This window comes from Gadus morhua, chromosome 16, assembly GCF_902167405.1.
Source record: "Gadus morhua chromosome 16, gadMor3.0, whole genome shotgun sequence".
Lineage (NCBI taxonomy): Eukaryota > Metazoa > Chordata > Actinopteri > Gadiformes > Gadidae > Gadus > Gadus morhua.
In genome coordinates, this window is record NC_044063.1 from 9,552,561 (window position 1) to 9,827,720 (window position 275,160).

At 42.9% G+C, this 275,160-nt stretch overlaps 26 protein-coding genes across 31 annotated transcripts in view; 5 read left to right on the top strand and 21 right to left on the bottom strand.

Moving 5' to 3' along the window:
* Positions 1 to 7,450, bottom strand: part of frya (furry homolog a (Drosophila)) — a 67,520-nt gene extending 60,070 nt beyond the window's left edge. For 2 of the 5 annotated variants that reach the window (XM_030381124.1, XM_030381123.1), the window contains exon 1: positions 7,030 to 7,450. In XM_030381124.1, coding sequence (XP_030236984.1) covers positions 7,030 to 7,228 — 199 coding nt within the window. In that variant the 5' untranslated portion in view covers positions 7,229 to 7,450. Of the gene's footprint in view, positions 1 to 2,305; positions 2,558 to 7,029 lie in introns of those variants that run through there. The other 3 variants (XM_030381125.1, XM_030381127.1, XM_030381129.1) reach the window with 3 other exon arrangements.
* Positions 7,451 to 27,628: 20,178 nt separating this feature from the next.
* Positions 27,629 to 73,202, bottom strand: b3glcta (beta 3-glucosyltransferase a). Its single transcript, XM_030381923.1, has 15 exons — positions 73,024 to 73,202; positions 69,521 to 69,564; positions 58,380 to 58,419; positions 50,621 to 50,730; positions 46,149 to 46,225; positions 44,937 to 45,048; positions 43,793 to 43,929; positions 43,425 to 43,488; positions 42,175 to 42,306; positions 41,061 to 41,130; positions 39,110 to 39,223; positions 33,782 to 33,881; positions 33,074 to 33,193; positions 29,261 to 29,405; positions 27,629 to 27,906 (listed from the first exon to the last, which is right to left on the bottom strand). The coding sequence occupies exons 1-15, from the start codon at positions 73,085 to 73,087 to the stop codon at positions 27,739 to 27,741; spliced, it is 1,497 nt and encodes a 498-aa protein (XP_030237783.1). The 5' UTR covers positions 73,088 to 73,202; the 3' UTR covers positions 27,629 to 27,738.
* Positions 73,203 to 73,565: 363 nt separating this feature from the next.
* Positions 73,566 to 95,326, bottom strand: wdr95 (WD40 repeat domain 95). Its single transcript, XM_030380883.1, has 30 exons — positions 95,209 to 95,326; positions 94,444 to 94,686; positions 93,184 to 93,237; positions 92,898 to 92,981; positions 92,690 to 92,755; positions 90,602 to 90,835; positions 89,801 to 89,886; positions 89,570 to 89,662; positions 89,423 to 89,468; positions 89,260 to 89,306; positions 88,527 to 88,644; positions 88,227 to 88,296; positions 87,185 to 87,425; positions 86,961 to 87,066; positions 86,724 to 86,875; positions 86,425 to 86,527; positions 85,652 to 85,758; positions 85,493 to 85,572; positions 85,244 to 85,298; positions 85,102 to 85,147; positions 84,050 to 84,109; positions 82,029 to 82,191; positions 81,318 to 81,416; positions 81,134 to 81,192; positions 80,034 to 80,160; positions 79,824 to 79,860; positions 76,978 to 77,066; positions 75,325 to 75,509; positions 74,782 to 74,876; positions 73,566 to 74,682 (listed from the first exon to the last, which is right to left on the bottom strand). The coding sequence occupies exons 1-30, from the start codon at positions 95,260 to 95,262 to the stop codon at positions 74,490 to 74,492; spliced, it is 3,192 nt and encodes a 1,063-aa protein (XP_030236743.1). The 5' UTR covers positions 95,263 to 95,326; the 3' UTR covers positions 73,566 to 74,489.
* A 1,084-nt stretch (positions 95,327 to 96,410) lies between these two features.
* On the bottom strand, positions 96,411 to 99,515 carry tex26 (testis expressed 26). Its single transcript, XM_030381650.1, has 7 exons — positions 98,755 to 99,515; positions 98,559 to 98,643; positions 98,321 to 98,483; positions 97,530 to 97,674; positions 97,184 to 97,375; positions 96,767 to 96,928; positions 96,411 to 96,669 (listed from the first exon to the last, which is right to left on the bottom strand). The coding sequence occupies exons 1-7, from the start codon at positions 98,765 to 98,767 to the stop codon at positions 96,533 to 96,535; spliced, it is 897 nt and encodes a 298-aa protein (XP_030237510.1). The 5' UTR covers positions 98,768 to 99,515; the 3' UTR covers positions 96,411 to 96,532.
* A 63-nt stretch (positions 99,516 to 99,578) lies between these two features.
* hmgb1b (high mobility group box 1b) lies at positions 99,579 to 102,227 on the top strand. 2 transcript variants are annotated; one of them, XM_030381651.1, is made up of 6 exons: positions 99,595 to 99,713; positions 99,966 to 100,041; positions 100,843 to 100,998; positions 101,133 to 101,278; positions 101,393 to 101,567; positions 101,668 to 102,227. In XM_030381651.1, exons 2-6 carry the CDS (start codon positions 100,039 to 100,041, stop codon positions 101,794 to 101,796), a joined length of 609 nt encoding a protein of 202 aa, XP_030237511.1. In that variant the 5' UTR covers positions 99,595 to 99,713; positions 99,966 to 100,038; the 3' UTR covers positions 101,797 to 102,227. The 2 variants fall into 2 exon arrangements, with proteins under 2 accessions (XP_030237512.1, XP_030237511.1); XM_030381652.1 differs by lacking the exon at positions 99,966 to 100,041 and having other exon boundaries at positions 99,579 to 99,713.
* Positions 102,228 to 103,332: 1,105 nt separating this feature from the next.
* Positions 103,333 to 118,904, top strand: LOC115528750 (protocadherin Fat 4). Its single transcript, XM_030337050.1, has 15 exons — positions 103,333 to 105,348; positions 105,659 to 106,003; positions 107,989 to 108,905; positions 109,000 to 109,174; positions 109,304 to 109,484; positions 109,775 to 110,025; positions 110,162 to 114,478; positions 114,570 to 114,671; positions 115,072 to 115,373; positions 115,582 to 115,667; positions 115,761 to 115,940; positions 116,120 to 116,247; positions 116,345 to 116,568; positions 116,745 to 116,988; positions 117,273 to 118,904. Exons 1-15 carry the CDS (start codon positions 105,294 to 105,296, stop codon positions 118,613 to 118,615), a joined length of 8,850 nt encoding a protein of 2,949 aa, XP_030192910.1. The 5' UTR covers positions 103,333 to 105,293; the 3' UTR covers positions 118,616 to 118,904.
* A 1,162-nt stretch (positions 118,905 to 120,066) lies between these two features.
* LOC115528751 (olfactory receptor 6P1-like) lies at positions 120,067 to 121,729 on the bottom strand. Its single transcript, XM_030337051.1, has 2 exons — positions 121,693 to 121,729; positions 120,067 to 121,268 (listed from the first exon to the last, which is right to left on the bottom strand). The coding sequence occupies exon 2, from the start codon at positions 121,194 to 121,196 to the stop codon at positions 120,237 to 120,239; it is 960 nt and encodes a 319-aa protein (XP_030192911.1). The 5' UTR covers positions 121,197 to 121,268; positions 121,693 to 121,729; the 3' UTR covers positions 120,067 to 120,236.
* A 3,733-nt stretch (positions 121,730 to 125,462) lies between these two features.
* Positions 125,463 to 126,449, bottom strand: LOC115561085 (olfactory receptor 52K1-like). Its single transcript, XM_030380884.1, has one exon. The coding sequence runs from the start codon at positions 126,447 to 126,449 to the stop codon at positions 125,463 to 125,465; it is 987 nt and encodes a 328-aa protein (XP_030236744.1).
* Positions 126,450 to 129,806: 3,357 nt separating this feature from the next.
* LOC115561086 (olfactory receptor 52K1-like) lies at positions 129,807 to 130,787 on the bottom strand. The gene has a single exon (XM_030380885.1). It carries the CDS (start codon positions 130,782 to 130,784, stop codon positions 129,807 to 129,809), a length of 978 nt encoding a protein of 325 aa, XP_030236745.1. The 5' UTR covers positions 130,785 to 130,787.
* Positions 130,788 to 139,266: 8,479 nt separating this feature from the next.
* LOC115561087 (olfactory receptor 2AT4-like) lies at positions 139,267 to 140,202 on the top strand. The gene has a single exon (XM_030380886.1). It carries the CDS (start codon positions 139,267 to 139,269, stop codon positions 140,200 to 140,202), a length of 936 nt encoding a protein of 311 aa, XP_030236746.1.
* Positions 140,203 to 150,630: 10,428 nt separating this feature from the next.
* Positions 150,631 to 151,569, top strand: LOC115561088 (olfactory receptor 6N1-like). The gene has a single exon (XM_030380887.1). It carries the CDS (start codon positions 150,631 to 150,633, stop codon positions 151,567 to 151,569), a length of 939 nt encoding a protein of 312 aa, XP_030236747.1.
* Positions 151,570 to 172,580: 21,011 nt separating this feature from the next.
* On the top strand, positions 172,581 to 173,519 carry LOC115561089 (olfactory receptor 2K2-like). Its single transcript, XM_030380888.1, has one exon. It carries the CDS (start codon positions 172,581 to 172,583, stop codon positions 173,517 to 173,519), a length of 939 nt encoding a protein of 312 aa, XP_030236748.1.
* A 7,069-nt stretch (positions 173,520 to 180,588) lies between these two features.
* On the bottom strand, positions 180,589 to 181,530 carry LOC115561090 (olfactory receptor 52N5-like). The gene has a single exon (XM_030380889.1). It carries the CDS (start codon positions 181,522 to 181,524, stop codon positions 180,589 to 180,591), a length of 936 nt encoding a protein of 311 aa, XP_030236749.1. The 5' UTR covers positions 181,525 to 181,530.
* Positions 181,531 to 183,329: 1,799 nt separating this feature from the next.
* On the bottom strand, positions 183,330 to 185,058 carry LOC115561753 (olfactory receptor 52E4-like). The gene is made up of 2 exons (XM_030381970.1): positions 185,018 to 185,058; positions 183,330 to 184,886 (listed from the first exon to the last, which is right to left on the bottom strand). Exon 2 carries the CDS (start codon positions 184,865 to 184,867, stop codon positions 183,935 to 183,937), a length of 933 nt encoding a protein of 310 aa, XP_030237830.1. The 5' UTR covers positions 184,868 to 184,886; positions 185,018 to 185,058; the 3' UTR covers positions 183,330 to 183,934.
* A 2,062-nt stretch (positions 185,059 to 187,120) lies between these two features.
* On the bottom strand, positions 187,121 to 188,062 carry LOC115561091 (olfactory receptor 1509-like). The gene has a single exon (XM_030380890.1). It carries the CDS (start codon positions 188,060 to 188,062, stop codon positions 187,121 to 187,123), a length of 942 nt encoding a protein of 313 aa, XP_030236750.1.
* Positions 188,063 to 192,170: 4,108 nt separating this feature from the next.
* LOC115561092 (olfactory receptor 56A4-like) lies at positions 192,171 to 193,121 on the bottom strand. The gene has a single exon (XM_030380891.1). It carries the CDS (start codon positions 193,119 to 193,121, stop codon positions 192,171 to 192,173), a length of 951 nt encoding a protein of 316 aa, XP_030236751.1.
* Positions 193,122 to 197,949: 4,828 nt separating this feature from the next.
* On the bottom strand, positions 197,950 to 198,891 carry LOC115561093 (olfactory receptor 52A5-like). Its single transcript, XM_030380892.1, has one exon. The coding sequence runs from the start codon at positions 198,889 to 198,891 to the stop codon at positions 197,950 to 197,952; it is 942 nt and encodes a 313-aa protein (XP_030236752.1).
* A 2,331-nt stretch (positions 198,892 to 201,222) lies between these two features.
* LOC115561094 (olfactory receptor 56A4-like) lies at positions 201,223 to 202,131 on the bottom strand. Its single transcript, XM_030380893.1, has one exon. It carries the CDS (start codon positions 202,129 to 202,131, stop codon positions 201,223 to 201,225), a length of 909 nt encoding a protein of 302 aa, XP_030236753.1.
* Positions 202,132 to 207,222: 5,091 nt separating this feature from the next.
* LOC115561095 (olfactory receptor 56A4-like) lies at positions 207,223 to 213,406 on the bottom strand. Its single transcript, XM_030380894.1, has 2 exons — positions 212,497 to 213,406; positions 207,223 to 207,706 (listed from the first exon to the last, which is right to left on the bottom strand). The coding sequence occupies exons 1-2, from the start codon at positions 213,381 to 213,383 to the stop codon at positions 207,223 to 207,225; spliced, it is 1,371 nt and encodes a 456-aa protein (XP_030236754.1). The 5' UTR covers positions 213,384 to 213,406.
* Positions 213,407 to 215,493: 2,087 nt separating this feature from the next.
* On the bottom strand, positions 215,494 to 217,429 carry LOC115561734 (olfactory receptor 10A3-like). The gene is made up of 2 exons (XM_030381954.1): positions 217,363 to 217,429; positions 215,494 to 217,255 (listed from the first exon to the last, which is right to left on the bottom strand). The coding sequence occupies exon 2, from the start codon at positions 217,216 to 217,218 to the stop codon at positions 216,262 to 216,264; it is 957 nt and encodes a 318-aa protein (XP_030237814.1). The 5' UTR covers positions 217,219 to 217,255; positions 217,363 to 217,429; the 3' UTR covers positions 215,494 to 216,261.
* A 22,646-nt stretch (positions 217,430 to 240,075) lies between these two features.
* Positions 240,076 to 241,504, bottom strand: LOC115528811 (olfactory receptor 10A3-like). Its single transcript, XM_030337143.1, has 2 exons — positions 241,438 to 241,504; positions 240,076 to 241,330 (listed from the first exon to the last, which is right to left on the bottom strand). Exon 2 carries the CDS (start codon positions 241,291 to 241,293, stop codon positions 240,337 to 240,339), a length of 957 nt encoding a protein of 318 aa, XP_030193003.1. The 5' UTR covers positions 241,294 to 241,330; positions 241,438 to 241,504; the 3' UTR covers positions 240,076 to 240,336.
* Positions 241,505 to 248,838: 7,334 nt separating this feature from the next.
* Positions 248,839 to 253,910, bottom strand: LOC115561096 (olfactory receptor 10A3-like). Its single transcript, XM_030380895.1, has 2 exons — positions 252,979 to 253,910; positions 248,839 to 248,866 (listed from the first exon to the last, which is right to left on the bottom strand). The coding sequence occupies exons 1-2, from the start codon at positions 253,908 to 253,910 to the stop codon at positions 248,839 to 248,841; spliced, it is 960 nt and encodes a 319-aa protein (XP_030236755.1).
* A 2,541-nt stretch (positions 253,911 to 256,451) lies between these two features.
* On the bottom strand, positions 256,452 to 257,399 carry LOC115528805 (olfactory receptor 1509-like). The gene has a single exon (XM_030337121.1). The coding sequence runs from the start codon at positions 257,397 to 257,399 to the stop codon at positions 256,452 to 256,454; it is 948 nt and encodes a 315-aa protein (XP_030192981.1).
* Positions 257,400 to 262,474: 5,075 nt separating this feature from the next.
* LOC115528745 (olfactory receptor 1509-like) lies at positions 262,475 to 263,422 on the bottom strand. Its single transcript, XM_030337046.1, has one exon. It carries the CDS (start codon positions 263,420 to 263,422, stop codon positions 262,475 to 262,477), a length of 948 nt encoding a protein of 315 aa, XP_030192906.1.
* A 3,515-nt stretch (positions 263,423 to 266,937) lies between these two features.
* LOC115561097 (olfactory receptor 1509-like) lies at positions 266,938 to 268,310 on the bottom strand. The gene is made up of 2 exons (XM_030380896.1): positions 267,417 to 268,310; positions 266,938 to 267,027 (listed from the first exon to the last, which is right to left on the bottom strand). Exons 1-2 carry the CDS (start codon positions 268,308 to 268,310, stop codon positions 266,938 to 266,940), a joined length of 984 nt encoding a protein of 327 aa, XP_030236756.1.
* Positions 268,311 to 271,858: 3,548 nt separating this feature from the next.
* LOC115561098 (putative gustatory receptor clone PTE01) lies at positions 271,859 to 272,794 on the bottom strand. The gene has a single exon (XM_030380897.1). It carries the CDS (start codon positions 272,792 to 272,794, stop codon positions 271,859 to 271,861), a length of 936 nt encoding a protein of 311 aa, XP_030236757.1.
* Between the last annotated feature and the right edge of the window lie 2,366 nt (positions 272,795 to 275,160).

The following is a 275,160-nucleotide window of genomic DNA, read 5'->3' on the forward strand; positions in this document are numbered from 1 at the left end:
ACCAAAACAGACTCCAAAAACAGAATGCCACATTGGTCCTAAAAATAGCCCTTGTTCGGGCCTATCACTAAAGTTCCTGCATGCTGCTTTTCTCACAAATACTTCCCTCTCCCTGTCCTGTGCAGTGATTGGCTGGATGGGGATCTTCCTCTGGGACAAGTGGTGGTGCTCGGGTTGAAAAAGCAAAGAGAAAACTAGATCTCAAGTGTCTCAGACAATGGTCGGTCTGTGTGTCTGGTCAACACTCTTTTATTGGAAACATTAGGTCAGAGAATCCGGAGGGGGTATTTTTGTTTGTTGGACTAACAGACCGAGCAGAACAGCAACAGCAACTTGTTGATATAGCCCTGCATTGCTGCATTGCATGTGATCTCCTTTCATCAAGGACTGCAATTAAGAGGGACCTAAACTGAACTAACTGATCCAGACTGAACCAGACTGAACCTAGACTGAACCTGACTGATCCAGACTGAACTTACAGTGAACCCGACTGAAACTACACTGAACCTAGAGTGAACCTGACTGAACTTACGCTCAACCAGGCTGAAACTAGACTGAACCTAGACTGAACCTAGACTGAGCCTGACTGAACCAAGTCTGAACCTAGATGTTCCTCTCACCAAGCTTCTTCTGTGAAACATCAAGCAGAAAGGTTCTTAATTCGGCCATCCTTGAGTGAAGTTAGTTGTTTCTTATCTTGTGATTGATTGCATAACACGCTGCGTGACATTCCAGACAAACGCACACTGTCTGATTTAAAAATAAAACATATTTTAGAAACAGCACCACTACGGGCAAGGGGAAAATTAGCAAATAAACAAGAGGGGATTGGGAATATAATAGATAGTAAGGGTTAGAAGAAATCTTGCATATAGATAAGATGTTGGAATGTTTACACAGTCCTCACTGCTCTGCAAAGGCAGGGTGGTCATCATCACATTTATTTACAGTGGGGACATGTCCAAAACAATATATTAAAAGGCAAATTCTGTCTCCATCACTTTGGGGCTGACTGACATACATTGGTGCTTTCAGTAGAAGTGATATTGCCATTGTTCGAACGACATGGTGTTTCAGCTGTGAATTATGTGATGCGTGGGCCTACGGATGACTGCTACATGTGTGCGGTCGATGTTGTATGCGCTTTTTGCGTTTCGTCCACATTTTTTTTCTCGACATTATCATCAACCTATACTGATCTCCCATCACATGTTGAACACCGTTTAAACTAAAGTTCTGTTAATCTGAGCCCTTATGTCCCCCCAGCACTTGTCAAAACCAAGTGACTCCCTTCCTCGAGACCCATCACCGGCTACAGGCCATGCCCCCGGTGGTACAACGCAGTGTCTGTCCATTTATCAGCAAAGTGACCCCTGCTGTGAGGATTATACAACACGGGAGACACGGCAGGCCCAGTTTGCCCTGTCACGGTATCTCTCTACATCAGCATCCGATGCCCAGCCCCGGGTGATTAACCCAACTGGAGAGGGTAAATACCACAACAGTACCACCTGTGTTTCTCACGCTATATATCTTACAGATATTCATAACATTTCTGGGTTGCATACACCTCCACATGTTTGAACACGTGACAGCACAGGACGTGGATGAGCAGAGCGGGGGGGACCATAAACCTGAGGGCCGACAGGTTGTGGGGACGGAACAGCACCAGCATGCGGTCGCTGCATCGTGAGCACAGGACATGCTACCCCGCTGAAGATCCTCCTAATCCTATTAGAGTGTCCCAGTGCACAGGAGTGGGTATTTAGTCCCCGGGGAGAGAGGGCCCGAGGGGCAGGAGGTCCAAGGGGGAGGTGTTAAACGGGTGAGTTCAAATGAAATGATTAAATGTGACCATAAGGCAACAGGCCCACCGTAAGATGGACGCGGTTTGTTTGGTATTTAGTGAGAGCTGAAGTGCTGAGTTATGAGGCAGCAGTTAACACGGTTGACGAGGAGGATTTCTAGAGACCGTTGTGCCTGCAGACCTGTGACGCACGTTGTTGGGTTTGGTTGTTCTAAATTAAATTATTCTAAATCGTTAGGGGCAAAATTAACTGAATGCTGAGCGACGGGGACACCTTTATCCGAGAGGTAAACAAAACAACAGCAATCCATTCCAGGGTAACAATTATGGTTAGGTTACCCAACGCACATCTCAAATTCAAGCTTTTAGTGTCGCTCACTGGACAAGATGTCCACAAGAACCACCGCCACCACCACCACCACCACCACCACCACAACAACAACAATAATAGCAACTGCAGCAGCCATCAAAATAACCAGCAAAGGAACTTCAACTTACTGCCACTCCATGATTTCAACAGAGATTTGATGCTGATTTCAAAGAATCCTGAATCCTGCTGGCTGGCCATGGCTACAGCTCCCTAGAGGTGGACTGTAGCGGACTGACGTGGACCGGTGTTGACCGGTGCAGTGTGGCTGCAGCCTCTCAGCCAAATGCCAGCAGCAGGTAGAGCCTACCGTCACTCGCTGTGACGCGCTCACTGCTGCTGTGACACCGGCGAGAGAATGAGAGCCGGACAGAGGGAGAGAGACACAGAGTCTGAGAGAGAGAGAGAGAGAGAGAGAGAGAGAGAGAGAGAGAGAGAGAGAGAGAGAGAGAGAGAGAGAGAGAGAGAGAGAGAGAGAGAGAGAGAGAGAGAGAGAGAGAGAGAGAGCAAGAGAGCTACAGTGGTTCCACCCCCTCCTCCTCCTCCCACTGTGTTATGTCCTTGGCTGTCAGTCTCTCTCTTCCCTCTCTCGCTATCGCTCTCTACCCCTCCATCTCCCTGCTCTCATGTCCTCCCCTCTATCTCTCCCTACCACCCACCCTCTCCCTCCCTTCTCTCCTTCAGTCCCTACCACACACCCTCTCTCTCCTTTCCTCTCTCTGGCCCTCCCTTTATTCCTCTAACGTTCCTCTCTCTTTCTATCCCTTCCTATCTCTCTCCCTCCCTCCCTTCCTCTCTCTCCCTCTATCCCTTACTCTCTCTCTCTCTCACATTCCCTGTTCCCTCTAACTTATCTCCGTCCCTCCATCTCCCTAGCTCCCTCCTTCTCTATCTCTCTCCCTCCCTCCCTCCCTCCCTGCCTTCCTCTCTCTCCCTCTCCCTTCCTCCCTCCCTCCCTCCCTCCCTCTAAAGCCGTGGCAGGCAGTGGGCGGCAGCGTCGGTGGCAGCACAGAGAGCTAGCTTCCTTTAAATAACCGCGCGGAGGCAGCGAGCGCAGGATGCAATCCTCTTAGCGCAGCCCGGTTAATAATAACTAACCTCTCTCTCTCTCTCCCTCTCTACTCTATCTCTCTCTACACTCTCCCTTTCTCTCTCTCTCTCTCTCTCTCTCTCTCTCTAACCTATCTCTCGATCTCTCTATACACTCTATCTCTCTCTAGCTGTCTCACTCCCTCTCGCTCTACAATCTCTCTCTAATCTCTCTCGCTCTCTCTCTTGCTCTCTTTCTCTCTGTCTCTGTCTCTGTCCCTCTCTCTCTCTCTCTCTCTCTCTTTCTCTCTCTCTCTCTATCTCCCTGGCTATCAACGATATTTCAGTAGCCCCCCTGGGCTGCGATCCCCAAGATTGTGGGTCTACCCCTGGTCAGTGACCCAGGAGTTGTGAGTGAGCAGCAAAGACATAACACAGAGCATCTGGTTTCCCTGGGGGAGTGCATATGGGGGGTGGGGGGGGTGGCCGAGCCAATGAGGATTAAAGAGATCTCCTTGAGTTTACTGTTTTAATGCGGGGGTCCAGCAGAGACTTGAGGCAAGGCATGGCGCCTTAAGGCTCTCTTACTTTTGGGGTCGACGTCGCCTCAGCATATCAGTGTGTAAATCATTAAAACCGAGGTTGGCTGTGCTTTTTTCTTGGTAGGTCGCTCTCAGTAAACATGAAATGAGGTCAAATGGAATGCATTGAATAGGGCTGGTGGGAAAATACATGAATGATTCGCACTTTATAAATACGTTGTCCTCTTCTCAGCTTGTTTGCATGTAAACACATATTGTAAACCATAAGCGTAGGCTCTCCCATTTAGCCAGGGCGGGATTATTCTATTTAATTGCTAGATTAATCTAAACATGAATCAACATCTTTAGCGTATCCAAGGCATATCTATATTTTATCACTACGGGAGATTTAAAAGTCCATATTGCAATATTCCTTTCTCCACTGCCATGTTGTGCTTCTATCCTAATCCTATATCAGAAATCCCGCCTACCCATCACGTTATATATACGGGACCCCTGTTATATAACACCATTCACACATAACCCATTTGCCTTTCAGGGCCAAAGCAGGACCAGCCGCACGCTCTTATTTTGAAGTGCATGTGTTCATCTTGAATGGGGATAATGATTAATCTGTAATAAATCATGGAGAGAGGTTATGCTCTTGGATGTGTCACATGAATGAAAGTCAAAGTAACATAGAAATTATGATCATTTGAACAGGCTTGTCCATCTTGACAATCATTGAAAGGTTTTCCTTGGATTTGACTTAATTCCAAACAAATACAATATATTATATAAGATAAAACAACACAACTTTAAATATGCTACACTGCCAGTTTCATCAGTCAACCCATCCATTCATCATCCAACCATTCAACTTACTATTTATGGACGATGACATAGCATAAACAACACAAAATGTGCAGACAATAGTATACAATGTATCATCCAGCCTTAGTCCTGTTTATCATGAAGTGAAGCTTTAAAATGGGATGCATTAAAGTTCTTGCCACAGAACCATTAAGGTGAATTTGATAGTCGTTCTAAGCTGGTCAGGGTAAAGGATCTATACTAGACCTGTGATTCAGCATGATATGATATGCTTTAGTACAGGGAAACTCGTTCTATTTTTACTCCTCCACGTTTGATGTTACATTGAATTGCTTTGAGCAGATTAATCTTTGGCGAGAGAGAGGCAGCCGGCTGAAAGCTATGCATAGTGTCTTGTCCAAATGTCAAGACAGCAAAAAAGACACTTACGGGGTATGGGGTATCATATTAAAACGGCACACATAAAAGCCTTTCATTAGCATATCTCATGCACTGCTGCCTCATACCGTTAGCTGTAATCTATCTTGGCTGGACCATTGACAGACCTGTTAAGGGGCAGGAGATTATGCAATTCCCTCGTTGGCTAATTTCAGAGACTTTGAAACAAGGCTGCTTAGCAGGAAACGGTTTAGGTTGAGCGGGGTTGAGGGGGGACCCATATGCACACACACACACACACACACACAAACACACACACACACACACACACACACACACACACACACACACACACGACTGCCACCGACTTCCCGACTACCGGCATTTGGGGTACAATGCATGCCAAGACCTCAAGTCACAGTTTTGTCGCGATTTGACAGAAATCCGTTGCAATTTTTTTTTTCGTTTTTGTTTCTTCGTGGTATCAAGTCCTCGTTTAGCTGTGAAGTGATTCCACTCAGTATAAACTATACTGTAAACACACACATAAATGTAAAAAGACCGAAAAATTTGAGAGTTAAAGATATTCAGCTCTTCATTCAAAGTGTCCTTTTTCGAGTCTAGCTGCTAGAATATCCTCCACAGCCAAAAGTACAGCGAGTTTCTTTGCTTAATCAACAGGCTGCGCTGGCAGACTCTTAATAACTTCAGCTATGTACAGGGAGGATATTAACAGATATGTATTCATTTCTCAACAGACGTGTTCACTGTGGACATAAGAGAGAGCATTTTTTTCTCTCCTTTTTTTTTTTCCACAGTATTCTCATTAAAATGCCACGCTGACCCAACTTGAGAGAGAGGGATTATGGGATATTTTGACAGCCTGGCTCTAAGTTTGGGTATCGTTAGGGAAAGTCAGACCTGCTGTCACCCCTGAGAGACTTTAAGACAGTGTTTGGGATATATCAAAAGATCTGGACGTCCTTCTACTTATCAAGGGCCCAAATCCACCTGGCCATTGAGATGTAATGTACTTACACTATCACTAAGTGCAGTCCTGAAGGATCAATGCATATTTTCAATACTCAGCAGATGCTTTTATCCAAATCTTTCAGATACATGTCATTAAAGTTTAGGCACCATGCAGGCCCACAGGTAGACTGTGGATTTTGGGAATCAAACCCAAACATCCTCACACCCTTCAACCTATTTCTTTAACATTACCTTACTTCACATCACAGAGGAGAGAACGTCTCATTCAGTCTGTCATAGCATGCAATCCCCAAGCCTTGTTTACAATCAACAACGCAAACGATTGTTTACAGGATAGAGGGTAAAGACTGGAGTGTGTGTGTGTGTGTGTGGGGGGGGGGGGGTCAAAGGTAAATCAAAAGGTACTGAGAACGTCCTACTGGCAACGTGGGCTTCCAGTGTACGAGGGGCTCAGTCTCATCCAGAACTTATTAAAATCATTTCTCAAGCTCAGTCGAAGGTGAGGAATGTGAAGCACGTCTGTCCAGTTCTTAAGCCATCTGCTCAGACCCTCCACTCCCCTCTTAGCTTCCACACTCGCCGACACTCTCCTCTCATCCGCCCTCTCTCTCCCTCTCCTTCCCTCCCTGACCCTAGCTCTCTCCCTCTTCTCTACTCACTAACAAATAAACATTCAGATTTTGTTTTGAATATAAAAAATAGTTTGCAGCTGTTGCTTTTGAAATATTTGTTTGTTTAGTTTTGAAGGGCTTATCTAGTCCTGTATGATGATTATGTTACTGTTGGGGATTTTGGCTCTTAAAACCAACGGTTATTACAGTTGGCTTGATTAGAATACGTCTCAACATGAATAGAATATTATTCAAGGGATAACTACTTATGTAATGTACAGTTTAAAAATAGAAGAAATTCCATTGATAAGAAGTCACCAGATTCCTGTTTAAGGTGAGAGATTCGACAAAGTGATGTCAGCAGCTAAAGAACTTTGCACATTATCTGTCGTCGGCTACAAGGGAACTCCTCAACCAACAATTCAAAAATGTAACAAATAATATTAAAATTGACTAATTATAAAAAAAAAAAAAGGCTCCTGCACCTACTTTCAAGGATAGTGGGTCTCTTCCTCGGCCGTATCTTTCTAAACTTCCCTCTGAAGTCCCCCCCGTTGGCGAGTCTGTCCAGAGGCACCAGCTCGTCCAGCTCCTCCGAGCGTTCCCGCTCGCCCGCAGCCCCGTCCCGCGCAACACCGGCTGCAGAGGACATGCTGGATGGCAGGGAGCCCACGGGGAGTCCGGTCATTCTGCCAGGGACATCATCTACAACCTGCAGCCAGCGCCGGCTCTCTGGAGGTCTATCACGCACTTCTTCTGCTTGTCTTCTGCTGCTGCCTTTCCCCAGCCTATGGGTCCTCCTTCTGGGTTGAGTAGTGAGGTCCCCTGTAGTGGAGGTGCTGCCCCGGGGGCCAGCTAGCTTACGGTCTCGCGCTAATGTGTTTCAACCCTTGCACTTGTCAGGGCAGTGGAGCGAGTTATACTGTAACACTCATGAATGGGGCAGGTGTAGAGTTACTGAGGAGCCCCTCCTCTTTCACACAAACCAAAGAAAACAGCTAAAGGCAGTTAGGAGAAGGAGAGAGGTAAAGAGAGAGAAATGCAATGAGATTCTGTTACGTGTACAGACAATATATGGGAAAAGAGGCAGGAGAGAGAGAGAAAGGAAGGGGGACAGAGGGAAGAAGAAGGGCAGAGAGAGAATGAGGCAGACAGACAGACAGACAGACAGACAGACAGACAAACAGACAGACAGACAGACAGACAGACAGACAGACAGACAGACAGACAGACAGACAAAGGCAACAGCACCCTGTGGAATGATGTCTTCGAAATAATACACTTGCAATTCACTTTGTTTACGAGACTTGGTGAAAAATACATATTTTAGTCTTATTAATTATTTTAGTCTCAATAATATAAACTTTCTGTACAAATATTGCCAACAACAGTCCAATGAATTTACTCAATTGAGTGAAAAGAAAAAAAGAAAAGCCCAACGGTGGCTTTTGTTTTTCTTTTTCCTATACATGCATTGTAGAACATTTGGTTTTCCTATTTCCTGAAATTCAGATATAAATAATGCTAATATTGATTGGTCTTGTGGAAACGATAGCTTGCAAAACTAGTTCCAAAGCACATTTGATTATTTTAATATTAAATGAATGAGCCGCACCTAGCATGAACAGGTTTTTCCTTGCCTGACCCACATTGGCAATAGTAACAGCCAGTGTGCATACAGACGTGTTGACTGTTTCACAAAGAAAAAAAAAATCTAGCAGCACCATCATGTTCTATCCCTCTGTCATACAGACTAAGATTAGTTTTAAGGAAGTCATTTTCACTATTTACCAATGAAAGAGTTAATCCCAGAACACAAAAGACAATATTTACGTTCCAGCCCGACTGAACATAGGCTATATTCATCTGTGTTTCCAAAACAAACAAATGCTGATCAGTGTTGGCCAGTCTATTAAGACAACACAGTAGTTTCACTACACAACCCTGTGTCAGAGACAGTGTCAGAGAGAGGTAACCTGAATAGAGATGTTTTGATGGAAATTGGAGTAGCAGTTTGTTTAACAATAAACATGGCAAGGTTACAGGTGTCTTTTCGTGTCTAAACTACGAGTTCATACAACTAGAGAGATCTCTCTAAACACATTTATAGGTCAGAATTTGTTACAGTTTTACACGTTTATTTTACGTCTACTCTAGTATTTGCACGCCTGATTAATAAGCATATATTTACATAATCACGCTCTACTTCGAAGTGTTCTTACAGAAGTGGTCATGGTATGATGGCGCCCCCTGCTGTTTGACAGTTTAACTACAGGTAGTTGACCTCATTTGTAGGTATTCTCGGTAAAATACATCTCCACAATAAAGCTCTGAAGTGTATGTGAATGTGAAACAAGTGTTGTACAGTATAAACTTATTGAATGCAAATTTCAGTTAAAACCTGAGGTCAATATGTGTAGTGAAACTAGCGATGATTTAGTCACTGAAAGCAAAACAAATTGTGTATACAAATTTGAAAAAAGCAATTCGATTTTTTACAAAAACTGCTGAAACAACTACACAACCAACTACAAGCCAACAAAACACACAGTCTGCCACTACAAAACATGCAGCTGCGTCAAAATACCACCAATCGCAAATGCTCGCGGGCATCATTACCCCGTGTGTCTGTGTGTGTCTGCATGTGGAGCAGGACAAGTCTGACTGGTGACACGGAGCCAGCGATGCTCGGAGAAACTCACACCCCGAGGCGCTATACAGCCCGGTCGCCATGGTGAGAAGTGTTCCAATTTAGCTCAGGGCACCGAGCAGGGCCCTGGATGAATAATTGATAGATATCACAGGCTAATTTTAGCACATTTCTGTTGAGAATGGGGCGGGGGTTAACTCCTCACTACACTACGATAACATGCTGGATGCAACTAGTAGGTCACCTTGTAAGGTATCGGAGCATTGTCCCTCGAAAGTGTCACGTCCCGTTGACGTTTAAACAGAGATGTCAGTTATTACTGGAGAGAGAGAGATTCCTTAAGGTCATAAGGTCGGTATAATCGGCTGTTGCATTGGCTGAGTCTGAAAGCAACACATTCAAAGTAAACTTTCTCACAAACTCCCAGAGGGATGTAGCCAAAAAGTGCCTCCTGTATTTTTCATCTTTTCATCTCATTTGTTTCCACACACTGAATCATGTTGCTTGAGTTACAACAATTTATTTTGCCTTGAAGAATTGCCCACAGAAACAACTAAACTCTGGGTTAATCTGTCAATACATATTCATTCACAAAGGTGTCTTTTGTGAATGTATTTTGTTTCACTCTGAAGCCAACCAAATCCACACATTTATCAATCCAACGGCACCCTATAAAGAGGACCTCTACTTGGACTTATACAAGTGTACATAACAATATAAAATCCCCTGCAACCAAGAGAGCTAACTTGTGGCCCTTGAAGAAGAAAAGCCTCCGCATCAACAGTGAGTAATTATTCAACGGATCGCATGTTCCCCTCACCTGTTCTGCCCAAGCTGGGGTGAGCTCAACAATAGCCCCATTCAGGGTCTGTAAACAAGCCCCGCAACAGCACCTGTTCCCTGGGTCTGAGGCAGGCTATTATCTGGTGAGGGGAGCGGGCTCCAGGTGACAGCCCTGTGGCTCCCTCCGTGGCCCTTGAAGACGACGGCCATCTTAAATGATAAACGTCATTGAGTGAGAACTAACATGCAAACCCCTTCTGGCTCTTTTTCATGTTTTTTGCAAGAGTTGGGTTGTCGTGTACACTTACTGGGTCACTCCCTGCACAAGTCAGTAGTAGGCGTCCAGAATGTGATGGCATTATCCTTAATTACCTCCAGTTTGGGGAAAAACTGTTCGGAAATTGCCAGAATGTGTCTGGAGAGCATATCTGTTTGAAAATGACATTGATCTAACTGATCTGTACTTGGCATTGGAAGACCTGGTCTTTATTCTTTGGTAAAGGCAGGACGCCCATTTTGAGAGGGGTTAATACTGGGGTCTATTGACGCAGGACAGACATTTTGAGAGGGGTTAATACTGGGGTCTATTGACGCAGGACAGACATTTTGAGAGGGGTTAATACTGGGGTCTATTGAGGAAGGACAGACATTTTGAGAGGGGTTAATACTGGGGTCTATTGAGGAAGGACAGACATTTTGAGAGGGGTTAATACTGGGGTCTATTGAGGAAGGACGGATAATTTAAGATACTTGACATTAAAAATGTCAAGCTAAGTTTTGATCCACTGTCTGGTGGGTCAACTGTCAGGGGTTAAAAGATCAAAATAGACATTGTCTGTAGATCTTCTTTACGAAAAATGTAGTTTTTTCTGAAGAATCATTTTTTATGCTCTACACCTTTCACCAATTTATGCCACAATCCACGCATTATATTATGCATAAATATGAATAGAATATCGATTAAACCCATATTTCTGTTACATATTTAAGTGAAACACACTTTTTTGGTGCTGAAGTGAATATTACTATTCCAGTAGCAATGTCAGATTTGAAGACTTGCTGAATAAGGGAATTGATGGTTGGTTCAATAACGTTTAAAATCCCATATATTCATATAAAGCGTGGACAGGTGGATTTGAAAAGGTGTGTGCTTTGCCTTATCTTTGCCCTTGGTGGAGGAGTTAACTTTCCAACATCCTTGGCAAGTCCTGTTTTATTATTTGGCTTGGAGCTTATAGTTTTAAAACAGGACTTTTTTTCATTATTTCTCATTATACGCTGTGTACGTGTGCGTGTGTGTGTGTGTGTGTGTGTGTGTGTGTGTGTGTGTGTGTGTGTGTGTGTGTGTGTGTGTGTGTGTGTGTGTGTGTGTGTGTGTGTGCGCGCACGCGCGTGCTTGTGTGTTTGCGCGCATATAACGCGCGTGCTACAGGCCTTGTGACTCCGCACTTTTTCTGTTCAGAACAGGCTCAGACTATCTTTAGTATCCATAAGTAATGGGAGAAAAAATACGTGTATCCTGTGTTGTGATGACTTAATTTAATATTACACACCAAACACGACGAATATCTGCCTCCAAAGTTACAAGGTAAAACTGAACTTTTTAGCTTGTTATTATAGTACGGCTGTTATTGGCGTATTGCTTTTTATAGTAGGTTAGAATTGCTCCAGGTTGCACAGTTAACTACGCTAATGTGAAATTCATGAGTTCGTTCCTGGCAGTTAAAGATACGCTTCGACTTAACGCGTCGATATCAGAAGTGCGTGAGCAAAATCGTGAGAGACAACATCAAAGAGAGATAAATACCTTCAAGTCACGGCGGTTTGTAGCTATTCCATCCTCTCGGCTCCGAATGGCGTCGAAACAGGTCTCGAAGTCTTACTACTCAGTGGACTGTCAAAGTACACTTGTTCCAACTGTACTGTTGGTCCAAGTCTCCATCAACTGTGGAGGAACCAAACTCCACCCCTAGCAACAGCAATGGGCCTGCTGCCCGCCTAGCCTGAGAGAGGACCCTGAACTGGAGCGTTATCCTGGTCTATCGCAATACAATTTCCGGTCTCTTACTTCCTACAAGTTGTGTACGACAGCAACCCCCCCCCCCCCCCCCCCCCCCTCAGCGAGAAAAAGATGAACATGGCAAGAAGGAGAAAAATAAGAACAACAATAATAATATTTTTTTACGACATTTTGATAAAGTAATATCTAAAACATGTAACGGAAACGGATATTCCTCAATTAAAAGTCCCTCCCTATGTCTCACCCATAAACGCATACAAAAATCCCGCCCAATGGCTCTCGAGCCAATAACGCTCATTTGGAGCATCCCGTTTCATCTGATGAGAACGACTGGAACAAGGTTACTGCCCTCCTGAATAATGGAAACACGTCGAAGATCGCCTTTCTGTGCCGTTTGGATGACAGGGTTTCTGTGCCGTACACTGTGCCCAGGTTCGTATAGATTAGATTAGATTAGATTAAAAAACTTTATTTATCCCAAGATGGGCAACTTCGTTCACAGTTTCCAGTCTCAAATAATAAATTACTTAATAAATACAATAAATAGCAATAGGAGGTAGACAAAAACATATATCAAAGGCAGTCCAACACACACATTTAACTCACAATTCATTTCAGCCTGTCAGTAACAACCACCCTGCCCCCGGAAACACCCAGCAACACTGGTGTGCTCTCCACCTACTCCTGACTTTTGTCATCATTTAGTAACCTGATGGTTGCAGGGATAAAAGAGTGGGAGTACCTCATTGTTCTTGTCCTGATTGAACAGTAGCGCCGCCCTGAAGGCATTAGTTTAAATTCTTTACTGAGGACATGGTCAGGCTGACTGATAATGCATTTAGCTTTCTGGACTGCTTGTTTTTTCCACAATGAACTTATGCTCTTGAGCTGGATGCCAGTGATCTTAGAGCAAATAGATCTTCACAATTTTATTTAAACTATTCATGTCCTTCACTGACAGACTGTTAGTCCAGCATATAAATGAAAAAGTTAAAAGACTCTCAATGAAAGATTGGTAAAAAATTCTCAAAATAACTTTAGAGACACTGAAAGAGTTCAGCATTCTCAACAGGTGAACTCTTTGTTGTCCCTTTTTAACAATTACCTCAGTATTTGTATGAAATTTAAGCTGGTTATCAAATACTGTGCCTAGATATTTGTAGGTGTCTACAAGTTGGACTTCCTCCCCATGGATGACACTTGGTTTGAGCGCTCCCTTCATTTTCCTAAAATCTATGACTAGCTCCTTTGTTTTTTCTACATTTAGATCTAAGAAGTTGTTATCACACCAATTAACAAACGATGTCAAAGCAAGGCCATGGCTGCAATGTGGACCTTGGAAAAGGGACAGCAACGCAGTGTCGTCTGAGAATTTAGCTAGATAACTTCCCTGTTGAGAGGACCTACAGCTATCTGTGTACAAAATGAACAACAGGGGTGAGAGTACGCACCCTTGAGGTGAACCAGTATTAGAGGTAATGGCCTGGGACAAGTTTCCATTTACAGAGACCCTCTGAGTTCTGTCTGTATATATCGGCGAATTTCTATCAATCTACCTTTTTGTGTTCCACCTTGGTTTTGCTAGTTTCGGCTTGACCACACCAGTGATCCAGACATTCAGTGGAAAGGGCCTAGAATATCAAATATTGACTGACTTTTTTAAATTAATATCCCCTCTGCTAAACTTTACAAACGAAATATAGTTATGAAAAAAATATTCACGTTCCAAGATACGAGCAATGCTGCCCACTCTAAGATGTTACATCTCATAAAATACCCCAAGTAATCGTAATTTCATCAAACAACGTGTGGGCGCTAGGCAATTAAAATACATTTTGAACAGATTGTGAATGGTGACCTCCCCAGTGTAATAATGTTTTTCAGTTTTTTGCCAATAGAGGTCATGAATGAGAAACGTAGAACTATCTGAAAATCAGTCACTAGGGCCCTTAAATCATGTAGCACAGCTCATGCCTTCATTCATTTATGTATGCATAGGGAGTATTACATACAGATGTACTTATTATTTACCTGCACCACCACAATGCAAACAATAATAAAAACACCTTGTTTTGTGGAAGCGTTGGGCCAAAGAATCTCACTTCTCAGGACCCAGATTCAGCTGCTCCGGATTATAAACAACTTGACTAGTGTTAAATACCTGACTGCTATCTTATCGAATGTCACACTTTTATATATTCTGGTGAGTCATGACAGGAACATGCCCGAAGCCCTGTCCAGTTCTCCAACAGCAATTGCCTTGTCGAGCACATAGCCGACACTCACCCACCATGGCTGTCATGGTGACGAACCGGTGCCCACGTTATAAAGCCTCAGGTGCTGCCAATCTGAAGTGACAGACGCAGTAATGGTATTCAAGAAAGGCATCTATAGACCATCATGTTTTATTTCCCCTGTTGAATTTTATCGACATAAGTTCTGTAATGATTTAGTTTGGCTTTTGAGACTATAGTACATATTTAACAAGGAGGAATTTCTGAAATTGCATGTGTGTGTGAGTGTGTGTGTGTGTGTCTGTGTGTGTGTGGGCACTAGACTGCTGTTGGTTCACACCTGACTCAGGTAGCAAGGTAAGTTTGAAGCTTATATCGAAGTCTCCAAAGCAATTAAAACCATGCTCCCAAGCAGGATTTTGAAAGTCATGTCACAGTTATGCATGAGTTCACATTATGCGATTATCCTCCGAGAATATTCATAAGTAAAGCCTTTCGCAAAGAATTTTGTGAGGATAGAACGATTTTACTGCAGAGTCCCACCATTCCACAAGCACCGTTTCCTGTGCCACAGTAATCTGTATTAATTGCAAAATTGGAAGTCATTTTTATGAGACTTCAATGTATCTCATATGTTTTTTCGAAGTAATCAACCAAGCAAGCATTTGGAACACATACTATCTTCATAGATTGCCCATCATGGTGCCGTTAGCTTGATATGCATTCACTTGAAGAAGTTATTGATCAAAGCTGAAAAGTAAATGCGAAAAAGCAATAAACTATTTCAATTTGCGTTAAACATCTGTTACATCCAAGAGGATAGATACAATAAATCTATGACACGTCCACTTTGCAGCTGGCTTTTTCGACAGGCAGTCGACAGCCTACGTCTAAGGACCATTCCATCTCATTACTGATCTGTCTTTCTCCAGCCTACCCTCAGTGCCGTCATTATGTTAACAGCTACAATTACCTCAGTGATTCATCAAGTTCATAAAAAGCATCCCTTTGTGATACATGTGTAGGCATCAAGAGACGAGTGCCCTGCTGACGAGTGTTCCACTTCTCTTTGGATTCAGCCTTGGCTTTGCTGCCAAACAGCAGTGAAATAAATTGTCTTGTAATGATAACACATGCTCGTCGGGAGGCGTGAAGGCACGTCACAAGACTAATGACAAGGACTGTGTTTTGACCAGACATTTAAAGAACACAGGAAGAAGAACCTTGAATAAGAAATTAAGCCAAATGTAAGATTAATTTCCCCATGCTACAGTTGACGTAGAGGACACCCCCGTTCCTGCTAACCTACCGGTCGCTGTAGGCCCGGCACAACGGAGCTTAGCTCTCGGTTGTGTTAGTATGCCATGGACGTCTCTGAAGTAAAGTACGGACCTTTGAAGTCTCCGAACCATGACACACAAGGCCAGCCGTCTGGAGACAGAGAGATTTGAGGAGAGGGTGAGGGAGAGGAGAGAGAAAGAGAGATTAGGAGACAATGAGGGAAGGGAAGAGCAAGAAGAGACAAGGAGATAGCAAGAGAGGAAAGCAGTAGTAGGAGAGAGGAAGGAAGCTGAGGAGAGAGTGAGGAAGGGGAGAGCAAGAAGGGGAGGGAGAGAGAGTAGGAGACAGAGAGAGGGGAGAGGACAAGAGAGAGCGAGGGAGAGGAGAGAGAGGAGGACATGAACTTGCAGGTCAATCAATGACTCACATTGCCTGGTGTCTTGCGGGCAGGCCAATCCACGGCTCTGATTGGTCCAAGTGGCTCGGCACCACAAACAACATCGACAAACACTCCGATGAGATGTGCAGCCATGTGGACCACTGTGTCTGTTGGTTCACGGAGGGGTGGACCACCAGTCAATGTGTTTGATCACTATAACCATATAGATAAAGAGTGGGACGGAATGCACCGTCAGTTTTCCTTCCGCGGTTAGTTTACCGTGTAGTCATTAAGCAGATGCTTCTGCTGTGCAAACCGAATGGCAGGGCATTTTAAATCCATGTCGATAAGGAGCAGGGCTTAGGGCTCAAGGACACATGCGGCTGGAACGCATGCGGGTGGAACGACGTCAGTGTTGGAACCCCTAACCCTTTTGACTGAGAGACAACCCCCCGAAATCCCATCACGCCAAAACCTTCTGTTTCTTAGTTTATTAGATTGTATTAGATTTCATTAGGGATAGTAAACTATAAAATAAAAAGACATAAAGCCCAGCGAGCTGTTATAATCAGAAATAGAACGGTTAATGTTGTTTGCATGGGAGTGCACTCGGGCGGTGAGGAAATAGGATGCGAGTGGATATGCAAATGAGGAGCGGCACCTTGGCGGCCTTGCCTGGCATAGCTCTGATAAACAGATGGCTGGAGCACTCCTCGTTCCGGATCGATGAAATGGGCATTAGAGGTTGTATGACTTGCATATGGTCGGCTGGAGCCGGGACACCAAACAACATGGAACTTTGTGTTTCCTCATGGATGGAGGCCTCTTCCTGCCTGCCTCGCTCTCTTTTTCTTTCTAAACACATACTATTTCATCTTTCATCTTTCTCTGTTCCTTGTTATCCTTTCTTTCCCTCTTCATTTCTATCCTCTTAGTTCCTTTCTTTCTTTCTTCATGTCTATCCTCTTTTTGTTCCTTTCTTTCTCTCTTCCTTTCTATAATTCTTTTCTCGTCATGAAAATCCTTCTTTCTTTTTCTCTTCGTTTCTTTCTATACTTTCTTTCTCTCCTCCTTTTCTTCTCTTAATTTCTATCCTCTTTTCGTTCCTTTCTTTCTCTTCCTTTCTATCTTTTCTTTCTCTTTTCCATTTCATCCTTTCTTTATCTCTCTTCATTAATATCCTTTCTTTCTCTGTTCCATTCTTCCTCTGTTCCTTTCAGTCCTTTCCTTCCTTTCCATCCTCACTTGATTTTCTTTCCCTCTCCTTTTTGACGATTTCTAACTCTCTTTCATCTTTAGTATTATTCTCTCTTTCTCACATTTCTTATCTCCCGCCCGCCCTCCCTCCCTCCCTCCCCCTGCTGCATCTCCTCCTGATCCAGGGTGTTAAAGCCTAGCGCTAGGTCACACGGTCTCAGATCAATGGCGTCCCCCTCTCCATACGGGCTGATCTGCCCACTGGGAGGAATTACATCCCCTGGCCTCCACCGGTAAACAGCCTTGATCAGGCAGAGAGCACTGGCCTTCCCTGGGGGAGGACTCAGAGCGTGACTAACACCATCCCGTGGAGCCTACAGCCACTCAGTCTTGGTGCCAGCGTAAAAGGTATGAACATTGAACATCATGGAGATTGATGGCCGACGAGTTAGGAGTTTGAGGAAGGCAGCGAGCCAAGCCCGGGAGATTGATCTGGTTTATGACTCTGCTGTGTGCTAGTGTTAATTATTTTTTTTCATTCCCTTGGTTGACAACAGAAAAAATATAGAAATGTCTTGCACCAAATATCATTTTGTGGGAAGAATCTACTGACAACTTTTATTTTTTGTTATATTTTGTATCCCCCTCTCTTTGCTATGGCTATTAGGGCAGGAAATGTCAGTACGATAGCACAAGTCCTCATTGCAGCTTGGTCAACATCTGGTAGGTTTACACAATCAGACCTATTCAAAGAGTCTTCTTGAGCTGCCCTGGCCTCTACCTCAAACTATAACCTTCAAAGGAAAACAAAGACAAAAAGCAAATCGACGGGGACGTTGTGAATACAAAACCATGTCCTTGTATGTACCAGAAGGTGTTTCAAAAGTCACCAAACCCTTGAGCACCACGTGGTTAAACAGGTTATTGCAATCAGTGTTTCGATCTAATTGACTGGTGCACATCGCTGAGCAACAGTTTCCACCAATCAGAAACAAGAACTCCATCACCGTGATTGGTGCCGTCTCTTGACTCAGATTATTAGTGTTAAGACAATCAATCCAAACAAATACAATACTCACCCTCAGGGTGATGAAGGGAGACAACAGCAAAGTCATCATCCCACATCTGTGCTATAATATCTTGTCTGGTTGCCAGGAACCAAATATAATTTCTCTAGGGCCGATGCTCAAGTTCACCGCTGACTACCCCATCGCCTCCACCACCACCCCCACCCCATCCATCTGGTACCTCTCGATCGCCTGTCATCTAATCGCTCATGCAAGGCCTAGCATTCTTCTCTCGGCCTTCGACAGAGCAAACGACCCAGCCACGCTACATCTATGATGTTGGTCCCTTGCTTGTCTCGTTTCTTTGTGGGCCTTTGTTAATTGACACTTCCCACACAAGATCTTTAAACGTCATTGATCTACTTTTTCTAGACAATACACTCTCCGCATGCGAGTCCTGGTGGCCATACCTCAGACTGTCCCAAGGTCCACGGCAAGGACACTCTTGTTAGACTGGAAGATTCAGGGCTCCTCGTGGGATAGGACCTCGTATATCACTCTTTTTCTCCCTCGCCCCTCCACACTGTCGCTCATGGTGGAGCTGGGTGTGAGCGCCTCTTCCACACCCAGTCGCTCCAGAAACGACCGTCTCTTTATTCCCTCCTCTTGACAGCCGCGCTGGGGTGTCCAGATGGGGCTGGGGGATGGAAGTTATTTCTGGCCAAGAAATAACTCACTGTGATGGAGACGCATTAAAAGCACCCGCCGGAGCGAGTGCCGCAGTGGCCCTCCGGCCCACGCGGTAACAGCGGCCTGCGAACGCCGTCCCCCTCCTGGGGGTTCAGACGCATCTGTCACCGCGGAAACCATCCTGAGTATAAGGGGGGCCCAAATTGGACGATAAGTATTCTAGGTACAGGGAAGCAAATAACTGCAACATAAGGTGTAGTATATTGACTCTGGGTATAGAGCAGACCACCTCTTATTCAAAGCAACCTAGAGCGGTATTCAGGGACTTGAGGAGCTGGTAGGGTTCAGGAATCAAGATCAAGGGTGCCTACATGTATAGGGTTAGGGTTAGGGTTGGGTTAGCTGCACATCTCAGCTGAACCATTCAACTAAGATTTGCCCTTGGTGTTTGAATATGGACATGTGAATAGATAGGGTTGGGGGTGGGGGGGGAGGTTAGGTCTCTCTTATTGCAGGAAGAATGAATGAATACGTTATTCCGGACTCGAAGTTCCATTTACAAGACAAGAATACAAATTACATGACAATACAAATACGAGGTCACAGATTAAAATACATATAAGCATCGATTCCAATGTTTCCACAACCCAGAGGAGTACCTTGTATCACTCTGTTTAGTGTCAGTGAGTGCAATTATTAGTTTGTTTTTTGACTCTAGAAGTCGACACATTAATTTGTACATAAAATTCCTTAATACAGCATGAAAGGTGGGGACATTACTAGTCACAAACAAAGAGCTAGCACTTGTCCATCTTGGAAGCTTAAGGAGGATCCTAAACGCATCATTATACGCTACCTGTAGTTTCTTCAATTTTGCTGTTCTATATTTACACCAGAGATTCAATGTGACCTGTACCTGAATGCAGCCCAGAGAGCATCATGGAGGGAGTGCAGAACGGTACCACTTTAATGTATCTGCATCTGGTTCAAAGAGGCCCACAGTGATTTCCCCGGCGCGTAAAGCTATTCTACTATCCGACAGCTACACCATTTGTGAAGCCAAACGGCCCTTGCAGCCACCTACGCAATGTGAAATTGTAATGTTCTGATTCTATTGCATATTCTATTGAGAGCCGGTTCAAAACCTTAAATATTCCATAACATCCGTCATCTAATTCTGTCATTTGAAGGTACACATTTAGTTAAGACACAGCTGAGTGCACGTGTATCCAAGCTATTGAGACCCTCAGATAGAGACGTAACGACTGCAATATAACAAAAACATGGTCATCTTTTTCCCTCATGTCTGGTGGAGAAGTTGAACACAGGGAACAGAAGACAGCTTACTTGCCTTTGAGCATCTGATAATGGCTCGGTGAGTCAGTGGTCAGTGGAGTTTCTGAAGCAACTACCTCCAACCTAAAATGAGCGTGGGTGGGAGACTGGGTCCTTTCATTTGGCGGAGAATTCATCCTTTTCACTCAAACACACACACACAAACACCTTTTTCAGTACCTAAACCCCCAGAGCTCTGTGAGTGTGTAGGCAGACCAGAGATAAGCGCATGAAACACCAGTAAAGACGGCCTGGATCCCTCTTTCAAAGAGCCGCTTTCTTCAAAGAGCGACCATGAAACCCAAAGAGCTTTACTTCTGAACTCTAAACGCCACGATTGGCTTAGTTTAACAATACCGTCGACTTAACCCGTCTCATGAATATTGTGCGTGTGTGTTTTATGAATATTTATCGTTGGCTGTTACTATGAATTAAAAATAAGTTATTCACATGTTTACGTAGTAAGCTTACGATTTCGTAAAACCATCCCACGACACATTGGGGAAGCACACTCTGTGGGTATTTTTCTAAATTAAATAGGAAATGTATTTCACTTTGGCTTGTAACGAGGAATGTGTTTTTTTGTAGTATCTTTCTTTCAGTCTTCCTGGCAATTGACCTACAACAAAGCAGAACAGGCTCTTAACTTGAAAAGTAAAACCATCTAGCGGTCCAGCCAATCATCTTTGATTGTCCAGCTTGGGTCCTCAGGTCAACAGAATGAGGAGAGCATCTCCGATTCGTCTCCTTGGCAACGACCTCAAGGTTCTTCCCCAGAGATTTTGAAGGGAAGGTTTGGACCTACTGTTCCTTCAAACAAGTTCACTTTGTCACCTCCTACTGCAAACTACTGAGACGTTCCTGTCTGGCGCAGCGGGTGGATCATGGCATTAGCACTTGCTGTTTTTTACGGGTACCATTAGCACTGAGACCACCCAGGCCTACAATGTATCCATTCACAGTATTGTGAGCCGCTTTGGATTGAAGGCTTTATGTCCACTAAATTGGGGGATTCCAACAGAAGACATTTAGAGGAAGGAATAGATTCAATAGGCTTCCTCAAAAGTGAAATTCCTGTACAACCACAACTGTTCATACCAGACAACATTTCTGCTTCAACGGTTCAATGCTTGTGGATGCTTTGGGTTTTCCTTCAGGCTTTTAGCCTTTTATCCAAAAATTAAGTAACATGTAATATGCAATATGCAAAATTGAAATATTTTTCATCCAAACGTTAAGCCTATATTAAATCCATGGCACAACCTCAAGTAGAAATGTCAAATTCTAGCATGGCTCCAAGGCTTTCTCATGCATAGCCAACTTGTGGGGCCGACATAGCGTTCCCTGTTCCTGTGATGCAGCAGGTCTACCTGGACAGCGTTTCTTTGCAGGGAACATTATGTCAGGCTGATGCAGAGATGGAATGGTATCGACAGCCCGGTACTTTCTTTGAAGAGACATTGTGGGGGAAAATGTTAAGAGCTTGAAAAGAATAAAACCGCGGCTTCTACAGGTTCTGTGAGGCACAGGGACAGGATTTCATAAAGCGTGTCAACATGAATGAGAATTGAATAGGCAAGTGAGTGAGCTCACGCTGGAATCATCGGCTTAGTGAAGAGCGGGGGGTTCCTTACAATGTGTTTCTGACTCCATCGCACACCTCCAACACTTACTATATATCCATAGGAGATATACATCAGGCACAGCGGAGATGTGGATAATAAAATAGGTTACATAGATGTCTTTTTCCTTGGACATGATTGGATGTTTAGAGAACCACATCAATGCTAACACCCTAACCTAAACCTGTTTTCAAATTAAATCAGGCAATAGGATAACAACACCCAATCACAAGCAAATGGAAGTGTGGGAGTTGTGTGGTTTGGGATGATAATGAGAACAAGGACAAAAACATTTTAAGGGCAGGTATGAAAGTAATGTTGCAATAACCTCAACAAATATGCAATATCAAATGGAATACGTGTCTCCCCTGGGGGTTGAACATGTCCCTTGCTCTGATATGTGTGCCTCCAAAACTATGCGTGATGCATTGTGCTCCCATATTTCAGATAAGAAGCAATCAAAAAGGATTTCAACTGATCATCTAATGATGATGAGTAAGTTCAAACATGATTCTCTCTCTTGCTGATTTCAAAGTTCTCCTGAAAGACTTGGAACAGAACGGGCTTGGCTGATGTTAGTGTGCTTTATTTTTCCTTCTGCCTTTTCATCGCCAAATGTAGAGTTTTGCCAAACGTTGCTTGTTCTGTAGCTTTGTGTTTGCATTCAATGTCGCGCTGTGCTGGCCTGTTGCCCAGGTCCTCCATGTAATATAAATGATGCGTTATCTAGCTGGCTGAATAAAGGTTAAATGTATAAAAATTATCGTCACGATTGATTAAGTGTTTGTAGTCTTATAAAAGCTACATTTCATTAAAGGTAGCAGATACATGTTGACAGTCATCCCATCATCTGGCATCAAATGTGCAAGCACGAACATATGCATTAGCTCAGTAAAGCCAGAGATTTGGCTGATGGTTCACCCATGACAAGAAAATGGATGTTCCTGTCCTTTGGTTCAAAGTGACATAGCAGCCCAAAGGTATGCACAGACACACACACACAACTTATCTAGTCAGCCCACAGTATATATACGCACGCTTGGCTTTTATGTGCAACGCTGAAATCTCATTTAGCATGGGCTGTCAGATACCGACAGGAGAACCTGGACGCCCATCATACACAGACCACTACTGCGACTACAGAGCCGCTCCACTGGCGGGGAAATGAAGGAAAAAAGCAAATTCATTAGAGTCTCCTGCCAGTCTTGTGTACCTGTGTCCACATCCAGACGAGTGCCTGGGTAAATGTTGGCTTCCAAGGTGATTTGTGGGTTCTCGACCACATACCTTTATCTCTTGGAAGACTGTAAAGTGTCAGGGTAGAGAGCTCTTCATAGAAGGTATTTTAAACCGCTGTTCTGTACTTTGACAACGCTCTGAGGCCACTAGATGAAAAGATAAATGAATCGAATGGAGAACGATCCATCAGATATAATGACACTGAATGAAACATCCACCTTTCGAGACTTCGGGTTTGTATTTGTGCCTGACATCGAGTGGGGTAGATAGGCATGGGGGCAGCTCTCTTCCCTCTTGTGTTGGCTCCACCGTAAGGAGAAGATGGGGAAGATAAAATGTGCCTACTTAACTGCTAATCAAAGAGACCTAATTCAAGGTACGGGAGAGGTGAGGACGAACTGAGTGGACACAAACTGAACATCAACTCCTTACACCTGGAGCCAAGTGATCGGGGCATAGCTGTGGAAATACAAAACAGAATCAGTAGACCCCACCTCCACATAACACTTTCATCATCCGTCCTCCTCCTCATCCCAAAGGGATAGCCATCATGTGAAACGAAAACAAAGGTTTAAAACGGTACAATTTAAATTCCATGTGCAACTTCAGCGAGCGGCTCATGGGATGACGCACAAAAGCCATTAGAAGCCCTGTGTCCGATCAATTCTTGGAAATATACATTTTAATGAAAAATTGTTTGGGGCAAAATTGTTTTTTTGGGGGGGGGGCCCAAATCCATTTTTGGAGACGGCTTGTCCCCTGAAGAAAGGAGCGTTGTTATCGAGCCAGAAAGCCGGGGCACAGATGAAATTCAGGCTGCGTCCGTCACCGGGGACACACACACAACACCACTGACCTCGACGCTTTCTCATCTGCCCCATTTTGAGGGGCCGGGCTGGCTACGGTTTTCTAAATCACACACACGGACAAGCACACACACACACACACACACACACACACACACACACACACACACACACACACACTGTCACACACACACACACACACACACACACACACACACACACACACACACACACACACACACACACACACACACACACACTGTCACACACACACAGCCACTGATGAAAATCCATCATCTGGCTCCCTACCCTATAAAGTGTACATCTAAGTCCCATTGTCCCCCTTCCCCCTCACACCCCAATTTATTTTCTTATGAATATTAAAGCCATCCGATGTGACCCTCCATTTGTCACATCACGCTCCGTTCCACGCGAGTGCTCAGCCGCGCCGTGTTTTAGCCTACGAACCGCCGCCGACACCGTACCGCGCCACATGAAGCAGACGTAAAGGGATAACGCAGCGTGGCCAATTATCCTCTCACCCATCGCTTCAAAGGGCTTTCACGGTTAAGCATGCAGCGTTTGCGGCTGACTTTCAACTAATAAATATCGGCTTAATCTCTGACACCGATGTCTGCTGGATCTGTTTTCCGCTTTGTTTTGTTTTTACCAACTCTCTCCACTTAAACCTCGTTCTCCACCCTTTCCCGTACATACACACACACTCACAGACTCCCACGGCTCTTGAAAGATTTATTTTGGATCAATTTAGACATCACTTAAGGGGATCTTTTATGCACACACACCAACACATCTAAACCGCAGTCTCTCACAGTACGGATATCCAGTCAACACACGGAGGCCACGCCACACCAGATGGATACATGCAGGGGGTGAACGGCAGAGGGGTTCAGGAAGGAAGCAACTTATTCCAAATAAAGACACATGAATATAAGGCCTAGTCGTTTAATTATTGAATCACATTGGTTAAAGTGTCCTTGTGTCCCTGTGTGTGTGCGCGTGTGTGTGTGTGTGACCCTGTGTGTGTGTGTGTGTGACCCTGTGTGTGTGTGTGTGTGTGTGTGTGTGTGTGTGTGTGTGTGTGTGTGTGTGTGTGTGTGTGTGTGTGTGTGTGTGTGTGTGTGTGTGTGTGTGTGTGTGTGTGTGTTAGAAGAATGCGTGAATCGCAGGAACGTGACAGTTGTCCTCTGGTGATTAGATGACCTAGATGAAACCATCATGCTGGGAATCCGCTTCACTAGTTATTATGGGCTGTCTCATTTTACCGTTTGTTATGTTGTTTCCCCGACAACAACAACCCGATAGTTACAAAAAAAGTATATATATTTACAACTGAATAACTGCCGAACGTTGACAAAAAACAAACAAAGAAAAGAAGAAGATTTATAGCCACCAATATATTTCCTGCATTCGACTGAGTTAGCAAAACAGAAAAAAAGTGTCAGCTACAAAACCGACGCCACTTTCAAACTGACAAGGCAGCGACTGCCCCAAGGTTCACGATAAAGACTTAAAGACAAATCGCTGTGTATCCATCATCATTGTGTAGCCCAGCCGACATCCATTGCAAAAGAAAACCACTAACCAGGCACTGCACCACAAGGGTTATATGCAGAATAACCTTTAACAAGGGGCCGTGGAGACGTGGAAGAGCGGTTTGTTTTGCAGACACTCCAAGGTCAGCTACAGAACAAGTTTCTGCAGTGACAAGGTACGGGTGAGTATTTTTTGACCTCCAGAAATGGAAGGGAGTGTAGAGTAAAAAGTGAGACGGCAGCTCTTAAATCATCAGTTGGAGCATGATGAAGTGAAGGTTAAAGCTGTAATGGGTTTACCCATAACCTGGAGAAGTTATTTTGATGCAGTAGTGGTGGTAGAAGTTATAGTTAAATCATTATTACCATTATAGTAGGCCTACCATAAATACATTCAAACCTCAAATGTTTGTATTAAACAGTCGTACAAAAGTAATGAATATTATTTACATAATGACATTATTTATATAATTTACGATATGCTTTTAAATGTTTTTATATAAGCTTTAATTTGCTGTTTATTTTTTCGCTACTGTATTGTGTTTTAAGGTCATGTCAAGGGTCTTGTTATATATATAAGTAATGTATAATGTATTGTTCCTCGCATTCATAATAAACTAAAATGATGTATAAACGCAGTACAGAAATCCCCACTATTACAAATAGATATTATAATATATCACAATATTAACAGTGAAGAAACCGGCACACAACTGGAATTAAGAGGCGGCACATATTATATGTCGATATTTTATGCCAAAATAGAGAAAACTGTACAGCAATGGGGGCACTCTTGAGAGACCTTTGGCTCACAAAATTAGAATAATACACAACAATAATAATAAACACAATATAAATATACACATACATTCACACGTACAACTTACCCCTACATGGAACTCAAGTAAAAACCTCAGTCAACAGAAGTGTTCAGCCATGTACACAGTAATTGGGCGGTCCTTCTGAAAATATATTTGTTTAAATTTACATGAATTTACATAAAAAACATGGATGCACTCAGACAAATTCACTCATATCAACAACAATTCCATTCAATATCATATCATTAGTTCGCAAAACACTGGCTGAAGAAATAAACATGCCCACACAAAGAAAGAGACAGCGAGAGTCACACAAACACACACATACACACACACACACACACACAGACAGGGAGAGAGAGTCTGTGAGAGAGCGACCGAGAGAAGAGTGAGACAGAATATAAGTGAGACAGAATGAGCAAAAGAGCTGTGTGGGTGTGTATGTATAGAAATGCATCTGTATGTGTATGTGTATATATATATATATTAGAGCTGTCAAGCGATTAAAATATTTAATCGTGATTAATCGCATGATTGTCATAGTTAACTCTAATTAATCGCGATTAATCGCAAATTATTTTTCTATGCTAAATATCCCTTGATTTTTTGTCCCATAATTCTTCTCATTTTAATTATCTTATCAACATGGTGAAGTGCATCGGCTTGCCTTGTGCGAATTATTTTTTATTGATAACAACATTGGCATATACACTGATCAAAACAGGACGATACAAAAAAAGAGCCTATAGTGCAATTAAACGACTGCTTTGAACAAATGTAATTTGAACATAGCAGTCAGGCTACTGCTTCTTTGTTTTGAGCCAAAGAAAAAAAAAAAAAAAAAGTTTTTTTTTTTTTTTTTTTATAAAATAATTGCGTTAATCGCGCGATAAAAAAATAACGTCGTTAAATTTGGTTTGCGTTAACGCCGTTAATAACGCGTTTAACTGACAGCTCTAATATATATATATATATATATATATATATATATATATATGTGTGTTTGTGTGTATGTGAGAGGGAGATAGAGAGAAGAGGAAGAATACTATTGAAACGAGGGCAACAGAGCGACCAAGGACGGGCGAGAGAGGGAAGAAGATACAGAACAAGAGTGAGAGAGGGAGACAGAGAGACAGAGACAGAGACAGAGAGACAGACAGAGACAAAGACAGAGACAGAGACAGAGACAGAGACAGAGACAGAGACAGAGACAGAGACAGAGACAGAGAGACAGACAGAGACAAAGACAGAGACAGAGACAAAGACAGAGACAGAGACAGAGAGACAGAGAGACAGAGACAGAGACAGAGAGACAGAGAGACACAGAGACAGAGAGAGAGACAGAGACAGAGACAGACAGAGACAGAGAGAGACAGAGAGAGACAGAGACAGAGACAGAGAGAGACAGAGACAGAGACAGAGAGACAGAGACAGAGACAGAGACAGAGAGACAGAGAGACAGAGACAGACAGAGACAGAGAGAGACAGAGAGAGACAGAGACAGAGACAGAGAGAGACAGAGACAGAGACAGAGAGACAGAGACAGAGACAGAACATGAGAGAGGGAGGCTCCAGGTTCTACAGTTCCGTCTTGGGGGTCTTGTCCGGCTGATGGGGGGCTGTGGTCGGGGCCCCCTCCCTCAGCCAGCTGTTGAACACTGCCACCGGGTCGATGTTCCAGTGTTTATGGAAGGAGATGGGCACCTGGTGGGACAGGTAGTCCCGCGCGTAGTCCTCCGGCCGGGCCTGGACGCACACACACACACACAACACAACCTCACTTATTCAGGACCCCCAGTGGACCCCCGTCACTGGGGTGTCGGAGCTCGACGGCTGGGCTCATCCCGTCCATTGGTTAGTGGGCAGCCATTTGGTCTTGTAAAGAGCAGCGCAGCATAACTACATAACACGACTACAGCTTTAAACGTGCATACCATAATGTATCCATAGCAGTCGTTAGAATGTGTTTTTCCTTATTGTATATTTGCATCTACACTGTATTTGTATTAAAGGTGATTATTCCACCAGGTATAAGTAATGTAAAGAATATGTGATTTATGATTTGTCAATGAGGGACCTTTGATCCCCCAATGTTTGACTGATTGGTTGTTGTGAACTGTTGTGTGAGTGTGCTTTCGGCGATGCTCGTTCCCTGGATCTGAATCCTGGTCGTACTGCTCCTCATGATCTTTTTTTAGTGTGATTAGCCATTACAAGCCATTTTGAAAATCTGCCTCTTCAGACATCACAGGTGGGCGTTGTCAACCTAGATGTGGACTGTAGCACACATTGCTCATCTATCCAACGCAAATCTAGGTGGACACGCCCACTTGTGATGTCAGAAGAGGCAGATATTCAGAGTCCAACACCTACGGGACTCGGTGCTTTCTATTTCTCGTACCGTCGCAGTGCCACTCAGCAGTCTGGGAGCCGCGGTTAGCGTGCGTCTGCTGAGGGGTTCTGCGACCACACAGCTCTACGTGCAGGTGGCGCCCGAGCCGGGGCTGTGGCATGAGGCAGCCGTCGCCTCCGTATGACTCGGCTTTAAATGAATGTTTAACAGTAAAAGCATGATCTACATGGCGGGCTCCCCGGGGACGAGCGGGCTCCATCTGCTGCCACCGACGGAAGGGCCAGAGCGGTGTTCACAGGACGGAGCTTTTAGATGAGAGGGGACCAGCAGAGTGGTGGCCGCACACAAACACACACACACGTACAGGACACGCACACACACACACATATATATCACATGAACGAACACACACATTCAAGCACATATTCACAAGAACGAACACACACACTCATACCCCCTCACACACACACACACACAATAGATACGTAACACACAAGGACAAACGTACACACACACACACACACACAAACGAAGGAACACCCAAACACACGCACGCACACATTCACAAGAACGAACACACATTCACAAGAACGAACACACTCATACGCACGCACACATTCGCAAGAACGAACACACATTCACAAGAACAAACACACTCATACGTACGCACATATTCACAAGAACGAACACAGACAAACACACACAGACACACACACACACGCAGACAGACACACACACACAGGCTACCTGGTGGAAGAGGGGGCTGTGTGTGACGGCCAGTCCCAGGGCGTTGAAGCACATGCCCAGCACCATGTCGTCCGGGGCGTCGTCGCTGTAGCACTTACAGCCGCTCTGCAGCAGCTGGAGCACCGCCTCCCTGCTGAACACCATGCTGCACACACACACACACACACACACACACACACCATTATCACTAACCTGCACCGCCTCCCTGCTGAACACCATGCTGCACACACACACACACACACACACACAGCACTATCACTACCACGCACTGACTCACTGCTGAACACCATGCTGGACACACACACACACAAACACACACACACACAAACACACACACACACACACACCACTATCACTACCACGCACTGACTCACTGGTGAACAACATGCTGGACACACACACACACACACACACACACACACACACACAGCACTATCACTACCACGCACTGACTCACTGCTGAACACCATGCTGGACACACACACACACACACACACACACACACACACACACACACACACACACACACACCACCCTCACTACCAGGGACTGACTCGCTCCATCCAGAAACACCTCCGCTCCACTCACATCCACGTCACTCACAGTCTGTCATTCAGTGGTCACGGTCGGAGAACCAGTGCGACCCGACTCCCTCCTTTCTCCTGTCCACCACCTCGGTGTGATTTTCTACCGTCCATAATGTTTTTATTTATGCATCTACCTTTCTACTACGGCTGTTGTCGATGGTGACTTGTCTGTGAATTATTTTTGCAATGTATCTCTTTGTACTTGCTGCTGTGGCGCCCCCACGTTTTAGTAGTATTAAGTATTACCTCATCCGATCCATTTCAGCAGCAGCTGGGGGTTAGTCAGGGGGCATTGTGAATCCAACCCAGTACCTTTACTGGGTTCACACTACAGTTCCCGTCCCCCTTATGACATGCCCTGAGGGGGTCCAGTTAGCATTAAGCCATCCAACACCAATACACTGAGCCAACCGTTCATGCTAAGGCTGGACCTCTGGGTGGCGCTGATTAGCAAAGCCAGTCTCTAAGCTAAAGGTACGGGAGCTGGAGAGCCCTGTGGTGGTTTTCTTTGCAACACCGATGCGACTGAGCCAGCAGATTTGACCGAGTTAGATAAGCCTCTGGGTTGCTAATAGCCCGGCGTCTGGCTTCAGCGACGATACCGGAGGAAAAGACTCCCTCAGTGATATGTTGTCCTCCAGCAGATGAGAGGAAGCTTCAGGGCTGTCGTTTAGCAACACCAGACCCTGAGCTGAACTATTCTGGGAGAACTTCTCCTGACCCAGGAAAATCCCCCCCCCCCCCTGGCGGCACTAAGCGCTGGCGTTTAAGGTTTTAAGAGACAACAGACTTTAAACACTTCTTAAGTTCCTCTCTTCCTTGCAGGAGGTCCTGTCTCTCGTTAGGTTTCGTCACCAGCAGACGCAAAAGAGGGTTGAGGCAGAGTTGAAGTCCAAACAGAGAGCACATTTTTCTTTATTGCTGTGCTGGAAGGTAGAAGAGTTGGCCACTTGCTGAGAAAAAGCATCTTAGGAGAGAGCAAAAGACTATAAAGGAAAAAACACGGTCATTACCGCGGCAGAAAACTAAAACTAAATTGGAAACCGCTGATTGGTGCGAAATGCTTCAGTAATTAACACCCTTCAAATTGAATTAACCCAGCACTCAGCAAACGCTCAGCACAGCTGAGATCCAGCGCCCTTCTGCCACTTGCTTTCAGAGACTTTAAATGTCATCCTGGAGAGCAGGGAACACGCTGTATACTTTATGCTTCGGGCTGGCATACTGGTGCAGAATTCAACATACTGTATACTTTATGTTTTGGGCTGACATTCCCTTCACTTCATTCAACATACTGTATACTTAATGTTTTGTGCTGAGAAACCCTGACTTCATTCAACACACTGTATACTTAATGCTTTGGGCTGGCATACTTGTCCAAAATTGAACACGCTGAATACTTTATGCTTTGGGCTGATAAACTCTTCTACATGCTGTTTGTGTTGCACTCAAGTTATAAATGATTATCCAAATTACTGGAGTCATGTACAGCCAATGCATCATGGCCTAACCAGTCACAGGTGTATTTGTTCAACAGGCATCGGAGCTACGGAAAGTCATGTTTATTAGGGATGGGCAAAACAATTATTTACCGGGAATCAGTTCTTTCAGTTACGTTCACTATCACGATTAGTTTGTTTGATTCGTTCTTTAAGTCAGATGGTCTGTTATGTCATTTGCCAGGGAATCGTAAATTATGGAATTAATGTTAATCACCATGCATGTAGCCTATGCTCTGGCGACATCACCCAGGTTAAGTGTAAATATTAAGCATATATATATAAAGCACATACTTGCCTTTTTTTCATAAATATCCTTATTACATAATGGGGTGCAGTAGGAATTAAAGGGCGTCTTCCAAGTAGCGCTAATAAGCAGTGAAGCACGTTAGCAACTAGGCCAAACGAGACGCGTGATGGTAGGTAAAAACAATACTTTATTAAATCATGCAATTGTAATGTAGAACAAGATAAAAAGAAAACATAAAGTGCTTGCATGATATTGAAGCCTACAGCGATCGTTAGTTAACTTGTGTGGTGGTGCCTTATCATTGCCCATTTACTCATGGGCCATGGCAACGCGATTGCTACCTGCTCTCAATGGCTGAATCAATGAGAAAGTTTTATACTCTATTAATATAAGGTCGCGGGGAGACAAAGCTCTGTTTTTTTTGTATATTTTATATATGTGACCATATGTGTTTAAAAAAATAAGAAAAAATAATCAGTTCTCTTCTTTTGGGAAGCAGTTCTCGTGGTTCACTTTCGGGATTCGTTCGCTCTGACTGAATCGTTCGCGACCGACCCATCACTAATGTTCATCGTCCCGGGACAGATGCGGCCCTCCCCCTGTATCGGTTTGTACCTGTATACGTGGAGATTGACGCTCTATTTACTCTTTAGTGAGTCCTTAGGCAGATGCTAAACCATCAGATATTTGTGTCCAACATCTGAGTCATATGGTAGGGTCCGTCTAGTGTCCCTCGAGTCTCTCTCTCTCTCTCTCTCTCTCTCTCTCTCTCTCTCTCTCTCTCTCTGCTGGGGCGCATCTGTATATGGCTGAGCCAAATTAAATAGGATTCTCCATAAATAACCAATCATAACTTATTCATTATGCACCGTATGGTCCCGGCCTCCCTCACCCTCCCTCCCTCCCCCCCCTCCCTCCCTCCCTCCCCCACGTCCTCTGATCAACGCCTTTCTTTTTTCTGGAGGAAAATGGACCTAGCATCTGTGACGTTGTTGCCCATCGGTCTGCACAGAGAAATGCGAGGGCGCTGCTTTGCCTTCAATGGAGAGACGCCATTGTTTGAGATCTCTGCAGCCGGCGGCGAAGGATCCACGTCTCGCACAATGAGAGCGGGGAGTTGAATGGCCGCCCCTGCTAGTCGACGGCTGGGACTCATTCACTCCTCTACAATAACTTTAACTCTCTGAACCGGCCGCTGAAACCCTGACAGGAATGATTATCGCTTTGTACGAGGAGAATGAAAACAGGAGCGGCTGACCCTAACCCCGGGACTCACCCCCCTCCACCGGTGATGTAGCTGTAGCCGCCCTGGCTGAGGCCCTGACCCTAACCCCGGGACTCACCCCCCTCCACCGGTGATGTAGCTGCAGCCCCCCTGGCTGAGGCCCTGACCCTAACCCCGGGACTCACCCCCCTCCACCGGTGATGTAGCTGTAGCCGCCCTGGCTGAGGCCCTGACCCTAACCCCGGGACTCACCCCCCTCCACCGGTGATGTAGCTGTAGCCGCCCTGGCTGAGGCCGTAGCCGTAGCGCTCGCCCAGACACACCGGCTCCGACGCGTCGTAGCAGCCCAGCAGCGCCCGCAGTCGGGGGAGGCTGAAGGGGGAGACACGGCACGCTGAGTCAGCATCACAGAGCGACACACACACACACTGAAAAGACAGACACACACTGAAAGACAGACAGACACAAACACACCGAAAGACAGACAGACAGACAGACAGACAGACAGACGCACACCAAAAGACAGACAGACAGACAGACAGACAGACAGACAGACAGACAGACAGACAGACAGACAGACAGACAGAACCAGATCCACTTTAGCATTCAGACACAGATAAAGCTAGCAGTTCCTGCGGCTATTAACCACACCGACTAGTCATTCTCCAGCCTGGCATACAGGTGGAGCCCAGAGGAGCTGAGACGATAGCGTTAAAGCTACTGCGGCGGATAGCCTCCAGAATGGTAATGCCGGCACAACCAATGCTTCTACCCAGGATTTCAGTCAAAGCAATTTGTGCTGTCGCTTCACACGCGTTCCTCTGTCATCACAGCAGGGAGGGAATTGGCTGCGGAGGATTGTCGGAGGGTGGGGGGGGGGGGGGGCGTCCGTCTGGGAGATGGAAGCACTTTAGCGTCGAATGTGTCGGTCGGTCGGCTGACAGGAGAGAGAGAGCCTACCTGATGAGGGTGTCGTCGTCAACAATGATCAGCCACTTGGTCTCGGGGACGGCGCCGCTCGCAAACTGTTTGAGGATGGCGAAGGTTTTCCCACAGTGGCCTGCAAAATGAGAGACGGTTTCAACGGAGGAGTACATGAACAGGTATTGACACAGAGGGGCTTATGATGACAAATGCCGCTGCAGGATAGATTCAAAAACACAGAAAGGCAATATGTGAAATGCAATACTCCCGGCTGCACGTGCACGTGCACGCACACACACACACACACACACGTGGAAAAACACACACACTCGCAGACACACACATACATATACTCGCGGAAAAACACACACTCGCAGACACACACAAGTGCGGCACACACACACACACACAAACACACGTGCGGCACACACACACACACTCGCGGACACACAGACACGTGCAGGCACGTACACACATACACACAAAGACACACATTAATCAAACATTAGCAGGATAATCAATAGATTCCCCAACGCAGATTCTAATCGGAGTGGCTCCGAGGGAACTTCACAGTGAAGCACCATATCCATTGATCATGCGGTGTTGTGGCTGGTCAGTGTGATCTCTGCAGCCCTGGCAGCTGTTGCAGGCGGAGAGCAGCCTGCCACCACCACACTGGCCTCACGGCAGTCTGTGGCGGAACAGCAAGTTAAAGCCAATCGTTCCTTTGACCGTGACATCGCCTGATGTCCGGCCCTGACAACACCCAGGGAAAATAGGCTGCAAGTCAAAAAACGAGGTAATTTTTGGTGGAGGCTGATTTGGTGAGGAACAGTCCTTCCTCACCAAATCAAGATAAAAGGGATTTAAGGATTTAAGGGGAACTGGGATTCAAGGGATATCGGGATGGGAGTGGGATCGATGGTGGGGTTCAAACGCAGGTCTCGAATGTGTAAAAATGTTAAACTCTACCAACAGGCTGAAGGATCACCAGAGGGCGAACACAACTCGTATGCAAAGCCCAGGCCTGGAGCCTCCGGCTGGTTGGAGCAGCCCCACGCCACGGTCTGAGAGAGCTCCATTAGTGCCCCCTCTCCTCACTCGACATATTGAAAATATGAATACTTTTATTTAATTCGATTTTTTTTTTTATAAATCTATTGTATTTTATCTGCCCACCGTCTGCCATTGACATATTATTTGATTGTATTTTATAATGGGTTATTTCACAAAGTGAATTTTACCTCTCGAATTTGAAAGAAGGACCGAGCGAAAACCATCCATCCATCCATCCATCCATCTATCCATCTATCTTGATCCCAGAGCTGTCTCAGACGTCGGGGAGGACTATATGTCATAACAGCTTCTGGTCTTTTTCTCTTGGGTCGGTGAATACGGTAGGTGAGTCTCTAACTCATGTAGGTGACATCGTGATGGTATATTCTTTATGTAAATGAAGAATATAAAAACCAGGCGGAGATCAATACTCTGTCAAACTGATGGGAGACCCAGTCTTTCAATCAGCAGGCCGGCTTTAATGGCGGCTGTGAACTTTAAAAAGAACCTGGATTTCCATCAGGCTGGAGTGAGACAGCTCTTCATCTTGTGCCGGGGAAAAGGGCAGGCTTTCGAGGGGACAAGAAAAGAGTATCCCAAGGTTAAAAAATATCTCCAAAGTGAAGAAAATCCTTGTACTTTAGGATACCAAATATAGCTACATCTCTCTCTCTCTCGCCTTCTCTCTCTCGATGGGAGAGGGCTTGACAGCACAGACTGGAGGAGAGAGAGTGGAACGTTCCGGGGTCTCCGTAGAAACGAAACCAGCAGGGGAGGTTATCCACAATGATCACATGGATTCCTCACTCCAAAAGCTGAATCTTAATACATTACTACAGGGAGATAGATGGAGGGAGATGGAGGGAGGGATGAGGAGGGAAAACTTCCCCAGGGAGCTATCACAAAGCTGTGGGCCTGTTGTATTATTTATGTCTCCCCCCTATATCGTTGCCTTCTCCCCTTGCTGGGTGTAAATAGAGGGATCCAGGACACCTTGAGCAGCTGATGGGAATAAAAGAGCAACACATTCCGTCTTGCAGGTGTTCAGCTGCCGACCGGCAGGCCACTGGGAAAACATTCCTCTGTTTCCCGGCCAGCGTCGCGGACAACTGCCTCCGAGAGCTAAAAATCATGAGACTGATAGGACATTGAATCTGGCAGCATCATGCTAAGAACACTTATGGAGAAAACAATTTCTGGGGGTTCAATTCATCCGAGGATGCGATAGAAGACTAAGCACTGAACGTTAGACCGGGGAAACATTTTGAGATAAATGCTGAAATAAAACCGTCATGCCTTTTTGTCATGATTCATATTTATGTTTTTGTTGCGGATGTTCAGCTCGTTAAAAAATATGTCAGATGAAATTAATGAGTTGTTTCAAGATCAACAAAACATTGAATGTTACTACTAGAAGAAGCTACTAGAAGTCACGTTCAACTTTCCTAACCCTCATCAAAAGGAACTTGCAGAAACATTCGCTTTCATTGAATAAAATAAATGCAACCCATTTAACCACTAAACTATTCTGCCCTACCCCCCCCCCCCCCCACCCAGACTATCCTGCCCTACCCCCCCCCCCCTCCCCCCAAGCCCCCTGTCTCCCTGTGATAACTGATTTGATACAGACATCCCTCCATCATGGCGTTGCTTTCATTTGGTTCTGAGGCTCTGTTAATCCGTCTTGGAGGCTCTTCCCTGGCAGGCGAGGTGCTGAACCCCCCAGGGCAGCACCTGGCCACGCTTGTTTCAACACAAGTTATGAATTAAGTGGATTCAGTCATTACCACGCCTGGCGCCGTTCACAGAAACAGCCCAAGCTGCCAAGGCTCGTCGTCTAAATGTTATCTGGGAGAGTGTTTGGCCTGTGATATATGACCGCTAATGGATAGAGTCCAACAAAGGGAAACGTCGTTTTGAGGCGTAAAAGTGTGAAACCAACTGACGTAATAGCTTTCCTTTGAACAAACATGTTCAACCTCAGATGCACCTTGATACGTTCAAAGGATTTATATAATAAATACTATCCTATGGGATAGATAGATAGATAGATGGATAGATAGTATTAAGCCAGAATAAATACATTTGGAAATTGTGTTTACGTCTTCAGTCATATAAGTGGGGGGAGGGTATACAGTATATTATGTACGGTATATACATCCACTCGAGGCTCGCTCGTATGAGCCATACACAAAGAGGAAATATGCAAGCACATAATCATATGTAATCTAATACACCCACTTACATGGATGTACGTTCCTCACAAAGCTCGGGAAACCGAGACCTACATGAACAACACACACAATTTCCCCCCACTTGTGTTTAGTCTTTGTGAAGAAACTGTGTCTTTAGTCGGTTTCCTTTGTAATGCACCTTTCAATATTTGCAACAGCCTTGCATCACGGTTTGTATTTAATCTTTCAATTCCCCAAATTGTGATAAGCTTCTTTCTAAAGCCACTTGGGAGTATGCATATATTTGGCAAAAAAAGTAGTGTAAGTTCGGTATTAAAAGTACCCCATGTGCGTGTAGGTTTTACATTAACGATACAACATTTAAGTAAAGCAAACAAAAGCACCACCATGTAAATAGATTAACTAGCTCCACGATACCACAGACAGAGATTGAGGGGCGTAGGCGTCCAGGGAACAGTTTGACAAAGTGCTTCGCTCTACCTGTTAGTCTTAGCTAAATGTCAGTGCGTTTGCAGCGGCTCGTGTGCGCGCTCTTCGGTGGGCCACTATTAATGGATGCTCCGCATGGGGTTGGGAATTCGGTGCGCATCACATATTCTATCTTAAGCTCTGCCCGCGCCGGAACACACAGCGGACCGCAGAGAGCTACCGCTGCCACAGGTGTGGCGGCGGTAACGCTAGCCCTGAGCATCACGCATCGTGGAACGCATGGCGAGGAAAGCCAACGCACCGTATCCATAGGGGACGTTGGGCCATGGCGATCAGCGTCAGAAGAGTGAAGCTGTGAGACAGGCGGTGGATTGATGGGCTGAACCCGCCGGTGTGGTATCCCATTACGCCTCGTATCGACCCCCGGTTCGATTCCCCCCTGTGGTCCTGGGCCATGTGTCGTTGCCTCTCTCTCTCTCAGCCCACACTTCTATCTATCATCTAGCTTCACTATCTTTTTTGGGTTCAGTTAAACTCGGTTGAAACACTGCTAATTCAAAGGCGGCAGAAGGTCAACTTTTAGGGGAAACAAATGGGAGAGGCAGCCATTATTAAATCTGCACTAATCAAAATTTTGTACTTTTAAACAAAAGGTGACATTGTTTCTCAATCACAATGTCCCCCAGCGCCCTCCGTCTCCCAGCCACCAGCTGCTGCCCAATAGTCTCCCAAGGCCGGTCAGCCTCATGCTAGTTGCCCTTCAGCTTTCACAAGCCAATTAATGGCGCCGTTGTATGATAATGGGGAACGACGAGCCATTCAGTCAGAACAATCAAACCAGCAAATCAGAGGAGCGGCGCAATCACTCCTGAGCCCTTTGAAACCCAAACGCCCCGCTTGCAGCTCTCTTTAAAACAGGCTGTTTGTTTTTTCACAGTGGATCTCCGGCTCTGCTCTGTAGTCAGCATTCGTCTGCAGCGTGTCACACATGAAGTGTGGAGCCCACGTGGAACCATAATTACACTGGCCATGCTTTCACAACATGCTCAAGATGTCATGTCTCTTCACTGCTGAAATCCACACACAAACAAACAGAAGGACTGTCTCTGTAACTTCCCTGTTTGCGATCAGAACGCCTGCGTTATAGTATTATGTTGATGTTCCTGTAGTTGAATAGCGCACGCCTTTGGGCCGCGGTGTGGCCATCTTGATTGAATTAGAAGGGATCAAATTAGATAAAGTTTATTAAACCCTGTGGCATCGCGGGTCAGGCAGCAGATGGAGAGACCGGGGATGGGATGAACACTCGCATCAGAAAGCGATTGTTTACGCACCGTGCCAAGGGCAAACAAATGCGATGCAACCACGACGGGAGGAATTCATTTCACATGCTTTAGGCTCGTGGAGTAGATGAATGAAGTGGGGAATAATATGGTCCCTGATTTGTTCTCTTATGATCATATTCCAAACAGAACCGTGGAAATGAAGCACAATTGAAAGCATATGCAACTCAAAACACAAACACAATTTCCTGCTTAAGGAAATCAAAGTAGATGTGGGAAAGGAGTTTATAAAATAAAGGTGAATTCACAACATACTCTCCAACAGGGGAATCAACAACAAGTGTCTTCAAATTAAAACTGGAATCTGAAAGTTATTTCTCCGGGGTCGGAGCAGCACTCACCTCGCTCGGTGTTGGGCACCCCGAGGTTGATGGTGGGTATGGAGGGGTCTGCGTAGTCGCTGTAGTACTCCAGCAGGGACGCCTCCTGCTCCCAGGTCTCCTTCACCACCGGGACTACAGCCCAGGGAAGACGGCGTCAGAAGAGCACGTCGGTGTACGACTCACAGCGAACACCACTGTGGAGTGTGTGTGGATGAGGGCTGGTTTATGCGGCCTCAGCTGGCCCCGAGTCTGAGCGAACTCTGGGGCTGGGTGGGGCCGCGTCCCTGTTGCACACGGAGCAACCAGTGTGCAACAGGTTAAGCAGCCATCACCACACACATTCAGGGACGTCTCCTGCATGGCAACATGGAGCACCAGGTGATGTATCGCTGTCTACAATAGTCACCTAGCTGGTGTGTAGCACGGAGATTGGTACAACAACATTACAGTCCTAGTCTCAGGGGACCACCAGATAATCACGTTTGAGTTTCGCAATTAATATCAGTCTCGCTTTGGCTGGGAAAACAATTTATTTGAAAATATGGGCACGACTTTTCATTGTTCAAAAAGCCCCAGCTAATCAGATTCACTGACTGATCTGCAGAGAGAAACATGATGTGAATATGAACTGAATGTGAGGCTCTCACATGGCTAAGTCAGTCCAGTGGACAGAGTGAAGACCACAAGAGTCCACATCAGTCCAGTGGACAGAGTGAAGACCATGTCCACCTCCACCCATTGAACAGAACGACATTCACAGCCTTTCATGCCATTCCGGGGTTTCGTTAGAATGACGATCCCAGCATGAATCAATCATCTGCAGTCATTTTAAACAGAAAGCTATGTAATGGCATTCTACTTTGCAGACTAGAAGCAATTCCACAGCACATCAGGAAGTGAGTGTGTGCATTATTGAAGAATTGATCCATCTATTTTGTGATTTACAATCCCTCTTTCGACATTTCTCTCTGAAACCTCTTGAATTCTTTAAAACATGAATGGGTTTCCAACATTACCGGGTAAGAATTGAATTAAGTAATAATTACATGCAATTTAAATATCCTTCCAAACTCTATAATGTATGTAGCCATCATTCTTTCTATGTATTATCTAATAAGACCTTCATTGTTGTAGTTCAGAGTATTCATATATTGCCAAGAATTCTTACTTGTTTTTTAGTGTAAATCTACTTATCCACTAAATAGAATCCAACATTCACAATCATAGTACACTGTTGAGGCCAAAAATGTATATCAATTAAAAGTTTCTTAATCAGTTTTTTTAACTCCCAAGGCGCAGTTGGCTATCCATTTTAATTTCACCCGTTCTATTTTATTCAGGGAAGAGCAGTACATAAATTACCATTTAGAAGATAAGGAAGCATTAATGAAGTCATTAGGAGAAATAGCATTCGTGATCTGAGGATTTCTCAAAGTCTGCGTCTCATGGGATGGAAGCTACGCCTCGGTAAATCCATTTATTTCTGCTTTAAATGCAAGAGGGTATTGTAAAGTACAGGGTGTTGTAATTTCCGGATAATTACCACCAATGTGTTTTGTTTGATATTACCTCGACGTGGTATTAAAAATTGTAACGCTCATACGTTGTTTTTTTTTCGACCTTTCTCTCGCTCAACCGTTTCGATTCAGCCCCAAGTCGCTCTTACAACACGAGTACTTGAGATAATTAAACAGTCCTATTAGAACAAAACATACTTCATCAAGCAGCGAGAGCTCCAACACATTTCACAATACATTCCCAGAGGATAAGCACCTCACTAATCAAACCAGTCTTCCCGAACACTAATGAGAAACCGCTTTTAGCCCAGTCATACAAATCCTCAGCGCATCCAACGCGATAAGAACAGCAGGAAGGGAAGGCGTGAAGTCTTCGGCAGGTGTCGTGTCTGGGCGGGTGTCTCGTGATAAATCATGGGATGGAGGTGTTTTAGCGTAGGTGCGCCGCTTACCTCTCTCAGTGTGAAACTTCTGACAGGTTTTGACGGCCACGAATACGTCATCCTTACCCACGGCCTCTCCCTTTACGGAGGAGGAACACAAGAAGAAAACCAAGACAAACGAGGAAAGAGAAGTAATTATTTTAATAGCAATAAGTTGCGATGGTTTACATTTCAACTTTCTTGTGATTTAAAAGGAGCAGGACGTGTCTGTAGTCTGTGTGCTGATCGATAATGATTTCATTAATTTCTTCAATGAAATCACATCTTATAACCGGTACATTCTACTCTTACTTTCTCTTTGTTTACGTGCCATGTTGCATGAACGACTCACGGCCCCAGAGGGGACGCTATGTTATCTTAGCATCGCTCTCTAACTTGCAAGCCATGGCGTATCATTTTAGAGACTAATTAACCAAATATAATTCAGAAAACTATCTAGATATCTCAACTTTTGACACTTGTCTAACGGATGCCGTCGTAGATTAGGTGCTTTTTGAAGTGCCTAGGGGCGACTTAGTGGCTGGTGAAGGCCACTGTAGCTTCTCCTACATCATGGAAAGGGAGGGCTGGGGCCCCTTTAATGCTATCCACATTCCTCCTTATTACAGTTGTGCCGCTAGTTATGTTTTGTTGTTTGGTTGTGTTCCTTGTGTTGTGGTAATAGCCCACTGCTAGCTGTTTAAAAAGCATCATGAATATTCAGGATTTCCAGTGGAGGAAGGAAAGACTCAGTACCCTGCTGGGAGAGAGAAATCTCCTTTGCCAAATTGGGTGTACAGTGCATGATTCATCTGTTAAAGTGTCACCAGTCGAGGGTGGCATTAGCGCATCGAGGGGTGAACAACAAGCCAGAAATGTTTCAGCTCACTCGTATAACTTCAAGAAAAACAAGTTTTTTATCATGCGAACATGCCACCCACACATACTTTAACAAAGTACAAAAAAACAACGATCAAAGAATACGTACTCTCTAGGCACTAACTGCACAACAAAGGAACGTTCGACAAAACCACATGAACCACTTCCGTCAGCGCGGCACACATCGCCATTCAAACCCCCCCCCCCCCCATTGGATGGTCCATCTGCGCATGCTGAGTGTCGAGGGTGCGAGGCCGGTACCCACACATGCCGGGGCGGGGGCGCTGAGCGTGGTGGCGCAGTGGGGCGCCCGGGGGGAGTCCTGCAGCTCGGTGCACAGCTCGGGCACGGCGGTGAGCCGGAGACCCTGGCCCTGGTTCCAGATGTACAAGGCCACCTGGAATCACGTAGAACCGTGGGTTACAGTGTGGGCGGAATACCAGTGGTTATCTCAGGGTCTGTTTCCGACAAACGCGGGGCTGTGAGAACGCGGCGGGCATCGCTGATTCTGGATTGCGGAGAAGAGCGGCGGCCTTGTGGTGAGAGAGGCGGGGAGGGTGAGGGGTGGAGGAGGGAGGGGAATGGGTGTTGGGTAGTACACACAAGCAGTTTGTCTCTTCTGAGCAGGTGGACAAAAACAGAAAAGAGGAAAGGAGAGAGTTAGCCTTTTGTTGGGAAAATGAAGACGGATGAGACCCGGTAAGAGAGTGCATAATAAAGATAATTTGAAGCAGCCTTCCGATTCTTCTTCCCATGGCCAAAGAGCGTCACGTTGAGTTATCTTTGTGTGCACACACACACACGTCTCTGTGCAGCCGCGCGTTTTCATTCCCGACGACGGAACCCAAGCGGACTGGCTGAATGCAACACTGGGAGTTTAATGTGGAATTAATACTGTAATAAAACAGTGAGGACATTCACACGAGTGCTGTAATATAAATGACGTGCCATGGCTGCTTGCTCAGATGTTATATCTAGTGATCTAGGAGCAGGTAGGGATTAGGAGACAGCCTAGTCACTCTACTGATTCCTGGCCGGTTTAACCAACCTTTTTTTTCTTGGTAAATCCAGACCCAGAGTCTTGCCTTGCCTCTCCTCTTAACATCTCATCCCCTGAGCAGGTAATTATTTTTTCATTCACATTTCTATACATCTTCCCTCGGAACCTCAGAGTCTTTTGCATGCAGATGAGCCTCCCCTTTTATGATTATAAGGCCTCGGCCTCCGTCCAATGGGAGCCCTGGTACGGTGGCCCAGTGAGCTCTCGCAGTATTCCAGTGGTTGGGCAACAACCCCGACGCTGCAGCGCCCCAATTCTGGAGAGTAATGAGATTTACGCTTTAAGGGGAAGATGAATTTCATGCTCTAGTCAACTCACAAATGAAAAAAGGAGGAAGGTACGCTGGAGTGGCCGTGAGGCAAAGCAGAAGATGCAGAAGATACAGACGGGAAACGGGGGGGAAAGAAGGAGCAAGATCATCGGGAATTGTGACAGGAGCGTCCGTCTTGATTTACCTCGTGCTTCAAGTCGATGGTGAAGTCAGACTTCAACGGCTCATCTCGGATCCTTTCTGCGAGTCTGAAACAACGCAACGCAGGGAAGCTCCTCAGAGGGTTGGTATTTCACAAGGAGAGCAAATAGCTTGTGGCTGTTTGAGTGGTTGATAGTTTATAATTGAGTGAACTTGGGTGAATTTGAGCTGCGTCATTAATCAGCAGGTAAGAGCCCCCCCTTACCTGCTGATTGATGACGCATCTCATTGAGCAGGTAAGGGAGGAGCAGCCTACAGGACAGGCTGTGGATATTGGGGTTGGAACCCAGAAGCTTTGGGCTGCGAGTCCAACCCTAGCCCACCGGTCTATCCGGGCCGTGTCGCACTAACCTCTGAACGAGTGGCACGCTCAGAGCCCAGCCGGCGCTGAAGTCGGGGTATTTAAACTGCGGGGGGTTCTCGGCGAAGGCATAGTGATGGATGATGGTGGACTCCTCGTCGTGGAGGGGCTTCCCCAGGAACCACTCCTGTTGAAGGGGACAAAACGTCAACGTTAAGCCCCCCCTCGCTCTCCGGTTTAATCCTGATCGCCGTGTGTTTGGAGTGACCCCCTGGGTGCAATCGCTGACGGTGAGTTAGAGTGCTTTGAGTGCTTTCAATGTTTTGACATGGAAAGACGCGCTCTGGGAGCAATTATGCTTTGGGAGCCATTTTACCCAAACAAACAGTCAGTAATAGCAGATGGTTTGCAAATAAATCCAAATCAGTCAGTAGGATTAACCTCCGAAGTGGGATTTCCACCATACTGGATGTCAATCCAGTTTCAACTTCGGCTATTCTTATTTGCTTCCCGTTTTATTTGGGTTTTAAGTGTGTTTAAGTGTTAACACGTATGACCAGCAACAGAACACAGAATTAACCTTGGATATATGGTGAGGGTGAGTCCAAATGCATGTGGTTAAAAACAGCGTCTTCTATAGTGCTTGATCGAGAGCTAAACAAAGATTCTCCCCCAGGCCGGGTCAATTCATCACAACCTCCGACATCACAACCTCCGATAACGACACAGAGACAGAGAGAGACAGAGACAGAGACAGAGAATGACAGAGACAGAGAGAGAATGACAGAGAGAAACAGAGACAGAAAGAGAGAGACAGAGACAGAGACAGAAAGACAGACAGACAGAGAGAGAGAGACAGACAGAAAGAGAGAGAAAGAGACACAGAGAAAGACGGGGAGAAAGACACAGAGAGAGAGAGAGACAGAGACAGAGAGAGAGAGTGGTGTGATTGATGTGTGTGACACGTCTCCCGTCCAGGTGATGGAACACCGACCCGGGGGCGGTTGCCGTGGTAATGCACCTGACCCGCTCCCCCAGAACGGCTATGGGAGGAGGAGCTGTGATGAGCTTTGAGCTCTGCAGAAGATTACGTGTCAGCATCGGTCACGGGAGTTCAGACAAGAGCAGCTTTCCGACAAGAGGAGGTCTGGGAGGGAGCGAACTCCTGATGGCAGGAGGACAAAGGGAACTCACTTTGGTGCCGTCAAACTTTGCCAGCACTCCCAGGAGCTCTCCCACCTTCACGTCGGTGTCCTCCTCCAGGAACACCAGCCAGGAAGAGTTTTTACCAAAGGTTTTGGAAAAGCTTTGGGAGACACAAAACAGACGGTTTCTACACATTCGTACTCACCCATTAACTTAAGACTGATTGCTTTCCCAGGAATGATCTAGCTCCATGGGACATGATATAGCTCCATGGGATATGATATAGCTCCGTGGGATAAGATGTGGCTCCGTGGGTTATGATGTAGCTCCGTTGGTTATGATGTAGCCCCGTGGGATATGATCTGGCTCTGTGGGTTATGATGTAGCGCTGTGGGTTATGATGTAGCTCTCTGGGATATAATCTAGCTCCGTGGGATACGATGTAGCTCTGTGGGATATGATCTAGCTCCAAGGGATATGTTCTGGCTCAGTGGGATATGTTCTAGCTCCTGTGTGTGGACATTAGGGTCCGACCCCAGCACCCTTTTGCTGTGAGTAAAATACCCTACATACGACCACTAGGGTCCCTCTCCCACATTGATGCTCTCAGCCTCAGAGGCATACAGAGTATGAGCACTACAACACAAGTGCAGGTACTGCGGTACCTAAACTGCTCAGGGTTGCTTCTGTGAGACACCATCTAATGGAGGGCCATGAGTGGTTCGGGTCCATAATAGAGAGAAACGCAAACGTTGTGACTCAGGGTGAGGCTCAGCTTGGAGAAAACATGCATTGGAGCAGATCCGTTGCCTCTTGTTGAACTGCAATAGATTTAATAAGCTTCCCACCATCCGATGACTACATCTTCGTAACGATGCGAGTGATGACGTCATTTTAGAGAGAAAATATCACTTGAGATGATTAGTTTGCCAAGAAAAAGGAAAAACTTTTCAGAGGATAAGCAGAATGTAGTCATGGCTGATTAATTTGTTCCTTGAAATCTAATTTCACTTTGGTACAACAGAAAACATTGAGGCAAAAATACTGCCCAACAAATACTAGTGCCATAACTACTGCACTGGGCTGGCTCAGAGCAGAACCTCTGCTCATTAAAACCAAGAACCCAAGAGGCAGGTTTAATAAGTATGTGTGCGTGTGTGCGTGCGTGCGTGTGGTGTGCGTTTGTTGTCCGTGTCGTGTCATGTCGGGTCAGAGCGTGCGTCACATCTGCACGAGTCCTGCGTTCTGTGGGCCACTTACTGAGGCAGCATTGGCAGAATGCTCCAGTCACCCTCATTATCTGACAGACTGTGAAGGAACAGGACCACAGGTGGATTCTGAAAAAGACAAGCAGACCAGAAAACATTTGTTAATCAACTGCACAATGGCCGTGCCAAGCTGAGCGCAATGAGCGACCAGCCTTTTCCCAGCACTGCGGGCTGGCAGGGGGCGGCTCACTGCTGGTTACACCGTCCCACCACCGGGGGAGCACATGTGTGACCGCGGGGGGGGGGGGGGGGGGGGGGGGGGGGGGGGGGGGCGCTACTGTACTGTTCACGTTACCGGTGTTATTCATGAGCAGTAGGCCGTGTAGCAACTTTAAGGCCGTAACCGCTTCATGAATTAACACAATTCACAACAATCCCGATAGGACGCCTGGATTTGTATACTTTCACAGTTGTCAATGCATAGCGCCACAGTTTCCTGGTTGAGGCCACCGTTACACATTAGTAGTCCTCTCCTGCAAAAGTGAGTTCAGACGGAAAGTAAACATGGCTCCAATTAAAATAAAACACACTGTATCGTGTGTGTGCGTAACATCCAATCAAGTGCCCCACATTTCTAACAGCGGCAAAGAAAAAAACGCTCATCAGTGGCAAACAAATGAGCTACCAACAGTTGCATTGCAGAGAGATAATTCTGGCGAGTGGAGGGGGGAGAAGAAGGGCCAGGGAGGGAGGGGGGGCTGTCAGGGAGAGTTATGAGGGGAGGGCGGGGATGTTTCACACTAGGGGGAAAACAATGCAGCCGAGTGTAAGAGCTCACTGTTCATCAAGCCATGCTTCACTCAGGCGAGTGTCGAGGGGATAACCGCAGCCCGTTTGGATCAGCAGATGGGCTCGGACGCGGGTTGCAGCCCTCTTCATCTCTTGGATTTGGGCATTGGATAAGAATTAGACTCACTGGATCGTGGTGTATTGACACCTGAGACACTTGAGGCGAATTGCATCAATTTTGTAATCATATCAGCGGCAATAACCATTGAATATGCGTTGCTTTGATATTTTTTTTGATTAAAAAAAAAGTGGATATGTGAATTGGTTTATAGTTATTACGAAACTCTAACTCTATGGTTACCCCCGTTTCTGAGAAGGGGGTCAACGCAACAGCCGTTGATCTGTGGCCTATATTCTCCACCCCCAACAAGGGAAGCCACTCCTACCGGCCCACCTGACAGATCAGGCCCTAGAATAGTCTCAAAGTCTAGTTCCATTTTGATTAAAACGTTTCATTTTAGTACAGGTTTAATCTGTCATCTGGGAAAGTGAGAAATTGAAGTAAGACTTTCCCCAGACATTGGATGTGTTTCAAACTCCTGCCAATCTAGCAGAAATATTGACAGTATGACACACAGTTGTACATTCATAATTCAGAAGCCTATTGGCACTTTGGCAGCGCTATAAATAAAACCTTGGCTACGGCCATTCCCAGTTGTACTTGTTAAAGCAAGAATACCAGGCAGTTGCCTCTTCCTACAGCTGAAGGTTTGTGTAAATATTTATATGTGGCATATTTAATCTGGCTGAGTCGGATAAGATATTTACTGGGGATCAAAAGCACACCTTCTCAATCCCGTGGTCCTTCGGACTCAGTAATCTGGCAAAGCTCCTTAAAAATGTCCTCTTGAGCTTCCATAGCTTACCCGACTTGCCTTATTGAAAGTATAATACCTGATATCATGAATGTACACACACAAATATACCCAGTGATTTTTTGTTTATTTGGGTTATTCTGTGGCTGATAGATGAGTAACTTTATTCAGCAGAAATGTGTCCGGTATTCATTATAAATAAAAGCTTTCAAAGACAGAGAGAGAGAAAGTGCGAGAGAAAGAGTGTGAGGGGGAGAGGGAGGGAAATAGAGAAGACAAAGAGAAAGAGAGCGAGAGAAACAAACAAACAATGCCTGAGCAATGTGGTGCCAGTCTACTTTTCAGCTGCACCATTAGAAAGGCGAAGTGCTTCCCAAACCTCATCAAACGACTGGAGAACCATTTCAGACAAGAACAGAGAATCTAAAACGAAGAAATCCGGCCAGGAGCGCCTTGGGTTTCATTTCCCCCGTGTTCATAGCCCAATCATAGCTGACTTATCTGTATCTGAATTGTTTCCCTGTGACAATGGACCAATGCTGGGGTTTATACGCTGGATTACAAGACAAAGAAAATAGTCTTCCCATTTTGTTATGCAATCACAAAAACAAAAAGGGAGAGAGGTGACTCAAGGTGAATCCTTTTAGACAGTGACTGTGTTGCCTTGTAAGACCGTCAGCATGTTCACATTCTGTCTCCCTCTGCACATCAGTCTGGCCTTGAGCCTGTTCAAAGCCTACTCTAAAAAGCAGAAGAAAGAAGGACCAAGGGCAGGGAGTTTCAGTTCATGACCATATGCTGCAGACTTAAAAGACAATGGTGGCGAAAGAGATGATAAAAGGTTAACAGAAGGGGGGGCTTTCTCAAAGAATAAGTTTCGCTCTAATTCTGAGCAAATTCTTCAAAATTGAAGAGAGGCTGTCTGGATCTATTGTTTGGCCGCACCGTTTTGTGGGAATCAATTTCTACCCAGCCAAGGCTGGTCGGATACTCATTGCAAATATCTCGATGGTCTCACGGCGCTAGAAACTGTGATTAAGCGATAAACCAATAAAATGGGCTTGACTTATATAATCATGAGCCAAAGAAAATGGAAAAGCGTTGCTGAACAAGAGCCTTACAGGACCGGATGAATAGGTTGACTAGATGAAGACAATCAATTCCACCTTTTCATATTCGATTTTCTATAAATATTTCATATTGGATTCAACAAAGAGGGATCCTCGTTCCCGGTTGATTTAAGTGTGGAAGGCGTCCAACGGCAGCTCCAGTAGCGCTGGCCTGCTGCCTTGCATGGATGACGCCTGCATGTCAATGGGTAAACGGCATGAATGGGAGGCGTTAACTGTGAAGAGCTCTGAGTGGCCACCCGGGTCAGAAAAGTGCTCCATAAATCTGTTCCATTCACCATCCATTGCCCCACGGTGTAATCTAGTGGGTGTGTGTGCAACCACTCTGCTCAGAAAGGTTTGCTGCGATGGAAAATAAAAGGGCCTTGAGAATGGGGTCGGTACCGACATCATTGAGCGGGGATGGACTCCGACCTCGACCCGACTAGAGTCTCTCCGCTTTAATCGGCTGGGCTCAGTTAGGAGTTAGGAAACGGAAAGAGAAGTCTTTGAAATGCCCACACCGACAGACGCTTGATGCTGTGTGGAGATGGAATGTAAAAATCTATAAAATACCAATATAGCAGTGATATACAAACTACGCCGAAATTAAGATGACTGCCAACACGATATTTTCATTTATTTATTGATTAAACTCTTGACTGTTTTAGTGTTTGTTGTTTTGAGCTGTGATTTACTGCTCAAGGATGATTACAGAAACACGGCCGAATCAGGGTTTGAACCCCAGACCTTTGGGCTGTGAATCAAACCCCCTCCCCACCAGACCATCTTAATCAATAAAGACAGAAGAAAGTTGTTTAGGACCTACGAGCTGTGTTCAAGAGCTGTATTTAAGCTGTTTAAATAAATACATAAATAGTCAAACTAGTAAATAGACGCTGGTCGGCCACACGTTCATCGCCTTAAGTAGAGTTTAGTTAATCTATTTTTGGGCTTATTGTCTGAAGTTAAAAAAAGCTTTATCCAATTAAATGTCTGCTTTTCGGTTGGCATAATAGCAAACTAATTATGTATTTCAAAAATAAGCCAAGGGGCATGCTCTGAATTAAACTAAATGTTAACATGCACAACAAGGTGATTTATTTATTATTCAACTCCATCTCGACTTCGTGTTATTGGTTTCGAGAGTTTCTCGTTATTCATGTATTAGAAGCAAGCACTCCTGAATTTGTTGTGTTCTGTGGAAACTCTTTGTTTTATATTAATGCAACACAATAACAGACAACCTTCATACGCAGGCTCTATATGCTTAGGTCAACCATGCTTTATGCCGAATTACACAACACCTCCACAAACATACCCTGCTCAACCACACACAATAAAATGATTGCGCTGCATTTCAAGCACAAAATAAGGAGATAAATCAGTAGGAAGTGAACACCCGCATTATGAGTTCTTATGACTGTCACACTTTGCTTAAATCAGAACAGGTAAGCGACGTTTAAGCACCACATGATTTGTAAGCAGGCAGACCCCTTACCCCACTGAATAATGCAATGTGTGTACGGTTGGGGAGTGTGTGTTTGTGCAGCTGCACGCCTGCTTGTTTGCGCCTGATGTTTTGTATGTGTGTGTGCATGCTTTTTGGTACGCGAGTGTGTGTGTGTGTGTTTTTTTGTCTGTCTGTATGTAATTAAGTAAGTAAGTAACTAAGTATGTATGTATGCATGTGTGCATATGTGCATGTGTGCGTGTGTGTGCGTGCACGTCCAGCCCTGCTAATCTCCTACCTCTGTGAGGTCCGTTGCCTGCTGCAGCAGACTGGCTCTGAGCCGCTCGGCCCGCTGGACATGGAAGGAGTTACTCTGGCTCTGGATGACAAACACTATCTGCCGGAGATCTGGGGAGGGGGAGAGGAACAACAACAAAGAAATAATGAACAACAAACTAGACATGAATGGAAGTGAAGCTACAGCAGTCGTCCCGCGCTCCCCCTTTCGCTTCGTTAAGGACCTTGTCGGCCGGGATTCCCTCGGCTAATATTCTGCAAACATTAGCTTTGTCATATCGACGCACACGTCAAGCGCATAATTGGCTCGCAGAATAAGCGTGTCGATGACACGGAGCGATGTCTGTTAATTAAATAATCTGTCAGTTAGCGCCACGCTATGCTACGCTAGATTAATGTCCCGGAGCCTGCGGCTGAAGATTCCACCCGATGAAATACACCGTTTAGCATCTTAATCACACAAAGCGCAAAGTTAATGGAGGGGTCTCGTCTCCAGGTGGCGTCTCAGAGTTTATAACATCGGGATACACGAGTGAGCTCCTCATAAGACCAATGGCTTATGAGGTATCTCAGCACCACAAATGGTGACACACATTCTCAGTTATTAGTCATCGGAGGACATGATTTATGGGGACCTGACTTGTAAAGTCCTGAGTTTGATCAGAACACACCGGAATAAACCAGAACCGAGCTCATTAAACCAGAACACTCTGCACCTCTCTACTTCTAACTCCTCCTGAGACTCCAGTTAACCATCACCACTACTTTCACAAAGTACACTGGACGAAAAACAACAACATATCTCAGGCGCAGCCCCTCATGTGGCTAGTCATCCACTTGAATTATAGGTGGTAGTTACTCGACCTCCCCTCTGTGATGAGATGATGTGATTCAAACAACGTGCACAAAAGTTTTATGAAAATGTAAATAAGGAACAGTGTCTACCGACAGGTCCATATTCACCCCGGTGAATAGTTGTAGAAGAGCGCTGCGACACTGCGGTGGGTAGGAGCTGACCACAGCAGAATGGAATGGATTCGCCCCACACTTCAATTACCAAAAGCAGGACCTCTCCCACCGAGGGCCGGAGATAACTTGTCAGGGTCACGGAGGCGCACTGCATCAGTGTCATATCTCTTTAACTTACTGTGTGGGCTGCTGAATCTGTGTGAGTGTGTGTGTTTTGAATCGCTGTGCGTTTGTGTGTGAGAGTGTGTGTGTTGAATGTGTGTTTGTGTACTGAATGTGTGTGCGTGTGTGTGTGTTGAATGAGTGTGTCTGTGTGTTGAATTTGTGTGTGTGTGTTTGCGTTGAATGTGTGTGTGTGTTGAGCGTGCGTTGAATGTGCGCGTGTGCGTTGAATGTGAGCGTGTGCGTGTGCATGCGTGTATGTGTTGAATGGGTGTGTACGCGAGTGTGTTGAATGTTTGTGCCGGCGTGCGTTCGCATGCCTTTATGAGCCTGCGCGTGTGTGCAGGCGTGCGCGTGTCGTCCCGACTCTCCTTCATATTACAAAGCTCCCATTGATCTTCTCACCCCGTCAAGGCAGCGGCGGGGTGGGGGGGGGGGGGGGGGGGATACGGAGAGGATGCAGGGAGGGACGGGGGGGGATGGAGGTCGGAGGCAGGGGAGGAAGGGGTGCGTTGGATATACTCACTAAATCTCAGCATGTCCATCAGCCTACAGATCTAAGAGAGCCGGGCTCTGCTGGGAGTGAGGCTTAGGGAGGGAAATGTGTCTTTCAGTGCACTACACCACCTCTAAACGCCCTTCTGCTGGGACTGCACATTAATGTATGTGTGTGTGTGTGTGTGTGTGTGTGTGTGTGTGTGTGTGTGTGTGTGTGTGTGTGTGTGTGTGTGTGTGTGTGTGTGTGTGTGCGCGCGCCCTTGTTTGTAAACTTCGCCAATTTAGATATAACACGTGAAGGTTGCATGCGTTGTGTTCAATAGTGTGTGAACTTCGCTATCCCAGCGAGCTCTTTCAAATCCCCTGGAGAGGGTTCAGACGGCTCACCCGGCACAGCAACGCTTACAAGGGGAGACTCGGGCTACAGCCACGTCAGATAAGCCGATCCCCAAGTGGGCAGAGGCTGCAGCCAGTGGCAGCGGAAAGCAGCAAAAAGGGAAAAAAAGGGAAACTAATTAAGACTAAAGTCGCTGGCCTTGGTTCCGCTCTGATGGGCTTCAATTAATAACCAAAAAAGAGGGAGAGGGGACGAGAAAATGAGAGAGAGATAATGAAAAAAAGGCCTCTCTCCTCAGCCTTCCTCTTTGTCTCCATTCCTCCGCAGCCACCTGCCGCTCTTCCACCCATTACTCAGGGTTTGCTCAACGGCAACAGGTGATCCACAAGACGCACGTCGTAGCGCCGGGCGACGCACTGTAACGACACCGTCCGCCGCAGGGGAGGAGGAGGAGGAGGAGCTGGGGACAGCTCTGCTTTTGACGAACGAGTGTCGTTACTTTTATGATCTTAGCAGAAAGGGAAACATTCGGGTTGAAGAAATGGCGGTCAGGGAAATCACAGAGAGAAGAGCCTGCGCCTCGTCATTTGCTCCCTATGCCATATGGGTGCCGCGCTGTAAAGATAGAAACATAGGGGCTGCCTGCAAGTGTATCAGAAGCAATTAGACTCAGGAGAATCCCTGACTTCCCCTCTACCTATTTCTGCTTCTAATCAGGTGCTTGGATCCAAGTGCAGAGGCAGGGGGTGCCAACGCCATTACCCCTCAGGGATCCGAAACCAGAGCGCTTCAAAGCAGCGGGGAACACACTCGAGGAAGGTGTGTTAACAACATCTTCTTTTGTTCGTATTTGTTTTCGTGCAGCAGGCAGCCGTTGTTAGTCTCAAGAAGATTGGCCCTTGCACACTAATTGAACGAACAAACAAAACGTGTGTCAGAATTCCTGACTTCCTCAACGTTACTAACAAGCAACACAAATACACGTAGACGAAATACGTTATATAGGGTAAAAGTGGAAAAAAAAAATTCAAATATAGGGATAGAACGATAACTTGGCAGCCGTTCCCATCTGTGGAATTGTGTGTATACGTGTATGTGTGTGCAAGAATGTATGCGTGTGCGTAATAATGTATGTTTGTGTAAGAATGTATGTGTGTGTGTCTGTAAACTTAAGAATGTGTGTACTTGTGTATAATAAAAAAAAGAAAGAGAGAGTGAGAGCAAGAGTGAGAGCAAGAGTGTGTGTGACCTGGCCCTGTGCCGTGCTGCCCCCGTTTGACACAAATCAATGGCAACACATCCTTGGAGTACGCTGCCAGACGGCGACCGGGGGGGAGGCAGAGAGTAGGTTGACCTGCGACCCCTGGAGCTCCATCAGTGTCACGGACCAGATGTGTCGACTCACCACAACGGTGCACTCACTGCAACTTATTTTTATCTCTTTCCTCAGCCACGATTGAGTCATCACATGCTTTCACCCAAAGCACCCCACAGCTGTGTTTTAGGCTTCACATTAAGCAGGTAGGAATTAGGGTGCACTCATCGTGCTCCGGGACGTCCACAAGTAGGCTGAGGACATCGCGGTTTTGTGCCTGGAATCTTTCAGCCGGGTGTCCGACACCCTAAACATATCATCCTGGATCCATACGGGTACCGCTTCATCACTATCTATCGCTCCCGACATAAAAGACCCTAAAAAACAGAACAGAAAACGAAACTGAAAGAGACAAACACAGACACGCGCAGAAGTTGATGATGAAGTGTGAGCGTCGCAGTGAGGGGAATGCTGATCGGGACCAGACGACGCGCAGGTCAATACAATGCTGCAAGCGGCCCAGACTACAATGACATCTCGACGCCCGCCGCCAGCAGCACCGCGGGCTGTTAATGCTTGAGTCGCAGCCCCAGACATCAGGGTTATTGGCCCCCGCCGCCACAAACACTGAGAGGCAAGTGACGGATCGGAGGGGGTGGATGGCGGACACGTCCCGGGGGACGGGCCGGGCTGTCATTAATGTCATTTTATGGGGCGCGGCTCGTGGCCGAGCGTTTGAATGTGCCGGTGTAGAAGAAGACACACTCCAGTGATTCACATCATTGGATTTTGGGGAACAGGGGGGAAAACAAACAATCCCCCTTCAGATCTGAAAATACCACTCCCTTCCATCACCCACATGTCAACCGCTGTGATTACTATGTTTAAAAAACAAGAGATTCTCCATGGGGACATTTTTTAGTAAATAGCAGTTCAATGGGATTGGCCTGTGTGTTTTGCTGCCGTCTATTCTGCTTAAAAAGGTGGAGGCTGGAGGTTTGGAGGATTGCGATACCTGGCTAATATAAAATGCTATATTCCTCAAACGAGAAGGGACTGGATGGTACAAAACAATAACGTACTGGTTCGGCAGCCCAAAAGAACCAACAAAAAAGCAAGCATTACAGCTGTCAAAAGTAAGCACACATTTATTGAAGTAGAAATAGCATCTTCAAGAGAAAAGTAATTGCTGGTAAGGCACTCAGAGATTCACTGCATTGTTAAATTCAGACAGAGCTCTAGTGTGAATTCACACCAAATCACACCAAATTAACAACGCTCACATTAAAATGTATTAAATAAATGTCTGTGAAAGTATATGTGTTATTACCCCTGAAAGCTATAATCCAGAGTTATCCACATCCTCTAAGTCAAACACTGTTTTATTTAAGAGTTCCCCATCAACAGGTTTAATTACCCTTGGATCAGAGGAGAACGGGGTGTGTTTAAATGTGAGCTGAGGGCTGAATAGGTCAGTGCAATAAATATCACCTGCCAGAGTAAGAAGAAGCATTTGGGGGTAGAGGGGGATATGCAGTAAGAAAGGAGAAGGAGTCTCAGAAAGAGAGAGAGAGGGAAAGAAAATGAGCCAGGAACCCAGAGAGAGGGAAATTGAGAGAGAGAAAACCAGACAAATCGCTAGAGAGTGAAAACGTGCGAGAGAATAGGAGCGACCAGACAGAGAGAGAACGAGAGAGACTAAAAAAAGGCCATCAGAGGACAAAAAAGGTCCCTCTTCATGTACAATAAATAAGTAAAAGGTGGTGATTATAATTCCATGCGAAAAGCAGCGGCACGCACGCATGCTCCCTACCTGAAGGTTAAGGAAGAGGACCGAAGACATGCTCTAATCGCACTCATTAGAGGTGCTCAGGGGTTTCAACTGCAAGGAAGCCTCTGCTAAACACTAATGAGCATTGTAGTCCGCCCTCAGAGCCCAGCCCGCATCAATAATTCAAGCCCCGGCGCAATTAACTATAAACAGAACTCTGCAACCGATCCAGTGCTTCTGATAGATTCAAAAGGAATGGTTATCAAAGATATTTAAGAAGTCTAACCTGGTATTCTGTGTGCTATAGCGAGTTGTTGTTCTTGGGAAAACTTGTTCGGGCAGCGGCCCAATTGTGATTGCAGGCTTGGATTGTCGCTCTCAGCCTGGCTTGCAAGTGTTGTTCGATAAAAGCATCTGTAAATGACTGAATGCAAGATAACAGGGAGGTCCTGCACAACCGATATTGGAGGAGAGATTTTGCCAGATCTGCCAACACAGATAGAGTTGAGCGTTGAGGATTTGGGGTCCAGTGTGGGCTGTTTGTATGTTGTCCCGCCCGGCCGTAACCTAACACAGCTCCGCCATATCGAAGAGAACGGCTCTCTGGAGACGAGGGCTCAGACGTGTGGTGACGGGCAAGAGGCAGGGAGAAGAATGTGTGAGAAAGGGAGGCGGAGAAGGGTCTGAATGCCGGGTCGATGCTTGGTTCAAGGGGGCAATCAACATCTTGTGAACATAAATGTTAAGGACCTTTCAAGCAAACTCCCCACAGCTCTGACAGCATGGGTAATAGCCCGAGCATAGCCAGACAGAAGGCTAGCACTGGGTTGCAAGGTTATTGCTCAATGTAGTATGGCGTTAGTGGATTTCTGAATGCAAGAGGATTTATCAAAAAGGTCAGCTAAAGCTAAACCTTTAAGCCAAATGTATGTTTTAAACATTATCTTCATCTTGCTTTGACGGTTTCAGCAACATATGTCATAAAGAATTTCAGGTAAGAACACCAAATGGTGGACGGGTTTGAAAGAGAGGCGAGGTGAAGCAGCACAGCGACATTCTCTCAACACAGATGGTAAAAAAAGACGAGTACATTTCTGTAGGAGAAGAGAAGATAACATCGTCCGGATCACCGCTGGCTCCAGGCACTTCGAGGAGGATTTATGAAGAGTGAAAAAGTTTGCTCAGTGCAGTTCCAGGCAGTCGTTTTATTTCAAATCTTCTGGGCACTACTTTCCGTCAAGCCAGGCGGTGTCATCTTGGCAAGTGTGGTCTGCAGAGCCAGCGAGATTTGATCAACTAAGAAAGGCCTTGCAGGGTTTTATCCACGAGGCTACTGGGAGGCTCTGCTTTGCCCAACGACTCCGTTGTGTGAGGTTGCTTCAAGCAATGTGAACGAGCAGAGATGTAAAATTGGGTCAAAAGACGACCTGGAGAGTGTTATCTCTGTGTGTGTCGCTACGGATCCAGTGAATTCACAGCCAGTAAATGCTAATACTAAGTACTACTTTGCATTATTAACTTGAAACTCATATTTTCGGACAATGTACAATAGTAATTCATGCAACAAAACAGTATACTTTTTTCGTTTTGGACATTTCTAAAATAGGAGGGCAGAGTTTGCAGGCAGAATCCCCATTTAAAGTAAGATAAATGCAACTATTATGTTGAAGTTTCCATTTCTCATGCGAATGCCCATTACATTAAAAATATATATTTCAATATTATTCCTTATCCTTTTACCCACACAGAACCTTTTGTAATATTGTTAAAGATCCCATTTAGTACATCTAGCTAGGTAATATTCTCTGCGTGGCTCGGAAGAGAAGGGGTGACTTTGGGGAGGTGAGTGAATGAACGGCTCCATTCGTTCAGATTCCTCTGTCTGATTCCGCCGAGTTGCCAACTGAAAGCGTTGTAAACCCATGGCTGTGTGTTCTTAGCGTCTGTAGCGGAGCAGTTCAGTGAGCAGCGGGCGCAGGTCCAGAATGTTGCCGGCTAACTCTGCCGGAGGCTTCTGAAAACCCAGCTTGACGGAACCTCCTGTCGTGCGTGAGCGAGTGCAGAGGTAGGACGTTTTTGTTTAGATTTGAGTGAGTCTTCTTGCTCAGACTCATCTTAGAGAGACATTCTGAAGGGCTGTCCTCAAACAAGACTGTATCTTGCACACCAAAAAAGCCTTTTGTCAATTGCAAGTTTAAATTGTATTTGTCTGAAACCTTCAGACGGTTTGTATTCATATTCACGCAGAGCACTGAGAACATTTCTCGCTGCTCCTTGGAGTGAGATACTTTTGTGGCATGTTATAAAACGGGGTGAATTGAACATGATAGTTTGTCCCTTTAAAAAGCAATCAGGCTCATAAATGGGTTCTAAAATACATTTGAGGGGCATGATAGTGCATTGGCTGGCTCGTGAATTTGGCTTCTCTACAGTGTTTCTGGGTTTGATTCCCAAAGACCTCTGCATAGCTGCAGACATCCTTGATGAGCAAGATGCTTTCTCCTTCCTTCTCTTTAATGACATTTATCCCAATCCATGTAAGACAGGTGAGATAAGTATCTGTTAAGAGACTAAAGAGGAAGACCCTTATTTGTTCAACACTGACTTGTCAACCTTGTTGTAGGAGACGTGCATGAATGAATATACCAACCAACCTTTTAATTACAAGGCCGCAATAATACACATTAAGATAAAGAAGATGGACTCACCTAGTTGGCTGTTGGAGGCGACATTCATAGCATCATCGCTCTGTGAAAAAGAGAGGATTTCAATACATAAGGCAAAAAAACATAAATTCACCGGCTTGAAGAGAGGGGCGCAAATCGATGCAGGTGTGATTTAATTATTTTAATGTCCCATATGGAGACGGTGATTCTAGGAAGAGCTAAAAGGTTATCCGCGAGGAAAAGGACGAGGTGGTGGACCCTGCGTCATTAGCACAAGCTAATTGTTCAGAGTGTCCTGCCTGCAGCGGTTAAGACGTGAGACGTAGGCTCAATTATGCCATCGACTGGCCCCCGGTCCCAACCTCCAGGCTTGTTGTCTGCGCACACAAAGCCAAAGCGCTCTAAAAGGCCCACTAAATCAATCACAACAGACATAAAGAGCCGCATTTTGGAGATTCTTGGCACGTCCATATTTCAGGGGGAAATGCCCCCCGCCCCCCCCCCCCCCCGTCTTAAGGGGGTAGGAGAGGCTGGGGAAGTGGTTTGCTCAGTGTGCCGGAGACTCCAGTGCGAGTGCAGTCGAGTATTAATAGATAATGACTCACAGAGACCCGTGTTGATTTATGACTTCCTCTCTACACTAACAATTATTCCACTTGCCAGGAGTCGAAGCCTAAAATCGAGGGCGAGAGTGTAAGGGAGACATTGAGAGAGAGAGTGTGAGAGAGAGAGAGAGAGAGAGAGAGAGAGAGAGAGCAGAAGAGAACGAGAGAGAGAGAGAGAAGGGCGAAGGTTGGGAGTTTGGGGTGCTTAACCAAATGATTAAATTAGCACTGACGTAGAGTGAACTCGTATCCCGATTGGCCTGGCAAACACCGGCGTTGTCCAATCGAAACGTTTCGAGATGATCACGTCATGATCAAAATGTATGATTTATTCATTTACCGAAGCCTGTCTGTTGTGGATGTTTTCTTTTTTTTATTTTACACAACTTTCTTCCTTTCCCCATTCCTCCTCATATTCATCAACTCTTTAATAAGGTATTCCGACAGCGGAGCCGTTCCGCTCCGACATCTGAGCAACAGCATGTAGGGCGCACTGGAGTAGGGCTCTCAAACATCAGTGACTTACAGCTGAAGGATCTGTGCCAACCTCAGCAAGCTCTCTCTCTCTCTCGTCAGAGGCCTGTTCTCATGATCTTAGACGAAGGCAAACCTGTATCCTATATAGTGTCGTGCAATCAATTTATTTTCCGGAGCACATGAACACAGTGGGTCTGTTATGATTTGCGTGCTTAGGAGTTTAGGACCTGGCAGTGTATGCTAGGCCCACGCTTCCAATTGTCCCTACATAATTAAAACCTCCTTGCAGAAGAGGTTCACATGAGAAGGGCTATACAATACATCAGTAGAATCACACAGGGCAGAAGAGTAAGATAACTGCTCCTTTCAGAATGCCCTTCTAGACAGAAATATGATGAATGCTAGAGCTGCGCTGATTCCTCAACGTTATCGTCTTCAGTGACGAAAATGGGTCGACAACGTCAATATATTTAATCTACAAATTAACTTTGTTATCGTACAGGTGTTACTTCAAAATCACTAAGTCATTGCTGGCTTCACGTCAGCCCTTCTTGCTCATTGGTCAGATGCCGTCAACACCCACTGATAAAAATAAAAATACATTTCAGCGGCAGCAGAGTCTTCAACAAAATAATTTGCGTGTCAAGGTTTCCCCGAGACCCAACGCTTCAAAAGTACGGGAATACTTTGAATAATCAGAAAACAAATGGGGCTGTTGGTTCTCTATGGCATTTCACAGCAGCAGTACCGCCAAAGACCCAAAAAGAAAGCACACGGGCTGGAAGGTAGACCACCAGAAAAGGTAGCAACAGATGGAGTGTTTTGAGAGACCCCCCCGCCCACGTTACCGTGGTTACCTACGGTAGGGATGCAGCCCGCATTGTATCTTTTGACCGTACATAAAAAGGAATGATATAAATATTCTGAGCAACTGAAATAGAAGTGAACTCAACTGAAGAGAAGACCTGCTTTGTGGGATCCTCGGCTTAATAAGTCTAGTCTATTCATGTTTAAAAGGTGTCATATTATACCACCAGGTGTGAGTGTGATTAGCCCTTACAAGAAGAGTCTTCTGACATCACAATCACACCTGGTGGTATAATATGACTCCTTTAAGAAACACACGTCCATCACGTTATTAGAAGGGAGAGCGTTTGCCATTGTGGCTGCTACGCTCATTATTAACGTCATGAACACTCGTTTGCCTACGACCTTATATTTTCCAGGGAATGTGTGTTGATAAGAACAACATGTTTAGTTTAGAATCAAGATTTCCTTCTATGGCGATTGATGCCGTGTGCGGGTTGGATGTATCAATTCAATTATTTTATTTCTGCCATTATATTAAGCATATGTCTTTGTGTAGGGGATTGTCATTATACCACAGGGATGTCATGTATATCATTTTATTAAAGACATTAAAGTGGCAAGCTCAGAGATCTCCAAAGATTGTCATTTAAATAAATGTCAGTTAAGTCCTTCTATTTCAATGAAGCAACACAACGGCGATGAAGACTATGGCTCACTAATGAAAGCCCCTGCATGTGCAGTATTATGAGTGTTGGGAGCTGTGTGTCCATGGCGACATTCCCACTACGCATTCAAATCACATGCGGGGCACCGTTAGTGAGGCGTTTCCCTCACCCAGCAGTGGGGGTTCAACCAGAGGGGGTGTAGTAGAGCAACTGCAACAGACTTGCTCTTCAACCCTGTGTGTGTGGAGCATCGTACCGTTAGATTCTTTTTGCCAAAGAGAACGCAACGGAGCTCTTCGAGAATGCCACTTTTACAAGAACGACATGTTTAATAATGATGATGTATTAGTTTATCTCCAGTCAAAGGCGAGCCATCGGAAAAAATCTTAAGCCTTTGAGCTGAAAATGAATGGGTTAAAAGTAATCTGCACAAATAATCAGATTATCAATAGAAAAAATTACAAAATAAACGATACTAGATGAAATAATGGAACAATATGTGTGTGTGAGGCAGCCCCATGAGAGGATGCAAATTCCTACACAACCAACCTGAATTGAATACTAATTAGGACACAATTATGAAGAGGGTTGCCAGCGCCAGAAGTATGCCAGAAAACGGGACCTTTCGCGGTCTGCCACAGATGACGGCCATCATTGGCTCGCTCTCCTCCAGCCGAGGAGGGAGACAATGGGAAGGAGAACTGACGCGTTCCTGCCAAAGGATGCTAAACCAGATAGACAGCGACCACAACCATATGATGGCCTTGTGTAAGGATGCCAACCATAGATTGTGTGCAACCCAATTGTCTCTCTCTCTGTGTGTGTGTGTGTGTGTGTGTGTGTGTGTGTGTGTGTGTGTGTGTGTGTGTGTGTGTGTGTGTGTGTGTGTGTGTGTGTGTGTGTGTGTGTGTGTGTGTGTGTGTGTGTGTGTGTGTGTGTGCAAGGGCCTGTCAGAATTCTCCACTCAACTCCTGACATGAAAGATAACATCCGGAACAATGCATGCTTCCCTCAATAAAGACAGGCTTAGAGTTCATTGAAAGATCATTAGAGATGAATGGTCTGTTCAAGAGTCCGTCACTAGAGTGTCTTTGGAGACACTCTAGTCTAGCTTGCACTGCAGAGGTCCGACCATTTGAAGCCGGACCGAGGCGAGCAGGCTGATGGTAACAGAGGCAGTGCTCTGCCTCCACACTTTCCATCTCCAGAAGAGGCTTTACCTCGTCCAAACAAGAAAGGTATTCATGAGAGCTGCCAGGCTGGGCAGCAATACTGATGCAAACAGAGACATCTGATCTCCTCAACCATTGTGTTCAGTAGGATTTTTCCTCAAGTCAGTGCCACGAAACCCAGTCTGGAGCACAATGGTAAAAACAATATTCTCGTGTTGTGACATCAGCCAATGGTAAGCTTAGAGTGTGCTTCTAATGTTTTTAACAGGTTGTTACAACGAATGTAGTGGATGTTGATCCCACTCTTTGAAATGGCTCTTCAATGCACCGGAAATGTGACATTTTAGTAGGTAACAAGAAGGTAGACTGAAAGTTAAATGCCGGATTGAATTAGTGCCGTTTCTGCATTGAGTGTGATACATTACCGGTAAGTGCATCTCATACATTGTAAACATGTATGTATGTATGTAAGCGCTACTAGATGACATTTGTATTCAGAAAACTGCTTGAGCTGTGTTCATAACCAGCTTTGTTGTACAGTCGGCTCTCCTACCCAAAGCATCAAGCCCTGTAATAAACCCCTGGGATCCCCTCCTCTTGGGTGGTGCAGTATTTCCCATTACAGAGGAATACTGGCTCCCTGCCCTCTTCTACAGCTCCCTGGGGGCACAGACGCATGGCTGATAGGACTGAGCCTTCTTGTCACATTAGGTCTTCATTCGGTGATGGCAGGAATGATTCAAGGTTGAGGGATTTCAGACGGAGGCCATGATGGGAGTTGAAAAGGTGGGACGTAGTCAAAGAGGATAGACTGTGGACGAGTGTGGAGAGGGAATACAATCTGGGACTGGGTTTGAAGTGGCCGTCAGATATCCTACTTCATGAAGGGACAGCACTGAATCTAGATGAGTGGGCTTTTCAATGTTTTTTAAAACGATGAGTGTACACTTAAAATTCAAACTTTGTAACAAGAAAATTTATACTTTTTGTAAGATTGATCATGTTTGAGAAATTAGAACCCTGACAGTTCAGCTGCACTGCATTTCTTATGCACTTAAAAAAAATTAAATATCAACTGGTTACCACGGTCATGCCCTGCTTGATTTTGATGGAATTTCTATGCAAATCATCTGAAATGTTTTATAGATGCATAACCGATAAAGTTGTCATGCGGCGGTGTTGGCGGATTTACATTTCAATGAATAGTTTTTCTTACAGCAAGTCTATTTAACGTGCATTGCTTTGATCCAAAGCAAATTCTGAGACAGGTAATTAAGGAGCAGGTAGAGGGCAGACATTTTAAGACATAAATTTCAAGTAATGTGTAAAACAATAAGGCAAGGGTTGAATCCTCAACCTTGAAGTTGAACACAACATCCATTTCTAAAGCATAGTTCTTTATAGTTGATATTATTCAAACTAATCCGACGTTGGCTTGTTGCAGATAGATCTGACTGGAGGGCAGCTTTGATTTTGACCAATCAGGTCACCACTTAGAATACAAATAACGAAGTAAAGTCAACATGCATCAGCAACCACAAGTTAAAAAATAATTAAATCACTGTGGATTTGTTTATTCATAAACAGAAACAGACTTTAATCACTTTTTGCTTACAGCATTGAGTTTTTCACAAAGCCAGTCAGTCATTGTTTACCAATTCTAAGAAGAAAAATAAATTATTGTTCAACAGAAGCTATGATTTGCAGAGCTTGAGCGTCTGTTATGTATTGAATCTTTTTTTATTTGTGTTTGAGGTCCCAATCAAGGCAAGCCACAGTGGGCCATTTCACATCCAGATCAAATTCTGCATCTAAAGCCGTCTTGGAATAATAAATAAATGCATTCATATAAATTCACAATAATTATAAGAAGTCACAAATTCACACTATTCTTCACAACAGCAACAAAACAAACATCTGCATATAAAAGACAGCAGGATCTAATGCCAACTGCCAAAACAAATCAGTTATCAACTATTCGGGTATCAGGTCACTGCATCCTCCTAATCACATCAATAAATAAAATAAATACTAATATATAATACATTTACTGAACTCTTTTATTACTTCACAACTGAATAGTACCCACACATGTGAACACTGTTCAATGCCATGCCAAGCTCATTTATCAGGCACCTTTCAAAAAGGCATAAACAGGCATAGTACATTATTTTGTATTTGGTAAATACAGAAATTACTTCATGCAAATCATTAAATGAACATAAGTAATACTTCCATTCCGTTAACTGAATCTGAATAATGAATGAACACTCAATGACTGACACGACTGTTTATGACCACTTATGGCCCGACTAGCTGCTCTAGTCAGGACATCATGGACGCGTTGTTGATAATCATATTGTTGTGCAGAAACCATAATTTAGTGAAACAACAACGAGGATGAGTGGACTAATAATCTTAAATCATAATTCTAAAGCTAGGGATATTGAAACTAACGTATAAGAACATCCACTTTTCTGGAGAGGCATGTGTTCTGACAACCTAGGAGATGACGAGCATTGAGTTATATGTTCATAAGCATACAGTATGTTTACACAGAGTATAGACAGAGGTATTGGTGAGGCCTACTTCATATGCATAAAGAACATTGAGTGGCCCTGACCTGGTGGAAAGTGGACACACAGGTCACATGGAAACCATGAAAGAATGCGGCAAAAAAATATTTATAGATACAATATAGATCAATACTATTTTAAACTAAATATGTGCATCAGTTGAAGATATATGTAAAGAATTGGGGTTATTGAGCACCATTTTGAACTGAATTTCCAGGCATTTATTACCAACGACCCCATTGGTAATTACACAGGTACTTTAACACAAATACATTTCAGATTCAGACTGTTGCAAATGCCTCCCTAGAGTCGAACTCCCTTCAAAATATGAATGAATGATTTTAGAATTAGACAGTTATATACTTACACAATTGTGTAGATAATGTTATCAATAAAATCTAATCCCATAAATTATATAATCTACAAATAACAAATCCTGGCCAGCACGTACCCCTCTTTATTTACAAGTCTCTTACTATCAACACGCACAAATGCCCTATAACTCATGCCATCCAGCCCGCTGAACTACAGCGATTTGCGTCACACAGTTGCACAGCCGGTGAATGGAGGGAAAAAAAAAACAGTGACTGGGAGTGCCTCAATCTTACACATTGCAAACTATTAAAGGTCAGTCAATAAGGAGCGAGCCCAGAGCTTAACAAATCAAAGATAGGACTTTAGACAATAAATACAACTTAGAAGAAACACAAATGAACTCAAAATTGGGAAGGTTTCCGAAAAAACAAGAGAGCAGATGCTTCAACAAACATATTTGTAGATTACATTGTACGAGTGTGTGAAGGAAGTTTCGGAGCTTGGCAGCCTTGATTTCACGTTTGCGTACATTATGCAAAACAGGAGGCCAACTTGGCAGTTAGGACATTTCTTTCCTAAAAAATAAGCGATTAATCTGTTCTACAGTTAGGTACACCGAGAATTTAAACACAGGCAGGTTTATTTTAAATCCTGGCCTTTGGCCTTTGCAATACACTTGGATCGACCAGCGAGTTAATCATGGAAGGAAAAATTTACCTTAAAAAAGGCGGTGCAAGCAATACTTTATTCTGTAAAGTAAGTATTAAGTAGCTCTAGATTTGACAGCCATCACTGCTACAGAGTGTTTTGTCCGTAACATGGTTCTCCCCGCCCCTCCCCTCTGCACTAAACAAAATTAAGTTTCTAGGTGACGAAAAAGAAAAGTAAAGTAAAAGAGTCATGCAAGACCTGCATTTACATCGGCGAGGCCTTCGATCTGAGGATCGGAAATATGTGGCAACGTGGGGAGGGGGGAGGGGAGTGCCAACTGGCCATAAACCGACAGGACGTTATCCAAAACGATATCATGGTTTACAGCGTCTTTGATCATTTTTAAAAGTCTGTATGATTTCAATTTTTGTGTGAACACAGTTCGTAATTTAACACAGAGGAGGATGTCCACACAGATACATGAACCCCATGAAGCTACAGGTGGTTCACTGGCCTTCCACCAAAATAAACAACACAGACCAATAGGGCAATGCGATAATATGATCCAAGAGAGACACACTCATTACGTTATTCATTGTTTTACAAGGATCCTGCACAGGAAGTTTCCAAATCATTTGTTAGTGCAAGCATGTCCTCGTCTGACGTTCCCTCGTGACGAGAAGTTCTACAAGATTGCCAAAGATCGAGGCTCTCGAGGTTAGACAAGCAACACTGCACGCCTTCGTTATCTAGGATGTGTGTGGGAGCCTCCAGCTAAATATCGTCTGATAACCTGTGTGTGCCTATGCCAGCATCTTTAAGTCAAGGCTTGTAAAGATCCATGCAAGCGAGCATGCTCGGGGCGGTCTTCAACTGGCTGGGTCGGGTCGGGGGGGGGGGGGGGGGGGGATGCTATGAGGGCATGGCTGCGTATCTAGTGTGCCAAGGTCTATGCTCCAAGAAAGACGTGGCAGGTTAGGTTAATCTCCACTGTGCATGCTGCTACGAGAAGTCAGTCATTTACATCCATCTACTACAGCACAGAATGAAGAACATGATGTCTTATTGTATGCTATCATGAGTCCCAGATCAAGCGGACAGGGTTTATAATGTATTGTCTTGTGCATCAGACACGCTCAATAAAGATTTCACAGATCAGGTCACATGGCATTGAAGTAGGTTCAAGTTCGGTTATTTATTTGACTTCAATATGTTGATGTATTTGAACTACTACTACTACCACTACCACTACTACAAGCATGATCGCAGTTACGAAGGTCTGTTTCTGAATCTATTGTGAATGTTGCTATAGAAATCACCTAAACGTTTAGCATTCTTACCTCATTTGGCCTCTCATGAACCCCAGCAGCCTATGTGGTTTGAGTTCTGCATTCCAGTCATGGTGGGGATTCGGCACTGAGGCCATAGTGTGAGACAAGACCCTCCGTTCTCTACTCGCCAGTTTCCCATTATTGATGCAGGTCAGGCTTGAGGCTAGCTGCCCTGGGACCGATTAAACTCTGTGCCGATAGCGAGGGTCGTTCATGTTGACCAATATATGGCGCTACGTCGGGCTCATTTATGGAGCAGAAGGCGTCCTGGTAAGGTCTGTGGTTCGTCTTTGATTTGCATTTTTATTGTACATCTGCATCAAGCTTGTTGCACTGGCCCATTTTGTCTATTCTCATTTGCGGTTCATATCCAGATACATTATACATTGATGAAAACTGTGGGCGCTATCATCCCGCATCATGCACCAAATGTCAGCATCCCTGCTCAACACTGTAAATGTGAAAAGGGACTCAAAACACATGCTTATAATTGGACTACTTTGACATTCTAACAATGATTTCCTTTTTGCTAGCAGGAAGATTTCATATTTCGACAGTTGCGAGACACCTCACATGCAGGGCTTGTCAAGTTGTATCAAATTAAAATGGATGTGGGTCTAGAAAACCAGGGCCTAATGATGTTTAATAGACAAGGGCACATACTGAACACCACAGGGGCGAGGTGAAGACAGAGCCAGGGAGACAGGCTACCACCATGGTTCCCATGGTAACCAAGCAACGCCCCTCTTGGCTAGATCCCAAAGCAGGGGAGGAGGATTTGGTCCAAGAATGTGAGACATATCAATAAAAGTTTGAAATCCGGGTACGTTTCTGGGGCAATGCTTTCCCTAAGAATAGAATACAAGAGTATTGAGACGGTTGAGACTTTCATTAATTGTCATTTATGGGTTTGCATCCTCTCAGGCTTTTTGTCTGTGTTGAATGGCCTACTTCAACTGAATTAGTTTGACTCTAATCTTCTCTCTTTTAATGGAAGTTGAATGACTATTAGGAAGCACTTTCCTAGTATGTCATTTATTTTTCTGAACAACTGTATCAAAGTCGAACTTAAAACAACAAAAAAAAAGTATTGGACACAGAAGTTTGATTCCCAACCAAAAGGTTATGGGTTATATTATCTTCCCATATTAAGCATTTGATGAAATAGTAAAAATATGTTTATTGTTAGCACCACAGAGTGAAGCCGGCCACACACCGGCGCCGCAGCGTCGCGCATTTCAAGCGCGTCAAAAGCCGCCCCTAGCACCAAAAGGAAACGGCACGCTGCATATGTTTTGAAAGAAGCAGATCAACAAACTTAGTCGGTATAGGCTACCATCACGTCATACCAGTTGTTTAATGACTACATGATCCTGATGCCCATGATCCTCTGTTTCTGCTTACAATGATAGTCACATTCATTCAGTTACTTTATGTACTGTCGGGCACTTTTTTTATGTTGTAGTCACTTTACACACTTTATTTACTTTCATTGCTCAATCCTTTTGCATCGTGGATGTAGTGCATCAACAATCTCCATATATACACAGGACCTTGTATCAAGCCGGGATGTACCAAACAGCTTTAGAAGCGCTTTTTCAGGGGCGGCGACGCTAGGGAATAGAACAGTGGCGTGAAGCCTAGACTTCGGGCGGCGCGGCGCGGTGCGGGCTAGTACGTCCGGAATACTGGGGCCGTTCTTTTTGACGCGCCTTTTCGGCGCCAGCGTGTGTTGGGCTTGAGTCCTTCAGCCCTCAGGTGTAAGAGCCCTTTGAGTTTCACCCTGAAATAAAGGGTAGGCACTAGTTGCTAACAACACATTCGTCCATGCGGTAAAAAGAAAGGTTGATAGATAGAAAGTATCAAACTGCAATTCCCAAAACTTTGCCTTGCATTTTCGACATCAGACAGCATCTGTCTGAAATTATTTTCCCGGGATGAGGCCGAGATGAACCATAGTGTGCATGCTGAGGAGGGAGGGGGGGGGGGGTGTTGAATCATCTTGAAGGGGGAGAGGAAACGGGCTGACCTGGGTGAAAAACAAGAAAGTAATTTCCCATTTTTGTGACGCTAAGCGGCTCTGTCAAGCACCCTGCTGTCACCCGTGTCTCCCACCAATAAGAAGTGGAGCATCTGAACCTCTTAATTATTCATGGAGCAGCAATTGCAGACTCAGAACTGCAACCAAGGGGAAGACTTGTCTGACACCGGGGGTGGAACGGCTGAGGAGGTATGGATTTGTGTTTAAGAGTGAATTAAAGTTTCCAACCAAAGGCCATTGATCACCTCTCGCAAGCACATGTATGCAAACAAACAAACTAACAAACAAACAAACAGGTAAAAAAAGGCCTTTCATGAAGGCAAGGTAACAACAAAATGAGTGAGATGCATACCAATTAGCAAGCCACAAGACAAACCCCACACACACACACACACACACACACACACACACACACACACACACACACACACACACACACACACACACACACACACACACACACACACACACACACACACACACACACACACACACACACACACACACACGTTTTCATCTGCATAACATCCAAGTTCTTACCTGCAAGTCTTTCTTGGAGCTGCCAGTAACAAGGTTGTAGTGAACTGTAATGAGCGGAGGAGGAAAAACATATTTTACACATACTTAAAAATAAAACATCTTATTGAATTAAAACAATTCAGAGTAGGCAGCAGAGACACACTCTGTCGACTAGGGCACTTTTTCTGACTTTATTTTTATAAGAGGCTTAAACTAAGAAAAAAACAAAAAACTGTTTCATGATGTCATTGAGTTTTAGCTTTGGAGAGATTTTAAAACACATCCCTAGGGGCTAACTCTCGGGTCTGTGCTGGAATTCTGAGTGCAACGCCTGCCATTCATTGATGCAAGTTTGCAATAAATTATTCTACCAAATTATATTGTCATCGATTTCTGGACAAGAAAGTCTTACTTAAAAAAAAAAAAGATCTACAGATCAATAAGTCTCATCAAACATCAGTATTGCTGAGAGTGTATTCAGGGCTACATCGGATCTGCCGATATTAAAACGAGGGGAAATGTGGTCATGGAATCCAGGGCTTCAGTCAAACTTTAATAGGACTATAATTACCAGAAAAACGGGGGTGTCAGATTTCATGCCTCCCTTTGAGCCCCCATCAGAGAGCACTCGAGAGTGTTAATTAGAGAGCGCATATCTGACAGCAGAAGACCATCCTACCATTACTGGGGATATAGATATATATCATTCAAGTAGACATCAGTGTTTCTCCCAGGAAATTTCTTAGTCAAGGTGGTCGAGAAGTAGGCTGATGGAAGTATGTTTTTTTCACATATTAAAAAAAAAGTAAAAGAAAAGATTATATTATTTTTTTCTCAATACATTGGTAGGCGGGGCCCTATTGTTGTTAAGGTGGCCGTCTTAACCATACAGTGCTGGGGGAAACACTGAGACATCTTAAGATAAGACAGAAATATACGTTTGATTCTTCATGTGTTGAGGACTCCTCAACACACTGAATGACATTTAGAAGGCGTCCCGGCATCTAATAATCCCCAGGGGAGAGAGTCTGAGGCCCTCTCTGAACCGCTCTTCACTTAACCACATCATTAACCTTTACCGGCTTGCAGCCGCCGAATGCCTTCTGCATCACTGCCACAGTCTAACCACGAAGGCGGTAAAAAGCCCTGCCGTAAAAGACCTGAACTGTAGCAAATAAATTGCACTGCAGGGACAAAATCAGTTATTTTAAAGTTGTTTCAACTGTTACGCCGTTAACATCGGGGAGAGATGAAAGCCCCTTGCAAGTACTTTAAAGCGGTTTTCTTGAATAGATGATGTCTCCGGTTATTCACTGTTTCGTCATTGAGCAGACGCTCGCTCCAAGGCGACAAACAGTCCGTTCGTTAGATACGTAACACTAAGCAACTTGCTCAAGGGCGTCTACAGGTGGGTTGGATTGCAGCCACTGTGCTATCCTGTTGTTATAATCTTCCTTTGTTTGTATATTTCCGAGAAAAACAAGAAAACCCTAATCCAAACGGCCTCCTGCAAGGAAACCGGAACAAGGGACACGCCAACACAAGATAATGTAGGCATCGGTCCCGCATTCTCATCTGGCGGATCCCTGCTCCTTCTATCTGGGGGGATTCAAACTGCAGTGTGCAGCTTGGAACAAAGCACACTGCGCAGGAACACGGCCAAGTTTTTGCAGCACATTCTGGCACATCTGCCTCAAACTTCCCCATGTCTTTGCACGACAGTCCCACAGGAGGTGGGGAAGGGGGTGGAGTGTCCCGTCGCGGAGCCTTGTGTCTCTCTTCATTCCTGGCGGGACAGAGTCGCGTGTTGTCGCCGCTTCTCTTTTATCTGCACAGCCAGCTGGGCCGGTGTCTGTTTTTCTAACCACTGGCTCTGATTAAGAGGCAGCCCAGGGATTTTCTCACTGCCGGATTTGGGGGTTTCGGCATCTCAAGACGGTAGGCTTACCCCAGTAACAACATTGTTAAAACACCTTGTTAAAAAATATTTTAACAGCAGTCCCTGTCGTCTGAGGACGCGTTGTATAGAAAACAGTTATGCACAACTATCTCATGCAAAAATAACTATTTGGTGGATTAGACCCTTTGTCTTTGTTCATTGGGGTGATCTGGGGTCAAACACTTGCACTTAGAACATTCTTTACACTATAAATATATAGATAGGTTCAAAACATCATACATCTGCTTCTCACGAACTTCAGTTAACTTCTCAATAACTAGAATGGGTACCAGAGCCGACCAGTCAAGTTACCCGTTCTGTCACTTCAGTACCAGATGGCGAGCCTGTGTGAAAGTCCATTTACAAAATAGCGTTTGGTCGAGGCAATCAAGTCAGCAGCACAATTCTTCCATCCCAACCTTTCATTTGCAGTTTCCCTTTACTGTACAACTGATTTTGCCCTCTTCAGGGCTTTCACGAATGGCTTTCATAATTACGTTATGTTTGGCCAGAGTGTTATTCTGATAGTTGTACGGTCAAGTAATCAATCATTCACTTTGAGCCCATTACCCAATTGATTGTCGTTTCAAAGAAATTGAAAGCACTTAACAGTTTGGCTTTAAGTGCATTTCTCTAACCTTTAACTAGTAGGGCTGGTTCTTGAAATAGAACAATCATTCGAGTGAGTCAGATATTTGAGCTTGATGTTGGTTCTGCCTTTGTGTCATGGTTTCCCCATCCTTCTCTTCAGTTCAACTTCATGGTACACCGAAAACATGATATAAAACATGACATGCCACACGTTGCCTAATAACGCTATAAAGATAATGGGAAATAATTTGTATATGTAAACAGCCTAAATCCAACAACATGACCTAAAAGCCTTATTTAGTGCCAGTGAAAGTCATTGGAGCGCAAACCATTGTAACTGTCACCCAATCATCACAATAAATACCAATTATTATAAACATCTAGAAGTGCCCACAGGCGTTTTAATAATAAAAGCAAACATTTTGAATGTTTGCTTCTACTATTTCTACCGACTCGTGTGTAAGTGTAACAAAAAAAATCAATATTGCAGCAACGGTAAAGGCTATATTAATTTACTATGAAATAAAATAATTCTCATAATTTAATTGGTAAAAATAAATACAAATCTCTAGAACAAGTAGGCCTACGTTATCGCTACTGACCTACACTTTACTAACGTTAAGTCTGTATTCGCTGAAGCCGATCACAAGCGGAACGCACACACACATCAATACAACATCCATGATCCCACTGAAACGTAATCATTGATCCTGATCGATGACACCCTTCGTTCTCTAGCAGCGCTCCCTAAAGAGCAACCCGGGAGGCGGCGAGAGAACCACGGCTCCTCCGTGACTTCTTCAACAGTCCCCAGAAGTGACGGTCCGTTCAAAAAACTAACTCGTAGCCTAAACTACATCCCTTTACAACAGACGCACTCCACTATAAGTTACATGCAACTTTAATCGCTACGGTTTGCTGAAGGTCGTCCGATTAAAGCGTGGCCGAGAAACACTGTTTACTCCGTGAGTGAAAACTAAAAGTGAATACTTACAAAACGAGAGGAAAATCAAGTATCTCGCCACTCTCGGCCCAGTGTTAAGGTTGTTCGGTAGCATCCCTAGAGTCCGACGCCGTGAGCGGTGAACAGAGGCTATATCACCTTCAGCGGTCAGAGCTTTTTGACACACTGTTTTAAAACGTTTCCCTCTTCACGCTACACGGAAAACAAGACGGGAGCTGGAGGAGGTAACCAAGTCCTCCGAGGCGCAGGCGCGCCCTCTAGCGGCGGAACGGATAATTTGTTCCTGTAGCCCAGTGTCCACGTTTGTAGTTATTTATTATCATCACCATCCGTGATCAATGTCTGTATTTTTCATACCATACTGCACGTTTTATACAATGCAAGCAATATTGACATTTTATTTTCTACCTACCAACCCACCAACCTACAAATATAAGCTGGTCTATACCAGGATCGTTTTGTTTTTAATATGGATGAGTGTCATCACATCCACACACCAACATATTTATAACCCGTATAATTTTTTTTAGATACTTTAATAATGATACTTACAGACTTTTAATTTCACCAAAGATGTTTTAGACAATTGTTTCCCTTCACCAAGAAATCTCTGACACATGATAACATAATGGTAAAACCATGAATAATTAATCGCAGTAAACTAGACATGGCGGTTTTTGAAGTCATCTTTGCATGCAGGAATAAATATGCATACTATGGAATTAAAGAATCAGAAAATGTAGGTGTCCACGTCCCATTTTACTCTACTAACCCTAAATTGTTATAAGCTATTTAAAGAGCCAATGAACCAACAAAAAACCAACTCAGTTATTCAGCAGGTGCAGAACCCACTAACTAGGCCAGCACCCGGGAATCTAGTTCATCAGTGCAATGATAATGAATTAAATGAACCCTCCATTTTAGGACTGTAATCAATAGAGCAACAAAAAAAACAATCAATACTGTATCAGACGAGTAACGACCCCATCACACTCAAAGCTCAGTCATTTTAATAGAAAACCTATTTCAGAACATAAAGTTATTGTGAGACCAATTATCCCCATGGATGATAGGTCTCAAATGTATTTGTATATTCATGAATTTATTTGTTTATGCATTGAATTATTCTCATCCTTCGACTGTGGACAAGCGTCTGTTTAAATAAACACTTACTCCCACTTCTCATCTACACCAGTCCCTAAAACCACAACCAACAAAACAACAGTTATATCAACCCTGAGGGGCTCTGGGAGATGAGGTAATCCTTTCTGTCCCCAACTCCCCTTATCAGCACAAATTGTGTTTTTATTCCATCTACAGCAAAACTTCATTGCATCCCAACTGTCAAACAAGACCCTGAACTAGCCTGCAGTCAGCCGTGTGTGCGTAGCAATAACCACGCTCTTCCCCCTTGACTACAAGGCCACATAACGGCCAATAAAACATCAGACTTTGTAGAAAGAACAAACAAGGAGTGGGAAGCACTATCCTTGTTGTTATGTGGTTTGGTTTGTTTCCAGGTCTTCAGTGGAGGAAGCTATGAAGGGCTGGGGACCACCTAAGGCCGGGTTTGGCTTCACACAGATCTCTGGTAGCTCCACGATGTCAAAGCACTTCAGACTGTGGTACACCGTCTGCCCAGCGCTGGACGGGGACTTGTTGCTGTGTTTGAATATTTCATGCCGAAGGCTGAGAAATGAAAAGATGCCACGCAAAACTTTAGCTCCATATTTCTTTTGTATAGTCTCTATACGGCTGAAGTAGTAATAACATTGTGGGTTGACTTACCGCACGCCGTGTTGCTCTTGATACAATAAACCCTTCATTTCTTTTTCAATGTCTTTGTCACTGAGGGATGAGGGCTGAGGCTGGGACTCGGGCTGCTAAAGAGGGCGAGAGACAGAGGCAGTAAAAGCAGATTTCAGCGAGCGATACTACACTTTTCATTCAGTCATTCAGCAGCTGCTTTTATCCACAGTGGAGCACAATTAAAGCTTGCAGAGTCGGAGCCACTGCCAGCTCTACGACCACTGTCACAGCAGACACTACCGCACACAAGACCGCCGTACTGGAGGAAGGATATGATCACACCGACGGCGACCCCGTTCACTGGCCTCCTGGCCATCCCTGGAGGGAGGGATCCCCCACTCGGAGTTCCTTCACAAGATTTCTTCCTTGCAGAGTAAGGGAGTTTTTTCTTGCCCTTGTGGGGGCTTGGGTCCGGGGTGTGTAAACATTCGGCCTGTTAAGCCCTTTGAGACTCTAATGGTGATTAAGGGCTGTAGAAAAAAAATGGAATTGAATTGAATTGAATTTAAATGCAGCTCACACCTTGAGCGGCGCCACGCCGGGGCGTACGTGTCGGGGGTCAGCGGGGCGGGGGGCACCTGGGTCTGCTCGGAGGACGGGGTGGTCCGGCATGCTGAGGGGATCCACCAGGATCTCATGGGGGACCGTGGGGTGCCCCCAGGAGGCGGTGATACGGAGGTTCCAGCTGTCCGCCTGGCCGAAGGTCCCTGGGGACAGAGAGCAGGCGACAGCCCGGATCATGTTCCTAAAGGGCTGATTATGGCTCCAGGTCGACGCAACACAAGGGGGTTTACGGACCCGTTACGTCCTCGCGGACCCGCCTCACGTCCACCGCAAGGGCCTGACACGCGCCTCCCAAAATCGTCAACCTCGCGTCGAGGCGACGCAGCAGCAGGGATGTGATTGGTCCGCTCAATAAAAACCGACGCAGAACCCAAACAGGTTTACAAATCAGTCGAGGCGTCTGCCTGGTCCTTGCGTTGCGTCAACGTGGAACCATAATCAGCCCTTCAGTCGGATAGCCCACTGAGAGCCAGCCTCTCCCGCAGATGACACGCCAGGGTGACGGACGTCACGCCTCGATTTCCGGTTCATTCACAGACTATACAATATAGTCTCCCGCAGATGACACGCCAGGGTGACGGACGTCATGCCATGTTTTCCGGTTCATTCACCGACTATACAATATAAAGATGATAATATAAAGGTTGCTCAATTCATTCATTTGGTCACTTTTGGTAGGCTATGTTTGGGAATCCCGACAAAGACATGCATATGCCGGCGTGGTAACCCATCTTTGGAATGGCTATTTGACGGAGAATGCTAAAGGTTTCACACACCCTCTGTCTATGGAAAATAGAAAAACACAAATAAGACCGAAGGAATGGAGGCAGCAGACTGCCTCCCCAGGTATTCACATGTCTGGGGGGGGGGGCAGCCATTGCCCTGAAAGGTGTTAATTAACTTGAGTCAAATATCTTGGCAGGTTCATTGTGCTTTCAGCAGGACAAACCCTGACAATCCAAGAATACACTTTGGGCCAATCTGTTTGTCAGACGCTTCTTCATGTTCTTGAGTGGATTTCTTTGTTTATTCCAATGCCGCCGCATGATCTCTTTCAAGAAAACTATCCAACACTTGAATTAAAAAAAGATTTTATCCTCTTTTCTTAAGAAGATAATTAATGAAAAATTGTCTCTTTCTATGAGTGAGGAAAAATAAATCATGATTCCTCTAACACTGTATTCACAGCACTAGAATTCCGATTTAAAATTCATTTTGAGGTTTTATTCTCCGGACATTCTTATATAGATGGACAGTTTTGAAGGAAATGAATATGGCATAGTCCTACCCCATGGAGTCAGGGATCATTTGAAATGGCATAGTCCTAGACAATGGACTCAGGGAGAGGAATGTTGGATGAGCACAAAAATATCATATTATTCTCCTCAGCTACCTCATCCTCCTCCCCCTCCTCCCCCTCCTCCTACTCCCCCTCCCCCTCCGCCTCTTATTCTTTCTCTCCCTCCTCCTTCGCCTCCTCTCCCTCCCCCTGCTCATCTCCACCCTTCCCACTTAATAGGGTGAGCTAGTCCCATGATTAATGTCATCTGCATGACCCGAGAAAATGTCAACAAAAGAAGGGGTAATTCCCTGTGCAGGAACCACACCCACCGATGAATTCTCCATGGATGCTCCAGAGGCGAACCGTGCAGTCTGTGGAGGAGGTGAGCAGCATTTGGCCGTACCCCACAATCTGCAGCCTAGCGACCAAAACAGAAGAAGAGGAGACGTGAGCCAGAGCATAGACAGCACCTACCCCCCCGGCAGGACACCCACTGATAAAAGGCTTCGGTCTGACGGCCCAGGCAAGCGTAGACTTGATCCGTGTGAGCGCATGCCATGGGGAGACTTACAAGACCCATACGAGATGCGTGTCTGTGAGGCGTCAAAGTACAAAGACCGAGAAACAACGAGTGAGTGTTTGATCTGAATGAGAACAGTGACCGCTGTGGTCCACTGGTAAGGCTCTTGGACTCTCCGCCGCAAGGTTGGGGGTTTGAACCCTAATGGAACTGTTTAATAATGGAAGTCTGTCATCATGGTGCAGGATAAGTTACAGTGCAGCTGTCGCAGTGTTGTGTTGTCGTTCCCCCTGCACAGAGGAAGTTGTTACCTTCTATCCCTGCGTGTTGACATACCCGGATAGGCAGGGACGCTTGGTTTCACACAGTAAGATCAGCTTTTATTCAGGAATTTACAAAGCAATTCTAGTTACAGTTTGCACTACCACTTAGGACATTTAAAAAATGCAAGCCCTTTTTGGCTAGCCCTCTGATTGCTATGGTTAGGCTTCATGCCCTGACGGTGAAGGCAAGCGTCGACTCAATCTTTGTGAGCACATGCCATGGGGAGACATACAAGACACACATGAGATGCATGTCTGTGAGGCGTCAAAGTACAAAGACCAAGATACATCGACTGAGTGTATCTTAAAAATTGACACTTAATCAGAAATTTAAGTGTGTCTGCTTTGGTCCTCTGGTAAGGGTGTGGGGCTCTCAGTGGCAAGGTTGTTGGTTTGAACCCAAACGTCATCATTAAATTGTGACAGCAGGTTAAGTTACAGAGCAGCTGCTGCAGTGCTGTGTTGTCGTTCCCCCTGCAAAAAATAAGTTGTTACCTTCTATCACTGTGTGTTGACAATCCCCGATAGGCAGTGACGCTTGGTTTCACACAGTTGGTTCTTTATGAATTTAGAAAGCACTTCAAGTTAAAGTTTGCAGTACCACAAAAAATACTTGACTTTTTGGAATATCCTTCTGATTCCTATGGATAGGCTGCACTCTGCCCAGTTGCTTTTCCGGAAACTAGGTCACACACTTTTTTTTGTGGCTCAACGGATTTAGATTGTATGCTTTGATTGTTCTCAGCCTCCCTTCTAAAGGCTCAGTTATGGTTCCACGTCAACGCAAAGCAAGGACCACGCAGATGCTTCGATGCAGTAGTGAACATCTTTTGTTTCTGCATTGCGTTTCAGTGAGCGGACCAATCACAGCCCTTCCTGCTGCGTCGCCTCGGTGCAAGGTTAACATTTTTGAGAGGCGCACGTCAGGCGCTTGCGGTGGACGCAAGGAGGGTCGGCGAGGACGTAAAGGGTCCGTAAACCCCCTTGTGTCGCGTCGACATAACTTAGCCTTTAGAAAGCACTTCTAGTTGCAGTTTGCACTACCACCCAATATTTAAAAAGACTAGCCTTTTTTGGCTATCTTTCTGATTCCGGCTACACTGCATGGCCTGACTGTTGAGGCAAGCGTGGACTCGATCTGTGTGAGAGCATGCCATGGGGAGACGTACAAGACACATACGAGATGAGTGTCTGTGAGGCGTCAAAGTACAAAGACCAAGATACAACAAGCGTTTGATCAGAATATTAACCGTGACCACTGTGGTCCACTGGAAAGGCTGTTGGACTCTCCACCGCAAGGTTGCGGGGTCGAGCCCCAATGGAATCGTTAAATAATGAAAGTCTGTCATCATGGTGCAGGATAAGTTACAGTGCAGCTGTCGTAGTGTTGTGTTGTCGTTCCCCCTGTGCAGAGGAAGTTGTTACCTTCTATCCCTGTGTGTTGACATACCCAGATAGGCAGGGACGCTTGGTTTCACACAGTATTATCTTCATGAATTTAGAAAGCACTTCTAGTTACAGTTTGCAGTACCACTTACAAAAATAAATAAAGTACTTGAATTTTTTGACTAGCCCTCTGATTCCTATGGCTAGGCTGCACTCTGCCCAGTTGCTCTTGCGGAAACTAGGTCACACAGAACTCTTTTTTGTAGCTCATCAGATTTTTGATTGTATGCTTTCATTGTTCTCAGCCTCCTTTCTAAGTCTCTTTGGTTAAAGGCGTCTGCCAAATGACTAAATGCACAGAGTATGGAGTGTTATCGCTCCAGGGGAGTGTGTTTGGTTCATCCATAAGGAGTTATAAATGTAGGAGCAGAGATACACACTGTTGGTATGGTGTTTCTCTACACCTTGGTCAGTAGATGAACACATGGTGCCAGAGACTTCACGTACTTACAGGAGATTTTCAAGACACTGGGATGCATTCAGTCGTTTTTACTGGTTGGGACCATAATAACCATGTGTCACGCATCCTAACTTGAACTTATGTCCGTCGCACACAGCGGCTACTGTTGGAAACACTGTAAATTATGCATCTCACCAACAACTCGGGCCGAGAGTTATTGGCTTGTGGTAAAGATGAAGCTGAACTCATTGGGGTGTTTGAGCAATAGGTCTCTCTGCATTGCTAATTACTGACTAATGTTTTGTTGCTGTTAATTCCAGTGCAGAGCACACTTTAAGTCACAGCAGTGGCGCGCGGCCTAATTAATATTTGACAGCAATCACTGGCTATATACATATGTTGGGACTGCAGGGCCTTGCTACAAGGGACACAGCATACGGGGTGGAAGAGATTTGAAGGAGTGAATGTGAAAGTCTGTGCACCTACCCGGTTATAGTGCTGGTGTGGGCGCGCCAAAAGTTTTCTGCAGGAAAATGAAAGTAGTAACAGATTTATATGGTGAATTGTAAAACAGTCAGTCATTTCTACCACACCGCTGTTGTCCTCTGCTTGAGAAACACCATCTTCATACCATTGTGGATCTGAATAAGATGGAAGGCTTAAAGAGAGAGGGAGATGGAGGAAGAGGACACAGACCTCTTAGAGGCTGGTGGTCCTGGCTGAGGGTCCGCACGTTGTAGACGAAGATGTACCCGACCCGGTCGGCAGCGAACAGAACCGTGCCGTCTGCTGCAGGGCTCAGCTTTGTGACCTGGCGTTCAGACTGAGGAAGGGAAGACGGGTCATGTTTGGCACAGTCACTGGAGCAGATTGGAAAGGAAATCCTTATATATATACATTGCTAGGGTAGTGCAGCGCTGGGTTTGATCTACACTGTCCACAACCGACATTGTGGACCAACTTTAGCCAGACACCTCTAAGATGTCAGGCACACTAATTAAGATAAAAGTATCTTCTATATGACTAGTTGGCAAATAGCTATCAGCCAACAGCATTACATTTTTAAAGGCAATGTCCTAGTTTTTGTCCTTAAAAGAATGTCAACGCCAATAATAAATAATACATTCTCTCACGAAGCATATGCCAAGGGGGGTGCCCAAAAACACTTAAATCATTAGTTGGCACCATCTTCTTAATCATACGCTTTCATCTTGATTCATTAAAATGTATGCTCACGTATTCTTTCCTAATTTATAGTTATAAAATGTAAAACTCATCACAAATCAATTCAATCATCACTCAGATGATAACCTAGAACAAACTACATAGGGGAGCACAGCTTTAAGATGCAGCTCTCTGCATCTCGTCGTCATTCTGTTTAAGCGGTCAACATAGCACTATGTAAATACAGAACCTTATCTTATACTTTTATTTTGTGTACATTGTGTATTTCTATAGCATATACCCTCCTCTGCCGTCTCTGCATGAATAGCAAGCAGCCCTGACCCCCAAATCCCCTCCCGGCGTTCAGAAGAGTGTTATTATTATTAAGGGTATTATGCTAATAGGGGCTAGCCGTGTAGCGCCCCTGGCTGTGCGGTAACCAACGGTAACTAGAGCAAAGCCAAGGAGCTGGGGCGAAGTGGCCCCCGCCTGCCCAGCGTCTAATAAGCAATTACCCAAGGGGTGGCGACTCAGAGACCCACCTCTAACAGCCGTAAAGAGCAGGCCACCTTTTATTCTCCTGAATTCATCAACAGAAGAGAGACAAGTTGGTCAGCGAGAGACCTACCTACCGCCTTAAAACAACACATGAGTCGGCCTCCGTTGTGCACATTCCAGCAGTTTACGTAGCCTGTGAAGGTACGACAGCAACGGGGATCATTAGCAATGTATTTCAAGGCTTTGTGAATCGAGGATTACTGTACTGTACGGGGCATGATGAATGACCGTAATCAGGGCTATTCATTATGCACTCACCCGTTGTCCCGGAGGACAGAAGCCCCCTCACGCAGGGGGGCTCTGTGTTGGATGTGGCGCTCCCGAGGAAGATTAGAGTCAGAACGCTGGGGTCCAGTCCTATGTAGGGCACACCAACACACGCACACACACACACATGTGTATGCACGCACAAACATACACATACGTTCATATGCATGCCAACCACACACACACACACACAAACACACACACACACACACACACACAAACACACAGACGCACACACACACACACACACACACACACACATATAGACACACACATACACACACATATACATACATACATGCATACACACACAGAAACACACACAAATACATACAGGCACACATAGACACACACACACTTACACACACACACGCACACACACACACACTTAAACACACCCACCCACACACACACACATACAGGCCCGGACACACACACACACAAACACACACATATATAAATACAGGCACACACAAAAACACACACATGTTTACAACCAGGCGCACACACACGCACACACTTTGTATTGTCAGTATTCGTCCCATCGGTTCTGAAGGTTAAACGTTGACATTCTCCCATCCGCATTTGTGTGTGTGTGTGTGTGTGTGTGTGTGTGTGTGTGTGTGTGTGTGTGTGTGTGTGTGTGTGTGTGTGTGTGCGTGTGTGTGTGTGTGTGTGTGCGTGTCCAGACCCACACCTCACCCTGCGCGGGGCTCTGATTGGCCGGGACGAGGCTGCGGAGGCGGCACTGGATGTGTCCGGAGACGCCGTTCCACACCAGGATCTCCCCGTCGTAGCTCCCCGTGGCCAGCAGGGCCGGGGGGCACTGGGCCAGGCAGAGGATGTCCTCCCTGTGCCCCCCCCTCTGGGGACAGAGGGGTACTGGAGGGTGAGGAGGGGTAGCCTACTGGGGGTGTTGTTAGCTGTTTGCTATGCTGGATGAACCAACTGCCACACACAGATGACAGCCGCTAATTACAAATCAGCGGCCGTCTTTCCTTCACTCTTCCTCCAGTGTGGATGGCAGAGTGGAACAGTTGACCGGCCAAGCAATGGTTCTCATATGAAAAACCCTGAATTTTTTGTCTGTCCTGGTGTTCTGTGAACCATTGTTCATTGGACTGGTAGTACAGCACCTTTACTCTCCCTCGAGTAAGGATGGCATGGTTGGATTGTTCTCAGATTCCCCTTCAAGCCACCCTGAAAGCAGGGTCCAAAATGGACTTTTCACATTTGGTCTTTTTACTTGCCAGAGTGGAATAATCGACCAGCCAAGCAATGGTTTTCATGTGTAACCCTGATTGTTTGTAGCTGCCAAATGGTAAAATCTCTCCACCACAGGTGTTCGTATTCACAATTCAAAAACCTGCCTTGTGTTGTGCTATCTGCCGAATGGCATACTCCATTAAGTGGAAGGAGGGCGAAAACAAGCCGGAGCGAAGACCAAGTCCCCAGGCCGGAATGGGGAACTACAGCAATACATATGGAGCCGATCATAGATGTCCTGCTGCAGGCCATTGACCAAAGACACTCCCGAGCAGGTCCAGCAGAAACGTATATAGCGCCACATTTTTTATTGCCCTGTGTAATAAAACAATGTAAATGGGAATAACTAGTTCAGGCGGGACATCTTAGTCATGCGCCCCGAATCAGCTGACAGCTAACGCGGTCAAATTAAACGCGACAGATAGGTAGACAGATAGGTGGTCAATTTCTGACCATCCATCTACTAACACACACTCTGTGCGGTTGTGGGTGCTGAGCTGAATCTCGCCACCCCAGGCTCCACCTGCTTTGGTTCTGCTCTGGATCGCATATAACCAAACAAAATGGGTTGAGATATCTGATGTACCCCCTGGGGAATTGCATAGTGCTCCTTGTGGTCAGATGTTGGTATGCTGTATCTGACATCTGTATGTCATGCTTTAAATCCTAGAGCAGGGAGCACAAGAAAAGAGAGGAACACTACAGCCGAAATTAATTATGTTACCACTTTATGCAATGAATAAATAAATCTACGACTTGAGTGAATCCTGACAGAACCATGGTAATGGTCAACTCAAAGGCAGGAGTCTCGCTCAAGATAAACACAATACACACACACACACACACACACACACACACACACACACACACACACACGCGCACGCACACACACACACACACACACACACACACACACACACACACACAGACACACACACACACACACACACACACGCACACACAGACGCACACACACTCACAGATCTGTCTCTCCCTGATCCACAGTGAGCCGGCAGGTTTAACAGTAAACACAACACTGGCCTTGACACGGCAGAATATTGTCAACCAATCAATGGAGGGCTTTCACAGTGCTGTCCATAGCCTACTAAAGTCAAGGGCTTCTGTTACCTATTGACAGAACTGGAAAACAAGGATATATAGATATAGAATTATATATCTATATCTATATATATATGACGATTTGTATACGAGGAGCTAAAATTAGGATGTCGAATCAATCTTAATAATCTCATCCTGTATTGCACTTTATTAAAGGTTTGATTAGTTTCAAATTGTAAAATGTGTTGTACTGCAGTCAAAGCTCACAAAATAAAAAGCTATCTGTCTGGAAACACGGAGAGCTGAAGAGCCTCTACGTTAGCAGGGAGGGGAATGTCCCATCATCCCCAGATGACTCCATTCCGACTGTTACGTAATGCTATGTGGTTCTCCTTTACCAGATCATCGGGCCAGGCCGGCTGTGGGCTCGTCAGCAGACGGGGATCCTCAGGAGAGTCCTTCAAATATAGAAAGATAACTCGATCATCCCTTCGTCTCAAGCGATTATCATCAACTCTGGACAATCATAACATCACAATGTTACATCGTACTACAACAACAACAACAACAACAACAACAACAACAACAACAACAACAACAACAACAACAACAACAACAGCAGCATTATGACTTCTCTTCGACATTGGCCGTTCTTGTTACATAAATACTATTTTGTACAACAACACAGGGGAGGGCATGATTTCCCCAAAGGTGCATGAAATGTGTTCTTCTGCACACACCAGACACACAGGTCACACGCTTCACAAAGATCTTTTGGAGGGTGGTGTGTGTGTGTGTGTGTGTGTGTGTGTGTGTGTGGTGTGTGTGCAATGCGTCCAATCACTACACATTTGCCGGTCCAAAGCCCCACTGAACACTGCGCCGCCTGAGAGAGAGACACCAGGGAGAGTGTGCGCGGTGGGGTGTCAAAGCCTCGGTGGAGGGCAGTAGATGAGCGGTCCTAATGCGGCATGTCATTCGATTGAGTTTAGAGGTGTGAGGTGATACGTACCCGGAGCACCCAGCTATGGGGGGGGGGGGGGGGGGGGACGACACCGTAGCAATAGCTTCAGCTAGCTCCTATTCCACCTGTGTATTAACTTCAAAGAGAAATTATGTTGTGTGCAGGAGGCGGGGGGGGGGGGGATGTGCCCATGAGCAAGGCGTTTGACTATCTAACGCTCCCCGTGTGTCCGGTGCGCTGGTCGCTGCCTGGCACGGAGATATTCTTCCGTCGATTGGGTGAACATGTGTGAGTGTGAGTGAGTGAGCGTGTGTTGGTGAGGTCATCAATTTCAAAGCACCAATAGAGGTAAGTACTATACACAGTGCTATACATTGTATTTATATCAATTTTGGCAGCAGTAGCAATGACATTTAACCAGAAGGGTTTGAGATGTTTAATTACTAATGTGCTGTATAGGAGGTTTTCTTTTTCCATTGTACTCACAGGGAAAATGTCAATCTTGCGGTTCCAGCCAGCAGATATAACATAGCTTCAACAGAAAGCCAAAAGCAAAATATAATTACTAAAGATGGAAAATGGGTGTCAGTCTGTCTGTCTATCTGCTGCATACAACATCCTTACTTACACATTTCTGTGGATTGTCAGATAAGCACAGTCACATATTTCCTGGCATTCACCTTCTGAAAGAAACATTTGAATGGGATTAATTTGGCAGTAAGACAGAATCAAAAGTAAAAGCCATTTCTTCACGTAACCTGGCGACTTCTCCGCTTGCTGAAAGAATGTGTAAAGAAAAAAGCCCTTTTTAAATTCTGATCAGAGGAATGTGTGCTTGTTTTGGGTATTTCAACAATTAACAATTTCAACACCTTACCCCTTTTGAGTATCTTCAGACATTGGCCATTGTTGAAGTTCCAAATCTTGAGACAACCATCTCTACCTCCAGTGATCAGTCTGAGATGGGAGGAGCAGAGAAGCTGAAAACAACTATCCTGGCCAAAGGAATACACAGCACTCAGCATGGATTACATACCTCCTCCCTTGGGGGTCAAAGGTCATGCATGTAACAGCTGAGGTTCCGTGTGCTTCCCCGAATTCAAAGACCTGGCGTCCGGTATCGAAATCCCACACTTTAATCACCTGAGGTAGAAAACGCTTTTCAGTCATGACATTGAAGGCAGCATGGAGTGTAATAGCTGTTATGGAGTCTTAGTGTATCATGCATTTTTTAGATATAATTGTAATATAACTCATGAATAAAGCATTGGTCCCAGTTGCTTCTTAATGCATAAAGATGTCTTGATGTGTGTTGTTGATAATTGCTCCATCTACATGAAATTATGCAAGTGCAAACATCTCCAAGCCTTTACACCTTTAGGAGTGGAACCGTATCCTTAATGCATTGACGCTCCGACAATCACAGGCAGCAGTAGTTAATGTTAATCAGCTCATTAAAAACCTCCTGAAGGAAATGTCTCCAGGTGTCTGAGACGCAGACAGCGTACACTGGAGCACAGGGTTGTAAATGTAACTGGACTGCATTTATATAGTGCTTTTCTCACCATTTGCCACCCAAAGCGTTTTACAATATTGCCTCACATTCGCCGTTCATGCACACATTCACACACCGACAGCGGAGTCAGCCATGCAAGGCGACAGCCAGCTCGTTGGGAGCAGTTAGGGTAAGGTGCCTTGCTCAAGGAAACCTCGACACTCGGAGGAGGCAGGGATCGAACCAGCAACCTTCAGGTTACCAGCCAACCCACTCTACTCTACTCTAAAAAAAAAAGTGTGTGAGGTACGCACCGAGCCCTCAGAACAGCTCACAACCTGGCGTAGCTGCTCACTGTAGCCGCAGCACATCACCGGCTCGCCGTGGGACGCGATCACATGACCCGGAATCCTTCGCCTTCAGCAGAAGATAAAAGGGAAAACTCCATTCTTCTATTTCTAATTAAATCCAGGCTTATCAGTCAAGGTCGCAGTGAAGCGACGAACTGCAGGCGGGAGTTAGCTCAAAAACACTTCAATATATGCTGGGAAGCGGTCAAATTAAATCGGTTATCAACAAAAAAAAATTGGACAACCACTAAGAACAGACGGACCTTGTCTTAAGGGAGAGCAGACACATGTGGTCGGCAGCGATGAAGATGGTTTTCATGCAGGGTGAGTACAGACATGCAGACAGGTCACCGTGGATAAGGCTGGCTTTGGGCTGAGTGTTAAACACGCAAGACTGATCTTCGATATCCCAGATCTGGAATACGTTTTTGCAGATGTTGAGTTGACCGCATTTCAAATGTACATCGAAGGAATAACGGCCGGGTTTACACATTGCCTACCTTCACAGTGGTGTCCATCGAGACGGAGAAGATCTGACCGTCCTCTGAGGAAATGCACAGGTAGAAAATAGGGGCAGCGTGGCCTTTCAGAATGCCAGTGGGTTTCCTGTTGACCGCCGACATGACCAAGACCAAGAAGGGCGTTTATCTCATCTCATCTTAACATTTTCAGGGTTTGTTTATCCAGAATAGTGTGTGTGTGACGGGGTGAAGGCCTGGCTCACCCAGGGACACAAGGGTTCCACAAGCGCACGAGTCGGTCCATGCCACCGGTCACCAGCAAGTCGTGTTTCTTACAAAGGTCGTATGTCTTCACGCCTTTGTAGGCGCTGAAGACGGTCTGGTCGCAGGCCGGCCGAGGTTGGGGCGTCCAGTTGAGCTGGACCTTCTTGGCCTTGCCTTCGCTGATGCCCTCTGTGATCTCCTTAATCTTCTGCTCCACGTTGGTGGAAGGCTGCACACAGCCTGGACATGGACCGGGGCAATGCAATGAGAAGATTAGAATCCACTTTATAGTCATGGCACACATACAACGAAATGAGCGCTCTGCATTGAAGCCATCAGTAGGAACAGGCGGCAACCAGACTGCATGGGTTTTTTGACAGCCAAGGCGTTTGAGCATGAAATAACGAAACACACCAAAACCGAATGGAAAAGTATAAAACCGAACTATGGAACCATACAAATGGCTTATTTCCATTGCGCCTTTTTCAAAAAACTTTCTGGGGATCAAGGCTGTCCTTTGAGGTCTGATCATTAGCAACCTCCCTCATAGCGAATTTCGGCTTAGTTCATAAGCGCACTGGCTCTGTTAGAGAGATGTGAGAATTGAGTCATCTCCAGTCAAGACTGAGCTGCTGAACTGTCAGCGCCACCAATGTCATTGCTACCCAAGGAGATCAGAGTGGCCGATAAATGATAAATGTTTGCAACTGAAGATCTGCTCAATCCGAGACACTGTTGGTTCGCTACCATTTTTGGGACAGCTATCGAAATATCGTAGGCAGTATAGTACTATCTACACTAAATACAATTGAGGCTGTTGGATTGATGTTATTTAGTCAACTGTATTGCATTTACATGTAGGGCATTCAGCAGACGATGACGTTGAATGTAGGAGTGACGTTTATTTTATTTTTTTTACCTTATGTTATTGTTACTAATTGGTTAAAAATAAACCAAGCTATTTGTGATGTCAGACAGTTGCCTTGGCAAGTTGATGATCATCGCTTACAGTATGCAGTCAAAAACTGAAGCCTTTTTTACCTATGACGACAGAGGAGGCCTCGTCATTGGATGAAGACACAACCGCAGAGAAGTTTGGAAAATACTTCACCTGAGAGGAAAAGTAGGGTGGTAAATGTATGAGGACACTACTACGATAATTAATAGTAATGCTAAAATACAGACACTGACAATCATCGCCAATGTATTATTAATTTTAATTGATCTGGATATGATGGAAAGAAAACATAATATTTATATTGAATGAATATAATAATGCATATGAATATTTTTTACATTTAGAACCATTTTCTATTCAAGGCCAGGGGAGCAAAATCCCACCTTTGTAACCCAGTCTTGGTGAACCTTCCATCGGATGAAAGTCACGTTTGAAGACATTGTTGCATGCTCCAGTGTGATGGTGGGCACATTCTCTGTTTTTGGTAGGTTCTTCCATAATCTACAACATCAAATATATATTGTTTAATATTAAGGAGACTCTAATTGGGGATATGGGTCTATCAATGCGTCGGCATCTGTCTGTCTATCTATCTGTCGGTCTGTCCATCTGCCTGTCTATCTTTCTTTCTATTTCACCAAATAACAACTTTTTAAATAGATTCCAAATGACCTGAAAGTCTCTGAATGCATTTGGGTTGTATGCTTTACGTCATACTTTATGAGTCAAATGCAGTGGTCTTAAATGCCTGAAGACATTATTGTGGAAAGAAAGGGCAGAGTTGTTGTTCATAATGGAAAACTACTGGAACCTTTTTATGGAATTGTACATGGTGGTGAATGTATCATACTTTTGTTAGTTTTCCACCGCTTGTGTTTTATTAATGGTGTTTTGTGTTTTATTACTTGATATAATTTATATTTTACGGTTGCTGCTATTTTGCCTAGGTCTCCCTGTCAAATTAGATGAAATTGGTTATGCAAAGGTTGAATAAAAGAAATGTCATTGTTTTAAAATTGATATGAAATCACACACACACAAAGACACAATGTCATTAAGATCCATATTAAATGAAATATATATATATATATATATATATATGCATGTACATGTTACCTTAGTGTTTCCCCTACGGAGGACATTAATATGATATTCACACATCCCTGCGCCACAAAAACAGGATTAATTCTACACGGTATTAATTAAGCAGAAGATGATAACATTTCTTTATCATCCCACTAATTGCACACATTGTTAACAAGGGGGTAAAACCACCTACTTGGCAGTCTCCGTACAGGATGGAGCATTCATCAGCTCCTGTGAGGCTATAAAAACACACAAATAAAAGATGGGCCTTATTTTATGGTTCAGACATTAAAGTATGCCATGATGAATATGGGTGCTGGTGCAGCGACGTGGTTCCCACCAGTAGTCTAACATCAGAGGCAGTGTCTCTAGGCCGCTAATCTGGCAGTAAGCCTCCAGAGTCGAGAGCTCATAAAGTCGGATCTCTCGGTCCCTGGATGACGGGGTGGTGGAGAGAGGTTACGGACCAGCGTGACATATGGGGGCGAACACATCGCCATGGATATAATCCAGTCACCGTGATCAGCGTCAATTTACGAGTTTTTATTTTTATTGAAATGAGCGTCATTACCCTGTTGCAACGATCAGCTTGTTGTACTGTGTCATAGGAATTAAATCAGTGGCGTACTTTGGCTTCCTGGTCGCCGCCCTTTCGTGCTACGAGACAGAGAGAGAGGGAGAGGGAGAGAGAGGGAGAGGGAGAGAGAGAGGGAGAGGGAGAGAGAGAGGAAAGGGGGAGAGAGAGAGAGAGAGAGAGAGAGAGAGAGAGAGAGAGAGAGAGAGAGAGAGAGAGAGAGAGAGAGAGAGAGAGAGAGAGAGAGAGAGAGAGAGAGAGAGAGAGAGAGAGAGAGAGAGAGAGAGAGAGGGGGGGGGGGGGGGGGGGAGAGAGAGAGAGAGAGGAAAGGGGGGAGAGAGAGAGAGGGGAAAGGGGAGAGAGAGAGAGAGAGAGAGAGAGAGAGAGAGAGAGAGAGAGAGAGAGAGAGAGAGAGAGAGAGAGAGAGAGAGAGAGAGAGAGAGAGAGAGAGAGAGAGAGAGAGAGAGAGAGAGAGAGAGAGAGAGAGGAAAGGGGGGAGAGAGAGTGAGGGGAAAGGGGGAGAGAGAGAGAGAGAGAGAGAGAGAGAGAGAGAGAGAGGAGAGAGAGAGAGAGAGAGAGAGAGAGAGAGAGAGAGAGAGAGAGAGAGAGAGAGAGAGAGAGAGAGAGAGAGAGAGAGAGAGAGAGAGAGAGAGAGAGTGAGAGAGAGAGAGAGAGAGAGAGAGAGAGAGAGAGAGAGAGAGAGAGAGAGAGAGAGAGAGAGAGAGTGTTCAATAATTGCATTTATTGAACTTGTGCCGCCACATAGTGCTGAATGTGCCGAATCATAGCTATACATACAAACAAGCTTGTTTTGGACTTCTGGAGTTGGAGTTCAGGGCTCCAGTACTGCACGGACCCGTCCTCGCGTAAGGTCACCACAGTGCCGTCGGAAACGGTGCGGATCCTCAGGACGGGCTCCCCGTGGGTGAAGGGCTTGACCTTGGCCGGCAGAGAGAATGCTGCCTGCTTCCTGCGGAGTGCACACTCCTCTCGCTTGCTGTACTCCAGCTGCATGTAAGTGCAGAACTCATCCTGCCCGTATCGAAAGGACGGGGTTAAGTGAACGCCATGTTTGAATGCTCAATCGTTGTCGGACGCGCGTAGGGAATCGTCTTCCCTAATTATTAAAACCCCATTTTCAAAATCGGACGAACCGGATCTATGAGATTCATAATTCATATTTATCTGAAGGATCGAATAATGGTGTCTTGGGGCTGCTTTAGATGGTTTGCCAGGGAGAGATAATAGTCTTTGAAGGTTAGCGCAGAGGGCTCAGGGTGCTTGTGTGCTTTCCCTTGCTCTACTTCTTGTGGGCCAATTTAAGCAATTTGAGATTTGCGTCCCTCACTTTGTAGCTCCAAATCCATTTTAGAAGTAGGCTACCAGAGGCAAATCCTTCTCCGGAATTAGTATCAAATGTGCCTGGTCAAACATTTCAGCCAAAAGCTCTGCACATAAAGGCTTAATAAAAAGAAAAATAATACAAATGTAAAGATAAAAAAAAAAATAGAAATTCTTCTGATAATTCTAATTTCAGAGGGGAAGAGATTATGCAAAGATATCAACCTAATCTTAAACTATAAAATAGGTAGGCCAATAAAGAAATTGTTGACTGTGAGCAGATGAGGATAGTAACCTGTGCTTCAAGCCCTAAGGCAAAATGTAAGAATTATTATCTCAAGGAGATTAGGCCATAAGAACAAGAGCAGGTTCAAATGAAAAGTAAAGTGAGTGCTTAACATCTCTGAAAATCAAATTGTTAATTACCATGTAGAGACAATGAGCAGGAATTTAGCTTACCCGATTTACGGACAAGTAGCCTACAATCTGTTTGACTCAAGTCTATTCAATTCCGACTAGAAAGTTGTATGTTGAGCAAGACCAGCAAATGTGGACTATCAAGCAAGTGTTCAGGCATGCATTTACAACCCCAAATCAACCTACAGATAAGACTCATCCTCTTGGCATTTAAACGGAAACACTTTTGATACTATATCTAAATCTGGATTACCCTTTTCCAAATGTAAACCAGCACATGGACTGTCTACGCCCCACATCAAAACATTCTCAGTGGGGTTGCGGTCGGCGTGCCTATCAGTTTGATATTGAATGGATGCCAATGGCTTGATAAGTGGCAGGGGTACACTTGGCTAGCACAGCTACATTCAGAGCCAACAACGAAGGTATTTTGAACAATGACGATGGCTAACGGCTCCTTTGATGGAACAGGCGTTTTAGCCTCACTATTTCACACTTTGAAAGAGAAATCTGGTGTATAAGCTTTTTCTCTTTGAACCGACTGTCTGCCAATCTGTTGTGTGGCCCAAATGTAACCTTTTTTTTTAATCATTATATTTCCCACGATTCAGTAAACACTTATTTGACGTATTTGATTACTTAGTGCCTTTCATTTATACCAAAAAACGACAGCATGTTTAATGTCTCTCCCATTTATTGCGTGATTTGGGGTAGCTTCACACTCTAAAATGAATATCTTTATTTGAAGCAATCAGATGCTTGCGTACAATATGTACTTTAAAAATAAAGTTTGACCTGACTGAAGCATAACCCCAACCCTCACTGGCAATATCAAAAAGGAAGGATAAACACAGCCACATTTCATCCTGCCTCATCTCCACTCTGTGAGTTTGTGTGTGTGTGCTGTGAGTGTGTGTGTGTGTGTGTGTGTGTGCGTGCGTGCGTGCGTGCGTGCGTGCGTGCGTGCGTGCGTGCGTGCGTGTGTGTGTGTGTGCGTGTGTGTACATGTGCACGCGTGCTCGCGTGCTCGCGTGTGTATAGCAAACAAGGAAAAGTGCTTAGTTAGCTTTCAGTAAATTAACCACTTTTCTCTATCACTTTTCTGTCTGCGATCATTTTGGAACTTACCCATGCAATTTTCCCATGCCTCATGTAATCAATCTTCATGAACAAGTCTTGAATCTGTGAATTGCTCTGTTAAAAAATGTAAATAAAACAACGAACAATAATAAAAAAGTGTTGTGAACTGAAAATAACTCTTAGCAGTATTAGAACAATAACTGTATATGAAAGTATATACATGACAGACTTTGTGACGAGCATGATGTTCTCTTACTGTATTGTGCAGACCCAAGCACTTCCTCAATATGAGTCCAAAACTCCTCTCATCTAGAGACCTTAAACCGTCCATTTCATATTCCTACGCAGAGGTAAACACAGTCCACTAATCATCGCCAGGAAAAGCACTCAGAGGCCCCCTTATTCCACCTCAAGCCATAGCATACAATCAAAAAGGCAATCATGCTAAAATGGGAGGTATTAAATAAACAAATAAAAGAGGATACTGATTGATGTAAATAATCAGTGTGATTATTTACACAAGAAACTAGTTGAATTCATACCTCGAACGCCAGCTTCAGCTTCTGGAGGCTCTCAAGAGAGACCTTCTGGTCAATCTAATCAGAAAACACATTAATGAGTGTTAATGTACGGGTTTGAGGATGCGAAGAACAAATAATCTGAATCTGTTCCACTCATTTTAAACTATTGGCACACACACAGACAAACAAACACTCCCTCATTTATTTTAGTTTCAAACCCATGCCACACCACTTACCAGGCAGTTAATAAACTGTGAACTCTATAAATACAACACAAGATAAAAAAAGATTGTTTTTTATCTTTTTATTTTGGTTAATGGAGTAAAAAATCCACCAGTTTGAATTCAACATCAATTCCCACACTGTCAACCTGTTTAATGCCCCCTTTCTCTTGTAAATTTTCTTCGAAGTAGACTGGTTGCGTTGATATTGCTCGTTAATAAATGATAATAAACGGCTTGATTCCTCAAGGATGCAACCACAGCCTCAGGTCATCAATGGAATAACGAGAAAGATGATTGGCTAATCACGGGTGATAAACCCCAGCACACAAAGAGGGAGACTAGATCCTGAAATCCCTTCATCCAATAGTCTCCAATCCCCTTTACTCGTTTCTCATTCCACAAAAGGGCATGTAGGCTCATTGTGCAAAACCAATTTCCCTTATCTTTGTAAGGAGTCGGTCATTGTATCTAATAAGGGGTGAGGTGGCATTCAAGATTCAACACATCTGCTGTTGGGCCACATTTAGCTAATTGGAAATGAGGTTATTTTATACATTTCGTTTTTTCGCTGATGATTGGGATAATACATAGACTAGGCTTGATTGGAGCTCAGTATTACCAAGGTCAGAATAAACCATTCCCACTTAATACAATTAAAAACTCTTTATGACTTCCCCGCCTTCCCCTGCTACAGCCAATCAGAGTAGTGATTAATAACTGATGTATTTTTATAAATAGGCCCCAGTTGTTTTAATTTAATTTTTATCTTTTATTTTTAAGTGTGAGTTATGTGTTGGACCTGTACTACAGCAGTATACAATTATGTATTTCACTATATATCTGGCACTCTTTAACAGTTATAGGCTATCCTGTGGCGTGATCGAGCCAGAAACAGTGAATGGCATTTCCAACTGTGCTTAACCTAACCTGGCTCTCTGGCGCCACCAAGAGGGTACAAAAGTGCAATGAGCTATGCAACAGGTCAGGAAAAGAGCCTCAGGTAAAGCAGCACAATGGCATCAAACACATTAAACTCGACTTCTTCCAGACACAGTACCTCCAGGTTGTGGGATGTGTGGTTTGGATTAGCTTCGTGACCCAGTGCTGTCCTCCCGTGGGCCGGTTCTCCCAGGTGAAGGGAGTGCCTGCGCGGGTTCTGTTTCAGAAGCTCTCGTTGCATCCATTCTGGGGGCTGTTCTGGGCAACTGGACATTCCGAGGGACCATGGAGCAAAAGGGCTTCCCTCCTCTGGACGCACCAGCTCAGAGAGCAAGCTACAGGATATCATGTTTATTGTATTCTTCGCTCAATCTTAATTGGTTTGATTTAATATTGACAAGAACAAAAATAAAATATGATTATGATTTAGTTATGATTAATAGGAATATAGTTAACCTGTATTTATTTATATTTCAGATAAAGTATTTTAAGCCCTAAACCAGGTGTTATGGTGCGTTAGGGTTAGTAAATGATTATTGCTTGTGGTTGTTGTTATTATTAGCATGTAGTCAGCAGTGTTTTGTGATTAACATCTAGTCCAACGTCTCAAAAATGGCTTCCTCCACATTGCCTTGACAACAGTAAACATGTTGTAAAGTTTGTACATTCATAGCAGGAATGATCTTCTTTGAAACACGAGGATGGCAAACCCCATTTCTACCACATCCTCTACACATATCCAAGACATATCCAGGATAGAAATAGAGTATTAGTATAATGATATCAGATAACAGAGGATTTGATTGAAGGCTGCCTTAATCTTTTAATAAAGAGAAGTTTAGAGATAAACAATAGAAAAACAAAAGGGAAGCTACCTGGGAACAGTTTCTATCCGTCCTGATGCTGAGGAAGGACGGTCTCTTTTCCCCACAGGCATTCTCGCTAGCCGTTCTTTGAGCCTCAACTGTAGTGAGATGTTAAGTATAATGCAGTCTCTTCCTCACTCTGTAGCACCAAACAGACAATTGAAAAGCCATAGGGCTCATTCAGTCAGGTTACCAGATACGTGTGCTAAGGTTACACCAGGGAAAACACGCTTCTCCCTCTAGTAACCTGGAGACCTGTTTGAACAAGTCCAACTTCACAGAAACATAACGTTCAGCAATGTCCCTGAAGTCACCCTTGACATAGCATAAAAAGTGCAGACTGATTTAGGCACACATATTTATATATTCCAGTTGAATTGGCCTGTATCAATAATCATGATTCATTATGCACCTTTAAATGTATAATAAGTCATTTAGCTGAATTGCAATTTATACTTCAGTACGAACATTTAGGAAAAGTGGTGCACAAACAGGCATCATGCATTGTTTTTCAATGGAGGACAATGTTTTACATTATATTTATTGATGGGTTTGCATGCTTATAATAGTTTGCATGCTGCAGGCTTATAACAATCTCATCTATATCTGACCTCAGCTTATTTTTTCTATTTTTTATTAAATAAAAATAGAATTCAAGGGCTGTGTCCAAACACTGTGTTTTTAACAATGAGCGCTGTTACAGTGTATAGCCAGTGTATACTGCTACAAAACAGAACTGAAACAGAATGTAGGTCAGGAGCTTACAAATGGTAGAACATAGTAGCCCTCCACACACATCGACATTATCAACACGTTTAGATAGTTGATATTCCCTCCTTACGAGACAATGGTGACAAAATATGTGATCATATGTGACTCCAACCAAGACAGTTGGCTTACTTTCTGGCTCCCAGATCTTGAAAACATGGTTGGTTAACTCTAAACTGGACGGCTCTTTTGAATAGCCAGTTATTGGAACCTTCCCGAGGGATTATTAAAGTTCTTCGATCGATCGATCGATCTATCTATCTATCTATCTATCTATCTATCTATCTATCTATCTATCTATCTATCTATCTATCTATCTATCTATCTATCTATCTATCTATCTATCTATCTATCTATCTATCTATCAATCTAAAGGCTGGACATTTTGGATGAGCTCTCGTGTTTAATTTGACGTCATCATTCAGGGGACACACAGTAAATATATGCATGACAGCTTTTGGAAGAGTTTTAATTAACACAGAATAACTAAAGTGACCACATAAAAAAAGAGCTCTTCATTAGGTTTATGGTCACGAAAGCGTTTCCCTCCCGGTGCGGTGCGGAACGTCTCAGTCAGTGAGGGCCTGGCCAGCTCGATATCCACTCCATCGGTCTGGAAGCAGGCATTGTGACCGCGGGAAGTTTCCTCTCTTTTCTCTCTTCCTGACCGCCAGCCGCTTTACTCATTAAGCTCTTCATGAGCGCTGTGTCTGTAAAAATCAAAAAACAAAACATTAGCTCAATGTGGAAATGAAGACCCCAGTCCCCCGCACACAGAGGGTTTACCATGATGTGAATCAAGCAGACCTTTTTCAGGTAGAACTTTGCATAACTGCTGCAGCTCCTGTGGCTGTAAAGCCTTGAGCACGTATGGGACAACAGAAGCCTTCCTTCCGAAGAACGTATCATAGGTGGTCAGCTCCGAAACATCGTGACGATCTCGTATGTGCCGTTGGACAACGGTTGGTACTGCAAAGAGGAGAAAGATATGTAGACGACCTATGCTGTGTTCCAATGGTTACAGGGCAGTATCGTTTGGTAGTTAAGGGTGTGTTGGACTCCCAGTACAAAGGTTCTGGTTCCAAACCCCAATGACTGCACTCTACCTGGAGTCATCCCGGAGAAAGATGTCAAAAGGTACTGTCAGTTTCATGTGAGAAAATGTTATATGTCATGAATGTCTTTACTTTGTTTGTATTTCATGTAACTTCAAGTGCAGTGTACCTATTCCTCTGCAGTGCACACGGTGGCGTGCGTTACCGCCATAGGCAGTATCACACCGGTTGTCCTGCAGTTGCTCCTTCTTGGGCCGGCAGTAATTGTCCCTCATCTCAGTGCGAGTCCAGTGAGGATCCTGCTGCCTGCTGCGTAGAGGTACCAGCCCAGCTACCCTATAGGAATTAATGTGATCGGCTCCTGTCCAATCGTACGAAAGAGGGAAAGCCTAAAATGCTCAAATAGCCCCAGTACGTACAGCGTGGGTCTCTATGCCGGCACTTGTATTTATGGTTGAGGTCTGTGATTCTGGGTTTGATCAAAAGACACATTTTTTCCGGTAACCTCGGTGTACCTTGAGGGAGGCCCAGGAAGTCAGTGCGGTAGGTGGAGCAGTACTGCGCTGTCAAGGCTTTCTGGATCTCCTCTTCAGATGTGAATCTGCTCCCCCCTGCAGAGCTTTGCGAAGCGCCTTTTGGCAGCCTCCACGTAAGGAAGCCCTGGAGGAAAGACGGAGTGAATAAACCTCCCCATGGAGCCACACACTGAGTACTCCATTAAAACCTCCCCTTGGTCCACTTCACCAAAGGCATGTTTTTTACCTGCGGTGCTTATGTATTTGAATAGACGTGAACATCTATACAAAGTCATGTCTATCCTCCTATACAGATAACAAATCTTTTTCTGTTACAGGTTCTCGTTATTTATATTTTAACTTCTGATGAATCTACTATAAAGTATAGCATTACCATTACTAACATTTATTGAAGAAGCAATATGCATTATGAAAAAGCATAAGAGTCAGGGTAAGTTGGCTAGGGTTAACCCTAACCCTATTGAATAATGTATAATTGAATACCTTAATTAACATCATTAACTTTGGTTATCAAAATCAAAACAACTTTATTAATCCTACTGGGGGCAATAAGTTATGAGCAGCTTGTAAACAGAACGGTAACATACAACAACTGAACACCATTACTAATAAAACACCACAGGTTACAAGACACTTACAAGACAATAAATAAACAGTTAATCAACTGTTATTTTATTTTTATTACTGCAATAACTAATGTTAATTGATGGTTGATTAATGTACCATATTTTGAGTGTTAACGATAACGACTATTATTTTAAAGGATCCACCTGACTTGGATGTGGATTGTTCCTCCTCTGTCCTGAGGCCGAGCCTGTTCGAATGCATTCAGGCTTAGAGACAGCTTTCCAGCAGAAGTCCTCACTGTAACCAGTTGGACCCACAGGTCCAGATGGTGAATAGCAGTCCCTGAACGTTTTGGAGGTCGCTGGCCTAAATACATACACAAAAAGACTAATGCATGTGCACCAAATCAGTATCGTGTGATGTTGGTATAAAGACACTTACAGTGTAAACTCAGTGTTTGAGCTTGGGCGGTAGAAAAACTCTCTTTTGTTCGAGGTTTCATATGGGTCCCACAGGGCTATTTTATCTGAAAATAACAAACATACTTTGTGTTATTTAGTCTAATAAAAGGCTTATGATTTTGGGAAAAAAATCAGCTTAACTGTGTGAAATAATAATAAGTTTGACCTATGCTTACCCTTGGCTGCCATGGTCTCTTTCAAATATCTTGGAAAAAAAATACTTTAAAATAGAAAGCCTCCCATTCAGCAGCCCACGTTGATGTTACGGTTCTGTATAGCCTATAAGACAATATCTAAAAAACAACAACAATACGATTGAAGACTACTATCTACATTTGTGAAGCTCAAATATATCTGAGCAGATCTGGGTTGCATGCTACCACAGGCGGAGTTTACCCCGGCGAACAAGGGATGTTGTTATGGAGATACAACTCAACCTACTTGTTAACTCTCAGCGGAGGGGGGGGGGGACTCATGAAAGATTCAGTTGCTCTGATCATCCCTGTAGCTCCACATTGTGACCGCAAAGTGGTCCTGAAAAGTGAAACGCCTTATTTACTCTTATTTAGGCATTGATCGATAAATGAAACCATCAATGAATTTAACCAACCCACACAACCACACAAACCAGCAACCAACACGACCGTCTTAAGATACCTAACTGTAACAGTTACATTTCAGCTTTGAATGGTTCAAGTTTAAGTCATTGTTGGTGACCAACTATCTTTTCAGTCTCGATGCGTTTAATAAGTATGGATCACAGATGTCAAAACGCGTGTTCAAAACATAGCCGTGTTAACCGCCCCGTACAGAATGAATGGGCAAAACACAGCGATAACGGGATACACTGCTATGTCTGCGATGGAAACGCTATGTTTACAAATAAAGACCAGCGTCTTCCATTCGAGTCTAGCGCCATTCATCCATTGTGTTTACAACCAATCGAGCCGCGTGGAGTGCTTGGAATCCAACTGTCCAATAAGACGGCAGGGGGGGGATGGCGGCAGCCAATCCATGTCAGCCAGAGAACCAATACGCAGAATGAAGAGTAGTCCCTCCGCCAAAAGACCGCGCATTGACCGCCTATTGTTTGAGACATAGCTGTGTACGTCCTACTTCATATACAATTATTTGGGTAAGTCATGTTTTAATAACTTGATATATAGTCATGTGCATGTTATTATAATACAAATCCTCAAAATGGAAATCTTGATGTATTTCAACAACTTTGTTCATTTTGTATTTTTTTGCTAAACACGAAACCTTCTGAGATGCTAAATAAATTGCTAATGTCGTATGAAGTACTTGCTATTGTGAGCCAACGCTGCTTTAAAAATCGAATGGCGCGGAGTGTTAATGTTGTTCTGTTTTGAAATTTCCCATATAGAGACCTATGCTAAGGATAACCCCATCCACGACGGAGTAACTACGTTTCTATAGCGTAACGTCCGCTCAAAGCCATGGTTGTATTTGCTTCTAACCCGTTCCGTTAGCTTGCTAGTGTATTAGCTGGACAGATGGGCCCGCCGTCCATGTTAGACATGCTAACGCTAGCCCGCGTACAAAGAGCTAGAGAGAGCAGCACAGTGAATGGCGTACGTAGGGGCATCGGTTGTCAAAAATTGTCGTCCGCTTGATTCTCGCGTTAAAGCTATTGTCAACTCCCATAAAGGCGATTTCGCTTTATAAAACTGTTTCCATGAAGGATTAGTGGCAATTCTTTCACATATTTATTTGATCCCTTAAGCAGAGAAGATGGTGTCATTGCTAATGGTTGCTAGTTGAGCGAAGCTAACGATAGTATCTTCAAGACAAAGCAATGGGGGAAGCCATCATTGCTAACTCAAGGAAGCTCAAGAGGGCGGCAGATGGTTGCTAATGCTAACGTTAATTTTATGCATACACGATGCAGTCAGTCCCAATGCGATGCGTCTATTGCCATCCTGCATACAATCAGTAATTTTTATGTTTATATAGCCAGAGCTGGCCTTGAGCTGAATAATAAAATATAGTTGTAGGCAGTGTATAGTTACTGATAATGTTTTGAGTTTATGGGCTGTTTTTCCAAGATTAGGCTTGGACTATCCAATAGCTCATCAGTCACCCCCTCCCCCTTCCACCCTATCTAAACAATGGATGGAACTGACAAAGCAGAGATGGGGAAATTGAGCATAGAGACATTATAATTCAAACTATTTCAGTTTATTATTAGATTATAGTACATTTGACAATAATAATAACAAAAACGTCTTCCTCCCATTCAGGGCCCCAAGATGGTGAAAGATCCGAAGAAGCCAAGGGGCAAAATGTCCTCATATGCTTACTTTGTTCAGACGTGCCGTGAGGAGCACAAGAAGAAGCACCCTGAAGCGAGTGTCAACTTTTCAGAGTTCTCCAAGAAATGTTCTGAACGTTGGAAGGTAATCTCAATTATTAAAACACGATGTATATATATTTATTTATTTTTTTGATGCAAAATTACACATCTCCTTGCTGTCAGTGAGTGACGGCAGATTTCTTTTTACATTTTTTTTTTTTTTTTTCATTACCAAAGACGATGTCCCCCAAGGAGAAAGGGAAGTTTGAGGATCGGGCCAAACTAGACAAGGTCCGCTATGAGAAGGAGATGAGGACCTACATTCCCCCCAAGGGCCAGAAGAAGAAGCGCTTCAAGGACCCCAATGCCCCCAAGAGACCCCCGTATGTATTGTGACGAATGGATGTTTGCTTTCGCTATTCAACTTTCTTCCATTCTAGAATACGGATTTGTGACACAGCGTTCCAACTAACCAAGTCACGCCGTCCGTCCCAAAGGTCCGCCTTCTTCCTCTTCTGCGCCGACTTCCGGCAAAAGGTGAAGACCGATACTCCCGGTCTCTCCATCGGAGACACTGCCAAGAAGCTTGGGGAGATGTGGAACAACTCCTCACCCGAGGACAAGCAGCCCTATGAAAAGAAGGCGTCCAAGCTGAAGGAGAAGTACGACAAGGTGAGAGAACCCAATCCAACCCCTACCCCGTGGATGGGATTCATTCCAATGTGAGATGGCCGGTTGGAATTTTAAACATGTTTACATCATTCCTTTGCAGGACATGATTGCCTACCGTACCAAGGGGAAGGTCGAGGTCGCTGCCGCGGCTCCACCACCCGAGGATGATGACGATGACGATGATGATGAGGGCGATGATGACGACGATGATGATGATGACGATGAGTAGAATGCATTGGTAGTACGAGCTAGACTTTTGCTCATGCCATATTACCCCAACCCACCATCCCAATGTACTCCGTTCACATTCAGGAAGGAAAGTGACTGAACAAGAACATGTGTATATTTAATGTTTTTAAGATGTACAGTGTTATGCTCCTTTTTTTTTTTTTGTAAAGTTAACACTACATATCTTCGGTTTGATCATTTCCTAGTGGTAGTTCTTTATTCCAGCCATATCTAACAATTTAGAGAGGACGATGAAATTTAAATGGAAACTAAGTAGTCTGTAGACGTTAAACTTGCAACTCAAAAATGAAATTTTTGGGTTGGTCGTTTATTTTTTATTTGTGCTTTAAAGAATATTTTTTCATGTGTTGTCAAAATGTCTTTATTGTTCTTTGAATACCACTCTAATAAAGGTCTTTTTTTAAGAAATTACTTTTTTAATTTGGACTTTTCTGTTTTTGATCATCCATTCTCGTATGTATTTTATTTAATTTGCAGTATTTTGATGGTGAGTGGTTCTCTTAAATATGATTTCAAACAAGATAATTTTACAACATAAGTCTTTATCATACAATTTAAAAGCCCAGTGTTATTAAATGTTTACAAAAAGCTTGTCTTGAATAATTGTCAGTTAATCTTCATCGGCCAATGGGCCACCCATGGTTAGCATATGCACAGGTAATTTCAATGAAAGCGTTCGCAAACTGATATTTACTAAATATTAGTTGTCAATGCCTAGTCGACCGCAATGGTTCCCAAAGTTGTATACCCCTGTGATATCGTACAGAGTACCCCAAGTATCCGGTAAGCTCACTTGCATGATTTAGTTCTTAATTCTGTTGCTTAAACAGTGAACACGCGTATGCACAGAAAAAGTAATCCAAATTGGACAGTAACAACTGGACAATAGCCATAAATGACGTGCCTGTATATTATATATATATATATACTGTATATATATGGGCGGACGAGCAGCTGGTCCCATCAGAAGGTTTCATTTGTAAGAACATTTCAATTTTCTGTATTTGACATTTAATCCATCATTAACTAATTGTTTTCAGAAGGAATATATTTGATCTTATTCTACATAAGGAGTTGAGAAATGTATGAATTCGTTTTCATTAGCGTGAAATACTGTCGCACCCATTTTTTCCCAGGATGAAGCATTAAAAAAATATTAATAAATGGGTCGGTTCTCCACCAACCCAACGTTTCTGACTAAGGGGAAGAACTTTTAGACGACTTTCCTCTGTTGTCATGGCAACGTTTATCAACGACCCACCGCAAAAACTGGAGATTTTTCAGTGCGTGAGTTGCCCATCATGGATATGACGAATGGGAGTTATGTTACACCGGGCTGCATATATTATTCTTTTGGTACTGAGACTTCAGTCATCAGTCGCATTACAATAAAAATAAATTAAATTGCGAATGTAAATCGCAATTTAATATCGAGTAGCCTACCATAGAGACCAACCCTTGTATGCTACCCCACTTGACAACCGCTGGACTAGAGGGCCTCATATACTCTGTGTAGAGCAATGATCAATGCTTAAGTTGCACTATATCAATAAACATTGTAATACTGTGGACTGAGCAGGATGAGCTAGTCATGCAGTCACGCTGCAGGCATGATTGCGCTTCCTTTTTCCGCCCCCTTTCTTGTGCTGTTGTACTAGACTGGCATCGTCGACTCTAGCCCGACCAAGCTCAATCGTAGATTGCACGTTGTTCTGGGAAGCTGCTGTCATTTTCTTCAACACAATAGGCGTGATCAACGGACTATAGTTCAACTGACTCTGTACGCGATTGGCTGGTTGCCGTCGCTTCCCTATTGTCATTGTATTAAACCAGGCAATAGCGCGCCAAGGGGAGAAGACAGCTTGGTGATTGGCATCCGCATAACGTATCGGAAGCAGAAAGAAATGTATTGCTCTCTTCTCCAGACCCCATAGGTTCATTGCTCCAAACCCATGCGCAGGGCGAACTCAAATCACCGGCAGAATGGGCGGGGCTACCCATTCTACTGTTGTACCGCCATGGACCTTTAATAACACTCCTGAATGGCCGTCGAGTAATCTGAATCCAGAAGGTGGCGCTATTTGTATATAAATGTTTCTCCTTGAAAGCTGCAGCACCTTAAAAGTAATCCAATACAGCCATATCCACCACCCCAGTGAAATGTTATTAAAAAAAAATTGGTTTACATTATTTATTAGAAGTAGGTGCAAAAAAAATGGGAATGGGCAGGGAAATACTTCTGTTCACTCACATATTCATGAAAATGTTCATTTAAAGTAGGCCTAGTTAATTGATCCATGTATCCAATTTCCCTAAAAGCCTTGCCCTTTACCTCTTCTAGATTTGGAAATCCACCCATTCACTCAAAAACAGACATATTGTCTAGCCCTTTCCGTTGGCTACAATATCGTTTTAATCTGCATTTAATCTGAGTTTATAAAGAAAAAAAAAAACTACTTTTCTTTCTCGTTGAATGAATGCCCCACCTGACGCACCTGCCAAGGCCAGGCAAGCACAGTCGAAATGCGTTTATCTTCAAATGCAGAATGTTAACGTAGGCTACATAAAACAAAATGCAACAAATTATCGCATCATTCTTTGAAGTGATAAATACTATGAATATAAATGTTGTGTGGCTTGGGTTTAGGCCTACTTCTTACTCGCTGAAATGTAGCAGCTTCGTTTTGGACCTTTTCAACGTAACTTTTGTTACACAGTGATCTCAGGGGGGTTGAGACACAAAAAGTGTGGCCAAACTCAGGACCATCACAGACTTCGGCGGACTACCACAGAGTAGCATTTCAGCTTCTGCTCGAATAGTTTTAAGTGATGCCGGACTGGTTCGCTGCTGTTTGTGTTGTTTTGCTTTAACTTGGGTGCAACATTGAATTCTTTATTTTGCAATGGCGACCTAATGATACACTTGATTATGGACGTTCCTGGACCGCGGAGAATACATTTCAATGTGTTTTTGATGTACATGGTGAGTGAACCTTTTTATTTTATAAATTATTAGTCATTTTTTAACCATAACTTGTAGTAAGACATTCAATAGTTGGATACTGAATCCAGAGTCCAAAGCATGAATAAAATACCACAACACGAATACATAGAAACATAATGCAATGAGTTAATTGACAATGGTTCATAGCAACAAAAAATGCATTCCAAGCTCATATACCGAGCAAGTTTGACCCACCAAGCTTTAGCTATCCAGATATTATTTGAGAGACCTCGAGTCTTTTGGTCATCATTATCGAATGTTTCTGTATTTTGCTTAAGATTCTTAAATACACATGGTGTATTGGCCCTCCGGTTACCAGTGGCTTAGATGGGACTGGTGGGAGAAGGCCGCGGGCTGGGCAGGTCCAGCTCCATCCGGCTCACCCCTCCTGGTACAGCAGCAGCACCAGCCAAGCAACTGCGCTTCAGGATGCGCTGGTGTCACATCAGTCCCCTAGCCGTCGGCAAAGACCGATGCCTCTCGTTCAGCCAGTCTATTCCTTCCAAGTGACAGAAGACACAATACCAGGTCGGTTAGCTGTTTACTAAAGGTCCAAAAAATGTCAATAATACTGTTATGATGATCAAATTATTTAATTTGATCTAAACTAGGCTACATTAAAGTCTTGCGCAGGCTAAAGTGGAACCACAGAACTAGAATTGTAGTGAATGCTTTCTATAGTCACTGCAGCCACCAATGCTAATAATGTATGCACTCATGTTATTGGAAGATGCTTTGGTTCCAAATCCTCCAGAAAATTACAAATAAAACCCTTTGTTGAACAACATTGTGTTGTATTAGACACAATCATGCCTTGTTTGTCCCTTAATGTTAACAGGAGCGGTAGTGGGAAGGCTGCAGGCAGTGAACCGGGAGAGCAAAAGGCCAGTCAAGTACTCTGTGCTGGTGGACGACGGGGACAAACTCTTTCTGTTGAACCGCCTCTCTGGGGACTTCCTATTGTCCCGCGGCCTGGATTTCGAAATGCAGAAATTCTACATTCTCACGGTGGGGGTCCAGGAAGAGGGGGGTCCGCTATCGGGTGTCAGGGTTTACTTCAACGTACTGGACGTCAACGACAACCCCCCAGAGTTTAAACCGGACACCTGCTCTACTTCGCTGCCCGAGGACACGGCCACTGGGACCTGCTTTCTTCTGCTAAATGTCCACGATAAAGACGCAGGTGAGCGGGGAGGCCAGTGAAGCTCAAACGTTCTAAATGTTAATCACTTAACCTGGGACGCCAATGGCATTTGGAAAATAAATAAAGTGCCAGACAGTGTGACATTTACTAATCACCCCACTCTTTCATCCGTACAATCCAAATGGAGATGCAGTGTTTTTCTCTCTCCAGATACATGTCATTGATGGGCTGGTAGGTTGGGATCTTGCCCAAAGAGATGCCTACAGATGTTGTTACTGAGGTTCAAACCAGGCACCTTTTTGGCTAGTAGACAAACACCCCAACCTCCACACTATCCAGCCCTGATGGTTTAGATATAGAATGTGACACGCTCAGAATCTCACTGAAATAATTCTAATTAAACCACAAGGGGGGGAATATATGCACTATCAGATGATGAGGCCAAAAGGTAAGAGTAGGGGAATCTAGGGACATTTTTGATGTAGTTTAAACTATAATATACACAACACAGAACATATATCCTGGGGCCCACAATACACAAGGTTCCAACTGTTTCAGCCAGTAGAGGAATCATATATTGATACTAGTGGCTTTTTAAAGGAGAGATATAATGGTGTTTTCCCAACAAGTAAACACAGTATATGAGTTCCAGAAAACATGTTTTTGAAGCTGTATGTTGGAAATAGCTTTTAGGAAAAAAAATCTCCCCTACCGCTTTTCCCCTCTGTTTCAGTCCCTTCAGAATGCGCTGTTTCAGGTGTCTGTAGCTTTAATGCAAATGAGCTGCTGCCAATTGACCAATGAGCTGTCAGACTGAACCACAGCATGGAGCATCTGCGGACTCCTGGATCTCTATATCTATATTATATAATATAATATAATAACAACAATATTATTTATGGGTATATAATATTATATCTAATATCACGGCCAAAAGCTATGTGCGCCTCGGATGATATTATGAATCATAAAGACTGTGTCTGATGTCCCTGGTACTTCCACAACAAGTAAAGACTCTTAGTGGGGGATATCTCGGCCATGGTTGAGAAGAATTGGGGGAAAGGAACTTTGGCCTTGACTCTCTGAAGTCCATGAACCGCGACATGGAGGAGAAAGGGATTGTATTCTGGGAGCTGAGCTGCCGGACTGCCGCCGAGCTCCCCGCGCCAGAGCTGCCGGACTGCCGCCAAGCTCCCCCTCGCCGGACCTCCCAGCTTCGGCGGCAGTTCAGCTCCCGGAGTACACCCGCCGGAGCAGCTGGAAAGCTTCGGCGGCAGTTCAGCTCCAGGAGTACACTGCCGGAGCTGCCGGACGGCTTTGACGGCGTGGTAGCTCGGCGGCAGTCCGGCAGCACAGCTCCGGGAGTACAATCCCTTTCACCTCCATGTCTCCTCCTCCGGACTGCCACCAGGCTTCTGTCGCCAAAGCAGTCCAGCAGAGAAAGGGATTGCACTCACGGAGCTGAGCTGCCGCCGAATTCCCCCCGCCGGAACTGCTCGTACGCTGGTCCACAAAATCTTAGCTATGCTCTGATTGGAGGGTAAAGGGGAAGTGGGAGGTAATATTCAATTGTGCCCCCTTCCTACGTTGGAGGGGGCGCCAAAACGGACTCATTAGTTTGGTAACTGTAGGCTGGGTACTTTCAGAAATGCATATCTCACTCAAAGAATCATGTACCGACTTTTTTCAAAGTTTGAAAAAAGTCGGTACATGAAATCCCAGGAAAATTGTTGCTTTCATAATGTTTCCCCTTTAAAGGTTTAATACATTTATACCTGTAATAAATATGCAACTGGATCTCAGGGTCAGGTTGTCTCCAAACAGTTTCTTCTATGTACATACATTTGGAATTACTGGTATAGATTTGTTGTTGGTGGGTATTTAAAAAACATCATATATATTATATATATGTATGTAGGTATATATATAATACAAAAAATGACTTAAAAGCTTGATTGATAGGTATGTCAATCATTATTTTGTAATGACCATGCTATTTCCCCTCGTTTTTATCTCACTGCTAGATGAGCATAGTAAGTTGGACCTTCGAATTTCCGCTGGGGATGATGAGCATGTGTTCTCTTTGGATCCCGCTGGCAGATTATGCCTGAACAGTGAGCTAGACAGAGAGAAGAAACCCTCCTACAATCTGACAGTGACAGCCAGCGACTGTCCACAGATCTTTTCTCAGCGATTCACCAGCACAGCGCAGGTTTTCATCTCAGTTCAGGACATAAATGACAATGCCCCCGTCTTCACGGCCGCCCCGAGTGTTGCTATTCTAGAGGATTCTGCTCTCCACTTGCTCATTACAACCGTCCACGCACAGGATGCAGACTCAGGGTCCAACGGAGAGGTGTTGTACTATTTAAACGACTCAACCTCGAGCGCTTGGGTCAGCGTTCACAACACGAGCGGACACGTGCATCTGCGGCAGCTGCTGGACAGGGAACGGGATGAGGCCTTCACCGTCGCAATAACAGCCGTCGATAAGGGCTCCCCGCAGATGGAGAGTACCATGAACCTCACCGTGCACATAGAGGATGTGAATGACCACCATCCAGAGTTCCCACAGCGGTCTTACAGCCTGTCTGTGAGAGAGGACATACCCAGGGGCAGCAGCGTATTCCGGGCTCAGGCTTGGGATGCAGATCTGGGCGCCAACGGGGAAGTGCGGTACACACTTTCCCAGACAAGTCCGTTTGCGATGGACGCTGTCCGGGGGGTCATCATAGTGATGGAGGAGCTGGACAGGGAGAGGCAATCCAATTACACACTAACTGTGCTGGCCGGAGACAGAGGCAGCCCACCAAGATCTTCTGCTGCTGTCATAGACATCTCTGTCTCGGACGTCAATGATTTCACGCCTGTCTTTTCCCCAGCGACACAGACAGTACGTGTCATGGAGAATGAGGAGGACCTCTCTCAGTTCACTCAGTTGGTACTACAGTCTGAAAAACAGAGTAACCTTAATACACATACTTTTGATGTCATTTTGGTTTTACAGAAATTGTGTTTTTGTCCTTTTCAATCAGATATCTGCATGGGATGAAGATGTAGGCATCAATAGTCAGCTCACGTATTGGACACAAAGTGGAAATGAAGACAGTGTGTTCTCTCTCTCGCCCAATGGCACCTTCCATGTCTTAAACATCCTAGACAGGGAGAAACAACCACAGTATATCTTGAGTATTATTGCTGTTGATGCAGGTAATTGATTATGTCAGCCATCCTATATCCTACAAATTGGAATTTAAACCATCTACCACTCACTATACAAAAACTGATAAATAAGTGAAGCAATTTGATCAATAATGGTTGTTTCCTTGTCACTTCAAGGCTGGCCACCTTTAACTGGGACTCTAACCCTAGAGGTAGTAGTTGATGATGAGAATGATAACAGACCCCAGTTTCATGAGGATGTCTACAACACCATCATTACAGAGGATAGCCCGGCAGGCACTGTGTTTGCCATCATCACTGCGACGGATCTAGATCAAGGTGTCAATGGAGAACTATGGTAAAACACTTAATGCTTCTGTGATTTGATTACTACCTGCTTGCAACAATAGTTTAACACCCCTATAAAAGGGGAACGAATGTGTAGCACCAAGGGGGTTTGACTGTTCAGCAGAAGGTACCGTGTTCAATCCCGAATGTTCACAAGTCATCCTTGAGCAAGATGCCCTAACCCCCCACCGCTCCTTGATAACATTATAATTGTAAGTCACAGATAAGTTTCGCAAAGCTTTGAAAATGTATGACACTGGACTGATATGGTGTAGTTGCTATATAATATGACCTCTATAGGTACTCCATCGTCGGGCCAGATTCACCCTTCTCCATTGGAGGAACGTCTGGAGAGCTGTCCACCACTGATGTTCTGGACCGAGAGACAGTTGCCATCTACAACTTGACGGTCATCTGCAGCGATAAGCATTCTACCAATCCTTTGTCCAGCTCAGTGCTTGTAAACGTACTTGTTGGGGATGTGAATGATCACTGGCCCCATTTCCAAAACAGTCCTTATGTGGCCCATGTACCTACTGCCATGGATCCAGGTGAGACCATGAACGTGTCCAAATTCATATTAATGAAGGATTTATTGGATTGTTTGTTGGATTGTATTTATGAAATTAGATATAAATTTGGCTGTTTTTACTGTTTTTCACTGTTCCACTTAATTGTATCTTTCAGAATCTGTGGTTTGTACGGTGAGAGCAACTGATGGGGACACTGAGATGAACGCAGAACTCAAGTTTTCTTTATATGGACCAAACGTTGATGTGGTTACAATCGACCCACGCAGCGGGACCGTGTTCACGTCAGGTTTTCTCACAGGAAGGGAGGGCCTAACGATAGATGTACATGTTGAAGATAGTGGAGAAGTTCCGCATTTTGACATTACCACTATCAGTGTAATATTTCACAATGGCTCAGAATTCCCAGTGGTTAATGTTGACATTCTTAGAAAATTCATTTTTGAGGATGCACCAGTTGGAACCCTGGTGGCGATTGTCAATGCAACAAGTCCAAGGCCAGAGCCGTTTTACTTTTACCTTGCCTCTGGAGACACCGAAGAGATTTTTCAAATGGACGAGTCAAGCGGTGAGCTAACAGTACAGAACCCATTGGATTATGAAAACAAGAAGGGTTTTACCTTGTTGGTAGAAGCGAGAGACTCTGGATCCCCACCATTCTCGTCTTTTGCAGAGTTCCACGTAAACATCAGTGATGTGAACGATAACTTCCCACAGTTCATGCAAAGTGAGTTCCGCTGTGACATCTTTGAGAATTTGCAGCCAATGTGGGTTTGCGATGTTCTTGCCATTGATGCTGACACTGGAAGTTATGGTATGGTGCACCACAGCATTGTGGAGGGAAACCCTGACAGCCATTTCATCATTGATTCTGAGACTGGTGAACTGAGTACCACCATAAGTTTAGATCGAGAGGTGATTGCAGATTACAATTTGACGGTTGAGGCAATAGACCAAGATAACCCTCATCACAGGGCCAGCGCAACTGTGATTGTCGTTGTTTTAGACAGAAACGACCACCCACCTCGATTTTCCCAGATTTTTAGGACAGAAATACCAGAGGACGCTCCTATTGGACAACCGGTTGTACAAGTTATCTCAGCTGATGATGACATTGATGAAAATGCGGAGATTACTTTCTCAATAATCCAACATAATGACATCCCTTTCATTATTGATAACAACTATGGCCTCATAACTGTCATTGGGCTCCTTGACAGAGAGAAACAGGACCATTATATAGTGCGAGTTAATGCAAATGATTCTGCATGGAGCATAAGTACTGATGTCACTATAGTCATATTAGACGTCAATGACAACAAACCGGTGTTTTCACATACCGCCCCCACTGTAATCTTACCAGAAACAAAAGCTCAAGAGGAGTTTGTGTTTCGAGTTATGACAATAGATGCAGATACAGGGAAAAACAGTGAGGTTGTGTATACAATTGAACCCCCAGTTGACCACTTCTGGGTCAATGCAACTTCAGGGGAAATTTATACAAACCAACTAATGGCTTTACATCATTCTCCCTTTGAGGTTTTTAATTTCACAGTTTTTGCATACGATTGTGGAATAACGTCATTATTTGCTAGCACCACTGTAACAGTAAGATTAGTGCCGTATAACTACCATCCACCCATCTTTCTGCTTTCACCCTCAAAAGTGTCCATACCCTTTGACATGCCAATAGGAACTGAGGTGGTTCAGTTTTTAGCAGTAGATAACGATTCTGATGAGATTGAGTATGGTTTAAAGAATGGAAAGGCCTCAGATATGTTTTGGATTCAGGCAGATTTTGGAAAAATAACACTAAATGGAAGTCTGAGGGAACATCTTGGTGAAGTTTGGACATTGTCAGTTACTGCCAAAGATAGCGGACACCCTCCTTTGACCTCACAGGTTGAAATCACTATTGAAATTATTGCAAGGAATCACTTCTCACCAAGCTTTGCAGAACCAGTTGCTATATTTTCCATTCCTGAGGATTTACGCGTAGGTTCAGTTATCGGAAAAATACAGGCAGAGGATGAGGATTCAGGTGCCAATGGTGTGATCACATATTCCATTAGACAAGATCTTGAATATTTACCATTCTCCCTGGGGAAAAGTTCGGCTTTGCTATCACTGATCCGAGAGCTGGACTTTGAGAAGCAACGACTGTATCATTTTCAAATAGAAGCTGTTGATGGAGGTTGGTCATCAAAGATAGGGATGACAAACATGACTGTGAATATTGTTGATGTGAATGACAATCCTCCAGCATTTGGAGAATTGGAATACATTGCCTCAGTACCAGAAAACTCTGGGATTGGAACGATTGTCTTCATTGCAAAGGCCACGGATCCTGACTCAACAACAAATGCACAGATAACCTACAGTCTAATCTCTGGGGATGTGGAGAGGTTCTCAGTTGACTCAGTAAATGGCACCATCACCACTGCAGACGTCTGTGATTATGAACAGGAGGAGATCTTTGATGTCACGGTCAAAGCATCCAACATGGGAGCACCCGCTTTGTTCAGCGTGGCGCATGTGGTCATCAACATCCTTGATGTCAACGAGTTTATCCCGACATTCAGAACCAAAGAATATGACTTTTCGGTATTTACACATGATCCTATAGGAACTAGAGTAGGACAAGTCACAGCAACCGATTTAGATCAAGGCCCAGAGGGTGAGGTTTTCTATTTATTGTTAGGCCTAAACCAAAACCTGGGATTTGAGATCGACCGACATTCTGGAGAAATATATACCACTGGCAGTTTGAGGATGCATGGAAACAGCCCTGCAGCTCTAACAGTTTTGGCAAAGAACCGGGGAATTATCAGCGGCACCAATGTAGACGAATGTTCAGTCCGGATCAGCATCATAGAAATTAATAATGCACCTGAGTTCACTCCCACTATCTACTTGATCAATGTCAGGGAAAACATTGCCATTGGTACATCAATAGTTAGAGTGAGTGCCGTGGATCAGGACTCAATCTGGTACTGGAGCCAGTTCTTCTTTAGCATTGAGCATGGCAACATAAACACAGCTTTTGCCATTCATCCCCTCAGTGGTGTTATTTCAGTTCACTCACTGCTAGATAGGGAACAGTGGGCTCATTATAATCTCTCTGTCACAGCCACCGATAAGGGCACCCCTCCTGCAACTGGGACCGCTAATGTCCTTGTGACTGTCGATGACATCAATGACAACGCCCCAACACTGGGGGTCACCCAGGCTCAGGTGAAAGAAAATCAGCCTCAGGGCACCATAGTGGCAAGGTTAAATGCATCTGATTCGGATTTGCCACCAAATCAAGGGCCTTTCACCTTTTGGGTTGTGAAGCCTATGATGGGGAGTGCATTTTCTCTAACAGCCGATGGAGTTTTATTTACCACAAGGTCTCTGGATCGTGAAGTCTACTCTGTTTATCATGTAGCTGTGGCTGTAAGGGATGCCGGGACCCCCCCTCTGACATCAACCACAGTGTTTCATATCAGTGTTCTGGATGAAAATGACAACCCTTACATGCAGCGGAGTATTCATATCGAAGTTAAGTATTACGGCAGTTCTTTTCAAGGAGGTAGGATTGGTCATGTAAATCTACAGGGCGATGACGTGGCCCATACCTTTAATTGCAGCATTAAAACCGGGCGTTCTAATATGTTCGACATCCCATACGGCACGTGTGAACTATGGTCTGCTCCTTTTCAAGGGGAGGCAACCTATAACATCACCATCGAAGCAACAGACCTGTTTCACTTCCCGGTCAACCACAGTGTCTATGTGAACTACAAAGGGTTTACAAATGCTTCCATGGATAGTTGTATACTCTTCTATGTGTCATCCTCTTCGATACATGAGTTCTTAACTCACAAGTATTTGACATTTGTGAAAGCTCTGGATAGTCTTTTTAACCTACAAGCATCCAAGACCCACGTGTTTGGAATCAAGGTGCTCGAGACCGAAATCCTTTTGTTGGCCGCTGTCAAGAGCTACAACGGTCAGTACCTCAGCCGAGAGCTGGCTAGTGGTATTTCAACAGGCCACAGGAAGCTGCTAGAGGCTCAAACCAACGTCACAATATCTCACATCACCAGTGATCCTTGTCTGACTGTTCCATGTCAAAATGGCGCTACCTGCGGCAAAAACATTCACATCGGTCCAAACGTTGCTGTGCTTGAAAGCTCTACAGTAATTTTTGCGTCACCACAGATGGAAATATTTAACTGCACCTGTTTGGCAGGCTTCACTGGGACGCTGTGTGAGGCAGACATTGATGAATGTGAAAGCAATCCCTGTAGAAATGAAGGCACCTGTGTGAACAACCATGGGGGATTCTATTGCCACTGCCAGAACGGATTCTTTGGGCCTTTCTGTACCACTGATTTTGATGAATGCCCCACTCAGAAGTGCCAAAATGGAGGCAGCTGTGTTAAAGCTCAAGATGGCTTCCACTGCCTTTGTGATGCTGGATATAAAGGTATTTAATATGTGTATTGTTGAGATATATTTATTTCTTGAGCATAAAAAAAATATTATGTGAGAACTTAGCTTTGTTTATCTATTTAAAGGGGACGCTTGCGAGCAGTTGGTTGACCACTGTGAATCAGGCCCCTGTATCCAGGGCAAGTGTATCAATTCTCTGATGGGATTTCTCTGTCAATGTCCTTTTGGTAAGAGTATGCCACTTCTGCCGTATGATCGTATAGAATGTTGTCCATAACCTTTTCGCAAAACTCTAGATATTTTATTTAAACTTATAAAACTATATTGTAAAAATATAAATTATTATATACTCAATCAAATCTGAATTTTTTTCTTGTTCACCTAATATTTCAATACATCTTATTCACAATTTACTTAGTGTTATGTATTACTCAATCTTTTTCCCCTAGCTTTTTAGACTGCATTGGAAAATATTACAAGACAACGTGGGCCATTTGAGTTATTCTCATTAGCTGCTAAATACTTTTGTTTGCTTAAATAACTGTCTCTATCATTTCACCCAAATAAAGCCACCACTACCCCTCTTTTTTTAAAGCCCACTTTGTCTTTGTTGTGCTCTGCGTAAAGGCGTCAGTGGGGTGCGCTGTGAGCATGACAGCATTGGCTTCGAGGAGCTGTCCTTCATGGAGTTCCCACCACTGGATCCCAGGAGTAATCTGATCTCTGTTGAAGTGGCCACTGTGCAGCAGAACTGCCTGCTCCTGTACAACACTGGGGGGGCCTCATACCAGGACTTTATAGCGCTGGAGTTGGTGGAAGGGAGGGTTTGCCTTTCCTTTGACCTGGGAGCAGGGCCAGTGAGGCTGGAGACTGGGAAGAGAGTAGCGGACGGCCTTTTTCACAGCATCACTGTCAAAAGGATCGGCAATGTAAGCTTCACACACAAACACCTGAATAGGTCTGCATGCCAACACACATTAGACACTGACGCTTATAAACACACAAACAAACACATATTCATAGCCCAACAACACATCCTATTAAGGGGGGAATGATGTTTTGTTAATGTTTTGGGTAATTGTAAAGCTAAATGAGTTTGCCCTTGATATTCGAAGCACTGACTCCGCCTTTTTACAGATTGGCTCCGTACTGGTGGATGGATGCACAGATGTTGACCCTGATAGATTTTGCTCTTCTCAAAGTGATGGCTTTGGTTCAGAAAGGTAGGGAGCCAACAACCATTAGATATAATTGAACATTCAGCGTTGAACATTGCATAAATAACACAAGTATGATCTGCCGTTTTACCCTCTCAGGATACTGAATGTTGGCAGTGGAAACATGACGTTTGGGGGACTGAGGTCTATTGGAGTTCTGTTAGTGCACCCTGGTCAGGTTCGAACCCATGACTTTGTTGGGTGCGCACGAAACATTCATGTGAACGGCAGGGCCCTGACCCCCGACATGGCCCTTGGAGCCCACAACATCCTTCAGAGGTGGGCCCACCTGATCCAAATGATCATTTACTATCAGCTCTCCATTGTATTCACCACTTTAGTATAACACATAATACAATGTGTTAATTTAATCCCTATGGAGAACATAGGCCTAGGCCTCCTATTAGCACTAGCTGTAACCCCAACGAGTCCTTTTTCCCCCTCAATGTCCTTTTAAGGTGTCCCAGGAAAATTATTCCACCATGTCAAAGCAGTCCATGCCAAAATGGCGGCCTTTGCCATGACCGTTGGTCTCACTCTGTTTGTGAGTGCAAATCTCTTTACACAGGAAGCAACTGTGCCACAGGTAAATCACCAACACTATGTACACCTGCGAAGCCGCACTGTCCCGTAAGCTCTATGGGTTGAATATAATGCGTCACATTTTTCTTTTTTCCAAACAGAAATATCAGAGGACGTTGTGTTACACTTCAGTGGGAAAGACTACATTGAATGTGTCTTTAAGGAGCGATATAAGAGAGACATCCTACTGAAAGATCTGAAGTATGATGGGCTCCATGATGAAGTAACAAACAAATACTCAACCCTCATCGAGATTAAATTCAAGACTCGGAATAATGGAGTTCTCATGTCTGTTATTGGAAATAATGGATATACAATGCTAATGGTAGGCAACAAATATGTTCACTTTAGGGCGTTTTCCCACTGCTGACCCATAGCTGGGTAATAGTGGTATACAGTGCAACCGAAAAACGCCATTACACTGAAGTAAATCATAGGGTTGGCCTGTAGTGCAGTAGGGTGTTAAAATAAATGGGGTCCAATTTTCTCTGTAATCTTCAGCTAAAGGACCAAAAACTGCATTTCACGTTGGACACCACCTCAGGGTTTGCTGTGGAAGCCCCCGTTGCAGACGGACTCTGGCACATCCTCTCTGTAATAAGTGATGGGCAGAACGCAGTGTTCTATTTGGACGAACAAGCCATCCTGAACACGACCAGAGGAATTGATATCACCCCAGTCACTTTGGACAGAATAGTCCTTGGGCGTGCGGTTCCACAATTAAGATCAAGGCTACAACTCTCAGGTGGGTTGAGGTCATTGATGAATTATTTACAAAGAACAGCTGGTGAAGGTTAAACAAGGTTTCTCTACATCAACATATACAGGTACTTTCATACAAATACCGATTTTACATCAAGCTACATTTATTACATTTTAGGTCAAATGTATTTATTGCATTGTGATTCAGTAAATTTGGTGAGAATTTGGATTGATCTGCTATTCTATGTATCCCGGACACGTACTCGCTGAAACTCTTCATATTATGACACAGGAAATGTTTTAGTTGTTTTCTTTCCCAACCAACAGGGTTCTCTGGGTGTGTGGAGTACTTCAAGGTGGCGGGCTACACCCTGCCAGGGAGCGGACACAGCGACATGATGGAGGTGATACCGAGCCCCTCCCTGCTCCAGACAAGCTGTCCGTCCTCCTCCTCCTGCCTTCCTTCTCCCTGCCCTGCAGACAACTATACCTGGCTGGGGGATGAAGCCATCTCCCCACAAAGCCCAGAAAATGGCTGGTGGCAGGCTTGTGGAGCACCTGGCCAGGAGAGCACCTGGGCCTGCATCTGTCTCCACAACTCCAGCAGCATGTCATGTGACGTCTGTACCTCAGCGAGGGACCGGGGAGATGGATGTTCCTCCGACCGATGGGGCGCACCTCTGTGGGTTATTGCCGTGCTGCTTCTGCTTCTCGCCGTGGCCGTGGTGATAACTTTGTTTTATACCCTGAGACACCTCAGAGCAAGACAGGATGTGTGGTGGTGTCAAAATAAAAGCTCCCCTCAGAGGACCACCACACATGGTACAGAGAATTACGTTTTTGCTTCTGATGACGTTATATCTGTGAGGGTTGGCGAGACATTGGAGGAACGCAGACCTCCGGACATCATATTGAACGAGAATCAGGGTTCAGGTGTGGGGGTGTACCATGAATCTGATGCCACAGTTGGACAGCGGCTCCCACAGGGAAGTGAACTGGACTACTATGAAATCGACAGTTACAGCATCACTTTCCATTCTGACACAGATTCTCTGAAACGACGCGCGACAAAGCATTGCGATGGTCCGTGCTGCACAAGAGCTGATCCGGGAGGAAGAGGTCGTGACATTCAGCCCCTTTCGGATTCTAAGAAATCTCCCTTAAGCCACGGGAGGACCACAAAATCTGAGCGGTTATCACCATCGCTACACCCTGAGCTGAGACCGTACGTGGATACCTATCATTTGCTGCCCTGTCACCCACAGGGGCCAAAGCGATCAGTGGGCCCAGGGCCCGTGCAAGCTCTCTCTGCAGAGGAGGTCCGTCAGTTGAATGATGCTCCCCAGCAGATAGTGAGGCCAAGTACGATCACACCCACTGCAGCAAATGATATCTCAGCTGATTGTGGAGCAGGAAGTGGTTCAGAGTTTGAGCACGGACAGCACGCTGTCACCGAGCACACAGACTTCACAGATAGCCAGTTGGCTCCTGGGAGCCTGATATCAAAACATCCATGCAACTCTTCGCCCGCCAGAGCTCCTGCAGAATGGGAGAGTCTCCTGAATACTTGTGTAAAATTCAGTGCTTTCGCTGGTGTTTTTGAGGATATCGCCTCTCTTCCCAGTGAAATCAAGTGTGATACACACACTGACTTGGTAGAATTTATTTGACTCATATTGTCGTATTGTAATATGGTTATTGTGGATTTCTGTGGAATTGCAAAAACATTTCTAATGAAAGTCAATAACCAAATGTAATATTTGTTCTAATCAATCCTATCATTTTTCGTATTGGTCATCAAAACGATATTTGTTTAATTCAGTAGTAGGCCTAATCATAGCCAGTGGTGGATGTTCTTATTTTTCACTTGTATCGATCTAGTTTATTTTCAAAGGGTGCATTGGCAACAAACGATTTGCTTTGTTAAAAAAATAAAATTGAAATAACAGTTGAATGAAGCTTTTAGCTTCCATTTGATTGTTTTTCCTGTATTTTGATGAGCTGCAATATGACGGGTTATCTCGCGACTTTTCAGTCACGCACGTCCCACGAGGTGCAATGCCAAACACCATAGTCGTTGGCGGGAATTCAAACATAGTTTCTAACTTGCTATGGTTATTGAATCAGCTCATGACAGCTAATGTCAGGGTGAAAAAGCGTAGGTTTAGAATCGACAAGATATTACATTTATTTGAAAGCTTGAAAGCTAGCTAAGTTTTGGATCTCACTGGTCCAGCTCATGTAGCCTATCCGAAGAGCGGCATCACACAGCACGTCCATACATCATAAAACACAAAGGCACGTCGAGAAAAGTAAGTTAGCTCTAAAAATGTGACAATTTATCATGTGTTCGTGACTGAGCGAGAAAGTTATTTAGTACAAAAGATAAAGCTGGACGTGTATTTTTGAGTATTCATGATGGTTTGTCATCATCTAGGGGGAAGATATATTATTACAACCTGTGGCATAGTACAACAAAATATAAACTGTGCAATAGTGACCAACTTTTACATAGGCCTATCTGGCTAACTGACTGGTTTGTCAGCGCGAGCTGGTCGGTTGGCCAGATATATTAAAAGTTAGTCTTCCAGATCGAACACCCTAGCTGTTCTAAAATCACTGCAAATTGCTGCCTAAAGTGTCCTATTGCGATTATTAAACGGTTAATATGGACTACCTAGTAAGATTTGACGAAATAAAAACACACCAACATAAAATGCGGTAATTTATTGATTACAATTCGATAGAAAATATATTTGTTTACACCAAGAAATATATTTGCCTCAAGGCGGAAAAGTGGTTACCAAGCAACACAGGCTGTCATACATTGTGATAGGGGACGCATGAATGAAATGTGTTTTTACAAAGGCTTTGTGCCAAACCGAACCAAGGACCGGAGCTGTCCGTTTTATAATCTTAAACCTATTGTTCAAATCACTACCTTTCAATGAAGGTCCTGAACGCCTATTTTTGTTTGTGTTTTTGTATAGGCCTACGTCTTCATAGACGATGATTGATTATTTTTTAGTGTTTCGATAGTCTACATTTTAATTGTTTATTAAAAATGCACATAAAGTGTATCCCTGAATACTTCTATTGGGAAACACTTTTTAACGTCCTATGCTGCATTGGACCTTCAACATTACAATTCAACAATAAAAAACTTGCACTGTGAAGAGAAATGACATTGACGTAACTATAAACTAGGCGTAGGCCTACTTTATATATTGATATATATTTATAATACAATATATATAAAAAGGTACATTTAACATTGACACATTTTACATTTCAAAACAAGTTAACGGTCGCTTTCCTTTTATTCAACCTCTTTTTTAAAGTCTCCTTGATTTCCTTGGTTTTAAAGCAGTATATTACGGGATTGACCGCAGCCGGCAGTACACTATACATCATTATCACTATGATACGAACCGGATCACTAAAAGTAAACCCAACGTTATTCGCTAGGTACACAAAACACCTTGGCATATAATACAAACACGTGATAAAAAGTTGCGGCGTACACGTGGACAGAGCTTTGGTTCTCCCATCGGAGCTGGACATCTTGACCACCGCGACAATGATGAAGACATATGAGAAAAAGATAAAGGCCAGCGGCAGCAGTAGGCTAATCATCGCGAGGATAAATGCGACTATCTGTACGGCACGTGCGCTTTCGCACGCGAGCCGGGTAATGGTTATATGGTCGCAGTAGCACAGCTGGATTTCGTTGGGACCACAGTATAATAAGGTGAGCGCATGGCAAACCACTCCCACCATCCAGGCGATGGGCACGAACCAGGAGATGGCGCAAAGCGCCGTGATGGTGGTGTTGGTGATGAACCGCGGGTAGTGGAACGGTGCGCATATCGCCACGAAACGATCCAGGGCCATAACCATCAAGATAAAGGAATGAGTTGCGCCTAAGAAATGAACAAAGTACATCTGCGTGAAGCATCCGTAATACGAAATCAAACCGTTATCAAACCAATATTTGGATATGATCTTGGGTAGAATGACAGTCCCATAGACCAGATCAGTGAAAGCCAGATGGCAAAATATGAGATACGTGGGCTTGTGAAGAGAGCGCTCCAAGCTAACGATGGTTATGATAAGGATGTTTCCAGCAACAATAAAGGCGTAAATTAAGAAGAGTAGTGCGGACACGGGTCCCTCATTCTCTGCAAGGAGCCCAGGGAATCCGAGGATATAAAAGTTGTTTATCCTTGTAGCATTACTGTGGCTCATCATCAGCTGATCGTGAGCAGCTCGCAGAACCACAGTGGGATATCATCAATATTGAGTCCACCATCAACGATATATCTGGAAGAAAAACACATTTCACATTTATTTTTAGAAATGAATGTTTTTGACACATTTATCCGAGAAGGAAATAAAAATACCGTGGGGAAGTTAATGTTTGTGTGTGTGTGTGTGTGTGTGTGTGTGTGTGTGTGTGTGTGTGTGTGTGTGTGTGTGTGTGTTTGTGTGTTTGTGTGTGTGTGTGTGTGTGTGTGTGTGTGTGTGTGTGTGTGTGTGTGTGTGGCGCGTGTGTGTAATTTGAAACCTTAATATATATTCACCCACACCACACTCTTGGGTTCATTTTTTTGATACACAACCCATAATTCAATTCAATTACATTGTATTTGTATAGCCCTTAATAACCGGTACAGTCTGAAAGGGCTTAACAGGCCAAATATTTATGACTGATGGCATGGTGGTGCAGGTTTAAAGTGTATCTTACCCTGTGCAGTCCTGATGGCCTTTCAAGGTCTTGCTGCAAAGGTTTTCTGCAGTTCACATCCTATCCTCCTTGTTCTTATAGAGCCATAGGCTCCAACAGGAATCCCATTGGGCTTTGGCTGTGGATCATCATATCATGATGGCATCTGTTTGTGGAATTGATAAGTGAGTCTCTCAGTTTATTTTCAAGGGTGTAAAAACTCATGTTCAACAATTTATAATCAATATAATCACAAAACACTATGATAACAATTGATCTTGTTTCTTACGGTGATATGTTACAATGATGTTGATTTAATTTAACATTGCAAGCAGTTCCAACTTCATTATGTTTTACATTATTTTAAGTAAATTATTAAACTTTTATTTAAAAATAAATAACAATGCAGGTAATTTGTTGTTATGATTGGTGAGGTATGTTTAATCCAGTTTGTGAGAATACAAGCAATAGGTAAAGCAATTTGTTCGGTTTATAATGTTTTTGATGCAGTGTGACTTCACTTAGCTTGGAATAGCAATAATTCTTTACCTTATTGTCTTGAAGGCTCCAGTCAAGCTGTTATATTATGTGTACTAATTGTGAGATAATACCTGGACAAAAAACTGAACACAGGGGTTTGTTAACATTTGTCAATGTCTTTATTTTGGAAGTCACATTGTGAGATTATTTCAGATCAACCCTCAGAGCTACATTGTGGGAAAAAGAGCTTAAGAATGAGGGAGCGGGCATACGTGGGTCTGGGAGACAGTATACTATGTCAATTGGAAGAGTGTGTGTGTGTGTGTGTGTGTGTGTGTGTGTGTGTGTGTGTGTGTGTGTGTGTGTGTGTGTGTGTGTGTGTGTGTGTGTGTGTGTGTTTGTGTGTGTGTGTGTGTGTGCACAAGAGTGTGAAAGTGAATATGAGTGTCTGCAAGAGAGTGATAATCGATATGAGTGTGATTGCAGGGTCCTACGTTGAATTTTGTTCAAAAATATTTTACTTTCCAATAGGCTTAGCCACGATGCCAAAGAGAGAGTTACTTAAGATAGCGTAAAATACAATTATCTCTGAGTCAATAGATTTTGGTGCAGTGTGGTCTATTGGCCGGTGGATGGACGGTACTTTGTAGACCTACGATAGCCGATTATAGACAGTCCCCTGGATAATAATGGACTGGCTAACACCGAAGAAGAGCAAACTGATAACAATTTTGTTCTTTCATTTCCAGGTCCAGGACTAGACAATTCTTATCTGTTCAATGGACCAGGCAGTCCAATATTGTTGAGGCGAGTGATGGTAAGTAAACAAGTGGATCCAGTTTGCTTTTGCATCCAAGGGAAAAAAGCCTAATCTATAACCGAGACCACCCTATTTTATTGTAGGAGCACCTGTTAATAGCCTTTCTCAAATTGGCAGGAGCATCGTCTTTTCCCAAAGGGCTCCCCCACTTCATTGTAATGACCTCCATAATTTGACTGCACTTCTAGTCCAGGGGTCTCATTTATAAAACTGTGTGGGATCGTAAAAGTGTACGTACGCCCAAAAGCCAAGTTTTACGTGCAACAAAAAATACTCAGACATATAAAACCCTGCGTACGCACACCTCTAAGCAATCTTTGCTTTATAAATCACAGATTGCCTACAAGTGTGCGCTGTTGAATCAGCTTCACGTTCCGCCCTGTACACGCCTCTTTTTAACCATAAATGGTCAATGCAAACGACCTCATGAATGCGATCTGCATATAAACAGACTCAGATGCAAGTATTATGTCTTGTCGGAAACAATGGCAGAAGGACTGAGAAAAGCAAAAAAGCGAAATTTCACCAAGGTTAAAGCGGAGACACTTTTTAAGTGAACTGCGTTATTTCTCAGTTATAACTCCAGAAACATCTCCTTAGAATCTAAATGAAAATTCTCTATATTTAATCCCGTCACTCCATACCACTGACGGCGCAACTGCATGGAATAAAGGATCTGTCCAACATGTGTCAATAATATAATATTTTTATGTGACACTGTAAACACATAATCAAATGTCAATTAAATCCCAAGTGTGGAAAACCAAGCCACATACTCCTCATCACAATCGTTATATTATTGTCCGCTCCTCTTGATGCTTTTCATGACAAATCAGGCATTAAAAAGGGGTTATGTTCAAGAACATTTTACGTGGGTGAATACAAACTGATTATCCAAGGTGTTCTCGGTCAGTCTTATTACCGTAACCCTATAAATACAGCGGTGAGCCCCGTGCGTAATGCTGCACCATGGCACTGCTGGCAATGCTGGAGGACCATATATATGGCAGGGTTCGGAGGGAGAGGGTCTTCAGGGACCATAACGATTTATTGGTACATAAAATGATGTACCTTTATGTCAGACCACTTATTTTTTAATTCTGGGATTGTGCGCTCCGTGCCACTGACAGAGTTCACTGCTGCAGCAACATGTTGCCACTCACTCTGCTTTTTGTTTTTAGTGATGATCCCAATCCCGTGAACGCCGAACAAAATGCTTCAGGTTGTTTTTATTTTGTGTTGTGTTAGTAATATGTAAATGAATCCACAAGCAGTATAAAGCTGAATTATAGTAAATTATACATTTTTTATACATTTTGTCTCTTCTTTATAGAATTAACTAATATTATACCCTGGTTATTACATCCTCTAGTATAAGATCCTAACAGTTAGGTCGATGCCTCACCTTATTTATAAAAATTAGAGCTGTCAAGCGATTAAAATATTTAATCGTGATTAATCGCATTAATGTCATAGTTAACTCACAATTAATCGCGATTAATCGCAAATTATTTTTCTATGCTAAATATCCCTTGATTTTTTTGTCCCATAATTCTTCTCATTTTAATTCTCTTATCAACATGGTGAATTGCATCGGCTTGCCTTGTGCAAATTATTTTTTATTGATAACAACATTGGCATATACTGATCAAAACAGGACGATACAAAAAAAGAGCCTATAGTGCAATTAAACGATTGCTTTGAACAACTGTCATTTGAACATAACAGTCAGGCTACTGCTTCTTTGTTTTGAGCCAAAAAAAAAAAAAAAAAATGTTTTTTTTTTTTTTTCTATAAAATAATTACGTTAATCGCGCGATACATTTTTTAACGCCGTTAAATTTGGTTTGCGTTAAAGCCGTTAATAACGCGTTTAACTGACAGCTCTAATAAAAATGCATCCCATATTTGAATACCGTGTTTTCTGTGAGTGAATTTTGTTAGCATAAGCATGGGGGGTGTAGATGTTTCCGTGTTCCACTCAAACCCTTATGTGCTGCAGTTCACCTGAAGGCATCCCTGACAATATTCATATTTTATAAATCATAAAACGGTTTACGCCTTTACAGCTAGAAATGTTGCTGGTCGGTGAATCTAAACTATAAAAAAAATTGTTCTACAAAGAAATGTGCTATATTCCACGTCAATTTACATTTACCTTATTGGGAGTGTGTTGTTCTAAAGTGTTATTGGAATTAGGCCTAAGAAAAACATACATTCAAGGATACTTGAATGTATTTATAGAATTAGTATACTATATAAAGATGTTTATATATAACCAAATTGTTTGAAACACTAATGTATACACAAATGTTATTCTTTATATGCTAGATAAAATACAGTTATGCAGTGAAACACGTACAAAATTATTGCAATTACCTAAATATTACAAAAATAAACAGTCTGTATTTGTATTTACATTGTAAAGGTTTGTGCTTGTATGCCAAGTGGAATTTGAATTATTGGACATTTTACATTAAATACCACTGCTTTATTTTTGGCTTGGATTTTCAACCCTCACACCAATTCTTGTGTTTTTCAACCTCTTTATCATATTATCCTTAATATCCTTCGTCTTTAAACAATAAATGATCGGATTTACAGCAGCCGGACCGAGACTGTACAACAATACCAGGGAAATCTTGAAATTGATACCGAATGAAAACCCTACCAAACTTGAGATATAGACAAAACAGCGGGGCAGGTAATACAGACAGGTTATGAAGATCTGTGGCGTGCACGTGGATAGGGCTTTGTAGCGCCCTTCCCTCGTTCTGGCCAGTTTCAAAACTGCCACAATGATAATAGAAAAGTATGAAAAAATAATGAACGCCAGGGGAAGCAACAGACTGAACATGGCATTGCCCACGGCTACAGACATGGCAAACTTCACCTCCTCCTTTCCACAGCCGAGGCTGCTGATGGATATGAAGTCACAATAGCACTGAATGATGACATTTGAAGCGCAGTACGAAAAGTTGAGCGCTTGGGTCATAACTCCTGACATTCTAAGAAATGTGAGGGCCCAAGACAACAAACACACAATGGAAATATTCTTGGTGGTAATCAGGGCGGGGTAGCGCAGCGGGACGCAGATTGCGATGAAGCGATCGAGGGCCATGATCAGCAGAATGATGGAGTGGATGGCTCCTAAAGAGTGGACAAAGTACATCTGAGTGAAGCAGGCGCTAAATGGTATGATTCTGTCATCCAGCCAATATCTGGATATCATCTTGGGGAGCGTCACCGTTCCAAACAACAGGTCGTTCATGGCCAGATGGCAGAAGATTAAATAGGTGGGCTTGTGGAGACTCCTCTCACAGCACACAAACACCAAAATTAAGAGATTTCCTCCGATAATGATCAAGTACAGGACAAAGAGGAAGGCTGCCACCAGGCCATCATATTTAGGGTTGAGTCCTGGGAAGCCAAGGATTATAAATTCTGTTATTTGGACCGTCGTGTTGCTGGTATTCATTATAATAGTAAAAAATGTAAGACTGGAAAAAACAGTCAAAAGGAACCTTCAATGACAATTAAGACAATTGGAATTGCATGATACTTAAGATCCAGGACTGACATGCATGCTCTCGATGTGGGATCTTGCTGAAATATAGTGGACATTAATATATTATTTTCATCATTATCCCAGAGGATTTGCTGGCTAGGTGAGAGAGCCTTATTGGATAAAGTTCCTCCCCTTGGAGCACATGCCCAATCATGTGGTTTGACATCATCCGCCTGACTCTGAGGAGGACTTGCTACAGAGTGTGCAGAGAGTGTTGTGTTGGTTATGGAGACAATTCTTACTACTTCCTGACATGGGTTAATGGCAGGGAAAGTTGTAAATTCCCGTGATTTGATAAGATTACCTTTATTCAGCACATCCAGATGGGAAATGTCGGATACAGACATGTTCCCTTTCAGATGTTCTGTCTTGCAACAAAATCCCTTCCTGATGCAGTAAAAAATAAATACAAATAATACATATGTATATCTATCACACTATAATAAACATATACCTGCTTGGACGACCGTTTGGATTGATAGATGGACAAAGTGTTACTAAATATGGGTGCAGAGTTCACCAGATGTCAGGGAGGCAGGGTTATGAAACTGCTAATCTCTAGACAGACACAAAAAAAATACTTATATTTCCCTTACATTTGTAAGAATTGTTGGAGCTGCTATTATTGCTGTTAATTGCTGTTAATAACAACAGAAAATAATTCTGTTGTCTCTAGTCCGTTATTTCTACAAGCAGCTCTAGACAATATCACGATGCCTCGGAATTTTAAATAAATGATCAATATTATTGATCAAATGTGTATATCTACATAGCTACGTATGCTCTTCCACGGAGCCCGCCATGTTGCACCACCATGTTTCTGAAGTAGCCTGGAACTGACGAACTGCTCTCCATATTTAGGGCCCTCAGAGATTACTGTAATCCTATTATACACTAAAAAGGAGTGTACGATATACATTTGGGCAGAGCAAGCGGTAAAATGAATGGTACCTCACTGAAACCAATACTTTGAGATCATTTTCATTAACATCGTCATGCTAACAAATAACGATACTATCAGTAGCAACAAGGTTGATATATATAGATAATATATTGCCGATATAGCTCCCTATCAGTTGCAAAGTATCGAGGACACTGTGTTTGTTGTTAGGCTGCCGGGGCACTCATGCTCTGACAGCCTAACAGCTCTGTAATAACCACCATTAGACCTGTGTGTATCCCCAGAATAACCAGTCTTCCAGTTAATTTAATTATTATTGAAGTCCCTAAGTACTCAAACATCTCTAGTGATGGGAAAACCCCCTAATGGGACATTGATTCATATTTCAAGGGGCAAGTTATAAATCCTAAGGGGTTAACTGGTAATGCAGGCCCCAGGAATGCGGATGCCTATGAGCAACAATGACTTATCTAAGAAATGTTGTTCCATTAATATATTATGGTATTATATATAGTATATATCATGTGACTTAATTGTCGACCCACTCTCAGAAATTAGCTTGATTGGATCATATTTATAGTACAAGTATTGCAATGTTTATTATGGTTCATAGTTGTAGTAGCAGTAGTAGTAGAGTAACTAGTTATTGTAGCAGTATTAGCAGTAGCTACAGTTGCAGTAGCAAATGCAGTAATATTGGCAGCAGTAATAGCATTAGTGATACTAGAAGTGGCAAAAGTAGTGGTAGTCATAATTTCATACGGACACATTAAGTGCAATTCAACTCAGTGAAGTTATTAATAATGGGCGCACTCAAACGTTAACTGAGCACTTTGCGGGAACCAACTCCTGGTTAATTCGCTTGACGGGCCGTGGAACCAGGGTGAATGCTTATATTCATTCAATCGTATCGTTACCTTACAGATCACTGATAAGAGCTCATAACTCGTGAAAAGAATGTGATTTAAATCATCTACATGCTTCAGGTTATTTTTTTTGTATTGTGCTAGTAATATGTAAATTAATCCACAAGCTCTATAAAGCTGAATTATAGTTTTAATTATACATTTTTTATAATTTTTTTCATTTCTTTATAGAATTAAATAATATTATATCCTAGTTATTACATCCTCCGGTATAAGATCCTAACAGGTAGGTCGATGCCTAACCTTATTTATAAAAATGCAACCATATTTTAATAACGTGTTTTCTGTGAGTGTCTTTTGTTAGCATAAGCACAGGGGGGGGGGTGTAGATGTTTCCGTGTTCCACTCAAACCCTTATGTGCTGCAGTTCACCTGAAGGCATCCCTGAGCAAGAGGCCTTACCCTTTACCTGCTCATTTATAACATGCATCGTAAAAAGCGAATTTGATTAAAGAGACTATAAATTGACTAAATAGTAAATTTACAGAATATATTTGCAGTAGGCTTAACATGAAGCAAAATAGCTTCATGTTAACAAAGTCCTTGAATGTTTCTGGGCAGGGAATAAACTGGGTTGAGCTTCTACATTGGCGATGAGGATGCTTCTTTGCAGGTACGAGAATATGTTGAGTAAGGTTATTCATTGTTTTGTTGTGACTTAAAAGAAGGACAATCTACATAAAAAAAGGTTATGTATGTGGGTAAACATATGTTCATATTTTATGAATCATAAAAGGGGTTACGACTTAACAGCTAAAAATGTTGCTGGTAGTTGAAGTAGTACCCAATAAAAAAGGCATGTGCTATATTCCACGTCAATTTACATTGACCTTATTGGGAGTGGGTTATAAAATATTATTCGAATTAGGCCTAAGAAAAACAAATTTATTCAGGGAGTATACTTTATAAAATACTACACTATGGAAAACAAATGCTTCACCTAAAATGTCCACATATATGAAGTGTATACACTAATGTATACACAAATGCTGTTCCATATATACAAAAAAATACAGTAATGCAGTCAAACATGTATACAAAATTAAAAAGAACCCTGAAGAAGTCCCTGTTCAAAGCCTTTTGATCCTCAGGTGCTGGTGTTGTGCAGTCAACAATGGTATATCAAGTCAAAGTAGTGTAAAATCACCGCACTCTCTTGTATGCTGATAAGCTATATTTATATTATTATAATATTTTGTGAACGATGCGTTTCGCTGTTGCTTCATCAGGTTCACTTTTCCACAGCAAAACGCGTCGTTCACAAAATAATTCAGCTTATCAGCATATACCAGTGTGAGGTAATGTATACAAATAATTGCAATTATCTAAATATTTCAAAAATAAACAGACTGTATTTGTATTTACATTGTAAAGGTGTGTGCTTGTATGCCAAGTGGAAGTTGAATTATTGGACATTTTACATTAAGTACCACTGCTTTATTATTTGCTTGGCCTTTCAACCCTCACACCGATTCTTGTTTTTTTCAACCTTTTTGTCATATTTTCCTTAATATCCTTCGTCTTTAAACAATAAATGATCGGATTTACAGCAGCTGGACAGAGACTGTACAACAATACCAGGGAAATCTGGAAATCGATACCAAAAGAAAACCCTACGTAACTTGAGACATAGACAAAACAGCGGGGCAGGTAATACAGACAGGTTATGAAGATCTGTGGCGTGCACGTGGATAGGGCTTTGTATCGCCCTTCCCTCGTTCTGGCCAGTTTCAACACGGCCACAATGATAATAGAAAAGTATGAAAAAATAATGAACGCCAGGGGAAGCAACAGACTGAACATGGCATAGCCCACGGCGACAGACTTTGCAAACTTCACCTCCTCCTTTCCACAGCCGAGGCTGCTGATAGATATGAAGTCACAGTAGCACTGAATGATGACGTTTGAAGCGCAGTACGACAAGTTGAGCGCGTGGGTCATAACTCCTGACATACTGAGAAATGTGAGGGCCCAAGACAACAAACACACAATGGAAATATTCTTGGTGGTAATCAGGGCGGGGTAGCGCAGCGGGACGCAGATTGCGATGAAGCGATCGAGGGCCATGATCAGCAGAATGATGGAGTGGATGGCTCCTAAAGAGTGGACAAAGTACATCTGAGTGAAGCAGGCGCTAAATGGTATGATTCTGTCATCCAGCCAATATCTGGATATCATCTTGGGGAGCGTCACCGTTCCAAACAACAGGTCGTTCATGGCCAGATGGCAGAAGATTAAATAGGTGGGCTTGTGGAGACTCCTCTCACAGCACACAAACACCAAAATTAAGAGATTTCCTCCGATAATGATCAAGTACAGGACAAAGAGGACGGCTGCAACCAGGCCATCATATTTAGGGTTGAGTCCTGGGAAGCCAAGGATTATAAATTCTGTGACCGTCGTGTTGCTGGTATTCATTATAATAGTAATAGGATAGTAAAAAAATGTAATGCTGGAAAAAACGGTCAAAAGGGAACCTTGAATGACGGTTAAGAAGACAATTAGAAGATTCAGAATGCTCATCTCACTTTTTAGTATGGCATAATACTGAAGATCCAGGAGTGAGATGCATGCTCTGGATGTGAGATCTGGCTGAAATACAGTGGACTTTAATATATTATTTTCAGCATTATCCCAGAGGATTTGCTGATTAGGTGAGAGAACCTTTAGTGGATAAAGTTCCTCCCCTTAGAGCACATTCGCAATCATGTGGTTTGACATCATCCGCCTGACTCTGAGGAGGAGGATTGCTAACCTTCTACAGAGTGTATAGAGAGCTTTGTGATGGTTATGGGTACCATTGTTAAAGGACAATTCCGGTATTTAGCACATCGAGCCCCCTTTTGGTTGTTGACACCAAAATTTGGACTATTGGTCCTGTCTCGAGTATTTGGCTCATTTTGAATCGCCCCGGCCTGCTTCAGAATGGCTGGCTACGGGCATTCACATACCTGTCCTTAAAACAACCCTGAACGTTTGTTTTCCGAAATGAGCAACCTACCGAGTGGTTAGTGGTGTTCAATGATGTTCCAAATCAAGTATCGTAGCGAAATACAGTTTATGTCGGAAATAGGGTTGTTTACATTTGGCTGTAGTCTTTTCGCTCAGTTCTCTGTCTCAACAGTGGGGCTAGAACCAAGTGAAAAGACTACAACCAGCCCCCCTTTCTGTTTCCGGTCAACGAGCAATGAGTCTTCCAACAGAAATCCATGGATTTACAAAAGGCCAAATAAAGCACGACAGAAACTGTATTACGCTACAACACTTTATTCGGACATCAACGAACCCCACTTACCACTCTGTGATTTGCACATTTCTGAAAACTAAAGTTTAGGAGTGTTTTAAGGACAGGTTCGTGATTGCCTGTAGCCAGCCATTCTGAAGTAGGCAGGGACGATTCGAAATGAGCCAAATACCCAAGAAAAGACAAATAGTCAACATTTCGGTGTCAACCACTCTATTTCCTCCTAGACAACCTAGAAATGGAGCTCAGTGTACTAAATACCGGAATTGTCCTTCAATACTTCCTGACATGGGTTAATGGCAGGGAGATGACCTTTATTCAGCCCATCCAGATGGGAATGTGGGATACAGGGATGTTCCCTTTCAGATGTTCTGTCAGGGGAGCAGGGTTATGAAGCTGCTAGTATCTAGACAGACACAAGGAAATAGAGGGGTCACTACTTCTATTTCCCTTACATTTGTAAGAATTGTTGGAGCTGCTATTGTTGCTGTTATGTTTCGACATAATACTGTTGTCTCTAGTCTGTTCTAGACAAAAAGCTCTAGACAATATCACGATGCCTTGGAAATTTAAATAAATGATCATCGATGATCAAATGTTAATCAAATTATATATCTACATAGCTACATATGTATGCTCACTGAGCCCGCCATGTTGCACCACCATGTTTCTTAAGTAGCCCGGAACTGACCAACTGCTCTAGTCACAACACGTTTCCAACTCTCATAGATTATGAACGTTTTTGTTGGCAATACTCCGCAGTATTTAGGGCCCTCAGAAATTACTGTCATGCTATTATACACTAAAAAGAAGTGTACGATATACATTTGGTCCGAGCAAGCGGTAAAATGAATGGTACCCGACTGAAACCAATACTTTGAGATCATTTTCAGTAACATCGTCATGCTAACGATATTATCAACAACAAGGTTGATATAGATCTGTGTATAATATATTGCCTATGTAGCTCCCTGTTAGTTGCAAAGCATCAAGGACACTGTGTTTGTTGTTAGGCTGCCGGAGCACTTATGCTCTGGCAGCCTAACAGCTCTGTAATAACCACCATTAGACCTGTATGTAACCCCAGAATAAACAGCCTTCCAGTTAATTTAATTATTAGTGAAACTCCCTAAGTACTCAAACATCTCTAGTGATGGGAAAACCCCCTAATGGGACATTGATTCATATTTCAAGGGGCAATTTATAAATCCTAAGGGGTTAACTGGTAATGCAGGCCCCAGGAATGCGGATGCCTATGAGCAAAAATGACCTATCTAAGAAATGTTGTTCCATTAATATATTATGGTATTCATATATTTCTAACATCAATATGAGTAACACTGAGTCATAATGTTATTTTAATTTGTGTACGATTAAAATAATATAATGTGACTTAATTGTCGAACCTCTGTCAGAAATTACCTTGATTGGATCAAATTTATAGTATGAGTATTGTAATGTTTATTATGGGTCATAGTTGTAGTAGCAGTAGTAGTAGAGTAACTAGTTATTGTAGCAGTAGGTACAGTTGCAGTAGTAAAAGCAGTAATAGTGGCAGGAGTAATAGCATTAGTTAATATAGAAGTGGCAGAAGAAATAGTAGTAATAGTAGTGGTATAAATATATATGTGGTGATGGGAAAGTAATTACAAAGTATTGACTCCTCTTTAAAGCTCTTTCACAAACTACTTATGATTTGCCATTATCATCAAATGTCACTTAAGGAAATTATTAGCATGGGTTCTAAATCATTCAAATTTATCTGCAGAAGACACTCAATCAAACAGGCATTTTTTTTGTTTAGAGAAAGTTTTGTTGTCAGGCAACTGATGGAATACTGCATTATGTTACTAACTTAGCCAGGTATTTTGTTATGTAAACGTCTCCTAGCAATCCGCAAATGCAAACCTGTACACATACCCACAAGCACACACACACACACACACACACACACACACACACACACACACACACACACACACACACACACACACACACACACACACACACACACACACACACACACACGCACACACTTGCATGTCAACATGCAACCGTTTAATGACACACATGGGGCCATTGTTGGAAACTAATTTGATTCTACTGGGAGCTCATTACTTGACTGTTGTTTATTTCAAGCACAAGGCACTTTTGTTATGAATACTGCAAGTGAAAAAATCACTTCCATTGACCCTCAGAAAAAATTGTATGAATCATAAACAAGTGCTGGGATGCAAGTCATACCACTTTATACATTTATTTTATTTGTCCCTTGTTAGATAACTTAGTCAAATGTGAATATTACAAGTAGAATAAGGACAACTCAGAGACAAAAATGCTATTGTAATTCCTACTAACTTTAATAATACAATGCTTGTGGCTTGAAATATATTTTAATTCAGTTTCAGAATGTTATATATATATATATATATATATATATATATATATATATATATATATATATATATATATATATATATATATATATACGGTATATACTCTGCCATTCTGAGTTGCCTCGAGAGGGTTGTAGTTATAAGAAATCGTAAATAAACGTAAATATCTCCCTCATAATGTCAAATAATTTCTAGATTAAATACTAAACCATTACCCAAACACCGGTTCTACCAATAACATTCCTATGCTTCCAAATTCAAGATGCAATCTGACGTCTCGATATATACAAGCCCTTCAAACATTTTCATAAACAATAAATAACATAAATACAAATATTTACATATAATTCCTGCATGCCCTGTATGTTTATGCCTGTACTTTTGATACCAATTCCTTAGTGTTTTAAAATTAACGCATACGAGAGCTAACCTGGCCCTTCTCCCCTTGGCCTACCTGAATGTGAAAACGAAGGTTTTTTCTCGCGTTCTGTGATTACCCCGCCATTGTTCGAACCTCTTGTCATGATCCTTCATATTATTTTAATTTGGCCACCATCGTATCTTTCTATTATTTTTCACCTTTGGTTTCATCTGCATATGCTTTTTCTCGCATTGTATGTGTACAGTCCATTTCACTCAACAATTGTCATTCAATAGTTGTGTGAAAAAAATTGCAACAAACATTCGATGTAAAAGGAACTTAAGCCCAGTTCAGACCAAAGATTTGCCTTGCAACGACTTGCAACTCGCAACTCCTTGCGACTCCTTGCGACGAGATGGGCTGCAACGTTCTAAAACTGGGCAGTTCACACTGGCTGCAACGCGCTGCAACGGGCGGCGACGGTAGGTGGTTTCCCTAGCAACTGTGAATGCTCTGGCACAGCTGACCATCATGTGCGTAGGTTAGATTTGCGATTTGTTAGGTTTGCGATTATTTTTATTTTGCTTGAGAGTAGGCTAGAGTTAGTGGGCCGATTGCTCTGTCCGTTAGCATTGCGCTAGCTGTGCTGCGCTTTAAAACCGTACTCCTTAAAACTGAGGTTTTGGAGTTAAACGCGCAGCTGCGCACAAGGTTGAACGTGATTGCTGTGTAACGACTCGTACAGGATCAGCTGATTCCTAGCTGACTCGGTTTAAACTGCTTGGAAAACGGAATTACTCTGTATACCCCAGAGCAGATGCAGTCTTAACTTCATGGTGGATGCATTTTGAGCTATAATTACCAACAAAAACTTAATGGGAATGTAAAATGAACTTTAATATAATAAAAACGCTAATAATGTTGACATAGATTATGAAATAGTCTAGGCTACTTTTTGTGGAAATCTGAGTCTGGAATCTGCCCTCACCTACGTCAATCAATTACTTGTCATTGTTTTCTCTTGATGTGTGTATGCAAACATAATAACTTAATTAATTGAAGACGAACTAATAGGCCTATGTGAGTAATTAGGGTAATGTCACGCCTTTCAATTCTCGGAGAAGGAGAGTTAGGACCATTTTAGTTAAGCATTGACCTTTTTATGTTTCGTTGAATGGTACGATCCTCTGTGCGTTAATTTTTTTTTTTTACATACAAATAATCTGTTCTTTGTAGAGTTTTAGTTGGGCACTTTAAGCAACTCCTATATTGTAGCCTGTATTGTACTGAAGGCCTACCTGGTGTAATAAGTGTAAATGTATCATACCTATTATTCATAAAACGAATTCTGTGTGTGTGTTGGTTATGATGGAGCCTTGTTTCATCCTGCAAACTGGTTAAGTCTCCTCTAAAACCACGTCAGTTGCGAGATTAGACTAACACGCACAAAATACGCCCTCTAGTGTCTGATATGAATTTCTCTGAAGACACAGCAATTGAGATCAAGGTAAAACGCAGTTGCAGGTTAAACCACAAGTACTTATGACACAGCAATGGAGTTTAAGACGTCACGTGACTTCTTGCGTCACCGACATTAAACCTGTGTTCAACTCTAAAAAGTGGCTAAGCTAGCGACAGAGCAATCGGCCCAGTGTGTTTTGTCATCCTCCACTACTACTACTACAATCTGCATTGGAGTTAATAGCTGGAGCTAACAGTTAGTTTAGATTACCCGTTGTTGGATACATTGCATTTTCCGTTCGTTGAATTTCAGTTTGCTCAACCATTGGCTCAACTACTACTTGGAGATGGATAACTTAAAGGTTGGGTATGGAATTCGGTTTTTTGGCCATTTTTGCAAAATTACTTGAAATCCTTATCATAACCCACTTACAGCCACTGAGTTAGAAGTACTGACATGAAAATTAAACAAGTCAATCATCTGTGGAATGGGCAGGGCTCGAAAAACTCGCGACCCAGAGCAAGCTCCTGTTTGTAGTTATCCTGCGGTAGCTACTGGAGCTAGCTAATGGCTCGCTCTCACGCATCTGTGTTCACGCTCGTGCATGATTGCGCGTCCATGTACTTGGAATGGGTGGAGTCAGAGTCAGCGTTGAAGGAGAGGGGGTAGGACCATTTGAGTTGTGTATTTTCAAAATCTGCTGGCGTTTCGCAAATCCCATACCCAACCTTTAATTATAAACAGACCTAATTATGTTAGTGAGAGTGAAATGGTGGCAGTTTTAAAATAATAAAAAATAATAAGGTTGGATTCCAGTCCGTTGTACCGTAGATCCACAGAGAAATTCTCTGCCGTAGTAGAAAAATCATGAATTCATCCTGAAAACAAGAAAGGCAGCCAGATCAACTTCTGACCCTACTATCTTGTAGAGTTAAGACCATGAATTGGTCGCGTTTCCAAAAATAAGACGCCTTTACATCCAGTTAAAGGTGTCAATGTGACTTGTGTCGCATTGATTTCCGAAGTCGCTGCTTTGCCCACAGAGACGATCCAGTAAGGGGGCAACAACACCACATCAGGCGACCGAAATGATAGAATGAGCGCAAAACAGTATTTTTGGCAATTTTCAAGCAGTGGAGGGAAACACAACATTAGGTTTTGAATAACTGCAGTGTTTCCCCTACCATTGTTCAGGCCTGGCGGGCCGCCAGGCCAACGAGCGCCCCCGCCAGGCCAACAACAGGCCAAAAAAAAAAATGAAAAAAATGAAAAAATGAAAAAAAATAAAAAAATGAAAAAAATAAATAAATAATGCGGTGTCGCGCGTGCGCAGATTATGCCCCATCATAACGGACAATCTGACAGCATTAAATTATATCATCATTAGCATGGCACTGTCGCACTAAATTTGTACCGGCTGACAAATTTGTACCGGGCGCGTCATCAATACGTAATCCATTCCAAACCTGCCCGGCAACAGATGATCAGATGATTAGAACCTTTCGAATGACGTGAAAGGTTCACGAACATTCGCGAACCTTCTATCTAGCGATCCGTTATCTGTATTGTGCTATTTCGTCATTGACCTGCTTTAAACACTCAGTTTATTTGCTAAATTTGATTAAACAATGAAATACAATACAAATATAAAGTAAAAACAAGTGTTATCTAGCGATTCGTTTTCTGTATTATGTTATTTCGTCTTTGGCAACATGAGCGCAAATTTTTTTTGAAACCCGCTTTAAACACTCAGTTTACTAGCTAAATTTGATTAAAAAATGAAATACAATACAAATATAAAGTAAAAACAAGTGTTATCTAGCGATCCGTTAACTGTACTATGTTATTTCGTCTTTGGCAACATGAGCGCGAATGTTTTTTGAAACCTGCCCGGCAACGGACGACGCGATCATCTGTTGCAGCCAGGTTTGGAATGGATTACATATGGATGACGCGCCCGGTACAAATTTGGCAGCCGGTACAAATTTAGTGTGACAGCACCACCAAAAATTGTATTGTAAATAAAATTAGTTTATTGTTAATAACGTGTTTATTGAATCATTATCAACTTGTGATGGCTAAGCAAGTGTTTTACATGGAAATAACCAACAAATACTCTAGCATCCCGTGAAAAATGTATAAAAAAATCACACTATCAGCTCTTACCACCGGGCCTAAAAAAAATTCTAGGGGAAACACTGAACTGGATGTAAAGGCGTCTTATTTTTTGGAAACGCAACCAATTTATGGTCTTAACTCTAGTAAGGCTGTGACGTACAAGTTTTTCTGTGCTGTGATTGGCTGAAGAGAAATAGCTAAATCGCCGCGTTCTAAAACTGGACCTTGCGATTTGACATGTTCAATCTCTGGCGACTCCTTGCAGCTCCTTGCGACTCCTTGCAACGACCAGTTCACACCGCCCCTGCGACGTTCTAAAACCGTCTCGTTGCAAGTCGTTGCAAGGCAAATCTTTGGTCTGAACTGGGCTTTACAACGCGAGTAGGCCTATTGAGTCAGCGCTCTCTATCACCACTGTCATCCCAAATTGGATAACTGTATCTATTCTAATATTCATAATCCAAGTCTGTCTAGGTATTTTAACACCATCAGCATTGCTGCACTGTTCAAGAGATCAAGAGAATATTTATTGGTCACATGCATATACCTGTAAAACAGGCAGTGAAATATAATCCTGCCTTTGCTCCAAGACTGTGCTACTGTTGCATGGGGACTTATGATTGAGCAGGCCTGGTCAACCTCTATTATTAGGTATGTGGGCAAATGCTTCCTGATGGTGTCGATTTAGGTAGAGCAGAGAACATTTTCTAATACTTCAAGCATGTATAGATCAATAGCTCTGAAGGAATGGGTCAAGCTTCTAATTTTCCCTTATTCAAGCCAGGATCTTGATGCGTAATGCCACTGCTCAGGGTGGTTAGGTAGTTAGGCAAAGTTTGCTGGTTTGAAGTCGCAGCATATTCTTAATGTAATTTGTGGAATAACCTAGAAAAAACTATTTTTGCTAATAATAATCCTCATGAATATATCTTTACCTGCCTAATAAAATGTCCCTTTGAGGCTCATGCTTATGTTTAATCCAGCCTTATTTGGATTTGATTGGATGTTGGCTCTGTGATTGTGTCCAGTTCATGAATATTAAACAATCCTCTGACTTAAAAGGTCCAAGCAAAACCTTGTTCTAAAATATAACTTTTTTTTTGCAATAATTAAGGTGATGGACCAAAATGTAGTTACTGCTTCAATTAGTTGTGTGCTTGTTCATTATTTATATCAGATTACTTGTACAGTTATGATCTGTTTAAGATTGTATGCTCTACGATAAGTATTGATATGTGATGCAATAGATTGATTTTGGCTTTGTGATTTACTTTTAACATTCATAGATTGTCATTGAATCAATTGAGTCAAGGGAAAAAATGAACTTGCATAATGGCTCAATTCAAATAACAGAATTTGTTATCGGAGGCTTTGAAAAGGTTGAAAGACAAATGGAAATAGGTTTTGTGATGTTAGTTGTTTATCTTTTAATAATTGTAGCTAATACACTCAACATAGTCTTTATCATTTTAGACAAGAAACTACACAAACCAATGTATCTTCTGATTTGCAATTTGGCTGTTGTTGATATACTGATTAGTTCAAGTTCATGCCCAACTATGATTGGTGTATTATTGGCTGGTGCGAATACGATTTCCTATGCGGCATGTTTGATTCAAATGTTCAGCTTTCAGGTAGCTGAAGCGATGGAGATGTTTGCTTTAGCTGTTATGGCTTTAGATCGCTTGATTGCCATCTCTTTTCCACTAAGGTATCATAGCATACTAACAAATGCTCGTACCATAGCCATAACATATTTCCTTTGGGTCGCTGCCTGTGCCTTTGTCACTCTTATGCCTGTGCTTTTGATACCAATTCCTTACTGTTTTAACCGGTTACGGTACTCTTTCTGTGATTACCCCGCCATTATCCGAACCTCTTGTCATGATCCTAAACATTTTTTTAATTTGGCCACCATCGTATGGTACTTTTTATTATTTTTCACCTTTGGTTTCATTTGCATATCTTACGCGTGTATTATATCCGTTGTTTTGAGGTCGTCTAAGAATGAGAGTAGAAAGGTGCTCGGTACATGTTTGAGTCATCTGATTGTGGTGGTGTGTTACTATTTGCCATTGTTTATGCGTATTGTTTTCACCAGAATCGGCCTGGTATTGACGCTGGAGGAACAACAAGGTTTAACGATCGGGGCCATTCTTGGGCCATCTCTTGTAAATCCCTTTGTGTACTGTTTAAGAACTAAAGAAATCAAAAATAAGTTGTTTGGTATATTCAAAAAAGTGAAACCCATTTAGAGGGAATATATATTTCAATCAGAGGTGGGGAACTCGAGTTACATGACTTTGCAAATTGGAGAATTTGAGACTTGCTTCACAGAATGTCAAATATCAGTTAGATTCAGTTATGTTTTCCTAATGTTGAAAATAAAATTCCACCTTTCATGAGCACTGCCTTTTAACTGATTTAAATGTGGAAGGTAGATCATCAGAATTTCATATGACCTGCCTTGTTGGACCTGGGGCCGTATTCACAAAGCATTTTATCTTACTGCTAGAAGTGCTCCTAACTCGCGCTAAAACATTTTACGTAGGAGTTTTTTCTTAAAAGTTATTCACAAAGCCGCTGAGACCTACTCTTACTAAGGATAAATCACAAAGAGTGAACTAAGAGTGACGCGCCGTTGCTATAGATTACGTCAATTCTCGTGCACGAGTTTAGAAGCGGTCAGTTCGGTGATTGGTTGTTCAGACGAGCCCACTGAATCACCGAAAAACCAGGAAATAGCCTAGGCTAGAAATGAATTCCTATTAAGTAGTTATAGTGCAGTTAGCAGAATACACGCATGATGACAATTTTGTGCAGACCACGATAATGACGTTGTAGCCTGCACGTTCAATAGAGAGAGAGAAAGCAAACAATAAAAATACGTTGCATTAAATCACGGAGACAATTAAAACACCCTGCAAACTATTATTTAATTAGCATATTTCCTTTAAATAACAGCCCATACCGGAATTCAAGTCCCCCTATCATGATGGATGATCAACAAGTGAAACGTAAGCGAAAGGCCAATTGGTCCCAGGACCAATTGTTACTACTTGCCCAGTTTGTGCTGGAGCGGAGGGGGGTAAAAAAGGGTAGATTCGGGGCTGGAGTGACCAGCAAGAAGAAGCGGGAGGCATGGGAAGAAATTTGCGTTAATATAAATGCTTCCTTCCCTGCTGTGGCTGTGTGTCGCTCTACCGACGATTGTGAAAAACGCTGGTATGCCCTGCAATCACAGTGTAGGTTCGAGATTGCCGAGCATAAAAGAGCTGTCGCGGCTACAGGTAAGTCCATTATTAACATTGCTTGCCTTCATTTGAGAAATGCATTTGCATGTCTTAAATTTACAATTAACAAAGGCTACAGTGATATGAAACGTGAATAAAACTGATTTAATTTGTAGGAGGAGGACCTGCACCAAAGCCGTTGTCCCCGGTCGCATTGGTGGTGTACGCCGTCCTAGGCTCGGACATTAGTATAACTGGCCTTGAGGGTGCAGCTGATCCTGCAGTCGATTTGCTGAAGGAGATTGAGGGGTATGTATGCAATGATTGCAATAGGCTCCATGAAAAACCTTTCTGTTTAATATTTACAGTAGAATTACAATGTGCAACTGATCAACCCACTTCCCAAAAATGTGTGACAAATTATACATATATATTCCCCACAGGAGAAATGAAGAACTAAGTCCTGCTGCAGCTGCAGCATCCCATCAGACGGCCCTTCCTCTTCTCCCCCTCCTAGCCCTTCCTCTGCCAGCTCTTCCTCTTCCAGCTCCTCTCACAGCTCTTCCTCTCCCTGCTCTTCCTCTTCCAACTCTCCCTCTTGGTGCACCCACTGGCTCTCCTCTCCCTCCTGCTGCTGCTGGTACCTGTTCACTGTTGGACAAGAAATTGAGGCTGGAAATGAGGGTCTTAAAAAGGCAAAGAAAGGTCCTCAAAGCAAAGGAGCGGCTTATAAAAATGAAGACGGAATATTACCGTCTTAAGATGGAAACATTTAAAAATTGAAAAAATAAATGTTTTTGAACTACACAAATGTGTGTTGACTGATTTGTGCCAAGGTGTTTACCTAAAATGTGTATTCACAAAGTGATCCCTAAATGCCAGTCCACTCGGTTCCACACGGCCAAATTCCTCGTCATGTTGGTCGCCATCATCATCATCGTCCTCTTCATCGTCATCATCTTCTGGCTGTGGAATGTTCCTCCGCTTGCAAAGGTTGTGGAGAATGGCACATGCAGTGATGACTGTGCTTGCCCTCTCTGGTGTGAGGCGAATTTCGCCGTGGAGGACATGAAACCGACGTTTCAGCTGCCCAATTCCTCTCTCCACAACATTTCGTGTATGTTTGTGTGCTCTAAGGAAAACAGTTAACAATAATTAATATGGATTCAACAAATAAAAGGCGTCAAAGAGCCAATACGATGTGTTTTACGCATAGGACTAAGCGTAATCTGCGTAATCACTTACATGTTATACGTTAACTGTGCTCCCGGTTGTGGATTGAGGTAGGGTGTCAAGAGCCACGTCTTGCAGGGATAGCCACTGTCACCCAGCAAGTGACAAACAACTGGTACATGGTGCCTCTCAAAAAGCTGCCTCAGACCGCTCTCCGTTAAAATGCGCGAATCATGGGTAGCTCCAGGCCACTTTGCTACAACATCCAGCATGTTAAAATTTGCATCAAAAACAACCTGGGTGTTGATGGAATGCACCTTCTTTCTATTGACGAGCGCGTCCTCGTCATTTGATGGCGCGATTATTTTTATGTGCGTCCCGTCAATAACACCGACCACACCGGGCATACCTGCAATTGCCATGAAGTTGGCTGTGATCCTGTGTAAATGTTGAATGTCCAAAGGAAACCGGTTAAACTGTTGGATTATATGTGGTCTAGAGAGCGCGTTGATGGTTTGGTTTATGGCACGGCTGACTGAGGGTTGCGATATTCCTAAATAGTCGGAATTGCAAAGTTGCATTTTCCCAGTTGCTAAATAGCGCAGTGTTGCCAAAACTTTAACTTCGGGACTAATCGGATTGTTTCTGTTAGTCGGGGATGTTATTGCATCCCGCACTAACTCCACAACAATGTTTATGCCCTCACGATTAAGCCTATATCTCTTTATCAACTCACAGTCTTCCATTGTCTCCAACACATTTCGTCTCGCCGCCATTTTGCGATCCTTTGTGAATAGGTCTTAGTGAGTTAGGAGTCCTCTCGAGGACTTTTAAGCTCTTCTAGACTTAGGTGCTACTCTTAGGCCTAAAATACTTTGTGAATTGCTCTTAGTGAAAAAAGTTAGGAGTCCAAAATTTAAGAGTGACACGCCCATTGTTTTTAGGAGTTACTCCTAAATTCGCCAGTTAGGACCTACTTTTAGCCCTAAAATCCTTTGTGAATACGGCCCCTGAGCAATAACCTGACTTGCTTTCGAGCAGGGACCCAACCTGACTGAAGTTGGTGATTCTCACCAACTTCATGTCATTTAGGCTAGTCAGATTTGACACTTTATTTTAGGTAGCAAACCGTCTGTTTATATTATTAATGCTGTCTTAACAATGGGAGGCGGGGGGGCGGTATTCAGTTGGTTGAAATCTGCAACCTCACCGCTCGTTGCCCAGGAAGGGAGCCACAGGTCATAATCACAAAAAAGCATGGGGGGGCTTTGATCCGACCGGCCCGATGTCAGGTTGAAATTGCGTGTGCCATGTTTGAATGCCCAGATCAATGAAAATATAAACCACTCTACCCAAATTACTGTAGTAATACTAAAAGAAAGTCTGTATCTGATTACCAAATTGGATAACTAATAATCATAATCCAAGTCTGTCTAGGTATTTTCACACCATCAGCATTCCTGTACTGTTCAAGAGATCAAGAGATTCTTTATTTGTCACATGCATAGTTAAACCTGTAACACAGGCAGTGAAATATAATCCTGCCTTCGCTCCAAGACTGCACTATTGTTGCATGGGGACTCATGATTGAGCAGGCCTGGTCAACATCTATTATTAAGTAAATGGGCAAATGCCTCCTCATGGTGTCTGCTCAGGTATAGCAGAGACCATTTTCTAATGCTTCAAACATGTATAGATCAAGAGCTCTAAAGGAATGGGTCAAGCGTCTTCTATTTCCTCATTCAAGCCATTGATGCGTAATGCCACAGCTAAGAGTGGTTAACTAGTTAGTTAAAGTTTGTTGGTTTGAAGGCACAACATATTCTTGATGTAACTTGTGGAATAACCTAGAAAAGACTACTTCTGCTAGTAATAATCCTCATAAATAGATCTTTACCTGCCTAATAAAATGTCCCTGTAGGGGTTGACACTAAGGTTCAAAAGCACTTGCCCATTGGGCAAGTACAGGTCATGTTCGACTTGCCCGAATGTCATGTTCACTTGCCCAAATTAAAATCAGAATCGTGGACGGGCATCTTTTTGCCAAATACCTGGCAAAAATTTTGGGGGGCTCAGAAAACACATCCTAGCTCAGGCTGAAGCTGAACGTTAGCTTCCACACATATAAGCGTTTAAAAAATAACAAATTTCTCTTTGTTTACTACCGAACGGTTACATCATGCCATGAAGGGATATCAGGCCACCGTTGCAACCTATTAAAGCTATCGCCCAGTTATATGTAGACCTGCATGCTTTTATCCGGATTTCATGCAAATGTACATAACTAAATGTCCAATGTAGTAGCAAAGATATGTATTTTTTAACTTTCACGTTTTTTGTAGGTCTAACTGAATAATCACAATCTCGTTTATAGTAGTGTTGTCACAATATTGATATTCTATACCATTTTTAATATATAGCATTTTATTTCTGTAATTTTAGGTTGCCTTTTGAATATCTGGCAGGGGACAACAGATGAAAACTAGCCTCTCAGTGTGCAATGTCCCTGAACTAAACCAATAAAATAAATATCAGGGGAAAACTTTTTTTTATTTTTTTCAGAAAAGAACATACCCAAAGTAAATAGAGTTTATCTCCACGACAGCAGGGCCTATAATCTGTCATCTTGGTGACGATAGAAAAATTGTTGTTCAAGGGAAATATTCAATGTGGATACAACTTGGTTAAAATGAATAAAGCTGAAACACAGCATAATTGGAGCGTTACATTTCCACCTGAAATAATTATCAGTTGGTAGCACTTAGGGCTGGGATAAACGATTATTTTTTAAACGATTCATCTAGCGATCATTTTTTCGATGCATCGATTCATCTAACGATTCATTTTTTCAGTTTGATTCGATTTTGATTCGATTCGATTATCGATTATCTCCCCATTAATTGACTAATAGCAATTTACACATGTTGATTTACATATCTGAATGAAAAAAACATGAATTCCTTAACATTGCATTTGCAATGCATGTTTATTGCCTTAAAATTCCATAAAAAAGTGCAAAGGAATGCATTCTTAGAAGGTAGCATTCAATGAAACCTTGAAGCCTTGAAAACACAAAGGCCTTCCGTCCTTCCTGAACCAACAGAATTGAACATTTATGAAAATACAGGCCTAGCTTACTGGAAAAAAAGTGCATATTTTAATTCCTTATTCACATAAAAATAACAAAGTATAGAATTTTTAAAAATTCGAAAATACAATTCTAGTAAGAGTGTACAAGACAGAAATAATGCATTATGATGTCTAGCTTTCAATATAAAAATAAAAAGGTCAACCAGCCACCCTTTCTTAGAGCTATTGAAAGAATACAGTAACTTTTTGTAAACTTGGGGGCTTTAAGCTAATATAAAAAAGTGCTTTTCCAACAAAAAATAAATAAAAAATATTCAGATTTCAACATTTATGTTTTTTATGAACTTATGAACATAGGCTGAACTTATGAACTTATGAATAGCCTAAAACTTTAGGTGTCGACAATGTATTATAGCCTACTTCAACATTGAGTGCAAAGTAGGGAGTTGAAAAAAACCTTACGGTGCTCGGTCATCTGCAGCTGCTCCCAGGTGGCGCCTCTTCAGATGCTTGTGCATTGCCGTGGTGCTGGAATGGAAAGCCATCTGCAGTTTGCAAAGCCGGCATATCACCGAATCGTTTCCTTTTAAATGAAAAAAATCCCATACATTTGAAGAACGAATGCGTGTCGCCTTGCACTTTTGGAAGTCTGAGGAGCCACTCGCGTTATTACGCTCCGCTGCCGCCATCTTCGTTTTGGATTTTTTGAATCGACGCACATTTTTCGCATTGACGAAATTTCTACGTCGATGCGTCGTCCCAGCCCTAGTAGCACTGTCGTACTATGAGACACAAACAGGTAGATATTTTAAAATGTTGACACTTGACAGCTCTATTTAAAGTTCAGGGCAAATATAATCGAATGACACCAAGCCAAACACTCGCAAATACACATATGGCCACTAGATTGCGCGGAAGAACATGTGTTCTGATTGAAGGCAATTTACCTTTTTCCTCAGAAACCTCTCATAGTAATTGATTGTAAACACCATGTTTAGTTGTAAATTTGGCCTAGACACTGGATTATCTGTTAATTTGTGGTTCTATGCGATCAGATTCAACTTTGTGGACAAAAATAATTTAATTTTTGAAAGAAAAGGGGAAATTTCTTCTTAAGTTGCTATTTACGAGTTTTAGTCACAGAATGATTTGGTTTGGAATCAGTGGAGGTGTCACACTAAATTTGTACCGGCTGCCAAATTTGTACCGGGCGCGTCATCAATACGTAATCCATTCCAAACCTGCCCGGCAACAGATGATCGCGTTGTCCGTTGCCTGGCAACGGACGATCGCATCAAATGACGTGAAAAGTTCACGAACATTTGCGAACCTTCTATCTAGCGATCCGTTATCTGTATTGTGCTATTTCGTCCTTGACCTGCTTTAAACACTCAGTTTACTTGCTAAATTTGATAAAACATTGAAATACAATACAAATATAAAGTAAAAACAAGTGTTATCTAGCGATCCGTTTTCTGTATTATGTTATTTCGTCTTTGGCAACATGAGCGCGAATGTTTTTTGAAACCCGCTTTAAACACTCAGTTTACTAGCTAAATTTGATTAAAAAATGAAATACCATACAAATATAAAGTAAAAACAAGTGTTATCTAGCGATCCGTTAACTGTACTATGTTATTTCGTCTTTGGCAACATGAGCGCGAATGTTTTTTGAAACCTGCCCGGCAACGGACGACGCGATCATCTGTTGCAGGCAGGTTTGGAATGGATTACGTATGGATGACGCGCCCGGTAGAAATTTGGCAGCCGGTACAAATTTAGTGTGACAGAGGCTCAGCTTTCACATAATATATAGTTTGCGCAGGTCCAATTTTTTTTACATCTTTTGTCTTTTGACTTTCCTTGGTAATTTGCCTCAAACCAAAGTACTTCCAAACCGCACTTGAGTTGCTAGCTGTGTTGGCCAACCTTTAGCTAACACCGTTGAATCACTGCCAGAGACCGCACCGGAGTGATTGACAGAAGGCGGGGCTATGTTCGGCTGAAGCAATGTGTCTGATAACTCACTGAGAAAAGAAGACAGTGCACTGATCGGGGACGGCCTTCCATTCCGACATACCCCCACGCCGACATTGACGTCTAATTGTCGTAGTGGCGGTGTCACACCAAATTTGTACCGGGTGCCGAATTTGTACCGCCTAAGTAATCCATACGTCATCCATTCCAAACCTGCCTGGCAACAGACGATCGCGTCGAACGTCCACTGGGTGGACGAGAGCTGGGCGGAGATGTTCGCGCATTTCAGAAGCAGGGTGATTCCGTACAAAAATAAATGTGTAATTTCCCATGTGACTGCCTGGCACTAATGCTCCCGTTGAACTGATCTTTATTCCATCATGAAAAATACTTGGACAAACGAGATGAACCGCATGACTGTTCCCACCTTAAAGGCGTTGCTTATTACATGGGCCAATTTTGATGACACCTATGAAAAAGAGTTTCCTTGACGCACAATGTTTTTGGTAAAAAGCATATTTTTACTTAAAAACAAATAGCACAACAGTGGATTCACTTTCACAACTCAAGCCTTTCGCCAGTCTAGAACTCTGGCCCTCTTAAGGAGCACCAGAATGGGTGTGGCTCAATTAACCTATGAGCCACAGCTGCAGACTATTACGGCTAACAGCAAGACAGGAACATGTGCATCTTTTAAAACATGGTTTAACACAGTGAAGATGCCATTCACATCTTCCCATTACCTTCGCCCTCTTTTAAGATTGCAAACACAGTTTCAAGCGCAGTAGATAAAAAAGAAAAAAAATTGCGCAAGTCATTTGTGCTAAATAAACAGTACATAAAGTCTCTCAGGTGACCTCCGATCTTCATTCCAAGATCACTCCTTCATGGCCAAACACTGCAGTCTTCACAGTACACAGCCCAGCTCTGAGACTTCCTCCATCCAGACCTCCAGACCACCTGCAAAATCCGCTCAGGCCTCTGCAGTTCCAGCAGATAACTTGGCCTCTGAGCACCGGCCCTTCCCCTGGGCTGCAGACTGGTCCTCCAGGGGATGTCATCAGGAAGTCCTCAGCCATTGCTGTCCTCCGCCACTGCTGTTCTGTTAAGGCTTGGCAATAGCTCCCCACAAGGCTCACGTCAGCAACAAGGAGTTCCCGAGCTATTCCTCCTTCAGGCTTTGGCCAACCCCACAGGACAGCAGTTCAACTCCACCAGTGATCTCTTCTCCTAGCAGGTCTCTTCGTCTACCTGCTCACCTTTCACTGCGGCCCGCCATGAAGCTCCTTGAACAATGTTCTTCGAAATGTAGGTCCCCTCCACTCGGCTAGAGGAATCATCCCATTACTGCCACCAAATTTGAAAAAGAGTTTCCTTGACGCACAATGTTTTTGGTAAAAAGCATATTTTTACTTAAAACAAACAATAGCACAACAGTCGTTTCACTTGCACAACTCGAGCCTCTCTCCAGTCTAGAACTCTGGCCTCGAGAATGGGTGTGGCTCAATCAACCTATGAGCCACAGCTGCAGACTATTACGGCTAACAGCAAAACAGGAACATGTGCGTATTTTAAACCATGGTTTAACACAGTGAAGATTCAATTCAATTCAATTCAATTTTATTTGTATAGCCCTTAATCACCATTACAGTCTCAAAGGGCTTAACAGGCCAAATATTTGTGACACCCCCCTTTACCCATGCCCCCACACGGGCAAGAAAAAACTCCCTTGAATCAGCAAGGAAGAAATCTTGAGAAGAAACGCAGTGTAGGGGATCCCTTCTTCCAGGGATGGTCAGGAGTGCAATGGGTGCCACAATTGACATACAGGTAAATACATGCACATCATATTAAAATGGTGATGGGGTTCTGGCCGGTTATCCATGAGGAGAGTCCAGGCATCCAGTCCAGTACCCGCAAGATGCCACTCACATCTTCATAACACCTGTCCACAATTCCACAGCAGCAGGCTGTCAGCAAACAAATCGATTTTGGAGCAAATTCACTCCTAAAACAAATATGTATATGCTAATTTGAAGAGCGTTTGTCTCTGTGTTGAGGTCATGTTCTCGGAGCTCTATGAAGTTGACGTCTCACACACACACACACACACACACACACACACACACACACACACACACACACACACACACACACACACACACACACACACACACACACACACACAACATGTAGTCATAGAGCAGGGCTATTCAGTTTTAAGTTTCATAGAATATTTATACATTCCCAGGGCATGTTATATAAGTGCATGCCCCACCACTCGTAACACACTTGTAAAATGCAGTTCTCAATTGATGGAATGGGTTATTTCATACATCATCACAACCACAATTTGGAATTAATCAAATAAATTACAGTTAAATAATACTGAAATGGCTTATTTTTGGTTGAACACGTTTGAACTAAATATTTATGATCCCCCAAAGTTGACCTGAAGTTTGCGCAAGTGATTGGTAGACTGTCTGAATGGCTGTACTAAAAGGTGTCGGAATGGGGGCATGTTGGAATGGGAGCATGTCGGAAGGGCGGCAAGTCGTACTGGGAGCATGTCGGACTGGTAGAATGCCGGACTGGCAGCATGTCGGAATGGCAGCATGTAAACGTGCTGATCAATTGCCAATATATCTATTTTGTGGGATTTTGCGGGAAAAAAGCTTGTGCTGCAGTTTTTAAAAACACGTGAATAAATAGCCTTTATATTAACAAACCCTCAAAAATCCACTTGCCCGTTCGGGCCACCAGAAATCAATCTCAACTTGCCCAAATTTTACTTTCAGGTACCCCGGGAGAGCGGGCAACCGTTAGTGTCAACCCCTGCCCTGTGATGGTTATGCTTATGTTTAATCCAGCCTTATTTGGATTTGATTGGACGGTGGCTCTGTGATTGTGTCAAGTTCATGAATATTAAACAACCCTCTGACTTAAAAGGTCCAAGCAAAACTTTGTTCTAAATAATAACTCTTTTTTTGTTGCAATAACTAAGGCGATGAAACAAAATGTAGTTACTGATTCGATTAGTTGAGTGCTTGTTCATTATTTATATCAGATTACTTGTACAGTTATGATCTGTTTCATGATTGTATGCTCTACGATAAATATTGATAGGTGATGCAATAGATTGCTTTTGGCTTTGTGATTTACTTTTAACATTCATAGATTGTCAGTGAATCAAGTGAGTCAAGTGAAAAAATGAACTTGCATAATGGCTCAATTCAAATAACAGAATTTGTTATCGGGGGGTTTGAGGAGGTTGGAAGACAAATGGAAATAGGTTTGGTGATATTAATTGTTTATGTTTTACTCATGTTAGCTAATACTCTCAACATAGTCTTTGTCATTTTAGACAAGAAACTACACAAACCAATGTATCTTCTGATTTGCAATTTGGCTGTTGTTGATATGCTGTATAGTACAAGTTCATGCCCAACTATGATTGGTGTATTATTGGCTGGTGTCAATACAATATCCTATGCGGCATGTTTGATTCAAATGTTCAGCTTTCAGGTAGCTGAAACGATGGAACTGTTTGCTTTGGCTGTCATGGCTTTCGATCGCTTGATTGCCATCTCTTTTCCATTGAGGTATCATAGCATACTAACAAATGTTCGTACCATAGCAATAACATATTTCCTTTGGGTCGCTGCCTGTGGCTTTGTAACTCTTATGCCTGTGCTTTTGATACCAATGCCTTATTGTTTTAACCGGTTACGCTATTCTTTCTGTGATTTCCCGGCTGTTGCCCGAACCTCTTGTCTCAATCCTTCATATTACTTTAATTTGGCCACCATCGTATGGTTCTTTTTATTATTTTTCACCTTTGGTTTCATTTGCATATCTTACGTGTGGATTATATCTGTTGTTTTGAGGTCATCTAAGAATGAGAGTAGAAAGGTGCTCAGTACATGTTTCAGTCATATGCTTGTAGTAGCGTGTTACTACGTACCATTGTTTGTGCGTATTGTTTTCACCAGAATCGGCCTGGTGTTGACGCTGGAGGAACGACAAGGTTTAATGATTGGGGCCATTCTTGGTCCATCTCTTTTAAATCCCTTTGTGTACTGTTTAACAACTAAAGAAATAAAAAACAAGTTGTTCGGTATATTCAAGAAAGTAAAACAAATACAATAGGATTGCATTTTTTAAATGCATCTGCTATCGCTGTATCTTGTATCTTGTAATGCAGTGGTTACAGTGGTTTCCAAACTGTAGGTCACAAACCTGTGATGGACCAACTGGGCCATGGGATGGCCTCGCTTTATTTTTGGTTCACAAACATCACAAAATACACAAAAAAAACACAAAATGTGGTTTGTGTTTATCCTGAAAGTATCTCCTAGGTGGGTTACGGCCTGAAAGGTTTGCAAACTTCTGCTCTCATGCATCTCTCACTTGCGATACAAGATTTGCTTGCAAATAAAATAGTCTATAGTGCTGTCCAAAGAAAATGCACCCTGTCAGATTTTCCCCAAGCTGTTTTTTGAAGTATGCATTAAATGTAAATAAAGATTATTTACAGAAGATGCTCTGATTTTGAATTGTTTTAGTACTTAAAAATATATAAAGACTTGGCCTATCCCAAACTATGTAACATTTTATGTTTGCACATATGTGTGAGGGTAAATTAACTAATGGAGGTGGCTTACTAATGAGTACCTGGAGGCGTACAATCTCTATTTGGAAATCGTATACATTTTGTGTAGAAATATTGCCTTTTAGAATTTAATCCTTACAATTTTGGGCCCAAACTAATAACAAAATTAATTTTTGTGGTCTTAGGGCGCACTCACACTAGGCCATCTGTACCATGCCCAAGTCCCTTTTACACCTGTACCGTGCTGAAGTCTAGATCGTTTGGCTAGTTTGAGCACGCCAACCGTACTCAAGTCCACTTCCATTCCATGGCCTGAGCACACTTGGGAGAGGTGTTCTCAGGCCACGGTACAGATGCTAATTAGCCGACACGCGCACACGCACGTCTACTCAACCTGAGCTCGATGACGTATAGTCCATACGACCCTTCTTTACCATTAAACAATAAACATGACGGCAAGCGGTTCAGGTTGGTGCGATAGTGAAGTTGAGTTTTTGATCAAAAATACCCTGTTCGTCCAGGCGCAGGTTTTCTTGGTTCACTGGAGAAGGCGGGGCTTGCCACAGAGTCTAGACCTCTTTAGAATAATTTGCACGCTCCCGAATGTTTTAATGTTTTAACCCGCATGCAAGAATAAGTTCACGTCTGAATGTAGGCCACAAACGCGATTAACTATTTACAAGTGCAAAAACGCAAACATATTCTGTATTTCGCAGATTTTCTTTTATCCAGACAAAAGCCTCGTAAGGACAGTTCCTCTGCGTCTCTCTCACTCATGATCATAATCGCTGTGTTGTCTCCGTGGAGAAAGCGACAGCAACACCACTACCCAAGCCACCCCCCATTTACAACAAAATTAAATGTGCGCAGGGTTCAGGGTTCGGGAGGGTAAAATGGGGTTCTTCAACGTGAGCAGAATATTGCTTTACTTAGGGTGTGAACGCACCTTTAGGCCTCACCTTTACTGTAATTACTCCTCCCACTACTACTGCTGCTACATCTACTCATGTGGAATAATTGTTCAATAATAGTCACAATGCTACAACATATTAAAAGTCACATATTCTCGATGCAATGCGTGGAACAACATAGAAATAACTATGTTATTCTGTTAATACTAATCTTTATACATATTAATGATAATAAGATGCACTGGCGTCAGGTTTATTAAACAGCCCCGGATATATTCATCATTGATAATTGTCACACGCTCATAGTCCTGGCACGGCACAGAATGTCCTCAAATCCAAAAATAATGACACACATAGACTTCTTAGCTTGAGCAAAGAAAGTTAAACTTCTGACATCAACACTTTGAACTAACTTCCACAAGTTCCCCTGTTTTCTGATTGAGCTCTTCTGATTCTCTTCTATGGCTGTTTACTGTGCAACAGTAACATCATCTGAGGCAAGATTCACCCTCGAGAGCCTACTGTGGGGCCTATGGGGGGGGATGCAACCTTCATGTCGAACAAGTAACTCATTAACCTTAATGAGGAAAGTTAGGTGAATAAACATAAAGTAACTTTTGTATTCTCCTTGGATAGTTCCGTAAAGTATCTGTGAAAATTGTATCGAAAGATATGTCTAATGTTTATCAGACATTAGAGAATTGTTTGAAGTGACCGGGTAAAAATGCATTCTTGAATAGTATTTCACCATCATAACAAATAGAGATTATTAATAAATTATTTAATCATACAGAAAAATACCATTACTTGATATCTTTAATTACGATTAAAAACAATAGGTTCTTCAGGGAAAGTCAAATATTTGCTGTGTATTTAAAGAATGATTTGAGCCTTATACTTAAAGTATAAAAGGGTTTATGCAATGATGCAATTACTGCCGGTAATATTATCATTATTAACAGCAATGAGAATTTGACAGACATACACTGACACACACGCACATATCTAAGTAAATATATATACATATAAATATATAAATTAATGTGTACAAATGCCACACTATTGTAATCATTAGGGATGTCCCGATCCGATTCACGGCATCGGTATTGGCCCATTACGCTGGATCAGATATCGGAGAGGAGTAAGAAATATGATCCTATCCGCTCAGTATGTCACGTGATAACAACAGTTAGTCGTCAATTAGGCGCATGCGCATGAGAGCTACCGGAAGAGAGCTATTTGTTGAAAAACCATGTCAGCAGTGTGGCTGTATTTAAACCTTAAAGAAGAAAAAAGTGCAACAGCCTGGCTGTCGCATGGCTGTCCTCGGCTGTTGCTGAGGAGAGGCGCCGTCGTGTCAGATGCACCAACCTCGGCTTGAGCGGATCAATGCTGTTTTGATAGCCACAAGCTTGGCGATCATAGATTTATATGCCTAGATGCTAGCTGCTTCTTACATATCCGATGTAATCCCGGTAGAAGCTAAATGCTAACGTAAACAATCTTTTTCACATGATATCTACACAAACGACATGCCATATGAAAGAGTCTACAAGCTGTTCAATCGCATAAGCCTTATCGTTTTGTGAGCTTATCTCGATTAACTAGATGTGAAAGATTTAGGTCAATAACACTTCCTGGTTACTACATTTGATGACACACACAGGCATTGCATACGCACAAGCGCCCACAATTGTGGTGTGTTCCTGAATTCTCGAATGCCAGACTTCCGAGTCGAAAGTCGAAGATCTCCCAGCTTTCTTGCGGCATTTCTTGAAGGCATGCCCCCTTTTTGTCTTCACCTTTCGAAAATCTGAGAGTAGACCGAGAGCAGGGATGACGCTCCCAACAAAATACCTGCGCCTGTGAAGAGATATATATTTTTTGTATTTGTACCACGTAGGTCATTTTAGTGTCGATTTTAAAGTCTCTTACACACTTGATTACATTGCTACTTTATTCCGGTCACCAATTTATACATTGCATGGTCTTGCGGTGCGTGCAATACAATGTAAAGTTGTGTTGTTTTTTTTCGGGCTGGTTTGCTAAAGAGGCTAATGTAGCTAACAATAAACAACGACTAGCCATTTCATGCCACAATCACAAAGACAAACGCAGAGTTACGTATGTAACTCCGGTTCTATGAATCCTGGATGACCGCCAGAGGCGGTGCATTAAGCACTGGATTTATCCGTCTCGCGCATGCGCAGTTCGAGTACCTATACCAACAAGGTCACATGTGACCCTCGTGACACCGGATTGGCTACATAGCCCGGTGTCGACAGAGGATCTGTTCCCAGAATCTTCTCGCGAACCACGAGACTTCTGAGTGACCTGTAACTCTGGCGGTCATCCAGGATTCATAGAACCGGAGTTACATACGTAACTCTGCGTTCTATTTCATCCTTACTGACCGCCAGAGGCGGTGCATTAAGCACTGGATGGCCAATACCAACAACGTCACGAAGAGTCAAGGTGCCCACCTACTGATCAGAGAGAGCAGAGCTTGGCATCAGGGCCACGCCCATTGGATGGGGAGTGGCAACGTTGACCCGGTAGAACCTGGAGAATGTGCTAGACGACGCCGCGGCACAGATGGTCCCCAGGGGCACCCCTCTCAGGGCAGCCCATGATGTGGAGACGCTCCTAGTTGAGTGACACCTCACCCTGGATGGCGGGGGGCGACCACTGGCCCCGTAGGCGTGTGTTATGGTCTCCACAATCCAGTGGGACAGCCTCTGCTTTGTTAAAGCACGACCCCTGTTAGGGCCACCATGGCAAACAAAAAGCTGCTCCGACTGGCGAATACCGGCGGTAGCAGAAATATAAGCCCTAAGGGCCCGCACCGGGCACAGCAGCTCAGACCCACCCTCCCCAGAAGGGGGGTCAAAGCGTGCTAACTGGATGGGCTGGTTAAGGTGATTGCGTGGCAGGGTCTTTGGCAGGAACGCAACGTTCGGCCATAGAGTGACACCCGAGCCATCAGAGTTCCACCTCAGGCATGTATCACTCACTGATAGGGCATGCAACTCCCCGACCCGCTTGGCAGATGTTATGGCGAGTAAAAAGGCAGCCTTCATAGACAGCCACTTCAAACCCCCTTGACCCAAAGGCTCGAAGGGAGGAGATGACAAGGCTTCCAGCACCAGCGGCAGGTCCCATGCTGGAGACCGCATGGCTGTAGGGGGACGCAGCCTCAAAGCCCCTCTTAGAAAGAGGGACACTAATCTGTGGCGCCCTACCGTGGCGCTGTCAACCCTATTATGTAGGGAGGAGATGGCAGCGACATAGACCCTCAAGGTAGAGTGCGACCGGCCACTATCCAGGAGGGACTGCAGAAATCCCAGCACCGTGGTCACAGCGCAATGCACTGGATCCACGGCCCTAGCCGCACACCAGTTGGAGAACAGCTTCCACCTGTTTCCGTACTGCAACCTGGTCGATGGTGCCCTGGCACTCATGACCGTACCCCTGACAGCCGCAGTGCACTCCCTCAGCAGTGGGTCGGGCCCTGCAGTGGCCAAGCCCAGAGCTGTAGGCGAGAGGGGTCGGGATGCCAGATCTGACCCCCCAGCTGGGACAGGAGATCCCTCCTGTTGGGAAGGCGCCATGGCGAGCTGCAGCAGAGCCTGAGCAGCAGTGGATACCAGAGCCTCCCCGGCCAAAAGGGGGCCACCAGAAGAAGCCGGTGGCCCTGCAAAAGGACCCTCTGGAGTGTCGGCAGAACCAGAGGCAATGGTGGGTAGGCATAAAGAGGCCTGTCCGGCCAATCGTGCGCCAGCGCGTCCTGCCCTAAAGGGCTGGACGCTTCTGCCCAGGAGAACCAGAGGGGGCAATGCGCCGACTCCTCCGAGGCAAAGAGGTCCACCTCTGCCCTGCCGAAGAGGCCCCACATCGACTCCACCACCTCGGGGTGAAGCCGCCATTCCCCCGGTGGAGGCTTCCGTCGGGAGAGGAAGTCTGCCGCCCGATTCTGGGCCCCCGGCAAATAGACTGCCTGTAGGCTGGCCAGACGGGGAGAAGCCCAAGTCCACAGGCTCTGGGATACCCGGAGTAGCCGTGCTGACCTGGTGCCCCCCTGGTGGCTCACCTGCGAAACCGTGGCCATGTTGTCCGACCGGACCAGGACATGCCGGCCTGTCAAATGGGGCAGAAAGCTGGCTAATGCCAGCTGCACAGCCCGGAGTTCCAGCACATTGATGTGTTGTGCCATGTCCCGGCCAGACCACCGTCCCTGCGCAGTCCTGCCCTGCCACACTGCGCCCCATCCCGAGAGGCAGGCGTCGGTTGTCACCAACTCCCGGCGTGCCGGGATTGCGCCCATGGGCACGCCTGCCTCCAGATACGCTCTCTTTCTCCATGGGGCCAGAGAGACAAGACACTGCAGGGTCACCTTGACCCTCCTCTGCCTGTGCCACTTGGCATCTAGGTGCAGGCTGTTCAGCCACATTTGGAGTGGCCGCAGGGACAGTAAGCCCAGAGGCACCACAGCTGAAGCAGCTGCCAGCTTGCCCAGAAGCTGAAGAAAATGAATAAAAAGCAGCCTCCTGCCGGCTCTGAAGAGGGGAAGGAGGCGGAGGATGTCGTTCACCCGTCGAGGTGAAAGGTAGGCCTTCATGGCGACCGAGTCCAGGACCAACCCCAGATAGGTAACCCGTTGGGAAGGGTCCAGGCAACTCTTTGTTTGATTCACCGTCAAGCCCAGCCGGGCGACGTGCGACAGCAGGCGGGCCGTGTCCTGGGCCACCTGGGACCTGGAGGGCGCACAGACCAGCCAGTCGTCCAGATACGGCAGGATCTTCATGCCCTGCGTCTGCAGGGGTGCGAGGGCTGCCGCCACAACCCTGGTGAAAACCCTCGGGGAGAGGGAAAGCCCGAAGGGAAGTACCCTGAATTGGTAATGCCTGCCCCGATAGGCAAACCTCAGGAACCGCCTGTGGTGTGCCGCAACCGGCACATGAAAATAGGCGTCCTTTAGGTCTATAGTCGTGAACCACTCCCCCCTGGCAACTACCCTCAGGGTGTCCGCCGAGGTGAGCATGTGAAATGGTAAAATTTTTAAAAACGTGTTCAGGCCCCTTAGGTCTAGAATGGGCCTGAATCCGCCGTCTTTCTTGGTGACCAGAAAGTACGCCGAGTAGAACCCCCCGGGTTGTAACTGAGGGTCCACTGGCTCGATCGCACCCTTGGCCAGGAGGGCGGATAGCTCCTGGGCCAGAGCTGCGGCCTTCGTCGGGTCGCGGACGACTGTCATCCTGACCCGGCCAAAGGCCTGGGGCCGGCGTCGGAACTGTAATTCGTACCCCCGGGTTAAGGTGGAAACCACCCAGGGGTCTATAGTACAGGCAGCCCAATAGCTGATCTGCTGCTGGGAAAAACAGCCGACGACCGGCCCCGTGGTCCTAGCGCCTGGCCCCCCGGCCTCTGTCGGCTCTGGAGGGGTACCGGTGAGGCTCCGCGGCCCGAGGCTGCCCGGGCGATGGGCGGGCGGGGGCGCGAAAGCTATCAGCGGGCTGCTGGGCGGACCGCCGAGACCTGCGTAGGCCCTCATCTCTTGCTGGGTAAGAGCGTGGTGGCTGGTAGCGGCCCCGGGGGGCAGCCGGGGGGGCTCTAGGCCTACCAGTAGCGGAGACACTCCTGTGAAGACCCGACAGCTGCAGGTTGGTTTGCCTAGCTTGGGCAGCTCGCTCCAGCGTCTCCAGGGCAGCTGACCCAAACAGCTCCCCCGGTACCACTGGCACGGCTCTAAGGGCCTTCCTGCACGCCTCCGTCAGGGGCGACTGAGCCAACCAAACCTGGCGGCGAGTCTGGACCAGGGTGGACATAACACGCCCCAATTCCCTGGACATGAGGGCAAAGGCCTGTAGGGACGCGTCGCTCAGGTCCTGTGTAGACGGCTCAACTGCAGCTTGTTGCAGCGAGGTCGAGAGCGCCAGCATTAGGTGGGAGAGGGAGTTGCCAATCCGCCCCATACGTGCTGCTGCGTCATAGGCCTTCGAAAGCAGGTCGTCTGTGACCCTGCACTGGGGCCGAGGACACCTGGCATCCGGCCGCAAGGCCTGATCGGGGGTTAGAATGAGGGAGGCAATGGCGGGCTCAACGGGTGGCATGCAACCCAAACCATACTGTGCTGGATCCCGCATGGCAGCCAAGGCCCGAGCACTGGAAGAAGGACGGGGGAGAGCCTTGGCGTCCTTCCAGCAGAGGTGTAGCTCCTTTAAATACTCCTCCGAAGGAGGGACAGAGAAAGGGGCTGTGGCAGGGCTGCGCCTGAAAAAGGCGCTAGGCTGGGCCAAGTCTGCCTGAGGAGCATCGAGCCCCAGGCGAGCCAGGGCCGTACGGATGACGGCCCCGATGGGGTTACCCTCTGTGCTGTGCCCAGAGCTCTGAGCAGAGGAGCGGGAGGCCTCCCCAAAAGCGTTTGAGGCTTCCTCCCCCGTGACACCCTCACTGAAGAGGTTGGCTGATGCCGCCAGCGACAGGACATCGTCCGTCCCCGGCACATCCCCCAAGGAAGGGTCAGGCCGGATGTCAGCCACCGCGCCACCTGCCCCGGGTTGCAGGGTCAGGAGGAGTTCCTGTATCCTCTCCATATCGGACGACAAGCGATCCACCTTGGATGCTAGCTCGTCCCTAGCCCTTTTCCTGGGGGGGGGGCCTGCTCTACCCCGACGCCAAGAATGGCCGGGCTGAGCAGGAGGAAGTGGCGCCATTGATGGTAGGTCGACAGCTGCCGGATGTTCCACCGCTGCGAGCCTAGCCAGCCTGAGTGCCAAGGGCATGGAGCCGCAGTTCATACAGGCCCTCTCGGTAAGGCCCTCCCTCAAATGCTCGAAGCCGAGGCAAGAGGGGCAGCGATCATGGCCATCGTCAGGCTCAAGGAGGGCCACACAGGCGCCACACACATGAGCCATCAGCAGAACACTGGGAGAGGGAGCACTGCCTTCACCAGAGAGCTACTAATTCAAGAAAAGCCAAGAAAATGTTACCGGGAGAGGACGCGAGAGCGCAGTCTTCACCAGCAAGTGACTGAAAAAATAATTACACGCTCAAATACACAGCAGTGTTCTCGGGAGAGGATGCGAGAGCGCTGCCTTCACCGGTAAGTGGCTGAAAAGAAACAAACAAGTGTTACAGGGAGAGGGCGCGAGAGCGCTGCCTTCACCGGTAAGTGACTGAAAAATAAACCCCAACAGTGTTACAGGGAGAGGGCGCGAGAGCGCTGCCTTCACCGGTAAGTGACCGAAAGAAATAAACAACAGTGTTACAGGGAGAGGACGCGAGAACGCTGCCTTCACCGGTAAGTGACTGACTGGAAAAACTTTTACCAAATAAATCTGGTAACCCAGAACACAGCCGAGCTGTTTCTATAAGGGAGCTATCATCAGCGAAATTAATCCCAGTAGTGAAAAAATAATCCCAGCAGTGTTGCCGGGAGAGGACGCGAGAGCGCTGCCTTCACCGGTAAGTGACTGAAACTAAACAAAAACTTGGAAGCTTCTACTCAAGGGAAGCCTTACAGCGCTGTACAGACCAACAGCCCCTGGAGGACGAGTTCACCCGTTGCTCCGACCCTTGGTCGCGAGGCTGCACACAGTCTGGAGCGCGATCCTTTTCAAAAAGCGAATACGCTATCCGCAAGCGGTACTACAACATGCGTCTTTGCGAGAAGATGAAAGGAACAGATCCTCTGTCGACACCGGGCTATGTAGCCAATCCGGTGTCACGAGGGTCACATGTGACCTTGTTGGTATAGGTACTCGAACTGCGCATGCGAGAGACGGATAAATCCAGTGCTTAATGCACCGCCTCTGGCGGTCAGTAAGGATGAAATAGAACTATGAATGCTCCGAGACCGGAAGTGACTTCAAACTTGCAACCTCGGAAGGCTGGCGTCCGAGGATTCAGGAACACAACATCGATTCAACCATTTCAAATTATCAGCTTTAACAGCTCAGCTATTCTATATATTATCTCAAATGTATTCAAACTTTAACCATTTAGCGATTTGTTTAACTCTTCACTTTATGTTTCCAACCATTTCATTTTTTTTAAATGTGTGCATGTTTACTCCATTTAACTTTGTACTCTGTTCAGATCTTTTCACTTGATTTAAGCCATTCAACTTTTCTCAAGTGAGATGTTTTAGGAGGCTAATTGGCAATCATGAGCAAATTGGTTACGTATATTTTTTATCATTATTATTTGATCAAGAGTAAAACAAAGTATCACATAGATATCGGCAGCTAGCCTAAGCTATGGTATCAGTATCAGAAGTGAAAAGTGGTATCGGGACATCCCTAGTAATCATGTTTCCTTCTTTCCCCTCTTGCGCCCGGATTTTTGGTAATTATCTCTTCCTACAGTTTTGCAGGTATAGAAATGTAGCCCATTGCAAAGAAGTCCACACATATCAGTGCAGTACGCTATTCCTATAAGTTTTATAATTTTGCATATTTCTTTATTGTTATTATATATATTATTGTATTATATTATACTATAATACTTATAATATTACGATTTAATATGGAAAGTGAATTGGGCAAAAACGCTAAAATCAACCACTCAAAACATCAACACCTAAGAGTTGGAAAAATCACTGACTTCAACCATTCCGAAGGCGAACAACTCAGGGTTATCAAAGTTGGTACACGTATAGAAAATGCTAGTAAGCAGGCCTCCAAAATGTGAGATACCGCTTCAGTGATGAGGGGCGCCATAACTCGCAATCAAACCAAGACGATCGGCCCCATTTTTCTACTACCCCCGGAAAACTCCTGGTGGCAGAGCAGTGACAGAGATGTCTCCCTACCATTGCTGTCCCACAAGGTCAGGGTCTGAAGACCAGGAAGGGAAACACAGGTCACCATTACAATAAAGCATAGGAGGGCTTTGATCCAACCGGCCAGATGTTTGCTCAAAATTACGTAATCAATTCATTGTTTATTCAGGAAAAATTGGCTCTTTTACAGCAATGCCCTGATAAGAGGACAGAAATACAGGGTGTAGAAAAAACATATCATCAGTAATTGCATTAAATAAAATCAGAGAGATCTGAGGTAAAATGAAAAAAGAAAATAAATAAATAACAATTCAGTTATGAGAATTTAAAACAAGAGCACTGAGCTACATTCATCTAATTTAGTCAAATTTTAAATTAATTTACTGACACAAAAACTTTTAATTTAAGAGCTTCTTCAATAGCATTCCATCTATAGGGGGCAGAAAAGCTAAAAGACAGTTTTCCAAAATCATATTTGGAGTGTCTAGGGAGATGACAGTGTCAAGTTGTTTTAAAACTGAGGGGGCAGCATGCATATATACAATGTCACCATAGTCCGAAAAGGACGGAATTGTTGATTGGACAATCAGCTTTCTGTTTTCCAGTGTAGGACATGGCCTTATTCTAGAAAGGCAGACAGTTTTACTTATTCTTTTAAAAATTTCGAAGTACATTAGTTTTAAAAGACTGTCATCTGGCCATTTCCCCAGGTATTTATAACTAGGGACTCGCTCAATAGTAGTACCATTGAAAGATCAAATCTTATGGGCTGGAGAGATGGGCTTCCTTGATTTTGAGAAAATTATGAATTTGGTCTCTGACTCATTGAGGACGAGTTTGAGACTTAGCAGGGATTTCTGTATGCCATCAAAAGCAAATTGGAGCTTTACACTGCTCTAATGGGGTAAAGATATAATTTATGTACAGTGTAAAAAACAGTGGGCTAGGAGCCTTGTGGGACACCAATTTTTATTTCCAGAGCAGCTGATGTTACACCTGCTACATTTAAGGATTGAGTTCTGCAGTGAAGGTAGCTCTGGAAGCATTTGAGTGAAATATTTTCAAAACAAAAGGAGTCTAGTTTTTCCAGAAGAATGTAGTGATTGACAGTGTCAAAGGCCTTTAACAGATCAATGAACAATGACGCACAATACAGTTTACTGTCAATAGCGTTTACTATTTCAATCTTCAATACAGTTGCAGCTGTAGTGTGCTGTGGCCAGCTCTGAAACCAGACTAGGAGGGACAAAAAATAGCATTTGTGTGGAGAAAAGTGGTCAGCTGTTCATTTATGACTAATTTTAACATCTTAGCTAGACTGGGGAGCTTTGATTTAGGTCTGTAATTGTTACATTTTTTGATTCAACCTTTATGTAATGGCACTGTCACACCAAATTTGTACCGGGTGCCAAATTTGTACCGGGCACGTCATCAGTTGTCCGTTGCCAGGCAACGGACAACTGATTACGTAAGGGTTGTCCGTTGGCGGGCACGTTTCAAAAAACATTCGCGCTCATGTTGCCAAAGACGAAATAACATAATACAGATAACGGATCGCTAGATAACACTTGTTTTTACTTTATATTTGTATTGTATTTAATTGTTTAACCAAATTTAGCTAGTAAACTGAGTGTTTAAAGCGGGTTTCAAAAAACATTCGCGCTCATGTTGCCAAAGACGAAATAACATAATACAGAAAACGGATCGCTAGATAACACTTGTTTTTACTTTATATTTGTATTGTATTTAATTGTTTAATCAAATTTAGCAAGTAAACTGAGTGTTTAAAGCAGGTCAAGGACGAAATAGCACAATACAGATAACGGACAAGTGCGAATGAACGAGCTTGAAGGTTCGCGAATGTTCGTGAACCTTTCACGTCATTCGACGCGCGATCATCTGTTGCCAGGCAGGTTTGGAATGGATTACGTATGGATGACGTGCCCGGTACAAATTTGGCACCCGGTACAAATTTGGCGTGACAGCACCACTAGGGCTGATATCCATATCATTGGAATCTGGCTTGAGAAAAGGGCTAAGTTTAAAATGTGCGCCAGGAGGCGCGCAATGATTGGGGAAGCAAGCAGGTGAGAATTTAAAACAAGAGCACTGAGCTACATTCATCTAATTTAGTCAAATTTTAAATTAATTTACTGACACAAAAACTTTTAATTTAAGAGCTTCTTCAATAGCATTCCATCTATAGGGGGCAGAAAAGCTAAAAGACAGTTTTCCAAAATCATATTTGGAGTGTCTAGGGAGATGACAGTGTCAAGTTGTTTTAAAACTGAGGGGGCAGCATGCATATATACAATGTCACCATAGTCCGAAAAGGACGGAATTGTTGATTGGACAATCAGCTTTCTGTTTTCCAGTGTAGGACATGGCCTTATTCTAGAAAGGCAGACAGTTTTACTTATTCTTTTAAAAATTTCGAAGTACATTAGTTTTAAAAGACTGTCATCTGGCCATTTCCCCAGGTATTTATAACTAGGGACTCGCTCAATAGTAGTACCATTGAAAGATCAAATCTTATGGGCTGGAGAGATGGGCTTCCTTGATTTTGAGAAAATTATGAATTTGGTCTCTGACTCATTGAGGACGAGTTTGAGACTTAGCAGGGATTTCTGTATGCCATCAAAAGCAAATTGGAGCTTTACACTGCTCTAATGGGGTAAAGATATAATTTATGTACAGTGTAAAAAACAGTGGGCCAGGAGCCTTGTGGGACACCAATTTTTATTTCCAGAGCAGCTGATGTTACACCTGCTACATTTAAGGATTGAGTTCTGCAGTGAAGGTAGCTCTGGAAGCATTTGAGTGAAATATTTTCAAAACAAAAGGAGTCTAGTTTTTCCAGAAGAATGTAGTGATTGACAGTGTCAAAGGCCTTTAACAGATCAATGAACAATGACGCACAATACAGTTTACTGTCAATAGCGTTTACTATTTCAATCTTCAATACAGTTGCAGCTGTAGTGTGCTGTGGCCAGCTCTGAAACCAGACTAGGAGGGACAAAAAATAGCATTTGTGTGGAGAAAAGTGGTCAGCTGTTCATTTATGACTAATTTTAACATCTTAGCTAGACTGGGGAGCTTTGATTTAGGTCTGTAATTGTTACATTTTTTGATTCAACCTTTATGTAATGGCACTGTCACACCAAATTTGTACCGGGTGCCAAATTTGTACCGGGCACGTCATCAGTTGTCCGTTGCCAGGCAACGGACAACTGATTACGTAAGGGTTGTCCGTTGGCGGGCACGTTTCAAAAAACATTCGCGCTCATGTTGCCAAAGACGAAATAACATAATACAGATAACGGATCGCTAGATAACACTTGTTTTTACTTTATATTTGTATTGTATTTAATTGTTTAACCAAATTTAGCTAGTAAACTGAGTGTTTAAAGCGGGTTTCAAAAAACATTCGCGCTCATGTTGCCAAAGACGAAATAACATAATACAGAAAACGGATCGCTAGATAACACTTGTTTTTACTTTATATTTGTATTGTATTTAATTGTTTAATCAAATTTAGCAAGTAAACTGAGTGTTTAAAGCAGGTCAAGGACGAAATAGCACAATACAGATAACGGACAAGTGCGAATGAACGAGCTTGAAGGTTCGCGAATGTTCGTGAACCTTTCACGTCATTCGACGCGCGATCATCTGTTGCCAGGCAGGTTTGGAATGGATTACGTATGGATGACGTGCCCGGTACAAATTTGGCACCCGGTACAAATTTGGCGTGACAGCACCACTAGGGCTGATTTCCATATCATTGGAATCTGGCTTGAGAAAAGGGCTAAGTTTAAAATGTGCGCCAGGAGGCGCGCAATGATTGGGGAAGCAAGCAGGTGAGGGTCTAATTACCCTCACCTGTAGTAGTTTGGCTTGCCCTGCGACTTATATTTCGAAGCGACTTATATGCCAAAATTGTGCGTACATAATCTTCGGCCGTAAGATGGCACCGTCATTCATTAGGCCTACAACTGAACGCTGCAAGCATACTGCACCACCGAATAAATTATAAATAAACTAGACCGTAGACAAAACAAAAGAGAACACAAAATAAAATACAGCCAAAAAGAAAAAGCTATACTGCACAATTTAAACTGCAGATTATAAAGTATGCAGCCGAAAACGGCAATCGGGCAACAGAAAGAAAGTTTGGGGTGAGTGAAAAACTTGTCCGGGACTGGCGAAAAGCCGAGGAAACTCAAATTGCGATGAAAAAAACAAAGAAAGCTAACCGGGGGCTGAAAGCCCGATGGCCAGAGCTGGAGGAACGAGTCCACAGATGGGTCATTGAACAGCGTGCTGCTGGCCGGGGCTTATCAACGGTGCAGTTGCGTCTCCATGCCCAGGTAGTTGCCAAGGAGATGAATATCACTGATTTTGCTGGCGGTCCATCTTGGTGCTATCGCTTCATGCAACGCAACCACCTGTCTATCAGAGCACGGACCACGGTGTGTCAGAAACTGCCACCGAACTTTCAAGCCCAGATTGACAGTTTCCGTTCTTTCATTGAAAAGCAGGTAAATACACACAATGTGTTACCGGGCCATATAGTTAACATGGACGAGGTCCCCCTCACGTTTGACATCCCCATGAATCGAAGTGTTGAAGAGAAGGGGCAAAAAAGTGTGAGCATAGTGACAACAGGTCATGAGAGGTCGCACTTCACGGTGGTGCTCGCATGCTGTGGAGATGGTTCAAAGTTGCCACCGATGGTCATTTTCAAACGGAAGACCATGCCGAAAACTGAATTCCCCTCCACTGTTCTCGTGACCACAAACCGGAAAGGGTGGATGGATGAAGAAAAGATGAACTTGTGGTTAACAAAGTGCTTCTCTAAACGTCCTGATGGCTTCTTTAAAACACGCAAAGCCCTACTTGTGAGGGACAGTATGCGAGCACACACAACAGCACAGATTAAAAACAAAATCAAAGCTTGCAACTCCATACCTGCCATCATACCTGGAGGCTTAACTAAAATACTCCAGCCACTCGACATCTCAGTGAACCGCAGTTTTAAGGCTGTCTTACGTCACCTGTGGGAGACGTGGATGGTGGATGGAGAGCACAGCTTCACGGCAACCGGGAGGATGCGACATGCAACCTTCCAGCAAGTTGTCGGATGGACCGACAAAGCATGGACTTCAGTGACAACCGAAACCATCCTGTCAGGATTCAGAAAGGCCGCACTAACTGGAACTGACGCTGATGGTGAGTCTGATGACAGCCCAGCAGAAGAGGAGACGGCGCTTCATCTTCCTCCGGAGATGGCGGAATTGTTCAGAAGCGACACCGAGAACGAAGATTTCGATGGATTTTGTGATGCAGACTGAAGTCGGGAACTTTTTTGGCTTGTTATGTTTATATATAGCCTATATTGCTATTGCAATTTTATTCAGTCTCTCCAGACTAAACGTTCTTGTTTAAATGTTTAAAAATAAATGCGACTTATACACCGATGCGACGTATATATGTTTTTTTCCTCGTCATGGAGCATTTTTTGACTGATGCGACTAATACTCGGGAGCGACGTCGTATAGTCCGGAAAATACGGTAAACAGCACCAATTGTGCTTCTCATGTATTTCTAACTGCATAATGCAGAGAAAACCTCTGGCTAAGATACTGGTTTAAAAGAAAAATGAATTTTAGGCCTGCTGAAAGGCTTTTCAACAACAGAGGAACTGACATTTACCGGCTGCGCCATAAGGAACTTATCATGGCAGTCATCAAACAGGTCACCACTTAAAATAAGATGATTATTAAAAGCATTATAAATCTCCATTGGGTCATTAAAATATGCTATTTAAAGTATCCCATGTTGCAATGCACAGATTGATGAAAATATACGCAACTCATCCCAGATTACTGTAGTAATACTAAAAAAAGTGCCTCAGAGATGTCCTAACAGATGTGAAGATTTATTTTGTCCACATTCTATCCGATTACCAAAAGTTACGAATATAGTGCGTATTCCTTACCAATGCCAAAAAACAGTGGTGCAAGGGAGAAAAATGCATTCCTTTAATTCTGTACAAATGTTTTTACTCAATGAAAGTGTAATGCCACAGCTCATGGTGGTTAACAAAATATTCTTGATGCAATTCGTGGACTAACCTAGAAAAACGACTTCTGCTAATATTAATCCTACAGTATGTATTACACAAAGTGCAAAAAAAAATCCTTAGTACACATTTGCGCACGGATCGGATTGCATTTGCACACGGATCAGCAAGGCGGAAAATTAGTGCCAAAAGTCACGTGGTAAATAAATGTCCTGTGATTCATACTACACAGCGGCAGGTGGCGGTGTTGAGTCAGTTTAAGGCCGCCAGGACGATCTTTTTTCTCCCCAAAATCTTTATTTGATGCTTGAGTTGAAACGTTAGTTTTGGAGCACAAAAAACGCATATAGACGCTTGGCTGTTTTTAGCCGATTCTATCAAAACGCTATAAACTTGGTACAATGGGGGCAGTAGTTATGGTAAAAAACTAAATCGCTATTTTAAACCATTTAAAATGCTAGAAGTAGCCCGACACTTCTTTGGTAGTACAATAAGGGTCTTAAGATATAAAACGAGGCATTGAGAACTTTATAAGTGTACAGATTGTTTATTAAAAAGTACATTTTATACACACAATACCATCAGTAGAGCACCCGTCGACGCCATTTTGTTTTTAAGACTCGATAAGTAGATTGGCGAACACAGAGCTTGCGTGTTGCTGACGGATGTCGCAATCTCTGTGTTCGTCAATTCAGATTCCGTGACAAAGGGGCGGCAAGTCGCATAGTATGGAGTTGAATCCACACACGTTTGGCCGGCATCAAATAAAGATTTTGGGGAGAAAAAAGATCGTCCTGGCGGCCTTAAACTGACTCAACACCGCCACCCATGCCGCCACCAATCACAGGACATTTATTTGTCACGTGACTTTTGGCACTAATTTTCCGCCTTGCTGATCCGTGCGCAAATGCAATCCGATCCGTGCGCAAATGCATTCCGATCCACGCGCAGCTTTCGTGTTCCGTACTTGTAGAATGGTTTTGTGTACTTGAAGGATTTTTTTTTGTACTTTGTGTAAAACATACTGTATTTGTTTCTGAAGCAAAATGCATTAGTTTGTGAATGATGTTTTGTATTTGCAAACCACACTGAGCGTGTGTGTGAATCATTTTGCGTGAGTAAAACACGTTTTGTGTGCGTGTGAATCGTTATGCGTGAGCAAAACACGTTTTGCCTGTGTGCGGGGTTTTGGCATGAATCTAACTCCATACATACGCCCTGTCTTCTCCACGGCGTGTGCCTCTCCCACTGTGTGATAAGGTGAGAACAGAGCTTGACTATGCAAAGCATGGGGGTGGTTTCCAAAGTGACACAACCTACACCATGGTGTGCTGACCGTAACCAAGCCCAAAGCCCTAAGAAAACTCAAGGAAGAGGGACTGACACTAAATGGGGAAAAATGTGAGTTTGCAAAAGACAGCATGATGTTTCTCGGCCATTGTGTCACTGTGGACGGGGTGACACCTGACCCAGGGAAGATAAAGCAGTACGAGAGAGTGATGGGAATGGCCAATTACCTCAGTACGTTTTTGCCCCATCTTGCATCCTACACACGCCCGATCAAAGACCTGCCATGTGGAAAGAGCGAGTGGTGTTGGGAAGAGCCACAGAAGGAGGCCTTTCAAATGCTCAATGCAGAACTGAGTTCCACACAGGTGTTGGCTGCATACTCACCGACAGCTGAAACGTGCGTGTCGGCGGACGCCTCATCGTTTGGACTAGGAGGGGACCTAACTCAATAGCAGCCAGATGGAACATGGAGACCCATTGTGTTCATCTCGAGAGGTATGTCTGATACCGAAAAACACTATGCACAAATAGAGAAAGAAGCTCTGGCAGCTACGTGGGCATGTGAGCGTCTGTCCTCCTATCTCATCGGACTGAAATTCAGATTAGTGACAGACCACAAGCCACTAGTGCCATTGCTAAGCACCAAGGCTCTCTACAAACTTCCCCCGAGAGTGCTGAGATTTAGACTGAGGCTGCTGAGGTTTACTCATGACATTGTACATGTGCCGGGTAAAAGCTTGATAACTGCTGACACATTGTCAACAAGGGCCCCTATAGAGCATACTTTCACACAGGAGGAAAGAGAGAACGAGGCTGCGGTCACCGTGTTCGTGGATGCGGTCACTCAGAGTCTTCCTGCCACAGAGCCCAGATTGGAAGAAATTATAGAGAGACAGAAAACCGACCCGGTCTGTGCGAAGCTGATCAGGTACTGTGAGATGGGGTGGCCAGAAAGACATATTCGCCCCCCAGAGCTGTCCCCCTTCTGGCCTGAAAAGGGTAACATCACAGTGACTGGACAGCTACTTCTCAGAGGCCAAAGGATTGTTATCCCACGTGACAAGAGACGGGAGATTCTTCATAATCTCCACTGTGGGCACCAAGGGATCGTAAAATACAGAGCAAGGGCCCGCCAGTCAGTCTGGTGACCAGGACTGTCTGTCCAAATCAGTCAGATGGTGGAAAACTGCAGCACGTGCTCACAGCATAGGGCAGAACAGCGAGAACCGTTGCTGACCACACCTGTGCAAGATAGACCCTGGAAACGAGTCGGCTCAGACTTGTTTTTCTGGGAAAATGAGACATATCTTCTTGTAGTGGACTATTATTCACGGTACATAGACGTAGCCCGTCTCAAGGTAGCTTCAGCTGTGACTGTTGTAGCTGCCCTCAAGGATGTTATCGGTCGCCATGGAACACCAAAGACTGTCGTTTCTGACGATGGGCCGCAATACAGTTGTTCACTGTTCGAGTCCTTTGCCATGGAGTATGGGTTTACTCATGTCACAAGTAGCTCCAGATACCCCCAGGCAAACGGCGAGGCGGAGCGGGCGGTGGCCACAGTTAAAGGATTGTGGAAAAGAGGAGGTGACAAAGCAAAAGCTCTACAGACATATCGGGCTACACCGTTGGAGAGTGACTACTCCCCAGCACAACTTCTTATGGGAAGACAAATTCGCTCCGACATACCACAACATCCAGCAACTCTCCGTCCTCAGTGGCCGAACATCAAGGGCTTCAGAAGGTCTGAAAAGCAGGCGAAGGAGGACCAACAACGCCGTTACAACTTGCGTCACAGAGTTCGCTCCCTGCCACAACTGCAGCCAGGTCAGGACATGTGGCTGACAAGAGAGAGGAAGTAGGGCACCGTCATTCAGAAGGCGGTAACACCTAGGTCCTACCTCATTCTCACTGATGAAGGACAGCTCAGGCGTAATCGCACCCACTTGCGCCCAGTACAAAATACACAGCCACAGACAACGCCAGACACAGATGAAACACCTGATACAGGCCAAAATCCAGGTAACACAGACACACCCACTGACACTACTAGGGAATCAAAGAGCCACACACATACAGAGGCAAATAACACATGTGACCTCATCAGGTCGTGTCTCAGGCCCGCCGCGGCGTCTGGATCTCTAAGGACTGTTGGACTGTGGTATGAGCTGTTGGAGAGGAAAAACAGTGAAAAGTTGTGCACTTTTTAGATTTAAGTTCTCTGTTTATGTTTACAGCTTTATGCTTTATGTGATACCTTACAAGAGTGTTACTAAGGAACCTACAATATTAAGCTTTAGGTAATATATAGTTATATATGTTGAGATAACTATCCGAGTGTTAACAGTGAACCCTGTTTTTTATTGGAGGGATTTCTTACTTAAGGGTAGATGTTGTGTAAAGAATATAGCGGAGATGTAGGTTGTTGCACGGACCCGTTAAGAAGGGACACAGAGGACTTCCGGGATTGGAGAGTAAACACGTTGAATGCAGCTCCGTCTCTGTCTACTTCATTAACCCTAGCCTAACGTAACATGACCCATTGTTGTTATTATGATATTGAGACAGTCATGATCAGTGTCCTATAGCGTCCATTTTTTGTGAGTCTCAATGTCTACTTCAAATGCAGTTAGAAATATGGGACAGTTGCTTCATTTTGTTTATATGCTACAGGCCGAAAGACTAAATTAATATGTAACTTGCTTGCTCCTTTTAAGTATAACATTGCTTCTGGAGTCCAAATCCTCCACTGAAAAGGGCGGAAAGTTGGCCTGGGGCACACACTGGTGCGACCCAAGGGCGAATTTTCTTGCGCCAATGAAAAGCTGTCTCTGCTTGATAGACAGCAAAAAGTTAGCGAGCTTACATTGACTTCAACGTGGCCGGCGCCCCTGACTTGGAGGAGGGCTTTATTTCAAATGACCAATAACTAACCTAGCCCAAATAATTGACGTTCAGAGGCATTTAAATGGTTGCTGGCAGTGACAAGTACATCACACAATTAAACGAGGATAAACGCTATGTATTTTTGTTGATTTATTTCGTATTGATAATAGTTGATTAATAGTTGGCAGATATAGTCAAGTGAATATTTCACGGAGGGGCGGCGCCCTAGCGCCCTCTATTGACCCACCGCCACTGCCTACAATACTCTTTTGTTAATATAATATTTTCCCTGTGATGCTCATGATAATGTTTAATCCAGCCTCATTTGGATTGGATTGGAGGTTGGCTATGTGATTGGATCCAGTTCATTAATATTAAATAACCCTCTGATTTAAAAGGTCATAGCAAAATCTACCACAGAACTTGTTGGTGGCAATAACTAAGATGATAGACCAAAATGTAGTAAGAGATTACTTGTAAAGTTATGATCTGTTTCATAATTGGATGCGCTATGGTAAATATTGATAGGTGATGCAATTGATTGCTTTTAGGCTTTGTTAATTACTTTTAACATTCATACATTGTCAAAGTGAAAAAATGAACTCACGAAATTTCTCTATTCAAATAACAGAATTTGTTATCGAGGGTTTTGAAAAAGTTGAAAGAAAAATGGCAATAGGTGTGGTGATGTTAATTGTTTATGTTTTAATCATTTTAGCTAATACACTGAACATCGTATTTGTCATTTTAGACAAGAAACTACACAAACCAATGTATCTTCTGATTTGCAATTTGGCTGTTGTTGATATGCTGTATAGTACAAGTTCATGCCCAACTATGATTGGTGTATTATTGGCTGGTGCGAATACGATATCCTATGCGGCATGTTTCATTCAAATGTTCATCTTTCAGGTAGCTGAAACAATGGAGCTGTTTGCTTTAGCTGTCATGGCCTTTGATCGCTTGATTGCCATCTCTTTTCCATTGAGGTATCGTAGCATACTAACAAATGTTCATACCATAGCCATAACATATTTCCTTTGGGTCGCTGCCTGTGCCTTTGTCACCCTTATGCCTGTGCTTTTGATACCTATGCCTCACTGTTCCAACAGGTTAACGTACGCTTTCTGTGACTTCCCCGCTGTTGTCCGTACCTCTTGTCTCAATCCTTCGTATTATTTTAATTTAGCCACAATCGTATTATTCTTTTTATTATTTTTCACCTCTGGTTTCATTTGCTTATCTTATGCGTGGATTATATCTGTTGTTTTGAAGTCGTCTAAGAATGAGACTAGAAAGTTGCTCAGTACATGTTTCAGTCATCTGATTGTAGTGGTGTGTTACTATGTGCCATTGTTTGTGCGTGTTGTTTTCACCAGAATCGGCCTGGTGTTGACGTTGGAGGAACGACAAGGTTTAATGATTGGGGCCATTCTTGGTCCATCTCTTGTAAATCCCTTTGTGTACTGTTTAAGAACTAAAGAAATAAAAAACAAGTTGTTCGGTATATTTAAGAAAGGAAGACCAATACAATAGGATTGAATTTTTGAAATGCATCTGCTCTAGCTGTATTTTGTATCTTGTAATACAGTGGTTACAGTGGTTTCCAAACTGTAGGTCACAAACCTTTGATGGACCAACTTGGCCATGGGATGGCCTCGCTTTATATTGTCACAAAATATGTTTGTGGTTATCATGAAGGTATCTCCTAGGTGGGTTACAGCCTGAAAGGTTTAAAAACCTCTGTTCTTATGCATCTCACACATGATGTAAAGAATTTGTTGTTGGATGTAAAATATTCCTGTCAGATTTTCACCAAGTGTGCAGTAAATGTAAATAAAGATTATCAGCAAAAACTGCTCTGAATTTGAGTTATCTTAATACTGATACTAATATGTAAAGAGTTGGCCGATCACAGACGTTTGTACATGTGTGAGTGTACAGGAGACTTACTTATGAGTAATAGGGAAATAAACTCACAATCTTAATTATTAAATCATACAATTTTGGATACAAATATTGCTTGTCATTAATATTTTGGTCCAAAATAGTTCATTTTTGAGGTCTCAATATTCCTAGATTTCTTTTACTTTTTTTTCGTGGTCAGGGAAAGAAGGTTGTTTTTATGAATGAGCTCATTTGATTGGCCTCTTTAGCTGTTTCCTGATCAGCATGTTACCAAACCCATTCTGTGCTGCTCCATCATATGGAATAATAGTGCAACTAGTAGTCGCAACATGTTACATGTCATCACATTCTGAATGAAATGCGTGGAACAATGTAGAAATAACTACGTTGTTCTGCTGATTTATATTGTGTTATAATGCAAGCTGCATTGATTATTGCATTTTTCATAGAAAGTCATATTTGTGACAAAAGCTTTCTCTCTTAAAAAATATTCGATAAGTTAATTAATCTGTTGATGTCTTTAATGATCGTCACAAAAGTAGGAAGTGATTAGCAAACTCTGAGTAGCAAACCAAGATGTATACATATATTTTTGAAATCACACATGGAAATGTACATACAAATATTTGTTGCATCGAGATGCATCGATAATCGCTTCAGAATCGAATCGTTGACCTCATAATCGGAATCTAATCAAAACGTGAGGTGCCAAGAGATTCCCACCCCTTGTAAATTGTCATGTTTTACTTAGTAACGTTGCAGAACATATGTAGTACAAGTTTCTGTTGATTGCATGGAAAAGGGATTAACCTACAATTTATATGGTAAGAGCCTGGTAATACCATGGAAACAAACGAGGCTTCCTTTTACAGTACAGTTTCAGCTTACTTACTGGGTAAATTGTCATGTTTTACTTAGTAACGTTGCGGAAATGGTACAAGTTCCAGTTTACTGCATGGACAATGGAATGTATAAAAAATGATATGGTAATAACGTGGTAAACTTGGGCTGTTACCAACATAAACCTTGGATAACTACAATTGTAACTTGAATTAATAGGTGTTTCTAAGAATTGGTTGCCTAATTTCCTAGGAAGTACACAATAATATCTGAGTTATTACCAACCTAAAACAGTTGAGTTGATGGTGGAGGTTTTACTTAGTACTCCAGCTGTAATTCCTCTGTATTTATCTTCTTATTACCAGTGGTAATTACCCAGTAATACACTATGATTTACCGGGTAATTTCCTCTGTATTTACCTTCTTATTACCAGGTAATTACCCAGTAATACACTAGGATTTACCATATATTTACTGAGTAAATATCTAGTAATTAAGGGACTGTAGAAGGAAGGCTTACCAAATAAACCTAGTGCTCATATATTGTTTGTTTGTGTCAATGGCCAACCCTTTATTCAAAGTCATCAGTGTTGCAGTGGCAATCACCATGAGGAAATCCCAGAACTCTAGATCCACAGGGACCTTCGGCCCATTGTTTTCCTTTTCTTCCTGTGCTGATTGCTACACGATGTCTAGGAGTTGCTATTTGTTTGTTAGCTGTTTAAGTGGCGACATCTAGTGGCTCGTGTTGTCATTTATGTTTGCTTTATGTAAAATATATATTTTTCTCCACTGAAACATAGAATTACCTCTTCACTTTCTAACAGTTATGTTTTATAGTCTAATAAGGATTTCCCACACTTACGTATCGTCAAACAGTATAGCTCAGCTGTCTCTAACAATGGCCGATCTATGCTCTTGCTGCAGGCACGGCACCAAGATGAAATGAACTATGGGCTGTTCAAATTTGCCTGGGGCTAATTTCTTTCATAAAATAAAACCATGCATTAACCTGTAACATGCAATTACCTAACATGAGAAGCTTTATAGCAGTGCTAAATATCCTTTGAATTGAATTTCTGAATGATTTTCTGTAATAATCAGCAGGCAGAGGCACATAATGCTTGTGTTAATTATTTTGAAAAGGGAGCATTGGAGTACACAACTTTCCCAATCATCTGTATTATGCAAGAATTATCAAAATAATCCTGCAAATGAATACATACACAACAACAGGATAAGCAATGCAATAAGCTTTGTCAACATGAACTATACTTTAAACCACTGTATTTTACAGTACATTATATCCTGGTGGTTATCAAACGGGAAAGCTTGTCTGTGTAGTCCGATTTCATTAAATAACCGCCTTACTTCATGATACAAACAAAGTGCAAATACATATGTTTACCAAACCCACAAATAAACATTCATATGAAGGATTTATGGAGAAGGGAATATTTGAGAACTCAGTTCAAGGAAAATACAAACAGATTACTGATATTTTCTAAGGTTTAATTCCCAACATTAATAAAATATTTACCTTTTTCAAAATACACTGCATCTCTGCAGTGAAAACTTGCTAGATTTACTAAATCAAATCTCATCTCATTTTTGTCCGCTTATCCGGGGTCGGGTCGCGGGGGGAGCAGCTCAAGCAGGGGGCCCCAGACTTCCCTTTCCCGGGCCACATTGACCAACTCTGATGGGGGGATCCCGAGGCGTTCCCAGGCCAGTGTTGAGATATAATCTCTCCACCTAGTCCTGGGTCTTCCCCGAGGTCTCCTCCCCACTGGACGTGCCTGAAACACCTCCCAAGGAAGGCGCCCATTGGGCATCCTTACCAGGTGCCCGAACTAGGGCTGGGCGATATGGCCTAAAATAAAAATCCCAGATTCTTTCATAAAAAATCCGATTTCCGATTTAAATCGATTTACATAAAAAAGCATTATGGCAGGCCCTGCCATTGTAAACAGTGTCACCTGTAACATAACATAAAATGTAAAATATATAAAATATAAAATAAAATATTTCTGTACACATAAAATATTTCTAATGATAAGAGGACTTCTGATAAAGTGCCAACATAACATTCAAACTTTCAACACTGGTCATACATATACAGTGTTTTGCAAACGGTAATAATTACTTTAAGAAAGGGAATAGTAACGGGAGAAGAATGAGGAAAAACACACACGCACGCAGCTCTTTCCTTCACTCGTCTGTATTGAATCAGGAAGAGGAGTGCGATCCCCCTACTGGAGCCCCGAGGCATTACCAAAAGATCGACGAATTACCAACAGATCGACGAATTATTAAACCACACAGATATATTTCAAATGAATTATGTTTACCTCAAAATAGATTATTTTTGAAAATCGCATTGTTCCTCTTCAATCTGAGGTTCGACGATCGGCCGAACCCTCCTTTCCAGCACCTTGGAGTAGACTTTACCAGGGAGGCTGAGAAGTGTGATACCCCGGTAATTGGCACACACTCTCTGGTCCCCCTTTTTGAACAGGGGAACCACCACCCCGGTTTGCCACTCCTTTGGCACTGTACCCGACTCCCACGCGATGTTGAATAGGCGTGTCAACCATGACAGCCCCTCAACACCCAGAGCCTTTAGCATTTCTGGCTGGATCTCATCAATCCCTGGGGCTTTGCCACTGCGGAGATGTTTGACTACCTCAGTGACCTCCACCAGGGAAATTGACGACGAAACACCATCAACCTCGAGCTCTGCCTCCAACATAGAGGGCGTGTTATTCGGATTCAGGAGTTCCTCAAAGTGTTCCTTCCAACGTCCGACGACCTCCTCAGTTGAGGTCAACAGAGTCCCATCCTTACTGTACACAGCTTGGATGGTTCCTCGTTTCCCCCTCCTGAGGTGCCGGATAGTCTTCCAGAACACACGAAAGTCCTTCTCCATGGCCTCTCCGAACTTCTCCCACACCCGCTGCTTAGCCTCCGACACGGCAGCAGCTGCAGCCCTTTGGGCCTGTCGGTACCCTGCAACCGAGTCAGGAGTCCTCCAGGATATCATATCCCGGAAGAGCTTCTTCAATCGGACGGCTTCCCTGACCACCGGTGTCCACCACGGTGTCCGAGGGTTACCGCCCCTTTGAGTAGCCTAAGACCCTGAGGCCACAGCTAGCCACCGCAGCTTCAGCAATGGAGGCTTTGAACACCGCCCACTCCGGCTCAATGCCCCCAACCTCCACAGGAATGCCAGAAAAACTCCGCCGGAGGTGTGAGTTGAAGATACCTAGGACGGGGGCCTCCTCCAGACGTTCCCAGTTCACCCGCACTACTCGTTTGGGCTTACCAGGTCTATCCGGAAATTTCCCCCATTCCCTGATCCAACTCACAACCAGATGGTGGTCGGTTGACAGTTCCACCCCTCTCTTTACCCGAGTATCCAAAACATGCGGCCTCAGATCAGATGACACGATCACAAAATCGATCATTGATCTTCGGCCTAGGGTACTCTGGTACCAGGTACACTTATGAGCACCCTTATGTTCGGACATTGTGTTTGTTATGGATAATCCATGACTAGCACAGAAGTCCAATAACAAACGACCGCTCGGGTTTAGATCAGGGAGGCCGTTCCTCCCCACCACGCCTCTCCAGGTGTCTCCATCGTTGCCCACGTGGGCGTTGAAGTCACCCAGCAGAACTACGGAGTCCCCTACTGGAGCCCCACACAGGACTCCATTCAGGGTCTCCAAGAAGGCCGAGTACTCTGAGCTGCTGTTTGGTGCATACGCATAAACAACAGTCAGAGTTTTCCCCCCTACAACCCTTAGGCACAGGGAGGCGACCCTCTCGTCTACCGGGGTAAACTCCAACACCGCGGCGCTCAGCCGGGGATTTATGAGTATCCCCACACCCGCCCGGCGCCTCACGCCCTTGGCAACTCCGGAGAAGAATAGAGTCCAACCCTTATCCAGGAGTACGGTACCAGAGCTGAGACTGTGCGTGGAGGTAAGCCCCACCAGATCTAACTGATAGCGCTCCACCTCCCTCACAAGCTCCGGTTCCTTTCCCCACAGCGAGGTGACGTTCCACGTCCCCAGAGCCAGCTTCTGCCGCCCGGGTCTGGTCCGTCGAGACCCCTGACCTTCGCTGCCACCCATGTGGCTGCGCACCCGACCCCAACGGGTCTTCCCACAGGTGGTGGGCCCATGGGATGAAGAGAGGGGGGGGTGCCACGTAGTTTGTTAGGGCTGTGCCCGACCAGGCTCCGTGGCAAACCCGGCCACCAGGCGCTCGCCATCGAGCCCTCCGTCTGGGCCTGGCTCCAGACGGGGGCCCCGGGCTTCCTCCGGGCCGGGTCACATCTCCTCTTCTTACGTTATTCATTGAGGATTTTTGAACCATTCTTAGTCTGGCCCCTCACCTGAGACCACTCTGCCATGAGAGACCCTACCAGGAGCACAAGGCTCCAGACAACACAGGGTTCACAGGGACACGCAAACCTCTCCACCACGATAAGGTGACGGTTCCAGGAGAGGCTAAATCAAATGAATAGAAATTCTAAAACAAACTCTGTGAAAATGAATTTCCTTGTGGACTTGTCATATGACGCAACACTCGCAAACACATCTGTATTTGCCATTTGTTTTGTTACAGGGATATCACGATTGCGTTTAGATTAATTGTGCAGCACTAATAGAAAGGGTTTGAAATGTACACTGCAATGTTATTTTGTAAAATACATTGATCAGGAAGGAGTTATGTAGGCCTATGTATTAGCCTACATACAACCTTATGATCAGTTTTTATGCATGTGCTATGTCATCACCGCAGAACGCAATTGTCAATGTAACAATGTGCCTTATTGACTGTAAGGAGGGTCGTGAACATTAAGAAAACTAGAAAAAGTTGAGACTATTTTTTTTTTTATCAATATTTGTACCGGTAATCACAAAGATAAAGAAGCAGAGGAAATTATTAGCTATGTTGCTCAGCTAATGCCAGAACCAGCAAAGTAAATAGAACAGAATGAACACAGCAAGTCAATCAGTTTTTGCTTGCTTATGAAAAGCTGATAATAAATTAGGGTTAATCTATGTGATTAAATATAACATTTACATTGAAGTTGTGTTCATTTTTTGTAACAAGTTGATTCGACGAATGCTTTTATGTCAGTGTAAGTTATGTCATATTCAGTTTTACCAGTAGAGTGCGATAGTGTAACCTTGTTGGTTATTTCTACGGACTACAGATTTTTCTTACGCTGCCGAGCCATTAAGGTTAGTCGTGGTTTAGGACTATACATTCTTGCCAGCCAAATAATTTCACACAAGAGGGCAGCACATTACAACATACAGAAGCTTTTGCTAATGCTTCCATTGTTTGTGTCCGCTTGTTACTTACATTTGTGGCAATTCTGCTAAACTAAAAATAATTTCTCAACAATATATGTGCAATTAAACATTACGTTTCCGCTGAACATAGGACTATTTTCGTCGTTGTCTATGTGTGTGTTTGTGTGTGCGTGCGTGTATGTGTGTGTGTGTGTGTGTGTGTGTGTGTGTGTTTTTTTATAAGAAAATACTAGTTATCACATTATAAAGTGTATCAACACATATTTGCATTTCTATAATTGTACACATTTGAAGAAAAAAACTTTTTGAATTGATATTTATATTTAATGGAAAGGTTAGAAACATTATAGGAGGGCCAAACATCGCTCGACAGAGTCAGAGGCTTAGCAAGTATATTGGGAATTATCGATTAATGTAGAAATTTGATTCCTAAATATTTAGAAATTATATTGATAAAAAACACAATCTGAAATCAAACTCAAAAAGCAAGAATGTAATCATTCATGAAAAGAATCATCATAGAATCAAAATATAAATATTCTTTTCCTGAAAAAAGCGAGTGCTTTCCCACGTATTTCTTTGGTTTTAAGTCCATAGATGATCGGATTCAATGTTGAAGGGAATATTATGGCGGAAGCACCTATAAATCTTCGTAAAACAGGCGATATATTGTTTAATCTGTATGATATGATCGTGAACAGACCCATGCATTCTAACAATAGAAAAACGACCAGGTGTGTTGCACACGTCTGCATGGCTTTTGATTTTGTGTCAGACCTCTTGGTTTTACAACAGGCAACGAGGATGTGAAGGTAGGTGTAAAGAATGGATGCGTGGCCTATCAACTGGACGATAGCCACCGTAAAGAGACCATAGATGTTGTTGATGGACGTATCTGCGCACACCAGTCCCAGTAAGGACGGATTGTCACAATAGGAGTGCGTAATGAGAGACTTGCAGCGCGGTAAGCGCAAGAGCAAAATGAAAATCACGCTGACCAAAATCAAACTAAACACCCACATCGCTGTAATTAGTTTCATTATATGTGCATTAGTCATGATACTTTGATATTTCAACGGGGAACAAATTGCGACATACCTGTCGTAGGCCATGAGACTGAGAATTAACACGGCCCCGACAGCATACGTGTGAATGCAAAACGCTTGCGCAAGACACGCTGTGTAATGCATCTTTCGGGTGTCCAAGAGTAATTCTTTAATGATCTGCGGGAAGAAGGCGGTGGAGCCGATGAGGTCGTTGATGGGGAGGTTAATGAGCAGGAGGTGCATGGGCTGGTGCAGAGTCTTGTTCAGGACGACTGTGAGGATGAGGCAGAGGTTACAGAACAAAATGACCAGGTAACTTAGTGTGGCCAGAAGAAACGTAGATATCGCAGTCTCGAGGGGCAGGTTTAGGGGTTGCAGATTCAGAATAGAACTTGTATTGTAGTAGATCACCATTTTGTTTTGTTTTTTGAATCCTGGAAAAATAAATGCATTATCAGAAATTAGTGAATTGTTTCAACACCGAATTGTTTTTTCATTCACAAGTAGGCCTATGTCACATGTCAAAATCAATGTCATTACAACTTACATTTCAACCTTAATATATTGTGCATAACCTTAAGCATTTCTTTAGATCTCCCCTCTGAAAAAAGTTCTTACCAAGTGATTGCAAAATCACAAATTGTGTAGGCTTACTACTGCACTTTCAACTACAATGTCAAGAATACGTTTTACATCTACGTCTCCAGCTGAATCATCATCTATGGTCAATGGAGATTTTCAACAGTTCACGGTCAAATAAAAAGTTAACAACAAAAATTATTCAATAATGCAGAGAAATATAAGGCAATATGCTTCCTGGCACTAATGCTAACTAACTTCTCTCAGAAGGAGGTTTGTATATGTATCATATATGCCCTGACGTATAACGTAACCAAACCTCAAAATTATGAAAAAAATATTTGTTCAGCCAATAGAAAAATAGCTAAGAAATACCAGCACCTTTTCAACTTCTGATGCGGTGCTCAGCCTACAGCCCACCTCCCAAGCCTTCCCAGTGGCCAACCCCTCTTCTCGTCTTGTTCAGGCACGGGAGGGGGGGGGGGGGGGGGGGGGCTGAATTATCAGGGGAACTGTGCGATATTCCGTTTATGCTGTGGAGTGATGGCTGTATGGATCTATTCTGTTTGATTTAGGGCATGCTTGAAACCGCTATGTAATTATCAAGTTTAAAATCATATCATTATCAAGCTCGCTAACATGCAAGTGTGAGCACAAGAGCCAGGGTAATTGAGTGAAGAGAAATAGAGAGTGCAAAGTGGAACAGTCAGAAAATAAAAGAGAGCTTGCCCCCATAGGTTAGTGTTATAGGTATTCCATAGCGCAGCAGCCAGTGCAGAACTCTGGCTTGGTCTAATCGGTTTTCGTCAGGTTTCTAGCTTCCCTCGACATGGGGTGACCCTCAGGAAAACAATAATTGGGTCAAAATTCGACAGAGTTCTACTTTGAGATGTGAGTGGTCTCATTGAAAACACAACCTACTTAAGTTGCAATTAAGATACGACTTTGGACATATGATGGTACTTTTAATAAGCAAGAGAAATGGTGGTTTGTATTGGCATAGTTTCAATTTAATTCATGAAAGTGATATAATTATACAATTTGTTCAAATATAAATATATATATATTTATATACATATATAGGGTTAGAAAAATAACTAAGAATATAGCAAGTACTCATAATCAACTAATTGAAATTGTCACATTCTTGTTACCTTTGAAATGATTTGGTTGATGCATCTGTGTCTCTATAATTTTCTTTAGTTGTTTGTGATATTTGATAGTTACTGTTAGGGCTCTCTTGCAAAAGAGATTCTAAACTCAATGAGAATCCCTGATGAAATAAACGTTAAATAAAAAGTTCAAAAGGGTTATTGTGTTCTGCTACTCCAGCTCCTCCCAGCAACTGTCAGCTTTTGCCTCAGTGGGGGCACTATGTCACACTCTGAGGCAGTGGCAGACAGTTAGGTCGACCAGGGCTATAACTTCAACTTACAATTCTTAAATTTGAGGCAAAATGACAACTAAACAGAGATTTTTGATAAAATGTATCATTTAATATGGAAATATGTATTAAAAACATGCATTTACACACTTTCCCATAATGTAATTGATACATTATTGACATTTATCTTCTTAAAAAATATAACAATTGTGTAGCTAACATACAAATTACATAATATATACATCCAATACTAAATATAAATTAAAGTGGTTAAAATGATGCATGCAATATAGTACATTCTTGCAATATCAATTTTATTTAAACGGCTACAACATGTACGGAACATATACATAAGTATATTTTATGTACAAAATTAATGACAAGTTAACAATGAAAATGTATTTGTTCAATTATTGGGAAAAACATGATCTTCTAAAGAGACGGATTATATTCCGCCTGAGTTCTTGGGTTTTAAATCCATATACAATTCTTAAATTTGATCAAAATAAACAACTAAACAGAGATTTTTAATAAAATGTTTCATTTAATATCGACATTTATATTAAAAACATGCATTTACCCACTTTCCCATACTGTAATTTGATACATTATTTACATTCATCTTAAAAAAATATAACAATTGTGTAGCTAGCATTCAAATTACATAATGTGTACATCGAATACTAGATATATATTAAAGAATGGTTAAAATGATGCATGCAATATATTGCATTCTTGCAATATCCGTTTTATTTTAACGGCTACAACATGTACAGAACGTATACATAAGTATATTTGATGTACAAAAGTAATGACAAATTAACAATGAAAAGGTATTTGTTCAATTATTGGGAATGATCTTCATGATCTTCTAAATAGACGGATTATATTCCGCCTGAGTTCCTTGGTTTTAAATCCATATACAATTGGATTGAGTAATGGGGGAAATACAACAATGGATACACCTAGGGCTCTCCTCAAGTATGGGGACACACTCTCAAATCTGTGAGAGATTAAACTGATTGCAGTATTAACCTCTAAAAATATAAAAACAATCAGATGTGTTCCACATGTTTGGAGAGCCTTTCCCCTAGCATCTGACTGCTTAGTGATAGCACAAGTCAACAATATCTGGATGTATGTGTATACAATTATTAATAGTGATCCACCTTGAATTAATATGATAGTGAATAAACCATAGTAGTTATTTACGCTGCTGTCTTCACAGACCAGTTTTACCAAAGAAGGATTATTGCAGTATACATCTACTACTCTATTCCTACAAATTTTGAACCGTGCAAAAAGAGCTAAAAGGATGCCAATCAAAGAGATAGTAACCAACCAAATGCTACTGATGATTCTTATTAAAATATTTGAGGTCATGATAGCATTGTACCGAAGAGGCAAGCATATAGCGATATACCTGTCATAAGCCATCGCACTTAGAAACATTAAGTTCCCTGTACCATAGATGTGAATAGACAGAGCCTGGAGAAAACACCCAGGGTAGGAAATAGCGCGGTTTTTGGAAACAATGCTGGTTACAAGCTGTGGTAGAAAAGCAGTGGCTCCAATCATGTCCATTATTGGTAGGTTTAACAGCAGGAGGAACATGGGCTTATGTAAACTCTTTGTGAAGACAATCGTTGTTAATACTAACATATTAAAGAAAATAGTAATTAAATATGCAAGGGTTCCAAAAATAAAAGCTGGATAAATGTTGCCAGTTTCTAGGTTTAATGATTCCAGCTTCAGTTCCATTTTCCAGTAACCAAGAGTATCATTTAAGTTCATGATTAAATGTTAAGTTATCCTGGAAAAATAATGAGAAGTTAAAAATGTTACTTTTTTCATTACTCCAAAATAGATCTAACATGTACTTCCATCAAACACAGTTCTAGATTAATCTAACTAAATCTTTTCTAACTTTTCTTTGTATCTTACCTGTTAGTGTGTTGTATCTCTTTCATCTACTAATAGATAACCTACAATGCATTTGCATCACAAAGGGGCAGCTCTTTTATAGGTATTCAATTGGCAGGGACACTCAAGAGATGATGTAACACAGCATGCTTTGCTGTATCGAATTGTAACTAAACTAAACCAACTCATAGCCCAGATGAAATTGTAAGCACCTAATTGAAAACAAAATGTAATAAAAACATAAGCTAAATTGTTTGGAAACATTTCCTTCCACTTAAATTTTACTTTAATTTAATGCTAGATGTATGAAGAAAAAAAAAACGTTGTCCCATGTCGTTTCCGCATGAGTGGCTTATGACCAAAGTTTACTTCAGGCCCTTGCTCTAAGGATGTTTTGCTCATGCATTACTGACATCGTCTGGATTCATTCGGTCATCCTCTCACTAAATTGCAATCAATAACCGTGTTCCACACAACAATAAGTCAAACAATCTCTTATTAATTACCCATTTAATCATTTCATTATTCCAAAAAACTGTTTTACTTGAAATCTGCCGCTCTGATTGCCAATGTAGTAATGTCAATTTTTTTATACGTGTTCAATTTCACTATTGACCATCGGACTTGAGCCCAGAAAGACTTGACATGACTTGGACTCGGATCTGCCAGATAGTTTATTGTGGCGATCAAAGCCGTGGCTATCAGTCTGTTTGGACTAATAGCCCACCTGGGGGGGTGGCACCGCGGTGACAAGTGGGGTCGGCTACAGCAGCACCTACATTGAGGCACTTATGTCCACGGGGTAAATGGTGTGTTATTATTTTATTATTGTTATATTATGTTATTATTCACTTGTTCGGTTGCTGTGTGAAAATAAATGCAACACCCGTAGCCGTGCGGTGTACGAGGCACGGGAGTTGTAGTACCCTGATAACGCTGGGCTCACTTCTGGTACTTCCCTGGCTGATCGCCACAATACATTAACGTTAACTCTCTTAATTAATTTACGAAGAGAGTCACAAGATCAATCACCGGTTTCCCCTGGTTCCACATTTTCTGATTAGGTGAACATGACTAATCTTTGTCAGATATACATACCTTCAACAGACAATGCTTAATTTATGGTATCCAACAACACAGCAAGTATACATCACATTGGATCGTTGGCGTAGCCTGCTATTGATATTTCCCTCCAGTTGTACCTCTGTTTCACCTGCAGCTAACACTGTGACGTAATCATGAGGTCGACTGAAAAAGTGTATAATAGCAAACAATACTCTAATGATACATTCTTTCATCTCATCAAGTTGAATTACTCTTTGATTTTAAACTTTTTTTTTCTTCTCCCAAGTAATTCCCATAAAAAAATCACGTTCTTTTAATTTTCCTTTTTTAATTAATTCATGAGCAGGATCAAATCAAGTAACCCTAACATCTATATAGTTTTTGTTGAACCTAACTTGAAGAAAACCATATTTAAGTCTTTGGGTTAATTTGCTTGATGGCTGAATAGAAACCGGCCTCCCTGCCACCCAGGAGAGCGGGATTAAGACTCACTTATTCAATACTGTTCTCAATGACAACGAAACACACACAGACTCCCAAATCCTTCAATTTAGGTTAAAACGTTTAATATGAAATACATATTTACATTACGACAATTATTCCAAACATTAAACAGAGTATTTGCCAACAGAATTGTAATTATCTGTTTAATCCTAATTCTAAAAACATGAAAAATGTAACATTCATGTTGACATTCGTCTTACATTTAATGAATAATAAATTGTGTTGTTTTTTTTTGCAAACCTGCATGAGCTATAAATACTATAATGAATTGCATCAGACAAATTGTATGTGTATGTGTCTCCAGTTGTCCCTATGAGAATAAACCATACCAGAAAAGATATTTGTTTGTACTTTTACCTTTGCATCCTAGAAGGCAAATAGGAAAGACCATGAATACGATCCATAATTTATTGATCACTTCTAAACTAAATGAAAATAAGTCCAGAAACATTGATAATAGCTAAGTCACCCTTCATGTATATTCCTCACTTGATATTTTTTTCATTGAATAAAAAAAAGGTGCATTGGAATTGTACATGGTTTAGTTCGTTATTTTTAAGTTAACCTTACTCTTTGAATGATTTTCATCATGTTTTTCTGAAGCTCTTTTGTGTTTAACCCATATATAAGTGGATTGAGTATAGGGGGAAACACAATAACTGATACACCCAGGGCCCTTCTGATGTTAGGGGACACACTCTCAAATCTGTGAGCCAGCAAAGTTATGAGAGCGTTGTTCTCAAATAATAAGAAAACAATTAGATGTGTTCCACATGTTTGGAGAGCTTTCACCCTAGCATCTGACTGCTTATTAGTCAAACAGGTCAACAAGATCTGGATGTATGTATATGAAACTATGATCAGTGATCCACCTTGAAATAATGTGATAGTGAATAACCCATAGTAGTCATTTACGCTACTGTCGCCACAGACTAGTTTCACTAAAGAGGGATTGTTGCAGAATACATCCACAATATTATTCATACAAAATTTGAACTGTGTAGATATACCAAATAGCACTGCCAGAATAAAGATGTCAAATAACCAAACACCTACGATGATTCTTATCAAAATATTGGACGTCATGAGAGAGTGGTACCTAAGAGGTAAGCATATAGCAATATAACGGTCATAGGCCATCACAGTTAAGAATAAGAGGTTTCCTGAACCATAGATATGAATCAATAGAGCCTGGAGAAAACACCCTGGGTAGGAAATAGAGCGGTCCTTTGACACTATACTGTGTAACAGCTGAGGGAGAAGAGCAGTTGCTCCCATTATGTCCAGTATAGGCAGGTTTAACAGCAAGATGAACATAGGCGAATGCAAACTCTTTGTGAAGACAATTGTTGTAAACACTAGTATATTACAAAACAGAATCATTACATATGTAAGGGTCCCAAAAACAAAAGCAGGGTAAATGAAGCCAGGCGGTATATCTAATGAGTCCATCGTCAGCTCCATTGTCCAGTGACCAGGGGTATCATTTATTTTCATGATTGTATTGTTTTAGTTTTAAAAGTATTGCAATTTCCTCAAGAGATTTTTTCCTTTAATAAAAATAAAGCATCTCAAAGAGTTCGATATTCATTGCTAACCTCTTGGTATCTTACCTGTTACACTGTATAGCACTTCCGTCATCAACTGTAATTGATACTGCCCATGCTTGTTCAGTACATTTATGTTCTGCTCATGCAGTGCTCCAGGACAATTATTTTATAATCATGTAAGAACCAGGAAGACCCAAGAGGGACATCCAAAATCAACCATCAAGTCAGGGGCTACCCATTTCAATAGAGCTACAGCTATGAAACTGAATCGACAGATGGTCAGATTGGTTCAATTCCCATCAGAGAGGTTCTGGGTTCCATACTAATAATTATAATCAGGTCAAACAAAGAATCTTGCTAAACAATTCCTCAGGTTGCAATCATAAGGGATCAATGCAGGTTCCTTTTGTTAACAAAACAATGACAAAGCAGTTCTCTAACCAGCCCACGCTAAACCATCTGATTTATCACGCAACACTGATACCACCCTCACAACTGAGCTATATGCCAAGGTTGGATGGTCGTCCCTTACATTAGGAAAACATATATATTCTTAAATGTATATGTATTACTTTTTATTTAACATCCTCAACCAGGTTCACATCGAAAACGTGTATCTCTAACAGTTCCATGTACAAATACAAAACCTGGAAGGCTGGTTTGAGGTATTACAATCAATAACTCTAGGACGAGCTACACAACATCTGAACTGAACTACTCATTTTTTAAGGGACTTAAAATGTTAATGTACATTTTTGCTCGTACATTCTTCATGTTAGTGAATGTTCTGCTTAATGCTTCTGCTTTTTTAATTTTCTTGTTTGTGAAATATGACATGTATTGTTATAGTGCCCTTTTACAAAACAGATGGATCTCAATGAGACTTCTTGAAAAAATGAAGGATAACAAATGTATTCGTTCAACGTTCAATTCTTGGTAAAACATAATCTTCTAAAGATACGGGTTGTATAATCAAACTGAGTTCCTAGGTTTTAAATCCATATACAAGTGGATTGGGTACCGGGGGAAATACAACAACAGATACACATAGGGCTCTCCTCAGGTATGGGGACACACTCAAATCTTTAGAGAAACAATACCTTCCACTTAAACTTTACTTTACTTTGAGGCTAAATGTATGAATCTAGCTTGCAAACAAAGTAATTTGCTAGCTAGCCAGCAGAGCTTGGGTCTCGAACAGTAAAAAAAAGAGTGGCTGACGAGCAAAGTTATCTTCAGGCCCTTAAGCTGAGGATGTTTTGCTTATGCATAACAGACATTGTCTGGATTCACTTGGCCATTCTTTCATTGAATTGCAATGAATAATCGTGTTCCACGCAACAATAAGTCAAACAATCTCTTATTAATTGCCCATTTAATCAACTTATGAAATAAAAAAAATATTTTATTTGAAATCCGCCACTCTGATTGCCAATGTGCTAATGTCAGTTTCTTTTTTCCGTGTTAAATGTCACTATTGACTATTGACTCAGCTATTCCAGCTAGTATATTGTGGCGATCACAGCCGTGTGCCTCGCCAGTGTGCCGGGGTTGGCTCATGGGTACATGGAACGGGGCAGGCTATTGGACTAATAGCCCCCCTGGGGGGGTGGCACCTCGGTGACTAGTGGGGTCGGCTACAGCAACATCTGCATCGAGGCACTTATGTCCATGGGGTATATGGTTTGATATTCCCTTGTACTGTGGCTGTGTGAAAAATAAATGCAACAACCGTAGCCATGCAGTGTATGAGGCACAGGAGTTGTAGTACCCTGGTATCGCTGGGCTCACTTTTGGTTCTTCCCTGGCTGATCGCCACAATACATTAACGTTAACTCACTTAATTAATTTACGAAGAGAGTCACAAGATCAATCACCGGTTTCCCCTGGTTCCACAATTTCTGATTAGGTGAACATGACTAATCTTATTCAGATATACCTGTACATACCTTCAATAACAGACAATGCTTACTTACTTAATACTTTATGGTACTCAACAACACAGCAAGAATACTTCACATTGGATAGTTGGCGTAGCCTACTATTGATATTTCCCTCGAGTTGTTCCTCTGTTTTACCTACAACTATTACTGTCTCGAAATAATGAGCTCAACTGAAGAAGTGTATTTTTTTATCAAAAAAGACTAATGATACCTTCTCTCATCTCATCAAGTTAAATTACTTCTTGATTTGTAACTTTATTTTTCCTTCTCCCCAGTAATTCCCATAAAAACAAATTACATGCTTTGAATTTGCATTTTTGAATACACAGGCAGAATCAAATCCAGTAACCTTATATCTATGTAGTTCTTGTTGAACCTAACTTGAAGAAAAACATATTTAAGTCTTTGGGTTCATTTGCTTGATGGCTGAATAGAAACCGGCCTCCCTGCCACCCAGGAGAGCGGGATTAAGACTCACTTATTCAATACTGTTCTCAATGACAACGAAACAACTGACATACACAGACTCCCAAATCCTTCTATTTAGGTTAAATCGTTTAATATAAAATACATATTTATATTAGGACAATTATAACAAACATTAAACAGAGTATTTGCCTTTAAACTGCCTTTAAAACATGTTAATTATCTGTATAATCCTGATTCTAAAAACATGAACAAATCAAAATCAATCAAAAATATCATGCTATATATTCAAGTTAACATTCGTATTACAATTAATGAATAATACATTTGGAAAGTTTTTTGCAAATTTGCATGAGCTCTAAATACTATAATGAAATGCTTCAGACAAATTGTATGTGTATGTGTCTCCTGTTGTACCTATAAGAATGAACCATACCAACACCTGCATCGAGGCACTTATGTCCATGGGCTATATGGTATGTTATTCCCCTGTACTGTGGCTGTGTGAAAATAAATGCAACACCGTAGCCATGCGGTGTATAAGGCACGGGAGTTGTAATACCCTGATAACGCTGGGCTCACTTCTGGTTCTTCCCTGGCTGATCTCCACAATATATTAACCGTTGGCTCTCTTAGCTAAGTTGCGAAGAGAGTCACAAGATCAATCACCGGTTTCCCCTGGTTCCACAATTTCTGATTAGGTGGACATGACTAATCTTAGTCACATATCCATAGCTTCAACAGACAATACTTAATTTATGGTACTCAACAACACAGCAAGAATACATCACATTGGATAGTTGGCGTAGCCTTTGATATTTCCCTCGAGTTGTTACTCTGTTTTACCTACAGCTATTACTGTGATGAAATCATGAGGTCGACTGAAAAAGTGTATTTTTTTATCAAACAAGACTCGAATGATGTCTTCTCTCATCTCGTCAAGTTCAATTATTATTTGATTTGTAACTTTATTTTTCCTTCTCCCCAGTAATTCCCATAATAACGAATTACATGCTTTGAATTTGCATTTTTAAATCCACAGGCAGAATCAAATCCAGCAACCTTATATCTATGTAGTTCTTGTTTAACCTAACTTGTAGAAAAACATATTTCAGTCTTTGGGTTCATTTGCTTGATGGCTGAATAGAAACCGGCCTCCCTGCCACCCAGGAGAGTGGGATTAAGAATCACTTATTCAATACTGTTCTCAATGACAACGAAACAACTGACACACACAGACTCCCAAATCCTTCTATTTAGGTTAAAACGTTTAATATGAAACACATATTTATATAAGGACAAACATTAAACAGTTTAAATTTGCCTTTAAATTTCCTTTAAAACATGTTAATTATCTGTTTAATCCTAATTCTAAAAACATGAACAAATCAAAATCAATCAAAAATGTCATACTATATGTTCAAGTTAACATTTGTATTACAATTAATGAATAATACATTTGGAAAGTTTTTTGCAAATTTGCATGAGCTATAAATACTATAACGAAATGCATCAGACAAGTTGTTTGTGTATGTTCTCCTGTTGTACCTATGCGAATAAAACTACATACAAAGATATTTGTATGTACTTTTACGCTTGCATCCTGGAAGTCAAATTATAAAAGACCATGAGTACGAATCAATCAAAGTCACCTTCCATGCATAATCTTCACTTGATATATTAAAATTAAATAAAAAAAGTTAACCTAGCTCTTTTAATGATTTTAATCATGTTTTTCTGAAGTTCTTTTGTGTTTAACCCATATATAAGTGGATTGAGTACTGGGGGAAATACAATTATTGATAAACCGATGGCCCTCCTAAGGTGCGGGGACACGCTCTCAAATCTGTGAGACAGCAAAGTGATGAGAGCGTTGATCTCTAATAATAAGAAAACAATCAGATGTGTTCCACATGTTTGGAGCGCTTTCCCCCTCGCATCTGATTGCTTAGTCTTCAAACAGGTCACCAAGATCTGGATGTATGTGTATGTAACTATAATCAGTGATCCACCTTGAATTAATATGATAGTGAATAACCCATAGTAGTTATTTGCGCTACTGTCTCCACAGACTAGTTTCAATAAAGAGGGATTGTTGCAGAATACATCCACAATATTATTCATACAAAATTTGAACCGTGTAGATATACCAAACAGCACTGCCAGAATAAAGATGTCAAATAACCAAACAACTACGATGATTCTTATCAAAATATTGGACGTCATTAGAGAGTGGTATCGAAGAGGCAAGCATATAGCAATATATCTGTCATAGGCCATCGCAGTTAAGAATAAGAAGTTCCCTGTAGCATAGATGTGAATCAACAGCGCCTGGAGAAAACACCCTGGGTAGGAAATAGAGCGGTCATTTGACACTATACTGTGTAACAGCTGAGGGAGAAGAGCAGTGGCTCCCATTATGTCCAGTACAGGCAGGTTTAACAGCAAGATGAACATAGGCGAATGCAAACTCTTTGTGAAGACAATTGTTGTAAACACTAGTATATTACAAAACAGAATCAATACATATGTAAGCGTCCCAAAAACAAAAGCAGGGTAAATGAAGCCAGGCGGTATATTTAATGATTCCATCGTCAGCTCCATTGTCCAGTGACCAGGGGTATCATTTATTTTCATGATTGTATTGTTTTAGTTGTCAAAGTATTGCTTTTTCCTGAAAAATGTTTCCTTCAATAAAAAATAAAGCATCTCAATCAATATTTCAAGGAGTTCGATATAATTTATAACCTCTTGGTATCTTACCTGTTACACTGGATAGTACTTCTGTCATCAACTGTAATTGATACCGTGCATGTTCAGTAAATTTGTGTTATGCCCATGCAGGGCTCCAGGACAGTTATTTTATAATCATGTAAAATCCAGGGAGACCCAAGAGGGACACACAAAGTCAACAGACAGGGTGGTTGAACTGAAGTCAGATGAAACTGTTATGAAACTGAATCGACAGATGGTCAGATTGGTTCAATTCCCATCAGAGAGGTTCTGGGTTCCATCCCTAATGTCCGCAGTCTACCAGTAGACATCCTTCTACAAAATGGGGAACCCCCTGCCTGCCCCTATGACATGTATCTGAATTCCCTGTATGTATATCATATATGGATGAAAACATAGCTTGTTGTTATAGGACAGAGGAATAATCCTGACGAGGAGGTGGGGGGGGGGGGGGGGGTAGGACTGAGAATCCTGACGGGGGGATGGGGGGACGTGGACGGGTAGGTTGCGAGGCGCTGGCCGGGGGATCCTGAGGGACATCTCGTGCATTCCGTATCACCCAATGACAAGAATGATCTGATTTTTGCTATGTTGCTCAAGTGGTAAAATGAATGTAGACCAGCCCATTATAGCTAACTTTGGAGAGCCTCCTGACAAGCTTGTCCGGAAGCTCTCCAAAGCTCAAGAGTAGAAGGATTTGAGGATCCCAAGGGAGACTCAGAATTTCTTCAGCTGCCTGAGGTGGTATAGGCGCTGCCACTGGTGTGATTTGAACCAAGCTAACTTTTGGGCAGTTGGCTATAATGAATGACAAAATTGGAGTCTGATCGTTTGGCTTGGGCTAAGAGCTTTAAATATTACATATTTGCTCTCTCAGCTGCCAGAACAACCCATTTTTCAAATTTGATACACTCTAATAGAAACATTCCCTGTTTTTTATTTTTTACTTTTAGCAAACTCACTAAAAATACCCCCCTATCCTCCTTCTTCACCTCACTCCGGATGAATTTCTGAAATCTTTCACAACAAAAATCGAATCAATCAGGGATGAGATTGATCCTCACAGTACCCCCAACACAGTAGACACAGGGGCTAACTCTAACTGCACCTTTTCAAAGTTTGAAATGATCTCTCCTGAGACATTATCTAAGTTTGTGAACTCCTCAAAGTCCACCACTTGCCTGCTGACCCGTCTAGTCTTTTTAAAGAATTACTACCTCTTCTACTTCATTCCTTCCTTGTCATCACAAAAAAATCACTAGCCTCAGGTAGTATGCCATCAGCTTTCAAGATAGCATTTATAAAACCACTGCTTAAAATACCCAATTTGGATCCACTAGTTCTGAATAATTACAGACCAGTATCAAATGTACCTTTTATGTCAAAAATACTTGAAAAAGCTGTTGCTGACCAACTCACTACTCATCTATCACAAAACAGATTGTTTGAGAAAGTTTAATCTGGTTTCCTATCCCGTCATTCCACTGAGTCAGCATTAACAAGAGTTGTGAATGACCTTTTACAGACTGCGGATAATAATCTAGCATCTTTGCTTCTACTTCTTGACTTAAGCGCTGCATTTGATACCATCAATCACAGCCTACTCTTAAACTGTTTGGAGAAGTATGTTGGAACCCAGGGGACTGTTCCATCATGGTTTCAGTCTTACCTATCAAACAGGACTCAATTTGTAAATTACAGTAACACAATATCTGGATATTCTTCTATTAACTTCGGTGTGCCCCAGGAGTCAGTGCTTGGCCCTATGCTATTTTCGATCTACATGCTTCCTCTTGGTGATATAATCAGGAAATATGACATTTGCTTTCATTGCTATGCTGATTATTCCCAGCTGTACATTCAGGCAAACCATAATGACAACTCGCAAGTTTTCAATTTGGAAGTCTGCCTTTTGGAAGTTAAGAATTTGATGTGTATGAATTTTCCCATGTTAAATGCTGATAAAAAACAAGTTTCTAGTTGTGAGGCCACTCGATATAAAAATTTGACTGAAGAAATTAGTGTTAACATTGTTGTCTGTACCATTACTGAAAGCCCTGTATTAGAAATCTCGCGGTTATTTTAGATTCACATCTAACATTCAAATCACAAATCAAAGCTGCCACCAAGAATGCATTTTACCACTTGAGCAACATAGCAAAAATCAGATCATTCTTGTCATTGCGGGATGCCGAGACACTTATCCACTCATTTGTCTCTTCAAGACTTGATATTTGCAATGCCTTTTTTTCTGATCTTCCAAAATGCGTAACCAGACGCCTTCAGCTCGTGCAGAATGCTGCAGCAAGGATTGCGACTAAAAGTAAAAAAATTGCCCATATAACACCGGTAAGGATTTCCTTACATAGGCTTCCAATAGTGGCCTTAACATTTAAGGCACAAAATGGACTGCCACCATTGTATTTGTCTGAGCTTCTCCACTTATATCCACTTGCACTCCCCCTTCACTCTTCTGACGCTGGTCTTTTGGTCATCCAAACTACCGAAAAATCTTTTGGTAAGAGAGCATTTGCCTATCGTGCCCCATATTTATGGAATAACCTACCCCAACATTTTAGGGGAGTAGGGTCTGTGGATGCTTGTAAATCTAGGTTGAATGGCAACCTAGATTTAATGGCACCATGGAGTGTAATCTGTTGTTGTTGTCTTAAGTCATTATTGTTCTTGTCCCAAATCATTATTTGTTTTAAAACTTTATGATTTTATCAATGTGTTGATGTTTGTTTTTTATCTAGAAGTGTTCTGAGACCATTTCGATGGTGAGACTGCACTTTAAATAATACATTGATTGATTGATTGATTGATTGATTGATTGATTGATTGAATGGATGTATTTGCATCACAAATGGGCGGCTCTTTTATAAGCATTCAATTGGCAGGGACACCCAAGAGATGACGTAACACAGCGTGCTTTGCTGTTTTATAGTATTGTAACAAAACTAAACCAACTCATAGCCAAGATAAAATTGTCAGCACCTAATTGAAAACAATGTGATATAAACATAAGCTAATACATTTTTGGAAACAATACCTCCCACCTACATTTTACTTTAATTGAATGCTAGATGTATGAAGCCAGCTTGCAAACAAAGTAATTTGCTAGCTAGCTAGCAGAGCTTGGGTCTAGAGAATTGCTACAGTCGAAATAGTAAAAAAATGTCCTAACCCTACTTCAGGCCCTTGCTCTGAGGATGTTTTGCTAGAGCATTACTGACAACGTCTGGATTAATTTGGCCATTCTCTCACTAAATTGCAGTAAATAACCGTGTTCCACACAACAATAAGTCAAACAATCTCTTATTAATTGCCCATTTAATCATTTCATGAATCCAAAAAACTTTTATTAGAAATCTGCCACTCTGATCGCCAATTCCAGTAATGTCCGTTTTTTTTATGTGTGTTAAATTTCACTATTGACCATCGGAGCTGCATCGAGGCACTTATGTCCTCGGGGTATATGGTGTCTTATTCCCTTGTACTGTGGCTTTGTGAAAATACATGCAACAACAGTAGCCATGCAGTGTATGAGGAACAGGAGTTGTGATACCCTGATAACGCTGGGCTCACTTCTGGTTCTTCCCTGACTGATCTCCACAATATATTAACCGTTAACTCTCTTAGCTTATTTGTGAAGAGAGTCACAAGATCAATCACCGGTTTCCCCTGGTTCCAAAATTTCTGATTAGGTGGACATGACTAATCTTAGTCACATATCCATACCTTCAACAGACAATACTTAATTTATGGTATTCAACAACACAACAAGTATACATTACATTGGATAGTTGGCGTAGCCTACTATTGATATTTCCCTCCAGTTGTTACTCTGCTTTACCTACAGCTACTACTGTGACGAAATCATGAGGTCGACTGATGAAGTGTATTTTTTTATCAAACAAGACTCTAATGATACCTTCTCTCATCTCATCAAGTTAAATTACTACTTGATTTGTAACTTTATTTTTCCTTCTCCCCAGTAATTCCCATAATAACGAATTACATGCTTTGAATTTGCATTTTTAAATCCACAGGCAGAATCAAATCCAGTAACCTAACATCTGTAGTTCTTGTTGAACCAGGAGAGCGGGATTAAGACTCACTTATTCGATACTGTTCTCAATGACAACGAAACAACTGACATACACAGACTCCCAAATCCTTCTATTTAGGTTAAAACGTTTAATATAAAATACATATTTATATTAGGACAATTATAACAAACATTAAACAGAGTATTTGCCTTTAAACTTCTTTTAAAACATGTTATTTATCTGTTTAATCCTAATTCTAAAAATATGAACAAATCAAAATCAATCAAAAATATCATGCTATATATTCAAGTTAACATTCATATTACAATTAATGAATAATACATTTTGAAAGTTGTTTGCAAATTTGCATGAGCTATAAATACTATGATGAAATGCATCAGACAAATTGTATGTGTATGTTTATCCTGTTGTACCTATGAGAATAAACCATACCAGAAAAGATATTTGTATGTACTTTTACGTTTGCACCCTAGAAGTCAAATTAGAAAAGACCATGAATACGAATCAATCATTTATTGATCACTTCTAAAATAAATTAAAATATTTCCAGAAACATTAAGAAAGGCTAAGTCACCTTTCATGCATAATCTTCACTTGATATATTTAAATTGAATAAAAAAAAGCTGCCTTGGAATTGTAACTGGTTCAGTTCATTAATTTTAAGTTAACCTAGCCCTTTTAAGGATTTTAATCATGTTTGTCCGAAGTTCTTTTGTGTTTAACCCATATATAAGTGGATTGACGACTGGGGGAAATACAATTATAGATAAACCGATGGCCCTCCTAATGTGCGGGGACACATGCTCATATCTGTGAGACAGAAAAGCGATGAGAGCGTTGATCTCTAATAATAAGAAAACAATCAGATGTGTTCCACATGTTTGGAATGCTTTTCCTCTCGCACCTGATTGCTTAGTCTTCACACAGGTCACCAAGATCTGGATGTATGTGAATATCACTGATAACAGTGATCCACCTTGGACTAATATGATAATGAATAACCCATAGTAGTTATTTACGCTACTATCTCCACAGACTAGTTTCACTAAAGCGAGATTGCTGCATAATACAGTCACAATATGAGTCATACAAAATTTGAACCGTGTAGATAAACCAAATAAGACTGCCAGCATAAAGATGTTAAATAACCAAACGCCCACGATGATTCTTATCAAAATATTTGACGTCATCAGAGAGTAGTACCTAAGAGGCAAGCATATAGCAATATATCGGTCGTAGGCCATGGCAGTTAAGAATAGTAAGTTCCCTGAACCAAAGATGTGAAGCAACAGAGCCTGGAGGAAACACCCAGGGTAGGAAATAGAGCGGTCATTTGACACTATACTGTGTAACAGCTGAGGGAAAAGAGCAGTGGCTCCCATTATGTCCAGTATAGGCAGGTTTAAAAGCAAGATGAACATAGGCGAATGCAAACTCTTTGTGAAGACAATTGTTGTAAACACTAGTATATTACAAAACAGAATCATTACATATGTAAGGGTCCCAAAAACAAAAGCAGGGTAAATGAAGCCAGGCGGTATATCTAATGAGTCCATCGTCAGCTCCATTGTCCAGTGACCAGGGGTTTCATTTATTTTCATGATTGTTTTAGTTGTCAAAGTATTGCTTTTTCCTGAAAAATGTTTCCTTTGATAAAAAATAAAGCATCTCAGTCAATACTTCAAGGAGTTCGATATTCATTGATAACCTCTTGGTATCTTACCTGTTACACTGGATAGTACTTCTGTCATCAACTGTAATTGATACCATGCATGTTCAGTACATTTATGTTCTGCCCATGCAGTGCTCCAGGAAAGTTATTTTATAATCATGTAAGAACCAGGGAGACCCAAGAGAGAAATACAATTCAACAGACAGGGTGGTTGAACTGAAGTCAGATGAAACTGTTGTGAAACTGAATTGGCAGATGGTCAGATGGGTTCAATTCCCATCAGAGAGGTTCTGGGTTTCATCCCTAATGTCCGCAGCCTACCTGTAGACATCCTTCTGTAAGATGGTGAACCCCTGCCTGGCCCTATGACATGTATCTGAATTCACTGTAAGTGGATTTGGATGAAAGCATCTGTTAAATTACTCAATTGTAAATATATGGATGAAAACATAGCTTGTTGAAATAGGACAGATTTCTTTCAGATTAGGCTTTTTTTAAAGATTGTCCATCGGAAATATTTCGCACTATAAGATCACTGATATTCAACAAGTTTATTTCCTGATATCACGGCCATTGGGTGTCACTCAGGGAACTATCTGTTAAACATTGTTCAATATATAATCAGGACAATTCTGAAATAAATCAGCTCTCAGTGAGCTATTGAGATCAGGAAGCAAAAAAGGGGAATAATATTGAACGTCAAACTCAACCAAGCCATTATGTGATTTGCGTCCGTCTGAAACAACCCAAAGATTAAATTAAATTAAAGTGTCTTAAACGTATCAATCAGATTTTAGGGTAGGCTATAATATCAAACTGAAGAAGCAATAAAGTTTGTATTGTTGTGTCATCGGCAGAGTCCAACCGTGCCGAGCCGGGCCAAAAATATAAGAATAAAATGACATTAAAACAATTAGCCCTATATAGAATAACAAATCTGTAACAGTTTAAAAATCTAATATGTGCCAACAATTATAAATAGTGATATTCTGTACAGTAAATGGAATAAAAATAGTTAAATTGAGTTTGTCTATGTTATAGCTATGTGTCTGCGTATGTGCATGAGTTGGACAGTGTGGGTGACTTTGTTGGGGGTCTTGTTGAGGTCAGTGTACAGTCCTGATGGCCTGGGGAAAGAAACTCTGTCTCAGTATCTCTGTCTCCGCTGCATAACAGCGGAGGCGTTTGCCTTTTCGCAGCACCTGAAACAGTCCGCTATTGGGGTGATGGGAAGCCTTCATGATCCTACAGGCTCTGGTTCTGCACCTCCTGGTGTATTAGTCCTGCAGGGGGGAGAGTAGTTCCTGTAGTGCGTTCAGCCAGCCATACAACTCTCTGAAGAGCCCTCCTGCTCTGGGCAGTACTGTTGCCAAACCAGGCAGTGGTGTTGGTTTTCAGGATGCTCTCCAAAGCTCAAGAGTAGAAGGATCTGAGGATCCCCAGGGAGACTCTGAATTTCTTCAGCTGCCTGAGATGGCATTGGCGCTGCCGCTGGCGGGATTTGAACCAAGCTAACTTTGGGGCAGTTTGCTACAATGGGCTGGTCTACATTAAGGCCATTGTCTGAGAAATTACATGAAACAAAATCACAATCCAGGGTCATCAATAACTTCCAGCAGTATGGGTGCTTTGTTCCATAGGAGGCACTATCTGACACTCTGAGGCAGTGGCAGTAAGTCGAGAGTCTATAACTTACGATGCTTTAATTTGAGGCAAAAAAATCACTATACAGAAATTGCCTGGCTTCTTGTCCCATATGTTGAGCATGTGTGATTTTATAATTCAACATCCCATTAAAATGTATAAATTGTACTTTAACACTTTACACTTACTTAAAGAAATTGTCATATGTCTCCAATATTCAACTAACATAATATGTACAACCATTCTTAAATTATTGTTTGAAGTATGATTTAAAATAATGTATGCATTGGAGAACATTCTTGCAAATATGTTTTTTTTCGGCTACAACACAATTTTTTTGCAGACGTTAATCATATGATTTTTCTCATATCATTCATGTCAGCATACAATATACACGAGCCATATACATTGAAAGTTTCTGACCATAAAAACATTAATAATGTTAATCTTATAATATAGTCAGAATAGGAATTACACTGTTATGTGGTTTCAAACTACCATGGAAACAATCCTATCATTGGATTATATTAAACCAAGACAAATATAGTAACACCTGTACAAGTGTGTGTAAATAAGTAGATATACAGTAATACAGTGTGATCCCAAATATATAAAGTTAGTGCTTAACACGGGCAAAACATGATCTTCTTAAAATTTGGATTATATTTCGCCTGAGTTCCTGGGTTTTGAATCCATAAATAAGTGGATTAAGCACTGGGGGATATACAATACCTGATACACCCAGAGCTCTTCTCAAGTATGGGGACACACTCTCAAATCTATGAGACATTAAAACAATGCAACAATTGATCTGCAAAAATACGAAAACAATCAGATGTGTTCCACATGTTTGGAGAGCTTTCCCCCTAGCATCTGACTGCTTCGTCGTCACACAAGTCAACAAGATCTGGATGTATGTGTATATAACCAAAATCAGTGATCCACCTTGAATTAATATGATAGTGAATAACCCATAATAATTATTTACGCTACTGTCTTCACAGATTAGTTTCACTAAAGAGGGATTGTTGCAGAATACATCTACTATATTATTCATACAAAATTTGAACCGTGTAGATATACCAAATAGCACTGCCATAATAAAGATGTCAAATAACCAAACAACTACGATGATTCTTATCAAAATATTGGACGTCATGAGAGAGTGGTACCGAAGAGGCAAGCATATAGCAATATAACGGTCATAGGCCATCGCAGTTAAGAATAAGAAGTTCCCTGAACCATAGATGTGAATCAACAGAGCCTGGAGAAAACACCCTGGGTAGGAAATAGAGCGGTCATTTGACACTATACTGTGTAACAGCTGAGGGAAAAGAGCAGTGGCTCCCATTATGTCCAGTACAGGCAGGTTTAACAGCAAGATGAACATAGGCGAATGCAAACTCTTTGTGAAGACAATTGTTGTTACCACTAATATATTACAAAACAGAATCATTACATATGTAAGGGTCCCAAAAACAAAAGCAGGATAAATGTAGTCAGGCGGAATATCTAATGATTCCATCGTCAACTCCATATTCCAGTGACCCGGGGTATCATTTATTTTCATTATTCTTGGTTTTAATGGTTAAAGTATTACATTTTCCTGCAAAGATTTTTTCCCTTTAATAAAAATTATGCATTTCAGTTGGCACCTCAAACAGCTCGATATTCATTGCTAACCTTTTGGTATCTTACCTGTTACCTTGAATAGTACTTCTGTCATCAACTGTAATTGATACTGCCTATGCATGTTCAGTACATTTATGTTCTGCCCATGCAGTTCTCCGGGACTGTGGTTTTATAATCATGCAAGAACCAGGAAGATCCAGGACAGAAAGAAAACCAAAACAACAGGGTGGGGGGGGGGAGGCTGCGGTGAGGTTTAAATTCCCATCAGAGAGGTTCTGGGTTCCATCCCCAATGTCCGCAGCCTACCTGTAGACATCCTTCTACAAGATGTCAAACCCCTGCCTGCTCCTTAATGACATGTATCTACTTGATGTATCATGCTAGCTAATTAACCGAGTTTCAATCATTATTATCTCTATCAGTTTTCCCCTCAGTGTTTGGACACTGACTCGGAGTGGAGTGCCGCTGTCCGGCACAGACTCCTCTCTGAAGAATGAGGGTAGCCTGCAAGATACACAGGGACCTTTACTGCTTATTGTCCCTCTTGATCCCTGGTTCAGATGTCTTTATTAAGGATCAAAAATATCTGAAGAATAACCACTACCTTTCCAGCTCTGTCAAAAATAATTATTGTTCTATGTAAAATATTCCAAACATTATCCCAACTGATTGAGCCCTCCATCCCACAGAGTTGTGTTTAATGAACCTCCTACTTTTTAGAGAACCCGGCTATTATTTTAACTAGAGTATTCGCGCCTCTCGTTGTAATTAAACCCATAGCAATATTGTGGTTATCCCAGCAGGGATATAACATTTATTAACCACAAATGACTCTTAAAAGCAGTGCCAGCATTTAAATATTTTTTAACTATTCAGCGAACAAAAGGCAACAGGCTGATTACCATATAGGGGACCACTCAATGACATGCAGAAGCCTCATCGACACGCCCACTCCTCATTCACATATAATGTAATTTACATTTCCCATGGAAAAAATACTACCTCAGGGGTAGTATTATTCAGGAGAGTTTCAGGATATGCTGTTCACACATACGACCCATCAGGAGAATATTAGGACTTACACGTGTGTCTGAAAGCAGCTAGTATATGAGCATTTGAAATGAAATTAGTCAATTAATGGTAACAGGGGTAATTGTTCAATGGAAAGTGTAGTATACTATGCATGCAAATCAATTATTAAATAGCTTTTACTGTTATTCAGGGCGGAAAAGTGCATTGACACTTTAAAATGTAAGGCAACTACTATTGGATAGTTGAAAATAATAAATCATTGAGATTAAACATCTCTTCCAGTGTCCTGGCAAAGATAGGAAGCAGTAGCCTACAGTCACACTTAGCATACACACAAAACATAAGAAATAAAACAACTAAAACAGTCCGCAGGGTGGAGGGGGGGATATCAATATCGCAAGACATTTGGGGAGGCTCAAGGAGGAGGGTAATATTAAGTTTGTGGAACAAAGTGTAAAGACATTTCGGGAGGCTCAAGGAGGAGAAAATATTACATTTGAGCAACAAAGTGTAGTCTTGTGGTGGACTCTATAGACATAATTCACCATACTTTGTTATTGACATGTTTTCGTTCTGTGTTATAGGGACACTGTCTCTTTAAGATCACACAACTTATTTGTTGATATGCCGGTCGGTGCGATGTTTGAATTTAAAGGTTTTTATATGACAAAATGAATGACCCGCCGATGCTTGACGAGGTGAGAAATTGTCTCTTCCCTTATTTTATGGCAATTTCTACAGTCTATAGACAGAACGTGTTACCTGGGAGAGTTTGTCGACGACGGAGCCGTTATGTTTAAAAACACAACGTCTTACCTGGGCTAGTGTGTCGCTGCGGTGCATGCGTGTGTGTTCTTACCTGGGGGTGTGTCGATGGCGGAGCCGTTATATTCAAAAACATAACATCTTACCTGGGCGAGTGTCGCTGCGGTGTGTGCGCGTGCGTGTGTGTTTTTACCTGCGCGAGTGTCGATGGCGGAGCCGTTATGTTTAAAAACATAACGTCTTAGCTCGACGAGTGTGTCAAAGTCAAAGTCAAAGTCAAAGTGAGCTTTATTGGCTGTGTCCCAATTCCTAGGACGCATCTTTCGAAGGCCGCATTCGAAGGATGCGTCGACGCCGATTGCGTCACAGCGTCGCGCCAAGTGCTGTCCCAATTCCAAGGGTCCTTCAAATGCGGCCTACGAATTCAGCCTTCTTTTCCCGGATTTGAAGGATGCATCGGCTGTATCCTTCACGGCCCAACGTATCCCAAGATCCTTCACGGCCCAACGTATCCCTACCAAGATTCATTGCGAATTCAATCAATGGAGATGGCGGAGAATGGCGATTTGTGTTCTGCGTTTAAATGTAAGTATTTGGTTTCTAGTCACTCGAGTATTTAACGATACAAATGTTAAAAATACAAGGGCCCTTAAAACTTTTTCATTAAAGTAATAGGCAATATAAGTAAGGTAACGTTACAGTTAGTGACGCTGTAACGTTAACTAAGAGCACCCGGCCGTTAAGCCCTATAGTTTCAAATTTAAGAGGTTAAAATGGTTATATTTACCGAAATTGTGGCGATTATATAGATAATTTGCTATTCTGTAACGTTAGATAAATAGACCAACGCGAACACAGGTTGTGGACCCTGGTTTTCAGACCGTAACGTTACAGACGTTGATTGATTACACAGTTAACTTGGTTATTTTGCTATTTAAGCTGCTTTTGTTTGGTAGTGTAAAGCAAAACTAATTCTAACATTTGGTTTTGGTTCAGGGGGCCAGCAGCATACTGCTCGATTTATTCTATTGAGGGGGGAGAACGATGAGCTGTTCACCGGGGTGAAATACTCAGCAAGTGTGGCTTGGGGGTAAAGAAACAATCATTTATTTATATCGTAAGTTAGTTTATAAAAATTATTATAGGCCATATTTATATCTACATTTGACCATCTTGTAAAGGTTAGTTAAATTAGCCCTCATTAACAGCAGGACAGATACAACATCCAAAGAAATCGTTTACTACGATGTCCTATTTTGGGTTATTAAAGAAAGAAAGACAAAAAAAGTCACAGCTCGCATCAGTACTAGACAGCACTAGAAAAACACACAAAGAAAAAGGGTGTTTTGACTTCTACTGGTTGTCTTATTATTATGGGCTTCATATAGGATGAGGGCTAATTTAGATGTAACCTTTACAAGATGGTCAAATATATATATTATAAATGGCCTATTGTTAACATGGGCTATTAACATGATTGATAAATGTGTCTCGTTTTCTCTGATTAATAATGTCTCTGTGTTTAGGACAATTCTGGAGAAAATAGGCCTGAAAAAAATTATAAAGTATGTACATGTCATTTAAAAAAAACATTATTTGTTTTAACCATGCAAGTTAATAAACATTTTGCTGAAATTTGTTTTGATACTGCTGTTGTTAACTGCCATGATTGATTTCCTCTGCCTTAGGATTGCAAGTATCCAGGGTCAGGAGAGGGGGTAGGTGGGAAACCCGGTGCTGCCACTTGGCCCTGGTTGGTCCTCATGGATGAGGTATTGGGACAGAGGCATTCCACCAACCCCCCGTCCTAATTGCCTCCATCCCTGAGAACACACCAGGGCCAAGTACAGCAAGTATAGCAGTGGTGGATCAGGAGGTGGAGGACAAGGATCAGGAGGAGGAAAGACAGCGAGGGCCAAGGTCCAGAAAGAGGGACAGAGAGGAAGACATGTTCCAGAGTCGCTCACTATCTTCCGAAAAGGACTCAAGACTCACCTGTTCAGAGTCCACCTCGACTGCATAGCCACCCTCCCCCTTCTGGCAACCATTGTACACTGTTGTATTGTATTGTATTATAGTACTTAACTGTGTAGCAACTGCAGTAGCTGCTATCATGGCTGTAACACAGGGAATTGATTAGCCTAGCGATTGTGGTACTTGCACTTGGTTCTATGAACATCCTTTCTGTACCGGCAGCGATATATTGATGCACTTCTTATGACAAATGTACTTATTGTAAGTCGCTTTGGATAAAAGCGTCTGCTAAATGCCCTAAATGTAAATGTAAAATGTAAATGTTCCAGTTAATAAAAGAGGACATGAGGCTACAAAGGGAGGCAGAGGAGAGAAAAGCCCAGGAGAGCAGGGAAAGAATGGATAGGTTTTTCTAAATTTTGGAGCGTTTGGTGGACGAATAACTTATGTTCTGTAATATTTAACACATTGTTTATTATTATTTACATATTTATTGAAACTAACTTATTTAACTAACTTTTTTGATTAACTATTTATTAAAACCCTTACTAACTTTTTTGTATTGACTAATGTGTTCGTATATAACTTATAAAACATATATACAACAATAAAACTATTTACAACAAACATTCATGTGACTATTTACAACAATTATTATAAAACTATATACAAAAACATAATGATCAATATTAATTTTTGTTGGTTTCTTTTTTTCGCGCTGTCCGGTTTAACTTCTGTTTACTAATGGGTCAGTTCAGCTGTCAGGGTTGCTAGGTGACAGGAGCAGCGCGTGGTCACGCAAGGTAAAGGGCGGTAACGGTTTGTTACGTAAACCAGAAATGCTCCGTAGGCTAGACCGTCCCATTTCTTCGGCCTTCGGAGTGTCCTTCGCGGTCTACGAAGGCCGCATCCTTCGAAGGACGCGGTCTACGAAGGATGCGTCCTATGAATTGGGACACAGCCATTGTCAACACTTCACATGTACAAGACGTGAGGGAATCGAGAAAACGTTTCCCCCTATCCCGCGGTGAACATATAAAAAGTGCACAGGCACAAACACAAATATACGAGACAACACTAAAAATAGACAAGATAGACAATGACATAAAATATAGGAGTTCTGTATGAATAAAATAAGTAAAAATAATTTTGCAAAGTGCAAAGACAGTTAGTCCACAGTGTAGCAAGGCAGAAAGCAGGGGGGGGGGGTATTTCAGCTCACCGACAGCCCTGCCGATGTGGCTGAGGGGAGAGAGGGGAGAGAATTTAGTTTCCTGACAGCCTGGTGGATGAAGCTGTTTTTGAGTCTGGTGGTGCGGGCATGCAGGCTCCGATACCTTCTTCCAGAGGGCAGGAGGGTGAACAGACTGTGAGCGGGATGGCTGGCCTCGCTCACAATCCTGGTCGCTTTGCGGGTGAGGCGAGTGCTGTATGTGTGTTGCACGGAGGGGAGTGGGGCACCGATGATCTTTGCAGCTGTGTTAACCACGCGCTGCAGGGCTTTCCTGCTGTATTCAGCGCAGCTCCCGCCCCACACGGTGATGCAGCTAAACAGGATGCTCTCAATGGTGCCTCGGTAGAATGTGCACAAGATTGATGGGGGGGCTCGTGCTTGCTTAAATTTTCGGAGGAAGTAGAGGCGCTGATGGGATTTCTTCGCCAGTGATGCAGTGTTGGTGGTCCAGGAGAGGTCGTTGCTGATGAACACCCCCAGGAATTTTGACTAGAGTTTTCGCGCCTCTAGTTGTAATTAAACCCATAGCAATAATGTGGTTACCCCAGCAGGGGTATAACATTTATTAAACACAAATGACTCTTAAAAGCAGTGCCAGCATTTAAATATTTTTTAACCATTCAGCGAACAAAAGGCAACAGGCTGATTATCATATAGGGGACCACTCAATGACATGCAGAAGCCTCATCGACACGCCCACTCCTCATTCAGATATAATGTAATTTACATTTCCCATGGAAAAAATACTACCTCAGGGGTAGTATTATCTCTGCCTTTGTCTTGTCATACGGTGTGTGCGTGTGCGTGCGTGTATACGTCGCTGTCTTTGTCTTGACGTGCCGTGTGTGCAAGTGCACGTGTGTGTGTGTGTGTGTGTGCGTTTCCATGTATGTTCGTGCGCATTTGCGTCTGTGTGCGGTGTGTGTATGCGGTTTGTAGGCCTATGTGTGTGCTTGCGGTGTATGTATGTGTTTGTGCGTGCTGTGTGTGTGTGTGAGCTGCAGGCTGCTTGGCACATGCGCACATGAGTAACTTGAGTAACTGGTGCGATAGGCCTGTTGTTATAGTAGTAAGATATCATTGGAGTTCTGTTGGCCAATATCTCTTTGTCAACAACCATGCTCGTGCTTTTCCAGTGTCTTCATCTTTTTCTTTAAACAACACTACTCAAAAGTTTTTTTTCTACACGCGCCACTTTGGCTGGTGTTCGAAAATAGTGAACTTCAGGACCTTGTGCTAGGGAAGGTTTTCTTCTGCTTAAATAATACATAAAACTAACAATCTCGAATTCTCATCCTCATCTACATCCGCTTTTCCGGGGTCGGGTCAAGGGGGGCAGCACCTCCAGCAGAGGGCCCCAGACTTCCCTTTCCTGTGACACATTAACCAGCTCTGACGGGGGGATCCCGAGGCGTTCCCAGGCCAGTGTTGAGATATAATCTCTCCACCTGTTCCTGGATCTTCCCCAAGGTCTACTCCCCACTGTCGTGCCACGACACCTCCCTCGGGAGGCGCCCAGTGGGCATCTTTACCAGATGCCCGAACCACCTCGACTGACTCCTCTCTAAGCAGAGGAGCAGGTGATTATCCGAGTTCCTCACGGATGGCGGAGCTTCTCACCCTATACCTAAGGGAGACGCCAGCCACCCTGAGAAAACCAATCTTGGCCGCTTTACCCACGATCTCGTCCTTTTGGTCATCACCCATCCTTCATGACCATAGGTGAGGTTAGGAACGAAGATCAACCGGTAGATCGAGAGCTTATCCTTGCGGCTCAGCTCTCTTTTCGTCACAACGGTGCGGTAAAGCAAACGCAATAGCGGCCCCGCTGCTCAGATTCTCCGGCCAATCTCACACTCCTTCAATTGGGCTGAGCTGAGGATTCATTTCCTACCACCAAGTAGGCAATCCACCGGTTTCCTGCCGAGAGTCATGGCCTCAGATTTATGATGATGTTTTATTTTAGCTCATGTACTAATCATACATTTTCTGTGGATTTGTCCCTGCACACGGAGACCGCACATGTTTGTGTATGTACGTTAGCTAAATGGTAAATATTGCTAGCACGTCACATAATCGAATGTAATCAAAGTTCAAATTAAAAATGAAATGATGACGTCAAGTAAGAACGGGGTCGTTACTGTGAGGGAGAGAGGGAGGATGGAAAGGGAGGGAAGGTAAGAAAGACCCTTAGTATTGATGTTATAGTTTATATATTTTGAAAGTTCTAATAAATCTCAAATGGGACAACCTTTTTTCTTGATTTGTTTTTTTATTAACAGTATTTACTAGAGCTGTCAAGCGATTAAAATATTTAATCGTGATTATTCGCATTAATGTCATAGTTAACTCACGATTAATCGCGATTAATCGCAAATTATTTTTCTATGCTAAATATCACTTGATTTTTTTGTCCCATAATTCTACTCATTTTAATTCTCTTATCAACATGGTGAAGTGCATCGGCTTGCCTTGTGCAAATTATTTTTTATTGATAACAACATTGGCATATACTGATCAAAACAGGACGATACAAAAAAAGAGCCTATAGTGCAATTAAACTACTGCTTTGAACAAATGTCATTTGAACATAGCAGTCAGGCTACTGCTTCTTTGTTTTGAGCCAAAGAAAAATTATTATTATTTTTTTTTAAATAATATAATTGCGTTAATCGCGCGATAAAACTTTTAACGCCGTTAAAATTGGTTTGCGTTAACGCCGTTAATAACGCGTTTAACTGACAGCTCTAGTATTTACTTGTACTTTTACTTTCAATACTTAAGTCCATATAATATCAGAAAATTACTTTGGATATAACCTAACCCTAAATAATATCAGATACTTTAAAGATCCCATTGCAGGAAAATTTAACTTTCTGAGGTTTTCTAACATTAATATGAGTCCCCCTAGCCTACCTACGCTCCCCAAGTAGCAAGAAATTGCGTTGGGTGTAAAACGAGCACTAGGCATTCTGCTCCGCCTTTGAAAAACCGAAGCTCAGACACACCGTTTTGGAATTTTCCCCGTATGTTGTCAGTCATATGGGGACGACACACCCAGATACATCCACTGTAAACAGAGCGCATGGTACCGTGGCCGCAAGCTGCTCAGGGCCACACCCCCACCCTCCTCCTTGACCCGCCTCTCTCCTCCTCCAAAATCTCATTTGAGATTTGGGGAAATCTCAATGTGCGACTGGCTCGTAGTGGCTGTAATTCTGCACCACGGCTGAATTTCGGGAACGTCTTCAAATAATGTGTTAGGGGCCAAGGCCAACTTATATCTTTATTAAAGCATCCATAAAGTAGCATGCCATGGGACCTTTAAGACTTTTACTTAAGTATTATTAGATTGGGTGACTTTTACTTTCTTCAGCCACCCATGTGGCAGCGCACCCAACCCCATCGGGTCTTCCTGCATGCAGGTGGTGGGTCCACAGGACGGAGAGGAAGGGTGTGCCACGTCGCTTCTTTGCCCGGCCAGGCTCCGTGGCAAACCCGGCCACCAGCTATCGCCGACGAGCCCTCCGCCTCAGACGTGGGCCCCCGGTTTCCTCCGGGCAGGGTCTCTCCTCCTCTTTTTTGCCTATTCATGGGCCTTGACACTTGGAGAACCATTCTTAAGGGCTGATTATGGTCCCACGTTCACACAAAACAAGGGGGTTACTGACCCGTTACGTCCTTGCCGACCCTCCTTACGTCCACCGCAAGGGCCTGACGTGCGCCTCCCAACAATTGTAACCTTCCGTCGAGGCGAAGCAGCAGCAAGGGATGTGATTGGTCCACTCCCTAAAACCGACGCAGAACCAAAACAGGTCACGACTGCGTCGAAGGGTCTGCGTGGTCCTTGTGTTGCGTGACGTGAGACCATAATCAGCCCTTTAGTCTGGCCCCTCAACTGTGACCAATCTGCTAACCTACAAGTAGCACAAGGCTCCAGACAACACAGCCCTCAGGGCCACAGGGACACGCAAACCTCTCCACCACGATAAGGTCACGGTTCCAGGAGAGGCGAATCTCGAATGAATAGTCAATATAATAATAATAATAATCTGCAACTGTGATTGCAATGTATCAAAGTTTGCTTGGTGAGGTCGAGGTTAGGTCTTGGCCCAATTTAAACACAAACAACATCACCAAGAGTCCCATTTTTTACCTGTGGTATCAAAGAAAGTGTCTGACACATGATAAAATATTTCTATATTGTGTTTTATTTATGCCCAGTAGTTCCCCTAAAAACGAACCACAAGCGTGCCTTTATCTCAAATTACAGTGGGTGGCATTGTTGAGCTGTAGAAGAACTTCTCTCAGAATCGGACCTTTACAAACCGTATTAAGGAGAACAATCATTTAACAATTATTTCACATTTCTGTACTCCAATCACATAGCTAAAATCAAATTAGAGTCCCAAATTATTTGAGAATCTGCTGTATAAATTAGGTAGGATGTAAATTAGGCCAAGTTTACGGTCAAGATTAATGTCTCTTATTTTTGATGCTCCCAAACCCACTCACTATGTAAAGTGATTTGTCTGACTTTAAAGAACACTATAAATGCAGTGATTATATTTAATTATTCATAACTGTATATTATTTACTACTGTAGTATCGTCAGCTACATTTTTAAATGCATAAACAGAATCAAATGTAGTAACCCTCACATCCATGTAGTTATTGTTGAACCGAACATTAAGTCTTTGGTGTTAATTTGCCCTGTTTAATTATTACTAACATTTAACAATATTTGCCTTTAAACTGAGCTTTAAGTAAATTTAATAACATTTGTTCATACTATATGTTCACGTGTAAAAATTATTATTGGCAAATTAGCATGAGTTACAAATACTATAATGCAATGACTCAGAGAAATAGTGTGTGTGTGTGTGTGTGTGTGTGTGTGTGTGTGTGTGTGTGTGTGTGTGTGTGTGTGTGTGTGTGTGTGTGTGTGTGTGTGTGTGTGTGTGTGTGTAGAATTGATCATTCGAATAAACCACACCAGAAAATATATTTGTTTGTACTTTTACCCATCCTAGAATGTCAAAATTAGAAAATACCATGAATTTGTAGTTATTGATCACTTCTAAACAAAATTTGTTGTTCGCAATGAGGCTTTGCATTATGAAAATGTTTCCAGAAACATTAAGAATGTTTAAGTGACCTTTCATGTATAATCTTAACTTGATAAATCTAAATTAAATCAAAAAAGGTGCATTGGAATTGTAGCTGGTTTAGTTCGTTATTTTTTAAGTTAACCTTGTTCTTTTAATGATTTTAATCATGTTTTTCTGAAGTTCTTTTGTGTTTAACCCATATATAAGTGGATTGAGTACTGGGGGAAACACAATAGCTGATGCACCCAGGGCCTGTCTCAGGTTTGGGGACAAAATGTCAAATCTGTGAGACATTGTAGCGATGATACAAATTAAATGAAAGAATAAAAAAACCACCAGATGTGTTCCACATGTTTGGAGAGCTTTTCCTCTCGCATCTGACTGCTTAGTCTTCATACAAGTCAACAATATCTGGATGTATGTGAATATCACTAAGAACAGTGATCCACCTTGGACTAATATGATAGTGAATACACCATAGTTTCTATTGACGCTGCTGTCTTCGCAAACTAGTTTCACTAAAGAGGGGTTGTTGCAGAATACATCTAATATATAATTCTTACATAATTTGAACCGTGTAGAAATACCCAGCAGCACTACTATAATTAAGATGTCAAATAACCAAACAACTACGATGATTCTTATCAAAATATTTGACGTCATCAGAGAGTGGTACCTAAGAGGCAAGCATATAGCAATATATCGGTCGTAGGCCATGGCAGTTAAGAATAGGAAGTTCCCTGAACCATAGATGTGAATCAACAGAGCCTGGAGAAAACACCCAGGGTAGGAAATAGAGCGGTCATTTGACACTATACTGTGTAACAGCTGAGGGAAAAGAGCAGTGGCTCCCATTACGTCCAGTATAGGCAGGTTTAACAGCAAGATGAACATCGGTGAATGCAAACTCTTTGTGAAGACAATTGTTGTTATCACTAATATATTACAAAACAGAATAATTACATATGTAAGGGTCCCAAAAACAAAAGCAGGGTAAATGTAGCCAACTGGTATATTTAATGATTTCATCGTCAGCTCCAATGTCCAGTGACCAGGGGTATCATTCATTTTCATGATGTATGTTCTTAGTTGTCAAGCTGTTTGATTTTCCTGGAGTGAAAAATTCCAAGCACTCAGAGTTAAATTAAATTAAGCAAGTCACAATATCTTAGTTAAAACTTATTAAAGTTTGATATTCATCGCTAACCGCTTGGTATCTTACCTGTTACACTGGATAGTACTTCTGTCATCAACTGTAATTGATTACATGCATGTTCAGTACATTTATGTTCTGCCCATGCAGTGCTCCAGGAAAGTTATTTTATAATCATGCAAGAACCAGGGAGACCCAAGAGAGAAATACAAAATCAACAGACCAGGTTGGGGTGAGCTCAGGTCAGAGGCTACCCATTTCAATAGAGCTACAGCCATGAAGATGAATTGGCAGATGGTCAGATTGGTTCGATTCCCATCAGAGATGTTATGTTTTACATCCCTGATGTCCGCAGCATACATGTAGACATCCTTCTGTAAGATGGCGAACCCCTGCTTGCCCCTTAATGACATGTATCTGAATTCATGTTAAATTCATTTGGAATAAAGCATGTGCTCAATGAATTAATTGTAAATAAACAGATGTTTGACCAAATTAGTAAATGGGTGGAGCTGTTGGAACACAGGATAGACTCTGATAGGGTCTGGGTTCTAACCTTGGGAGAGATACCATATTTTGCGGCCGTGTGTCTATCCGAGTAGTGTTCACTGAACCTCATACTTTTTTATAGAATCCCTTTCTATTATTTAAATGTTGTTCTTAGGAGCTTTTCTCTTTATATGTATTTAATTTTTATCTCACAAAAAAGTACAGTTTTTACCGAGGGTATCAAAGAAATTGTCCAAAGTTCAGACACATTATCAAATATTCCTAGATTCCTATATTTTTCTCCCAGTAGTTAACCTTAAAATGAATTACATGCGTGTCTTAATCTCAAAATACGGTGGCGTTGTTGAGCTGTAGAGAACACCTTCACTAAGAATCAGACCCTTAGTTCCAAACCTCAATATACCATAAAATAAACACCGACATGGCAATGAGTTTACCCTGGTATGGTAGAATACCATCCAAGGAGAACAAACATGCTTTTGAAATCATGTCACATTGCTGTACTCCAATTAAAAAAGTAAGTTTAACGGAAGGATTATTTAATGCTTTGCTTTACAACTAACATAGTATGTAAAATATGGCCAGTTCTATAATGCTATCGTTATGTAAATAAAGCTTACGACTATACCTTCACACAGAATGGTGGGAAAAAGTATAATTCATCCCATATTTTAAAGTGATGTTAGGCATTAACTTAACTAATAATTCTTATCTTATCTGTGGGATTGTCTCTGGTCATAATATAACTCTCTTAGCTCAAGAGAGGTCCAAGATCAATCACCTGTTCCCCCTAGTTCCCCAATATTTGATTACGGAGATATGACAAATAGTAGTCACATACCCATAACTACAACAGACAACACTTAAATCTTGAATTTAAAAAGACAGCAAGATGACAGAGCTGGATGTTTTTTTTTCCTATCCGTTTTTGCTACCAGTTGTTGCTTTGTTCTGCCCTCAAGCTGTCACTGACAGTATCATGACATTGACTGAAAAAGTGTCTTTCATTTCTCTAATGGTACCGTCGCCCAGCTCATCGAGTTTAAAGTCTCTTTTATTTTTGATGCTTCCAAAAACACTCACTCTGTAAAGCGCTTTGTGTGTCTTGATAGTGTACTATAAAAATGTAATTAATCATGTTTGATTATTAATAACTGTATATTATATACTATTTACTACAGTAGTATTGTCAGTTACATTTTCAAATAGACAGCCAGAATCAAATGTGGTAAACCTCACATCCATGTAGTTCTTGTTGATCCAAACTTGAAGAAAAACATATTTAAGTCTTTGGTGTTCATTTGCCCTGATGGCTGAATATAAACAGTTGTCCCTGCCACAGAGGAGAGCAGGATTAAAACCCACTTATTAAATTCTGTTCTCAATGACCACAAAACAACTGATATACACAGACTCCCAAATCCTCATATTTAAGGTCATATGTTTAATCTGAAATACATATTTATATTGGGACAATTATAACAAACACTAAACATATAATTTGTTTTTAAACTGAGCTTTAAGTTAATTATCTCTTTAAATCGAATTGTAAACATGCAAGGAACTAATAACAGTCATGAATCAAATCAAAGTCATCAAAGTTAAATAAAATGTGTTCATGCTATCTATTCACATGTACATTTATATTATAATTAATTAGACAAATTGTATGTGTATGTGTCTAGAATGGATCATGCAAATAAACCATACCAGAAAATATATTTGTCTGTACTTCTACCTTTTCATCCTAGTTAGTCAAATTAAAGGGACCATGAATACGAATCAATAAGTTATTGAACACCTCTAAAAATAAAATATTATGTTCCCAATGAGGCTTTGCATTGTGAAACTATTTCCAGAAACATTTAGAACATAAGTCACCTTTGATGTATAATCTCTTGATATATTTCAACAAAATAAAAAAGGGGCAATAGAATTGTATCTGGTTTAGTTGGTTATTTTTAAGTCAAACATAAAACAAAGTGAACACAGACCATTTATTTTTGTTTTATATGCAATTTGTCTCATATGATCGTCAATCTATGCCTTTTTATCACTGTTATTGAAATAAGTCCCCAATTCAGAGAAAATGGGAAAAATTCTATGTTTTCGTCATTCTCCCTAAAACAAAACAAAATAAAAATGTTATACTCGGTAAAAAATCATGAAGTTGGCGAGTTTCATAAAGTAATTCTCAGGCCAAAAGGCATTTTTAGAATCACATAGTTTCAAATTCCATCTGAATCAGTGGGTTAACTGGCTCTTTAAAATTAATCTTTTAACCATTTGAATCATGTTTTTCCGCAGTTCTTTTGTGTTGAGCCCATATATAAGTGGATTTAGTACTGGGGGAAATACCATAAATGCTATACCCAGGGCCCTTCTCAGGTTTGGGGACACACTCTTAAATCTGTGAGCCATCAAAGTGAGCATAACAATGAATTGTAAGAATATAAAAACCACCAGATGTGTTCCACATGTTTGGAGAGCTTTCCCTATCCTATCTGACTGCTTATTCTTCATACAAGTCAACAATATCTGGATGTATGTGTATGTTACAATGACGGCTGGTGCAGCTTGGACTAATATGATAGTGAATACGCCATAGTTTCTATTGACGCTGGTGTCTTCACAGGCTAGTTTCACTAAAGAGGGATTGTTGCAGAATATATCAACTATATTATTCATACATAATTTGAACTGTGTAGTAGTACACAACAGCACTCCCATAATAATGATGATAGATAACCAAACGCCTACGATGATTCTTATCAAAACATTGAACGTCAAGAGAGAGTGGTACCTAAGAGGCAAGCATATAGCAATATATCTGTCATAAGCCATCGCAGTTAAGAATAAGAAGTCCCCTCCACCAGAGATGTGAATCAACAGAGCCTGAAGAAAACACCCAGGGTAGGAAACAGAGCGGTCGTTTGTCAATATACTGTGTAACAGCTGAGGGAGAAAAGCAGTGGCTCCCATTACGTCCAGTACAGGCAGGTTTAACAGCAAGATGAACATAGGTGAATGCAAACTCTTTGTGAAGACAATTGTTGTAAACACTAGTATATTACAAAACAGAATAATTACATATGTAAGGGTCCCAAAAACAAAAGCAGGGTAAATGTAGCCAGGCGGTATATCTAATGATTCCATCGTCAGCTCCAATGTCCAGTGACCATGGGTATCATTTATTTTCATTATTGTATGGTTTTAACGGTCAAAGTATTGAATTTTCCTAGAGAGAAAAAAATCAAAGCATTTCAAGTTGAATCAAAGTTAAGTAAGTCACAATATCTTGGTTAACACTTCAAACAACTCGATATTCATTGCATGGTATATTACCTGTTACCCTCGATAGTACTTCTGTCATCAACTATAATTGACGCCATGCATGTTCAGTACATTTATGTTATGCCCAATGCAGTGCTACAAGACAGTTATTGTATAGTCATGGGAGAAGCAGGGAGACCCAAGAGAGAAATAGAAAACAAACAGACCAGAGGGGTATTCCCCAAAGCCGGTTTTATCACATAACCGGGTAAGTTAACCCAGGGTTTGCGGTAACCCTAGGTTTTCCGTTCCAAAAGGATCACGGTATGTTAGTTGCTATAGAAACATATGCTCTGAATCAAACCTGGTCGGAGCAGGTTTTGCGCAGGTTAAGTTTGAAACATAACCCGGTTTTGGGTATTTAAACCGGCGTTCACCGCAGATTTCAGGTGTTCACAATGGCATGCCCTTTTGATGAGAGAACTGCTGATATCAGAGCGCAAATTATACGTGCAATCCACCGGGAGCGATTGATAAGACCACGGCTCGACATCTTGGCATATCAGATGACTTTTTGCTGGAGTGGAGAGATATAGATTCTCGCGCAAATCTTTAATATATTTAAATAGCCTTACATAGCCAACACTACCAATCGAGGACCTGGCCTCAGTTCACTCCAGACTATTTGCGTAGCCCTCAGTTTTTTGCAAATGGTAGTTTTATCTAGGCTATAATGTTGGAGATGCTGAGCACATCTCAGTCGTTTCAGCTGACCCATCCAAGATTTGTATCGGCCTCCTATCATACAAAGAGCAATATTGTCTGAGTACTATGCCGAGGCATTTACAACATAAAGTATAAAATAGTCCTAACGGACTTGCATCCACTGGAGAATGTTCGATCGTAGCCGGCGGCTTCATTATAAGCACTAATCCATCTTGATCTGTGAAGTTGATGAATTGTCACTTTTAGGTTTTCTACCCAGTTACCAAAAAAAGAAACATTTGGAATAGTATGCGCGGGAAATACACGGTTTGCATGTGTTAATTCGAAGGCAAAAAAAATCTAAAATACAAGAAAACACAAAAACTTACATTCAACCAGTGGGGTATGGCCCCTGACTCTCTGAGGAGATAGGTACCTCCAGGTAGGCTACCCCCTCCATGCCAGGGCGTCCTGAATTTATGTTTACTAACAGCTCCTCCACCGGGGTCAAGACAATTTGAGGGCCAGATCCAGTCTGCCGACTGTCGGCCTTTTCACGATTGGCTTAAAAAAATGGCTGATTTAAATTTATACCAATACGATGGTGGGAAAAGCTTACCAGTTTGTATGTTTTTTATACTTCATTTTTATGCTTGATCCTCTGACCGCTTGGAAGCAATCGGAGTACATATTTTTTTAGAAGAAAGGGGTTATGTGGTAGGATCTTTAAGAATGCTTAACTGGGATATTTATATATTCATGGCTCAAATAATAAGGATCATGCTTTTGACGTGTAACTAACGCATTTACGTGGTCAGTGATACGCTGCCAGGCTTTGGTTCTCCGGGTTGCAGAGGCTTTAGCGTTCCCTTTTCTTGTGATAATGTCCTTCTGCTCGTCATAGCTCTTCAGGAGAACCTGGAGTTCCATTTCTATGAAATAAGCGGCCCGTTTTGCCATATCGATCAGGGTTTCCATGATCCATACATCACGTCTTTTTAGGTTTGGCGTGGACGCGCACAACCCTGTGTTAACCAACACCGAGTTGATTGAACTAATGCATAACCGCTGCTGTGGAACCGAAAACTCTGGGTTGGTCGGCACAGGGTCAATCAACCTAGAGTTCAGCGTTAACTCAGTGTTAAACCTCCGTTCGTGGAACACCCCCCAGGATGGCGGGCTGAACTCAAGTCAGCGTCTACCCAATCAGAAGAGCTACAGCTATGAAGCTGAAATTACATATAGTTAGGTTTCGACTCCCATCAGCGAGGTCTGGGTTCCGTCCCCTATGTCCGCAGCCTACCTGTAGACATCCTTCTGTAAGATGGCAAACCCCTGCCAGTATCTGAATTCACTGTAACTGGATTTGGATAAATTCATTTGCTAAATTACTAGAGATGTTCCGATATCATTTTTTCCCTCCCGATACCGATTCCGATACTTATGCTGTGGGTATCGGCCGATACCGAGTACCGATACCAGTATGTTGCAAAAATGACTGTGATATGATTATCATTGTGGTAAGGCCTGGGTCAGGTTAAACCCTTTGTAAATGAATGGATGAATAAGGCAAATTAAAGCCATTTATTTTTAAATAGAACAGTATAAAAAACAGTAGTGCAACAGCAACTTAAATAATAGTTATTTTAAAAAAATAATAAAGTGTAGCCACAATATCTTTAAATACAAAAGTCATTTAAATAGAACAGTATAAAAAAACTGTGGTGCAACAGCAACTTAAGTAAATCTATTCTTTCAAAAAAACTTATAGTGCAACACCAACCTATAAAGTAAACATTCAAAAAATACAAATCAAAAGAGCAGCAGCTATATAGTAAACAAAAAATACTTTAACAAGTAGGCTACACATTGCAGTATTTGAGCAATTTACTATTGTTCATAATTTCAAGAGCAAAGGCAGATTCTTCTTCAGGAAGATGAGCATTTCTGCTCTCTCTCCTCCTAACCTGTTCCTTCTTGCATCAACAATGTTGGATGCTACACTGAACAGTCTCTCACTGTCAACACTGGTACAAGGAGCACAGATAAACTTTGCAGGAGTGGCAGCCAGGGTGGGAAACCGAGTTTGGTTGACTCCCCAGTACTGGTATGGGCTGTCTGAGCGCGGGACCGTTTGTTCTGTCAAATATGTTTGTATTTGAACCTGTGTGCTTGTGCTGCTTGCCCCACGTTCCTCGCCATGCTCCTGTAGGATTTCCTCAAACAGGCCTTTGAAGCTGCTCTTTCTGCTGCTGCTGCTGCTGCTGCTGTCTGGCTGTGCTTCCATACGTGGGGCTTTATGGGGGTTGCCTGGCACTGCCTCTGCTCCCTCAGGTGTGGTCCTGCTGCTCTGTAAAGCCTCCATGTTCTCCACCTCTTGTGTCAGAGCATCCTTGGCATGCTTGATGCTGTCTGCACCTGTGAAGTATCTGAAACAGCATAGGAAAAATATTAAATGTCTTAATGTGTAAAATAAGCAAATAAACAACCTCCTCCATAGTAGCATTTAATAGTAACATATTAATGCAATAGTAATAAATAATAATGCAATATGTAGTTAGCCAAAACACCATTTCAAACGTGTTTATAATATAGACATTTAATAAAAATATTAAGACGACATACCTGTCTTTGAATCGTGGATCTAAAAGAGTGGCAACTGCATACAAGGGCTCATTCTCGATGGTCTTAAATCTTTTCTGGACAGCCTCAAGAAGGGTTTTTTTCATGGTTTTTATACCAGTGTCCTCCTCGTTCTCCCGAGCAAGCAGGCGCTTCAGCACTGTGACCGAGGGGATGACTTCAGCTGCAGATGAGGTGGAGGAGCTCATATGTCTGGTTAGTTCTTCAAATGGTGCCAGAACAGTGATAGCTTTCTCCAGTAAAGCCCACTGGTTAGCAGTAAGGGTCACTGGCAGGTCGTGGTCAGCTCCATATGCTGAAATTGACTGCTTCTGCTCCAGTAAACTCTCTGCCATATAATAAGTACTGTTCCACCTTGTTGCTACGTCTTGGTGCAGACGTTTGACGGGCATTTGCAGATCTTTTTGAAGATCCTCTAGGCGTGTAGTAGCCAGTGGCGAGTGTTTAAAATGCCCGACTATTTTCCTCCCATTCGCCAGTGCGTCACTCACGCTTCTCTGTGACAGAAGACCTTCATGCACCACCAGCTGGAGAGTGTGGGCGAAGCATCCCAAACTCGGTACATCCATCTCATCCATAGCTTTCTTCATGTTGCTAGCATTGTCGCGCAAAACAACATGAATGTTGGACTTAGGGATTTTCCATTGTACTAGCATCCCCTCAATTGCTTCGGCAATTAATTTGCCAGTATGTGACCCTTGGAACTCGTTGGCGTGCAGCACCGCACTTCGGGGGGTAAATGATGTCTCTCTGTCCACCCAGTGTGACGTTAAACTCAATAAACACATGGGGCACACGTCGGAGCTCCAAATGTCAGTGGTGAAGCTAATTGCATGCGCGTCTTTCAGCATGCTCGAAATGTGTTCCCTTACTGCCTCATATAATTTGGGTAGCGCAGTTTCTGAGATGTATTTACGACCAGGCAAAGAGTACCGTGGCTCCAAATGCTCCATTAAGCGGCGAAATCCCACATTTTCGACGACGGACAGGGGTTGATCATCCAAGACAATAAATTCAACAATTTTGTCTGTTATCTTTGTGGCTTTTGGGCTGTCTTTGGGAAAGGCAGTTGGAAGGCAGTTTCCAGCGTTTGCTGCTGCAGCTCATCCTTCCTTTTCCCCTTTGATTTAAATTTGTCGTGCTCTTTAGCGTGACACGTCTTCAAGTGTTTTATTAAGTTGCTAGTGTTGAAATTAGCAACACTCGTGCCACCCCTGGAAATCTTTTCACGGCATACGTTGCATGTCGCAGTCTTGCTGGTGGGAGCATCCAGCGTGAAATATTGCCACACCGCCGACATGATAACGCTAGCTCCTTGATTGACAGGTGATCAATTCTTCTTCGCCCCTCTAAAACAGCAGGCTGCAGATGGCAGCACAGCGCAACTGTTTTAAGAGCCGCGAAGAAGAACTGTGTCAGCGCTAACGGAGCTAACCAGTAAATAGCTTTCTATTTTAATAAATTACGTGGTATCGGAGGTGCCTGGACTCCAGTACTCGCCGATACCGATACCAGCATTTTCGGCAGTATCGGAGACATTTCCGATACTGGTATCGGAATCGGAACAACTCTATAAATTACTCAAAGTAGATGGATCTTTGACAGTAGACTCGGACAGGGTCTGTGTACTTGGATCCATGTGTTGTGAGTGACGAGCGTTCTCACTGCACGCGCGGTGATTAGGGAATATACGTGGTGCGACACACTGCAGCAGTGTCGGTGTCAGGGTGTCGGACGCCCCTCGGGACCAACCTCGGTCGTGGTTTGTCGTTCACGGAGGTGATCGGCTTGGCTCCTACCCCGGTCCGACGCAGGTCAGTCGGTTAAGTCCCTCACAGTTCTGTATGAATTCAGCCTTGACCCCTTTTTTATTGGTTTACGAGCGGGTCAAGGTCCCTGTTCACCACGAAACCCGATGCATCTTTTGCCTTGTTAGGGGTCCGAGCCGCGAAGCTGCTTGGCCCTATTGTTTCTGTAACGTTTTATTTTTTCCTCAAATTCTGTAAAAGTCATACTGCAGCCTATACCGTAAATCGAAAAAACTTGAATTTTTCAGGTATGGTTACCAATAACGATAGTTACATATGTAACTGCGGTTCTATGAATCCTGGATGACCGCCAGAGGCAGTGCTTCAAGCACTGGATTTATCCGTCTCGCGCATGCGCAGTTCAAGTACCTAATATCAACAAAGTCACCTGTGACCCCTGATGAGCTCCGGACAGCCTGTATCTTCCGGTGACATCAGAGGATCTGTTCCTGCAGAATCTTCTTGCGAGTACACAAGGATTCTGAGTGACAGAGCGCTCTGGCGGTCATCCAGGATTCATAGAACCGTAGTTACATACGTAACTATCGTTCTATTTCATCCTTACTGACCGCCAGAGGCGGTGCTTCAAGCACTGGATGGCTCATACCAACAAGGTCACGAGGAACTCCAACACCTACCTCATTGAGAGGGAACAGCAGAGTCGGGCAACAGGACCACGGCCAACGGATGGGGAGTGGCAACGTTCACCCAGTAGAACCTGGAAAAGGTACATGGTGATGTCCATGATGCTGCATCACAGATGTCTTCCAGGGGCACGCCCCGCAGGGCAGCCCATGACGTTGAGACAGCCCTGGTAGAGTGGCACCTGACCCCGGATGGCAGGGGGTGACCACCTCCTTTATAGGCATGGGTGATGACGTCCACAACCCAATGAGACAATCGCTGCTTGGAGAGAGCACAGCCCCTCCTAGGACCACCATAGCAGAGGAAGAGCTGGTCCGAGCGTCTAATGCCTGCGCTCGCAGCTACGTACGCTCTCAGAGCTCGCACAGGACACAGCAGTTTGAACCTGTCCTCCCCTTCGAGGCGATAAATTGTGCCAGGCGGACAGGTCGGTTGAGGTTCGACGATGACAGAACCTTCGGGAGGAAAGCTGGATTCGGCCACAGGGTAATCCCTGAGCCATCCGAGTTCCACCTCAGACATGAGTCACTCACGGACAGAGCATGAAGCTCCCCGACGCGCTTCGCTGATGCGATGGCGAGGAGAAAGGCAGTTTTAGTGGAGACCCACTTCAGCTCCGCCTGAGCCAGGGGTTCAAAAGGAGGCAAGCATAAAGCATCGAGCACCAGGTGCAGATCCCATGCTGGGGCACGCTGTGCTCGTGGGGGTCGTAACTGCAACGCCCCCCTTCAGAAAATGGGACACCAATCTGTGGCCCCCCACTGTGTCATTATCTACCCGAGCATGTCTCGAGGAGATGGCTGCCACGTATACCCTCAGAGTAGCTGGGGCCCGGCCGCCATCCAGGAGTGACTGGAGGAACTCCGAAATCATTGGAACTGAACAATGCACAGGGTCCTCAGCCCTGTCTGAACACCATGCCGTAAATAGCTGCCACCTATTCTCATGCTGCGCCCGGGTAGAAGGCGCCCTGGCGTTCAGTATGGTATTGCAGACATCGTCTGAGCACTCAGTCAGCAGCGGGTTGGGCCCTGCAGCGGCCAGACCCATAGCTGTAGGCAACGAGGGTCGGGATGCCAGATCTTGCCCTGTAACTGTGACAGGAGATCCTTCCTGTCGGGAAGGCGCTGTGGTGAACTGCTGCAGAGCCTGCGCAGCAGTGGAAACCATGTTCTCCCTGGCCAGAAGGGGGCTACCAACAGCAGTCTGTGACCCTGCTGGAGGACCCTCTGTAGCGTCGGAAAAATCAGAGGGATTGGTGGAAAGGCATAGAGGGGACCCTCTGGCCAATCGTGGGCGAGAGCATCCTGACCCAGAGGGCTGCTCTCCTCTGTCCAGGAGAACCACAGGGGGCAATGGGTCGACTCCTTTGTGGCAAAGAGATCCACCTCTGCCCTGCCGAAGACGTCCCAGATGTTGAGGATGACCTCCGGATGAAGCCGCCACTCCCCCGGCGGCGGCTTGCAACGGGAGAGTGAGTCTGCAGCCTGATTCTGTACCCCTGGCAAATACATTGCTCTCAGGCTGGCCAGGCGTGGTGCTGCCCACAACAGGAGGTCCCGGGATGCCTGCAACAACCGTGCAGACCTGGTGCCTCCCTGGTGGTTTATGTGAGAGACGGCCGAGACATTGTCCGACCGCACGAGCACATGCCGGCCGCCCAGGAAGGGAAGAAATGAGTGCAGTGCCCTGTGCACAGCCCGCAGCTCCAGAACATTGATGTGCTCCGAGCGGACCTGAGCAGGCCACAGCCCCTGAGCTGTCCGGTTCTGCCACAGAGCACCCCACCCCGAGAGGGAGGCATCTGTTGTGACGGTTTCCCGACGGGATGCAATGGAACCCATGGGCATGCCCTGGAGAAGAAACGATCTGTCCCTCCACGGAGCCAGAGCAAGTAGGCAGCAGCGTGACACCTTGAGTCCCCTGTGCCGGTGCCACCTGACATCCAGATGAAAGCTGTGCAGCCACCTCTGGAGGGGGCGTAGCGACAGCAGTCCTAGAGGAACCACTGTAGCGGCAGCCGTCAGTTTCCCTAGGAAAAACGCACAAAAACTCCACATAGCGCAACAGCCTGCCTTCCCGAAACATGAGAAGGAGGCGGAAGATGCCGTCCACCCGCTGTGGCGACGGACAGGCCTTCATGGCGACTGCGTCGAGAGACACACCGAGAAAAACTATGCTCTGCGATGGCACCAGGCAACTCTTCGTGAGATTCACCCGGAGACCAAGACGGGCCACATGGGAGAGAAGAAGTGTCGTGTCCAGGGCCACCTGAGACTGGGATGGTGCATAGATGAGCCAGTCGTCCAGATATGGCAGGATCTTCATGCCCCGTGACTGTAGGGGTGAGAGGGCTGGCGCCACACACCTGGTGAACACCCGTGGGGAAAGGGAGAGGCCAAACGGGAGCACCCTGAACTGAGAACGATGCCCCTGGAAAGCAAACCGCAGAAACTGTCTGTGGTGCGGTGCTATGGGAACGTGAAAGTAGGCATCCTTCAGGTCTACTGATGTAAACCACTCCCCCCTGGCAACAGTACGCAGAACCTCTGCGGTGCTCAGCATGTGGAACCTCAGGATCTTCAGGAACCTGTTTCGGCCCCTCAAGTCGAGGATTGGACGGAGTCCGCCGTCTTTCTTTGCTACCAGAAAATAAGTTGAGTAGAACCCCCCGGGTTGCAACAGGGGATCTACTGGCTCGATGGCACCCTTGTCCAGGAGGGCGGAAAGCTCCTGGGTGAGGGCTTGGGCTTTGGCCGGGTCGTGTATGATGGTCATCCTGACCCGGCCACAGGCTGGGGGCCGGCGTCGGAACTGAAGTTTGTACCCATGGGTCAAGGTGGAAAGCACCCACGGGTCCCTGGTGGAAGCAGCCCAATAGCTGAGTTGCTGCTGGGAAAAACATCCGACGACCGGCCCCTGACCCTCAGCGCCGGGTCCCCCGACCTCTAAAGGTCCTGGGGGAACGACGGGCAGCATATGGGACCCGCAGGGGCCCGAAAGGCCTGTGCCTGCTGCTGAGCAGGCTGTGGACGTGGGCGCTGAGACCTAGGCCTGCTAGGAGGAGGCACACTCCTTTGAAGCACAGATAGATGCTCGCGAGTCTTCCTGGCCTGGACTGTTCGCTCAAGCGCTTCTAGAGCTGCAGAGCCAAACAGCTCCCCAGGTTCAACTGGAACACTGCGGAGGGTTCTCCTGCATGCCTCAGTGAGAGGAGACTGTGCCAACCAAACCTGGCGGCGAGCCTGGACGAGAGTGGACATCACCCGCCCCAACTCTCTGGACATCAGTGCGAACGCCTGCAAAGAAGCGTCACTGAAATCGTGGGCCGGAGCACCCACTGCAAACCCCTGCAGGGATGCTGACAGAGCGAGCATCAGGTGGGACATAGAATTGCCTATGCGTCCCATGCGTGCCGCTGCGTCATAGGCTTTGGAGAGCAGGTCATCCGTAACCCGACACTGGGGACGAGAACACCTCGCATCCTGTCTTACTGCCTCATCAGGCGAGACAATTAAAGCGGCTATGGGCGACTCAACTGCTGGCATGCGGTCCAAGCCAAACTTGGGTGCATCCTGCATGGCTGCCAGTGACCGACCGTCGGATGTTGCATGAGAGTGGGCTCTAGGATCCCTCCAGCATGCATGCAACTCCCTCAGATACTCCTCCGATAGAGGCACGGTAAAACTGGAGGGGGCTGGGCCACGCCTGAAGAAAGCACTGGCCGGAGCCGGCTGCGCTTGCGGCACGTCTAGCTGCAGACTGGCCAGGGCCATACGAATGATGGCTCCCATTGAGTTGCCCTCAGAAGCACTAGTAGAGCTGCGGGTCGAAGGACGGGAGCACGCTGCGGAGGCACGGGAGGCTGCGTCCTGTAGGACCCCATCCGGCTCGTATTCAGCAAACTCGGCAGCTGACGCTGCCAGAGAAAGCACATCTTCCTCCGGCTCCAAGGTGGCTGCCAGAGGAGCAAGGGCACCTGGCCCCCCTGCACCAGTCCCAGCCTGAAAGGCTAGGAAGAGGCACTTCATGCTTTCGAGCTCTGCCGTCAATTGGCCTACCTTGGAGGCAAGCCCGGACTCCCTAACCTTCTTCCTAGAAGTGGGGCCTGCGGTCACCGCAGCCCGACGTTTGGAGCGACCATCCTGGGCTGGGTTACGTCGCTGGGCTGGGGGCAACAGTTTGGGGGGCGAAACGAGGCCCAACCGTTGTTCCACCTCAGCTAATCTAGCAACTCTAACTCCTCGAGGCATAAAACTGCAGTTCATGCAGGGATCATCTGAAAGACCCTCCTTCAGATGCCCGAGGCCAAGGCATGAGGGACACAAATCATGGCCATCCTCAATCTGCAGAGGAGCCATACAGGCCGAGCATGAGTGGTCGCCAACCATGTTGACAACCAGAAAAAATAACACTGTATAAAGCAAGAAACAATAGACACTGGGAGAGGGGGCGAAAACACAACCTTCACCAATGGATATATGAACAGAAAAAAACCCAGACAAGTTAGCCTCAGCGGGAACGCTGTTACCAACTACAGTCACACCTCTGCTGGGAGCGGGAGCGAGAGCACTGCCTTCACCAGTTGAGGGTAGCGGTCAGAACGAAACGTAGATAATAATAAGTGCAGTATAAATGCCGGGAGAGGGAGCGAAAGCACAGCCTTCACCGACAAATATTGGCGGGATAACAGCCCAGACGGTTAGCCTCAGCGGGAGCACTGCTACTAACTACAAGGCTAAATATAACTATAAATGCTGGGAGCGGGGGCGAAAAACACTGCCTTCACCAGTTAACACAAAGCGGGCACAACTGAGTTGGCACCGAGGTAAAATGTACCTAAGCCAGGAGTGGGAGCGCACACACTGCCGTCACCAATAGCAACGATACACAACTTGAAATTAAGTGATAAGCGCAATACAAACGCCGGCAGAAATTAAATGATAAGCGCAGTACAAACGCCGGGAGAGGGAGCGGGTACACTGCCTTCACCGAAACACGAAATTATAACAAAGTAAACTTATACAGCCGAGGGAGATGCGTTCCACGCAATCCGAACCTCTCGGCCTTTGGAGGGTGAGCAGCTCACGGCTCCGACAATATGTCGCAAGGCCACCAGCAACGAACGATCAATGATAATAATAGCCAATTAGCTTTTAGCTAGCAAGGTGATACGATACCTGCGAAGCGAGAAGATGAAAGGAACAGATCCTCTGATGTCACCGGAAGATATAGGCTGTCCGGAGCTCATCAGGGGTCACAGGTGACTTTGTTGATATTAGGTACTCGAACTGCGCATGCGCGAGACGGATAAATCCAGTGCTTGAAGCACCGGTCAGTAAGGATGAAATAGAACCCCCTCTACCCATAAACCCAAATTTGTGGCGCTATTGTAAAAATCATGAATTAGGTTTATTTATCCTCACCAGATTGACCTGGACTCAAAATTCTTTCAGAATAATAATCTCTAGAACCAGATGCATTTATAAAACCCTAAAAATGTGTAATTTCCCCGCAATTTCATATTAAAGCTAAACATGATAAAAAGATTCACAGGCTACAAAAAGAGTAAAAAATTCACCAAAATCGCCACATAAAATCTTTAGACCAAGCCTCACAAAAATCATCAAAGATAATTAGTTTTACTTAGTTCCATTTGAGAAATATTAGCCAATAAAGTTGGAGCAGTTAGCCCATTTTTCTTATATGACCATTTTGTTATTGTATAAAAAAACATACAACTATTATTAGGTGGATACCAATACCCCCCACTGCTAATAAACCCAAATTGTGGTACTGCCCCCATAGGTGGCGCTATTTAAAATAATTATGAACTAGCCACATTTCTCCTTACGAGATTGACCTGGACTAAAAATTCTTTCATCATATTAATCTCTAAAATCAGATGCATCTTTTTCAGCCTGGTCTTCTGCTCTAAAAATGTTTACTTTTCCCACAATTTCATAGAAAATCCAAACATCCACAGTCTCAACTCATTTTGCCTATATGACCATTTTTTATTGTATAACTACCATACGGCTATCAATAGGTGGATACAACAGTGCAAATCATGTCTGTACTCTTTTAAGAAAGCCCTTAATTCTCTTGTGAAATGTGTGCTTGGAGTATTCTTGATGTTGTGTGCTTATCAATAGACATTTTTCCGATGTGAATGAGGCTTCATGCTGTTCAGGAATGTCAATGGCTCATTGGGATAATCCCTTGTACTGGTGGTCCTTAGGTTGAGTGTTCGAATCTCGAGTAGAGCATTATGAAGAATCTGAACATGACATTCTGTCATTGCCACTCATTAAAGAAACACAACATTGAACAGCACCTGAAATTCTTTAGGCAATCAACATTCCGGCTCATTCATTTCCAAGAATCTGACTGCCAAGACACAGTATGGCATTAAGGGGAACATCTTCGTTAACCATTTTTCCTTCATAATGAACTCTGTCATATTAATATTTTTCCGTTAGTGTTCTTGACAATTTTCTTTGAATTTTCCCAGAATTTCAAAGATTTTTTCAAGTATTTGCTTTTAAGAAAGCCCTTAATTCATTTGAGAAATGTTTGCTTGGAGTTTTCTGGATGCTGTGTGCTTATCAGTAGACATTTTCAGCATGTGAATGAGGCTACATTGCTGGTTTGTCAGTGGCTCAATGGGATAATGCCTTGTACTGGTGATCGTTAGTTTGAGAGTTTGAATCCCGATTGAACAATGCAGAACATGACATTCGGCCATTGCTTTGCAGCCCACTCACCTGAAAGCCGAGGCACAGTATGGCATTAAGGGGAAGATCAACCTCTTTCCTTCATAATTATATGTCATATTTATATATCTTCCATTAGTGTGTACTTGACTTTTTTGGCTCAGACCCCGTTAATCACAGCTTGTGGTTATATTTTTTATTTTATTTTAGTAAAACCTCTTCTACGTTTTGCCTTTTTGCCCTCTATAAATCAGTCACAATCAACCATTGCTTGTATTATGTGCCACTTACTTGAGGAGATCGGCTGGGAGAGCGTGTCGGTCTGCTTTGCCGGGCCGATGAGTCGACAGGGAAATGGACTCGATTAAGTTAACCTACTACAAATGTAGTCAGGTAGATTTATTTAACTTAGGTCCAATAAACACAATATCTTTTGCAACTGAGTATAGATTTGAAAAGAAAAGATAAACGTAAGATAAAAAAGATAAAATAAGAAATAGGTCTTAACCAAACTAAAATAAAATTATAGTCTTTTTTTCTCAGTAACTTTGAGATTGCCCTCTCCTATAACCAAACGAATAGGGTCTTCTTTCCTCAGTAACTTTGTGGTTGCTCTCTCCTATAACTGAACTAATAGGGTCTTCTTTTCTCAGTAACCTTGAGATTGCCCTCTCCTATAACTAAACTAATAGTTATAGGAGGCTTTATCAGAGTTCCTAAGATGAAATGCTATTGCTAAGTTCCCCGGACACTGTTCAGTGTACAGTTTTAAGAGAAGAAAAGCAGAAGACAGCGGATCACACGGCGCCACCCAAGAAGATCGTCAGCCAACTAACCCAAGAAGCTCTCTCTCTCTCTCTCTACCTCTGTCCCCCCGAACCCTCTGAATCACTCTCTTTTTATGAAGAGTCCGAAGTGGGGGCCCGATGTGATCTAACAATCTGAGTTTCCATACAATTTCTCATACAACTCTGGGTACTTTTCCTATTTGGCCCGCATGGCGGCACATGATGCTTGAGCTGATGCAATAGCCATCACAGGTTTACAATATGTTTGTGTTCTCCTTAGGATCACACGCTATAGTCAACGTATGTTGGTCATACCATGGGGCCTACAGAGACGCACGTTCTTTGTATTCCTCACAGTGGCCCCCTCATGCAGCCCTTGTCTCCCCCCGTCCATGTGCTCTTTACTTTTATCGCATTTTGAAGACACAGACACCTCGAGTGCCCCTAAATCTCTACATAAGATATATATATATATATATATATATATATATATACCATATATACCATATATACCATAAGATACCCAAGATATACAAGGCACATACATTTCTACATAATAAGATTGTAACGGGTTCCAATTAGTGAGCGCAGGCAGAGTTGTTGTCCCTCAGCGGGAGATCGTTTTATTGTCTTTCAAAACAGAACAAAAATACTTAAACTACAACAAAAGTTCTTTCAGAGTCATCTCTTTCGGTGATCTCCGCTCGTTCTGGACCTCCCTGGTCCGTTCTCTCCTGGAGTCCTTTTTCACTACAACACAAAAGCAGGCACATGAGTACAAATGCTCCCTGATTGGCTGACACCTGCTCGCACTCAGGTCCAACCCCCCCAGCCAATCCGGTGCGCTCCCAACCTGCCCTTACTCCCCCTGTAGGCCAGACGTCGCACGTCCCCCCACACACCCCCACCGCCCGACACAGGCCGGGGTCACATCCGGCCGCCAACTTACTCCCCCCCCCCAGAGCGGGAGAAGAAGCGATCCTCGCGTTGACATCCTTCATGCGGTGGAGCCACTGGAGGGGGGCATGGTCGGAGTAGAGGGTGAACGCGCGGCACTTTAACTGGGGCACTTCCCGCACTGCAAACAACAGAGCGTCTAGCCATTGATGCCAATTCCGAGCATCCTCACGTACGAACCTACGGATCATAGACTTTAACGTCCGGTTAAACCTCTCGCACAAGCCGTCCGTGGCTGGGTGATAGACGCTTGTGCGGATGGCCTTGACTTTTAACAACTCGTAAAGTTCCCTAATCGTGTGTGACAGGAAATCGGTGCCCTGGTCAGTGAGAATAGGCCTATGTAACACTTCCTGCTTCCGGAACACGTAGTAGGGTAATCCAACTTCCGGTCGCGTCTAGCAGCAACAACAAAGGCAGCCCCCGTTCGCAGTTGTTCTTGTAGTGTACCGTGTTGCTCTACATCAGGACGTATACAGCCATACCTCAGCTTCCACGCTTTCCCGAAGGACGAAATAAATCTTGGTTGAGATTAATTTTTGCCAAGTACTGTACTAACGTGCGAGTGATTCTAGACTGCACAGAAATCAGGTGTGAGGCACCCTCATCACTCACCCACCAGTCTGAAACATTCTCCCACTACAAGAATACCAACACCTGCAAAGGTCTGATTGGCATTGCTCCATGTGGAGTTATCACCTTAAAGGACAATTCCGGTATTTTGAACATTGAGCCCCCTTTCTGGTTTGTTTAGGATGAAATAGAGTGGGTGACACCGAAATTTGAACTATTAGTCCTTTCTCGGGTATTTGGCTCATTTTGAATCGCTCCTGCCTGCTTCACAATGGTTGTCTGTGTGCATACACAAACCTGTCAACCCAGCAACCCTAAACGTTCGTTTTCAAAAACGTTGAAAAAAAATGTATCTGCGCAATATATGGTTTCTGTCGTGTTTTATTTCACATTTATCGGCAGTTGATTGGAAGACTCATTACTGCACGTTGATCTTACTCCGCCGAACCGGAGAGGTGGGCTGTTTACGTTGGTTTGAAGTCTTGTACCGTGAGCACCTCGGATTAGGGCAAATCACTGAAAATGGATGATGAAAGGTGGCTTCTGGAGGACGCACTCGATTTTGAGTTTGACGGCAGAGGTTATCGTTTTGAACCAGAATTCACCTAAGAGGAGCTACGTGAGATGCAGGCTAGGGCTACGGAGGCGCCTGAAGCGGTCCCCAGGATCACGGGAAATTGGTGGTGTGCCTGTGGGAAGTGCAGTCAGATGCCGACGGAATTCGAAAGTAGGTGCTGCACGGAGTGGGACCTTATGCGGAAGTTTATATGCGGTTGTGAGGTATCTGAAAAAAATAGTTCCAATTAGCCACTAACACGGATGGAAACCATATATTGCGGCGATATTTTTTTTTTAAACTTTACTACTAACCACTAACCACTCGGTTACTTGCAAATTTTTGAAAACGAACGTTTAGGGTTGCTGGGTTGACAGGTTTGTGTATGCACACAGACAACCATTGTGAAGCAGGCAGGAGCGATTCAAAATGAGCCAAATACCCGAGAAAGGACTAATAGTTCAAATTTCGGTGTCACCCACTCTATTTCATCCTAAACAAACCAGAAAGGGGGCAATGATCAAAATACCGGAATTGTCCTTTAATTTCTAAGCTGTACACTGGTTCCATATCAGACAGAGAAATCACACAGCAGTCAGGAATCCTTAGTCTACTTCAGCCAGGAGATGCATGCATGGCTGACAAAGGCTTTGTCATCGACAAGATGCTTTCTGAAATTTGGGCCACCCTCATAATGGCGCCAGGTTCACCAGTGAGGAGACACCGAAAAACCCCAGAGTATCGCCCGACTTAGAATCTTGGTGGAGACTGAGAGGGCCATCAGAAGGGTCAAAGAATATCATATCTGGGACACGACCATTCCTCTGACTCTTTCAGGCTCTGTCAATCAGCTGTGGGTAAATTGTTGCTTGATGTCTAACTATCAAGGTCCTTTAGATGTGAAGGGTGATGTCCCAGAGTTACACATTAAAACACCCATGACGTCACATGACTATTTTCAAACGTTTATTAATGTTCTTTGTTTACATTTAGAAGAAAGAAATTAAAATGAAATGGTGTGTGTGTGTTTCTGTCCGTCCTTTTCAAATGTTTATTCAATGTTCGTTTCCAGTTCTTTTTTTTTTATATATAAATTTACATATATACATATTTACATTTAACAGAAAGAAATTAAATGTTCTATGCGTGTTAGGCAAGGCAACTTTATTTATATAGCACTTTTCATACACAAGGCAGACTCAAAGTGCTTCACATGTAAACATTTTCATACAATAAAATAGATAAGTAAAAGAAAACATGCAAAGAAATGAGTAAAATAGAAAGTTAAAAAGGCATTTTAGTATTAAAATAGAAAATAAAGGCAAAGTTAAAAAAGCTTTTTAGAAAGTGCAATGTATTTAAGATGTAGCAAAAAGCTAATGCAAACATAACAGTCTTCAGGCTTGTTTTAAAGGTGCTCAGAGTGTGTTACCTTAAACAAATGTTCAGGAATGTTCGTTTCTAATTCTTTGATTCAAATATTTACATATATACATTTAACAGAAATAAATAAATGGAATGGGGTGTGTGTGTCCCTCGGCCATATTTACTTGGCATTCAGGAGGTATGTGTCCAAGTATGTGTTAAAATAAAACACCTAACCCAAACCATGGGTTTTCTGACCACAAGTTGGTCAGTGGGTTCCGTGCGAATCCCCTGGAGCGAATCCCCTGGAGCGAATCCCCTGGAGCAAAAAGAAAAAAGATGTCAGCACATAAATCATATTGTCAGTGTAGCAACACTTAAGTCAGTGTTAGTCGCGTCTGCAGAACACTGGTGCACGACAGAGGTGTTGGCACGCTTTTCTCCCCTTGTGAAGTGGTAGTTATGTGTCTGGAAGAGCAGATATAAAACAAAACACATTTGTAAGGAACATGCATTTGTGGGATGAGTAGCAGCGCTGAGTATGTGGGTTGCGCCCATGAAAAGTTGGCCAAATCTTTTCTGCCATAACCAAACAGGTTCGTTTTCTGTTGCTATTGATACTTGTTTTGATCTTCTGGTAACCCCAGGTGCTGCCAATCAGGTGCCTGATTGGCAACTTCAAGCTGGTGTTCCGCAAAACCAAGTTGCGGCATTATTTGGAGTGAGGCCTAGTACCCTCTCCAAACTGAAGGCCAAGTTCCATATAACGGAGGACGTCAAAGACAGGCCGCGAAGAGGGTGTCCCAAGAAGACGACACCCCAAGAAGTTGGCTGTCTTTTACAGATTTGCATTCAAGGTTTGCAGGACGATATGGCCGACAGCTCTCTGCCCAGACAATCCGGAACAGACTACACGCAGCAAATCTCCGGTCTCATAGGGCTGCCAGGAGTCCTGCCATGACTGCCCTTCACCATCAGGCCCGTTTGCGCTGGTGTCAACAACACGTGCACTGGAACCTGAACATGTGGAGAAACGTTATTTTCAGTGATGAGTCCAGATTCAGTTGAATCTTAGGGTCAAAGTGTGGAGAAGACGCGGAGAACGGAGCTCTTACCTTCCTACATGATAGTGTCAATAAACAGCAGCAAGCTCATCCTGATTTACAGCATGGCGAGAGCAGACCTGAGGAGAGGCATTAAAAGTGTGAAGGAGGCCTACAAAAGGAAGGTTGAGGGCCATCTGACAAACAACAACCAACGTCAAGTGTGGCAGGGATTAAAACATCACAAACTACAAAAGCAGTCCCTCAGTGACCATCAGTGCCAACGCCTCGCTGGCAGAGGAATTAAACCATTTCTTTGCCCGCATTAAGGCAACAAGGCCCAACACAGACATGCTGACCCCTCCGACCACAAGCCAACACACACTCACTATCCAGGAACATCAGGTGAGTCGTGTATTCAGGTCAGTGAACACAAGAAAAGCCACTGGAACTGATGGATTACCTGGCGAAGTAATCAAAGCTTGTGCTGATCAGCTGGCAGTGGTCTTCACTAAGATCTTCAACCTGTCCCTGACACATGCCACCATGTCTCAAGTCGGCTACCATAATCCCTGTTCCCAAAAATTAAACTATCAATAACCTCTGTGACTACAGACCCATTGCACTAACACCAGTGATTGCAAAATGTTTTGAGAGTCTTATGACTCATCACATCATAGAATGCCTCCCTTCAACCTTTGACCCCTTCCAATTTGCATACAAAGCAAACCGATCAACTGATGATGCCATCTACACAGCCCTCCACACCGCACTCACCCACCTGGAACACCCGGGGACCTCCGTAAGGATGCTCTTCGTCGACTACAGCTCTGCCTTTAATACAATCATCCCTCACAACCTTGTGAGCAAGCTGGCTGCCCTGGACTTCCCCCCCCCCGCAACCTGTGCCTGGATAAAAGATTTACTTACAAATCGACGCAGTCTGTTAAAATTGGCACCCACAGCTCCTCCACCCTCATGCTCAGTACGGGTTCTCCAGAAGGCTGCGTGCTGAGCCCACTCCTGTATGCCATCTACACACATGACTGTACTCCCACACACCCCACCAACACAATAATCAAATTTGCGGATGATACGACTGTGGTGGGGCTCATAACCGGAGGAGACAAGTCGGCCTATAGGGATGAGGTGCAGCGGCTGGTGGAGCGGCACTTAACACCAAAGGATTAAAAACAAAGGATGTTATAATGGATTTCAGGAGACACAGAGCTGCCCCCGCCCCTCTCCACATAAATGGTGACTGTGGAGAGAGTCTCCACCTTCAAGTTCCTGGGAACTCACATCTCTGAGGACATATCCACGTCAGCTAACACATCAGCGGTGGTGAAGAAGGCCCAACAACGACTCCACTTCCTGAGGGTACTCAAGAGAAACAAACTGGAGGAAAAGCTGCTGGTGACCTTTTACCGCTCCACCATCGAGAGTGTGCTGGCCTTCTCCATCACTGTGCGGTTAGCTGGCTGCACAGTGGCTGACAGAAAAAGGCAGCAGAGGGTGATATGGTCAGCTGAAAAAACGATTGGCTCTCCCTTGCCCTCCTTTGATGACATCGCCAGCTCTCGATGCATCTCAAGAACCAGAAAGATCATCCGCGACCACCTCCATCCCAGCCACCACCCGCTCAGCCTACTGCCCTCTGGTAGGAGGTACAGGAGCCTGAAGATCAGAACCAACAGACTGAACAACAGTCTTTCCTTGGGCAATCAGGACACTTAACACTCATAAAACATAAAACATTAATCAGACACACATATACCTCACTTTCTATAAAGTGCAATATGCTTACGGCCTTTTATACTTTATATTTAGTATTCACCTCGCCTATCCTTGTCCTGTTCCAAATGTTTTTTCTTGTTATTTCTGTCTTGTTTTTTAAATTGGCCAGAGTGACCAACACAACCACGTTGGCTGAAATATGCTGGTTGAAGAATGGGATGCCATCCCACAGCAGTGTGTGACCAGGCTGGTGACCAGCATGAGGAGGAGGTGCCAGGCTGTTGTGGCTGTGTATGTTTCTTCCACACGCTACTGAGGCTCCTGTTTATGAAATGAATAAATTGTTTAATTGCCAATATGTCTTGTTTCTTCAAACTTCAATCATCCAATCCACCAAATGAGTCAATGGCAGAATAAGCTGTTTGGCATTGGCACAGAAGATTTGGCAAATTTTTCATGGGCGCGTAACCCACATACTCAGCTCGCTGCTCATCCCATGAGTGCATGTTCCTTAAAAATGGGGCACCATTTGAAAAGGAACTATACAGGCTTTCGAATGGTATAAGATTTATTGCCAAAAAGCATTGTTACCACATAGAAGAAATCAACCAAACACAAATTTTCTTTCTTTTTGTGCTAAGTTTATATGTAAGGTAACCTTGTTGACAGCGCGGTTTTGTGTCCTTTTCATGAGTGATTTTGGAGCGGCTAAGTGCATCAATATAGTGGGTCAGTTGTGCATCGCGTTACAGTAAACGCAAATCGTCTTCTGTTGGTTGCGCATGGTCAAGTCCAAATGCTTCCATAGAGGAGCCCTATATAAATTAGGGCTGTAACGATACACAAATTCACGATTCGGTTTGTATCACGATTGTTGACCCACGGTTCGATACATCCCACGATTCTTTTAAATTTAAAAAGCATTTTATTTAAACAACACTTAAATACCAATTATCTCAATGTAACATTTAATAACAAATAATTTGGAACACTGAACAGATTTGAACCGAAAGAATACTATTAAAGTATAGCTAAATTAATAAAGAAATAACCAAAGAATGCAGTTGGAGGATGCTTTTTGCTGGTAGGCATAATAGGGCCCCTTTAACTGTTTGGTTGGTTTATTCAAATATCCTTATTAGCGCTTCTTATTAGGCTATGTAGCTTAAATAATGACATAATCAGGCCGTATAGAATGCAACATGTTTAATAGCCTAACTTTCAATAGATGAGGAAAAACATGAACGTCGCAATAACGAGGCAGTGTTACGAGTAGCTATGTGTGTGCGCGAGAATGGCAGTGTGCGTATGCGTGTGTGAGTGACGTCAGCGAGTGAGTGGACGAGCGAGGAGAGCGAGCGGTAGCGCGTGTGTCTAGTGAAGAAGCGAACGAGTCCGGTAGAATAAAGTACCCATCCTGTCAATAATCGGTGGCCGCTTCATTCCGACCTATAAGCAGACAAACTGCCAGTCAAATCACACAAAACAATAGAGACACGATCACAGAGGCAATTTTTTTCGCGCTTGGCCCACTCTGGATAAATGTCGTTCATATCGCATATGAGGACTTCGACGGCCGTGGAGAAATGCAATCCTCCGTAGCCACGGAGAGCTGTGATCACAGAGATGGCATCTCGTCACATATTTACGGCATCGATAGGAGGGGGCGCTGTCAGCAGACTATTATTTAGACAAATTATTAGCAAATTTCAATCGGACAATTTGACCGAAGAGTTAGAAAGGGCATATCGCGCTTCTGCCTTCTCACACCGCGAGACAGGTTCGTGGCTTTGAGTATCGCGATTTTTGGTTTGATACGCGTATCGTTACAGCCCTAATATAAATGCATTGAATTATAATTAATTATAATATATATTGTTCACTATAGAATTATCATCAGTTACCTTTTCAAATAAACTCTCTTAATCAAATGTGGTAACTCTCACATCCATGTAGTTGTTGTTAATCCAAACAAAGTAAAAAATTTAAGTCTTTGGGTTCATTTGCTTGATGGCTGAATAGAAACCGGCCTCCCTGCCACCCAGGAGAGCGGGATTAAGACTCACTTATTCAATACTTTTCTTAATGACAACGAAACAACTGACACACAGACTCCCAAATCATCCAATTTAAGCGTCAAATTTTTAATCTGAAATAGATATTTATATTAGGACAATTATTGCAAACATTAAACAGAGAATTTGCCTTAAACTGATCTTAAAATAATCAAATTGAAAAATGAGTAAAAAATAAAAAAGAATAATGAACAAAAACATTGGCACCACTGCAAATTAGCATGATCTACAAATACTATATTGCAAGAAATGTATTAATTACATCAGAAAAATTGTACGTCTATGTGTCTGAAATGTCCCGATGCGAATAAACCATACCAGGAAATATATTTGTGTGTACTTTCACCTTTGCACCCTAGTATGTTTAATTACAAAAGACCATGAACATTAATTAATAAGTCATTAATTACTTTGAAGCATAAAATAATATGTTTGCAATGAGACTGCATTATGAAAATATTTCCAGAACTTTTAGGATGTTAAGTTACCTTTGATGATAATTTTATCTTTATATATTCAAATTCAATAAAAAAGGTGCATTGGAATTGTATCTGGTTTATTTAGTTATTTTTTAGTCAACCTTGCTCTTTTAATGATTTTAATCATGTTTATCTGAAGTTCTTTTGTGTTTAACCCATATATAAGTGGATTGAGTACTGGGGGAAATACGATTACTGATACACCCAGGGCCCTTCTGATGTTCGGGGACACTCTTTCAAACCTGTGAGCCATCAAAGCGATGATACAAATGAATTGAAAGAATAAAAAAAACACCAGATGTGTTCCACATGTTTGTAGAGCTTTGCCTCTTGCATCTGGGTGCTTATTCTTCATACAAGTCAACAATATCTGGATGTATGTGTATGTTACTATGATAACTGGTCCAGCTTGGACTAATATGATAGTGAATATGCCATAGTTTTTCAAATTTCAACAAAATAAAAAAGGGGCAATGGAATTGTATCTGGTTTAGTTGGTTATTTTTAAAAGTGACATATTATACCACCAGGTGTGAGTGTGATTAGCCCTTCGAAGCCGTTTTGAAAATCTGTGTCTTCTGACATCACTAGTGGTCATGTCCACCTAGATGTGTGCTGGATAAAACGGCTTGTAACTGTTAATCACATTCACACCTGGTGGTATAAAATGTCCCCTTTAAGTCAAACATAAATCAAAGTGAACACAGACCATTTATCTTTGTTTTATGCAATTTGTCTCATATGATCGTCAATCTATGCCTTTTTTTCACTGTTATTGAAATAAGTCCCCAATTTAGAGAAAATTGGAAAAATTCTATGTTTTCGTCATTCTCCCTAAAACAAAAGAAAATAAAAATGTTGTACTCGGAAAAAATCATGAAGTTGGCGTGTTTGATAACGTAATTCTCAGGCCAAAAGGCATCTTTAAAATCACATAGTTTCAAATTCCATCTGAATCAGTGGGTTAACTGGCTCTTTAAAATTAATCTTTTAACCATTTGAATCATGTTTTTCCGCAGTTCTTTTGTGTTGAGCCCATATATAAGTGGATTGAGTACTGGGGGAAATACCATAAATGCTATACCCAGGGCCCTTCTCAGGTTTGGGGACACACTCTTAAATCTGTGAGCCATCACAGTGAGCATACAAATGAATTGTAAGAATATAAAAACCACCAGATGTGTTCCACATGTTTGGAGAGCTTTCCCTATCCTATCTGACTTCTTATTCTTCATACAAGTCAACAATATCTGGATGTATGTGTATGTTACAATGACGGCTGGTGCAGCTTGGACTAATATGATAGTGAATACACCATAGTTTCTATTGACGCTGGTGTCTTCACAGGTTAGTTTCACTAAAGAGGGAGTGTTGCAGAATATATCAACTATATTATTCATACATAATTTGAACTGTGTAGTAGTACACAACAGCACTCCCATAATAATGATGATAGATAACCAAACGCCTACGATGATTCTTATCAAAACATTGAACGTCAAGAGAGAGTGGTACCTAAGAGGCAAGCATATAGCAATATATCTGTCATAAGCCATCGCAGTTAAGAATAAGAAGTCTCCTCCACCAGAGATGTGAATCAACAGAGCCTGAAGAAAACACCCAGGGTAGGAAACAGAGCGGTCATTTGTCAATATACTGTGTAACAGCTGAGGGAGAAGAGCAGTGGCTCCCATTATGTCCAGTATAGGCAGGTTTAACAGCAAGATGAACATAGGTGAATGCAAACTCTTTGTGAAGACAATTGTTGTAAACACTAGTATATTACAAAACAGAATAATTACATATGTAAGGGTCCCAAAAACAAAAGCAGGGTAAATGTAGCCAGGCGGTATATCTAATGATTCCATCGTCAGCTCCAATGTCCAGTGACCATGGGTATCATTTATTTTCATTATTGTATGGTTTTAACGGTCAAAGTATTGAATTTTCCTAGAGAGAAAAAAATCAAAGCATTTCAAGTTGAATCAAAGTTAAGTAAGTCACAATATCTTGGTTAACACTTCAAACAACTCGATATTCATTGCATGGTATATTACCTGTTACCCTCGATAGTACTTCTGTCATCAACTATAATTGACGCCATGCATGTTCAGTACATTTATGTTATGCCCAATGCAGTGCTACAAGACAGTTATTATATAGTCACGGGAGAAGCAGGGAGACCCAAGAGAGAAATAGAAAACAAACAGACCAGAGGGGTATTCCCCAAAGCCGGTTTTATCACATAACCGGGTAAGTTAACCCAGGGTTTGCGGTAACCCTAGGTTTTCCGTTCCAAAAGGATCACGGTATGTTAGTTGCTATAGAAACATATGCTCTGAATCAAACCTGGTCGGAGCAAGTATTGAATTTTCCTAGAGAGAAAAAAATCAAAGCATTTCAAGTTGAATCAAAGTTAAGTTAGTCACAAACACTTCAAACAACTCGATATTCATTGCATGGTATATTACCTGTTAGTACTTCTGTCATCAACTATAATTGACGCCATGCATATTCAGTACATTTATGTTATGCCCAATGCAGTGCTACAGGACAGTTATTTTAAAGTCATGGGAGAAGCAGGGAGACCCAAGAGAGAAATACAAAACAAACAGACCAGGATGGCGGGCTGAACTCAAGTCAGCGTCTACCCAATCAGAAGAGCTACAGCTATGAAGCTGAAATTACATATAGTTAGGTTTCGACTCCAATCAGAGGGGTTCTGGGTTCCGTCCCTATGTCCGCAGCCTACCTGTAGACATCCTGCAAACCCCTGCCTGTATCTGAATTCACTGTAACTGGATTTGGATAAATTCATTTGCTAAATTATTCAAAGTAGATGGATCTTTGACAGTAGACTCGGACAGGGTCTGTGTACTTAGATCCATGTGTTGTGACGAGCGTTCTCACGGAAACGCGCGGTGATTAGGGTCTATACGTGGTGCGCAAGGCCGCCTTAATGCACGGGCTTGCCTGGGCTGAAGCCCTAGGGCCTACGCCGATCGGGGGGCCTATCATGAGCTGCAGTAAAGAAAAAAAAAATAATATATATATATTTTTTTTTATTTTTATTTATATTTTATACTGGCCCTTGATAGGCCCCCAGATGGGCGAAGGCCCAAGACAATGTGATTTTTTGTTTGGGGCTTACAAAGATCAGAGGCCTATCATCAGCCAAGAAAAAAGAGGGCCAGTGGCCCCTTTACACCAGAGCCACACTCGTCCCACCCCCCCCCCCGTCAACAACGGCAAAATGTCGGAAATAAGTTACACATCTTCATTGTAAGATCCCCTCTCAGGGGGCCTACAAAACCTCAGGGCCGCTGAGGCAGGCCTGGTGGTGCGACACACTGCAGCCGTGTCGGTGTCAGGGTGTCGGACGCCCCTCGGGAACAACCTCGGTCGTGGTATGTCATTCACGGAGGTGCTCGGCTCGGCTCCTACCCCGTTCCGACGCAGGTCACTCGGTTAAGTCCCTCGTAGTTCTGTAAGATTTCAGATTTGACCCCTTTTTTATGGTTTACGAGTGGGTCAAGGTCCCTGGTCACCACGAAACCCGATGTATCTTTTGCCTTGGGGTCCGAGCAGTAAAGCTGCTTGGCCCTATTGTTTCTGTAACGTTTTTTTTTTTTTCCTCAAATTCTGTAAAAGTCATACTGCAGCCTATACCGCCGATTGGCTGCCGTGCATCACCCAAATGGGTGCTACATACTGGTGGTGGTTAGTGAGGTCCCCCCCCCCCCCCCCCCCTTCACTGTAGGCGTCTTTGAGTGTCTAGAAAAGCGCTAAATAAATTCAATGAATTATTATTATTATTATTATACCGTAAATCGAAAAAATGTGAATTTTTCAGGTATGGTTAACAATAACCCCCTCTACCCATAAACCCAAATTTGTGGTACTGCACCCAAAGGTGGCTCTATTGTAAAAAATCATGAATTAGGTTTATTTATCCTCACCAGATTGACCTGGACTCAAAATTCTTTCAGAATAATAATCTCTAGAACCAGATGCATTTATAAAACCCTAAAAATTTATAATTTCCCCACAATTTCATATTAAAGCTAAACATGATAAAAAGATTCACAGGCTACAAAAAGAATCAAACATTCGCCAAAATCGCCACATAAAATCTTTAGACCAAGCCTCACAAAAATCATCGAACATAATTTGTTTTACTTAGTTCCATTTGAGAAATATTAGCCAATAAGGTTGGAGCAGTTAGCCCATTTTTCTTATATGACCATTTTGTTATTGTATAAAAAAACATACGACTATTATTAGGTGGATACCAATACCCCCCACTGCTAATAAACCCCAATTGTGGTACTGCACCCAAAGGTGGCGCTATTTAAAATAATTATGAACCAGCCACATTTCTCCTTACGAGATTGACCTGGACTAAAAATTCTTTCATCATATTAATCTCTAAAATCAGATGCATCTTTTTCAGCCTGGTCTTCTGCTCTAAAAATGTTTACTTTTCCCACAATTTCATAGAAAAGCCAAACGTCCACAGTCTCAACTCATTTTGCCTACATGACCATTTTTTATTGTATAACTACCATACGGCTATCAATAGGTGGATACAACAGTGCAAATCATGTCTAGAAAGCCCTTAATTCTCTTGTGAAATGTGTGCTTGGAGTATTATTGATGTTGTGTGCTTATCAATAGACATTTTTCCGATGTGAATGAGGCTTCATGCTGTTCAGGAATGTCAATTCCTGAATAGGAATTGACATTACAGTACTAGGGATTATTGGGATAATTCCTTGTACTGGTGGTGCTTAGGTTGAGTGTTCGAATCTCGAGTAGAGCATTATGAAGAAGCTGAACATGACATTCTATTTCATTCCTACTGACCTGCACTGGATGTTCCATCTCGCGCATGCGCAGGTCGAGTAATTATACCAAAAAAGTCACCGGTGACACCTGGGTGACCCGAGAAAGTCTATATATTCCGGAGTCACCCGAGGTTCTGTTCCTTCTATTTTCTCGCGGTAGCGTACTAGCAGGACACACAAACATTGTTTGTTGTAAGAGATACCATATTAGCTTGTCGCAAGTAGCCTTGTAACCCAAGGGTTGGTGCCTCGATTTGACTTCGTCCACCAAGGGCTGCGACTTGCAATTTGTTTGATTTCGGCAGGGGTGAGTAAAGTGTGTAGGCTACGCGTAGTCGACTATCCGTCGGCTAGCGCGGCAGCTGATTTCACCTTTCTACCCTTTGCTTTAATTTGCTTAGAGCATTAATTGGCGGCTAGTTTTCAGTCGCTGTGTTATTCTTTCGGTCTCGCACCGTTTCTCAGGTGCGTTCACCTAAGCCCGGTTGCTCATTTGTATGCGCCAGTGCGCGGCTTGGAGTCCAAGCCGCCGTCACTGTATTTATTTAGCCAGTTGCGCTCTTTGATTAATCGCCAGTGAGTGGCTTGGGTTTCCAAAAGCCGTCACTGTATTTTTCTGGCGCCGTCACTCTATTGTCGGGCGCATTATTGCCCGGGTGCTCTCGCCTGTAGCTTGATTGCCTAGCCTGCGCTGATTGCTCTCCGGTGGGCTGCTTGGATTACCAAGGCTCGCCGTCACTGTGCTGTTGCCGGGGTGTCGCGTCGTTGCTCGGGTGCTCTCGCCTAAAGCGCGATTGCCTAGCCTGTGTTAATTTGCTCTCCAGTGGGCTGCTTTGGTTTTCAAGGCTCGCCTTCACTATTATTGTCGGAGTGTCGCGTCGCTCAGGTGCTCTCGCCTGTAGCTCGCCGTCACTGTTATCATCGGGCTGTCGCGTCGTTGCTTGGGTGCTCTCGCCTTAAACTCGATAGCCTAGCCTGTGTTAATTTTCCCTCCAGTGGAATGCTTGGGTTTCCAAGGCTTGCCGTCACTGTTATTGTCGGGGTGTCGCGTCGCTCGGGTGCTCTCGCCTGTAGCTTGCCGTCACTGTTATTGTCGGGGTGTCGCGTCGTTGCTCGGGTGCTCTCGCCTAAAACTCGATTGCCTGGCCTACTGATTAATTTGCTTGCAATTAATTTGCCGACATGCTAAGCGCCCATAGTTGTGTCGCCTGCATGGCCTCCCTGCAGGCGGAGGATGGCCATGACCAGTGCCCTGCGTGTCTCGGGGTTGAACACCTCAGGGAAGCAGTGTCAGATAACCCGTGCATGAACTGTAGTTTCATGCCTCATGCACTGAGGCTAGCTAGGTTGGCTGAGGTGGAGGGCAGACCAGGGTTGCCCCCTTCGGGTCTTGGTCCTAGTGGCACCAGGCGCCGTGCCTCGTAAGGCCGTGCCTCGACCTTACGGGAAGTCCCGTAAGGTCGAAAACTTGGCGAACCAAGTGGATAAGCTCTCGGATGAGGTTGCTCAGATTAAAGCCCTCCTACAGAACCTCCAACAAGCTCAGGGTGTACCAGCCGCGGCCCCTGCGGCTGCGCCACCCACTTATACAGAGGATGACATGCTGTTTACAGCTGCGTCCTGTAGCCTCTTTGCAGAGGAGGAAGAGCAAGCGTCCCTTGCCTCTCAGGCGTTCTCTCAAGGGTCTCTGGGCTGCTCGGCTAGAGGGTCAGTGTCCGGTCGCGACACTGTTAGACCAGCCGTGCGAATGGCCCTGGCAAGACTGGGGTTGGATGAAGCTCCTGTTTCATCTGCACCTGTGAACGCCTTTTTTCCACAGGTCAACCTTCCGTTTTCTCTTTGCCCCCCTCTGAGCCGTACATCGCAGAGCTTCATAGATGCTGGCCAGATTCAAGGACTCTCTCCCAGCACACTAGTGATAGCAGAGGTCTGGCAACTATGGCCAATGCTGATTCTTATGGCTTGGACCGGTTAGCTCCGATTGAGCCTGCTATAGTGTCCCTGGTTGTCTCCCCGGACGAGGCTCTGAGAACCGATGCGCGCTGCCCTCGGCCCCAGTGCCGGATTACAGATGACCTCCTTACCAGGAGTTACAACATTGCTGCCCGTGTGGGACGTCTTGGGAATTCGCTTTCTCACATCGTTCTGGCTCTGTCTCAGACTATACGGGGGTCAGGTGCTGATCCTTCAGCACAGACCCTCAGTGATGCTTCACTGCAAACTTTTGCGTACGTGACTAGGGAGCTAGGCAGGTTAATGTCAACTGTTACGTTGGCGCGCCGCAAGGTTTGGCTGGCGCAGTCACCCCTGTCGGAGGTGTGTCGACGGACCCTCCGTTCTCTTCCAGTGGTCCCAGGCCAGACGTTTGGGCCAGCTGCTCTTCAGGCCCTTGAGCGAAGAGTACAGGTTGGCCAGGCTAGCCAGCAGTTTGCTAGCTTACGGCGTGCACCTCTGCTTCATTCTAGGCCAGTGGCCTCTGCGGTACCCCGTGCCAATAGCTCTCAACCACGTTCAGGTGGACAATCGAGGGGCCAGCACTTCTCAGCACGGGCTGACCAGCGCCGTAGCTCTGCGCCACGGGTGGCATTTCAGGCGCCAAGAGGTTCGGCGCTCAGCCGCCGCCCCCCCCCCAGGTAGGTACTAAAGTCCAAGGGCCAGTCGTCGGACGCTTTTCTCAGCAGCACCTGAGCTACTGGCAAGAGCAGACCACAGACCCTTGGATAGTGTCCACGCTATCCAACGGGTACACACTCCAATTCCGACGCCGGCCCCCAACTTTCAGCGGGATCAAGGTTACCGTGGTCACCAATCCCGACAGGTCCCTGGTCCTGAGACAGGAAGTAGCCACCCTCCTTGGGAAGGGTGCTATCGAAGTAGTAGAACCACAAGAACAGCTCGATGGGTTCTACTCAACCTACTTTCTGGTACCGAAGAAGGATTGCGGGTTTCGCCCCATTCTGGACTTGAGAGGGCTGAATCAGTTCCTCAAGGTTCTTCCCTTCCACATGCTGCGTGTTGCGGACGTCCTCCAGGCTATCGCTCAGGGGGACTGGTTCGTATCGATAGACCTGAAAGACGCTTACTTTCACGTCCCTATTACCCAACGTCACAAGCGGTTCCTCCGCTTTGCTTTTCTGGGCAAGGTGTACCAGTTCAGGGTTCTTCCGTTTGGGCTGTCTCTGGCCCCGCGTATATTGACACGGTGTGTAGCAGCAGGCCTGTCACCATTACAGGCCACAGGTATGGCGATACTGCCATACCTGGACGACTGGTTGGTCATTTCCCCAACTCGGGAGCAGGCGGTCAGGGACACAGCCATGCTCCTCAGCCATGTGGACCGGCTTGGCCTTATGGTCAACTTTACCAAGAGCAACCTTACACCATGTCGGGTTGTGAGCTATCTGGGGCTGGTGCTCGACTCGGTGGCCATGCGAGCCTGCCTCTCTCCAAAGCGCGTAGCTACCATTCTGCAGCTGCTACAGCGCTTCAGGCGGGGGAAGTTGCTGGAATACAGCCTCTTCCTTCGACTGAAAGGTATGCTGACCTCAGCATCCATGGTGGTCCCACTAGGCCTTCTGGAATTGCGTCCCCTTCAGATCTGGGTGAATGGTCTCCACTCCACAAGTGGCAGAGACACAAGATGGTCAGGGTGTCTGGGCGGTGCCTTCGGGCCCTCAGACCCTGGAGAGAGAGGGCATACCTGATTGCAGGGTCGCCCTTAGGGAGGATAGCTTCCCGGCGGGAGGTTGTGGAGACGGACGCCTCCCTTTCCGGCTGGGGTGCAGTATGGCAGTGCAGGACTGTCAGAGGCCAGTGGGATGCCCAGCAGAGACTGGAGCATATAAATGTGCTGGAACTCCTTGCGGTGTTCTTAGCTCTCAGGCACTTCCTTCCAGTTCTGAGGGACCGACATGTTCTTGTCCGGACAGACAACACCTCCAGTCTACCACGTCAACCATCAGGGGGGCACCAGATCGAGGCAGAGCCTGCGGGTCACGCAAAGGCTCCAGGTGTCCGGAACACAGCGGCAGACCTTCTCTCTTGCCAAGGGCCACCCCCCGGAGAGTGGAGACTCCATCCGGAGGTGGTGGGGATGATTTGGGACAGGTATGGCAGGGCAGTGGCGGATCTCATTGTTTCCGAAGAGACCACCCACTGTCCCCTTTGGTTCTCCTTGACGGAGAGGACCAGTCCCCTAGGGCAGGACGATCTGGCTCATGCTTGGCCAGACAGCCTGCTTTATGCATTTCCCCCAATTCCCCTTTTACTGGCAACGCTGGACAGGGTCCAGTGTGGCTGTTAGAGCCTACTTCTGGTGGCTCCACATTGGCCAGGAAGGCCATGGTTCCCACCATTACTGAAACTCCTCAACGGAGAGCCTTGGTGCCTCCCAGAGAGACAGGACCTTCTATCTCAGGTAGGCGGACGCATATGGCACACGAATCCGGGTCTCCCCATCATGTAAACCAATCAATCGAGTTGGCTGCTTTCAATCCCCCAGGCTCTCCAGGGGGTGCAGAAAGAGTGTCAGACCTGTTGTGCCCGGAGCGGGCGCTTAGGGCATATGTTGAAGCGACAACCAGCTTGCGTAAGACAGATAACCTCTGTCTGTTACGGGGGCTGCAGGAAGGGGGCTGCCCTGTCGAAACAGAGACTCTCACACTGGGTTGTGGATGTGGTCTTGAATGCCTATAGGGCACAGGGGCTCCCTATGCCCTTGGCCGTTAAGTGCCACTCTACCAGGAGTATGGCTACATCATGGGCTTTGCTCCGTGGCTACATGGTCCTCATCATGTACGTTTGCCCGATAATACAGGGTTAATGTCGCTGCTCCTCATCCTGTGGCGACGGCTGTCTTGTCGACGGCTTCGAGCCCTTGATTGAAGTGAGCACTCTTCGTGACCTTTTTGGTATTAGTCATCCAGTGTTAAAGCACCGCCTCTGGATGTCAGTAGGAATGAAATAGAACAATAGTTACGTATGTAACTACGGTTCTATGAATTCCGGATGACCGCCAGAGTTCTCTGTCACTCAGACTTCTCAGATTCCGCGAGAAGATCCAGTTGGAACAGAACCTCGGGTGACTCCGGAATATATAGACTTTCTCGGGTCACCCAGGTGTCACAGGTGACTTTTTTGGTATAATTACTCGACCTGCGCATGCGCGAGATGGAACATCCAGTGCTAAAGCACCGCCTCTGACGGTCATCCGGAATTCATGGAACAACAATGGCCGTTACATAGGCCGTGACATAGGAAGGAACACTGGTACACACTGGTAGGAATACATATTTAGTTTGAGTGTCTCCGAAACTTTGCCTGACGAACCCCAATTCTCCCGCACAGAGCAGATCTGTGGCCTATTCTACACATTTCAATTTTCTTAATTATAATTATATTATTCATTTTTACTGAATTTGTTTTTTATTACTGGAAAAAAATAATTAAAAAAAACTTGGTGTTGTTGGTGTGCAACACTGAGTAATCGGTGTTGGCTTCAACACCGGTAATACCGTATATCGCGGCAACCCTATAAGGCACCAATATAAACTAAAAAAAGTAAGGAAATTAGCAATTAACTGGCTGCACAGTGGCTGACAGAAAAAGGCTGCAGAGGGTGATAAAGTCAGCTGAAAAAACTATTGGCTCTCCCTTGCCCTCCTTTGATGACATTGCCAGCTCTCGATGCATCTCAAGAAAGATCATCTGCGACCACCTCCATCCCAGCCACCACCCGCTCAGCCTACTGCCCTCTGGTAGGAGGTAGAGGAGCCTGAAGATCAGAACCAACAGACTGAACAACAGCTTCTTTCCTTGGGCAATCAGGACACTTAACACTCATAAAACATAAAACATTAAACAGACACACATATACCTCACTTTCTATAAAGTGCAATATGCTTACGGCCTTTTATACTTTATATTTAGTATTCACCTCGCCTATCCTTGTCCTGTTCCAAATGTTTTTCTTGTTATTTCTGTCTTGTTTTTTAAATTGGCCAGAGTGACCAACACAACCACGTTGGCTGAAATATGCTGGTTGAAGAATGGGATGCCATCCAACAGCAGTGTGTGACCAGGCTGGTGACCAGGATGAGGAGGAGGTGCCAGGCTGTTGTGGCTGCGTGTGTTTCTTCCACACGCTACTGAGGCTCCTGTTTATGAAATGAATAAATTGTTTAATTGCCAAAATGTCTCGTTTCTTCAAACTTCAATCATCCAATCCACCAAACGAGTCAATGGCAGAATAAGCTGCATTGGCAGAGAAGATTTGGCAAATTTTTCATGGGCGCGTAACCCACATACTCAGCTCTGCTGCTCATCCAACAAGTGCATGTTCCTTAAAAATGGGGCACCATTTGAAAGGGAACTATACAGGCTTTCGAATGGTATAAGATTTATTGCCAAAAAGCATTGTTACCATATAGAAGTAATCAACCAAACACAAATTTTCTTTCTTTTTGTGCTAAGTTTATATGTAAGGTAACCTTGTTGACAGCGCGGTTTTGTGTCCTTTTCATGAGTGATTTTGGAGCGGCTAGGTGCATCAATATAGTGGGTCAGTTGTGCATCGCGTTACAGTAAACGCGAATCGACTTCTGTTGGTTGCGCATAGTCAAGTCCAAATGCTTCCATAGAGGAGCCCTATATAAATGCATTGAATTATAATTAATTATAATATATATTGTTCACTATAGAATTATCATCAGTTTCCTTTTCAAATAAACTCTCATAATCAAATGTGGTAACTCTCACATCCATGTAGTTGTTGTTTATCCAAACTTGAAGTAAAAAATGTAAGTCTTTGGGTTCATTTGCTTGATGGCTGAATAGAAACCGGCCTCCCTGCCACCCAGGAGAGTGGGATTAAGACTCACTTATTCAATACTGTTCTCAATGACAACGAAACAACTGACATACACAGACTCCCAAATCATCCAATTTAAGCGTCAAATTTTTAATATGAAATAGATATTTATGTTAGGACAATTATTACAAACATTAAACAGAGAATTTGCCTTAAACTGATCTTAAAATAATCAAATTGAAAAATGAGTATAAAAAAAAAGAATAATGAACAAAAACATTGGACACCACTGCAAAATTAGCATGATCTACAAATACTATATTGCAAGAAATGTATTAATTACATCAGAAAAATTGTACATCTATGTGTCTGAAATGTCCCAATGCGAATGTGTACTTTCACCTTTGCACCCTAGTATGTCTAATTACAAAAGACCATGAATATTAATTAATAAGTCATTAATTACTTTGAAGCATAAAATAATATGTTTGCAAGGAGACTACATTATGAAAATATTTCCAGAAACATTTAGGATGTTAAGTTACCTTTGATGATAATTGTATCTTTATATATTCAAATCAATAAAAAACGGTGCATTGGAATTGTATCTGGTTTAGTTAGTTATTTTTTAGTTAACCTTGCTTTTTTAATGATTTTAATCATGTTTATCTGAAGTTCTTTTGTGTTTAACCCATATATAAGTGGATTGAGTACTGGGGGAAATACGATTACTGATACACCCAGGGCCCTTCTGATGTTCGGGGACACTCTTTCAAACCTGTGAGCCATCAAAGCGATGATACAAATGAATTGAAAGAATAAAAAAACCACCAGATGTGTTCCACATGTTTGTAGAGCTTTGCCTCTTGCATCTGGCTGCTTATTCTTCATACAAGTCAACAATATCTGGATGTATGTGTATGTTACTATGATAACTGGTCCAGCTTGGACTAATATGATATTGAATATTTATATGTAAGGTAACCTTGTTGACAGCGCGGTTTTGTGTCCTTTTCATGAGTGATTTTGGAGCGGCTAGGTGCATCAATATAGTGGGTCAGTTGTGCATCGCGTTACAGTAAACGCGAATCGACTTCTGTTGGTTGCGCATAGTCAAGTCCAAATGCTTCCATAGAGGAGCCCTATATAAATGCATTGAATTATAATTAATTATAATATATATTGTTCACTATAGAATTATCATCAGTTTCCTTTTCAAATAAACTCTCATAATCAAATGTGGTAACTCTCACATCCATGTAGTTGTTGTTTATCCAAACTTGAAGTAAAAAATGTAAGTCTTTGGGTTCATTTGCTTGATGGCTGAATAGAAACCGGCCTCCCTGCCACCCAGGAGAGTGGGATTAAGACTCACTTATTCAATACTGTTCTCAATGACAACGAAACAACTGACATACACAGACTCCCAAATCATCCAATTTAAGCGTCAAATTTTTAATATGAAATAGATATTTATGTTAGGACAATTATTACAAACATTAAACAGAGAATTTGCCTTAAACTGATCTTAAAATAATCAAATTGAAAAATGAGTATAAAAAAAAAGAATAATGAACAAAAACATTGGACACCACTGCAAAATTAGCATGATCTACAAATACTATATTGCAAGAAATGTATTAATTACATCAGAAAAATTGTACATCTATGTGTCTGAAATGTCCCAATGCGAATGTGTACTTTCACCTTTGCACCCTAGTATGTCTAATTACAAAAGACCATGAATATTAATTAATAAGTCATTAATTACTTTGAAGCATAAAATAATATGTTTGCAAGGAGACTGCATTATGAAAATATTTCCAGAAACATTTAGGATGTTAAGTTACCTTTGATGATAATTGTATCTTTATATATTCAAATTCAATAAAAAACGGTGCATTGGAATTGTATCTGGTTTAGTTAGTTATTTTTTAGTTAACCTTGCTCTTTTAATGATTTTAATCATGTTTATCTGAAGTTCTTTTGTGTTTAACCCATATATAAGTGGATTGAGTACTGGGGGAAATACGATTACTGATACACCCAGGGCCCTTCTGATGTTCGGGGACACTCTTTCAAACCTGTGAGCCATCAAAGCGATGATACAAATGAATTGAAAGAATAAAAAAACCACCAGATGTGTTCCACATGTTTGTAGAGCTTTGCCTCTTGCATCTGGCTGCTTATTCTTCATACAAGTCAACAATATCTGGATGTATGTGTATGTTACTATGATAACTGGTCCAGCTTGGACTAATATGATATTGAATATGCCATAGTTTTTATTGACGCTGGTGTCTTCACAGACTAGTTTCACTAAAGTGGGATTGCTGCAGAATATATCTACTATATTATTCCTACATAGTTTGAACTCTGTAGTAGTACCCAATGCCACTGTAATAATAAAGATGACACCGAACCAAACAACAACGATGATTCTCGTCAAAATATTTGACGTCATCAGAGAGTGGTACCTAAGAGGCAAGCATATAGCAACATATCTGTCGTAAGCCATCGCAGTTAAGAATAAGAAGTTCCCTGAACCATAGATGTGAATCAACAGAGCCTGGAGAAAACACCCAGGGTAGGAAATAGAGCGGTCCTTTGACACAATACTGTGTAACAGCTGAGGGAAAAGAGCAGTGGCTCCCATTACGTCCAGTACAGGCAGGTTTAACAGCAAGATGAACATAGGCGAATGCAAACTCTTTGTGAAGACAATTGTTGTAATCACTAATATATTACAAAACAGAATCATTACATATGTAAGTGTCCCAAAAACAACAACGGTGTAAATGTAGCCAGGCGGTATATTTAATGATTCCATCGTCAGCTCCAATGTCCAGTGACCAGGGGTATCATTTATTTTCATTGTTGTATGATCTTAGTTTTTTTATTTTCCTGGATGGAAGTCAGAACATGTTAGTTAAAACTTCAAACAGCTCGAAATTCATTGATAACCTCTTGGTATCTTACCTGTTACGCTGGATAGTACTTATGTCATAAACTGTAATTGATACCATGCATGATCTGTACATTTATGCTGTGCCCATCCAGGAAAGTTATTTTATAATCATGTGAGAACCAGGAAGACCCAATAGAGAAACAAAACAAACAGACCAGGGTGGGGGGCTGAACTCAAGTCAGAGGCTACCAATAGGTTAGAGCTACAGCTATGAAGCTGCATTTACAGATGGTCAGACTGTTTCAATTCCCAACACAGAGGTTTAGGGCTCCATCCCTAATGTCCGCAGCCTACATGTAGACATCTTTCTGTAAGATGGTGATCCCCTGCCTGATTAAAAATGACATGTATCTGAATTCATTGTAAATGGATTTGGATAATGGCATCTGCTAAATGGCTCAATAGTGAATACATGGATCTTTGACAGAAATGATCCAAATTAGTAAATGGGTTGACTTGTTGGACAGGGTAGACTTTGACATAACCATGTGTTACAGCCATGTGTGTCTATCCCAGTCTTCCTGTCAGGGTCTTACTTCATGTAATTTGTTGCTATGGTCCACATGGATCTATGTGTGTTTTTCTTCATATGATTCAGTGGATGTGGGGATGTGTACAGCGCTTTAATGCAAATAGATTACGATTATTTGTATTATTAATTGAATAATTAAATGTTAATAATCAGATCGGTTTATGAATCTTGCTCAAGGCTGCTTACAGGTAGGTTTTAGACACTTTTAGTCTGTACCCAGAAACTTTCGGCCACTACTACTCTTCCCCCAACCCTTAAAACACATTTTTACTGATATACCTGCTTATTATTTACTTGCTCTATGTTTGATTCTCCATTTATTGTTAAGAATTCCAAAAAGCGTTGATATATGATATTTTCAAGGTAAATTATTCTGATTTGTCACAAACTACCCCATTCTTTTTTTTTTTTTACTGGTTTTCTAAGTGAACCTTAATTCATAAAGACAAACCCAAATATATTGTTCATGTGGGAAACATGCAGAAATTAAAAGCACAATCATTTCTGTGTAAAGTTGATGAAGGTCAAGTTTATGGGCCATTGAAGTGGTATTGATTGAATAATGTGGCTGATTGCTTTTGTTTGATTGAGCGTTATGAACCACGATACTGGTTCCTGGGGTTTTCTGAGGCGGACTTGTGATTGAACAATGCTAATTTGCATAATCATATTTTTGCATGAATCAGCAATAACCATTTTTAACAGAATCAAAAAAAATACCATAAGGTTTGGCTTTTTTGGTTACTTAACGGTCAGTTTTTACAATCGTTTCAAAGTCTTCCAAAACTTTCCAGGAACAGAAAATACTTCCAAGTGAGCATTATGGGTCCCGTCGGCAAAACAATTTACCGTGTCAAACAAGGTCCGGGTTGGCCGCATCCCAGGTTTGAGATTTTTTTCATAAAATCGGGCAGGGGGCAGAAAGGTTTGACCATGAGTTATGGCGCGTTCACCTCGATTGGAATTATGGGGAAAAAATTGTAGCAACATCGGAACGTTCTCGTGAATGACATCTCATGACGCGCTTATGATTCTATTTCCGTTCGGCAACTGGGGCCAGATTTTTATAACGGAGTTGCCCAGTTGGTGACGTATGGTTTACTAGTGACGTGCATGAACATGGCAGGACGTGACATTTTACTCAATATAAAAGAATCAACCATCATACACATACGATTACTGATTGACGTTGTCACCGTCTGTTGGCATGGACTTTGCCCAGTTTTAAACATTGTGTACTGGTAAACCAGCTCTAGATAAGGGCAAGTGTAGCCTTCTATACAGTGGCAATACAATGTGCTTCTTATAAATAAAAGCAAAAGGCTAGTAAGGCGGTTCGAACTTGAAACTGATTCTACTAAGATCTGTTTAGTTCTGACTGGTATTCATTGGATAAAAAAAATCTGCTGTGAAGAACTTTTAGATTCCCAATGCAGTGCACATGATCGTTCGCTGTCGGTAACACGCGTGATCGTCATCACTGACGAGGCGTCTCTTTATCACCAGGACCATGAACGGGCCTTTTTTGCGACCCTTGTCGTCACACTGGTAAAAAAAAAAGGCCTCCTCTTTTCCGGTTTACATGGTTCTATTCGATTTGACAACTCCCAGTTGTTCAGCTTTGGATTGGTTGATTTTAGCGCTTTTGACTCATTGAATTTCAATATCAAATAATACTATACTATAAAATACTATTAAAATGACTATCAAAAAAAGTCTGCAATCCTTGGTCTCTGAAAGTAGGAGCGCACTGACCTTTTGGTAGTCGTTTCATATTGATGCCCCAAAAACTGTAGAGGAAGATAATTATGCAAAATTGGGAGGTAGAAAAAGAAAAATATAGGCACATGATAACAATAGTGTGGCTTTCTTTGCAAACACATTAATGATATTCATGGCAATAATATTTTATCTTGTCATTTGTAGGCTAACCTCACTTTTTTAAACATTTTAATCATGCTTTCCTGAAGTTCTTTTGTCTTTAACCCGTATATAAGTGGATTGAGTACTGGGGGAAATATAGTAATATATACACCCACAGCTCTTCTCAGGTATGGGGACACACTCTCAAATCTGTGAGAGATCAAAGTGATGGCAGCATTGAATTCAAAGAATAAAAAAACCACCAGATGTGTTCCACATGTTTGGAGAGCTTTCCCTCTCGCATCAGCCTGCTTCGTCATCATACAAGTCAACAAGATCTGGATGTATGTGTATGTTACTATAACCAGCGGTATTCCTTGAATTACGCCAGTGAAAAACAAGCCAAAGTAGTTATAGACCTTTGTGTCAACACAGAGTAGTTTTCTCATAGCTGGATTGCTACAGAAAATATCCACAATATTAGTCTTGCAAATTCTGAATCTCGCAATTAGAGAAAACAACACTATGAAAAACAAAATCTCTGCGAACCAAATGGCAATAACGAGTGTCATTATAGTTTTCGGAATCATGATAGAGTTGTACCTAAGGGGCAAGCATATGGCGATATACCTGTCATAGGCCATCAATGTTAGAAACAAGAGGTTCCCTGTACCGTAGAAGTGAAGGAGAAAAGCCTGAAAGAAGCACCCAGGGTAGGAAATAGAGCGGTTCTTGGTCAAAATGCTGGTTACAAACTGTGGTAGAAAAGCAGTGGCTCCAATCATGTCCATTAATGGTAGGTTTAAAAGCAGGAGGAACATGGGCTTATGCAAACTCTTTGTGAAGACAATCGTCGCAAACACCAGTGTATTGCAAAGCAAAATGGTCATATATGTCAGAGTTCCTAAGACAAAAACTGGGTATTCTTGGCCAGGCGGTAGGTCTAATGCTTGTAATGTTAGTTGCATAGCCCAGTTACTTAGCGGATCACTTGAGTTCATCGTTAGATTGCTTTTGTTTCCAAAGAACGAGCTCTTCCTACAAGAAACAAAAGAAAAAAAGGTTGATCAGTTTTAGCAGTTTGAGGAGTAATAATAAAGTAATTTAACTGGGGCGATTAAAATCAACGTGATAATAACGCGTGAGCGCAATCTTATTTTAATTCGATTTGTTGTTTTTTTATTTAGAAAGTTATTGCCCACAGACTGTCAACATTCATTGAATAATTATTTTTAGTTTTTAGTTCCACTTAATTTGCATTCAATTACACTTGCAGGAAGTGACACCCTGTATACAATTCCCAAATCTGTGGTGTTCCGTAAATGTCATATTCAACCCACACTGAGTGAGTCAATAAAACTCCCTCAAGATCACTTGTTATAGTTTTTGCTTATTGAGTACATTTGGTATGAATGATAATGTCTCATTCCATTTGATAATCTTCTTTATCTTCAATTGGAATGGATTTAAAAGAGACATTTTAAAATTAGATGAATCATGGGTAAACTCACAATACTATGCAAGTATTCACGATTACAATTTTCAATCGTTTGACAGGCCTAAATATGACACAACATGATATCATCTAACTATAGAAGAAGGAGTCTGTCTTTCCTTTGATTTCTCGCAAACCATTCACCCGATCGATATCACACTTGACGGGTGTTTTGCTGAGGCCCCAATAAACGTAATGGTCGAGTGTGAAGATGTTTGGATGAGCGGTACACTAAAAAGCTGCAAGAAGCAATACCAGACTCCAATCAATCGACCTGTTCAGAACACTGCACTACTAACTTAAATAGTGGTAGATATCGAATAGTAACACCATTAGAAAACTCTTCAAGACTCAGTGTGACACACATTGCTGAATACTCTCTTTCCGCAAGCATCTTACCTTAACTGAGATGCAGCATTGCGGTTGCAGGGCTGATTGGAAGCTGTTTTATTGGCCTTTAACAAAAAGAACGCCCATTAATATTGTGACAAAGTGTTGCCTTAGGGCCAGAAAATTGTGTCTTGGGGCCAGTTGGATGGGTTTTAGGGCTAGGTAATTCGGTGTAAGGTCCAGTTAATTGGGGCTCAGGGCAAGTTCATTGGGGCTTAGAGCCGGTTAATTAATACAAAATGTGTTTCATCATTCAACACAATGTTAGGTATATTAATCACGAAATAAAATTAGTTGTTTACTCAATGTTGGAATTCATTGCACACACACACATACTTGCATTCACACATAAGACATTAGTCTAGTATTGAAAGTATTACTTTTGTGTAACTTGTTTTGATTATGTGATACATTTTCCATGAAGAATTACGCTGTAACGGCAGTACATTATCCAAAATGTTTCCAATATTTATCAAACCACTTTTCTTTCTTCTTTTTTTTTAATTAAACAAACCTGTTTATTTGGTAAGGTCAATCTAATTTACTGTGACATGCTCCCTTGAAAAGTTGCTCTTGCCAGCCCCAAACTACTGCAATGTTTTTCGCACGTATACTTATATTGCCCAGGCATATTAATGGCTGACAAACTGTACCTGTCGACTGATTTTATCATAACGTTTGACGACGACATAAACTCATATAGTTACACATACAGGGACACATTTTTTACTATTTAAAGTGGATTAATCTTATTTTATTGATTCCCTCTTCCTATCTCCCACAAACACATTGGCAACGGACCGTATGTGAATATAAGTGATTCTAGAAACACCCAGAAACTCGAAAACCCGGTCTTAATCTCAAAGAGGCCAAATGTACACGTTTTGTACATGCTTTTTCGTGATTGCAATAAGTCCCCACCAATTTACACGTAGAAAGTCATTTAAAGAGGACATATGCCACCAGGCGTGGGTCTGAATAGCCGTACAAGCAGTTTTGAAAGTGTGCAGCTTCTGACATCACAGGTCGGCGTGTCCACCTAGATGGATAACGGATAGACGAGCAAGGTTTGCTACAGTCCACTGGGTAGGCTGGTAGACTGATCCATCAAGCACAAATCTAGAAGGACACGCCCGACTGCGCTGTCAGAAGCTGCACACTTTCAAAACGGCTTGTAACGGCTAATTACACTCACACCTGGTGGTTTAATTTGTCACCTTTAACCTGGATTATATACAGTCTGAGTGCGTTACACCAACACTGGAGCTCGACTGGCGGGATACACTTTGTGAAGAGGAATGTCTAAGTGCTGGCTTGAGACCAATGGGGGTGTCAGGGACAACACAGGGTTGTCCAGTCTGAGTTCCACGGTTTATAGGCTTTATTTCCCAAAAGTGTGAGCAGTACTGTATGGATGTGTGTAGGTAGGTAGGTAGGGGGATAATGTGTGGAGGTAGGTAGATAGGATGATAGTGTGTGTAGATAACGTGTGATGGGTAGGGAGTTAATAATAAACAGAAATATTACATATGTAAGGGTCCCAAAAACAAAAGCAGGGTAAATGCAGCCAGCCGGTATATTTAATGATTCCATCATTAGCTCCAATGTCCAGTGATCAGGGGTATCATTTATTTTCATTATTGTATTTTCCTTGTTGTCAAGGAATTACATTTCCCTGGAGAGAAGTCACACTATCTTAGTTAACACTTCAAACAGATCAATATATTCATTGCTAACCTCTTGGTATCTTACCTGTTACACAAGATAGTACTTCTGTCATCAACAGTTATTGATACCGTGCATGTTCAGTGTATTTATGTTCTGCCCATGCAGTGCTCCAGGACAGATATTTTATAATCATATAAACAAGGGAGACCCAAGCGAGAAATAAAAACAGACAGACCAGGGTGGGGGGCTGAACTCAGGTCAGAGGCTACCAATAGGATAGAGCTACAGCTATGAAGCTGCATTTACAGATGGTCAGACTGTTTCAATTCCCAACACAGAGGTTTAGGGCTCCATCCCTAATGTCCGCAGCCTACATGTAGACATCTTTCTGTAAGATGGTGATCCCCTGCCTGATTAAAAATGACATGTATCTGAATTCATTGCAAATGGATTTGGGTAATGGCATCTGCTAAATGGCTCAATAGTAAATATATGGATCTTTGACAGAAATGATCCAAATTAGTAAATGGGTTGACTTGTTGGACAGGGTAGACTTTGACTAACCATGTGTTACAGCCATGTGTGTCTATCCCAGTCTTCCTGTCAGGGTCTCACTTCATGTCATTTGTTGCTATGGTCCACATGGATCTATGTGTGTTTTTCTTCATATGATTCAGTGGATGTGGGGATGTGTACAGCGCTTTAATCCAAATAGATTACGATTATTTTTATTATTAATTGAATAATTAAATGTTAATAGTCAGATCGGTTTATGAATCTTGCTCAAGGCTGCTTACAGGAAGGTTTTAGACACTTTTAGTCTGTAGCCAGAAACTTTCGGCCACTACTACTCTTCCCCCAACCCTTAAAACACATTTTTACTGATATACCTGCTTATTATATACTTGCTCTATGTTTGATTCTCCATTTATTGTTAAGAATTCCAAAAAGCGTTGATATATGATATTTTCAAGGTAAATTATTCTGATTTGTCACAAACTACCCCATTCTTTTTTTTTTTTACTGGTTTTCTAAGTGAACCTTAATTCATACAGACAAACCCAAATATATTGTTCAGGTGGGAAACATGCAGAAATTAAAAGCACAATAATTTCTGTGTAAGGTTGATGAAGGTCAAGTTTATGGGCCATTGAAGCGGTATTGATTGAATAATGTGGCTGATTGTTTTTGTTTGATTGAGCGTTATGAACCACGATACTGGTTCCTGGGGTTTTCTGAGGAAGACTTGTGATTGAACAATGCTAATTTGCATAATCATATTTTGGCATAAATCAGCAATAACCATTTTTAACAGAATCAAAAAAATACCATAAGGTTTGGCTTTTTTGGTTACTTAACTGTCAGTTTTTACAATTGTTTCAAAGTCTTCCAAAACTTTCCAGGAACAGAAAATACTTCAAAGTGAGCATTATGGGTCCCGTCTGCAAAACAATTTACCATGTCAAACAAGGTCCGGGTTGGCCGCATACCAGGTTTGAGATTTTTTTCATAAAATCGGGCAGGGGGCAGCTAAGGTTTGACCATGATTTATGGCGCGTTCACCTCGATTGGAATTATGGGGAAAACATTTTAGCAACATCAGAACGTTCTCGTGAATGACATCTCATGACGCGCTTATGATTCTATTTCCGTTCGGCAACTGGGGCCAGATTTTTATAACGGAGTTGCCCAGTTGGTGACGTATGGTTTACTAGTGACGTGCATGAACATGGCAGGACGTGACATTTTACTCAATATAAAAGAATCAACCATCATACACATACGATTACTGATTGACGTTGTCACCGTCTGTTGGCATGGACTTTGCCCAATTTTAAACGTTGTGTACTTGTAAACCAGCTCTAGATAAGGGCAAGTGTAGCCTTCTATACAGTGGCAATACAATGTGCTTCTTATAAATAAAAGCAAAAGGCTAGTAAGGCGGTTCGAACTTGAAACTGATTCTACTAAGATCTGTTTAGTTCTGACTGGTATTCATTGGATAAAAAAAATCTGCTGTGAAGAACTTTTAGATTCCCAATGCAGTGCACATGATCGTTCGCTGTCGGTAACACGCGTGATCGTCATCACTGACGAGGCGTCTCTTTATCACCAGGACCATGAAGGGGCCTTTTTTGCGACCCTTGTCGTCACACTGGTAAAAAAAAGGCCTCCTCATTTCCGGTTTGCATGGTTCTATTGGATTTGACAACTCCCAGTTGTTCAGCTTTGGATTGGTTGATTTTAGCGCTTTTGACTCATTGAATTTCAATATCAAATAATACTATACTATAAAATACTATTAAAATGACTATCAAAAAAAGTCTGCAATCCTTGGTCTCTGAAAGTAGGAGCGCACTGACCTTTTGGTCGTTTCATATTGATACCCCAAAAACTGTAGAGGAAGATAATTATGCAAAATTGGGAGGTAGAAAAAGAAAAATATAGGCACATGATAACAATAGTGTGGCTTTCTTTGCAAACACATTAATGATATATTCATGGCAATAATATTTTATCTTGTCATTTGTAGGCTAACCTCACTTTTTTAAACATTTTAATCATGCTTTCCTGAAGTTCTTTTGTCTTTAACCCGTATATAAGTGGATTGAGTACTGGGGGAAATATAGTAATTGATACACCCACAGCTCTTCTCAGGTATGGGGACACACTCTCAAATCTGTGAGAGATCAAAGTGATGGCAGCATTGAATTCAAAGAATAAAAAAACCACCAGATGTGTTCCACATGTTTGGAGAGCTTTCCCTCTCGCATCAGCCTGCTTCGTCATCATACAAGTCAACAAGATCTGGATGTATGTGTATGTTACTATAAACAGCGGTATTCCTTGAATTACGCCAGTGAAAAACAAGCCAAAGTAGTTATAGACCTTTGTGTCAACACAGAGTAGTTTTGTCATAGCTGGATTGCTACAGAAAATATCCACAATATTAGTCCTGCAAATTCTGAACCTGGCAATTAGAGAAAACAACACTATGAAAAACAAAATCTCTGCGAACCAAATGGCAATAATGAGTGTCATTATAGTTTTCGGAATCATGATAGAGTTGTACCTAAGGGGCAAGCATATGGCGATATACCTGTCATAGGCCATCACTGTTAGAAACAAGAGGTTCCCTGTACCGTAGAAGTGAAGGAGAAAAGCCTGAAAGAAGCACCCAGGGTAGGAAATAGAGCGGTTCTTGGTCAAAATGCTGGTTACAAACTGTGGTAGAAAAGCAGTGGCTCCAATCATGTCCATTAATGGTAGGTTTAAAAGCAGGAGGAACATGGGCTTATGCAAACTCTTTGTGAAGACAATCGTTGCAAACACCAGTGTATTGCAGAGCAAAATGGTCATATATGTCAGAGTTCCTAAGACAAAAACTGGGTATTCTTGGCCAGGCGGTAGGTCTAATGCCTGTAATGTTAGTTGCATAGCCCAGTTACTTAGTGGATCACTTGAGTTCATTGTTAGATTGCTTTTGTTTCCAAAGAACGAGCTCTTCCTACAAGAAACAAAAGAAAAAAAGGTTGATCAGTTTTAGCAGTTTGAGGAGTAATAATAAAGTAATTTAACTGGGGCTATTAATATCAACGTGATAATAACGCGTGAGCGCAATCTTATTTCAATTCGATTTGTTTGTTTTTTATTTAGAAAGTTATGCCCACAGACTGTCAACATTCATCGAATAATTATTTTTAGTTTTGAGTTCCACTTAATTTGCATTCAATTACACTTGCAGGAAGTGACACCCTGTATACAATTCCCAAATCTGTGGTGTTCCGTAAATGTCATATCCAACCCACACTGAGTGAGTCAATAAAACTCCCTCAAGATCACTTTAGATTAGATTAATCATGAGTAAACTCACAATACTATGCTTGTATTCACAATTACAATTTTAAATCGTTTGGCAGGCCTAAATATGACACAACATGATATCATCTAACTATAGAAGAAGGAGTCTGTCTTTCCTTCGATTTCTCGCAAACCATTCACCCGATCGATATCACACTTGACGGGTGTATTGCTGACGCCCCAATAAACGTAATGGTCGAGTGTGAAGTTGTTTGGATGAGCGGTAAACTAAAAAGCTGCAAGAAGCAATACCAGACGCCAATCAGTCGACCTGTTCAGAACACTGCACTAGTAACTTAAATAGTGGTAGATATCGAACAGTTACACCATTAGAAAACTCCTCAACACTCAGTGTGACACACATTGCTGAATACTTGCTCTCCTTCCACAAGCATCTTACCTTTACTGAGATGCAGCATTGCGGCTGCAGGGCTGATTGGAAGCTGTTTTATTGGCCTTTAACCAAAGGAACGCCCATTAATATTGCGACAAAGTGTTGCCTTAGGGCCAGAAAATTGTGTCTTGGGGCCAGTTGGATGGGTTTTAGGGCTAGGTAATTCGGTGTAAGGTCCAGTTAATTGGGGCTTTGGGAAAGTTCATTGGGGCTTAGAGACAGTTAATTATTACAAAATGTGTTTCATCATTCAACACAATGTAAGGTACATTAATCACGAAATAAAAATAGTTGTTTACTTAAAGTTGCTTCATTGCACACACACACATACTTGCATTCACACATAAGACATTAGTCTAGAATTGAAAGTATTACTTTTGTGTTACTTGTTTTGATTATGTAATACATTTTCGATGAAGTATTACACTGTAACAGCAGTACATTATCCAAAATGTTTCCAATATTTATCAAACCAATTTTCTTTCTTCTTTTTTTTTAATAAAACAAACCCGTTTATTTGGTAAGGTCAATCTACTTTACTGTGACATGCTCCTTTGAAAAGTTGCTCGTGCCAGCCCCAAGCTACTGCAATTTTTTTCACACATATACTTTTATTGCCCGGGCATATTAATGGCTGACAAACTGTACCTTTTGACTGATTTTATCATAACGTTTGATGACGACATAAACTCATATACCGTATTTTCTGCACTATAAGGCGCACCAGAGTGTATGCCGCAGCAGCTAAATTGAATGATGTGTACATATATAAGCCGCAATGGACTATAAGCCGCAGGTGGTTTGATGTTGAATTACCATTAGGGCTGGCCCTAATAAAAAAACAACGAATACTCGTTGGTTTTTCCGAGCAAATATTCGAATACTCGTTCCAGAAAAAAACACCATCAAATACAATAATAATCCATATATACTCCCTGGAACCAATTTTAACAGTATCTGCATATTTTGTTGAAGATTTAATAACTTTTGAACGTTAATTAGTAGGCCTAAGTAGGTTGAAGTTCCTTAGTTTTTTCTCTGTGAAAGCGAACAGCTGTTTTTCCGTTCCAAATCAGCTGTCCTCTGCCATCTCAGCCCTTACGGAGGGCTGTAATGCCAGTATATTATCCAAAATGTTTCCAATATTTATCAAATCACATGTTGTTGTTTTTTAATGACACAAACCAGTTAATTTTTTGTAAGGTCAATCTACTTTACTGTGACATTCTCCTTTGAAAAGTTTCTCATGCCAGCCCCAAGCTACTGCAATGTTTTTCACACATAGACTTTTACTGCCTTGGCATAATAATGGCCATCAAAGTGTAGCTGTCAATTGATTTTATCATAACGTTTAACGATGGTATAAAGTCACAGTGTTACCCATACAGGGACAATTTTTTTACTATTTAAAGTGGATTATTTTATTAATTCCCTCCCACTCTCACTCTCCGTCTCAAACAAACAAATTGACAACGGATAGTCTGTGGATATAAGGGATGCTAGAAATACCCAGAATCTCGAATACCCGGATATAACCTCAACAAGTCCAAATATACACGTTCTGATATGCTTTATAGAATGATCTATCCAGCACACATCTAGATGGACACGCCCACCTGTGATGTCAGAGGCTGCACATATTCAAAATGGCTTATAATGACTAATTACACTTACACCTGGTGGTATAATCTGTCACCTTAAACCTGGATTACATACAGTCTAAGTGTGTTACACCAACACTGGAGCTCGACTGGCGGGATACACTTTGTAAAGAGGAATGTCGAAGTGCTGGCTTGAGACCAATGGGGGTGTCGGGGAGAACACAGGGTTGTCCAGTCAGAGTTCCAAGGTTTATAGGCTTTATTTCCCAGAAGTGTGAGCAGGAATGTATTGGATGTGTGTAGGCAGGTAGGTAGGTAGGGGGATAATGTGTGAAGGTAGGTAGATAGGATAATAGTGTGGGTAGTTTAGGTATGATGGGAATGTAGTTAATAATGAACAGAATAATTATATATGCAAGGTTCCCAAAAAAAAAAGCAGGGTAAATATGTAGCCAGCCGGTATATATTTTATGATTCCATCGTCAGCTCCAATGTCCAGTTACCAGGCGTATCATTTATTTTCATTATTGTATTTTCCTTGTTGTCAAGGAATTACATTTCCCTGGAGAGAAAACACACTATCCTAGTTAACACTTCAAACAGATCAATATTCATTGCTAACCTCTTCATATCTTACCTGTTACACTAGATAGTACTTCTGTCATCAACAGTTATTGATACCGTGCATGTTCAGTACATTTATGCTCTGCCCATGTAGTGCTCCAGGACAGATATTTTATAATCATATAAACAAGGGAGACCCAAGAGAGAAATACAAAACAGACAGACCAGGGTGGGGGGCTGAACTCAAGTCAGAGGCTACCAATAGGATAGAGCTACAGCTATGTAGCTGCATTTACTGATGGTCAGACTGGTTCAATTCCCATCACAGAGGTTCTGGGCTCCATCCCTAATGTCCGCAGCCTACCTGTAGACATCTTTCTGTAAGATCGGGAACAGCTGCCTGCTCCTTAATGACATGTATCTGAATTAATTGTAAATCGATTTGGATAAAGACATCTGCTAAATGGCTCAATAGTAAATAGATGTATCTTTGACTCAAATGATCCAAATTAGTCAATGGGTTGACCTGTCCATCTGTGACGCCGCTCCAGTGATGACGCTCACGGTTACGCATGTTCGTGAGCGTCATCACTGACGAGGCGTCTCCTTATCACCAGGACCACGAACAGGCATTCATAGCGACCCTTGTCGTCACACTGGTAAAAAAAGAAGGCCTCCTCATTTCCGGTTAACGTGGATCTATGCAATTTCACAACTCTCAGTTGTTCAGGTTTGGAGTGGTTGATTTTGGCGCTTTTGACTCATTCAATTTTAATCTCAAATAATACTATTATAAATATGACAATTAAAAAAAGTCTGCAATCTTTGGTCTATGAAAGTAGGAGCGCACTGTCTATTTGGTAGTGGTTTCATATTGATACCCCAAAAACTTTAGGAGCAGATAATTACCTAAAAATTGGGAGGTCTAAAAAGAAAAATACAGGCACTCGATAATAATAGTGTGGCTTTCTTTGCAAACACACTAATGATATTTGATTGCAATGATATTTTATCTTGTCATTTGTATGCTAATACATAACCTCACTTTTTTAAACATTTGAATCATGCTTTCCTGAAGTTCTTTTGTCTTTAACCCATATACAAGTGGATTGAGTACTGGGGGAAATATAATAATTGATACACCCATAGCTCTTCTCAGGTATGGGGACGCACTCTCAAATCTGTGAGAGATTGTAGTGATGGCAGTATTGAATTCAAAGAATAAAAAAACCACCAGATGTGTTCCACATGTTTGGAGCGCTTTCCCTCTCGCATCAGCCTGCTTCGTCATCATACAAGTCAACAAGATCTGGATGTATGTGTATGTTACTATAACCAGCGGTATACCTTGAATTACGCCAGTGAAAAACAAGCCAAAGTAGTTACTGAACTTTGTGTCATCACAGATTAGTTTTTGCATAGCTGGATTGTTGCAGAAAATATCCACAATATGAGTCCTGCAAATTCTGAACCTGGCAACTAAGGAAAAAACCATAATGTAAAACAAAATCTCTGCGAACCAAATGGCAATAATGAGTCTCATTATAGTTTTCGGAATCATGATAGAGTTGTACCTAAGGGGCAAGCATATGGCGATATACCTGTCATAGGCCATCACTGTTAGAAACAAGAGGTTCCCTGTACCGTAGAAGTGAATGAGAAAAGCCTGAAAGAAGCACCCAGGGAAGGAAATAGAGCGGTTCTTGGTCAAAATGCTGGTTACAAGCTGTGGTAGAAAAGCAGTGGCTCCAATCATGTCCATTAATGGTAGGTTTAACAGCAGGAGGAACATGGGCTTATGCAAACTCTTTGTGAAGACAATCGTTGCAAACACCAGTGTATTGCAGAGCAAAATGGTCATATATGTCAGAGTTCCTAAGACAAAAACTGGGTATTTGCGGCCAGGCGGTAGGTCCAAGGACTGTAGTGTTAGTTGCATAGCCCAGTTACTTAGCGGATCACTTCCGTTCATCATTAGGTAGCTTTTGTTTCCAAAGAACGGGCTCTTCCTAGAAGAAATGAAAGAAAAAAAGGTTAATCAGTTATTGCAGTATGAGGAGCAATATAAAAGTAACATAACTAAGGCTGTTAAAATCACCGCGATAATAACGCATGAACGCAATCTTATTTTAATTCCATATTTTCAGTCAACATTCATAGATTATTATTTTTAGTTTTTAATTCCACTTAATATGCATTAAATTACACTTTAATGCAATTAAATTACACTTGAAGTGACTACCTGTTTCAATTGGAGTAAGTGACAGCCTGTTTACATTTCCCAAATCTGTGGGGTTGCTTTTTTGAATTTTACTACACTTGTTGTAACTTTTGGTTTAGAATTGTAAAGTAACTGCCTGTTTACATTTCCCAAATCTGTTGTGTTCCGTAAATGTCATATTCAACCCACACCAAGTGAGTCAATAAAACTCCCTCTAAATTACTTCGTCTAGTTTTTGCTTATTGAGTAAATTTGGCATGAATGATAAAGTCTCATTCCATTTGATTAATTTATTAATCTTCAATTAGGATGGATTTAAAACAGAAATAAAAAAAAATGATTAATCGTGAGTTAACTCACCAATAATAGGCTATACAATTAATCGCGATTACAATTTGTACTTGTTTAACACCCCTTAATATAAAACAACATGATATAATCTAACTGTAACAGAAGGAGTCTCTGTCTTTCCTTTGATTTCTCGAAAACCATTCACCCGATCAATATCACACTTGACGGGTGTTTTGCTGAGGCCCCACTGAACTGAAGGGGTGAGTGTGAAGATGTGTATGAGCGGTAAAAAAGAAAGCTGCAAGATGCAATACCAGACGATAAGCAATTGACCTGTTCAGAACATTGCACTAGTAACTTAAATAGTGGTATATATCGAACAGTTACACCATTAGAAAACTCTTCAAGACTCAGTGTGACACACATTGCTGAATACTCTCTCTCTTTCATCAATCATCTTACCTTTACTGAGATGCAGCATTGTGGTTGCAGGGCTGATTGGAAGCTATTTTATTGGTCATTAACCAAAGGAACGCCCATTAATATTGTGACATAGTGTTACCTTAGGGCCAGTAAATTGTGTCTTGGGGCCACTTGGATGGGTTTTAGGGCTAGGTAATTCGGTGTAAGGTCCAGTTAATTGGGGCTTATGGCAAGTTCATTGGGGCTTAGAGATGATTAATTAATACAGAATGTGTTTCATCATTCAACACAATGTAAGGTATATTAATGACAAAATAAAAATAGTTGTGTTTATTAAATGTTTGATTTCCTTGCAGACAAATACTCGCACACACACATTATAAATTGGTCTTCCTTTAAGAAGATTTACTTTCCTGTAACTTGTTTTGATTATGTGATACATTTTTCATGAAACAGAATTATGCTGTAATGCCAGTATATTATCCAAAATGTTTCCAATATTTATCAAACCACATGTTGTTGTTTTTTAATAACACAAACCAGTTAATTTTTTGTAAGGTCAATCTGCTTTACTGTGACATGCTCCTTTGAAAAGTTGCTCATGCCAGTCCCAAGCTACTGCAATGTTTTTCACGCATAGACTTTTATTGCCCAGGCATATTAACGGCCACCAAAGTGTAGCTGTCAATTGATTTTATCATAACGTTTAACAACGCTATAAACTCACAGGGTTACCCATATAGGGAAAAAAAAATTACTGTTTAAAGTGGATGAATCTTATTTTATTAATTCCCTCTCACTCTCACTCTCCCTCTCAAACAAACAAATTGACAACGGATGGTCTGTGCATATAAGGGATGCTAGAAATACCCAGAATCTCGAATACCCGGATTTAACCTAGACGAGTCCAAATATACACGTTCTGATATGCTTTATAGAATGATCTATCCAGCACACATCAAGATGGACACACACACCTGTGATGTCAGGTGCTGCACATTTTCCAAACGGCTTGCAATGGCTAATCACACTCACACCTGGAGGTATCAAATGTCAATGTGAGAACCAGGGAGACCCAAGAGAGAAATACAAAACAGACAGACCAGGGTGGGGGGCTTAACTCAAGTCAGAGGCTACCAATAGGATAGAGCTACAGCTATGAAGCTGCATTTATAGATGGTCAGACTGGTTCAATTCCCAACACAGAGGTTCTGGGCTCCATCCCTAATGTCCGCAGCCTACCTGTAGACATCCTTCTGTAAGATTGGGAACATCTGCCTGCTCCTTAATAACATGTATCTGAATTCATTGAAAATGGATTTGGATGAAGGCATCTGCTAAATGGCTCAATAGTAAATAGATGGATCTTTGACTGAAATGATCCAAATTAGTAAATGGGTTGACCTGTCAATCTGTGACGCTGCATCAGTGATGACGCTCACGCTTCCACATGTTCGTGAGCGTCATCACTGACGAGGCGTCTCCTTATCACCAGGACCATGAACAGGCCTTTATAGCGACCCTTGTCATCACACTGGTAACAAAAAGACCTCCTCATTTCCTGTTTACGTGGATCTATGCAATTTCACAACTCTCAGTTGTTCAGCATTGGAGTGGTTGATTTTAGCGCTTTTGACTCATTCAATTTTAATCTCAAATAATACTATCATAAAAATGACCATTAAAAAAAGTCTGCAATCCTTGGTCTCTGAAAGTAGTAAAATTACGCAGTGCCAATACATTATCCCAAATGTTTCCAATATTTATCAAACCATAAGTTGTATTCATTTATTTTTTTATTAGAACAAACCTCAGTTTATGTTGCAATCTACCTTACTGGAACATGCTCCTATGAAAAGTTACTCATGCCAGACCCAAGCTACTGAAATGTTTTTCACACATAGTCTTTTTATTGCATGACAGTAGGCATGCAGGTATATTAATGGCAACCAAAGTGTACCTGTCGACTGATTTTATCATAACGTTTGACAACACTATAAACTCATATACAGGGACACATTTTTTACTATTTAAAGTGGAAAAATCTTATTTTATTAATTATCTCTCACTCTCCCTCTCGCACAAACCCATTGACAACGGACCATCTTTGAATATAAGGAATGCCAGTAATACCCAGAAACTCGAATACCAGGTCTTAATCTCATTGATTGCAAATGTACACGGTTTGTAGATGCTTTTTTGTGCATGCAATACGTCCCAGCCAATTAACACATGAACAGGCCTTCATAGCGACCCTTGTCGTCACACTGGTAAAAAAAGGCCTCCTCATTTCCGGTTTACATGGATCTATTCAATTTGACAACTCTCAAATGTTGAGCTTTGGGGTGGTTGATTTTAGCGCTATTGACTTATTCAAATTTAATATCAAATAATACTATACTATTAATAATACGTACAAATATGTACACAAAATTGGGAGGTCAAAAAAGAAAAATATAGACACATGATAACAAAAGTGTTGCAAACACTGTGTTTGAAAACACACTATTGATATTTGATGGCAATAATATTGTATCTTATCATTTGTAGGCTCACCTCACTTTTTTAAGCATTTTAATTATGCTTTTCTGAAGTTCTTTGGTCTTCAACCCATATATAAGTGGATTGAGTACTGGGGGAAATATAATAATGGATACACCCAGAGCTCTCCTCAGGTATGGGGACACACTCTCAAATCTGTGAGAGATCAAAGTGATGGCAGCATTGAATTCAAAGAATAAAAAAACCACCAGATGTGTTCCACATGTTTGGAGAGCTTTACCTCTCGCGTCAGCCTGCTTCATCATCATACAAGTCAACAAGATCTGGATGTATGTGTATGTTACTATAACCAGTGGTATTCCTTGAATTACGCCAATGAAAAACAAGCCAAAGTAGTTATTGAACTTTGTGTCATCACAGAGTAGTTTTGTGATAGCTGGATTGTTGCAGAAAAAATCCACAATATGAGTCCTGCAAATTCGGAACCTGGCAACTAAAGAAAACAACACTATGTAAAACAAAATCTCTGCAAACCAAATGGCAATAATGAGTCTCATTAAAGTTTTCGGATTCATAATAGACATGTACCTAAGGGGCAAGCATATGGCGACATACCTGTCATAGGCCATCGCTGTTAGAAACAAGAAGTTCCCTGTACCATAGAAGTAAAGGAAAAAAGCCTGAAAGAAGCACCCAGGGTAGGAAATAGAGCGGTTCTTGGTCAAAATGCTGGTTACAAGCTGTGGTAGAAAAGCAGTGGCTCCAATCATGTCCATTATTGGTAGGTTTAACAGCAGCAGAAACATGGGCTTATGCAAACTCTTTGTGAAGACAATCGTTGCAAACACCAGTGTATTGCAGAGAAAAATGGTCATGTATGTCAGAGTTCCTAAGACAAAAACTGGGTATTCTTTGCCAGGCGGTAGGTCTAATGACTGTAGTGTTAGTTGCATAGCCCAGTTACTCAGCGGATCGCTTGCGTTCATCGTTAGATTTCTTTAGATTCCAAAGAACGGGCTCTTCCTAGAAGAAATTCAAGAAAAAAAGGTTAATCAGTTATATAGCAGTATGAGGAGTAATAATAAAGTAATATATAGGCCTGTTAAAATTAGCTAGATACACACACTCTTATTTTAATTTGATTAGTAAAGATTAACGCATTAACACACTTTTTTTTTACTTTTTTTGTGATTTTTCAAGGTTTGGCCCACTGAAAGTGAGATGCTTCAGAATTTTTATTTATTTTTTTGGTTCCACTTACTTTACATTCAATTACACTTGCAGTAGATGACATTTAACAATTCCCAAATCTGTGGTGCTTCTTATTTTAATTTAACTAGACTGAGTGTGTCAATAAATCTCCCTCAAGATCACTTGGTCTAGTAGTTGCTTATTCAGTACATTTGGTATGAATGATAATGTCATTCCATTTCATAATCTCATTTAACTTCAATTGGAATGGATTTAAAATATAATTTAAAAAATAAGATAATTCGTGAGTTAACTCAACAATACTATGTGATAAATCGCGATAAAAATTCTTAATCGTTTCACATCCCTAAATATAACACAGCATGATATCATCGAACTATAACCGAAGGAGTCTGTCCACCCCCCGATTTCTTGACAACCATTCACCCGATCAATTTCACCCTTGACGGGTGTTTTGCTGAGGCCCCAATGAACTGAAGTGTTGAGTGTGAAGATGTTTGGATGAGCGGTAAACAAGAAATCTGCAAGATGCAATACCAGACCTAAAAAAATCGACCTGTTCCGAACACTGCAACTTAAATAGAGGTAGTTATTTAACATGCAAAAGAACAGTGACACCATTAGAAAACTCCTCAAGACTCTGTGTGACACACATTGCTGAATACTCGCTCTCCTTCCACAAGCATCTTACCTTTACTGAGATGCAGCATTGCAGCTGCAGGGCTGATTGGAAGCTATTTTATTGGCCTTTAACAAAAGGAACGCCCATATATATTTCGACAAAGTGTTGCCTTAGGGCCAGTAAATTCTGTCTTGGGGCCAGTTGGATGGGTTTTAGGGCTAGGTAATTTGGTGTAAGGGCTTAGGGCAAGTTAATTGAGGTTTAGAGCCGATTAATTAATACAAAATGTGTTTCATCATTTAACACAAGGTATATTCATCACAAAATAAATATAGTTGTGTTTACTTAATGTTCGATTTCATTGCACACACACACGCACGCACGCACGCACGCACGCACGCACACACACACACACACACACACACACACACACACACACACACACACACACACACACACACAAACACACATACTTGCACACACATTAGACATTCGTCTTCCTTTTAGAAGTATTACTTTTGTGAAATGAATTACGCTGTTACGCCTGTACATTATCCAAAATGTTTCCAATATTTACCAAACCAGTTTTGATAAAGTTGTATTCATACATTTTTTTAATAGAACAAACATCAGCTTATTTTGTAAGGTCAATCTACCTTACTGGGACATGCTCCTATGAAAAGCTTCTCATGCCAGCCCCAAACTAGTACTGAAATGTTTTTCACACATAGATTTTTTTATTGCATGGCAATAGGCATGCAGGTATATTAATAGCCACCAAAGTGTACCTGTGGCTATTAATCATAACGTTTGAGTGATAATAACGTTTGACGACAACATGAACTCATAGGGCCCTATCTTGCATCCGGCGCAAGTGACTTAGTCACTGGCGCATGTGTCGTTGCTAGTTTACAACTGGCGCAGAGCGTTCTTTTCCCACCACCGCCACTCGCCGGTAAATTAGGGATTGATCATGCATAAATTAGGGATTGATCATGCGCCCCAAGGGGCGGTTCGGCGGAAGGAGGAGGCGTGTTCTGGCGCAAACGGTATTTTGCCGTTTCTGAATACCATTGCGCTACTGACCAGGAATTACCTGGTTTAAAGTCAGTGGCGCGTTGTTCAGATGCTATTTTAAGGGCGCATGCATACATCAGAATCAGAAAGGATTTAATTGCCAAGAAGGGTTTTACACCAACCAGGAATTTGGCTTGGTACATGCGCATGCGATGCATACGGATTGCTTGTGCACCTCGCACATACACTTTGCTTCTCCCATCTACCTAGCCGCACATTCTTGGTAAATTATTTGGGAAAAAACAGCTGATGCAGCGGTAATAAGTTGTACTTTTAAATCAATGCATCTGCAAACACCGTACAGCAAACACATATTTTCTTGACAGAGACATCGTGTAGGCCTACATGCCCATAACTTTTAGGATTGATGAGTATTTGATCGTGAAAAACATTGTTTTACCGCGATTGAGTGTTAAAAAAATATATTAAATAGATTAAATA

Bases quoted from the DNA above. Each gene is read 5' to 3' on its own strand.
- b3glcta (XM_030381923.1), bottom strand. From the start codon at position 73,087: ATGCTACCGAACAACCTTAACACTGGGCCGAGAGTGGCGAGATACTTG. The intron at 42,307-43,424 runs GTAAATCAAGAC...ACGTGATTCCAG, and splicing joins CCATCGACTTGAAGCACGAG to GTGGCCTTGTACATCTGGAA. The intron at 29,406-33,073 runs GTGAGTCCCGGG...GTGTGTGTGCAG, and splicing joins TACATCACCGGTGGAGGGGG to CATGGTGTTCAGCAGGGAGG.
- wdr95 (XM_030380883.1), bottom strand. From the start codon at position 95,262: ATGCCTGTGGGGAAAAGAGACCGTCCTTCCTCAGCATCAGGACGGATA. The intron at 89,887-90,601 runs GTATGTATAGCT...TCTGTCTCGTAG, and splicing joins AGTCCAAAACAAGCTTGTTT to CACGAAAGGGCGGCGACCAG. The intron at 84,110-85,101 runs GTGAGTACAATG...CTATATTTGAAG, and splicing joins GCAAGATTGACATTTTCCCT to GACTCTCCTGAGGATCCCCG.
- tex26 (XM_030381650.1), bottom strand. The intron at 97,675-98,320 runs GTGGATCCTTTA...TCTTTCCTCCAG, and splicing joins ACAATCCACATCCAAGTCAG to GGCTTCCTTACGTGGAGGCT. The intron at 97,376-97,529 runs GTACACCGAGGT...ACGATTGGACAG, and splicing joins CTTCCTGGGCCTCCCTCAAG to GAGCCGATCACATTAATTCC.
- hmgb1b (XM_030381651.1), top strand. The intron at 101,279-101,392 runs GTATGTATTGTG...TCCGTCCCAAAG, and splicing joins AATGCCCCCAAGAGACCCCC to GTCCGCCTTCTTCCTCTTCT. The intron at 101,568-101,667 runs GTGAGAGAACCC...ATTCCTTTGCAG, and splicing joins TGAAGGAGAAGTACGACAAG to GACATGATTGCCTACCGTAC.
- LOC115528750 (XM_030337050.1), top strand. From the start codon at position 105,294: ATGCCTCTCGTTCAGCCAGTCTATTCCTTCCAAGTGACAGAAGACACA. The intron at 109,485-109,774 runs GTAAAACACTTA...TGACCTCTATAG, and splicing joins GGTGTCAATGGAGAACTATG to GTACTCCATCGTCGGGCCAG. The intron at 116,989-117,272 runs GTGGGTTGAGGT...CCCAACCAACAG, and splicing joins ATCAAGGCTACAACTCTCAG to GGTTCTCTGGGTGTGTGGAG.
- LOC115528751 (XM_030337051.1), bottom strand. From the start codon at position 121,196: ATGATGAGCCACAGTAATGCTACAAGGATAAACAACTTTTATATCCTC.
- LOC115561085 (XM_030380884.1), bottom strand. From the start codon at position 126,449: ATGAATACCAGCAACACGACGGTCCAAATAACAGAATTTATAATCCTT.
- LOC115561086 (XM_030380885.1), bottom strand. From the start codon at position 130,784: ATGAATACCAGCAACACGACGGTCACAGAATTTATAATCCTTGGCTTC.
- LOC115561087 (XM_030380886.1), top strand. From the start codon at position 139,267: ATGAACTTGCATAATGGCTCAATTCAAATAACAGAATTTGTTATCGGA.
- LOC115561088 (XM_030380887.1), top strand. From the start codon at position 150,631: ATGAACTTGCATAATGGCTCAATTCAAATAACAGAATTTGTTATCGGG.
- LOC115561089 (XM_030380888.1), top strand. From the start codon at position 172,581: ATGAACTCACGAAATTTCTCTATTCAAATAACAGAATTTGTTATCGAG.
- LOC115561090 (XM_030380889.1), bottom strand. From the start codon at position 181,524: ATGGTGATCTACTACAATACAAGTTCTATTCTGAATCTGCAACCCCTA.
- LOC115561753 (XM_030381970.1), bottom strand. From the start codon at position 184,867: ATGAACTTAAATGATACTCTTGGTTACTGGAAAATGGAACTGAAGCTG.
- LOC115561091 (XM_030380890.1), bottom strand. From the start codon at position 188,062: ATGAAAATAAATGATACCCCTGGTCACTGGACAATGGAGCTGACGATG.
- LOC115561092 (XM_030380891.1), bottom strand. From the start codon at position 193,121: ATGAAAATAAATGATACCCCTGGTCACTGGACAATGGAGCTGACGATG.
- LOC115561093 (XM_030380892.1), bottom strand. From the start codon at position 198,891: ATGAAAATAAATGAAACCCCTGGTCACTGGACAATGGAGCTGACGATG.
- LOC115561094 (XM_030380893.1), bottom strand. From the start codon at position 202,131: ATGGAATCATTAGATATTCCGCCTGACTACATTTATCCTGCTTTTGTT.
- LOC115561095 (XM_030380894.1), bottom strand. From the start codon at position 213,383: ATGAAATCATTAAATATACCAGTTGGCTACATTTACCCTGCTTTTGTT. The intron at 207,707-212,496 runs GTTAACTTAAAA...GGTGTTCATCAG, and splicing joins AAAATCATTAAAAGAACAAG to CAACGACCTCTCCTGGACCA.
- LOC115561734 (XM_030381954.1), bottom strand. From the start codon at position 217,218: ATGAAAATAAATGATACCCATGGTCACTGGACATTGGAGCTGACGATG.
- LOC115528811 (XM_030337143.1), bottom strand. From the start codon at position 241,293: ATGAAAATAAATGATACCCATGGTCACTGGACATTGGAGCTGACGATG.
- LOC115561096 (XM_030380895.1), bottom strand. From the start codon at position 253,910: ATGAAAATAAATGATACCCCTGGTCACTGGACATTGGAGCTGACGATG. The intron at 248,867-252,978 runs GTTAACTAAAAA...CTGTTTCGACAG, and splicing joins AAAATCATTAAAAGAGCAAG to GGCAGCCCCCTTCCTGCAGC.
- LOC115528805 (XM_030337121.1), bottom strand. From the start codon at position 257,399: ATGAACTCAAGTGATCCGCTAAGTAACTGGGCTATGCAACTAACATTA.
- LOC115528745 (XM_030337046.1), bottom strand. From the start codon at position 263,422: ATGAACTCAAGTGATCCACTAAGTAACTGGGCTATGCAACTAACATTA.
- LOC115561097 (XM_030380896.1), bottom strand. From the start codon at position 268,310: ATGCAACTAACACTACAGTCCTTGGACCTACCGCCTGGCCGCAAATAC. The intron at 267,028-267,416 runs GTGAGGTTATGT...TTTTTTTACCAG, and splicing joins TGATTCAAATGTTTAAAAAA to TGTGACGACAAGGGTCGCTA.
- LOC115561098 (XM_030380897.1), bottom strand. From the start codon at position 272,794: ATGAACGCAAGCGATCCGCTGAGTAACTGGGCTATGCAACTAACACTA.